This window comes from Lichenostomus cassidix, chromosome 3 (genome assembly GCF_008360975.1).
Source record: "Lichenostomus cassidix isolate B80296 chromosome 3, HeHo_3.0, whole genome shotgun sequence".
NCBI classification, from domain to species: Eukaryota; Metazoa; Chordata; class Aves; order Passeriformes; family Meliphagidae; genus Lichenostomus; species Lichenostomus cassidix.
The window spans coordinates 76,585,539-76,873,896 of NC_139483.1; the positions used below are offsets into that span (position 1 = coordinate 76,585,539).

General features: G+C 39.1%; 4 protein-coding genes and 1 long non-coding RNA gene across 7 annotated transcripts; 3 read left to right on the plus strand and 2 right to left on the minus strand.

Annotated features, from left to right (window-relative positions):
* Positions 1 to 1,328: 1,328 nt before the first annotated feature.
* Positions 1,329 to 18,723, minus strand: PM20D2 (peptidase M20 domain containing 2). Of its 3 annotated transcripts, XR_014851013.1 has the most exons (8): positions 18,211 to 18,723; positions 17,988 to 18,136; positions 14,291 to 14,433; positions 11,128 to 11,282; positions 8,635 to 8,770; positions 6,785 to 6,920; positions 4,255 to 4,615; positions 3,399 to 3,440 (listed from the first exon to the last, which is right to left on the minus strand). XR_014851013.1 is itself a non-coding variant. In XM_085056363.1 (7 exons), exons 1-7 carry the CDS (start codon positions 18,640 to 18,642, stop codon positions 3,238 to 3,240), a joined length of 1,326 nt encoding a protein of 441 aa, XP_084912489.1. In that variant the 5' UTR covers positions 18,643 to 18,720; the 3' UTR covers positions 1,329 to 3,237. The 3 variants fall into 3 exon arrangements, 1 of the variants encoding a protein (XP_084912489.1); XM_085056363.1 differs by lacking the exon at positions 6,785 to 6,920 and having other exon boundaries at positions 1,329 to 3,440; positions 4,255 to 4,362; positions 18,211 to 18,720; XR_014851014.1 differs by lacking the exon at positions 3,399 to 3,440 and having other exon boundaries at positions 4,254 to 4,362.
* Positions 18,724 to 47,785: 29,062 nt separating this feature from the next.
* Positions 47,786 to 50,043, minus strand: PNRC1 (proline rich nuclear receptor coactivator 1). The gene is made up of 2 exons (XM_085056365.1): positions 49,494 to 50,043; positions 47,786 to 48,924 (listed from the first exon to the last, which is right to left on the minus strand). Exons 1-2 carry the CDS (start codon positions 49,872 to 49,874, stop codon positions 48,484 to 48,486), a joined length of 822 nt encoding a protein of 273 aa, XP_084912491.1. The 5' UTR covers positions 49,875 to 50,043; the 3' UTR covers positions 47,786 to 48,483.
* On the plus strand, positions 49,329 to 56,488 carry LOC146440030 (uncharacterized). Its single transcript, XR_014851015.1, has 4 exons — positions 49,329 to 49,472; positions 53,906 to 54,069; positions 54,888 to 54,999; positions 55,349 to 56,488. It is a non-coding gene; the product is annotated as an uncharacterized LOC146440030 (long non-coding RNA).
* On the plus strand, positions 50,023 to 53,045 carry BORCS6 (BLOC-1 related complex subunit 6). The gene is made up of 2 exons (XM_085057418.1): positions 50,023 to 50,033; positions 50,130 to 53,045. The coding sequence occupies exons 1-2, from the start codon at positions 50,023 to 50,025 to the stop codon at positions 51,049 to 51,051; spliced, it is 933 nt and encodes a 310-aa protein (XP_084913544.1). The 3' UTR covers positions 51,052 to 53,045.
* A 10,348-nt stretch (positions 56,489 to 66,836) lies between the features above and the next one.
* Positions 66,837 to 235,614, plus strand: RNGTT (RNA guanylyltransferase and 5'-phosphatase). The gene is made up of 16 exons (XM_085056366.1): positions 66,837 to 67,072; positions 72,759 to 72,868; positions 77,741 to 77,844; positions 77,978 to 78,066; positions 82,791 to 82,866; positions 86,052 to 86,301; positions 91,659 to 91,768; positions 92,600 to 92,701; positions 108,543 to 108,678; positions 115,253 to 115,324; positions 130,735 to 130,899; positions 147,845 to 147,913; positions 174,569 to 174,669; positions 202,699 to 202,765; positions 229,861 to 229,984; positions 232,805 to 235,614. Exons 1-16 carry the CDS (start codon positions 67,009 to 67,011, stop codon positions 232,966 to 232,968), a joined length of 1,803 nt encoding a protein of 600 aa, XP_084912492.1. The 5' UTR covers positions 66,837 to 67,008; the 3' UTR covers positions 232,969 to 235,614.
* The last annotated feature ends 52,744 nt before the right edge of the window (positions 235,615 to 288,358 follow it).

Genomic DNA, 288,358 nt, shown 5'->3' on the forward strand with positions numbered 1-288,358 from the left:
TGAAACAGTCTGGTGAATGAAGGCTCTGTGGAGGGCTGCTACCTGCAGGACAAGGAAATTGCAAACCTCAGGGATAAAAAGGAAATAATGTAGACTGACTTTGGCTTTTTTATTTCAAAATTATTTACTCCTAAACATTTTGTTCTAAATAAAAGTCTGTTTTAAGGAATGCTGTCAGCAAGTTATGAGATCACTCAATGAATACTGGAGAGACTTACTTGAACAGCTAATGTGTCGTGACTCTTCCTCAGAGGAACACGGTCCTGCTCTTACAGTGGGGGGAAGCAACTACAGGAATAGCATTCACAAGGACATTAAACTGCTTCCCATTTATGGTTTGAAGAAAGGCTGCTGGGCTCTTCTACACCAGGTTGCAAGTTCTCTCCTTCAAATCTTTTCATAAAAAGAAACCCATCATATTTCATGTTTCATTTTTTGTTTTGCTTTAAACCAGGTGTATCTTTTACTCAGGTTCTAAGACAGATACTAAATAAGGAAATACCGTAGCTTGGTAGGCTGGCAGAGACTTTAAGTTCTTCTCAGCATCTGGATATAATCACCTCATCTTTACACAGCTGTGATTTGCCATCAGCTGTTCAGAATAATTTCAGCCATTACAGTTCATTACCTGCACACTTTGATTCATTAGTGAGAATACTATTCCTGACAAATATTCCAATATTCTTAAATCACAAACACCTTGGGGAAGACTGCAGTTAGGGCAACTTAAAAAGGATGCCAGATATTTTCATATACATGTGATTTATGAGCACAAATGACTGAAAACCATAGTTTTATTCCCACAGGAGCTAAATTTCTCTCATATGGAGTATCACTGTGACAGTAAAATTGCAAGGTTAAATCCCAAACTGCCTTAGTTCTGGATCTCAAGAATGAACATTCTGAGACAAACTGGAATTAGCTCACATGGGGAGTTGAGAAAGGAGACTGAATGAGGATTTAAGGATTCGGCAAATGAAACCAAGATCACCTGACTTAGTGTTGGTGATAATCCCACTTCAAACTGGAGGCTAGACCAGGTTTAGCCTAACAGAGATCATTCAGAGATCCCTCATAAGCTCACACTCCTACTATTCTATCAATTCCAGCATGTTTTAGCAGTTACGACAGCCCTAAGATTATGAAGACTAACATTAAATATTGTATTTGAAAAGCATTAACCTTCATAAATGCAGACCAAAATGGAAAGCTTAAAACACCCTCAATCTTACATAATCATAATAAACTATAGGGAAAAAGAAAAAAATCAAACATGCTACTCAAATAAAATCATGCAGCATCTCAATATTAAGCAAAGGACGAGAAAATTCAATCATAATTAAATTCCTTTATTAATATCAACTCATCTTTAATCAGTACTTCAATTTCATTTTAATTCCAACAATGATTACAACAAAATGAAGACATGCTTTTAGTTCAGAGAAGTTTAATTAACTGATCTTGGATGTGATGCAGCCAAGAAGTCTGGACAAAGAGAACTGAGAAGGCTATAATGCACATCAGCTTGCAGGAAACAACATCACAACATGTGCTATCTATGTGGGATCCAAAGACTCCATCTTAAAAACAGCAAACCAATGAGTTAAGCAGTTCTTGCAGGAGGAAATAAAAGTCCTGTGTGCTAAGGAAATTCAAGCACTAGCCTGTTAACCCAATAAATCTTAATGAATTGCAACTGTGTCTGAGAACTGGCCAGGCAGACTGTAAATTAAGAGTTAAGGACAAAGTTCCTTTGACAAACCTTAGAACAAATTTCAGTTGGATTTAGTATCCAATTTACTATCCTGAACATAACTATAGCTCAGAGTACCACCTGCATTTGTTTCATGCACTATGCAAAAACTATTTGCTACTGAAAGCAAGGATACTGTTGTAAAATTAGAAGTGAATATAGAAATCCATAACTATAAATTCTGAATAAAATTTTAGAGCTTACCATTTAGAGACTGGTGGTGGTAAAAAAGAAAGGTTTCTGAAAGTCAGATATTCTGACTTCCTGGGGAATTTGCCTGCCTTCTTTTCTGAAGCTTACAGTAATACCTGTGCTTAGGAAAATGTTGATCAGCAAGTTGCTTTCTCACGCCATCGGTCCACTGACTTCCTTTCCATGTATTCCCAAGAACCTTTAACCAGTGAATTGAGACATCCTAACACGTTTGGGCACACAGAACACCACCTAAATAAAACTGCAGTATTAATGTCTTTGGGAAGCAAAAAAACAAGGATTAAACAGACTAACCACCAACACACAGGAAGGACAACTGGCAAGACTTAACAGATTTGTTGCTTAGGACACGGGACTAAACAGGTTTGAGAAGCCAGTTACTGCACCCGCAATCCTCCGTGCAAGCTCCTCTGAGTTTACTAGAGCAGCTTGCACACACCACATTGCTTCATGGCACCACACTTGTAGCTTTGTGAGAAAGATTTCCACAAAGTTTAGCTAAATTTATACACCTCCTTCAGAACAGTTAAGCTAATGTAACACCTTGTGTGGACATCTGTACTGCATAAGAGCAGAATTTTTCCTATAGTAGTTTAAATGTTTTAATTTAAACAAATAAACATTTAGTTGCTTTCCAATTTTGTGACCCATGACTTCTCCACAACACCTCTAAAATTTAAGAGGAAAATCAATGCATTTCAGGACAATCAAGCTTTACAGATTGCATTTCCATACCAACAGTTCTCTTCCATTGCTAGAAGCTACTACTATCAAAAGCAGGTGTGTTTCCAAACATAGCCCCTTTCTCTCTAGTGAAACCAGCTCATGTTTTAAGTCTCAATCTTGTCCCAAGAAAAATGACTCACCAGAGATTTCATAAAAGCCTCACAGATCAGATTCAGCTTATGATCACTGAATGAAAAGTGCTTATTTTAGAACAAGAACTGCTATACTTCCTTTATAAGGAATATTACTTTATTACTTTTCTACATAGAAAATCACTGACAAGGGATCTAAACACTACAATTTATTCAACATTGCAAATGAAAGACAACATATTTGAGATCTCTGTATGAAATTCATCACTATACTAAACATAAACATTACAGCTAGATGAAATTTCACATATTTGAAAGCAATGATACTATTTGCTTCTCCTAAAGTCCAAGTAAAATCATAATTTCTTCAGCTATGTACTTATCCAGCCCCTACTGGGATTTAAATACAGCATCTCCAATAAGTCAATGCTACTGAAAAGGTTTTAATGAAGTTTAGTGTGATGCACATGCTCCTACACCAACACCAGATTCTTTTTTAGGTTCTACCGGATTTATTTGCTCCTCTTCTTTCAGCTTCACTTCTCTAAAGTCTTCCCTGACTTCTTCTAACAGACCTGGCTTGAAAATGACATCCAGTGCTGTCATTGCCAAAGCTTTTGCTGTGCGCAAGGCATAGAACTGAGCAGCCTGTGACCCTGCAGAAAAAAAAGTAAGAGGAATTTCAGATTCGATTACCAGTATCAAACCACTAGTTTACTGCATAAGGTGTATTTTATAATACAAGATCTTTAAGTTTCAGCTGCAAGAACATTTTCCTAAAAATCCACTTGCATGGAGTATACCTATTTTCCCATGCCTCAAAACATTCTTTCCCTTGCAGGTACTTAATGTTCTGCTATTGATATAAACAACTAAGACTGAGAACAGGAAAGGGAGTGTTCACATTATGCTCTTTAGAAAATGTGGAGTTTTATAAGCTAACGACATTACATTTCCAAAGTACTGTGCTTTAGGAGTAAAAATTACTTTTATCTTTTGGCTCACATTTAGAAATTCTTCTGAATATGCTGCCAGGGATAATCCCTCTAATTTCTTCTGTCTAGATGGTATATCTTTTGTCTAGATGGCTTTTAGGAGGAGAAGTGGTCATCCTTCCCATACATATGCAACCTTAAACACAAACCCAGAAATTCTACATTTGTCAGCTTTTTGCCTACTCTACTATTAATGTTAATCTGTATTCAGCTCAGACCACATCATGCTTGACAAAAGGTATAAAGTATTCTATAAGGTATTCACGTGCAGCTAATTTCAGATCTAGTAGTTACACTTTTAAACATTTACTACACAGTAGCTTTCAATAGCAGTGAAACATGGGAAAGCTTTAATTCTCTGTAATTTGAAATATTTCTGATTTCTAGATTTGTTGTAGTGAGGAGTGAGCAAGCAGTCTACACAATGCACAAGGATTCCAAATATAAACCTCAAACCTTTTTCACTTCCACTCACCTGCAGCTTCTGTGTACTCCTCAGTATGATTCAGTGCATCTGAACCAATATAAAAATAAGGATGAAGACCAGGCATCACAAATGTAACATTTCCAAAGTCCGTGGAACCTAGAAGCAGCATAGAGATTTTCCTAATAAACAAATGTTGGGCAGTTTTGAATGCTGTAAGAAAATGCATGATAGACATTATCTCCAGCCTGTATCTACGATGGAATATCCTTTGCCCCAAATACTAAAATAAAAACATTCCTAATGAGTCATTATCCATACAAGTATCTCCTGTCACCAAAGCGTTTTCCCTAACTAGCCATCTTCAGGTGCTGCCTTCCAGTGAACTTCTGATCAATGATCAGTTACTGGACTGCAAGGAAGATGTATCAGCATGTTACTATTCCCTTTATTGCTCATTTTTTATTAAGCATCTCCTGATAGTAAGCTGTTAATTCAGGAACAAAGAAAGCTGCAAACCTTGGGAGTTTCAGGCAGTTTAGCTATTTCCCTGTTAGAACCATTAGAACTAGGCCAAACAATTCCTGCTTCTCACCAATATGCAAATATTCAGCATTTGGTAGGGGACTGAAATAGAAACTATTTATCTTTAAACAAAAACAGATTGAGGATAACAGCTTTTCCCCCCACTTGTTTTGATTATTCTCAGTTATGAAAATCTTAATGGCACAAGCACCCCTGAAATAAAATCAGAACTGAACTCCTAACAAAATGCTAGGGCTTTGTAGACAAATGCTAGATAGCAATGCTGCAGATTTTAATGATGATTCTTTCATGCCTACCTATCACTTTCAATATGTTATCTAGTGGAAGCACATATCTCACAGCCTCATCTACTGAATGATACCATCCCAAAGCAGAAGATTCTTCCTAGTAAATCATCCAAGAGTCTACAACTACATCCCAAGTGCTTTCTTTTTTTTTCCCCCCAAACAAGCATTCCACTCATTATTTGTCAAAAAGACATTTCAAAGCTAGAGGAATCAACATACCAGTTATTGTGAAATCCAGACACCAGAGGAAGCATTATTTTGTAGCAGGGAAAAATAGGGTTTACTCACTAAGATCTCCATTAACTTTTCTGGGGCCAGAGATGCAAGAATTTGTTTCTTTAGCAATGGTGTACAAAATGACTATTCCAGAAATTTAAAATTAATTGTAACACATCCAGTAGCCTCTATATCATGATACCTTATGAAGAGAAGATATTGCCAATGCCTTAAGATTTAGTAATTAAATGATTGAAGAATACAGATTTTACTTGGAAGCCTATAGTTATTAAAAGTCAGTCCATAGAGTCTACATTATGAGGACAAGAGTTTGCTATTTGCTCTGTCTAAAGATAAAGGAAACAGCAAAGCTTGTTCAAAAACATATCTTCCCATAAATTCAATATGCATTTGAAGAAAATTCAACACCTGGCACAGCAACAAGTTATTTTCATTTCCATCTGTAGTCTCTACTACTGATTCCTTTTTGGTCAATCTGGATAGACAAACCAGAAGTTCTGCATACTCCAGACTAAACCAAAGTTTCTAGATCTGCCTTACTAAGTCCTATGAACTGCTGCAAAGACTGTGTTGCCCTTTTCCCTGCTGTCACATAGTGAATGAAATGTTAGAAATTTCACTGCGTCATAGCTCTCAGTCATGTAATTCCTCCTAAATTTATATCCACATCCAATACATCACCAGTTGACTGATATTTTTTCTGAATAGAAGGGATTTAAATAGGATATTTTGTAGTAATATGGAGAGGCAAAATCCAGGCAGCTTTCAATAAAAATATGACAGCTAAATCCTCTCCTCTATGAGAAAAAATGTGACACCCTTTATGGGAGTAACACAAAGGTATGTTTAGAACATCAGGTGTTCCAATGGTTTCAATATAAACACCTGAAATAGTATGCTTGCTAGACACATACAGATTGAGATTCCTTCTAAAAGCATGTATAATTGCAGCTATCAATGCAATATACATATTCCTGCACTATTTTCAACAGAAAGACATCGGAGCTCCAGTCTCTCAAAAATATATCTTGAAGCCTCTTCAAGTCACTGAATATTTAATGGAGCCAGTATTACCAAAAACATGAACAGAGGGGAAAACACATAAGGAAACATTTATATACAGTCCCAAGCTTCAAAAGTGGAATTTTCAAAACATACTAGACCTTCTTAAGATTTTCTCTATCAGTCTTGTGCACAGGAAGCCAATGAACACCATGAATACTATATTTTGACCAGATTAAGTTACCACGGGTGTGGGTGCCTCAACTAAGGTGCGATTAACTAAGCCATCTGCTTTAGGAGGCTATGGATATCATGTAGTAATGCTACCCTACGACCAGTAGAAGGAGAAATAGGTCCTGGCACCTGGGCCAAGCTAGCTCAGTTTCACATTATGTCACATCACCCTGTCTGTGTGCCCAGCAAGCAGAGCTGCACCAGGCACAAACAGAATGGTGTGATTTGATGTACTGAAGGAAGCCTTGGTTATGCTTATCTGCCTAGAGAGATACCTGTGAGCAGCCCGACACTAATACCCATGCAGAGGTGGCAGCGAGTACGCTCATCTCTTAACGACTGTTCTGCTGCACAGACATGGAGAAGCAACTGAGCTATCTTCCTTCCCTTTCAACAGGGGAAACTGATATCCTAAAAGAAAACATTGAAAACCACATGAAAACTAAACCAAAATAGAGGGCTTGAAAAAGATGACACAAAACACTCAATCCCCCCCGGAAAGGGTAGCATACAAAGTTCCACTCCTATGGCTCTGGAGACTGCACTTTGTTATCTCTCCTGAATTCCCACTGCAAAAAATCAAAAGAGAAGCTGTGGAAAGAAGATTCAGTAAAACCTATTGCACTGCAAGATAAAAAAGCAGTTGCTCACGCACATTTTGACATTTGACATGCAATTCAATGATGAGACAGGCATATGGGGAGTTTTGGTTTAAGCAAGTTAATGGTTAACATTTAGCATATCATGCAACTTACATATGAAAGCCCTATTTTAAGTTCACGTCTGTGCAAAGTTCACTTCAAGTCCTCTGAACAAAAGCAAGATCACTGATATTGATGATCATCTTTACTATAATGGTTTGGAGGAATCAACTAGCAGAGCTCCAGAAGGTTGTGCTACAGTAAACATTCTAAGGTTCCTCAGCCCCTTTCTTTGGCTAAACAAGCAAAGTAGTACATCTGATTTGTATTACACTGAAGAAAGAAAGAATTAAATCTGCCTTAAGCCATAATTTGTTTTTCAACCCAAAACAATGAACCAGTGTTTAATTTGGAAGGGAAGCAAGAAATAGCAAAAACCTATTACCACTGGATACTAATAATATTATTAGATACAATGTCTCCCTACCCACAAAAAGAAGTTTGGAGAGCTGTTCCCAAACACCAAGTTTGTCCAAACTTAAAAGATAATATGCATTTAATATAGAGAAGATAAGTACCACAATCAAACTAATTAGAACAACTTTTTACTGGGAAGAGTATTTTCCTTCCAAGAGAAAAACCTTTAGTATGAATGGAGTAAAAATGTCCATAAATACAGTTAAGATCAGTAGCAAAGGCTAAAAGTATGAGCAGAAGTAAAGTCTTGAACAGAGCTCCTGTAGGAAGATTCTGAAAAAATAAATCGCCTTAAGGATAATGAGAAACCCACCTAAGCATAAGAATTACCATTTCTGTTAGAATTCTGAGGACAAAAAAAGTTAAATTTTTCGAGACACAGTCACGACCCGAAAGTGAACACCTGCTTGAAGTGCACTCTTTGGAAAACTTATCTGTTGAAATCATGAACTAAAATTAGAGGCATGTAATTACCTGTTAATGAAAAGATTAAATTAGGGTCAGTGAGATGCTTAAACTTCCATTTATAAATATCTCCAAAAACTCCCTCTAAAATAATTGTTATATTCTAGAAATTTGTTTATATGTAAGCTTGGAAAATATTATTAAATAAGGTTCCTAAAAAAAGTCTCATCCCCATTCATAGCAAACCAGGATTCTGCATTTTAAAGCCAGAGAATGAAACAATTCATTACACATCCTCATGCTCTCAGAAAGATTGCTCTTAGCTTTCCATTCTTTCCCCCAAGCAAACTGTTTATTACTTGAAATATTTTCAGAACTAATATTAGAAGGTGTTTACTGCTTTTCTTACCTGTTCTTAGCTTCTACAACAAATATAGAAACACAGGCCACAGATATAAACCCTTAAAAGAGCTTCAGCTTTGTAATTTGGCTTTTTTCTTCTGACCAAACTGTGTTTAACTTAGCTCTACTTTGTTATTTTATACACTTAGGGGTTGATCAACATAAGCTTAAGTCAAAATGAAAAATGCAGGTGGAGTTACCTGACAAACCACTCAAGATAGCATCTTCTGATATAAAATCTATTCCAAGCTTCTTTCCATTCTCTTTGTAAATTTTCTGCAGGCTCTTATTTGGAAGCACATTGTAGTAATCATTTTCACCACCTTTTATTTCCACCTAAACAAAAACCCCAAATTATTGTAAGTTTTTCTCCAATGTAAGCCAGTTCAATGTAAACAATCTGAAGGCCAGAAAAAAAAACTCCATATCCAGACTTCAAGCCCAAGGCAAAACAGACATAAGTGCTAAGTTTCTTTAAAAAATACAACATTCTGCCAAATATTACTCTTGATCAAAACACAGCTGGTGTTCTGTTCAGCTTGCACTAGATAGCCAAATTCCAAAAGCAAGGATTTCACAATATTCTCCAAAAAAAGGAAACTAGTATTTCTTGTAAGAGTGTCTAATGACTTCCCCTGCAGGTACTACTAAGCTGCATAGAAATAAATGTAGGCTTTTATCAAACTGTATTTTACCTTTCTTTAGAATGCCTTCAATAACTACAGCCCTATTCATGAAATGGCTTCACACAGGTAAGAAATTTGAAGACAAATGGAAAAAACCTATCAATGTCAAATTTTGAAGGAGATCTAATAGCAGACCTTTTATTCAGCATAAAGTGCACTTTCTGAACCCCTTTCCTAGATATAGTGAAAGTGCCACAGTAGGAAAACAGCATCTAATGCCTCAAATAGACTACAAAAGTGACATGCTAACATTCACACACCCCATACCATTTGTTTTGATGATCACACACTTTTTTTTACAGCTGAATTAGTCATAAGCCTGAAATTAACAGAGCGAGTAGAACCACCTATCTTAGCAATACAACACAAGGTAATCACATTGCTTGAACCAGCTAGCTGAGACACACTTCCCCTTACTAAAAGCAAAGAAATGAGAACACTAATTGAAAAATCACTCAGTTTTTCACATTTGGTCGCTACATGAGTCTGCTGTTTAATGGGGCAATGGACCTAATGACCAAGAATATGGGAGAAAAAAACAGACAGAAGACCCAATACCTGTTTTGCTTGTCTCTACAGGTGAGGTTTGCCATCAAGCCTCCCAGGTCTCTGAGCCTAGCAGCACTATCTGTAGGATAAAAGCATCACCCACAGCAAAACAAAAAATAACAGGGCACTTAAAGAAATTGTATGTACATGGGATCAGGCAGGATGCATCCAAGGATGCTGAGTAAGAGAAGCAGAAATGCAGTCTGGAAGCTATGATTTTTTAAGTGTCACTGAAACAGAGAGATGCCCCAGCTCACTGAACATGAACTAAAGGTCACACCCACCTTGAAGGGCCAAAAGGAGGTCCTTGAAAATCACATACTCTTCAGACTGTCCTATCCTCAAGTTCCCAGAGGGATTACAGAGCAAATAAATCCTCCAAGGACTCATGTGCAGGCTCGTGAATCACAAGGTGATTGTGAACATCCAGCACACAAGATGGAACTCATTTAAGAAGAGATAGCACACGACCAAGCCTAGCTTTGCATGACAACATGTCTGGCTCAGACAACACAAGACATGCAAACTCCAAGTGTTTTATAATCAGTGGCACATAATACCACATTGCTGCCTCTTACTTGTGGCATTCATCTGCAACCAAGACTGGTGCCATTAGTGTTTTAGTATTATTATTACTGATGTAGCAACCCCTGTGAGGCCACATCTGGTACTGTGTTTGTTTTGTTCTCCTCAAATCAAGACTGGAGCTAAGCCAGGGGAAGGCCACCAAGATGATCAGGCGAAGAACACAATGTACAAGGACAGGCTGAAAGAACTTGATCTGCTGAGCCTTCCCAGAACAGAAGGTTAGCGGGGCATCTTACTGATGTCTAGAGTTACCAGATGGGAAGGGTACAGAGTAGGTAGAACCAGACTTCTCAGATATCAACGTGATGCAACTAGGAAATTCCCATTGGATACAACAGAATCACAGACTGGTTGATGTGGGAAAGCACCTACAGAGGTCATCTTGCCCAATTCTCCTGCTCAATCAAGATCACCTAGAGCTGGCTGCCCAGAACCACATCGAAGCAGCTTTTGAGTATCTTCAAAGATGGAAACAGTCCAATTTCTGGGCTCAAGTCACCACAGCATAAACACGAGGAAAACTTGCTCACCATGAGGTGGGTAGAGCACTTGTTGAAAGAAGTGGCAATATCTCATCCTTGGAAGTACTCTGAAGATGGCACTCAGCAGCCTGCTCTAACTGGTCCTGCTCTGAACAGAGAATTAGACCAGATGACCTCCAGAGCTCTCTCCCAATACAGACTCTTCTAGGATTCTGTGGCATTCTATTTATAAATCAAAGCTTTCTTTCAGGACACAAAGCAACAGAACAGCAAAGAGTACCACAATAATTGAGATTTAATTTGGCTAAACACTATGCAGACAAAGTAAACCTTGATTTCCTGTTCTGGTCTGTTTAACAGAAACACATGACAATGAATATACTCTTACCTTGCATCCTGTGGCCACTGCTGCAGATTTGAAGCAGTTCTCAACCTTCTCTGTCAGAATAGAAAGCTCTTTCCTTGAAGGAGCACGCAAGTAAAACTCTAGTTCAGTGTAAGAAGGAATGATGTTAGGTTTGACACCACCATTCTTTATCACACCTGCAGAAAAGGGAACGTCGTGTTGTCAGTGTTAAATGCAACTGCATGATCTTCAGCCTGTCATTAAATTCCTTGGTCAAAAACTATAAATATATAAACAAAACCAACAAAACATCATCTGAGCTTGAAATACAAAGAATGTAAAAAATGCAGTATGTGGACAAAGTTTCTTCGTTACGTCAGTTAAGGGGAACATGTACATATCTTTCAGCACAATTTCACAGAATTCTTTGGTTAGGCATCTGTTTTAAATCCCAGAGTCAAGCGAAACTAGCATTTCTAATTAATCCCCTAAAATTCAATGCACTGGAGTCATAAAGCAATCTGTCTGCCAATTAAAAAAAAAATTGCTACAAGGGCTAACTTGGATTCCAACTTTTAAACATTTCCTCAACTAGAGTATTTCCAATTTACTTTGCAAGCTTGAAGAAAAACTGAGTAAGTTTGCATTTCTCAGCAATACTGGAATTACGTGTGTATTGCAGTGCACAGCAAGTTAATTAGATTGCTCATATTAATTCTTCACAAATACTGGAATGTATAATACATGTACTTTATTCACATGTGTAGTTTGAGTTCAAAGTGCTCCCTCGAAGAAATGTGTGATAACTACATCCTTTACCATTACAGCATCAAAGGCATTACCATAAAATACAATAATATTTAAATATTCCGACAATAAAACATTGTAGATCCCAGTTCTACATTAGATTTTATTGCACTAACAGCTAGCTGCTTCCAACAGGCTGTTTCGCTGGCCTCCTACCCTCAATTTCTTGTATGCAGAATTAGATTTGTTTTCTTTAGCACCTGGGAAACTTCTACCTTAAGTGGAAACACTGCAGAAATTACTGATGCGTGTCACTGAGGCCTGAAGAGACAGCACTGATGGGATGCAAATGGAAAAAAACACCTTCATTTTTGATGCAGAAAACCTATTAAGATTATGAACTTCACCTCAAGTAAAACCTTTCCAGTCTCAAATACAGTCAAAATCAAAATCAAAGTGCTGAATTAATCCAGTATCAGTATATGTCCATAGTAATAGGAACAGCTCAGATGAGAGGGATGGACATCACAGGAAAGGAAGCAGTAAGTATTCATGCAAATTTGCATGACACATACCCATAGCAAGCTTTCTCAGAACAAGCAGCTTCATGAATAAACAGCTTTCACTTGTCTTGTCCAGCACAATTGTAAATGGAACTGGAGAGAGTCTGAGTAGGTATACAGGTAAATTTCAATATAACTGCAATGTGGACTGGACAGCAGATCTAGATTAAAAGTAGGATGCCTGCACACTATTAGTAGCATCCAGTTTGCCCTTCTGGATGGAAACTTTTTTTAAAACAACCTGTTTAATAAAACTTCTTGAACAGGAAAAAACCCCTACATTCCTGTTTTTCAAGGGGGCAACATATATTCCATTCATAAGCAGGGAAGAAAGATAACATCAAAATCTCAGATGAACCCAAGACAATATTTCAGTACATGAAACATTGGTTAGAAATTCTAGACTTCAAGCAATGGAAATTATTTCAACTTTTGTTAGTGGGTTAACACTACTATTTTTAGGATCACTTAATACAGGCACTGATTGTACTGCAAGCCTTCAGCGTGAGATCTCTGACACAATGTTGTAAAGAAAGCATTCCTAAAATTAAATCCCATTCTGGCTGCTTGTCCTTTCCCAGAAGTATTTAAAACATTTCCACTTTAAATACCAGGTTTATGACAGCAGTTGTATCAACACAGTAATTTCAGTTTTGCTGCTGTTCAGGAAGCTCTAGAAGGCTTTGTTTAGATACTTAAGATTTTTTTTGCCAACGTTACCCATGGAGCCTTTAGAAAGTATGAAGAAGGCAGTATTTAGGGGTTTAGGCTTAGTTTCAATAGAAGACTTAGGCATCTTCAACCTTAAACCTGCAATGCATGGGTTGCAGACACCAAAACTCTTGATTATGTGCCTTGTTTTCTACAGAGAAATAGGATAGAGAGGCTATGTCTGCTTTCTGAAATTCATTTGGGCATGCTGCACAGCAAAAATGCAAGCAGCTTCATCTACAGTCAAAAGGATTAGGACTCCATCCAGACAACCTGGAGAGAAACACACACTTGTATTATATACAGCACAAGCAGCCAAGACTCAGAACTTCTGGAAGGAGTTTAAGCTCATAACAAGTATTCCAAATAAACAGCCCTACATTCAAAAGTCCTGCAGAATTGGCAAAATTTCTTAATTTCAATTTGGAAAAAGTCGTGTTGGGTGTAATAAGGAAATCTTATTATAAAGCTTATAAAGGGCAGCTTCATCTCACCTTTGGAGACAGAATCACTTTACAGACAGAAGTGCATGATGTTGAAGGAGTACAAGTCAAACTTAACGGTTAACATGTCTTACTGCTAAATGGCCTTTCTAATCCAAAACCTACTAGATGTTAAATATTAGAATCCAGTGAACATCTAGTTGATTGGGTTACTAACCAGAACTATAATCTTCTGCCATCACTTGTTTTTTGTACTTCACCAAATAAATTCCATTCCAGACCACTAGAACTTTTCAATAAATGTCATCTAATTAACGGAATACCTACTAAAAAAGTGATGCAGTAAGTAATACTTCACTTTTCAGAAGTATTTAATCTTACACCTTTGCAAACCCACATATATTAAGGAGTTCAAGGCCATGCACAAAAACTTCACACCTTTTTTCTTTCTTTCTGAATTGCAACTTTAAGACTTAAAATTTGTCTAGCCTCTACTTGAGCAGTAGAGTCCCCTTTCACATCTAACCTCTCAGCCTATTTTCAGCAGTTAGTTCTGGACACTGACATGATTTTTAAGACTGCAGACACACTATTTAAATGAAATGGTGCTGTTTCATAGTTGAAGTGACTATACTAATTTAGTGCTTTAGTGCAATACTTTGGAATGTGTGATATTCTATGTTAGTACTTCAACAGCCTAAACTCTTACTTGCTGGACATTAGATTTAATAAAGATCTCACCATGAACTCTCCAGGTCGGTTTCATTTGCTGTCTTAAAACAGACAGATTGTTGTATGCAAGAACAGCAGCATCTAATGCATTAACTCCTTCCCAAGGATAAGCAGCAGCATGAGAAGCTTTTCCATAGTATTTCACAGTCACGCTAGGAAATAAAAGGCATTGCTTATTTGTTTTTCATTCACTGAAAAAAACCTTTGAAATAAAAAAACTCCTTTTGTTCACACAAAAATATGTTATTTAAATTTTGTGCAGTGTAACACCAAACAATTTACCTGGCACTAGACTATTGCACATTTAAACTATCTTTGAGTGCAGAAAAATGCTGAAAGATTTCTCAAAAACCAATAAACTGGAATGATACCAAGAGCTAGTCAGGCAAGGGAGTTACTGGTAACACACCACTACATAGCCTTTTCATGAAGAGTACATGTTTCGCATATTAATTAAATTTCTCCAACACTTTTTTTACACTGCCTAACTGTTCTGAGACTTAAAGTTACTAACACTCTTCTCAGAGGATAACAAAACCTTTTCTCCTATTCAAAATTAGAAGTTGACTGTCCTAATTCCTGTCAAGTAAAATGTGTAGAGTACGCAAGATAGCAAAAGCACATAAGATCACATACAACCCATGTCTAAATAACAAAAGTCAAGTTTTACAAGTATAGTAAAAGCACAGCCTAGTATAAAATACACATTACTATGCTACAAGAAAGATGTTTTCTCCTTGCACCTTTCAAAAAAAGGTGGTAGAAAGGCTTGCAAGAAGAAGGAAATCTAATGCAAAGGCTATCCTCCAACTTCATAGAAGTCATAAAACATTGCACCTTAACATATCCGTAAGAATTCATGCTTTGCTTCATCTGAGGGTCATTAATACTAACCTTATAAAATAGCGAAGTATTTCAGATTATACGAAAACCCTTTACACAAGAGGAAAATTTTAAATAATGACATCTACATATAAGGTCTCACTGTTTATAAAATACGTAAAACTAACACCCACTCCTTTACAGAAAAAACTCAACCTTCAAGCTTAAGGAGTTCCTCCCACCCCAAGACACATCAACCTGTCTCTTACCTAGCCATGACCAGCCTAACTTGCTTGTCCCTCTGTCTTGCACAAATGCCAACTTAGGCAGTTATCCTGAAGTGACCCCTTGTGCTCAGAGCCATGCCACAGCTGCAAGTTAACACCCGCACTTCAATTCTGGATGGCAAAGAGGGACACAACAGAGTGCACTCTTGCAGCAGGAAACATCTCTTACTAATGCTACAATCCAAATTAAGCGTGAGGTTTTCTATCCCCACTAATCTTCCAAGACAATCATAGAACCTGTTCTCTAGATTATGAGTTTTATTTAAAATTTATTATCATTAAGAGATCAATATAAGAAAATTTGTCCATTAATATCCCAAGTATTAGACTGCAACCCCTCAAAACAACTCACAAAGATCCCTGGACATTTTCAAAAAAATGGAAAGAAAGCAAAGTACAGCAAAAAAATCATGCTGCAGTACTTTTTTTCCACAAGAAACATGTGTTTCTTATTAAAAAATGTTCTTTCAGCATTCTTTTACTTGTACTTATTTTGCTACACAAATGCCACAGATGCTCAGCAAAACCCAGACTTTGCAGAATAACAAGTCCCTAAGCCAGTTTAAGAATACCAGCAGAAGAATGTGGATCCTGTTTGACCAACAATAAATAGGCTGATTAAGTGAAGGGTAAGTGAATAATAATCAGGAAACTTTGGTGTGTATTCACCAGTTATGCCAGCATGTTAATCTTATTTCAGGCACAAGCCAGCTTTCAGAATTGCAGCCAGAGCAATACCAGCAATTTAGTGATCACCAGCTCTTAAACTCCCTGCAAACAACTAAAGATTAATTACAAATTAGAAGAACTGTCTTTTATACCTTTGGAACCTCATAATTACATAAACCATGACAAACTCAGTAATTCAGGCTTTTGGAGATAAGTTGCTTCACTCAGCACTTCAATTCCATGCCTCCTCCACACTGAAAGTTTAAAGGCTATCTAGGACTTCCATCCTACTGCAGACCTTGACCTCTGAAGAGAGATTTCCAAATCCTACAGTATTAAACTCAAAAAGTTATTGCAAGCAGACAGATAAAACTGTCCTTGAAAACTACATCTTGAAGCTTATAAAGATAGTCTTCAGGCAAAGCAAAGGCAAGTTGGACTACGTCTTGAAGGAGATTACAACAACCAGTTAAGACTCTTTAGAAACACAATAAAGGAATATAGCAGAGAACTGGGCAGATAATGAAGACTAACCCTGTCTGTTTTACCATGAAACTTGGCAGTAACAGAAGCAAATTATTCACTGGAAACAGCCCTGGTAAAAGCAAGTGGTCAGTAAAATCAAGCACATCAGAGCTGGACAGTAGCACAACAAAGCTGAAAATTGTGCCCAGTACATCAAGTCATGAATTATTGGAAAATGAGTTATTTAAATAATAAAGAATTTAGTTTGAGGTAGCCAAATACAATACCTGAAAAAACTGTTGCATTGAAGGGAGTTTACTAGAGGGGGTCTCTGCAAATTAAGACATGGAATCACTAGCAGGAATCAGGAATCACTAGCAACAGTGACATAAAACGTAGTAACAAAACCTACTGGTAGACTACTGCAGGGACACTATGTAAACAGACATTTATAACACCAATGGAAGAACAGCTTTGCAGACTGGCAGAGCAAGAAAAGAATGAAGCTCAAAAGTATTTTAAAAAATCATGTACTTAAAGACTGAGCATTTGATTAAGAGTTGATTGCTTGAAAATGATTGAAAAGGAAGTCCCAAACATGCCAGCTGTATCCAAAACTATAAGGGAAGTCTATGGTCCCTGCATCATCTCATCATCTTAGTCCTATGTAAGGAAATTGCACCTCATGTACTGTGTACAATTCTGGGATGCACATCCAGCAGGGTGTACTTTAAGACAAGTCAAGTGACTCCAAGTACCAGTGAACCAGTGCTGAACATCAGTGCTAATCAGAAGAAGACAAGGTATAAATGTTAAGGGTGTGTGAGGGTAGGACTGTTATCCATACTTAAACTGGGGGCAAACATCAAGGAAAGACAGAAATTACTTCGGGAAAAAAAAAAAAAAAAAAGTTGGTGTGAGATGTACACGTAACACGGCCATGACTAAATTTAGTGTGGAAGTTACTACAGATCCAAACTTCAGTCAGGCTTAGCTGGCCAGTTCTTTTCAAAAGCAAGAAGGCAAACCTGAAACACTTTCCAAACTGATTAAAATGCATACAGGACCCCATGACTGGCATCCAGGAAAGCATAGAACTATAACCCTTGAGACCCTGCAGTTGCATCTTTAAATTCTACTTTAACAGATGGCATAATCACAGGCATGTTTAATAGAAACGCCTAGAAACATCAGAACAAAGAATGGATTTTTGGGACACATGGAAGATTATCTCAGAGCAGTCAGGGATTTGAGCACAAGGCTGAACACAGCACTCTAGAAGAACGGCTCAGAGTGCCATTTCCTAACAGTAACCTAGCTCCTTAGCTGACTGCAAATACCTTTGTCTGAAGGGCACCTGCAAGGTCCCGGGTTCAGCCACTGCCAAAGCAGGTCCCCTTCTCAGGAAGGGGACAAAAGCTTAATAACAAACCACCTCTTCCCACCTGAGCCCCCTCACTCACTCATGCTCGGCCACGTCGGGCAGGTAAGCAGCGTTTTCTTGCGAGGGGTGCGCCATGAAAACCACATCCAGGCCATCGAACGCTCCAGCCTTGATCAGGTCTATTTTACCTCCTCCCTGCTCTTCCGCGGGCGTCCCCAGCACCGTGATCTGCAGCACAAACGCACAGAGAGTCAGGGGCCGGCAGGGAGAGCTCACCACCGCTCTCCCGGCAGGGCTCCCACCTGCACGGCCGCGGGCTCCGCCAGGCTCTCCAGGGCGGCCTTCAGCGCCAGCGCGGCGGCGGCTCCCACCTCGGCGATGAGGTTGTGCCCGCAGGCGTGCCCGAGCCCGGGCAGCGCGTCGTACTCGCAGAGAAAGGCGACGCGCAGCGGGTCCCGCGGGGCCGCCGTGCCCCAGTCGGCGCGGAAGGCTGTGCCCAGCTTGTAGCGCGGCTGCACGGCCCAGGCGGCACCGGGCAGGTCCCCGCCGGAGAAGAAGCGGGTCAGGGCGTCGTGCGCCTGGTGTTCCGCGTACGCCAGCTCGGGACGGCTCCAGATGTCGCGGCTCAGCGCGCCCAGGCGCGCCGCGTTCAGATCCACGCTCTCACACGCCCGCTGCTTCAGCGCCTCCAGCGCGGCGGTGGGGCCGCTCCCCGCCGGCTCCTGCGGTTTCATGAGGCCTCAGGAACAGCAGCCCTGCCCGACCCGAGCCTGCCACCCGCACCTGCCCTCCGGCCTGACACCTGCGCTGCCGCCCCCTTTTATCGCCTCTGCCGCGCCGCGGGGCACGCTGGGAAGTGTAGTTCGTAATCCCTGTCCCACCCACAGGCGGCCCCTGGTCAGAACTCCCCGCCCCAGGGTGCCTGGCGGGAGTTCCGCGGGCCCGCCCGTAGCCCCTGCCGGCTGTGCTGCCGGGTGCCGCTCGCTCGCTCCCCCACCAGCAGCGCCGCGGAGAGAATCGGAAGGGTTATAGGTGGAAAGCTCACGGGTTGAGATAAAGACAGTTCCACAGGGAAAGCAAGAGCCTTGCACACAAGCAAGGCAAAGCAAGGAATGAATTCACTGCTTCCCAAGGGCAGGCGGGTGTTCAGCCATCCTCAGGAGAGCAGGGCCCCGTCGCTCATAACGGTGACTTGGGAAGAGAAACAACATCGCTCCAAACGTCCCCTCTTCGTCCTTCTTCCCTCACTTTATGTACTAAGCATGATTTCTGTGGTCCGGAATGTCTCTCGGGCCAGTTGGGGTCACCGGTCCCGACTATGTCTCTTCCCAGCTTCCCAGGCACCTCCAGCCTCCTCCTCAGCATGGCAGTGCAAAAAGCAGAAAAGGCCTTGGCTCTGTGTAATCCCTGCTCAGCAATAACAAAAACATCTCTGTATTATCAACCCTGTGTTCAGCACAAATCCAAACCACTGTGAAGAAGATTAACTCTGCCTCAGCCAAAGGCAGCATAAAATATTAGATAAATTACATTTTCAGTAGAAGTGTCTTTTTCAACTTTAGGGTATGGTATGCTTCAGTGATCTCAGACCTGGTGGTGGGGAAAAAAAAAAGCTTGGGAAGAAGGATGTCCGGCTGATAGTGGACACAAAGAATGCAGAATTTGCAGGCCACAAGGGCATTTGGCAGGACTCCGACGATAAGGAAGAAACTAACAAAGCCAACTCAGCAACTGCTGAAATCAGCTCCAGCTGGGTGAAAGGTAATTCTTGCAGGGGGAGATTGTGACCACCAACTCACGGCCCACTGACTCAAAAGAAGGGAGAGACTGAGCATATGGACTAATTAGCACAAGAAGAGAGGGACTCGCTAACCAATCAAAGATAGAATGCTAAGTAATAGGAGAACTATGTAACTTGTAGCCAAGGAACATTAATGCTTTGCTCAAATGTATAAATAGTGAAATGTTTTGATAGTCGATTTGCCACCCAGCATCCCTTTCTGTGCAGAACTTATGTAAGTAAATCAAGTCAATCACACCTGACTGTGTGTGGATTAGCCCCTTGCACACCGGGTGAAAGAAGCTAATTTGGGACAACATGTTGATGGAACATATGCCCTGTTACATATATTTGCTACCATCACAACACCCAGAGATTGCAAACAAGTGCAAGGTCGGGTGGCTTTCCTGGGCTTGGAAACATCCTGTCTTCTTTGACATCTCCTTTTTCTTTTTTGTTTTTTTTCAACTGGGAGCCCTGTCTGACTGGATTTGGGTTTCATGTTTACGTTTCTCTGGGATTTCTGCACTCCAGGCCTGTGAGAGGCAGCTGATTGGGAGTTTTTAGACACAAGCCATGTAGCAAAGAGCCTGCCTATTGAACCAGCCCATACCTGGCAAAAATTGAAGTCAATGGGAACAAAATGCCAGATTCTGTGGGGCTTTTTCCCCCTTTATTTATTTAATTACCAGAAATTCCCTTTTTGTTCATTTATTCGCTGTATTGTTTCACCACAACTTTTCTGTCACCTGGAGAGGTGCTTTGGTGTGCTGAACTGCAGGTTTGCTCTCTCCATCCAAGACGGGGGAGGTCCTTTTCCTAGTGGCACCCAAACTCTACAAAACTCTCAGTCACTCCAAGAAGAGCTCAGGCTCCCATGCCTTATATTTGCCATGAGCTATTTTTACTCTTGTAACATACAAGAGTAAAAATAGTTTTTTACTATTTTTAATATATAATATTTTAATTTTACTAGACTTAAAATTTATACTCCTAAATTTATATCATATTTTAATTTTACTATACTGGACCATGGTTGTGGTCCATTCTCTCCCTCCATCCCCAGTTCTTCCAAGTGGAGTAAAGCCATCCACCCAAAACGTGCTGAACTTATTTTGAACTATGGATACATGCTGAATTTTGAATGATGGATACATGCAGTACATATTTGTCAACAGCTGAGGGGGCACATATTCAGCAAAGGGTCACATAATTCAGATCAGTTTGCCAAGGGATTTCTAGGGTTGGAAGCCCTTTGGAGCAGGCAGGATGTTCCTGAGGGTAGTGCCAGGCCAGAATTCTTTAGGAGCAATCACTCTAAGCATCCATCAAACTCATTCACTTTTGCATTTGTAGAAAGAGCTGTCTCTCACTTTAAGTTTTAGTGAGGAGGGAAAAAAAAACCCTCATGGATTTTTTCTTCCTAAGTACCTGATTCCTTGAGGCACTACTGTTCACTATATAGTTTTGTATTTCTTCAGTAAAAACACAGGGTCCTGTTGAACCCACACAGATTCATCCTGGACACTCCACAGCTTTACATACCTGATCACAGTGTGGCATTACAGCTGGGTATGCCAAGCCTCAGAGCATGGCTAACAGGAATGGTGAAGCTTGGCCATGGAGCAAATTACATAGTGGCAGCTGCCTCCAAACAAACCAGCTGCTTGTTTGGAGGGCTGAAGAAGGAGTAGAGAGTGCACAGGACTGCCAGCATCTCAAAGTGGGACAAAGTTAGCTCTGGCTCATCCAGGAAAATTTACCACTCATGGGGAGTGGCTAAATTACTTTTAGGGGTTATGTTATCTGCTCACAGTTTGCAGTTTTCTTTTCCAACTGAGATATCTCAGATAATCTCAGGTTGAATTACTAATGTGACCAGCGTCTCAATAGCTTGAAATTAACCTTTAGGACATACTTGGATGCCTCTTTTTCTGTTGCAAGGATTTGTGAAGTATGCAGTAGTAAGACGTCAAAAATTTTCATAAGCTTTAGCACTACAGAATTTATGCCAGCTTGAGAGTTCCAAATTGCATGTTTGAAAACTGGCAATATGTGTCATAATTAGTGCTAACATCAGTTAACATAATAATGGGTACATTATTTTGGTGTATTCTACTTCACAATCCCAGGTAATTTGCACACTCTGTGTGCAATCTGCAAGTGTGTTTCCTTGAGAGGGACTTACTGACCAGGAGAATTTTCCTCCATACCTCCTGGAATGTCCTCCTGCTGCTGCTTCTCTTGTGTGGGTCCAGCAACCATGTTGTCTTCAATGAGCTAGTCAGTCAGTAAAAATCAGCTTAGAAAAGAAAAATGGATATTTTTTAGCTGGAAATGGTTTTGCAAGACACACAATAGGTTTCTGCTTTGAAAAGTTCACAGTTCCACCATGATTTTTCCTCATCCAGCCAAGAATTTGTGCAACTCACTAGGCTGCCTTGGTATTTGTTGGACCTTTACCTGACAATTCACTAAAACGGCACAAAAATAGTTTATTCAAAAATTGGAGTAATTTTCTGTTGGTTTAGTGAGTTAAATTGGGCAAAGGTCCACAAAGGGCCAGGACAAGGAAGCTGTAGTGAGACTAGGTGTGTGGACGCAGTGAGCTGCTCAGCCAGCTCAGCCACTCTGATAAATCCTACCCTGACAGAGCTGCTGTCGAGGACAGCCCACAGAACTAAAAATAAACACAGCTGCATCACTTATTAAAGCAGAGTGGGGGGCTTGGTTGTGAGCAAAGCAAAGGAACATCTTCATATAAGATGAAGACTAAGCAAGATCACAAGAATTTTTAATCTGGCGCAATGAAAACAGTGCTGTGACTCCTGAAATCAGACCAATTCAGGAAAGACAAAGGAAAAGGTGTAAAGTACTTTTATTCATAAGCAACAGATGCATGTTAATGAGGCTTTCATTCCTTTAATAAGCTCCTATTCTTGCTCCTATTCTGTCTCCTTGTCAGTATGTGTTGTTTATGTGGAAGAACCACCGGATATTTACCCCAAAGATGGAATGGTACCTATCAAATTAGCAATAATTTTCTTCCTCCTTATATTAGAAAACTTCAGTTCTCAGTTATTACACTATCATGTTTCTTCTTCTAATTTAGGAAATGTCTTTCAACATTTTATGCCTATTTGAAAATTCATTGAATGTCTTAAGGAGGAAGAAAAGATTTATATTCAATACCTTCATTTTCTATAGGTTGTGCCTTGGGTCATGATTCCAAGAATGTTGAATCATAGTCAATCAAAATTATAAGTCTAGAAAATGAAAAACACGTAACCCTAAAATGTTTTTTTCTATGACAGAGGAAAAATATTGCTCAATTTTTAAAAAACAAGGTAAAAAATACTCTGACAATATTTTGATTGTACTAAACAAAATCTAATGGATATAATTGATAGTGCTAAACAAATTATAGACTGTTTAAAATACCATTACTATATAGAGGAAATACAATTCAGGCAACATCGTGGTTCTTTGGGAAAAGCAAGAATTGTGTGTATATTTGTTCGTAAATAAACAAGAACAAACCTCACAGCTGCTAATTCAATTCATATTCCTGGAATCAGGCTGTAAACAAATGCTTGTATTTTTGCTTTGGAGGGTGGATGAGGTTCAGTAGCTTTCCATTGGTCTAAAAGAAGGAACATCTGTTGTAGCCATAAAAAACTGGATGATCAAGTTTACCACATCCCACATTAGCAACATTAGGCAGTGAGGCTGAAATCCAGATCAGACTGAACTCGGTGAAAGTTTTGCTGTTAAATTCCAGGTGGCCTGGATTTCAAGCCAAAATCCAAAGCTTTAAAAACAATAGCACAGTGAGTATTAAAAGTAGGCTGTTGCTGTGTGTAGGAGCTATACACTGGCTTGCCTAAGATAACATTCCAACCTGGTTTACAAATAGCTTTATATTAGGAAGTATGTCTCAAGACATACAATGCTACAACAGTGAATCCTATGTTTAAAAAGAAAGCATGATAAGGGCTTCTTCGGTCAGATCACAATATTAATATCAGCACAGTGCAGAAGAATTTTAAGGAACTCAGGAAGAGAAACTGCTTAAGTCACTGAAGCATGCTGTCTCTTTTAAGCATTACTGGATCATTTATATGTCTTATTCATTTCTTATTAAGGGAAAAAAATGCAGGAGAGGTAGGTTCAGAAAAGTGAAATCTTCTCCCCATAGACATATCATTCCCACCACTTAAGAGTTAATCACAGTGTGGTCAAAAATTCAGAGCAGACTGAAAGAGAAAATATGAGCTTATTGTTCTCCATTAATGTCTGGTTACATCATGTTCAATACTCAGAATCAAATCTGAAATTCCTCACACAGCATGTTTTATTAGCTATTTGACTTAGTGGTTAAGACCTCACCATTTGCCCAAATGTAGTGAACCTGTATCAAAAAGGACAAGGTAAAAGTCGTGCTTAGAGCTCAGACACCCTCACTGAGAAGGCAGCTGTGGCTATTTGAGATGCTATTGCCCCAAACCCTTTGTGCTTGCCAGAGATGCCTGCCCCAGCTCTGGTGGCAGAATGAGACACAATTGCCTCTGAGCTGTTTCAGTGCAAAGTCCAGAAGCTTAACTGAAGCTGCCCCCAACCCCCCTTGGCATTTTATGCTTTAAACACTGGATTTTATCCTGAAGCAGTTTAGAGTTTTCTGTGTTCTCAGTCTGCTGACTCCACTATGTGGGTGGTATCCTCTGGGAGACAGGCAATAATATTTTAAACCGACACAGTTATTTTCAAAACAATCATTTTCATGCACCATTAGCCACAGAGGCTGGTATAAGCTTTGCCAGCTTTAGACTGGTTTAACAAACAGCTCTTTTCTATCATCTGATGCAGATTTTCATTTGCACTCTGAAAGCTGCAAGAATGCAGCAAGGACTTAGCTGTAGCTATTTTTGGGGTTTTTTTTTTCCAACTGGATGAGATTGTTTTAACAAGGAACATCAGTTAATTCTAAGAAAAGTTCAAAAATTGCCTGACTTAAGCATTGCCAATTAGAGCAGATAGCTCTGTAGAAAAGACAGGGCTAGATAAACTTAGATTTCTGTCTTTTGTTTGGCTCTCTGAAGACTTATATAAAACTTACCAGCTACTATGGGGCTCTTAGAAGTATGCACAGCAGAATGTAAACAGAGAATTAAATTACTGATATCCGAGACTCTTAACATTCAAAACTTACTGACTGCTTGCTCTCTCTTTCATACTCAAATTTTACTTTTGTAACAGCAAGGAAAGTGTCAAATACCAGAGATCTTAGCTCAGCAGAAAATGCCTTTGAACCTCTCTCACTCTTCCAGTAAAAAAATTCTGCCTCAACTATGCTCTTTTGTGTCTTACACTGTTACATTTTCATATGTACTTTAATCTGAGATGTGGTCATGTATTTAACATCATACTGTAGGTCAATTGTTATATTTGTGTAATTCCTGTAGTAGCAGCATCATTACAGTGATATTGCTATCCCAGTTCGAAAAGATTTGTGATGAAAGCAGCCTGATCACATACGTCTCTCATCAAGACACTTGATGCTAAAACAGCTTCATTACTGACAATATGATCCTTTTTTCTGTTTTATTTATTTAAGTATGATATTATTTGTCATGTTATATTTGGTCGTAGCTTAGATGCTTAGTTCCTTTCTTCCTCTAAAAGGCATATTTTTCTTATTTAATGTCAAATAAATGCAACAGTTCATTTCATAGCATGACTTACTAACTGAGCAACAAACACAAACAGTCCAGAGTGGAAGGAAAAATTGATGATGAGATGTGAGAGGCTTACGTCTCTATGGCTGCCAGTTCCTCTTGAAAGCCTGAGCAACAAGGTAGCTCAGCCTTGGGCAGGAGAGGAGCACGACAGTGAGCAGAGACTGCAGCTCTCCCACTGAACATGCACCAGCTGACTCACAGCCCACAGCATGGAAACAAACCCAGAAAGCAGGTAGGTGTGTGGTGCCCACAAACTGCAGCCACTCTGTCCAGCGGTGTTAACTTTCCCCCACCACCTGTAAAAAAGTTAATCCATCCCTGCATACACAAGACCAAGTGTTTTCCCTGATAAATCCTAACAGAGCTGAAGACAAAGTCAAAAATTGTTATACAAATCTCCACACATTTAGTTGCTTCTCTCAACTCCTAATTTAAAAATGGTTGATAAATTTTTTCATATTTATGACAGTGCAAATGTAAGTGAAAAATGAAATCTAGACTGTTAGACTTTTCAAATCAATAAAAAAGTCTTATCTTTCCTGATGTTAAAATGACCCTTTACTCACATATGCTACTAGTTATTTACATCCTGTGCTGCTAGAAATAGTTTAATTTCACTATTGATTCCAACAGAACCAGAGTTAGGCCCCAGCTCTTTTATTCCCTTGAAGGAAGAAAGTACTTTGCAACTCTTAAAGCTCTTTATTTTTAATACATTGAGTCTTAGAAGTAATACAGCTGTTTGTTCAAAGACAGTATCTATTTCTGGGTTAAACAGACAGAAGATGACCACTCAAATAATTCAATATTCAATTTTCTATTTTAAAATTTATATTTAAATATAGGTGGAGATTTTAATCTCATAAATTTTATGTGAAAACCTCTAGTTTGTTTCATATGAGTATTCTATTTTGCAGATAGAGAGCAAATTTATGATATATTTGCAATCCACAGGAATCTTAAATGGATTAGTTCTGTTAGACATCACAAATTACTATTATGTACTTCACTGTGGATTTAGTGGTACTGAGGAGTTATTAAGACAGCAAACCAGCAGCTCACTGTGTCTAATTGAAAACCTCTTTAACCTCAAAGAGTTTCTGTTATTATTTTTTTCAAATCAGAACTACGATATATTGCATAATAATAAAAGCACTTGTATTAAGTGTTGACATTTTCCATAACACCCTGGGAAATTACAATAAAAAGAATAATTATTTTTGTTTTTGATTTGTAACAATCACGCAAATATACAACAAGCTTATTAATGAACACAAGGTGTTCATTAATAATTATTTGCTTAAGATATCAATTTCAAAATAGTACTTTCAAAACCATACTTTATCTACTCACCGTGTGAGTACATAGAGCAATAACACAGAGGCTATAACTCATAACACACAATGATTTTTTTAGTATTTTTTAAAATTTAATTTGTAGTATCAGAAATGTAAATAAACAGAGTATGTTTGCACTCACCCCATGTATTCCTGGATTTACTGCTGACAAAAAGAGGTTTATGGGTATAGTGAATTGCAGGTTTGTTGGAACAGATACTGTTCTCTGGGGGAAAAAAAGCAGATAAGTGAAAATGGAGAAAAATATATTTGTCTACAGGGCTACTCAAAATAATCATATTTCTAATTTACAATACTATTAACTTTGCTGACTGTACATATGAAAAACTCATGAGAGTGCAGTTGGATTTCTTCAAATCAATGTAACACATGTGCAGAACTTTGCCAGAATTTTAGGGTCATTTTGAACTTGTGCAATCATCACTGTAAAATGAAACAAGTATGTTTTTGTATTTTTAAAATTCAAGGAAACTAGGGCATCCAGTATATCCAGAGTCCTGTGAACAAGTACTGACAATTGCAAACAGTGGTGGTTAAAGTGTATTACTGAACGAGCTAGTGTGATACATTTTGGTTTCCACTAATGGTTAAAATGATTTTGAGGTGAAGTCATACATTGCCCAGTGATATCTGGCAAATTTAGGTAATGTGTTCTAGTTGTTTCTAGCCCAAGAGAGCTTGATCTTTAGTTACCTCAGCCTGTTTGTTGTTGCCTAGAGTTAAACTGGCTTTTTTAAAAGCACATTTTAGGGACCCTGAGCTACAGGTTTTTAGGGTACTTTATAACCTTGTTACTAACATCCAGTTAGTAGCAGGGTGGTCAGGGCCAGCTCCTTTAAAAGTTCCTCTCCTACATTCTCAGGCACATGGTTCATGTGCTCTGTACTATGTTTTATGTATGTTTTATATCACACACATGTGAGCTCCTCTCTCCTTACCAATGCTGCTTACTGTGTCACATACCAAGGACATTTGTTAGGACTTGCGTGCAATGCCAGTGTTGCATCCATATGGACATGTGCCTTTCCAGAAAACTTCCTGTGGATAACTTGAATGTCATTATTTAAAATCAGGAGCACTAGTTTGGCTTTTTTTTTTTATTTAAATCATCCTCTCAGTGTGTGGGTAATTCACAATGAGCAGGCATGTGGCAGAGAGCTGAGGGTGCTGTAAGAGGAACTTAGAGACAAGTGTGGAGTGAAATACTCTTCAACTCACATGCTCAGTGTTAGAGAGCAAGAGAAGCAAATTTAACTGTAGCCTGAAAAGACCCACTATGTACCTATCTGGGATTGATTGCTTCCCTAAGCTTTCAACAGGGCTCCTGGAGAAGCAGAAAGCAAGAGGACATGAGCAACTCTTTGTTGAAAGCAGTGAAGCCCCAGATTCACCATCAGCACAAAAATCAGGCCCTTCTTGCTGTGTTCCCTCCCCTCTCAGCCATACTCACCTCTCGTATAGAACTTGAAGACCTGCACTCTGTTGAATTCTGTGATTGAAAGAGCTGTTGTGATTAGTAGTCTCAGTACACAGAGCAGCTAGGTAGAGCAATAGGGTATTAAAAATACATGTTAAACTGCAGGATACCACAGGGAATCTTGAAACCTCTGTGGGTTCTAAGTGTCAACAGATGGCACAGCATGACCTACTTTGGAATAAATAAATTAAAAAGAAAGGGTGAAGTTGCTCTGTCAAGAAGTGTCTGTGCTGGTACTGAGAGGCTGCAGAACTGCAGAGCTCAGGGGACCAACAATGGGGTGTCTCTAGGCTGCCAGCTGACTTCACAGCCCAGGCATCATTAGTATGTGTTGGCTGTTCAGTAGCCTACTCAATATGTGCTGGTAATATTAATCTGGGTTTCCTAGCAGCAGGTGCCTCTATCATAAGATTTTCTAGCCTGATTACTTTGCAGATTGGCAGAAAGTCCAAGGTTTGAGTGACTCAAAATAGCAAAATTAAATTTCCAGCCCTAGCAATATCTTTCTCGAGTCAGGCTTGGTATTGATTCTTTGGTATCGCCTTTTAATAGATACTTAAGAAAAAAATTACTTCATTCTCCAAAGAAAAGAATACAGTCCAGTACTTTGAATCAGCACCACAGACAGAAAAGCAATTGTCAGATTTGTCAACTCTCCTACTTGCTTTAAGGTATACATCATCTATTAGTACTACTGCTAATTTCAGTGGGAAAATCTCTGAACTGTGTTATTTCTATAGCATCAAGTGTCCTCACTCATTAGCTATTTTGTAAATTCCCTCTATCTTCACTATTGTATCCAGCCTTTTCCAGAATGTCTCTTAAACAAAGAGAATATACCAAAAAGCATCAAATCCTTCCAGAAGTATAAAGAAAAAATAAACTGGATAATATTGTCTATTGTGAGACACAATACAGACATGTACAGAGAGGTCCGATGCTTTTCTGAGCTCTTTTTATGGAGTAACATGGACGTGAAATTCATGGTTCCAGCACATATTCACTTGATTTTACAAATAGTTAATGCAAAACTGCTATTTGCTACCTGGCAAAGAGAATGAGTTACCTTGAGCCTGCTGAGAATTCTGTTTGTGGTGCAATATAACCAATTTATTATCCAGTATGGATCATTTAGTTTTTTCTCATCTGTTCAAATTTTTACAATTTAAATACATATAAACATTCAGTTCAGTTATGAATAAAATGTGTGTACTTGGCTTCCTGTGTGTAACATAAGGATATGCTTTCCTACCAATCTGGGACAAGCCCTCTCTAGGGACACTAGCCTAAATAACCATTTGCTTTTAGATGACAATTGAAGAACCAAAACACTTTACACAAGACCCATTGAGATTTTTTAATCTGCTTATTCTTTTAATCCTGATCATTCTTAAACATTTTGTACCTTTCAGCCCTTTTAACTCAACGTACAGGTAACAGGGACAGATTGATTGGAAGGCTTTCCCAATCTGTTAGCATTATGGAGCTATATTTATACTCTGTAACAGGGAGAATCCAGTATGACAGGGGAAGGTTGAAGGCATTCAGCCATCCAACTGTCTGCCAGGCTCCATTTCAGATGATCAGAATTGGCCCTGGCTAACCTGGCCTGACCTTGCAGCCACCCCTGCTGTGACAAGGAGGCACGACCAGAAGACTCCTGAGGACCCTTCCAGCCTGAATTACCTTATGGTCAGGTATTGGGAACTACTGTTTGCATTAGACTAATGTGGTGAACCTTAGCAAAGCAATTTCTGTGGAATGCCAAAGGCACTTTCCAAACCTCCAAATATGCAGATAGACCTTCAGGTCTCCCCATAGTGTAGGTATTCAGCTTACGTGAGAAATATCTTGAAGCCACACTCCTGCCTCATCTATACCCTTAAAATATACATTTCACTTCTCACAACAGCTGTGGCATCTCTTTCTGCTCCTTCATTTAATACAAACTATGAGCCACGGCCACTGGAATTCCCAGGGAGGCACTCTGGCACTGCAACCATGTCATGGTGTGCATAGACCTTTCCATCAAGCAGGCATAAATCCTTGCTGCTCTCCCATGGTGGCAGAACTGATGTCACCTCCTGGGCTGGGGAGTGTTAGAGACCTTGAAGAGTTCACAAATTGATGGCCTGCAGCACACAACATGTTTCTTCCTGCCTCAAAAGCTGCACAAACAGTCCTTTGGATGAGTGCATCACTGAGGTGATGGTGGAGGAACAATACACCCTTCTCACAAGGCAGGTCTTGCCCTGGTCCATAGAGTGACCACCATCTATCACGTTTGCTTCCTTAGTACGCTTTGCGGGATGCACATTATGTACGGGGAATGAAAATTATGAAGGTGTATATAGAGTTGATGGAGAAATTATTAGTAACTTCAATGTTTGTGTGCAAATGTGGACCTTTGTTAAGGTCCTGAGCATGAAGACAGGTTCAGTACTTGCTCAATTTTGTTCTGAATTGTCACATCAGTAAATCCACTTGCTAACAGAAAAAATAAGTATGTGTGTGTCTGTAGAGTCAGCCTTAGACCCATGGTGACATTTTCTGTGACTGATTGCATATGATGTGCATGTTTGTACTTGTTTCCTCTCAGAAATTTCTCTCCCAGAACTTTGAATGTCCTCTCCTTAGTAATGCAGAAGTCCTGCTGTCTGGACAGGAGACCCACACTTAGTTAAAAGGCCAGAGAATGAGACCCGTCTGGACATGTGGTAGATGTCCCAGAGTGAGGGGCACTTTATCCCATTATTATGAAGGATTAAGTCATTAATTAAGCTTTATTTAGCTTCCTGGCCAGGATGTCCCTAAATTTTCATCTGTTACATATCTCATTTGCTTTAATCTCCTACAGATTCTGTGCTTAGCCAGGAATACTCAGTTTGCATGCAGAATATAGAAACGAACTTATGAAATTACTTTGAATAAAGCCCTATATTCACAAAAATCTGTCAGCATCAATTTCTTTTGAGGAGATGGTAGGGATAATACTGTCTTTTAAATATTTTCTAACATTTTTTCTGCTGATGATACAGTTTAACTCACAGCAATATTTTTTATTCTTCACATGACTAATTTTGTAGTACAAATCGAGAGCTGTCAGAAATTCGAATGCAAAGAAACTATTCTTAAATATGAAAAACAGTGTTGTGAAGTGTCTAGGTATAAGACCAAGCAATATGTATGAACACTGTTTACAGAATTAACAAGACAGATCAAGGATTAATTACTAAGATGTAATTTCTGCAATAAAAAATTCTTTCGTTTTCCTGAAGAAGTGCTGTAATAACACTGTGTTGGGTTTGCCTGTCAGAGTATAGATGACACTTTCACAGCTGAGATTTGAGAACTGAGATGACAGTCTCAGTTCCACTCCAGAGCATTTCCAAGATGCTGTAGATTAGTGGGGAAATCAAGGACAAAGTCACAGTTTGAATCATTACAGGAAAGGTCTAAGAAAGTGGAAAAATTGCTGTGAAGCTCCCAAGAAAGGTCCTCAGGTTCAGTAATTGTTTTTTCCACTGTCAAGAGAAAATCTGTCCTGACACAGTGGCACTATAAGACCTCCATTAAATCAGAATGACTGTTCATGTGAGGAAGCAGAGGAGAAGGAGAACTTCAGTTCTGATGTTCTGAACCTAGATGCTGTTTAAGTGCCTGTGACATTGAAGTGATGTCATGAGCACCTCCAAAACAGAGCAGAGGCTAAACTGCCAAGTCTTGCAAAATTTGTCAAAAGCTTTGCTAGTAAAAAAAAACCAACAAAAAAACCCCCCAAAAAACCCACTAACTCAACAAAAGGCCAGGCTGAGTGACTCTGACATGTGATCCATGCTCTGAAGTTCAATTAGATCATTCAGATCAGGGAACAGTCAGGCTAGTTTCATAGGGTATTGATAAAAAGCTTAGGTTAATCACAGTGAAAAAGTGATGCACAGGTAAATCAGATACCATAATCATCTGGTATCTCATAAAGAAATTCTATTTTAAATGTCAAAATTAATTATCTTCTTCAGTTAAAAGTATTAGACACATTTTGATAAGCTGTACTATTTTTGTTTTATTCTGTGTAAAGGAGAATTTTCAGTGGTGATAATGTAAGGCTTTTAGGCTTTTAATTGAAACATTAAATGCTTTAACTGGTGTTAGTTATACAGTCTGAGCACAGTCCAAGGATACAATGTGATTGGTTCTAACTTCAGAGTGAGATGGTATATTACAAATAATTGGCTTTCGACAGTAAGGATGCTTTTAATAAAAAAAGGAACTTTAAAAGGCCTCCTTCTTTTTTCTTAAATATTTTTGCCAATTGAGTAATAGCTCTCAGTAGCCATAGAGGTTGCCTGTACATTCATGTAGCAGGCATGAATGAATCTTTGTCACTTAATGGGCATCTAGTCTATGGAATGTACTGCTAAAAAATACTACTGAAGTCAAAATCCATTAGGCCTGAAAAGTATTCTATTTACATTTCTGAATATCATAACTAACCAAAATAATTACAAATGTTAAAAAAAAAAAAAAGAGTTTGAAGGAGAGATGAAAAAGCACCAGATTTTATACTACTCTCTAAGAGCTTAGAGGAGACTTCTTTGGAAGTATATGACTTGATACCTCTCTCTTCTATGCTCTGACTAGGTTACTACTGACAATGATATGTACCAGCCTGGATAAACTAGTGAAATTCTGAAAAACAGAATTATTTATAATCTCCTCCAAACCTGTAAAAATAGTTTCCAGAAATATACCCTTTCTGTTTGCTGACTGTTAAGTTGAAGCCAGGGTTAGATGTAGGTATCTAACTTTTAGGCCCTTGATTCACTGTTTATCCTCTGATAAAAGCACAGGATAGAGAGCAACAACACAGTTTTATTTATTGAAATTTCCTCCAAAGTTCATCAGTTTGCAGTAGGAAATTCGATTTTTCTATATTTTTAAAACCCCAGGGATGCAGTCATTAATATGCCATGGGTTTGGGTTTTACAAAAGACACTATTTTTAGTCTATTTTGTACATGGTGACAAAAGTGCACCGGATGTTTTCTTTTAGAAATGAAGGTTTCCTGCCTAATCCACTTGTTCTAATCTCCAGCTGCCTTTTTGGTAAAATATGAGCAGAAGAAAAACAAAAACATTAACTTTTTTGTTTGTTTTCTTCTATTCCTTTTTGTCTGCTATCCTTTCATTGTTCTGACACACCAGTATAACAATAATTCAAAAACATTTTTGCCTAATAAATAAGCACCTGATGTTCTCTACAAATAAATATATTACACTGAACTACAAATACAGATTGAGCTGCTGCTGGCTGTGTTTTCCATCTGCAGAGCCTTTCCCTAAAGTGCCTGACGACATCACATAGATTATTCTGACTCACTGGGATCTCACAAAGCCTCTGCCTAACGCAGGTATTTAGCAGCAGCAAATATTAGCAGTGGACATCAACTCAAGGAAGCAGCAGAGTAAAGCAGATAGAGAATTTTTGAGAGTGGTTGAGTCTGCATGTGATGAAAAATAAATGCAGGGAAGGATTGATTTAATCTGTTTACATAACTGACTTAAAATTAACTTGCAATTAGGCCCTCACCAAGAATTACTCAGTGATTATACCTGCTAGCTGCCTAATACAAGCATGGGTTCTGGGCAAGGCTGTAATGAGGAGAGATGAGCTGCTGCTCCCCAAATGGGTCCTTTTGGGGCCACCCCTGCAGAGTGCCAGAGCAAACCACTAGAGGGAACTCAGCCTATTCCCTGCGAGGCCTTTACACTGGATTTTCCCTACTGCTCACTCACTTGACCCTTAAGTATAGCACACATAAAGCTATATGCATGTGCTTTAAAGACACCTGCGGCAGTAACCCCATCTGTCGAAGCAAATGTGCCAATGTTCTTTTGTATCGCCTATGCACATGGTGAGTTTCATCTTTTCTATCAGTGGTAACGTAGCTTTTTAACCTTCTGTCTGTTAATTATTTTCTTTCCTCATCATCTCTTTCTTCGTGGTGTCAGTGCTCTCTGAAGTAAATGAAAAAGTTACTGAATGTGCCCATGATTACTTTGTGTGTAAAATGCGTTCCTTACAATGCTGGCAAGAAAACGACGTTGGGATAGGAAATTAAGGAAGGGTGGAGGTGTGCTAGAGGTCCTTAAAAAACGAGGTTGGCTGTAGCTGAGGAAGACTGGCTGTAGCTAAGGAAGACGATATGGAGAAAGGTTTCTATGTCAGCAAAGAGCTCCTTCCCCTGGTCATCAGGTATTGGCTTCCCACTCCTTCACCTTCTTCAGTATCTCAGTGAATCCCAGAGGGAAAGCATATCCTTCCCAGTCTTGAGAGCTCTGCCCACATAACCCTCTCAGCACTGTTAAAAGTGAGCAAAGCCCCTCCTAAGAAAATTGTGACTAACATGGCATTTGGATCAAGCCTGCAAGACTTGATCAAGATTACTTTTACCTTCCCCCACATCTTCACATTGTGTTGCCATAGTATTTGAAAAGTAGGGCATGTCTGTGTTAAAAATCATATAAACATGCAACAGTTTGGAAGACTGGAAAGAATCAGCTATAACAGTACTACAGGTTAACTCTTCAGTGTTGCCACCGGGGAGGGATAAAATCAGGCTCTGTTGCTTGTATTGAAGTTTCTTTCATATCAAGGCTATTTAGGGATGGGGGCTGCCCTCTCACTAGGTGCTGCTGCTGGGGATATGAAGGGAAAACCTGGGGTTTTTTTGGAAGGCTGCCTACTTTAAACACTCTGAAATACACTGATATTGCCATCAAAGCTGACATGTTTCACAACATTACTGAGGCTAGTAAGTACGTGATCCAGATGAGGGCTCACCTGACTTGACTCCTCCTCTTACCCCAACACTTCCTAAAGACAGGAATTTCAATGTGTATGTTGCTTGTTCATTCTTGTGTGCCCTGCTATGACTCTCCAGAGCTTTGGCATTTATTCCCAACAGCACTGTAGTCAGAAAAATAAATGAAATAAAAATTCATAACTGAAAAATAAGGAGTGAAAATGAAAAGCCTTGAAAATAGGAATTCAGTTCTGCACAGGCATAGTAAGTTGATCAGAGTTATCTGTGTGGACAAAGTAATGGCACCTGTATTACCAGTTTCTCTTTATTAAAATTAACATACATGCAGCAAGAAGTCACATGGCTGCTGTTAAATTCAGTCTCGATGGTTATAAATTTGAAATACTACCCTTGACCAAAATGAGGGAAAACTCAAAGGAACTGTGTAAACTCTTATTTTAAATCACCTACAACACAACCAGGTCAGAAATGTTTGGCTAACCACAGAACTAGCACTGAACGCTCAGTTCTACAAGCAGGAGGCTAAGGAGTTTTGGACACGTGTAGCAAGCAGGCTGTACATGTGACAGGCTCTCAAACAGCAGACCCAGCTTAGAAAATTAGGTAAAAGCCTTGTTTCGTGAGTCTCAGAGCTGCAGACTGCATTATCATCTTCCTAGCATGTCCTCCTGCCAGTGACCAGCCTGGGTCAGACCGCTCAGGCTTCCTGATCTCTGAGGAAACAATTCTTAAAACTTTTAAGTGTTTGGGGTTTTGAGTTGTGTTTGACAGATTGATTCTATGGTATCTGTGTGGAGCAGTACATCAGTTGTTTCTAGTCCTCCAGGATATCAAGTGAGGTATGTTATGGTTATCAAGGCTTGACAGGTCAATTCATATCAGGTTGACAGGAGAAATGTCAAGAGAATTATTGCCTCTTGTAAAATGTAACTGTCCTCCAGGAAAAAATACATACTGTCTTGGAGGAATTGTACCCTGAACACAGCAGATAAATGTGGCACACTCAAATTGATTTTTCAGGTGGAAACCCCTACATATATGAACATTTGCCCAGAAGTGAGGGAAACCAAGAATGATTAAAAGCATTTCGGAGGAAATACAAGAAAAAAGATACAGCTGCAGTGAAGAAGAGAGTTCGGGAAGGTGATGGGAAGGCTTGAGGTGTTAAGACTGGCTGGTGGTAGAGAGAAGCTGGATCACTCACAAACTGCACCTCCTGTCCTCCTGGAGGAAGATCCTCTCTCTTGGGAAAGACTGGGCCTCTCTCTTTCTTCCAGGATCTAATTAAAGCCTAAAGATAAAGCAAATGTAAACTCAAGGAACTATGAGGATACTGTGCATGTCCATGGCACTCTCAGCCAGCTGCTGGCTGCAGCTAACAAGCATAAGTTGCTGGCTTATCATCAGCCTCCCCACTGCTGGTCACGGGGAGAAGACAGTGGTATCCATAGATCATATACTGGATCAAAGGGTCCAAAAAAAGGGTGGAGAAAAATGTAATAGTCATTTTTAATGTGCAAATTACTACAACTATTGTGCAATTAAAGTGTAGACAAAACAAAACCTAGGTGCAGCCTGAATTATCTCACCAGTCCTATCAAACTACAAACATTTCTAAGCTGAACTTTGTATTAACTGCATTTTACATACTACACAGTGAGACAAGGAAGAGATGCAGATCACACAACAACTATGCGTATTGGCAAAGGCAAAACCTGGCTGGACCTCCAGACAGTATGGTTCATTTTCTGGGTGAATGAACAGCCAATGGAGGGATCTCAAGCTGGCTAGCTCCCTTCTGCATGCCTGTTTGCCCAGCTGGAAAACATGAAGGCTCTAACATACAGTAATGTACATACTTTATCTGGCTACTTCTGAAAAACGGTGAAAACCTGGGAGCAGTAAGAACTCATGCAGCATTTTGTGACAATAGAAGCAGTGCTAGCCATTAAAAATGCCACACCACAGTGCAATTTCTAGTAATGAACAGGAGCAACTGACTAGTCAGAGTAAAAGTCAGTTAAGTTACAAGATCTGTGATCTCACATTGTCATTCTCCAGATGGCCCCAGTCAAGGAGTACAAGCAAATTGAGTTTCATCTAGTCATTAAAATTCCTTAAAATTCCTTAAAATTGCAGTTACATCAGCTACACGGGCAGATTATTTTTTCTTGCAGTATCCTTCCTTCCAACATTGAACAATGGTGACATCTACACTGCTTCTCTCATCTCTTAGTTGACCTTCTTTTTTAGGGTATTTTTTTCTACCTGTCTCATCTTTTTTTTTTCTTTTTCACTCCTAGTACACAGGAGAAGGGGCACAAAAATACAACATACTCTTTTTTATTACTTACACACAAAGAATGTCTAAAATTTGGCAACATCTATCAATTTACTATTCCATTAATTCCTACAATGAGCTATTGCTATTCTAAATATCACAAAATGCAATTTCTGAATATCCTGATGCTAGGAATGAAACTTACAAAAGCTGCATGCTATATACACATAAAAGCAAATCCCAGATCTCAAGTTATATATAATTTTAACTAATGCCACACCTTATTCTTTCTTGTGCAGCTATGTCATATGGCAGTAAAGAACACAAGAATCAGGTGATGAGAGAAACAAGATAAAAGCATGACTCACTATGTTAGGACCTTTATTGAATGTAGCTCTAGGTCTTGTTTCAGGAAGTGAAAAACAAAGTAAATTTTATTTTGATGGCCATTGCCATCACCACGTATAAGGACATTTGCAAATCAAAGGGTTCAAAGGCCTACCTGATGAAAGCACACTGCTTCATTATAGGAGCAAATGGTATCTTTAATACAAACAGCAATCTCCTCAAAACCTTTTGCTTTATGAACTTAAGAATGGCAAAATGCCCCTGATGATTATACCACTTCTCGAAATACATACAGCAGCTTACCAAACTACAACAAAAGAGGCAGCAAAGTCTGATTATATAAATACAAGAAAAGTGCTTGATCCCCAAACACTTTCTTTGTCGGGTATAATTTAGGGAAATCACACCAGCTTACTCACCACTGGCAACCTACACTGTAAGTACACATAACCAGCACAGTTCTCAAACTGAAGACAAGGGTTTATGAACTCATACTAACTGATGCATCTGCCACAAACTTATAGTAATGTCACTAGGCTAAGTTTAAATAATACCAATGCAGCCTTCCAACAGTCAGGGCTTAGCAAAATCTAAAGGCCTGCTTTCTGAGGGTTGAACAAATGAGATTTTACTACCTCATGGGAAAAAAGTTAGAGAGGAATGCTGACTTCAACACAGGGGAAGATTCTGCTAGGCCATGTTTGTGCAAATTAATTCCTCAGGAAACTTTTTCAAATTCAGCTGAATTCTTGACCTTCATCCTGTCTTAGCTCTGATAACATTATCCTACACTCTCAAAGCAAGCCAGAAAGTTCACAGCCTCAAAACTGCTGATAACATTCTATTGCTCAACTTCAGCAATTAGGTCCTTTTACTGGGTAATGTATTTCTCCTTAATTGATGAATATGCCCTTCATCATTATTTTCTAGTGAAACAGCAACTAAATATTTTTTTTTTGCTATCAAAAATATTTTACACCATGGTTCCTTTCAACAAGGTAGCATAAGTTTCGTAAACAGTAAATGTTTGCATTTTACAATCTTTACCTCTTACTTACCTCATAGCCTCTCTTGGGTAAGAACCAGCCTATCCCTAAGGGAAAACTTGGAAATCTCAAAAAGTCTTGGAAATTTAAAAACAAAATAAATCCCCCTAAAAAGTTGTCAGGCATATATTATGAAAAAATTATTTAAAGAACACATTGTAAAAACAAAATTCAAAGAGCAAAGAGGTTGTAGAAGAAAATAAGGAATGTGTTTTATTGCATGGTGGAAGTGTCAAGACTTTCCTTCCAGAACGTGAATGGAACCTTCAAGAAAAATGGAGAGAGACTTTTGTAAGAGCATGTAGTGACAGGACAAGGGGCAATGGCTTCAAACTGAAAGAGAGCAGGCTTATATTAGATATTAGGAGGAAGTTCTTTGCTATAAGGGTCCTGAGGCACTGGAACGGGGTATCCAGTGAGACTCTGAGCTTTTTGCCCCTTCCACCAGCACAGGCGCCTGTCTGTAGCCTCCGGGGCTGAAGGCTGAACTCTTAATTCAAATTCAAATTGTAGGCAACAACTCTGGCCTGATGGCTTATCAGCTAAGCATGCATTTGAAACCAGCACAGAAACCGCTGGATCATCCCATGAAAGACTGTCACCTTGGAGGAAGCTTTGGGGGTCTCCAAAGACCACCAGGATATACGGAGCATGCGTAGTGCACATGCTAATGATATTAATGACTTCCGAGAAATGATTTGTATAACCACTCCTATCCTGAAGAATGTAATTAATATTCATGATTTTACCTATAACTCTGTGTCTTTGGGGTACTGAGGTGTGTGTGTTTGGTGGAAATAATTTCCCACACACCCGGTGCACCGAATAAAGCAAATACCCACTTCTCTGACTTGGTCTCTGAAGTGTCTCTGAGCTCGATTGGGGCGAATCAAACTGGCACCCCACATGGGACCCTGACTCTGCTCGGCTGCCGGATCCAGGGGTAAGCAGACCTCCCAGTCGCGACCCTGAATTTTCAGGGGGAGCTCAGCTGTCCACTGGCTCATGGCGGGAGTAGACTAAGGACCATCTGCACCAAATTAAGGTATTTGCTACTTTTGAAATAAATGCCTGCAGGGCCGGGGTGCTAGTCCCCGAGGGTGGGTTGAGACTGGGTCTCCCGAAATTAGTCCCGGGCAAGGGGTTGGACCCCCGGGGTTGGACCCCGCTGTCAAGAAAAGGTACTTTTAAAGGGTTGGACCCCGGGGTTGGACCCCGCTATAGTTAAAGGTGCCTTTAAGGGGTTGGACCTCACTGTATTACACCATACTGAGATTTTTGTTCTGTCTGCTGTTATTCTGTTACTGTGTTACTGTGTCATTATTTTGTTACTGTGTGAGTGTGAATGAATGAGACGTGTCTCCGACACTGAGCGAGAATGGAGCTTTATCTATGTTTCCGTTCTCTGGCGACAGAAACGGCCAGAGAAAAGCGAAGAGACTGGCAAAGAGTGAACGAGTGTGGGTCACATATAAACCGTTGGTTTGGAGTGTCTGGAAGGGGGCAGATTATATTGTTGAATGGAGGGATTTTGGCTGCTGAGTTGAGAACGCTCGGACCCCAACACCTTTCTAGTATTGCTCTATTTGATTTTGCGATTAAAATTCTGTGTTTTGTGTGTGGAAACCGTTGTGAAACTTAAACTCAGTGCGCGTGTATTAATTGTGAGAGGAAGTGATGTTGTCTATTTGCTCGGGTGCTTCTAAAATTTTTTAATGTGTGTGCATGTACTGTGTGTGCAAAATTTTACCTGTGTTAATTGGTATTTTTGCCGGCATATAAATTTATGCGGGGACGCCCGCAAGATAAAAATAACTAATTGAATCTACTAAGTACCTCTTTAGAGCTCCTGTGTGTAGCTGCTGAAATATGGTTGTATAGAATGTTGTAGTAGATGGAGCTTGCAATTAAATAAGAGTAAGGGGAAAGGAAAAAGAAGGAAGAGAGGTGTTTCGGGACCCTCCCCCATCTTGCCTAAAATTTTAACAGCTAACCCAGGGCGAGCTGCAGTTCCCTGTACCCTCCCCTTTCGGCGTAGCAGTGGCGAGCTCGGAGGTGCGGAGCTGGATGCGCAGGCTGAGGGCCTGTGGGGAGGTGCGGAGCCGAGCTAGAGCTGTGGGACAGCTGTGAGCTCAGCACCAGACAGTCCCTGACCCTGCCAGCCCCTGGGGCAGGGCGGCTGTGGGACACACCGATCACCTGTGGTGCTGCTGGCCTTGCCTGCTGAGAGCCTAGGAGGGGGAAGGGCTGCGTTTGGATACAGCAGAGGGAATGTTTAGAAATGTGAATTGTCTGTTAAGAGTTCTGTCTAGGTCACCAGAATGACTTTGTGGGACAATGAGCACCCCCAGGGAGTAGTGCGGGTGGGGCTGGAGAAGGGCTGAATAAGCCCTGAAGAAACTGGTTAGAAAGATACTGCAAATGTATGTAAGAAAAGATAAAAAAAGGCAAAAGCAAAAGTGATGCCAAAGAGACACTGAAAGCAAAAATGTCTGTAGAAAAGATATACCAAATTTTGTAATTAACTATTTCAAAGTTAAAATCTCCTGCCTGGGTTACTCTGAGTTGCTGCTTTAGGTTTTTTTGAACAAAAGTTTGCTCGAATGCTTGTAATTCAAATTCTTTACCCTTCAAGCAGCCAGCCAAATTGCCTTAGAGAAAATGCAAATTAACTGCTGCAAAAGAAAAATTTTAGAACTGCTGAGGAGAAGGTGGAGACAGGGTGTGTCTCTGAGCCACTCTCCGGGGCTGTTCAAGCAGCCAAGAACGTGACAATGTGTGCTTAATTCATGTCCCCAAGAGGGTTCAGTCCTTTCTGTACGGTTAGTTGTCATGGCAAGTAACTTTTGCAAAAAGGTGTTCTTCCCCATGCTTTGAGAATTTGACAGCCACTTTTGGAGAACACGGTAGAGTGATGCTAATTTTATAAGTTACCAAATCCAGTGGCTGGCGGCTATTAATTGTCTCAGAACGTAGCCAGAGGCTGGTCGCACTGTCTGCAAAAGTTGTGCAGCCAAAGCTCTGATAGTAAATGAAGCCCGAAGGCTGACAATAGGAATATACCTCATAAGTTTCACACCAAGCTAAAGATTTATTAACTCAAAGAACATCTGAGTAGATGACCAGCGCAGTTATTGTACTGTGAATCTTATCTAGTAAAACAAGAGTATTTAAAAAAAAAAAAAAGAAAAAACCCAAAAACAAGGGGTTTGACTCAGCCTCCTTGAGGAAGTTGGAAAAAAAAAAAAAAAGTATTTAGTAGTAAGTCTTCAAAAGTACTAAAAGAGTAACAATTTGAAAAATACACTATCGTTAACGAAAGGAAGTTAAGTGAAACATTGCCTCTTACATAGTCAGCTCAAGCAGCAGAGCTGTAAGTGCTTATAAAATCCTGCGAAGTATATAAAGACAAAATAGTGAATATTTTTACTAATTCTAAATATGCATATAGAGTAATACATGCATTTAAGAAATTATAAGAAAAAAAGGGAAGTTTATTCAATTTTAATTTCTCACTTATTAAAAGAATTTCCAATGGGGAGTTAAATGAGGCAAGAATTCATCATTCTCCCACTCTAACATGTGTTATCACTGTGCAAGTTTGTTTTAACATCTTTCAGTGTGTCCTCATCAGACAAAAAGCTGTGTGAGACAAGGAACCACTCAAGCCACAGAAGCAAAAGAACTGCTAACTTCCCTCACGGCTGTGAGTTCTACAGCCAGAGACTCCTCTCCAGTGTGAAACCAAAATGAAACACATTAAATGGTTTTGTTTTTTTGTATTACCAGAACAGTGTTATCCACAGTCAGCTATCCTAGCAAAACCTTGTAATAATTGTAATGGCAAGTATGGCTTCAGATGCAAAGGGGTAAGTAAGCCAGGAAAAAAAAAAAAAGGGAAAGCTATGTGAGCTTGAATCTAAATTTGTGAAATTGATATATAACAATAACAAAATAATTTCATTTTTAAAATGAAAAGGTTTCAAAAGGATGGCTGGCTATTTTACTAAGTATTTATAACTGTTGCTGTTTAATGCATATTTGTTTGTCCAGTGTTTAAGAATGCTAAGCCCCACAAAAGAAAATACTGCCTTTGAAAAATCACTAAAAGTCATAGACTAATCTGCCAGGCTTTGGGCTCTGCAATTTAAAAGTTAATTTAAAATAGCAGTTAAAAGTGCCATTCTTCAGTAGCACATTTGAAGTCCTAGAAAAAGCTCGCAAAATCGTATAAAAGATCCTGAACATCTGTTGATTTTGTGAGTGGCTAATATTTGTGAGCATATTTTTTTGTAAATTGAAAGATAATCTAGATTTACGGAGAGTAAAACAAAAGACTGAAAAGGTGAGAAAAGATAGCCTAATGGATCACAAGCAAAAACTAACAGCATGAGAATCTTAGTCAGTTATCCTTTATGCTTTCCTCTTTCCTTTCTGCTCTGTTTGCTAAAAATTCTGCCAAGGTGAGGAAGAAAAGTACCCCATTTTACAAGCAAGAAAAGCTATCAGTGGTCCTGATCACTGTCTGGAGCCATGATGTGAGCTGCCAAAACTGAAAAATTTAATGTCTCTGCAACACTTCAAAATGCCTGTGTATATGGTGTGTGTGGGAAAGGGACAGGTCAAGCCTTGCCCTGGTGAGACAGTGAACTGCTCCTTACCTCACCCCCAGAGCATCCCAGCCCTGCAGTGAGGTCCAGTCATGGACACAGCAGAGGCAGTGCTGCACAGAGAGCCCAGCCCTATAGTGGGGCCAGTCATGGACACAGCAGAGGCAGTGCTGCACAGAGCTCCAAGCCCAGCCCTATAGTGGGGCGAGTCATGGACACAGCAGAGGACAGTGCTCCAATCTCCCCATCCCTGACTCCAAAGAAACCTGCTAGGAGATGGAAGGCCCAAAAAAGCCAAAAGAATTAACATTCCTCTTAGAATTTCTATAGATTCTGTCTTCTTTTTCTTCAAAATAACTGCTCAACCAATATCTCTCCACATTAGTGTTGTTCCTAATATATAAACCCACCAATTTTCAGTTTTGCCAGGTAGTTTACTAAAAAAGAACCTTTCTACCATTGTAAAGGCTATAATAAGTGCCACTGCAGATGCCATAAAAGCACAGCAAATCAAGATAAAGAGCATCTTACAATTAACTATAAATTTGCTGTATGCCAAAAGAGAAAGAGTATGTACAGTTATAAATACAAGCTGTTGCAATTATGTTAATCCTAACTTAAACAAATGTATATAATAGTTTTTTGTGTTATTGCATTGTTATTTACTGTCTGCAATAGTAGTTATTGTTATATAATATTAGGTACTTAGAACTGTGATGTTTATATCCAATAGCAAAAGTATAAACTTAGATATAAAATAGAAAAAGGTATTTACTTTCATAGCATACAAGATTTGTAAAGAATTACAAATTACAAAAGAAAAGGGGGGAATTGAGACTCTGAGCTTTTTGCCCCTTCCACCAGCACAGGCGCCTGTCTGTAGCCTCCGGGGCTGAAGGCTGAACTCTTAATTCAAATTCAAATTGTAGGCAACAACTCTGGCCTGATGGCTTATCAGCTAAGCATGCATTTGAAACCAGCACAGAAACCGCTGAACCATCCCATGAAAGACTGTCACCTTGGAGGAAGCTTTGGGGGTCTCCAAAGACCACCAGGATATACGGAGCATGCGTAGTGCACATGCTAATGATATTAATGACTTCCGAGAAATGATTTGTATAACCACTCCTATCCTGAAGAATGTAATTAATATTCATGATTTTACCTATAACTCTGTGTCTTTGGGGTACTGAGGTGTGTGTGTTTGGTGGAAATAATTCCCCACACACCCGGTGCACCGAATAAAGCAAATACCCACTTCTCTGACTTGGTCTCTGAAGTGTCTCTGAGCTCGATTGGGGCGAATCACCAGAGGAAGCTGGAGATGCCCCATTCCTGGATTGGGCCTTGAGCAACCTGGTCTAGAGGAGTGTCCCTGTCCATGGGAGAGGGTTTGGAACTAGACGATCTTTAAGGCCCCTTCCAACCCAAGCCATTCTATGATTCTGTGACTCTATGCAGAAAATAAACTTATTTTCAAAACTACAGTGAAACATAATCAATAATCTTCAGGCTTCATGTAATCTATAGAGCTTCGTATTTGATTTCAAAACTGGGTAACGAAGAAAAAAATCCTCAAGTGTGATAGTTATCAAATGTTTTATAATGCAAAAGATTAAAAAAATATAATCTGAAAATAATTGAAGTACTGCTTAAAATGGCATGCCTTGGATAAAATATTAATCAGATTAAATATAATTAAATTTACACTCTCATATGCAGATTGCTTAAGAATTCAGCAAAATCTCTGAAGAGATCCTGGTGTAATAGAGTTCAAAGATACATAGGATTTCTAGCTCCTGATCCATTAGGAGGCAGAAGCATTTTAGCTTTAGTAGAGCACCAAGCCAGCCATTATTAATGAAGCTGTCTAATGGGCTGAGACTCAGCCACGCATGAGAACCCAACAACAGATACTTCTGTCCTCCATGAGAGCCAACTTTTCAGGACCATCAACATATAACATTAACTGTTTAAAAGTAAGGTGGTAGTTACCTCTTAGTTGATTCCCTTGCAGTTCTGCATAGCATTGCACTAGACTTTTAAACAGAAAGGCTTTTCATTATCTAACTGAAGTGCAAATGTTCCGTTTCCTTAATGACCTCAGAAGATTTAATAAGCAATTTAATTCCTGTACAGCAAACACATGACTAGCTGATAGCACATCCACTAATTTGCTAATTTTCTTCCTTTAAGGGTATTCACTTCATAAGTCTTTATAATACATTGCAAACAAGTCCCCCAAATATGACACTGATGTTTTGCTGGCTCTCAACTCAAACTAGAGTATGTTCATGTAATACAGTGACTCCTCTTCAGGGATCTGCGATAAAGAATCTGTCAAAGTGAAGGAAATATTGAGAGTAAAAACCCCTGTACCATGATATTGTAGAAACATAAGGGGGAAAAAAGCAAGAAAAGTAACAAATTAGAGTGCAGAATATGAACTCTAGAAGATGACCACGTTCTGATTTTCAAGCAGTCATGTCAAAGTGCACATTGCACTTAGGCCCAATATACAAAGTCTATTGTGCAGGGAGGGGCTCAGCCCAAAGATCTCAGGAAGAGAGAAACATGAAGTGTCCCAACACTTCCCCCAGTCGCTGACACAGATGTATGCTAAATAGGCTTTGGGGGTTTTCCTACTTCGTAGAAAGACCCGATTGTCTTTTTTCCCTTTTATGGTCCAACAAGGTATGGGAGGTTTTAAGTTTTCAAGACTTAAGAAGTCTCAACCAAAAGCTCTAAAAGAATTGGCTGAGGAGCTCCGAACGATTGGCAATTAACACTTAATGAATTCTTTAACCCTGAGGGATATATGTTGGCAAATCAGGGCAGGAACAAAGAGGTACGTGACATTGATGAATTTTACCCAGGATCAGAGCTAGCGTTCACACTGTCAGCAGGGAAGAGGCTGATGGCAATGAGGTAATAATCAGGGGGGAAAAGGACACTTCCCCCTAAATAATGCCAACCCACACAGCTGATGGAAACTCCCTTTTGTCAAGCTAGTTAGCAAAATTTACAGTGACCAGGCAAAATTAACCATCGCCTAAAGCTATGGGCAATTGGTAAGGGATTTTGCTTTGCAATTAGGTGACACTCCGGCAAAAGAAAAAAGGAAAAAAAAAAGAAAAAAATAGGCATAACAGCAGATCAATACAGCATTTACCAAATATAGCAAACTGGGACTTACAGTCTCGAGTCATGCTCGGCAAAATTCCAGTGGAATTTTTCTTTGCCCTAAAACCATTCATTAAAAAAAAAAAATAATCCCACACACAAAAAACCAGACGGGGTTTTGTTCATTTTTAGAAGATGGGGCACACTAAATTATGGAGCATTTAGATTGGGCAGGAAGCAAGGTTGTTGAAGCCACACATTGACCTGAAGTACATAAATATCAGTCTTTTTTGCAAGACAGTAAACCTCTAATTCTTTGGGGTAAACCAAAAATTTTGAATGAACTCTTAGTTTAGAACATCTATAGTTAAATAATCTAATTTTGCAACTACATAACCAATTGCTACAAGCAAGCCAGAAAATCCTCCCTTAGTTTTTGAGCTTTTCACCGACGTCATTTCAGGGCTGTACTAATGAATCCTGGCAATTGCCCCGCACGGAATGAAGTGATGCTCTGGAGCGAAGCTGCAGCACATGCAGCACCCACACACCTAATGCTGCTTAATCTGCATCTCTGCAAACACCGTTCACACGGCAGAGCCACCGCAGCTGGACATACGCAGGCGTTTTCTTCCTGTGTACCTCTCACAGGACACCAGGGCATACAGTGTAATTTTCTTTTGTAAATCCAAAAACTTAAAAATGCTTTTTTGTCTTATGTAAGTTTGATGTATTTCCTAGTGTATAATCTTATTTAAACACTAGATTAGGAAAATAATTGCAGATCTGTTACCTCCTCAACATGCCTGTCCAACTAATCTACAGCCCAATTCCTTAAGAATTTTAAGTCAGAGGAATGTATTTTGCAGCACAGCTATCAGCAAGAGACAAATCTGGTTAAAAATACAAAATTCAACTTGCCCCATTCACTTCCTGTCACTGCTACTTTTAAGTATCAACTAGTTTAATAGCCACTTACTATAAAAATATTTAAGGAGCATTAGAGCATGATTTTTAATGTCTAACTGCCCAACTTGCTTGAAATCTCCGTTTTCAACGAACAAAAGAATCCTAAAATGACATGTCGATTAAAAAAGGTAAATTTTTTTTTTTTAACACCACGAATTCTTAGTGAGCTATTTAATCTAATCTCTTAATTAAGCCTGAGACAGTTAAAAGCTGAGAAAGACCAAGTATTTCCACAAATGCACTAAAAGGCAATCAAGTAATTTAAAATCACGTACTGGAAGTGACAGACACACACTCACAAAAGAAAAACAAGAGACATGCTTAAGGGGAGGCCAAATTGTTTTATTTAATTTTTTAGTGACCAATTGGATTTTTGGCAGAAAGCTCTGCTCTTTTTTTTTAAGGGTTTTTTTTTTTAAGGTTTTTTTTAACATCTTTAAAGAAATCAGCAGTGCTCAAATTGTGGGTTGGAATTTTACTCAAATTCCAGTAAATTTTAAAAACAAACAGATGAACAGGAATTCCAGATAGTTTCCAGAGCAGAGGACAAAACTTCACATTTGTATGAAAATTCCATGTTTATACTTGATTGGGAAACAGAATGTAAAATTATTGTCAGTAGTGCATGAATAAAACATTCACATTTTATCTGGAACCTTAATCAGAAAGCTGTACTCTCCTTCCAAAATTTTCATTACCTTGTGCAAAGCAAGTCAAGTCTTCATGTGTCAAGCACACACGTTAAATTGTCCATATTTTATATACAAGACATCTACCAATCAGGCAGTGCAAAATACATCCTTTCATAACAAAACTAAAATGTACCTCTCAAAGTATGAACAAGAATATACACATAATACAAGATGTACACTATTTACACAACCATAAAAAATATAATACAAGGATTTTTTTATGTGAATATAAGACTTGACAGTCTTTTGCACTTTTTGTTGCAACAAGGCATGTTTAAGTTTCCTGGATGGAGTTTTCTTTGCCAATTACTCAAGGGATCTTGGAAACTATGCTTGAACTTTTAGGAGAGTTTTCAAGTGGACTGCCATCAACTCCCTGTTTTGGTCAGACAGTTCAGCTGTGCCACCCACCCAGTGGCTGGGAGGCTTTGGAAGGACACTGGGAGATGGTGGGTCACTAAACTTTGCCCCAGCGTAATTTTCTTTTTGGCTCACTTCGTTTAGGGTGATAGGTTTCTTGGACTTGGCATTTCTGAAGTTCTCTGTGTTTTTAAGTGGCTTTTTCTCCTGCTTCTGAACTATTTCCGGCGATACAGAATCCTGCCAAAAGTTCTCTATCTTTTTCGCCGAGGCGATCTTCGTCACTGGCGTGTTACACTTACTCTTCTGCCTGTTAATCTTTGGTTGTTCACACAGGTGTAAGCTGTGAACGGGCTGGCCGTAAGGGACGGCCGCTTTCTCTGTCTTTCCCATCTTGTTTTTTAAGAACTGCGGAGACAAAGAAGAGTCACGTCAACCACGATCCCTCACCGCTCCCGACACTTAGTGAGGCGCCGGGGGGCCCCCTCAGACAGGGGGAGGGGTACCGAGCAGCCCTCTCCCCGCTACTCCTCGCTTATCCCACAGGTTATCCACCGCTCGCCTGGCACGGCCGGCCTGAGGGCGCCGAGCCCCCCCCGGCCGCCATGGGGCGCTGCGCACCGCGCACGTCCCGCCTTCGCCGAGCGCGGGCCGGGGGGCGGGGCTGGCGCGCGGCCAGCGGCAGGGCTAAATCCGGCTTGTTGCTGGGGTGCAGCGCCGCGCGCCCATTGGTGGGCGCCGGGCAGCCAATCGCCGCCCGCGGTTCGCATCCCAGCCCCGCCCCGCCCCGTCCGAGCGTAACGGAAACTCTGCCGCCCCCCCACCCCGTCCCCCCGCCCCGCTCTGAGGGGGCGCCCCGCTCGCTGCTCCCCCCAGCCCCGAGGGAAACGGAAAGCGGTCGCCCGGCTCACCGGGCACCGGGAGAGGACTGAGGAAGGACAGACAAGTGAAGAAAAGTAGCGCAGCCCTGTCTTTACCTCCTTCCTGAGGGGTTTGCCGGGCGCGGGTCTCGAAGGGGCGGGCGCGGGGGGCTCCTCCGGGGGAGCGTCCGTCACCAGGTCGGTTCCCAGCGGGGTCCTTCTCCCCAGCCCGGCACGGTGCTGCTGGTACTGCTGGTAGCGGCTGGGCAGGAGCCCCGCGGGGCCGGGCCGGATCTTTCCCTTTCTCCGCCGCACCCTCTTCAGCGCGGGGCGAGCGCTGCCCCCCGGGCCCGCCAGGCAGCAGCTGGGCTGGTTCTCACAGTTGTTGTCCCCGCGCCGGAGGCGCTGGAGCAAGGCGGAGGGCGGCAGCCGCCGCGGGTCTTCGGTGCCCGCCGAAATCCGAGCCAGGAAGGGCGGCGGCGCCGTGGTGGTGACCATGGTGGGACGTGGGTACCCAGAGTTGTGCCGAGGAGAGGGGGTCGAGCCCAGGCGGGGACGAGCGGGTCGGGTTGCTGGGGAGGAGCTGCCCGGGCTTTGTGACGGGCTGAGGAAGTGGTGGCACAACCGGAGCTGCCGCTAGGAGAACATGGCGGGGGAGTGAGGGGAGCCGCCAGCGGCGCTCCGGTGTTGTTACCCGGGCGGGACCCGCCTACTTCCGCCCCCGCGCCAACCGCCGTGCGCTGACGGCCCCAGCACCGCCCCTCCCCGCCGCGCGCCGCCAATCGCGGCGGAGCGGCGGCTTCTCTGTCCTCGCTCCAGCCAATCGGAAGCGACACAAACACTTGAGGCCGCACCTCCCCCGGGGGCCGCCCAATCCGAGCGGGCACGCCCCCTGTCTCCGAGTCACGGGCTCGCAGCGCGCGGCGGGCGGGCGGTGCTCCGCCGCCCAATCGGGAGCCGCAGCAACAGCCGAGGCCGCACCCCCGCGCTGCCCGCAGCCAATCGGGGGAGACGTAAACAGGCGTCGGCGCGCCCCCGGTGGGCGGTGGCGGCGGGCGGGCACGCGTCGCTCGCCATGGAGGAGCCGGGCCCGGGTGCCGCGCCGCCGGAGGGGCGGGGGCGGGACGAGCGGAGCCTGGAGGCCCTCAGCCTGGCTGCTGGCGGAGGGGCGGCGGCGGCAGCGGGGCGGCAGCTGTCGGAGGGGCGCCGGGCGACGTTGGCGAGCGCTCTGGAACTGGAGGGGACGGTGCTGCGCGAGGGGCGCCTCACCCAGTTCGTAGCCAACAACCTGGAGCGGCGGATCCGGCTGAGCGGCGCTCCGCGGGGTGAGCCTCCGGCGGGGGGCGGCGGGTCCTCCATCCCCGCCATCGACCCCGGGGCGCTGCAGGACGTGGTGGCCCTGGCCGGGCAGGTGGCGGCGCAGGTGGACGAGCTGCTGCGGAACGTGCACTGCGGGCTGCAGGCGCTGACGGCGCTCAGCGTCGGCTGCATCCAGACCTACCGCGACGGCGTGGAGAGCCTGGGCGAGGCGGCCGACCTCAGCATCCGCGCCATGTACGCACTGGTGGCGCGCTGCGAGGAGCTGGACCGCGCCATGCAGCCCGTGCCCGCCCTGGCCAAGCGCATCCGCGACATGAAGGGCACGCTGGAGCGGCTGGAGGGCCTCTGCAAGTAGCTGCTCCCGCCTCCGGCGCTGGATGGAGAACCGCGGCCTCGCCGCCGCCCCGCCCGTGCCGGCAGCGGGGGCCTGGGGCTGCTGCTCTCCCTCTCCGGCGGCCCCACCGCTCACGGCATCCGCAGCTCCCATCTGCACATCCTCGCTCGCTCTGCCCCCTGCGTGACTTGCCGGCATCAGTGCCCAGATCAGTGGTGTTGATCTGGAGGAAGGGAAATTTTTGTGACCGATGAAGGAAAAGGTCCTGGTTGAAAACCGCGGGGTAAATGGCAGATGGTGCTTTTTAGCTTCAGCTCCATTAAAGAATTTGGATTCCACATGCCTTACGCTTTCTATTTATTGAGGGCTAAGAGAAACTAATGAGTCCTAAGTAAAAGTAGCTGTTAATTCTTTTTAAATCAAATTCAAAATTGCTGTAAGTACCTGCTTGATGCTTACAGGCATATGTGCTTATTTGTAGTTGATTTGGTGCCTGAAGAGTAATTCTTGCCTATGCTGTTACAGCAAATAAACTTGCAGAACACTGCTGTTCCTTACAGGACACCGTTTTATGATAAGAGTAAATTTAATACATATAGTAAAGACACTTGTTTTCCGAGAAGAATATAAAGTCCATGGGATGTAATTGAGATTCAGATAATAACAAATCCATATGCAAAGTTCTAAATAAAAGCCTACAGATGAAATGTGCTTTGCCTCTATTAATCTTTATAGTTTTCACGGTGTAAAAGTTTAAATGGCATCACTGTGAAATGATCCTATTATTTTGTGGTTTGCTTTTTTATTGTTGGGCTTTTTTTTCCAGTTGTAAAAATATGTAATTACATGAGGAATGTGAATATGTGATGACATTACGTGGGTGTATGACTGACATAAAATGAGTACTTTGGAATAATTTATTTGTATAACTTGAAGCTTTTGTATATGTATCACTGTGTGCAGAAGTGATTTTGCTGTACAGTAAGCACTTCCTCTGAGACCTGAGAGTAGCTGAATTCTCTACTCACTAAGGTTCCTATGCAACAAGCCTCTTAGGTGATGCTCTCAGCAAACCATTTCGGTCACAAAAGGTCCCTGTAAAAAGATTTCAGCAGAGAAACGAGCTCACTGATGTTATGTAAGTGTAATGGTGCTTTTGGTGACCAGTGGCTCCTAGAAACCTTGGAATGAAGGTAGCCAGAAGTACTAAAGTCCTGTACCTGTGGTTGAAGAGCAGAAAGGTTTATGATGGGCAGAGCTGCTACCGCATCATAATCTCATTAAAAACACCCAGTGAGTGATGGACACTGATACCCCATGCTTCAGCATGTAGACAATACTGAATTTTAACAAAATAATTCATGTTAATACCACCCTGGTTTGCACAATGCCAGTCTTTGACCTGTTTTGAGCCCCTTGACCTGGCCATGTCTTTCCCTCAGCACAGGGGTGTGTTTCTTGTATGGCCTTGCAGCCCTAACAACAGAAGTCTGGTAGTGGGCTGTGCCAAGGTAGGGCCCTCTCAGGTACTGTCTGCTGGGGAGTAGCTGTGGCTCCAGAAGGGGACCAGAGACCTAACAGAAGTTAGGGGAGAGAAAAAGAACTGCCACTGCATCCCATGGGCCCAGAAGACATTAAAGATTGCTTAAGACCACAGCAACAGCTGTACTCTCAATAGTTTTGTTATTCCTGGGAAAGTTTGAACTTGTCCATTATGCAGATGCAGTAGTTTTGCTAAGCGTGTTTGGAATATGCCAAGAGTGAACACCAAAGGTTGATCTTGCGCAATTTGTAAGTACTTTTGAAATGTACAGGAAAGACCTGCAAGCTTATTTGTGTAGCCACATACGTACAGGTAACTCTTCATTCACACAAGCTAAGGTGAAGCCTTTAAAGTGTTTCAGTATACTCTTGGGTTTTGATAGTGTTTAATTTTCAGTCATCTTCATTCAATGCTAATTCCTTACTAAAATTGTTGAGTCTGTAGAATAAAGTTATTACTTTTATGTTTTTAATTTTTAGTGATTAGTTGTTGTTGAAGTGTTTCACTTACTGTGTTTCTTATTTGGGAAAATAATTTGAAAGCTAATTTAAACTCTGCTCCTGCATCTGCACAGAGACCTTTTAATGTGATTGCAAAGCTGGTTTCAGTCTAGGTCCTCGGGCAATAATTTCTGACACTGATGTCATTCATGTGATGAAAAAGGAATGACTGACTAGTGAATTGCAAGCATGAAGAAAGCAGTAATTATGCTATTTGGGTTTGGTTTTTTAATATTTGTCTGAACACAAGCTTGTTTGAAGGGCAGATTTAACTGAGTTTGTTGAAGTGGCTCCTGTTCCCCGGTGTCTGCCCTGTATGTTTGCCATCCCTGGGGCAGGCACAGCTGAAATGATAGCAGCCTGTTCTGTGCCCCCACAATCGATATTGATTTGTAACCCCATGGCTGCTGTTGTTTGCAGCCCCCCTGTCCGTACTGACCTCCATTTCTGCAGGCGTGGTAACATTTGCCAACTGAAATGATGTCAGCACAGCTCTGATGCCAGTCCTGCCCTTGAAATCCCGTGTGAACTACCTGTGAGCTACGTGCAGCTCTGTCACTTCTGGTGAAGCTGGTCCTTCTGCAGCCATAGACTTCTGTACTGCTCTTTTGATCCTAGTCCAGGTTTTCTTGTGCATATTCTGTGTTAATTCTAGCACTTTCCAGCTTTTGGATGTTGGGAGTGAAAACTTGCTGGGTCCTTTAGCCTTTCTTGCTTAATCTGTTGATGAGCAGTGTAAAACCATGTTTGGGTTTTCCAAGACCTTCAAATAGCTTGCATATATTTTCTTGCCTAATCACTCAGCTTTACAATTCGTTGCTTTCCTTATCAGCTGCCAGGTGAACTTCCATTGTAGCAAGATGGGCAAGGTCAAGGAAGAAAATTACAAAATATAATGATGTCTATAGCACTAACCAAAGCCAGATGCAGAATTAGCTGTGGACTAGGAATTACTTCTCTGCTCTGAGAACCACCAGTGACACCATAAGGAAGTAGGTTAGTTGGATAATTTTTTTTTCTAGTGTAAGATCTGACTGTGGAAATCCTTTTCCTGTTGAAAGTGTGGTTGGTTCTGCTTCAGTCAGTGCATTTTTAGTCTTCCCTCCTCTGTGAGGTATTATATTCCCTGATTCTGATCCAATTCCATATCTGTGCTATTTAAAGAAGCTTTACCAGGTACAACAGCTGAGAAAAAACCTGGTCACACAAAGCAAGAATGAACTTCACTGACATTTCACCTTTAAAACTATTTTTTCCAGTGTTGTTAACTGCATCAAATGTTCAGTAAGTAAATACATCAACTTTGTTTATGTCTTGTGTCTAAAATACACAAGACTTTGGCTAAAATGTGCAGCACTTTAATTTAAAAAAAAATTAAATACTACATTTTTATTTCAATATTGATAGGGCTGGAGATGGGTCAGTCTGTGCAACACTTGCACAACTGGCAGCGGTTGTTTGCCAGCAGGGTTGGACTGTCACGTGCATCGGCCAGGAAGCAGCAGCACTCCTTAACTGGGGGAGCAGAGAAGCAGTGATAAAACTATCTTGATTATTTTCCTAGATTACCTCTAGAAGTGCTGTCACTGTAATCACTATAATTGTTCGTAGAATCTGAGTTAACATTGCTGTGATTAATTATTATGAAGTACCTTTGTTGAAAGTAATTTTTATCAGAGAAGGGTAATAATTTATGTCAGTATTTTTATTTTTATGAATACTAGTTAGAGAGGTAGGAATCCTAGAATTTTATCCAACACTCTATTTCTTGTCTCAGTGTGACCAAGGATGTTTTGTCCTTGTTTTCTTTATAGAAAATGCTGGGAAAATTCTCACCACTGAACTTGCTTGTCAGACAAAGAGCTATGCCCACTGAGTTCTTAGGAAGGGTTTTGTTAAGGACAACTGCCTTCTCTGGAAGTACAGGTAAATTAAGGGGACAAAAATTCTTCAAACTTGCTCAGTCCTGGGTATCTGTTTTGTCAGTGGGATCGTTTAACTACATTCAGTAGCAGAAAATTCAAAAATTCTCAGGCTGAAATCTTAGATTTTTAATAAATGAGCTTTCTTTCAATGGCCTAATATCAGCAGTGAAGTTTACCAGCCATTTTCATTCTAATGAGATTTTTCTTGTCTAAACTTCAGCTGATGTCACTCAAGGAAATGCTAACCTGAAAATAAACTCCTTTAAAGTCAAAATATCATTTGACTCTGTTCCGCTTTCTGTTTTCACTGCCTATGCAATTTGTTTACTCAGTGGATTTTTTTTTCCCAGGCTGGGACTTTTCCAGTGACGTGTCCTCAGCTGGAAGAGGAGGGGAGTTTCTTACCACTGAGCAATATTGTGATTTTCCATTTTCCAAAACTTTTCTTGCATACCATTTATAGTTGATGATACCGATCTAGTTTGGTTTTCTTTCCCTCTTTAAAGAAAGAGATGTGCAACTACAAGCCTTTCATCTCTCCCGCTCCGATGCCGTCAGCTTTCTTTTGTCTGCTGAGAGGAACTGGAAAGTTACAACTGTGTCCTCAACCCCCTCCCTCGCCCTCCCCGTTCACCATTTTCGACAGCCACCAGCTGTACCACATTTCCCCTGGCAAAACCTTGTTCTGTTCTCATCAGTTCTCAGTGCTATTCTTTGATCCCAGTTATCTTCTGTCTTCAGTTACATGACTTACTACATCCATGTTATCGTACTGCCAAGGCTCCAGCCTTCTTATTTAGCTCAGTTATGTCCTCTTTCAGCTGCCCTTGTTGTTTTTCATTCCTGTTTGCCTCAAATTCCAAATGGTTATCTGCAGGTCCTGGCAGAGGCTTCTGCTGCCTACCTGACCTGTTCTCTTTTGATATCATCCATTCCTTATCCTTTAAAATGTCACAGTAAATTACCTTACACTTTCTTTTCTATAATTCCTTGCTGCTGTCTTCTGCAATATTTTTTGTGTCCAGAATAGCCACCACCAATTGTCTTGCTTTAAAATCGAACCTCAGGCACTAGCAAGTCATAAACTACAAACAGCAGATAATTATACTGAACAGGAGTCATTATAGAAAAATATCTGTAGTTGGAGAGAGCTAGGTCTTATTATTTGGTTCTGATCTATTTTAATAATATGCCAACAAATGCAAATAAAAATTACAAACTACTTGCAAAATAGTACAGCTGTGAATGCTGTGATGTATGTGGTAAGAGCAGTGAAAATCAATCACCTGCTGCTTACGTAGGCTCCCAAGGATGGGGTTGTAGATTACTAAATAGAACGTGACACGGTGAGGTGATGCAATATGTGAAAGTCCCCAAAGCAAACTGTATTGTTTTTTTTTTTAGTCATAGAAAGATTAAGTAAATACTGTAGTAAGGCTACTGCGAAATGAAATTCTAGTCTCCCTGCCTTCATTTAGGCATGCACTCACACAGGGCTCTCACTGACTTTACAAAGATCTGTATATATTTTTGTGGAAGTTTTGAAACTCAATGGGTTGTGTTATATTTATTACTTGCAACAAATGTTGTAAAGAAATACTGGTAAAGAAGGATGCGATAGAATGTTAGTACAGGATATGGCAAAGCAGTTCCTTTCTTTTGTTCATCAAGAATCATGTGTACCTACATTAGTATGGCAAATCAATTCCTTTTTAACATGATTATTCATACTGTCAGTGCTGCACAGACAATGGAAAAATGCAAGTCATGACCCAAGGACTAATTACATAAGTGATAAAACACGTGTTTAAAAAAAAAATTAATGTTGGGCTGTACTGGTTTGAACAGTTGTAAAAAGTCAAGCTTAAAAGTTGTTAAAATTCAGGTTTCAATAATGGCCACCTGCACAGTTCTTAATAAGTATGTACAATCTTTTTATTAAAATACCTAGCAACAATGATTGCAAAGACTTCAGTCCAACCAAATGCTAGGGTCTGTTTCTTACACTTTAACTGAACTGTGAGGTAACTGATTTGGACTGATTCAGCAAAATAGGAGTCATGGAACATGTTTCCCTTATGTGTTAATATAAACCAGAAAAATTGTGTAACTTGATGACGACTGGAATTTCCATAGCACTGTAGGAATTTTTGGTTGCGGCATTCATTCATCAGCATTTACAGTTGTGAAATCACATGTGCATGCTCTTTGTCCTTGATTATTTAGGATCTCTGCTTCAAGATAAGGGCCAGTACTTTGTGTCAGAAATAGTTCAGCTTGGCTAACAGACAAAACAAGACTGGGACAAAACTTACTTGTTTCTCTACCAATCTGTGAGACTTTGAATTAACTATCTTGCTGATATCCATTTGCATAATACCTGGGAAACAAAGGTTTCCTGGATTGAACATAACACCGTGTTACATAAGGTATGGTCAGCAGCATGATTTGTCACTGCTGCCTGCTAGATAACCTATCTTTAACAGTATGTATTACTTCTATGAAAAGGTAGCTGGATGATGCAAACACTGGGGAGTTGTATCAAAAGGTTTCTCTATTACATTGTTTTATGTGTTCGGCTATTTTTTTTTTGGTGATCCCTTTTCAGTTCTTAACAGTTCCCTCTGGGAATGCCACTACTGAGCCCTTTTTCCTATTCCCAGCTTTCCTTCCTGGTTTGTGGATTCTTTTTTCTAGGTTGCACTGTTCTAAACAACTTCTAAGAAAGTAAATTAGAAAATGTACTTTGTGCATACATCGTGTTGGCTAAGCCAGTGTGCTAGTAGGCTGAAATATTTTGGTAACCTATTTAATAGCAGGTGTGATTGAAAGTGAGTTCTCACTGTAGAAGAAGAGTTTTGGCGAGTAGCTGAAGAAGTGGCATGCCCTTAGGGCAGAAAGAGATCAGCGATCCTACAGGGAGATCTGCAAGTCTGGCTCCAGGCTGCTTCTCTAGCAGGAAGAAGAAAGAATAAATAGGCCAGGTGGTAGATTGCCTGTACCACCACAAATCGGCTGGAGTGGATCTGCAGGGCTGGCAAATACTCACTGCAGGCCACTCTCTCCTTCAATGGCAGAAATTACTTTATCTCCAATGTGATTAATGCTGTCGAATCTGGATGCACATTTACTTATCAGGCTTTTGGATGCTATGGTTCATGTTGGAGAAGATAATATTTGACATGAAACAGTAGATGAATGTAATTGAACCATCCTTTGTAGCCCTCACCCCACAAAAAAAGAGAATGCAGTTACCAATTTTTGTTCATGTGGTTTGCCACCCAAAAGTAAAAAAAGCTTCTTTATGGTGACAGTGGGTGTCATTAACAGATGGAGAAAACACAGCTAGATCAGAAGCAACAAGGGATATGACCATAGTTTGCCGACTGTTGTTATGTGAGAACTGTCCTGAGTTTGTCTTTTCTTTATTGCAAATCTGAAGAGACACAACAATAAAACTTTCCCCCGCTTTTTCTGTTACAGTATAAATGACAGGTTTGTTTCAAGATCTGGATTAATAATGTGAGTTGTGACTTTAATTAGTTGAGCTTTACACATAAAGCTGACCCAAATTTCCTTGGTACATCACAAACCTAAGAAAATCTAAGTCTCTGTTTTGGTACTTGGTGACAATGCCAGACGTGTTAAAGCAGCCTGAACAGCTTCTTTCCTGCCCAAGCCATGCCCTTTCCATCCATTCCACTTGTTCCTTTCCATCCATTGCATTTCCCCTCTGACTTTATCCAGACTGCTTGTGCAGCCACAAAACAAACCAGAGTGAGGAACTCACCCAGCTAAGCCCAGCAAGGAGGGGGTGGAAGATGTGTTTGTTTTTTGGCTGCATTGATTCCCAGCCTTGTCCCACTGCACAAACAGTTGCTCATCAAGGAGGAATCCTTGTGGAGAAGAAAGGGTGTTCCAGCCAGATGCACACAGCTGAGATAAGGGAAGTGCTCAGGGAGGCCTTGCAGCTGCTACCACTTAAATCATGTTGACCTGCAGCCTACAAAAGTGCATTGCTTGTGCTGGTGGTTGGGTTGGTCCCAGGAAAGAGGCCCATAGTTAGAAGCAGGGTTGCACTGAAAACAGTTATTAATGCCTTTGAATTTAATTTTATGCTGTTAGAGATATAAAAACTCTTTTCAGCCTGGCTGAAATTTCAGCTTCCAAGTGGATAAAGGAGATTACCTAGCAACAGCTCTACCCGATTCAAAGCTAATACAACTGCAGTACAGAGAAGAATAGAAAATAATGAAGTGGGTTGTTTTTCAGGACAAAATGTCTTGTCTTTTTGTTCTCCCTGTTCCCTCCGTGGTAATCAAACTTTGCATCTGAGACACAAATAATCAAAACAGGCTTCCTATTTTAAAACAGCATAACCTTGTGTATGAGCAGCATCGTGTCCATGCTGTTTATACTCATTTGGGCTTCTCTATCTCTGTGTCATTGTTTGATAATTTACATTTAATAAATCACTTTTAGTTCTGTTCACGACTCTTTGCTGTTGTGTAGCAACACATGCTGGCATGTTTCTCTAATTCTCTATGTTAGAGAACATGCTTAAGTAGGGCCTGAGTTCACCAAGACTAGTAAGTCTTTCACTGAGGTTTAGAAAGCCTAGAATGTTTCACGTAGCAGGTCTCTGAAAAAAAAATCCATTATATTAAAAAAATACAATATTAAACTCATTTTAGTAGATCTAGTGCCCAGAAAGTAGAAGGACATGTGAAGATTTTTCTCCCAAAGGGCGTTTTTGAGAAGCTGTTTTTGCAGGGCAGAGCTAGACATGAGACTTCACAAAGTAACTTTTATTCTGAAGTCACTTATGGGGAAGTGCTAATGTTTTCCAGTAAAAGCCTGCACCCTTTCAGTGTGTAAAGATTACAACCCGAAAACTTTAAATTACTCAGAGATCTCAAAAATTCATTTTAGGCAAGTTCCTTCCCTTTCTGAAGGAACTTAATGTCTCTGAGTAATTCCCTGAAAGTCCAAGAGTGAAGTTTTGAGTATAAGGATGATAAGGGCTTTTTTTGCATTAATCTTAACCTAGTAGTTAAGGTAAAACCAGCAGTGGAAAGATGTGACATCAACTCCAACTGTAGCTGTATGAACAGCAATGGACCAGAGGCACTAGGTTCTCTGAGGCCAAGTCTATTCTATCATATCCATCATAAAATATCATTGTACTGTGAAGCCTAAAGTGGTGAGAATGTGAAAAGAGTATGAGAAGTTACAAACATATTCCAAACAAAAATAAAATTCTTTCCCTTTCTCTAAGGAATGCTTGGATGACAAGAATTTACAATCTATCCAACATCTTTATTTAAAATGACATTTGCCAGTTTATTCTTAAAGTTCTGTAGATCAGTGGTGCTGTGGATGTACAATACTCCTCCCTCTCTCTACTTCGGAGTGAGGCTTTTTTGGGGAAGTGTAGCATGTGTTCTTGTAAAGCTTGTTCCACAATGTATTACCACCAGAAAGCGAAACTAACCTCACAAGAGCAACGTTTGAGCATCTGATTATATATATATACACACATATATATATATATACATAAAACCATGCATATATGTATTACCATAACTTAATTTGTATAGAATATATATCTATATTCTGATTTGATTTTTAAAGACTGGGGCTGCTGGGCCAATCACTCTGCTTTTGTCTGTACTCCCTTCCTTTGCCTTTGGCCAGTTTCTTGGGGTATTTTCAGGACTGCAAGCACCTCAAAAGAGAGCCTGTGGTCTTAATTTACTTTTGTACAATATGTTACACATATTTTGTATAATAAGGCCTTATAAATAAAATCAGGTTGTATGTACTTTCTCAGGTTCTATATTAGAGCTCCTACATGTATTATTCCTCATAGGCTATATATTCACATATAAAATCATAGTATATATATCTATAGGTACAAAATTATGATGCAGAAAGTCTGAGAGCCTATGGGTAATAATCTTTTCTTTGTGTGACTGACCACATCAGAAAAGGATTTCTGCCAGCATAGCAACCCAGATCTTAATCATCATGCATGCAGGTTTATGGGCTGAAACACTGACCCTGTCTTTGCTATTTCAGGCTATAAAGGAGTGATAACTCTCTGACAGCTATTGACTGCGCCAGTCTGCCTCCTGCACTAACCAGGATCTCAGTTACTCCATTAGTTTTAACCACAGCTTTCAGTTAGGGCAAGCTTTTTACTAAGGTGTCCATATTCAGGCACTTGTGAATGCAAGAGAAATTAGAAAGTGTAGCAACAGAACGCTGCTCTACTTTGTGGAATCCAGTCACTTCCCAGCCCAGCTCCAAAGACTATGAGTCATACTTTCCACTTAATTAAATTAGATGAGTTTCTCATATATTATGTCATACTTTGCCCTACTGCTAGTCATCTCCCATCGTGACATTTTAATTGTTTGATTACTTCATCCATACTCAAAGCACACTACTATCATATGATTCATTTTATGCAGTAGAACATATATTCTTCAATGTTACATGTGGATATTTTTTACAATGTAGATTTCCATTGAAAATCATCCTTCAGAGCTGATACAAATAGGGTTTCAGTTGTCTAGGTCAACCTGTAAGAACACTAGGTAGACCAGCGTTAATCTTCCAGGAATGACAGGCATCTTGCTTATTAAGCTTGTTGTCCAGCTTCTTATCTCTGATACATCAAACATACCATGTCAGCTGTAGAAGATCAATAGCAAGGCATCTTGTTTTTCTGGCCTACAAATCAGTGCTTGAAGTCCCAGCTGTTGTCTGTCTTCAAGCACACCAACCCTCTGGACACACACCTTTCCAATTCCTTCCCAGGTAGATCTGCTAAGTAAATCACCTACTAAGTAAACCACCTGCCATGTCTGCATGTCCTCATCTAAGACTGGTAATGTCCCCTGTAGCAGCATGAGATTTACACATCATCAGTGCAGCACACACGTTTGGTGGTGTAGACTAATAGCTTGGGGATTACCCCAAGCATGATACCCAATCCAGGCACCTGGATTTAAAGCAGCTCTGTCTCAAGCTCACTCTGTGGTCCCTGCCCATACAGAGATTCACTCCTCTGATTGAACTAACACTGTAATCCCTTAGAGGCTTGAGCTGAAAGGAAACCTTGAAGGAAAATTCAAAATTCAAATAGACTTGAAAGTAGGCTGTATATATAGCATCCATTAGTCTGTTAATTTTATTACTCTTAGAAAAAGGAGAGTGTAGTCTGTATTCTATTGAATGTCTGGGTTGTCTTCTGTTTGAAATTTTATTAAGGACTGTATCATAACCTCGCACTAGGGAATGGTTCCAGGAACTGATCTTTATTTTATGCTGTTTCCTATTTACTTTGGACAGGAGAAGTAACTGTGCTTTAACTTGCATCACTCCAAGTCTGTGAGGTCGTGGTGCCCCCTAATGTCCTGAAGACTAAAGACTGGCAATTTTGTTGCTTTCAAAGCTCCCCAAAGGAATAGCACTGTAAATGACATTTTATTTTCTCAAATACATTGCCGCTCTCAAAACTTTCTTTCAACATTCCTTTTTCATATTGTATACACATAAGGAATAAAATCACTTTAGTTTTGAATCTTATTTCCATTTTCAAACCTGAAAATATGATGTCTCAGAAGTTAGGTTCCTAAATATTTGTTGACATCAAACATATAGGAATTAATTAAAAAATGTTGGGCTCCTAGCATTTTCTTTTGATTTTTAGGAGTCAGTGCATACTCATAAATTTTTAAATGTAGAAGCCTACATATGTATTAGAGAACATACTAGTAAGCAACCATAACATTAACTTCCACTGAAATCTAAAACTTTGCTTTAATTTGACTATTACTATTTTTTTTTTTAATGATACCATTAGAATGGAAGTACTATTGGACTAAAACACAGCTACAGTAACAAAGTTAAAATATTTATTTGCCAGTACTCACCCTTGCCCACAAAAGATTAATGCATGCTGAAATCAGTCATAAAGGAACACTGTACTCCTAAGTCAGTTTGCCACGAATCTTAAACAAGCAAGGAATAAATCAATTGAATCAGTAAATAAAAACTATATTTTGCTATGTTCCATGTATGTACAAGCTTATGGCATCAAGTCTCTTTCCAGGTGAACACCTACAACACAAAGTGGAAATATATTACATAAATCATGTTCGCATACAGTTAGTTTATTTCACAGTTACTTTTCCTTAACTAAATCCTTCTGCAATCCCAGTTTAGCAAATAATCTATTTGTTGGCGTTTTTTGTTTGTTTTTTTAAGAAATGTATTTACTAGATAGAGTCAGAAATGTCTGCTTCATAGAGCATCCCAAGGGATGTTTTCCTTGTTATATTCCTTATTACTTTATGAACACATGGAAAATAATGCTACACTGAAGCAGAACAGTAATAGGATCATTGACCTGTATCACCTGTATCCATTTTCTGTAGAGCAGTTAAATTAATATAAGCAGCTACATCATTTATGATTATAATAATTACATACTAACGTAATTACATTAAAAGTATAAGATTATTCGTCAGCAACAATTTGGGTAAATGTTCAGTATGTAATTAGGAAAAAAGAGTTAAAATGTGTGTGTGTTGTTCCTGTGGGGTATTTTTTCAGCGGTTTAAAGTCCAGAAAGAACACAAACTCAGCTCCCCACTACCTAAAACAATGTGTCTGAACTGAAACCAAAGTAGTGATGACCATGGCACAGAGCTTGAACTGCATCCTAGGAAAATGACTTCTTGATTGCAGTGTCTGCTCTGCCAGGAAAAGGATTAAAATTGGTGAGCAGAAGCCAGAGTAAGTGTACAAGCATCTAAGTACCTCTAAGATAAAAGGAAATTGATACACAGTGAAGAGGAAACATTATATCATAGACTATTAACACCTTGCTGTTGTTTTCTCAAAACAATCCTTGAAAGCACCACTATGGCCACCCTCACACATCATTCGGACACAGTCATGTCAGCTTTGGAAAGCCACAGAAAGACATGAGGCACTTGGCTTTCTCTGTTGGTACACCAGATGAATCAGATTAACTGTAAGTAATGGTAGAAAGGCAAGCAGGACCTGCCTCTTCACAGAGTGTTTGATGCCACATGCAAACATCCCTTATGCCTAAAGAGTTTCAAAGTGTCTCATATGGCAAAGTCCATATATATGCATATAACACGTAACATCAGCTGTAAAAAATCACTTGCCTTGTCCACTGCTAAATAAAAGATACCCTCCCATTTTAAATATATATATAGTATATATATAATATATATGTGTAAAATGATATTTCTGATCTGCAGCTCTTACACTCATTTAAAAGCATATCAGAATCTTAAATAGATGATAAGGACAGATTAATGCTTGCTTATGATATCTTTTTGTACTGATCTTTCCCTCTGCAAATGGTTTCGTTCTTAATTTTGCTATACTGCTGACGTTACTGTACATTCCTCCCAATTTACTGAAATCAGATACTGATTATCCTGCAGTTCCTCTGCTTCTCGCTCTTTCTGAACATGCCTTGCACTCCAGTTTCACTTTCTTTTCTGGCGGTCTTTGGCACCACCTGGTGTCTGACTGTGGCTTGTTTGTTTTGTAAAGGAAAAATCAGCATCTTATTTCAAACATCATAAAGTAACTTTATAATGGAAGTGCATTTAGCAGTTAGGGAAAATAATATGATTAGTCTTTCACTGTAGCAAGACTTTCAATTTTAGCTAGGATGAAAAGATTAGGGTGATGACAAAAGTCTTGGAAGACAAAATTCAGAAACTTCTAACATGAGAACCTAATGACTCAGTTATGCAAACTACCTAACTGAATACCTCAATTACTATGAGAGGATATTCTAGGGAAGAAACTATGTGTAATAAAATCTAGTTATAAAATGCAGGAGAAAAATGCATAATGAAGTTTGTAATAAATTCTAGACAGATTAAATTATTTCCATGGTTTAAATGTATTCACAGAACCTAAGGGCTTCCTATTGTATCTGTATGCCCAACTTTGGTTAGTTCTGCAAGCTGTGGCACCTACTGACTTGCAAAGGCAGCACACCTGGCTTATGGCAAAACAGAAAGTCCAGACAGAACAGTACTGAAATGTAAGTAACTGGAAAATTAGGTACAAAAATAATCTACTGCTATTGTTTCCTAATGCTTCACTGAAGCCACCTGTACTGGTTTTGGCTGAGATAGTTAATTTTCATAGTAGTAGCTTGTAGGGTGGTGCATTTTGCAGCTGTTACCAGAGCAGTGTTGGGAACACTGGGATGTTTTAGCTAATGCTGTATAGGGCTTGCACAGCATCCATACCATTGCTGCTTCTCACACTGCTCTGACAGTGAGCACGCTGGGGCTGCACAGGAATTTGTCAGGGGACACAGCTGGAACAGCTGGTACAGTGCACCCCAACTGACCAAAGGGATATCCCAGACCATATGATGTTCTCAGCAATAAAAGATGGCAGAAGGAGAAGCAAGGAAGGGACATTTGGAGTTATGGTGTTTGTCTTCTCAAGTCACCACTGTGAATGTAAGATCCCAGCTTTCCTGGAAATGGCTAAATACTTGCCTGCCAATGGGAAATAGTAAATCAATTCCTTATTTTTCCTTATATTTATCTCAACCCTTGAGCTTTCTCACTTTTACCCTTCTGATTCTCTCACCCATCCTGCTACAGGCGGGAGAGAGCAAGCGGCTCTGTGCGTTTAGTTGCCACAGGAGTTAAACCAGGCCACACCTTAAATACTCCTTTCACACAGACCTCGTCTTAAAGCCTATGGAGACTTTTCACTGGCATTCTGTATGGAAACAAAGTTTTTGTTAAGCATACCTATCTGCATGCTATCTTCCTGGATGTGCTTTTTCACAAAAGAAATAGAGGCCCCAGGACAGAGGTATTCTTGCTGCACTAGCAAACCTGTTACATCCATGTTAGAGTAAACTGCACTATTAGCTGGAGAAGGATCCACCTATTTCCACCTCCACTTCTACCTTTACGGGAACCTCCAGCAAAAACTAAAAACACGGGAATTATGCCTGTCCAAGTCTCCAGCTGTTTTCAGCTCATTTCCTGAACCTAACGCAGTCTGCTACTCCAGTAGCCATGGATTACATTCCCTTGCAGGCATCTGCCAGTCTCCCCTGGGACCTGTGTGAACTCTTAGCCTTTGCAGGAGCCTCTGCTGGCCCTTCCTGCGGCACAAGTGATCCCCCTAGCTGCTTCCAGCTGAGCTCCTGCTATTTTCCTAGTGGTTCCAGGGTGCTCACTCAGAATCACAGAATCAATTAAGTTGGAAAAGTCCTCTGAGATCGAGTCCAACCTACGACCGACCACCACCACATCAACCAGACCATGGCACCGAGTACCACGTCCAGTCTTTGCTTAAACACCTCCAGGGATGGTGACCCCACCACCTCCCTGGGCAGCCCATTCCAACGCCTTATCATCCTTGAGAAGAAATTCCTCCTAATGTGCAGCCCAAACCTCCTGGTGCAGCTTATGACTGTCGTCTTGTTCTGTTGCTGGTTGCCCGAGGGAAGAGGCTGAACCCCACCCGGCTGCAGCCTCCTTTCAGGCAGCTGTGGCGAGCGATAACATTGTGCCTGAGCCTCCTTTTCTCCAGGCTAAACAACCCCAGCTCCCTCAGCCGCTCCTCGTGGGACCTGTGCTCCACCCCGTTCCCCAGCTTTGTGTCCCCTCTCTGGGCAAAGAGGAGGAGCCGGTACCAGTTCGTGACCCACTCCCTTCCCAGCCCGCCCCTGTGCCCCAGCCGACGAGCCCCAGCTCACGCTCCGCTCCTCCCGGCCGGGCACCACCCCCGCTCCCGAAGCCCCGGAAGCGGAAGCGGCTCCCGGCGCTCCGTGTGCGGCGGCGGCCGAGGCGGAGCCGGGTCTGAATGGAGGCGCCGCGGGCGAGGGGCCGCTGAGCGCCCCGGGGCCGCCCCGTACCCCGCGCTCCCTCCCCGCCTCCCTCCCTCCCCCCGGGGCCGCCCGGGCCCCGCCATGTCCTACAACAAGATCCCGCCGCGCTGGCTCCACTGCCCCAGGAGGGGACAGCCCGTGGCAGGTGAGCGCCCGGCCCAGTCCGGCCCTGCCCGGCCCCGGGGCGGCAGCGGGCGCGGCCCCCTCCCCTTTGGCGCTCCGCTGCCCGCCGGCCCCGCTCCTCCTCTGCGCCGGGGGCCGCCGCGGCCTCTCGCCCTCTGTCCCGGCCGGGGCTCTTTGTCCCGGGGCCACGGCTGTGCCGTGCCCCCCTCCGCCCAGCTCCTGGCCGATGTTTGTCCCGGAGCTGACTCCCTTTGGGCGGGAATTCCCCGCTGTTCTCCTTAAAGCCCAGCCCGCAGCAGCGCTTTGCCTTCAGCGCCGGGCTCGCTGTCCCTTCGGCCGGTGCCCCCTCTGACACGGACTCGCCCCGGCTCCCGTGCAGGGGTCCGGGCCCTCTCCCGTCCCCCGGAGCCTTAGTGCTGGGCTCTCGCTTCGCACTGGTTCAGTTTCGGGCTAAAACTTTTCCTGTCTGTCACATCTGGTGATGCAGCCAGGCATGCAGAAGCTGCCGTACCGGAGCTACTAAGTTGGTCAGAGGCTTGGAGCATCTCTCTTACGAGGAAAGGCTAAGGGACCTGAGCTTGTTCAGCCGCGAGAAGAGGCGACTGAGAGGGCACCTCATCAATGTCTATAAATATCTAAAGGAGGGTGTCAGGAAAATTGAGCCAGGCTCTTCTCAGTGGTGCCAAGCAATAGGACAGGAGGCAACAGGCAGAAACTGATGCACGGGAAGTTCCACCTGAGTATGAGGAAGAACTTCTTTACTGTGCAGGTGACCGAGCACTGGAACAGATTGCCCAGAGAGGTTGTGGAGTCTCCCTCCTTGGAGATATTCAAGAACCATCTGGATGCAATGCTGTGCCATGAGCTCTGGGATGATCCTGGTGGAGCAGGGAGACTGGACCAGATGACCCACTGTGGTCCTCTCCACCCTGACTGATTCTGCGATACCAGTCCTCTGTGCACTCTCTTCCATGTTTGGCTTTTTCCTGAAGGCTCCAAAGTCTTATTACTGTCGATTTGTTACTCCACCGAGTGATAGTGACCTTCCAGTCACCGGTGTGTTCCTGAGCTCTTTAGCTGGAAAATGAGTTAAAGTGTTGTACTCCAGTGTTACACTTCAGGACTTGTCAGTGGTTGCTGTCTTCTTGGATACTCTTGCCTGGTCTCGGTTGTTACTGAGTATCTGGTCTTCTGGCATCTAGTGGCAGTGAATTCTGTATCGGGTAGACACATTTTTGATTGTTAATTATCATACTGACTTCAGATGAATGTTTCCTCTGCTGCTTGGTATGAGATAGAGTACACACACACACATCTCTTTCCAGTTTTCTCAAGTTCTTCTTTCCTTTATAATGCAAGCAATTCCAGCCCCCAGTTTTTTGTTTCCTCCAGTATTTTCTGGTATTCACTCCTTTCATATTCCTCTCTGTCATAACGTAAAGGTATGTTTTCAAAACTCAACATGTGCTACTCAGCATGCTGCTTTAACTGGCACTGTGCCATGATTTGCTTAATAGTTACAACTCCCGTGTTTTCTATCCCACATTTCCATATCATCTTATATCTTTTATGGTAGTTGATTGTGGAATGGAAGACACTGGTGACTATATTTAGAACCTGGTGGGACATCTCAATAGGTTTGATCTTCAATAATCATCAATATGCATGAGTTTACCAGTATTTAACATCAGTTGTTCATTTTGTGGATTACTGGTTTCCCTCAAGTTCCTTATACTTCTCTGAATTTGGCTCAGTTAAATAACAGTGTTGTTGGATTGCTCATCTCTGTTATCTCTTTCTCCTGATCATGGCCACATGCATTACTTTGTATCTAATGAGAGAGATTTGATAGCCTCAGCCTCTGACGATGACAAAAACAGACTAAGGATCCTTTATTCTGTGTTTTTCTTCTCAGTAAGTTCTTGATCTCTGTTAGTTGTGGCTTTTGTTTGTCTGTCTTTTGAGCCATGGTTTCTCTGAAATAGCAACCTAGAGTAAGCAAGCATGAAGGTCATCAGTGTGTCATCTGCTGTGCCATCACTGCTTGTGTGTTTGCTTATTCAGGAACTGCAAGGTAATTCTTTCCCATTCCATGCGATTATGCACAGGAAGTTAATGCACAGTAAAAAAATCGAAAGTGCTTCGTTCATTTCTTTGGGTGCTTTATCAGGATGTGTTCCCATTTACCTGATTTTTAGTGTTTTAGTGTGTGCAACTTACCAGAAGCAATAGTATGCCATCGATCTTCTTTCCTATTTTGCTATTTTACACTCAAAGGCATCTAGCACTTTTATGGGAGATAATTTTTAGGGTTTTATTGGTGTTGATACTATCTCCCAGATATGTTACATTCTAGTTTTAATTAGTGTTTAAATCTAATTTCTAAGCATCTGTATGCGCCTTTATTTCCATCTGATAGTGTATTAATAATATTGTTGCTAAGCAATGTTTGCGTGGCTTCTGTGGAGTAATATTCATCGAGTGTGTGGTCATGATGCTCTTGTCTTGTTGTTGTGGCATCTAGAATTTCTAGGTGACCTCAATGCAGGTGCTAATGAGGCCTGAAACTCTTCTCTTGGTGAGATGGGGTTCATTCAGGTTAACAGGACCCTTCATCCTGGACAAGGTGAATTAATCTACATCTCCTATTATTTTCCAGTTCAGTTTTAAAATACTGATAGTTTTCTGCCACTTCCTGGTTTTATGGTGCAGCAATTCCTCAGAATTACACATTTTCACTTTTATGGCATTGTAGTAGAACTTTGGTTGATGAAATACTTGATGAAAAGAGCTTTTTTTGAATGCTTAGATCTGAAGTGATCAGGTTGCTTCAGCCTTACTGCCTTGGCATCCCCATCTCTGCAGCTACCTGCTTTTCATGACTGCTGAAAACCCATTCTGTTTCGATTTTGCCATGGAAAGTGCTAGCAAGATACTGAAGAAAAGACATGAGAAGAGTCTTAGCAGTGTTTAGCAGCCTCCTTGTATTGATTTATGTTAATCCTGTTCTAGACATACATGTAGCATGCAGAACTGTGAGATATTATTGAAAACATCCATATGCAGTCATGCTTCTGGTTCAGGAAGTTCCTGAGCTATAGCTTGTTGTAGTTGGGGAGAATAATCCGATGGTGGATTGTCATTGTTTTACTCTCTTTCCTAGTTGTTCTTGGCCTGTGTTGGTGGTGGTATACTAGGGAAAGTGGATGCTTTGACCTATCACAGTTCTCTTGAATCAGAAAACTGTTACTTTTTAGAGGAGATGTTGCTATATTTTTAATTGCGGATTTTACCATTTAATTTTATTCAAATTTCTCTTAATATTGGTTACTTTATCCAGTCTAGCCTTCCTAATCAATGCTCAATCTAAACATACCATGCTCAAATCTATTTATGTATGTCATGTTTTGAGTTGATAACTTCATGTCACAGAAAATTAGGCTAAATTAAGAGTATTTTTTCACTGGTAGGCTCTAGAATTTTAATTTGAAGATAAAAAATGTGACAACATTAGAGCATGTACATGTAGAAAATGTGATGTCTTGCATTGTTCACTTCAATTTCTCTCAGATTTATCCACTTCATGTCTGTGCTCTGATATGCTAAGCTCTTATTTTTAGGATTTTTACTTATTTTTCAGCCTAAGAAATACCATCTGTTAGACAGGTAACTAAATTGGCAAAATGGTTTTTAATAACCACTTTCCAAAACTATTTGACAAATTTGAACTTAATTGTGGAAGTAGGTAATTGTCGGTTGTCAGGGCTCCAGTAACACTTTGAAGTTAATTTGGAAAGTCTATTGAGGATTTACAATTAGTGTCATAATTTAGTTTAGATACTTAAATGACTTAGGATGCTTTGATACCAATGTAAAATACCACTTTATTACTGTCAGATCACCTAATTCAGCATATGATTTTTTAATCTTCAAATGATTATGCATGGAGGCTTAAATTGAGTTGCAATCAGTTGTTACTACATCACTTCTTTAGCGTAAGATGTAAGGCAAAAATGTAGAAGAGAGGGGAGCTACTGCCTCATTTATACTTGTCCATATTACTCAGAAAGTGTAGAAATCTTCCTTACAATTAAAGCTTAGATTTTCAGTAGCTTAATGACACATAATGAGAGGCTTGTGTACATACAGGGAAGAAGGATTTTCAAGCTTCTGTACAAAAACCAAACAGCAGATTTTCTAGGTATAGAAGAAGCAACTGAAATTTATGGAATCTGAGCACCTAAACACTTCCAAAGATCTGTGTTTGAGCTTTGGATGTGATAGTAAATAGGCTCTGTAGGAAATATTCATCACTTCCACAGCTGTCTGTAGGTATTCAAATGCTGCAGGGGCTGCTGACTAGACTACTTTGTCTGTCTTTTCCTGTCACTGAAGAGAAATGTATTTTGGTTGCTCAAAAAGAAATGAGTGCAAATCAGACACTAAATCAAGTTCTGCTACTGAGAAGAGAATGAACATGTTCATTCTCTTTTCTAGAAGATGGAGAACAGGAGAGTCTTCAGTGCGACCGTACAGTCTCTAATCAGATGCTACAGGAAACAATTGTAACCTCCAGGCACTTTTCCAACTCTTCTCTTTTCCCCGCATGTTGTAAAGGATGGTGGTTTTCTTATGCACCCATTGACTCTTTGTCAGTGCAGCTTCTTTTCTTAATTGAGTGCCTTGGCTAAAAAAAATTAGTTATGTTCTTCATGTTCTGTAATGGATGAGTAGATGTATTAGTATGGGTGTGACAAGTGGCAAAGTCAAAAAACTTTCAAGCACAATGTTTTACAAAATGTAAGCTGATGGTAGATTTTTGCATTAAGATAATGTAAATTTAGGATTTGCATAATCAGTCTGTACAGAAAAATATTACAAGTTAAAGTGGAAGGGTTAGTAGAAAAAGAGGCTGAATGGTAGCCAACCCAGCAGCCTTTACCAGGGTGAATGGAGGGTGTGTAACTGTTGGGATGAAAAGGCAAAGGGCAATAAAGTGAAGTTTTTTTAACAGCCAGACAAGTTGAAGTGACTATGATTTTATTACTGTTTAATCTGTTGATTGTATGACAGAATAACTTTCCTTTTAGCTGTAAATTTTGGAACGGTCTCAGACAAATGAACAGTGAAGATGTTTCTCATGTTGCTCACTAACACCTAAGTTGCATAAAGCTTCATAATTTCCATGTCTGTCTGTCTTCTGTGATTTATAATGTTTCTTTCATGGATGGTAGATGCTTATTTTAGACTGCTTGTAGAGTTAATAATTTTTTTTTTTGCAGGGATCTTTCCTGTATATTGTATTTGTAGTACTCAAAGCTGATGCTTAGATGATTGGATGACAAACTGTTGTTTTAAAATGCTATTTACATGTTTTTGATGGTACGGAGTTTAAATTCTCTATTTTCTGCTGTGCTGTAGTTCCACAGCTTAAATCACACTAAAAGTTAGCAAAAAATGTTAAATTACTCTGTTTTAGATGAACTGACTTGTATTTACTTTTAACTTTTAAACTTATTTGTGAATTCTGAGAACTCATAACTAAGAAATATTCCAGTTTACTGTTGATAGTAGGATTTTTGCAATTATTTGTTATTAAAGGTGAACATCTAAATGTGCTCAGCATGTTGCTTTGAAATTGGTAAGTTGTAAGTGTATGTATCTGTGAGTATGCATAAAATACTGCAAAATTTGATTATCTTTCATAGGGAAGTTTTTACCTTTGAAGACCATGTTAGGACCAAGATATGATGAACAGGTTGCTGAAGAAAATCGTTTTCACCCGAGTATGTTATCCAACTACTTAAAGAGTCTGAAGGTAAAGTTAAATTTTCTAATAATTGAAACGTTGCTTTCATTATTGTTTACTCAAGTGTTGCTTTTCAGATCTAAGGAAAAAGTGGTCGATGGCTTTGTTTGGGACATCTGTACAGAAAATTGTTTGTTTACATTTCCAGGTCTCCTCTGTAATTAATAGATTTCTGAAAGTACTTTCTTACAGGTTAGAACTCCTGAGACTAAACAAACCCAGCTCCCTCAGCTGTTTTTCGTAAGAGACCTTTCATGAGCCTTGTTGCCCTTCTCTGGACACTCTCCAGCACCCCAATGTCTTTTCTTAAAGTGAGGAGTCTGGAGCTAAACACAGCACTCGAGGTGTGGCCTCACCAGTGCTGTATATGGAGGGACATTCACTGCCCTGGTCCTACTGGCCACACTATTGCTGATCCAGGCCAGGATGCCATTGGCCTTCTTGGCCACCTGGGTAGCACAATTGACTGATACTGAGCCAGCTGTCAACCAGCACCCCTGTGTCCCTTTCTGTCGAGCAGCTCTCAGGCCACTCCCCACCTGTAGCACTGCCTGGGGCTGCTGTGGCCTAAGCACAGGATCCAGCACTTTGCCTTATTGAACCTCTCTGGTTCTGGCTCATTTCTTCATTCTCTGTTTTGCCCCTTTCTATCTGTGTGCTTCAGTTTGCATGTTCTGCACTGTAGCACAACTGTGGCAATAAAGGTGGGGAACAGGACTTTTCCAGCCTTTCATGTAAGTCTCTGAAGTGTTGTGCCCAGTCTAGTGCATCTGGAGACATGGGAAATGGGATTCTGAGCCTGCCAGGCTAAGAAAGGGCTACCACCCAATTAATTTAATTGGTTATTAAACTTTATATAGAAGTTTAGCACCATTTGTTTTGATTGTGTCATATAAGATGAATCATGCATGTGATATTTTTTCTGTGGTTTTTTTCATTATTTTTTGCTCTTGATCTAGGTTAAATTAATTCTAAATTTGTTTGACAGTATCAGACCTGAAACATCAGAAGAATTAGGTGACTAAAAGACCAGAATCCTCATTTTGTGAATCTTATTTAGAATTAGGTATAAATTAGGTGGTGAACTACTCAGTGTAGCAGTGGTAGAAGTACCTGTGCAGTAATGTGATAAGAAAATACTGTCAGTGAAGCACATGTGCCTGTTCTCAGGTGATTGAACTGGTGGGATTTTTCTTCTTAGAGTTCTTACATCTCTGCCATTATGATCTGCTCTAATCACAGAGGAGCAAAGAGAACTCTCTGTGAACAAAACAGAAAGAATCCTGAGGTTCAAAATATTCCCCAAAACAAGATTAAAACCAAATGAGGTTAAATGTTGATACAAAAAATTGATAGGTTTTATTTAACATTAAAAGAGGCAAAGAGAAAAAAGAGAAGGAAATAAATAGAAAAAAGAGGTGTGGGGGGGGGACAGGGAGAGTGACAGAGACAGATTAAGTAGAAACATATCACCCCTCCATGGGTCCCAATGACGTCTTGCTGTTCCTCTCTATCTGGGCTTCTTGGTGGTGAGGGTCGCCTGCTGCAAAGTATGGAATCCAATTGTTTGGGCCAGGTGGAAATGCCCAGGTGCCTCCCCTGGGGAAGGGCAAGTTTGACACAGTCTCCTGCAAGTCTCTGGACCAGTTGCATCATTTTGCATCACGTGCAGTGCCCTGGTGCAGAGTCTGGGGAGCCCTTTGGGGGGGCTTTTGATGGGCCATGACACCCCCTCTGCTGTCCCTCATGTCAATGTCCCATAGATGTGGCTTTCCCAGGGTGGGGGGCCCACAGCTGAGCTGGTCTGTGCAGCAGAGGATGGGTATTCACTGCTTAGGACCAGAGACTGCACACCCAAAACCTCCTCCCACCTGGGTTGGGGGAGAATCTGTGCAAACCTGGCAGCAGATAACCCTTGGACTGTGGCCTCTGCCCCAAAGCTGCTGGGCTTAATCCTCCTGTGGAAGTATTCTTTTCCCCCAGCCCAGACCTGAGAATAGTGTCACTGTTATCTCAAATCAACTTACACTCCAGGGCCTCAGTCAGGGGGCCCGTTCAGGGTGGGCTTTGGTGGTGCAGCTTTTGTTGGTGTAGCTTTGTTACACAGTTTTAATGGACAAAAATCCTTCATAAAAATGTTTAAACCATAAGCTGTAGTATTTCAGTCTCTGACATGTGCATCTAAATTCTGCTTGAGTTCCTCTTTTTATACATTATGTTATTTTTGGCTCGGACTGGATTTGATAGGCATACCTGGCAATTTTCCCAAGCCAATCTTATTCATGCTTTAAAATAATTTAAAATTCTGTGTATATTTTGAAGCTACAGAGAACTTTACAGCCTTACTCAGAATTTCTAAATGCTTCCCTCCTTAGTGCTTTGGCTCCAAAAAAAAAAAAAAAGATGAGCTTTTGTAGCCTTTCCAATAATCACATCTGTCAGTTCTGTTGTAATGCTACAAATTCATCATATCTTGAGTGACATCAGATTATTTGGATTTGATAGTAAAAGTAGTGGCATGAGTATCCTCAGTTATATTTTGGTTATTTTGATCACCAAGCAGAACACAGAATTTCTCTCAAACTCTCTGTTCCCGTCAAATCTATTACATTGTATTGAACCCTGACATTGATGATGAGTGTTTGCTATTTGAAAAAATATATTTTTTTTATTTGCCAAGTTATGTACTGGTTACTGGAGTGCTCTATTTTTACAGCAGCAGTTTACCAACAAGCCAGCAATGAAATAAATGTGAAATTGAGTAGCCCTCAAGGAATGGATTTTTCCACCCAAGGCAAAAATAGCTCACTGTGCATGGTTCTCACAATTTTTGCAGTGTGTTTTACTGCTCATACTTTGCAGAATGAATTACTTTTGAAAACTGGTTATTAGTTCAATCCATATAATTTACCTTCCAAATAGAAGACTTCAGCAGAAACTTTTACATCTGGATTTTTGTTATAGAGCGATATTGTTGTTACCACAGATCTTTGAAGGTACCAATTCAGCATTTAGTACAACATCTGTCTGGGTGGAACTGTCTCTAACAAGCTTCCTGTGTGATTCCTTTTCTCATGGAGCTAGTTGCTGAAAATCTGAATGTTAGAAGCTGATTTGATTAGCCATAGAACCTCCATTTTTCTTCTACTTGCCAATATTGGCATAGTATTCTAACGTTCTCATAAACAAATTGCAGGAGCAATTGGTGACAACGTGAATAATTAAAAAAAAAAAAATTCTTGAGTAGGTAGGTGAGTACAGTTTATGCTTTATACATGTAGATTTATTTCTGTCACAAAGAGTGAGGACATTAATTAACTCAAAATAATGTTTGGGTAATTAGTATGCTCAAGTTACAGGATTCCTATTAGGAAAACTTCATACCAATTTTCAGTCGCACTATTGTTTTCATAGATACATTCAATCACTGATCTGAACTATTTTCCTCAAATAAGAAATGCAAGAAAAAATCATAAGACTGGAGGTAGTTTGTATTTCTGCAAGACACAGTAATAAGAGTAAATAAAATCTTTTTAATACAATATACAGAGTTGAGAATGAGAAATTTAGAACTCTGGATATTACTTTAGCAAGCTTAATGCTGTTGACATATGCTTTTTAATATTTGATAAATAAAAGTAATGTGAAATACATAAATATTATGAAAGTATATCAAATATTGTGAAAGTATATCAGAACTTTGAATACCATGAGAACTATCTCTGTAGATAATTAGAAATTTTCCTTTAGTGGCTTACTAAACAACATATTCACGTGAAACAGTTGTTTCTGAACTGTATTCTAGTTATAATTGAATCTTACCTTTCCTGAATTGTGTGGAAATGGTGTTTTACTTTGTAATTCTTCTAAATTCATCGCTAAATTATTGCCAATCTATTGATCCTGCTTGAAAGCATGACATTGAGCTTTTTGACCAAAAGCAATTGCTTGCACTTGCAAGACAGGAAACCAGAAATACTTTCTTTGCACAGGTGTGTTAGTGAGCTCTTTTTGCAGAGTAGTACTGGTAGGTTTGTTGTTGAAAGTTTTGTTTGGAAAAAGGATCAGTTGGATATACTTTGATACTCTGTGTGTTTTGTGCCACCCAGTGGAATTTCTGCTTTCTGTCCTTCTTTTTAGAAATGTAGTAACTTCCACAAGGCTCTTTAAAAGACCCTATTTACAGCTATAAAAACAAACACTAAAAAAATCTAAGTTTATGTACAAGGGGACACACTAGGGTAGAGTGGGCAAGGCATCCTGGATTCAGGTAATGTCTGAGTGGTTAACACCTTAACTGCTGACAACATCCTTGAATTTCTGAAGTTGTTTTGCATTTTAGCTTTAAATAAGATGTTTCTAAGAATTTAATTAATTTTAATCTTGAAAACGTGTTCATTGTTTTGCACTCTAATAGATGGGTAAATTAAAATGGGTTATTTTTTCTGAAAGTGTACTTATATGTAAGTCTCAGTAGTTAACTTTCTTGTGGTACTTTCAGTGTACCACTCTTCAGTATTGTTTTACTTTTCATAAGAGCAGTCAATTCCCTCTTGTTTGTCTTTTTAAAATGTTATTCTTTACCAGACTATCCTGCTATTAGCAGATCTTTCTTACTTAGAATCATTGTATGGAGCAGACTAAAGTTTTTTAATTGATGGCTAAGGCTAATTTACACACCAGCTTTCACAAAGAGATACAGATGTTTGTGATGGTGGTAAAGTATAGATTTTGCAAACAAATGCGATATTTAATAATTTTTAAACTTACAAATGTAGCCTGTAGTTGCTTTTAATTTGGATGTTTTTAGCCATTTGCCATTTATGCACTGATATCTGAACCACATATATAAGTTTATTTTTAATTTTTTTGGTTTTTTAGGTTAAAATGGGTTTGCTGGTAGACTTGACCAACACCACAAGATTCTATGACAGAAATGATATAGAGAAAGAGGGAATTAAATATATAAAGCTGCAGTGTAAAGGGTAAGTTGTGTGCACTTTAAAATTATTTCTCTGGCTTTTAATTTGAAAGATGACACTGAAGAAATTAATTTTATTTTTCTCATCTTGCCTTTCCCCAGATGTCTCCTAACCTGTGTGTTCTTGTGTTTTTCAGGCATGGTGAGTGCCCTACACCTGAGAATACAGAAACATTTATCCGTGTATGTGAACACTTCAGTGATAAGAATCCTTCAGAGCTTATAGGTACATCTTATATCCATCTGATACCCATCATTAGTTTTTACTATTAGTTCATTTCACATTTGCTCATAACTGCGGCCTCTTATTCTTAGAATTTTGAGCAAAGGAATTTCCTCAGTACAGTGTTTATGCATATATAAATTTGATTACTTTTACAGCAAAACGAATATATTTCTTTTTTTTACAGAAAGTAGTATGTTTCTGCATCCATCTATTTGATAACAGCTGTTGGCTTAATGCAGAAAATTATACAGGCACAAGAGCTGTCTACAAATACATGATATTTGCACTGTAGTTTTGTAACTTCCTCTGATACAAATGCAAGTTATATATTGTTTTGACATTTGGTGGTCTGGTTTACTTGAAGTAATATTTGGTAATTGAATTATGAGAGATTCTTTAGCAAGTCTCACAAAACTGGTAGCAGATAGCAGGTTAAGTTTTCTTCTGTGGTATACTGTCTTGGAGTATATATTTGAATGTTCTAAGAATACTTTCTTTTTACCCAGAGAGAAATTAGTTCTTGGTTTAATTTGCTTCCCTTCTAGTGTTAATTAAAAGTATTTTACTCTGATTTTTGTTAATCATATTAATGTTTGTCTCTGTCTGCAAACTATCAGAGGCAAGAAATTACTTTGCAGATGGGTTTCTAGAGTCAGAATGGATGTCATCCTCAATACTCCCAGATAATAATTTTGCAGCCTTCTTGAATCTGAGTGTCTGTGTGATTTAGGAGTACATGGAACAGTTGTTTGTTCAAGTGTCATTGCTAAGAGCTTGGTAAACTAAGCTGGTATGTTCATGCAGTTTAGGATTCATCCAGAGTCACGGTAGGATAGCTGAAGTTGTTATAAATGGCCTGTGGAAATCAGCTACTCAGGTGCCCATCTTTAGAACAGGGCCAGCTAAAGCAGCTTCCTCAGGACTATGCCCATTTGGCTTTTGATCAGCCACTAAGCATGGAGACTCCACAACTTCTTCTGGCAGCTTCATGCAGTATTTGCTAACCCTTACAGTATACAGGTGGGTTTTTTCTCATATTGAAACAGAATTTACTGTGTTTCAATTTGTAGCCATTGCTTCTTGTTCTGAGAGTATTTTTTTTTAGTGCTTGACAGATTTCATTTGGCCGCACATTTTTTCACCTTGTTTTCTTTTAGGTACTTTCTTACACCTTTATTGCACACAGAATGCAGTTTAATTTGAGACTGTTGCGGTTTAACCCCAGCCAGCAGCCAAGCCCCACTCAGTGACTGCCTCACTCCCCCACCAGTGGGACTGGGGAGAGACTGGGAGAGTAAAAGGTAGAAAACTCAGGAGTTGAGATAAAGACAGTTCCACAGGGAAAGCAAAAGTCACACACACAAGCAAACTAAAACAAGGAATTAGTTCACATTTTCTCATGGGCAGGCAGGTGCTCAGCCTTCTCCAGGAAAGCAGAGCCCCATCACACGTAACGGTGACTAGGGAAGACAAATGCCATCACATTGAATGTCCCCCCCATTCCTCCTTCTTCACCTGCTTTATATACTGAGCATGATGTCACATGGTCTGGTCTATCCCTTTGGTCAGTTTGGGTCACCTGTCCCAGCTGTGTCTCCTCCCAACCTTCCGTGCACCCCCAGCCTCCTCCCCAGCATGGCAGTGCAAAAATCAGAAAAGGCCTTGGCTCTGTGTAAGCCCTGCTCAGCAATAACAAAAACATCTCTGTATTATCAACCCTGTGTTCAGCACAAATCCAAAACACAGCTCCATTCTAGCCTCTGTGAAGAAAATTAACTCTACCTCAGCTGAAGCTAGCACAGACTTCTGCATGTTCTTCTCTGAACTGTTACACAACTATGTGGTTTAAAAAACAAGGAACTGCTAGATGGGAGTGAGTGGAATCAGTCACCAACAGTATTTCAAAACTTGCACTAGAACCAAGATATTGTTGGTGACTGATCCCACTCACCTTCCTTTAGCAATTCCTCATTTTCACTCTCCTTTTGCAGTTTTTCCACTTGGTCCTTTAATAATATTTTAGAACTTGAAATGGTGGTTATGATCAGCAATTTATATAGTGCGTGGGTAGGACAGTGATATCCTATAAATAGCAGACCCATTTGCCTGATATTTCAACTTACAAGTTGCCATTTTTAGTGCTGAATCACTAATTTTTTGGCTTTGATGAATTTTGGAATGTTTTTCCATTATTTAGGATTTTCACCCCTATAGGGGAAAAAGGTCAGTTAGAAAGAGTGAGAAAGAAAATATATGTTGATTAAACTTTTGAGTAACAAGTTGTTTTATAGTAAAAGAGAAATGTTGGAATTTCCCATTTCCCTTCTGTGAATTACTGAAATTTCTCATTTTGGGTACGTGTTTCCTCTGACAGAGCATCAGAGAGACTGGTATGGCAGATGTTTTTATCTGAAGTGAGAGCAGTCTACAGCAGTGATAGTTCTGCACCTTGTGCAATCTTTCTCTTCCAAGCCATTGGTCTCATACTGAGATGCTTCTTATCTTTGTCATGTTTATGAAATTATTGACTTAACCTTCTCGTCAGCAGTAACAGCTGCAGGAGTTAGTGATAGCTATTGTGTGCAATTTTATTCTCAGTGTCAAGATTAGATATGAAAAGAGACTGAAATGTGAATGATAAGTGATCAAAACTTTCAATTAATCTAGAACAATATAGGAAGGAAACTTTATTTTTGCAGCGTGAAGGACAAGAGTATGCCTGCCAACCTTAAGGAAGTGACATGCAAAAATTTTGCTTCAACTGAAAAGAGAAATGATTACTAGGAATAAATTATATAAGGAAGCTAAAATTAATTTAATTTGATGCAAGTTACGCAGTTTTTAGTATTTTTAAATGCTTAGAAATGATGAATCAAAAAAATTAGTTGTAATTTTTGCCTTGCTTTATTAAGAAGGGAAGCTTGGTGGGTCAGGCACAAAACCAAATATTGTTGCAGTTGATACATCTTTTTACCCACTTAAAGTTGTTTTTTTTTTCCATCGGTCTACTTTTTGTAGGTACTTTTTGGTTCTCCAATTATGAAAATTTGCATTTGTAGTGTAGAGGAGTGTAAAAAAAAAAGATAGATATTCACATTTTGTTTGAATATGTGTCAAGTGAATTGTTACTTTACTAGCTGTGGTAGAGAAATGAGGAAATGAGTGAAAGCTCAAGTGGCTTGCTTCATGGTGTTGAGTGCCAGGTCTTGCACTTTGGGTCACAACAATCCCTGGTAATGCTTCAGGCTTTGGGAAGAGCAGCTGGAAAGCTGCCTAGCAGAAAAGCACCTAGATGTGCTGATCTACTGACCATGAGCCATCAGTGTGCCCAGGTGGCTGAGAAGGCCAATGTCCAGCAGGATGAGGAAATGACTGTCCCTTGGTCTTTGGCACTGGTGCTCAGGTGTTAACATGCTGGAGTGTATCCAGAGAAAGTCAACAGAGGTGGTGAAGGGTCTGGAGCACTAGTCTTCTTGGGAGTGGCTAAGGGAGCTGGGGGTGTTTAGCCTGTTGAAAAGGAGACTTAGGGGGGACCTTATCACTCTCTACAGCTGTATGAAAGGAGGTTGTAGCCAGGTGGGAGTTGGACTCTTTCCCCAGGCAACCAGTGACAGGACAAGAGGAAATGGCCTAAAGCTACATCAGGGCGGTTTAGGAATTAGGAAAAATTTCTTCAGCAACGGGCGAAGTTATCAAGCACTGAACAGACTGTGCAGGGACGTGGTTGGTTCTCCATCCCTGTAGGTATTTTAAAGCTGTGCAGATGTGGCACTTAGGGACATGGCTTAGTGGTGGACTTGGCAGTGCTGGGTTAATGGTTGGATTCAATGAACTTAGAGTCTTTTCCAACCTAAACAATTTTATGATTCTATGGTAACAACTGAAAAATGTGTTAGGAACAATTGCTCTTGCTGCTAGTGGAAACTTTAATGATATTTATAATTTAACGTGAAGCAGGAGGAAGAGGCAACATCTTGCCTGAATCCTTCATGACATTTTTAATAGCACAAATTTTCAGGCTGGTCTGCTTATCACTAGATGGTGCTGTTGCCTTGAGAGAAAAAAAATGCAATGCATTTGGCAGTTTATCCCTCCTTTCACTGGGGATGAGTTCAGTGAAATAGAGGCTGAAGTCTTAATTCTTTTTTTCTCACATTGAAAAGATAAGTAATTCAAAGTGATTATAGTGCTGTATAGTTTTCTTTTTGTAGGTTCTTTTTTTTCTTTTTAATTAGTAAGTCTGGTCTTAGCACAGTAATAGTGAATTTAAGATAGAATTGTGGTCTATTGGCACTGCTTTCAATTTTGAGGTAAGGTAATCTGGATATGATTTTTTGCCTGATGGTATGAAATGAATGTCATGCTTGTTGAATCCACTAAAAGCACAATTAATGAATTTGATTACATTGCCTTTTGACAAGCATTTGAGCAGATTTGGGAATCTTATCTGTATTAGCCATATTTCAATCGCATTAAGTTAGTGTTCTTGATTGGCATGAACTGAAGTATCCTATGCCTCTGCTGCTGCTAATTTGCAGAAAGAATGTAGTAAATTGCCTTTTAGGCTTATGTGCCTTGTGTGGTCTGTGCTGCCATGATGGGAAGGAAGATAACCCTTTAATGTTACAGATGAAGGTGGAAGGATCCAAACCCACACTTTTGATGCTAAATATGTTTCTTAAAACCACTTGCAAGTGATTATGCCCTTTTCTTGTTTTTTCTAGGCGTCCATTGTACACATGGTTTCAATAGAACTGGATTTTTGATTTGTGCCTTTTTGGTCGAGAAGTTGGACTGGAGGTAACTTAGAATTTTAGTTCCTGGGGATTTGTGGAATGTGGCCAAAGGGTTCTTCAGTATGTTTCACTCATTGTCCTGACAGCTATCCTAATGTATTCACTATTTGTTGTTTTATAGCTGCCTAACAACCTTGAGCAAACAGCCCATATTAACATTTTTCATCCCTTGGTAGCTTAGCCTGTTGCAATCAAGAATTTCAGGTCTGGTAGGTCAAAAAGTCAGCTGTACCTGCTGTGTGTGGGCCTTTAGCAGTGGATATATTATATTGTGTCTCTTCCCTGTGACATGTCCCACATTTTAAGTAAGAATGTACATGTTCAAAGATTCATGGAAGAATGTAGAATGTTCAGAGATTAATGAAAGATTATTTCCTTTACGTTTTCATCTTTTTCATGTAGGTTTGTGTGTGGTGGTTTTTTTGGCCTTTTTTTTTTGAGTTCTGAAGAGATTAGCTAAAGTAACAGCAGAGTAACAGACTTACTTCTGAAGGATAGGGGCTAACAAAGTCCTTGTTCCCAGCTTGTTTTTTGACGAAAGTCTACAGCATGCTACTATACACTCACCCAGTTTTTCTGTCTTTTAAAAGTGTTGGTGCCTTCATATAGAGTGATTACCTTTTTCAGGTAACCATAGTGTAAAAAGAAACCCCCAAACCAAACAATGCCCGTACCATCCTAGTGAACATGACTTTTGCATGTCTGGTATTATTTGGAAAACACTACTTCCTTGTTGACAGAGTTCTGTGAAAGTCATGTTTCTTGACAAGTCCCTTAAGTGTTCTGATGATATTTCTTGTATGTGGTCCTACAAGTGAAGAAAATTCTGCTCCTTTTGCAGCATTTTCTTGTGACTGGACATACAGTTATTATGCTTAGCATACATGTGCAAGCTGTTTGCAAAGAACTAGGTCATTGCCATCTGTTAGTAGGCTTGGAATAAAGACAGAGCACCATTAGGAGTGGATGGTTGAATCTTTGTAGGATCCTAGCTGGGTATAGGAAGTAGACATAGACACAAATGTCTTTATAGTATGATTCTAGTTCCCATGAATTAAAAAAATTGTATGCTTCTAATCAGACAGTTAAAAAATAGCATGCAATAATTAGACTTAGAACTGATCCTTTGTTCTGAAGAGGAAAGGCATTTGAACCTATTTGGATCTCCTGCTTTTATGAAGCTTCTGTATTTTCAAACATTGGTGGGAAAAGCCTTGAAACTTAACAACTATGTCTTTTTTTTTTTGCTTCAGATAGTTAATTGTATCAAGTTTGTTCATCTCTGTCATATTTTTTTAATGGAACGTCCAGATATCACCTTGTGCGGAAAAATGTCCACAAAGAAATTATTTTGGCAACATGCTAGTTAATGCTGAGCATTATCTCTAGATAAATCTAATTTGCTGTATCATTCTTTAAAACAAGGCACTGTTACTTGCTAATGAGGGAATAAGATCTTCCTGATGGAAAAATCCATCTGTATTCATTCCTTAAGCATATGATGTAGGAATGTTGCTGATGTGTTGTATACACTGGGATAAATTTTATAGTTAGTTTAAAGAAAGGCCTGGAAGCTCTTCAGCTGGTGGTCAGAAAGCTTACTTGGTTCTCTTTTCAAAAACTCATTTTTTACCAAAGACTGCTTTGTTTCTAGAACTTGGAAAATTGTTTTCTTTCAGCTAGGTTTTTGTACTTGAAATCTGTGCCACCTCTTTTAGCTTTCATTGCCATCTATTCCAGAAGATTACAGACTTTCTTTAATATCATCAGAGACAAATTTGAGCATTTTTCAGACCCCATCACTTTTGGTTTGTTTTGAGCTTTCAGTGGCATTCATTACAGAAGATGTGAAACAATTTAAGAAAGATAGCAAAGTAAAAAATGTCTTGTGAGAAAGAAAGTGGGAGTCTTAGAAAACATAATGGTTTCTAAGGTTCTTCTGAGTAACTCAGACTCTTAAACTGTCATTTTTGAAATGAGACCATGTGATAGTCTCACTCTGGAAAACGTCTTGTTTTCTCCTCTTATGAAGACCAGAAGAGTCAATCAAACTTACTGGTTTGTAGACACTGTTTCTGTCTATTCTGGGAAATTTACCTTATAGAGTTCTCAGGCTCCTTCCCATACTGTACAGGTCAGACAAAAAAAAAAAAAAAAGCATTTTGAATTAAATATCTGAAAAAAAAATATCACGGGGTGTAGTATGTGCTTTTGTTCCAGTTTTAAGATACGTACCTGTCAAGAAGCCTAACAAGGGTTCTACCTTTTGTAGTTTCTCCTCTCTTTTATTTAGCAAAATTTCTAAATGTTGATCAATGGAGCATTACTACTCTGCACAGCCATGATAAATAGAAGAGAGGATTATGTCCAATGTTTTTGGTTAAATATTTTCGTAGGATCTATGAAAATAGTAACAATAAATCCCTTGTGCTCTGCTCACTGTTGTATATTTTGGAGAGTTTTCCAGCTGGCTGGTAAAGATGCATAGCTGGTTCTTTTTTTGTTTTTTGTTTTTTGTTTTTTGTTTTTTTTGTGATCCAGCCTTCAATTTATTTGAGCACTTAAGTTTAAAGTTTTATCTGCATAGTAAAAGGCTTCTGAATTACAGTGCTCTTATGAGAAACTTCTGGAAAGAGAAGTTATTTTAAAAGATTTGGATGATTTTTCCCAGTATGAGGGCAAAACCTCTAATGAGAGGAAAGATAATTCTTAGGGTAGAAAAATGTAGCCATATTTGAATTTGAACATTTGCATTGTTCTTCGTTAAGTTAGTTGATATGTTTCTTTGGTCTTTTTTTGTCCTCATTCAATCCTCAGGTATTATCTGTGTGTCACCCATTCTTCTCTGTAGCAGTAATAAAAGTTTTATCTGGGTGATCAGCAGACTAGTATGAGCCACAGTAAGGACTCAAAGCAGCCTAGCAGCAGTCACTTGAGAACATTTGCAGTGCCTACAGGGCTGTACAAAGTCTTGTCCAGGAGCAACTGTTACCAGACTGATCTAAGCATGGGCTTTCAAGTATAAGGAATGTTTTTGCAATTGCCACTTCAAAATTTGTATTGATTCTCAATACAGATTGAGAATTCCAAATAATTGAGTCCCAATAATTCTTATGTTTGGTAAAGCATGACATAAGTAAGACATGTAAATTAAGCATCCAGAGTGATTTTCAATTTTTTTTTTTACAGTATTGAGGCTGCTGTGGCTACTTTTGCTCAGGCTAGACCGCCAGGTATTTATAAAGGTGACTATTTGAAGGAATTATATCGTCGTTATGGTGATGAAGATGATGCACCATCACCACCAGAGCTTCCAGAATGGTGCTTTGATGACGATGAAGAGGAGGATGATGATAATGGTAAAACTGGAGGCCAAGAATCAGAACCTGGATCGTCAAGCTCTTCCTTTGGCAAGAGGAGAAAAGAACGCCTAAAACTGGTAATTTTGATTTGGAGCTTATATTCTAATTGCTAAACATAATTATGTAACCTCATACTCATCAATTACCTCATCATACATTACTTTGGGAAATTTTGTAGGCTTGAGAACTGGATTAGCAAAAAGCAATATGAGTTTAAAAAAACCCAAGGCAGCATTGAAATCATATTTTGTTCAAAGCTGCTTTAGCTGTATAATTACAAGAAATATGACTGATCACTTACTGTGGTTTTTGCCATACATCTCCATAATCTGATGAAATAAATTACTGTAGTTACCATAGTATGGAACTAATACTCAAGTACAAAGAAATATTTTTATCATTTGAAGACTAATGGTTCAGTTGTCCTCAAATTCCTTTTTGTCTGACTCTTTTTTATTTACAAATAAAGTAGGCTAGAATATTGCGGAGTGCAAAAATAATTTGTTGTTTTTGGTTTTTTTTGCATAATACTGGATTATTTTACTTGTGTGCTGAGGTGTGTTTGTTTGCAAACACTTGGAAGTCCTCATGTTGAAATATGCTGTGGAAAAGCATTTTTTTGTTACTGCAGCTGGTCAACATGGTTTACAGGTGGAGTATGGAAAATATTAGCCTGAGAGGAATGCAAAATCCAGTCTAAAGAAACAAGATGAACTTTGAAAACTTTCAAATTGTCCCTCATCTGGAATAAAAAATACCCCACACTGTAAAAAACCATAGTAAAAGTATATTCAGGGATATGGCCACTTTCCTCCATTAGCCTTGCAGTAAAACATTGATATCTAAATATTTTTCTGGGGAGCTGGAATCTTAAAGTTGTGTTTTTGATGTGCCTTTTGATGCATTAGGAACTGAGGTGTTATGATGAATTACAATGACAGCCTCTTTTCATCTGGTATAAAACTCAGCTGGTCCATTTGACAGGAATGATGCTGGCTTTCCAGGCTTCTTCTTATCTGCCACCATAGTTTTGTTGAAAGCTGGAAGCTAAATTATACGAATAAGCATATTAATAACTAAAAGTTAATTATGAGCTAGATAATTTATGAAAGAAAGAATAATCTAGTTAATATGCATATTCGTATAATTCAGTTTTGCAGCTCTGAAGGAACGTTCTTTGACACGAAGAGGAAGAACGAGCAGAATTCTTTACCATGGTTCTTGGCTGGCAGATGGGACTGCTTCTTAACTCAGTAGAGATGGATACAGTCTATTTGTGATTCCTTGTAAATATGCAATCTACAGGGGGAGTGAGTATCAGGTAAATACCTCTTGCTCAGATACTCTTATTTTACGGTCTAAAGGGCTGAATTTTCAGCATTATGTTGATTTCACCTTTGTTTCTTTCATGTCTTTCCTAAAAGACTTGGGGTAGGCAGTGTAAAAATAGAGGCAGCTATAGAGGTAGCAGTGTTTTGAATTTTTTTCATTTTGACCTAAATCTTTGTGGAGACAGAAGAAAAGTTTAGTAGTAGAGGAGGAGACAGCTCCAGGCATCCTGGATAATGAATAGTCAGAAACAGCTGCTAGCTAGCCTTTGGAATGAAGTTAGTATGCTGTCCATTTTGGAAACTCTGTCTTTGATGTGAGAAACTTTACTGCAACATTTTTCATTAAAACTTCCATATTTTGATGTCAAAAAATCTTGACAGCCTTTCTTTCCTACACTTCAGAAAGCGTAGGAACCATTAGAACATAAAGCCATTACAGTTTCCTTTGTCATCACCTGAAGGAAGTTGACAGGTATCACAAAATCTGCTTGCTTCAGTCTGAGGTACCACACAGGAAATCCAAACACATTTTGACTTCATGCTTGCAGTATCAATTGTAGCCTTGAAGCAACATTATTAACTGACACTTAGAATCTCACTTCAGGAAAGAAAAAACTTGATTTTGCAATTTGGACAAAAAGTTTAAATTCTGAGCCAGAATTATAAGAACCTTTTATGGGTCAAATGGAACTTACACTGTTTATTAAGGAATGTTGTCTCTTCTAGTCCCACATAAGTTGAATATTACAAGGTGTGAGATGCAGTGCTTCTAAAATGAATGGCGACATCTTAAACAGTCTGGAAGAGATGGTGGCTGTTAATGATTTTCTTCATGATTTTGAGTGCCAGTGTCTTGTGGTCATCTGTGAGACAGAGGGAAGCGATTAAAATGATTTGACATAGGGAGGATAATATTTATTAGTTAACTATCAAACCACATAGATTCTAATTGTTACTGACTTGGGGTTTTTCTGCCTAACCAACTATCTTTTGCAAAGTTTAACCCTTGTACTTACTGTTCTGCCTGTGAGCATCTTGATGGATGTGGGGAAAATACTATTTTTTGATTTGGCAGCACCATTTTATGTACCTGAGTATCATTTCCTTCTCCATGTTAAACACATATTTGTTCACTTTTTCCTTATAGGCCGTATTTTTTGTACTACTGACCTTTATTGTTATTCTTTGTATTCTGTCATGTTGACTCATGTTTTCCTGATGCTGTGGTGCCTATAATTGAATGCAAGCCTCTAGTTGAGGCCATCCTAGTAAGGCTTAATAGGGAGAAATTAATTTCACATGTCTTAAGGCTAATACTTCTGTTTATATATCTCAACATAATTGCCTTTTACAAGGCAGAACAATACTAATTCAGCTTTTGGTCTCTTGCTGCTTCCATGTCTTTTTCTCTAATTATCTACCAGTGTGTGTTTGTATAATTTCTTATCCATTATTAACTGTAGAACTTTGTTTATACTGAATTGCAGAGTGTTGTTTCCAGCCCATTTTTAAAATGAAGCATAACACTGAATCTTAAGCTACCATCCCAGTCTATATCCCTGTTACTAAAGTCACAGATGTCACAAAAATAAGAATATGCTAATAGGAAGTTTAGGGGAAATAAATTAGTTGTCTTATACCTAAACCAGACCTTGCAGATTCTTCTCAATATATTCTTCCATTTTGTTAGTGAAATGATAACTCTTCTGAACCTGGTTTTGAAACGGGTTACTTTTCTGTTTTATGGAAGTTACATCTGCCCTGTGTTTTCTGAGTTCCTGTATGAGGACAAGATAAGCAAATAAAAGACGAACCAAGGCAAATGCAAGCAATTCCTGTTCCGTGAAGCCTGTTTCACTGTGAACCCAAATGTTTATTTGAACACCTTTGCTGCTGAGTGATAGTCATTATGATTTTGGGGTTTTTTTTGTTTCTACATGCCAAGAGGCAGTCAGTTACTGTGATTTGGTCTTGTGTTTCTAGGAATTGAATCTAAGCTGATCAGTGTAACTCCCTGTGTCTCTGAGCATATTGGCACTCGATCAAGCCTGAGTAGCTGAAGACAGCTCTCATCCAGGCCTGGCAATAGCCACTAGGGTCAGGAAGGTGTGTGTTTGGGGCTGTTGCCACTCACCCTCTCCTCCAAATGATGTTTAGGATCTGAAGCAATACAGGATGACACACATTGCCTTTTCTCCTTCAGCTGAAGTGATGGGTGGAGAAATTCATGGCAAGTGGGGCAGGCTTGATTAGTACAGACGGTGTGAAGGTTGTGCAGAGTGTAGATATTAAGTGCATGTACTTTTCTTGGGTCCTTTAGGGCTTACAACCCTTGGTTTAATATGAGTGCTGAGGACTTGATGTGCTCCTGGTGATCTGAGTTAACTAGAGTCTCTGCATCATGTTCTCCAGTGTCCTGTTTCCACAAGTGTTGTTAGCTGAACAGTAGTGTAGAAACTGCATGGGTCTGGCTCAGCTTTAGCACCTTTTCCAAGGAATGTCCTCATGAAACCTGGAGTGCTAAGTTAGCCGAGCACGAATGCCCAAGTGACTCACCTTGTTTTCATAGTGCTGTGCCTTAGCTAGTGATTATATTTGAAGCAGATAATCTGCAAGAAACACTTTCAAATGGCAAGCACGAATTTTGTGTTTATTACTTTTCTGGAAAATCTTTCCTGCTCCCTTTGTATTGCTTCAGTCTTAGCAGTCATACTGCCATTGCACTCTGCCATTATTCACAGAAGCAAGCCACAGCCATCTTTCTTAGTTTTCTGGTGCTCTTCACCACTTACCAGAATTCAGACAAGGTGCTGGCCAGGCACGAGTAGCTGTTTGCCTCACTTGCCCACTCCCCAGCGTGCTGTTGCATCTGCTGGTAGCCATGTAAATAGTGTGAGGTGAGTGACACACTGAAAGTCTCTGGAGCTCAAGGTAATTAAGGTTATGAACCAGTGTATTTCTTTAGGATGCTCTGTTCTCAGAATATGATTTGGTGATGTGACTGAGCCAATCTTAGCTGCAGGGTGTACTGAAAACTGTGGTCCTGCTTTCCCTGCACTCCTTGTGTTCCTTCCTCCAGCGTCCCTTGTGCTGGCACTAATGCTGAGCTATCCTATGGTGAGCTAGTTTAGGATACTGTTTTGGCAGAAAATTACCAATTTATGAAAATTTCAAATTTTTGCCAAATTAGTTGCTAGACTTGCTCAGGAGTAGAACAGATGAGTGCCATGGTGTGCGGAAAGGAAAAGGAGGAAAAAAAGTTCCTTTCATCAGTAGTATGCAGTTGGATTTGTTAAAGCTAGTTTCAAGTGTTTTAGAGAACAGATTCTTATCTGTTGCTTGTATCTTCACATGCAAGGAGTCAGAGCTCAACAGGTAAATAGTCATGATTTGATCTTCTTAGTGGCATTAAAAATTTATTTGAGATGCTGTTGAAATAAATCTGGTCGATTTGAGATCTCCATAGAAATTTTTAATTTTGTAGTTTTGTAGACCTCATGGCTTTTATGTGTTCTGTTATGCAAGATTTGTTTTTATTCTGCTTGGCATCAAACTTTTTCTAGAATGCACAGGTTATTTTAGAGTTTTATTTTCAGGTTTTGTTTTAGTTTTTTGTTTATCTCTACATAGGCATTTCTGGGGCATTCAGGATAGCAACTCCACTTTAATAACTTAGTTTAGATTGAGAATAAAATTATGAAAGTATATTACCTAAATATTGTGTTACAAACCTTCTGTTTATATTTTCTCTTTTGTTGAGAAGTTTGTCTTAGATCAACTTTCTTGAGAGTATTAGCTAAGTAGTGTAAGCATCTAAGTAACGTCTATGCCTTACTATTGCCTTTTTTTTTAGAATTATATTTTTTCCTCATAAATAAGTAATTTCAGTTCCTGGGTTTATAATATGGCTCACCAGTGAGTTTCCTGGTGAAGCTCAGCTAATGTATCTAGGCATTTGAGGGTAAATCTTTAAGGAATGTTTAAGCTGGTACTGCTCTAGAGGGTTGTGAAAACAGACTTAATCTTGAATTGACATATTCTGATCTGATTTATGAAGACTTTAATACTATTTTTTAAAATTTTTTTTTTTTTTTTGAATTTAGGGTGCAATTTTCTTGGAAGGAATAACAGTTAAATGTGTGACCCAGGTGACAACGCAACCAAAGTTAGGAGGAATACAGCAGAAGTGTCAGCAGTTCTGTGGATGGGAAGGGTATGAGAATATTTAGAACTTACTTATTTGTACTATCTAGAAATAAGTGTTATATTTTGCAGAATAAAACAGCTAATTGTAAAAATGAGAAAAAAGACCATTTTTGGGTGAGCTGTTTGTGAAAAAAAGCCTCAAAGACACTTGGCAGTGAAAGTCTTGCACTGTACTATGAAATGAAATGATCAGTTTTTGATGTTAAACAAGATTCTAGAATTAGTTTTTCCATTGAGATAACAAAATGTTGCTGTTCAAATTCCAGATGTAGCCTAGTCCAGCTATTTGTGTAAAATTTAGCTCTTTCTCAAGCAGTAGATTTATTTATACCAATGCTATTACATTTCAGTATAGAGGTATAATAGTAATTTTTATAGCCAACTTGGATTTGCGTCCGATGTTAATGAAAATGTTGGTTTTAATGTTGGTTTTAAAAAGAGAGACATTAAAAGCAACTTTTTCATTAACATCTTTCCAAAGATTAAGTTTGTCAATTTCATTAACATCTTTCCAAAGCTGGTGATCCACACTGCTTCCTGACTTGTTGATGCTTATAGTGCCTGTAATTTTGAATTCAATTATCTTGTTCTTCAAAGTTAAATCTTTGAAGTTCCAAATAATTTAGTGTTTTGTTATAAGCAAATAACCTTGTTCTTATCAGATAGACTTTTGACTTCTCTTGCAAAATATTTCATCAGAGAAAATGTTCTAACTCAGAGTTAACCTTGCAACAAGTCTGGTACAAGGTGTGAATTCAGTCTGATGTAAAAAATGTATTTCCTTGTGTGACTATTTATTGCAGAACGATTAATAAACGTGGTTCTTTTGTTTTTTTAGGACTGGATTCCCTGGAGCACAGCCTGTTTCCATGGACAAGCAAAATATTAAATTTTTGGAGCAGAAGCCATACAAAGTTAGCTGGAAAGCAGACGGCACCCGGTAAGTTCATTTTAAATGAAAAAGCAGCACACAGTAAATTGGGTAGACAGTTTGGATTTTCTCAGGAAAGTGAATTTACTTGTACAAAGGACAAAGCACAACAACAAAACTGGCTCCAGAGATTAATTTTTATTCTGTCTTGGTGCCCAACATTTGCTGAGGTTTGTGGCCAAGTTTCTTTCTAGCAGCTGTTCTACACACTAACTCTTATAGGCAAGCACCTTTATTCTTCTCCAACTCTTGCCTATCTGTCAGCCAGGACTTGCCATCAAGGTCTTAGAATAATCTTGCATTACAAGAGTTTGCTAAGCTGAAGACTTTATTTATAAAAGCTAAATAAAACTTCTGATTGATCCTTCAGAAGCTGGGTAATATGAGACATTTCATAGGTGTTTTTGGTTTTTTTTATTCATACTGTGATCCTTTGTTCTAACACACAGTTCATGTCAGCTAAAGAGTCAATAATTTTATCCTCCCTCACCAGTTCTGTTACATTCATTGCAGGGGTGCCTTTTGTTTAATAGCAAACTACAACCTGATTGGACATACTCCAGAATTTTTCTTGAATTCTTTATTTTGCTAGGTTTGTTATCTTTAATACTGGAGTATCCTAGATAATGAAAATCCCTGAAAATATGGGGAATTTGTAATCTTATGAGAATTACCAAGTGGCTCCACATGGAGTCAGTCAGGATTCAGCACAATTCAGCCATAACTAAGCTGTCTTGTATAAAAAAAACCCCAGACCCTTCAAGTGTCTCTCCTCTGTGGAGTTTGTGCTTCGAGGGTTTATTAGCTTGGGCTGAACATGGTACGAAAAGTCTTAAGTTAGCTTCAGTCAGTATGGCATTCAAGCATTAAGAAATATGTGGGAATAATTGGTTTACAGACCCTGGCTGTGTGCAGAAGCACTTGGGTTGTGCAGTGCAGGTGTTCTCAGGATGGGAAGTCGCAGCACTGGGTTGCTGGGAGATCGAGGCATATTCTCAGAGCAGTACAGGGTATGGGGCATTCCAAAGCTGCTGACCCTGAACAACTGAAGTCAGCCACTTTAAACTGACCTGGAGAGTCTTTGTCATATCTTATGTTACTAACTTGGAAAATTGATGTCTTATGTAATATTCTCGTTTTCTTACTCAAATGTGTGGATGGGATGCCTACATTCTGAGTACTAAAGCAATTATACAGAACATAGTAGTGTACCTGGAAGACTGCCTTTTGTGAAAGAAATTAAAGTGTACATGTAATTTCTTGTAGAAATTTTCAGTATTTTGAACATTCTATTCTGTGTTTTTAGTTTTAGAATGGATGAAGAACAAAACTGAAGGAACTAAATAATGACTAAATTAATTTAAGCTTTTTCAAAACATAATAACTTGTAATTGATTGTGGAGGTATGCAGACTGATAGGTATATTCAGAGAAGAAAATGGAGCTACAGAGATCCAATGTTAATGAAATTCAGCTTAAGTAATATGAAAAAGAGATTAAAGATGAAAACCTGAGCTATTATTTGGACATTTAGACACTTTGCATTATATGTATCCTAATCAGCAATGAAAAATTATTATGATAGTTTTCACATTGGACATGCTTCTAATTATTCAGTTGTTCTCCAGTGATCCAGACTCCATATGCAAGTAAACAGATTTTTCATTAATTATTCTGAAAGCTTGTGTTGACAACCGTGACCTTCGTGAATTTAATATTAAGACATCAGTTAGTGGAGATCCATTTATGGATCCCCTGCTAATATTATCTGGAGATGGAACCCCTGTCATCAAATATCTCTGAAGCTATTCTGTTAAAAGTGGTTTAGATGCAGCAGTCTAGACCTTGCCTATTAGAATATTATTAGGCTTGCATGCTGTTTTGTTGTTTTGTTCTCTCTTTCCTTAAAAAAGCACTGATGTTTTGTTGACCCTGTTGACTAGAAGAAAAGCAGATGCATAACTAATAACTCTCTGTTATACTTTCTCACTAAAATAAAACACATTTATTTTGGTTAATAGCAATATTTGCTCAACTTAGCCAAACTTCTTAAATTTCACTAATTTTAAATATCTGTGTTTTATTACTGCAGCAGTAGTTTTCCCCAGAGGTTTCTAGGGAAATGACAAGTATTTTTTTGTACATTGTCTTGACTGATATACAGTGTCAGTAATTTCATTCAGGGCTTTAACTTTTCTTCAAAAGCATTTGCTAATCCTAGATTCCAAGTGGAGCCGAACCTTTCATCCTCTGTTTTAAGAGCTATGCTGGTTTTGGTTTTGTTGTGGTGGTGTTTTTTTGAGGGTTTTTTTTTTGCTGTTGTTGTTTGGGTTTTTTTTGAGTGGTAGAACTGTGCATGTTTTCTTGGTTTCTTAGTATTGTTGTACTTTTCTATCTGTAATTTTAGATAAAAGGAAAGTATTTCCCTAAATAAAAGAGCATTATTTATCATATTATGTTATAACATAATGTTATGTTATAACAACTTGAAATTGATTAGTTAAATTGTTCGATAGTTATTCTATAGAATATCTTGAGGAAATTTACTGGAGTAGTATCTTACATATTTTTGTAAGTGTGTGAGTTCTGAGTCTGATTCGGGTCAAAGCTTATCTGCCACCATTCTCTCGGAGCTCTGAGTTCAAAATTGTTTGACTTACCCTTGCTTAGTCTGTTGTGATTTGAAGAGTTTGTGCCTTCACTGTAGTCTTGCATGTTCTGTTCCTCATTTCCTTGTTCCGTAAGTATCAGCAGGGCACACCTCCTAGTTCTTGCTCCAGCATTTTCTCTGGAGCATGTTTGCCCCAAAAGGAAAAATGCAGTGTGAACAAATACCTCTCCCCTCCTGTTTATAAAGGCCAGTGTGTAAAGATGTGTATATTTGTATCTTAGGTTTAGAGAAATGAACTTAAAATCAAAAGATCCATGAAGCTTACTTGGCATTGGCGCTCTTTGTTGAAATATTTCCTCTGTACCAGCTATTTAGTTGTATGTAAATGCTGTATGCAAACTCACCCTGTTTTGAGGAAAACCACCTCTAAAATCATGGTGCTTTAAATTATTATTATTAAAATAAAAGTCACTGAGTTCTGCAGCTATTCTGACTGGTTTGGTGTAAATTCTCTATATTTATTGGAACAGTTGTCACAATGGTGTATCACAAATAATTTTAATGCTAATCTATTCATAAGCCAAAGGGCAAATTTCCCAATAGTGCCTTTTGGCTTTGTTGAGATGAAATTTATGTTGTATGTTAACAGTAGCTACAAGGTAGAGACATCTTTACAAATGTATCCAAGTTTGCAGTGCTGTGCTTCTGAAATAGTAGTTACTATCTGAACAAGGTAATTGTACCAGTATGTTCAAGGCATTGCTGTATAACTCTGCATTATCAGCTCTGAACTGTAAAATGATTATCCCAGGTGGGTAATGGCTTGTTGTAGCCCTTCATATGGACCTCATTAATAGTGTTTGTAGCAGATGCTTGTTCTAATGAGTGGAGCTGAATGTTCAGGCAGGGTAAAGTAATGAGACACCAGTTCTGAAGAAAAGACTGTTACCACTAAGAATAATAAAAAGCTTAAAAATGTCTGTGGAATAATTCAAATCAATACAATCAAACAGGACAAGGTTTTACAATGGTAAAATGTGGCCTGCACTAAATGGAACCTATTAAGGGGAGTAAATTATTTTCCTACATTTGTATTAACATATTTTTTATTTTTCACAACTACACACATGCAGTTTTAGTGAAAAATTATAAATATGATCATAATACGGTAGCTGTTCAATTATGGTAAGGCAGCTATTTAAAAAAATGTAGAACAGGTAGTTCTTGGCAAAGGCTATTAAATTTGAAAAATACTCAAGCAAATTTGATGGATTGCGGGTATCTAAATATGAGTAAGTTGATGCAGAATAAAACAGCTCTTCAAGAATTGCTGCTAGTTGTCTAACGTGTTTGTAATAAAATAGGTACATCTCTGAAGCTGGGGTTTGTTTCATGGTTAGCAAATTACATTTTAAAAGACAGGCCTGTTGCCTAAGTAATCATTTTTTATTGGTATCATAATACAAAATAAAAATAGTAAATGTACATTTAACTATATGATAAAACTGATGAGCAATTTTTCAATTGTTTATTAGCCAGAAAAGTTTGATTTATCTCAAATATGTCAATCAATAAATCAATATCTCTAGTATTGATTTATATTGAATATTATTATTTTGATTTAGTTACTATATTATTGAACTTGTGATAGCTTCCTAGTTTTTTTTTTTTAGTTCAGCTTTTTGTCCAAATTGAAGAAAATGTCTATTTTTTTAAGAACTTCAAATTATTGGCAGTTGCAGCCTCTTCAGAAACGTATTTGTGACCCTTACTTGAAGGAAATCTACTCAGTATATTTTAAGATAACATTTCATGCATCTTCTTTAAATGTGATGAAAACAAGATTGAAGTTTCACTCTGATTTCCACGGCTCAATACTTTTTCTTTTCCTATTCTTTGATCCTTTATATGATGAGATAAAGCTTACATGCATAACTTGAGAAATTGCAAATTCCTGATATGAGAAGTTATTCAAAATTCATTTGGTCCAGAGTAAATTGTGAAAAATCATCACTGCTAAAGAGCAACTCTTAAAAAAAAAAGGGGAAACTTGATAAACAGGTGTTTGTCTTGGAAATTAGGAGGTAAAAGATACTAGCCCAAAATTAGGTGGCAAGGAAGCAAAATGGTTGCCTGTCTGTAAAGGATTAAAGAAAAGACAGTTGAATGGCTTCATGGAAAAACTATTATGCCTGAGAGAGAGGAGAGAAAGTTGAGATAATAATGAGAATGAAGGAGGACAGAGACGATTGGAGAGTAGTACTAATCCAATTAAACCCCAAATCTATACACTTGAGAACTCATCATTAAGAACAAGAGACCAGCCTGTCGTGAAAGCAGATCTGGAGAATGGAAAGCTTGTCTCCTGGGAGCAGAGATATTAATGTGGAGTTGAACTTGAAGGAGACTATTGGGAATGAGAAAGAAACCATAGATTAATTTTCAGATTATACAAATTACATGACCAGATTCTCATGGATGTGGAATTTTATGCCAAGTAGTGGAAAGTGCCTGAGGTAGAGGTTTGCACAATTGTTAGTGCATTCTTCCCTAATTTAGAGGAGAGGGACCAAAATGTAGTGTATTGAGATTTTCCGACATCTTCAGAAATGGTGTTAGCAGGAAAGTTAGGGGCTGTTAATCACAACAAAGCTTTTATCAGTAAATGAGCTTTTCTCAAGGTATGGATACTCCCTTTCTGGACACCTTACCTTCTGACCCAGATAGCTAGTGAAAAAGTAAATTATTATAAGTTGTGTTTTGACTGTCCTGTCATTGAGTCATGTTTAGGGTTAATACATGTTTATGGTCTTGGGGTAAGGAAGGAATGTTGGCCTCCTGATCATAGATAGGGTGAAAACCCACCTGAGAATCATCTGGCTGCTTTTAAACCACACCTTCCTTTCCTTTTTCTTCTTCCTCTCCCCACTTATCTTAAGACATAGACTTAAATATTAATCAGTTTTGCACCGTTAGTTGGTAGTTCTTTAAATCCCTTCCTCTGTGGCTGTGGCATGTTTCAGTGGTGTGAAATTTTAAAGGACAGAAATATTCCAGGGTTGGGCATGTGCTGAATAGACTTTTCAGGACCAAATGGATTTTTTTATAGGAGTGACAGGTTTTGTGAACAACTGGGCTTAACCCAAGTTATTTGATTCCAAGTTAAATGAGCTTGATTCAATTGAGCTTATGTAACTATCAGCAATGGGCAAAGCCTCAGCTGGTAATTATATATCATTTGTGTGTGTAGGACAGCCATTCTTCAGATATTTGTATTATTTTCATTGAATGTCTCAAAGAAGTAGTTGTAAGGGGTTTTTTCTATTATTATTTGCATGATATTGTCAAAATGGAATGGCATTTGAAGAAGAGATTTGGAACCAAAAGGCTTACTTCAAAGATTAAAGTGGCTGTTGCTGGTCCAGTCTTCCACTCTCTGCACTGTGTTTTTATGCTGTGTTTTTAAGGTCATAGGGAAAAAAATGCAGTTTTTGTTTACATGGTATAGTCCCTTGTGGTTCTTCTTCATAAGTTATTTTAACTTTTCTTTAGGGGAAAACAAGCTCACCCATTTTTAAACTAGTTCTGTACACTACCTCTATAAATGGAAGAATTTTGGTTGAGAATGAGGCTGCAATCCATGTGGAATTTGTTTCACTGACTTTTTTTTGAATAATGTACTTAACTGGAGATACAATATATGTTGTCTGCAAACTAAAGTTGTGGAAGTTATTGAAATGGTTGCAGTAAAGCTTTTATTGCCTTCCAGACAAGATTAAAGGCTCTAAATAAACAGCTTTTATAAACTACAGTACTAGTAGTTGTTAGGAATCTACAGTTTAACTTTGAAGTGTGTAATTATAACATAAAGTCAGAAGCTTCTGCAAAAGTATATAAAGGTCATATAAATGGTTCAGAATTAAAATATATAAACTGCCATTCTAATGATTGCTGAAAAGAACAATTCATAGATGTTAAGCACTCTAAATAGCATTCCTCTTAATTTTTGAAAAGCAGATGCCTAATTCATGGTTTTATTTTGTGTGTTTAGGTAGGAGAGGAAGAGGAGAGGGGGTGGGGAGGCAGGGATGATGTGTTTTGACACTAGAAATTTGGAGGTTTAGGAGGTGAGATGTGAGTTGTTGCTCACTCTGTATTTTAATAATTGTCTTGTATAATTGTGTTGGGCAGTAAATTTAGGATTACAAGACTAATACTGGCCTGTTTTCTACAGCATTAGAACCCATTAATATTGTAAGTGTACTTGAGTTTTCATTTGAGAGTGTAAAAATAAAACTTTGATAAATTGAGTTTGAATTAAGGGCACTTCTGGTTTGTTTAGCATGTCCCGTGTTTCTAGGTAAAGAGATGCTAGCTCAGGGCAAGGAAACTCTAGTACAAGGTGGCCTCATTATCTCCAGCTGTTGCAATGTTGTCCTTGTTTCCTGTTATCCCTACTGTACAGGCAATGAGAGCATGTCTAGACTTGGGCTAGCAGACTTTGACAGCAGGAAAGGAGCTGTCAGATTTTGATAGCTAGACTTTTGGGCATCACTAGGTAACTCATTGGTTTTGTTTAACTATTAATTTTGAACCAGGAAAGATCTCTCTCGCTGACTGTAAGTCAAATGAGGCAGCACAGAATGTCTGTTAGACTAATATATAGAACCACTGGATATAAAAATGTCTGCTTTTGTGTTTGGTTTTTTTGCAGGGGCTGGTGATGGTGTATTTATGTATTTATTACTAAGGCACATCTGTATCACTTTGTTGCTTCTTCATCTCCTGGAATCTTCCTTTTACATTCATTGAGTCAATACAGAAGAATGAATACATGATAGGTGTGACAGAACGTATAATCCCTTGTCTGGATCCAAATGGACTAGAATGGCCAAAGAAAGTGTTCTTACTCATTTATATGGGCTTGGAACACTGTCAGGACTCTGAAAAGAAGTGTTAGAAGAAATCTCTTGGTTTTGTGTCCTGTCCTTAAGTGGTTAAGGGACACTGCTGATGTGATACTGTACAGAGAGTGTATTCTGTGAAGCAGCAGACCTGATATTTCACAGTTCTGAAGCCTCTTGACAACACAAAGTTTTATGGTCACAGTTCTGGGCTCTTTGAAAAATGCTACCTAACTGATTATTCATGTGTAACTATTTGAGTATTTGGACAGATTGTCTTCTAAGCAAGCTCTTTTGTTTATTTATAAATAGTTAATGTATTAAAATGCCTATTATGTAGCTTGTGTTATGAATACTAATCTTAGAATATTCAGCTGTAGTCCCAAAATGTTCTAATAAGATCCACATAAAGGGTGTGCCTGCATGTATATCTGATTTTTGAGCAATCAGTATCAGTGATTACTGGTTTATTTATATATTTATTTTCCTTTCTCCCAGACCACTTTTAGTAGTGGAACAGTACATTCTGTGCTGCTGGTTCTCCTGGAGGGGATTACAGACACTTCCATGAAGCGTAACAGCTTAAGCTCAGTCAGGGAAGAATGACATTGAGCCTGTGAAGTTGAACTATACAGATATCTAGGGCATCCCTTTCTCTTGGAGCTGATCTATTCTGTGAGCACAAATGGCAGTTGTGTTCCTGCTGTGGCTTGTGCTGGCAATGCAGACAGAATTGACCCAGAATATGCTCTGGCATAAATCAGTTCCCAGTTAAGGGTATCTCCTTTTTCAAAGCTGTATTAGTCTTTTTGTCACTGCTCTGTTATGGCCCTTCAGGAGAGACATTATGATTGCATGGGGAAAGAAGGGATGTAACTACTTGTCATCTAATGCTAAATTAATTTTTATTCTTTCTTATATATATGTTTTTTAAGCCTGTTGCTTCAGGCATGAATTTTGCCCTAAATCTCCAAGATATTTTCAGACAAAGGTTTGTGGAGAGAGATGAAGTTCAAGTAAGCTTGAAGCTCTATTTGCAATAAATAATGAAGATAATACTAATAATAATAACAACAACAGTGACAACGGTAAAAATTGCGAAACAATTCCAGAGTTCAGTCAAGCTTGAGATATAGTTTGTTCCATTGATCTTACAGCTTTAGAAAAAAGTAATCAGAACATTATACCATGCAGTTGTTTTTCAACAGTGTTTCTGTTGCTAATTTGGAAGTGCACTTAGCATCATTAAAATTTGGGTGAAACAAAGAGAATGTAGTATTTTAAATCAATTTGTTAGTATACAGATTGTTACTGGATCATATGTTTTCTAGCTTGTTAACAATTCTTCTGTTTTACATCAGATAAAACGTCATAATGCACTGTAAGAGCTTGTCAATATATAGTAGTTGTAGTTTAATTTACCCTTTGTTGTAGGTCAAATAATGATTACAAGACAACTTCAAATTTAACCCATAAGGTTTAATATCCTTCTAAAAATAAAGTAACAAAACCCCCACAGCACTCTAACTTAATTAAAACCCTGGAAGACAGACAAGAAAAGCACTGTAACTGGATAGTCTCTTTTAACCTTGCTAAATTCTTGGTTTTAACAGCAGTTTCACAGTCTAATAATACTTTAGATAGAAAATGTAGTTTTACATTGGTTTTGAATTTGTCATCCGTTAAATTAATTAAAGCATCTTTATCTTTGCTGTGTAAAACAGGAAAAGCTGAAGTTTGAGCTGAGTTTAAACTGTGATACTTTATTAGGAGAAATTATACTTGTTTCCACACTTCTTACGCATTTTTCCATGGTCCTTAGTGTTGCTGTTGTCTCCTTTATTCGAAAACTGACTTCTTTATTAATGCTGGTGCACACTGTATCCTGGGTGAGGGTATACCATAAAGTTATATAAAGATGCAACATTATTTCTGTATTTTACACTACTCTGTTAGTTATCTGACCTAATTACTTGTTCAATGATTTTTTGTTTTGGTTTGGTTTTTTGATTGGTTGGCTGCAGCTGCAGTCCTGTGCTCTCACTGACCACTAAAAATAGCTGCTATATGAGCTTTCTCAGCCGACAGCTTATTTAGAACCTTTTAAATTGGGGAAGTGTGGTTACGTCTCTTCACCTCCTGGCTGTGAAGGAACCCCTTTGGATATCCCCTTTGGATATCAAAACTTGCAGTGTTTGTTGCTCTGGTTTTGGCTGTGCTGAAGACTTCTGTAGTAAACATAATCTACAGATCCACTGCCTCACTTTTGGTGATGTTCAGGGCCATAACAGTCACAAAATATCTCTTCTGGAGCTATGTTGTCAAGGGGAGAAAATGCAAAGGGAAACCTGTATAGAGAGTTTAAAGGAGAGTGGTGGCAGGCAAGAATGAGATTTTGATGCTGAGTTAGCTAACAGTGGAGGAGACTGAGTTGTAAAAATCATGGAGACTGAATACATGTATGAGCTGTGTAGTATCTCTTAACCTACAGTGGTGACTTGCACAAGCTTACTTCATTATGTGGAATACCACCTTAACAAGTCTTGTGGAAATGCAGGTCTTTGTCTGAAATAAGCAGGGCAAATTGATAAAGATTAATTAATGCCTGGACGTATTATTATGGACGTAACATGTAGATGTGACACTTAGGGACATGGTTTAGTGGTGGACTTGGCAGTGTTAAGTTTACATTTGGTTTCAATCATCCTAAAGGTCTTTTCCACCTGAAATGATGATATGAATATCAAAATTAAGCACAGCCCTTCCGTTGTGATGTATGAGGTGATCAATAAGACAAGAAAATAATTTTTTTCTGTACTAGCATTGAGTCAGGGCAGCACTATCTTGAACTAGTGATTCAGAACATAAAGGCTTGATGTTGAAAACCTTCTGATTTCTCATGAAATTGGATGTTGGTGTAGCAGATGAAGTAGGATAACTTTCCTGACTGTAACATGAGTATTAGAAAGCATTCATTTTGTTTAGGAAAGATGCAAAATAAAACATGAGGAATAACATTTTATTTTCCTAATAACTGAAGGATAAAAAATTGTTACAGAGTTCAGGTTTTTGAAAAATCACTACAGGATTGTTAAAGAAAACTTGTGCATTACTGCTGAATCTGCTGCCAATGTCCAGCCTGATCAGAGTTGTCACTATGAGCACACTTGAACATCTAATGCAAGCTGAGTGTCTTGACCTACATAACAAGAGTTTAACCAAGCATTTTTGAAGCATAGGGAACTGGTCATTTCACCCCAAGGAGACACTTTATAACTGTGAAAGTTAACCAGAAGCTGAATTCTAACCTCTTATGAGGGTGGAGAATTTTAATGGGTGACAAATCCAGGTGCTTCTGAGTGTAGTAAGAGATATACAAGATAGATTTGTGTACTAAACAAGAGCCTAGTAACGGTATTTTAATACTGAGGGAAAAAGAAGTCTTGATTATAGAAGATAAGTTTGGATCATTCATTCAAAGGCTTTGCTTTAAATTTAAATAATTATGATTTTAATGAGAGATAAAAATAGATAAATGCAGGTTTTCTCTTTATTAAATGACAGATTTGGTTACCCTAAGGACAGTAGTTAAAAGAATTACAGACTGAGGAACACAGTCTGCAATACAGATGGGGAATGGCATTTCCTCTGAGTTTGTGTGAGGGAGAAATTGGGGTTTTGACCTAGGAAGACTGGTATATCTCATGCTTCAGGACTTTGACAAAATTTTGATTTATTACAGAGAGTGAGGCTAAGAAGATTACTAGAATTCTAATATAGGTAAAGAACAGATTGAAAGAAAATAGCAGTGGATGGTTTTGAAAGAAAATGCATAAAAAGCCACAAGTGGAGATTCTGAATATTAATTTTGTGTTACCATTAAGTATTTTGAAACAGAATCCAAGTATGTTCTGATAAACAAATGAGGGAGATCAGCCACTGAATTCACTGAGGAGCAGAATAATAAAACTGGAAGGATATTTAGTTGTAGAAAATGCAAGGTCATGAATGAGAAATTTTGGACCTGGAGGCTGTTAATTCGAAAGGACTGTCAGTCACAATCTAAGAGATTTTTTGGTTTAAAATGCTGTGGAGACTGTTGATGGCATACTTTAACCTGGAAATATGCAAGAGAAATACAAAGTGTTGGTATACTCAGAGCAGACTAACTTCCAAAGGTCTATATGTGTGGACTTAAAAAAATTATTTGGAATTTAGACTGTCATATACATACTTCTACAGCAGCTTATGCATGTAGCAAGCAGTGTTTCTTGCTGGCTGGTATGCTGTGTACTCATGCAAATGACAACACGTGTATAAGTATGGAGAAGATATTCGTGACAAAACTGTCAGTGTGCTGATTAAAAAGACATTGTTTTCCTTTTTTTACATGTTGAAAATAATATTATAAGTCTTCTTGTAAGTCTCGGTGTTAGTGTCCCTGTATCCAGGCTTTGTCATCCTTGAGGAGACATTGTTTGAAGCAGGAACTATTGCCAGCAGCAATTAATAGAAGAAAGCAAGCTGAGCCTTCCCCATTTATCTGGATTTTAGGGTGTTCTGCTCCGTGTGCCACAGGCCAGCTTCCAACTCTTGTAATTTAAATTTACTCTAAATCCAGCACAGTCTGGATTCGGGTCAGGACATGGAGCTGCAGCAGCTTAGTGACACAGATAGATGATCTCCTACTGTCAGTGGATAAAGGGCAGTCATTAATTTTCATTCTCCTGGCCTTTTCCTCAGTGTTTGATGCATCTGGCCAGAAGCTGACACTTTCTTGCCAGGAGGGAGTGGCGGGGTCCAAAGTAAAGCACTCGTGTGACTTGGCCTCGTCTTAGGTGATCAATCTACAGAGTGGCGACACGCTTGTGGTTTTGAAGCGTTGCCAATCATAAAAGGAAATTAAGAAATTGAAAATCATATCTGCAACAGGATTTCGTTGTTGCCTCTGCGTCAGCGAGCATATTAGTGATGCTAATTGCTATTCGGATTTGGGTATTGCTTATTTGTGTGGGAGGGCAGCACTTTCACAAGACTGAATTCTAGGCTGTGTAATGAACTCCCTTGGGAAGGGAGGGCTGCTGTGTATTTTGTGCTTAGAGTTGATGATGGAATTTCTTATATTTTGCATTCTTGAATGTGATAATACAGACACAGGCATATTTAAAAAGGAAAATGAAAAAAAGCAGCAACAGCAGCACTGTGTCGGAATAAATAATCTTCTTTGATATAGCCTGTCTAAAGAAATACTGCAGGGCTCCTAGAGCAGCTGAATATTTAAGCTTCCTTTGAAACAATGTTTCTAATCCATTTGCTACTTGTGGATTTTATTTCAGAAAATTACTTGTGTGTTAAACTGAGAGGATAGGATCTTAAAGTTTGAAGAATCTGTGCTATATATTATACTTAAGGTTTTAAAACTCCTATGAAGCACAAAATTAACATATGTAACCTTGTTGCTGGGATGGTTGCTGTGATTTTGCCTGAGAGAAACAAGTAAAACATAGATAAATCACATCACAAAATTGAAGTTAGAGGTAAAGCTTCTGTGAACTTCTAGGCAATCAGTTTTGTGGTAAATATGTTTTGGCAAGGACTACATCATGTGTAGTGAGGTACTGTGTTGGGGGAGTATTTTCAAGTTCAGTTTTGTGAATCCTAATAATTTGGAAAAGAGGGCAGAAGCCACAGTGGGTTCTAGTGGGTACAGTACTGGATCTGGAGCTTGGGAAATGCAGTTCTGTTCTTCTTCTTTTTTAATCTCAATGAATGTAGGCTAAGGGACACCAAGTAATTTGCTGTATTTTGCATTAATTAATATTTTCCTGAAATGTACTTTCAAATTTAGTGATGAAAAGTGCTAAACATCCACATAAAGGAGAAACGTCAGTTTTTAACTAAGAATTTTCTCTGTAGCTTGTGTCAACTTAAAAATTGTGTAAAAACCAAAAATGTACCACCACCACCAAAACCAGCTCAGCTGAAAATTGAAGTGTAATAAAATCATTCTATTAGCTTGTATTTGGGGCCCAGCTGATGTGGACTGCACCATACAGGATATATGTGGAGGCAAATGAGCCTTTGATACAGTTGCCTTTATTTGGGTATGCTAAAAATGACTTCTGAAGAGAAATATTTGTCTGATGGTTGACATTTTTTAAAGTTTAAAGATTAAAGTTACTAATACTCTGGTAGGTGATTTGGAGATCTGTTTGTCTAATGCCAAGAGCTGTCACTCTGCTAATGAAATTTGCATCCTATTTCCTGAATTATTGTGTTAATACTAATGTCTAATTAGAATTAATAACGGACCTTGCCTTGGGATCAAAAGTGAATGAAAAGTAGCTTCTAATGAAACTTTGGATTTTACCATTTCTATGACTAGATATTTCATCTGCTTGTGAGATTAATCTGTGTGGACACTGTGCCCCTCTATTCTTGAACTCATTTGTCAGAACTTCTGTTTCAGGGGAAGCTGACTGTTCTGTAGTGGTTGCACTGACAGTTTTGAGAGACGATGTTTGTAGCTCAAACACTATTCTCTACTTCCATGTAGAGTTTTCAAAGGTGAACGAGCAGTTCTGTTATTGGTCTTGTTGCTGCTCTGCCTTTGTTCGTTTATTCACTTGTCTGGTTTTACATTCAGATTGAACCATCTGATGTAGGACCATGTCATCTTGTGTACTTGCCCAGAATCTAAAACAATGGAGCCTGGTTACTAATTGGAGCTTTTGGGTGCTCACACAATAGAGATAGTTAGTAATAAATGTACAGCTGTAATAGTAAGTAGTGTTCACAGTGGGTAGTGCAGTGTATGACAGTTAAGCTCCTGTGTTCTGTCTCTAGTGAATGTATTTGAGAAATCATTGCTCTTCTTTCTTTGCCTTTGTGGTGTTGCCCAGAGGCGTGTTCTCTATTCTGGTGTAAGTGCTTATCTGCTGATACCTTAATTAACTTCTTAAAATATAAATGGCCAGGGTACATCAAAATAATATTCAGAAATGTACTACTGATCAGCAGTCTACAAGACTTCTCCACGAATGCTCGTAGTGTCATCTGGAGAAGACTTTAGGCCTGACATTAAGCACATGAATTTAAGCTTTTTTGAGTGAAACAAGCAAACAAAAAACCTCAACCCACCAACCAGCCCAAACCCCTCATTAACTGATGAATTCAGTTTCACCAAAATGTCAGCATGGTTACTTATCATTTTGCTTCTTGCACATTTTCAATTATTAGCTGCTTATAGAACACTTCTCTTTGTCAGTCCATCCTTCAAATTTCTTCTGTCTTATGTTGGTAGTAAGTAGAATTTTGACCAATTCTGTTGTTTAGATCACATTCAGAGTTTTATTTCATTAGTTTATTAAAGTGGGAGGGTGGAGGAGTTTTTAGCCATTCAGCTAAAAAAACCTCAAGCAAAACACTTTCAAAATGAGACATATCTGGATCAGTTTTAATGTCTTTCTCAAGAAGAGAACTTGTTCAGATTCTAAGTTAGACAGATATATTATCATAAGACCCAGACAAATGGGTCTACGTGAAAGTAATTTACTGTCCTGAGACCAAATTTTTTTCTGTCTTCAAAATCAGTGCATGCTGTTTCTCAATATCTCTCTAAAGTTAAATACAGAATCATAGAAATCATAGGAACATAGAATGGTTTGAATTGGAAGGGACCATAAAGATCATCTAGTTAGGAAGGAAGAGAGCAGATAGGTATGCTTGCCCAAAACTGTTTTTCCATACAGAATGCCAGTGAAAAGTCTCCATGGGCTTTAAGAGGTCTATTACGCGGACTCAGTTGAAGAATTATAGCCCAGCAGTGTTTGTCCATGTGAAAGGAGTATTTAAATTGTGGCTTGGTTTAGCTCCTGTAGCAACTAAGCTCACACATTGATTTGCTCTCTGTTGCCTGTAGCAGGATGGGGAAGAGAATCAGAAGGGTAAAAGTGAGAAAGCTCAAGGGTTGAGATAAATATAAGGAAAAATAAGGAATTGATTTACTATTTCCTACTGGCAGGCAAGAATTTAGCCATTTCCCGGAAAGCTGGGATCTTGCATTCACAGTGGTGACTTGGGAAGACAAACACCATAACTCCAAACGTCCTCCTTCCTCCTCCTCCCATCTTTTGTTGCTGAGAACATTATCATATGGTCTGGGATATCCCTTTGGTCAGTTTACAGGTTTAAACTTTTAAATGTAAAAAAATACTTTAAATTTTTTTTTATAGTATCTGTCATGATTGCTTGTTTTTAACACTTAATATGAAACAAAATAATAGAGCTTTTGAGGATATACCTGTAATAATAACATTTTAACATTGCCTTCGCAGGTACATGATGCTGATTGATGGCAAGAATGAAGTTTATATGATCGATAGAGACAATTCCATTTTTCATGTATCTAACCTGGAATTTCCGTTCCGTAAAGATCTTCGCACACATCTAACAAACACTCTTCTAGATGGGGTAAGAAGCATCTTGTGTAATTGTTATAACAATTTCAGTGCTGTTTGCTTTTGTTCATAAACAGGGCTAAATTTTTAGGGCTGGATTGGTGAACCATAAGATTTCAGAAGGAATATAGATTCAGTCACTGGGTGAATGTGAGAATCTCATTTTTTTAAGAAGTTACTTACCTACAGAATAGCATTGATGACTGCTCTGGGGGGAGCTGTTTGTCTTTGAAATAAATCAAGGTATGGAGATGACATTCTCTGAATATGAGAAAAGGCTTGAAGAGAATCTACAAAAATTACTGCAAAACCTCATCTCTTGCTACGGCTTTGTATTTTGAGACAATAAATATGGTCAACTTCATACAGCTTATGGAAATACTTCTAAAATTTGATAAAATTATCATAATCTTTTGATACACTTTTGTTATATGATATCTTTGTTTCTGTCACCTTTATTTTCAGCTGATCTGAATAACTGAATGATTTAAAAATGGCTTAGTTATATTTAAAGCTAATACATTTCTAAGTTGGCATGCTGATTTAAATTCTGTAAACTTGCTAATGAACTTTTTGAGCCAGTAGTAAAACAAGCTGTAAAACATCTGTATTTGTTGTTTAGAAGCTGGGCTGGGGTACTGGTGGTAAACTTTTCAGAGCAATAGCCACAAGAAGAAATTATTTCTTTCTTGACCATCCTATTTCACATGACCAAAATAACTTCATTAGCTCTTACACTAATAGATCAATGCAGTTTCCTATTATGTTTCAGTAGCATTGGAGACTCTCTACATTGCTGTAACTCCTGCTTGATGAAGTATTTTTATACCTGAGATATCTTCCATACTGATCTTCTGAAGCCTAATTCACTTTTCGGATACAGGAGACCATATTGTCTTTATTAACTTTTTTCCTTTCTCAGGCCCTTGTTATTAGTATTCTTCTTGAAATGTCACTTCTGTGAATGATGTGTCTTCCTGAACACACATTTACATGTGAAGCATGTATAAATTGAATCTGTGAGGATAATTACTGCAAGGAGCAATGTACTGTCTCAGGGACAGAGAAGCAGATAATGGAATATTTTCCACCACCTCTGCTTCACCAAAAAATTGAGAGCATAATGCAAGAAATGCCATGCTGTAAGCTCAAAAGTGGTTGCACAAGCTGTCGTGTCTGGTAGGAGCCTCTTCAGCCAGGCAGCTTCCTAATGATGTACATAATTTTATTCTTAATGACATACATTAGGTTCCATACTTTTGAGATAATAAAAGCCTGGTACTGCTATTTTTTTCCCCTGCTACTTCTAAGGCTCTTGAGAAAGTGATGGCCAGTGTCCATATGGTGCAATCCTAGGTGTTCTTGAGGGAAATGGTTGCTCATTTATTTATTTAATTATTTTTATTTCAAAACAGAGGTTTAATAAAAGTGGCTGATATGTACATGGTGGAAGACAGGGATATTGAGGTATATATATATAATGTAGCTGTGGGGCATGGGAGAAGGTCTCTGATCTGGGGTGCTATGTTCCCCAGATTTATAGTTTAATTCTCCTAAGAATAACTGAAGTTCTCTCAGGTACCCAGGGCATGAACTATAATTTTGCTGAATTTGTTGTTCTGTAAAAGTTTGACTGTTATAGTGCATTTTGGTGTTTCACTTTACTGGCATAAAATCAGTCTTACTGTGATTTTTTTTTCCTCCCACACTTTTTTTTTAATGAAGTGAAAAGCAAAATGACATTAAATGAACAAGTACTGATTGATTGAAGTAGCCTGAGATCAAACTAAAACCTTTCAATGGGTAAACACTTTTTATAGTACAGATTTCTAAATTTATTTGGTGTGGTCAGTTAAATAAAAAGCTGTTGATGGAATATATTTTTCCAACTGAAATTCCTTTAACAGGTTTGAGGATAAGATTTGCCTATTTGAAGCATCAGAACAGCTTAACTTTGTAATTGAATGCTTGTTTAATGTTGGTGCCAAATGACGATTTCCATGAATGATTCTTTACTCTAGATATATGCATAATTGATTTTATTTTGGTTTTGAAATCCATGGGAATAAGTTGGCTTTTTCTGTGTTAACTTATTTTGCTAATTAGTGCTTGAAGGGCTGTTGAAGTAAATTCTTTAATTCCAGGCTGAAGTAGTTCATACTTGCTGTCCTTGAAGTAGCTTTCTCTCTTTTGGGGAATGAAAGTATAGAATGAGGTGGCCCAATTGGCATTGCTTTACAGTATTCTTAAAAATATGAGAAAGAAGGAAAGAAAACATAAATATCAGTGCCATATGGCAAAACAACTACTGGTTTTAAGAATACAAAAGATTAGATAATTCCCCCTAACATTATTTAGAATGACAGTATACATGAAACTTTCATAAAGGCAATTTCCATGCATTCAGGGTACTATTAACTTCCTTTAAGGCTTCTGGTGTAAGCCTTTCATGTGGTTGTCTTTGAGAATTTCAGATGCATTTGTGGTTCACTTCAGGCTGAAATTACTTGCAAATAGTTCTTATGTGATCAGTTACATCCTGGGTGATGGCAGATCTCCTGCAACACTCTGTGCTCATCTCCAACTCTTCAGTTGCAGTTGTTCTCCTGTCATGGAAGAAAGTTTTCTGCAAAGCTCATTAAAGCTAATTTGAATTTTACCTATAGGTGACTAGTATAATATGACTTATTCCTTTAGAAGCCAAGTGTTTTGTATCCATAGTGCTGTCTGAAGGAATGCATAGAGTTTTGTTCAAATGTTTTGGCTGTCATGCAAAAGACCGAAATAGCTATTTTCAGCTTTCTTGGCATTCTGCTTAGCTTTGGAACAGTTGAGTAGAAAATGCAGAGGCATTCTTAGGCTTGAAATAAATTTTACAATTTTAATACAATTTTTTAATCTATTTTATTTTTATATAAAATATTCATGCTTGAAAACTTAAGAGGGCCAGGAACTCCGTAAGTGGAGAGAGAGATAGAGATTTATTTATGTTTTTGTATCTGTAGAGACCTTAACTATTTGTAAGCTGTTTCAGAAATTTCAGAACTTAAACTTTTTGAGTTTGAAAAAGCTGGTGCAACATAGATTTATACAAAATTGATTTAAAAAACAAGGCAAAAACAAAAGCTATTTTCATTCCTGAAATACAGCAGTGACTAGAATTGTGTTATAGGTAAATGGATAAAGTAGTAAGATAAGGCACAGGAGGAAAAGGAGCAACAAACAGATGTATTATTAGATCTGATTCCGTACTCAATGTCAACAATAATACATTCTGCAAGTGGCTGGTAAAGTTAGATCTTTTGCTTTGTGATTAAATTTTTGGATTATTTTAAGTCCAAGTTACTTGCTAGAGATGTGATTCAAGGAAAAAGTCCATGAGCTCTTGGTCCAGCATTGTTCTTCTGGCACTTGTCCAACAAAAAGCTCTTAGCCCTGTTGCTGGTCTGATATATTGTGCAACTGTGCTTTGCACGACCAGAAGATTAAGGAAAGTAACACCACCACAGTGTTTCCAGATCACATTGCATTAATTGATATTTGGACCTTGTTCTGCAGGCCCATGGGTTAAGTGGATACCTAAACCAGCAGGTAATGGACAAGTGCTAAAGGTCATAATGACTAGCAGAGGTAGTTTTAAAGCACACAATACTGGCTGTAAATCTGCATGGAGTCTATGAAAGGAATTGCATGGATGCAAGTGTGCCTTATGGATACTTCCATGTTATGTTACAGGTCATGTGAGTGGATTTGGGTTGAGGTTTTTAGTTATCTAAAAATTGGCTTAAATATAGTCTTATAGTATCAAGTTATTACTTGGGTCAGAATGAGTGAGTTTAATTGTGGTCATTTCTCACATACGACATTTTCCCAACTCTGAACTTGCCTCTGGGTTCTGTTCCCTGGGGTATTTTTCAATTCTGATAATTTCAATGAAGATTATGAAATGAGACTGTAAAATAATGATGTTTTAGAGCATTTCTAATCTGAACCATTCTTATGCTCACTTTACAGCTTTTGCCTTATGACAGTTGTATTGGCTTAACTAATGGAGCAGGGTATGTTGTTGTCACGATGGAGATGAGCAGTGCAGGAATTTGTCATCGCATCTTCTAAGGCATATTGTGCTATTGTTTTCTGCTGTGGTAGCTGGGATTTCACTCAGAATGTCAAAGAGAACAGGAGGCAGGGGAGGAAGAAAAGAAGGGAGGGGTTGAGGAAAAAAGGCTTGTTTGATCAGTAGTAGAATAAGAATGTTTACATATCTGAAGTAGAGAAAAAGTTAAAAATGAGCATTTCAAAGGATGTTTAAAAACAGTTCCTGGTCCTTTTGGTTGTATTTTATAATTCTTCTTAAAGTGAATATCCAGAGATTCAGATTTTCAAAATTAGGCATAAAATCTTGTAATACCAGGCATTGAAATGTTTTCAGGGTTTCGCATACAAATGCTAGCTTTGCATCAAGGCTCAGGCTCTGAATATGGATGCTAAGAAAGCGAGTCCTTAAACCCTAAATACATGCTCAATTAAATGTGTTTCAAAAAGTTGTTTCAGCTACCAATTCAACTGAAAATTAAAGAAATACAATGTCATTCTTTTGTTTCACTGTTTCATTGTTATTTTTTTCACCTGATTACTATCAAGAATTCCTGGTGGGGCTTTTTATCCTGGGTTTTTTCCCCCTGCATTATGTCTACGTATTCTTTCAAGTTTGCATATCATGCCTTCTGTCTCTTGAGTTGTACCCATCTGTTCTTGTAGTTAGTTATAAAATTTATTGTCAAGGAAGGATTTGCAGCATTGTGTCTGCTGTTCCTTTGAGAACTCACCACTGTCCTATGTAAATACTGGAAACTAACGGAATGGCATTTTGTTACATCACTTCTATGTAGACCTTTTTGTTCATGTTATTTGGCAGTGCCTGTCACTAAATTTTTAGGGATAAGAGTAAGATATTGTAATGTTACAAAGGAATAGTTTTCACTCATTGGATTAATGGTTTTTGGTTTTTTTTTAAATTATATGGAAGGATGTGTAATGTGAGCTTGGGTAGTCATTCACAACACCAGTGAATGCTGCACATGGCTTTGAAATCCCAATCTCCATCTCAGTGTTGTGTTCACAGAAGATCAGATTCCAAAATATTAAGTAGGCAACTTAGGTTTTGCAGTGGTTTTGAGAACAACATATTCATGTCTTCTAGTTTAGTTTTAAATGCTTCAAGCTTTGTGTTTGCTTTAAAATAAATCTATATTTTTACAACTGAACTGCTTGCCTGTTTTTCAAAGCATATTATGGTTAAATGCTAGGTACAGTTCAAGAATCTTTATTGTTTTACAGACTGAAAATTAATCTTACATGAATCAATCAGACTTTTTTGGATTTATTTTGTAGCATTTATGAATTCTGAGAGGAATTAAAAGGTTGTAAGACAAAAATACTATTAACATAGCAAGACTTTACCTGAACAAAATTAATTTGAGTTGATGTAATTTTAATTTGAGTTGATGTTCTTTTTTGGAGTAATTCTTGAGCTTCTGATTTTGTTTTCATCATGTCAGAGTGAACTGTTTTCATGGTTTTCAATTGTTTGATCTTGTTTGCGTGAATTTTGAATTTTGACTTGGTATTTTTAGAAAAAAATCCCTAGCTGATACAACTTATTAGCCAAGAATCAGGTTGGGGAGGGAGGTATTGGGGAAGATGGATTGCATTTAGAGAAGTGACTATTTCAATGTTGTCTCTCAAAAAGATCTACGCATGGTTGGTTGTTACCATTTTCAATCATCCTTGTTAGTTCATCAAACTCTATATACTATGTCTAATTCCTGTCATAGAAAGTCTGAGTTACGGATGTAAGCACCACCATGTAAGGTGCATGTATTTTTTTTATATACCATTAAATTCAGGAAATGTTTTTGTGTTTGGATGTTGATCATCAATGTTCTTTGCCTACCTGACCCATTTTCAATATGATTTTCAACATGATTTGCCACTACATATTGAGTGGTAACTGACAGAGGGTGTCTGTGATATTTCTGTATGAAGGAGCCATACTGTTTAGTCACAGTGGAACATTCAAGCAAATTGCAGCTCTCATTGCTGCCTAGGATGCTGTTAAAATGAAAAGATCCAACCTGAGCATAGAAAATGAATGTGAATGCTTGTTCACATTCATGCTGTTGTACTTCAGCAACATCCTTGCTGTTGTACTTCTGACTGTGGGCAAGATTTCCAGTAGTGCTTGGTTGACTTAGGATTGCAGATCTTATTGAGATTTCTAGAAACTCATGAATTTCACTTAAGATTTTGAAAGTTGTGAGGAAACTAATATATAAATGTTGCAAATCAGAATGTGGAGCTGTAGTATAGCTTCCTGGTGTTTTATTGAATATTTCAAGGGAGACTTTAAAGATCACAATAATATTTTTATAATCTTGACCTATTGTAAAATGTTTTTTGTAATAAAGACGTGACCAGTGTTTGATTGCATCATATTTGCAGGTATATGCACTAAGTGTAAATGTGTCAACATTCTTCTTCTATATTTATGACATAAATGCCAATGTTTTCTCTTTTCTTTTAAGGAAATGATCATCGACAAGGTTAATGGACAGGTTGTCCCTCGGTACTTGATATATGACATTATTAAGTTTAATGTGAGTACTTTCAATTTTATTGCTTATCATTAGTTATTGATTCGTACTTCAGTTTTAATGTTACTTATATAAGTAAGAGCTTCAGAGTAAATTTAAACACCAAAAGTGTTTGAGTATTTTGTATCTTGATAACAGGCAATGTATCAGAATTAATATTGAAGGCAGCCTTACAATACGTATTGAGTTATTTCCACTTGCTCAAGAAAAAGAAGGGCCATTTGAAACAGTCTGCTAGACGCTGTTGGCAAGTTTCCCATTTCTAGAGCATGTTTGAACTATTTAGTCAGTGAAATCAAGAGAGGATGGAGGAGTCAGCCTGTAAGTGGTGTATTTGTTACCAGGGCTTCACAGTACTTGTTAGGCTGCTCTGTCACCTCCTTCTCAAATTTCTGTTTGAAACCACACAACTGGTCCTCTGCAAAGTCCTCAATAGCAGGATCTCTTGGTGGAACAGGCTATAGGGAAAATGTATAGTAAGGAAATATATTACAGAAATTGTGGAAAAGGAGAATAGAGTCTAGGAATAAAGTCTTTGTGATCACACGAAAGAGCTGTTAAACAGTACTGAAAATAAGAAACCTGTTTTCTATAAGTCAGCTTTCAAATATGGTAAAGATTTAAATATCACCAAAGGGCTCTTGCTGGTGTCTTTTACAGATTTTTGTTTTTGTTTTCTTCATAGTAGCTCAAATGTTATTGTGTTTCGGATTTGCAAATCAGCACAGAGCAGTGCTGGTAACACAGGGATGTATTTTGTTATTGCTGAGCAGCGCTTGCACAGCCTCAAGCCCTTCCCACCCTATTGCACCAGTGAGTAGGCTTGGAGTGCACAAGGAGTTGGGGAGAGGACACAGGTGGGGCAGCTGACCAAGGGGGCATTCCATGCCATATGATGTCATGCTGTACATATAAAGCTGGGGGAAGAGGGATGTTTGTAGTGGTGGCATTTGTCTTCCCAAGTCAGCATTGTGTGTGATGGAGCCCTGCTGCCCTGGGGATGGCTGAACACCTTCCTGCCCATGGGAAGTGGTAAATTAATTCCTTATTTTGCTTCCTTTGCATGTGTAGCTTTTGCTTTTGCTTTGAAACTCTCTTTATCTCAGACCTTGAGTTTTCTCATTTGTACTCTTTTGATTCTCTTCCCCCCATTTTATTCTAGGGGGGTTGAGTGGCTGTGGATGGCTTAGTATCTACTGTAGTTAAACCACACAAGTGAGTTAAATTTAGTCACAGTAGCTGTGGAGAAAATGCTAGTATCTGTGAATGCTTTTAGAAAAAAACATTGTTTCAGTGCTCCTAACAGGATAAAACCATTATTAGTAAACCACAGGGCATTTCAGTTTTTCAGTTGACTCCTCCAATCTTGAGTAAGATACCACTCAGCTCAATCACTCAGTTAAGTGGTAATTGCAAGTGTAGGCATGGTACCAGTCACCAGGAATTACTTTGGTATTCTTGGAAGTGTAGTCATACTGCGACTTAGGACAGCTGCTTTTAAAAGTAGTAGTTTGTGGAGAAGACACGTTAGATTAGGACTAGAAGCTTTTGGTTAACACATTTTAATTCTGTATCTGGATGTCCTTTCTCTAACCTTTTCAGAAAAGTAGGTGTTCGTTTCCTGGATCCCTCCTACAATTAAGACTTTTCCCTAAGCAAGCATCTTTTGAAAAATACAGTCTTCTGTAACCACTCCTGAGTTCTCTTTTTTCCTTTACATTTTCTTGCCTGTTGCTCTACCTGTGGTTCCATGTTTATTTACCTTCATGTCTCGCCTTGTGTCTGCTCTCCTTTTGTGTCTGACCAGTTGTTCACTGCTGTCAGGCTTCCTTTGCTGTATACATGTACAGTAAGAAGTGTACAGTCACTCAGTTTGGGATGTGCATATGCTAGCAAAAGAACACTTTCCAAAAGCCATAATTATTTTGATTAAACTTGTTTTTTGTGGTGGAAGGGGAGGAAACCCTCATTTGTAGTGAAGTACCCCAACTTAATATGATGAATCCCACTTGGCAAGCAGGAAAAATGATTAGTGGGTTTCCAGAGGGTTGTCAGTGTTTAGGAGAAGTCTGCTTTTGAGCAGTGCTTTAAAGCTTGTTTGGATTTGCTTGTTGTTTTAAAATACACTGGGAATGAGAGAGAAGAGCTAGTTACTATGTAATATTTTTTTAAGTCAAGGACAAATTAAGATAATGTTATCAGTATGAGTACAAGCAGGGCTTTAGCTGCAAGAAGTCATTAGCAATGGCTCTACTACAAAGATTAAACAGCACAACTGGTTTTAGGTTAATTTTAGAAGCTTAATTATAAAAACGGGCACCCAAGGATGTTTGGCTTGGCAAGAAATGATCAACAGAATTTTATCACCAAGAGAGGTAAATGTAATGTAAATTGTAAATGGCAAGAAAGAATAAGTTCCTATTTAAGTTGTGTAAGTTAGATGTTTTGTTCATTTTTTTAGCAGATCTTCAAATAAAATAATTACACAAAGCACTGGTCCTGTTCAAAACTGGAACATTCCTCCTCAGCTTCCAAACAAACAACGCCCCACTCCAAAAATTCCCCAAAAGAGGTTGTTCTGGAATTTGGCATTGTTTGTTTTGATCTGGAAGGTAGCTGAGTCTTGAAGGTGAATGATGGAGTTACTGTACTTGCTGTCCATCATGAGAGTTACAAGATTTGCAGCATGTCCTCTGTCTCACTCCACAGTGACTCAGCATGCTGTGATCTTGGAGATGTAACTTTGCAGCCGGGGAAATGCACATACAGACCCCACTGATAAACACCTTTGCTCAGGCAAACCTCATGTTCTAGTCAGGTCTCGTGAACTAAGATATTTTTAGCTGAACATATTCTCAAATGCTTGGCCTATTTTGCTAGCTAAGCATTGCAAAGTTTTCTGGCTTTGTCAGAATATTCATTCTGAAGTATTGTGTTCACAATGCAGAGAAAGTGACTGGGCAAGGACCTACCTCTTACAGATTTTAATCCTTCTTGTTACTTGCCTTTTGATTTTGCTGTGGTATATCAGGAATAAACTATAGCAGAATTCTAGAAAGAACCAAAGGACACTAAGAAAATAGACTGATTGACATATATAGTGTGTGTTTTGCTCTAGGTGTTTATATGGGAAAAGTCTTAGGAGGACGGAAATATAAAAATTGAGTTTCAGTGATTGGGAGAAACCTATACTGGAGTTCTTAAGCAAAACATGTCAGTTATCTTGATCGTCTCTTTCCATGATAAGTTTTGTATCGAATTCTGATGCTTATCATGTATAACTGCTGCAAAAGCCTGTCTTCAGGGATGCTGATGGAAGCCTTTGACTACTTCTTTTAGTTACTGTTTCTGTGACATCTAGTTTCTAGAAGCTCGTAACACGTTCCATTTGTTGCAAGATATGTTTCTGTCAACAAAAACAAATGCTTCTTCAGGAGAATAAAAAATATATTTTTATTGTGATTTTCTTCAGTCTGAAACATGACGTTGATTGTTATTAATAGCAACTCAAAATATGACATTGCTGTCTCACTGCTTTCATCTCACCTGCTAAAATTAAATTCACAGAAAGGAAGCTGTATCCTAGTGAAATAAGCCTGCCTTTCCACCTTTGTGAGCTTCACACACATGAAATCTGGATTTTTTATTTTCCTCTGAACATAAAAGGCTAATAGCACCCAACGTTCCTTACAGTGTTTAGTCTTAATGAGTACACAGCTAAACCCCTGCAGTGCATGTTGCTTTTCAGCCTCTTGATGTGTGTCTGTATGTAGTTGAGTTCATTATTATAAGTAACTGCAGCTGTATAGCTACAATTTCTAATTTGGTGGATAATTTGGATAATTTGGTGGATAATTCTAATGTAATGGAGGAAGCTGACAGTCGAATAATTAATAGCCCCAGAAACAAATGCAGGTAAATCGAAATCCTTTTTCATCTGAAACAGTCCACAAAAGAATGTGTCTTCATTCCCCAGTCATCTTGGAGACAGCTCTTCCTGAAAAACCTTGTTTTGAGTAGCTTTTTCTTAGATAATATTCAGTAGCTACTTGTAGATGTATGGGCACTAAACTTAACCAACTGTTTTTTTCCTTAGTTACATAATAAAAGCTAACGCTGGCATGATGTAGGATCTAATTAATGCATTCTTAGCAAAGATGCTGAAAATGAGTACTACTTTCCTTTTCCTTTTTAACCCTGGCCTTTAAATTTTTAAACTCTAGCCAAGTTTTTGTGAGACCAGATTGCAATGGTAAGAATAGACTGAATGCTTGAAAAGGAATAATTATTTAAAGGGTTAGAAAGGAGATAGAATTTTGATTAAATTCCCTAATACTCTGTGCATTAAATTAAGTCAAGATCAAGATCTCTTTGGTTGTCATTATGTGTAGCAATGCTGTTGCTATTAGATAAAATTTGTCTTGGTAAACAGATATGCTGGTTGTAAATCCTGCACACAGCCAATGTGCTCATTGAATTAATGCATGAAAACTGTTTTGAATCCCTGTAAAATATTACCATGTCTGACTTTTCTGTTACAAACCTCATTTTAAAGCAATGTAAGGCTCACAGTCCATGCTGTCTCTCACTTATTACCCTATTAACCTTATCTTAAAGGTGTACTGTGAAAGTTTTGGGGGCACAATTCAGAGATGTGTTTAATTGCATCTCTTCTGTTTACAAATGCACTTGGCTGCCAGTGACCCTTCTGCTCTCAATTTTAATTCTGAGGTTCTTTTTCAAATGGTATCACCTAAAAATACAGATTTAAAATGCTTTTAATAATGCTTTGGAAAGTGAGGATGCTATGGGCATGTTTGCTCTTGCATCCTTTCAAATATTTCTTTTGAAGACTTATCTAACAAATATCCAAATTCTTGTCCTGGTGCTCCTACTATGCGTTATGTTCTCACCATCTGAATATATCACCTCATTCCTTCATGCCTCAGGGCTGTCAGGTAAACGAAAAACAGAACATCCACTCAGTTGTGTCTTGCTTTGCTTTCTGCTGTCACTCTGGGAGAGGTGTATTAAATTTTCTTTCTCTTCCTCCTCTGGTTTTTGTCGTGCTGTTTATTGAGAGCAAGGCCAGCCTGGCCAGGTAACACATTTCCATATCTGAAATTCTGAAAGGGGCAGCATTACAGTATAGGAAGAGCAACAAATGGTGGCTTTTAGGATGGAGAATCAACACAGTAAGGGAGTGATGCTGCAGAAATTTTTGGGTCTGTGGAGCAGCATTGACATATCGTAGTTAGTTGTAATTTCAAAGTCTTTCTTGCTTTATTCCCCTTCCCCATTGATTATCTTTTATCCATCATTAAAAACCTGACTTGTACTTCCGAGCAGCACAGTTTGAAAATCTTCTTACCTCTTTGATAAACTTTCAGACAGCTAACTTGTGCTTTCTTCACTGTTGCTTCTTGTGTTTCAGTAAAGTGCACAGCCACTGCAAAGTAGCATTTGTGTTCATTTTTGCATCCCTTTTTAAAAAAGGTCTTCTTTCCTATGATGCATGCAAAAAGTAAATTACTGTTGAAGAGTGATAATTAGTACATGCTGACCAGGATGTCTTTGCTATTTTCATGCTCTTATTTTTTTTATCTAATAAGCTACTTATTGCTGGGGAGCATTCTCTGGTGTTGTAATTAATTTGAAGCTTGACTGTTTTGCTTGCTGGTTAGATTGTGTGGAAAAAAACATGATTTCTTTCTTTCCCTTACATCTCTGACTTTGATCCTCCTTTTCCCAACCCAGGAGGCAGTCTGGATCACAGTGAATGTGGTCTGTTTTCCACATTTTCCAAAATAAAGAATGCTTAATAGAGTACTACATGAAAGCAAAAGGGAGTTAATTAACTGTCGTGTCCTGTTTTAGTCTCGAATCTAAGTGTTCTTATACCTTAACATGAAGCATGTCTCACCAGAAACTTTTTGAATGGCAGATTATCACTAGCATAATCGTCAGGAAAAAGCACAAAGTGTTTTTCCTGGGAGAAAGATACAGGATAAGTAGTTTTCCAAGAGTAGCTTTAGAACTTGCAGTGATACTAAATCCTCTATATTTTTGAGGTGTTTGTGTCTTTGTAAGCAACTCTTACTTGCTTACCCTGATGTGATACTTTTTCAGCAAACCATGAAAGTTGCTATAAAAAATACAAAGTCACACCTGAAAGTTTAAGTTGGGTTGTAAAAGAAAATAACTGAGATATTTCAAACCTTAAATAAAATTTGGTGAATAAAGTCCACAACTAAAATTTCTGTTCTTAGGAGGTCTCCTTAAAGAGGTTTTCTCAGTATCTTTGTTAAACAATTTTCTGCCTCTCATGATTTTGGCCTTTGAAAACCCTCACTTTTTAGCTGCAGTATCTTTTTATCTTCTTGTTACACTATGGAAACCTATGTTTAAATAGAAAAAATCCGTCTCCTTCAGCTCACAGTTTATGACAGTCATTCCCACAGGAACTGCCAAGTGGACTTAAACCCAGCTTCTGTCTCAAGCAAATATTCAGATCTCACAAAAATGTGGCAGTAATCACAGCTGAAGTGGAAGGTGTGAAAAACTTTACAGTGGGGGAGGTTTTCCAGTTGCATTATCATGTCCAGTTTTCCAAGTACTGGCAATGAAGTCTAAAATGGGGCTTTTCTTGTTCAGTATATTTAGAAACAAAAATCTATAGGCAAAACAGAGTACTGTGGAAATGTCATGTGGAAGCGGTGAGAGTGTGTTCAAATGTTGTAATGTCTTATTTCCCTAACTTAGTTTTAATTACTCCTTCTCTACAATTAATCTAGCCACAATATTTAATTTTTTAGTTTTCTCCCTGTCTCTTCTCATCTTTTTCCTGTTTCTAGGGGCAAAGAACTAAAGAAATAGTCAAAGCTAATCAGAAGCATGTACCAAACATAATAATATAAATATTCGGGATAGGTTTTATGAAGATTGAAAGCAGGACCTCACTAGTACTTTATTTTCAATGCCTAATTGGGAAAGAATTGGGATTATTCAGTCTGGAAAAGAAAAGACTTAGGGGAGACATTATTGCAGCCTTCTAGTACCTGAAGGGAGCCTACAAGAGATCTGGAGAGGGACTTTTCACAAGGGTTTGTCTGTAGTGATAGTACACTATCACACTAAAGCACACACTTACCACTATCACATTAAAGCCATTCACATGGGGAATGGCTTTAAACTGAAAGTGGAGAGGTTTAGATGAGATAGTAGGAAGAAATTCTTCACTGTGAGCTTGGTGAGGCACTAGAGCAGGTTGCCCAGAGAAGATGTAGATGCCCTATCTCTGAAATGCTCAATGCCAGGTTGGATGGGGCTTTGAGTAACCTGATCTAGTGAAAAGTGTCCCTGCCCATGGCAGGGGGTTAGAACTGGATGATCTCTAAAGTCCCTTCCAACACAAACCGTTCTATGATTCTAATATGTTTGAATAGCCTGGCTGACTGTTATGGTCTAGGAGACAATGTGAAGGCCATATTTTCATCCTTTTAAAAATATTTCTCATTTAAAATAAATATGAAGAAAAATACCACTTTTCTTTTGAAATGTGTATTACATTTATCATTATTTCTTACTCATAAGCCAGCCTTGTACCCAATGAATTAGATCTCTAAAAGCAGATTGTGTACTGAAATGATAGATGTTTACAAGTCTTCAGGTGTTACAAGCTGATACTTAATTTTTAGTTCTATCACATTTTAGGAAATGTAGGTGGTTCCTTTTCTAAGATAGTCGTTGAGAATAAGTGCTGATTGTTACTACCTTTCTTCCCCCTCATTTCTAGTTTTCACAAGACTTCATATTAACTGTACTAGACAGTTTTATTTTAAATACTATGAAGTGATTTATATTCTAAAAACATCAGTGCCACAACCTTTTCAAGTATGAAATGCCTTGAATAATGTTTTTAAGATGAAGGAATTTTACCACGGTTCTTTAATTCACTGGACTGATAATTCTTTATCATAAAGACACCCGTGTGAAAACCCAGCAGTAGTTATTCCTATGAAGTCATTGTGAATGGCTGATAGAAAGGAAGAGAGTGTGAAGAGAGTAGAAGTAGAAACAGAAAATATTGACTGGACCACCTAGAGTCTGTTGCAATTAAGGTAAGAATGCCTCGATACTATGTGCAACACAAGCACTAGGAAAAATAATTAGAAAAAACGGAAGCAGTAAAATCCTGTGTTTGGCTTTGAATATAGCCTAAATTCAGTGTAAAATAAATTATTAAAACTTATATTCCAATATGCAATCTTTTTGTGTGTAAATATCCTATGGTGATAATGACACATCTATTTTATAATTAGAGTTTATTAGAACCATAACTTTTATTTCTGTAATTGAAGTGGGAAGTTCATCTACTCAGATTACCTGAGGGGAGGCAACCAGTCTAGACAGCAGAGAATTCCTTTTTATTTTAATCATTTACATCCCAGTAAAATCCCCTTATTGAGTTCTGTTTTTGAGGGCTCAGAAGGATTTTTAAATTAATTCACTGTACATGCAATCAGAGAACTGGACTGAGTTGTCTGTTCTCTGAAAATAGCAACTACTAAGCTTTCAGTGCCTAACTGGAGCTTTGTTGTCAAAAGAGAGGGCTTAGGTGTTCATCCATGCTAGATGCCTGTTTCCGTAATTCTGCCTCTTTATTGCCGAGTGTTGGTGATGAGAATCATAATTCAGTCACTTCAACTGATCATAAGTATTCTGCTTTGTATATGTTACCTCTACACTGGTTATGCGAACTTACCATTCACTTGCAATTAATTTTATGATTTTTGTTTTGAATATGCGTAAAATTTTGAGCAGTCAAAAAAGAGGAAGGAAGGGAGCAATGTTTGTAATACAATCTACTTTTTCTGTTTTGATCATATCTGTTTAGTTACTGTTTTGACAGTCCTGCTGTTTTGTTCCAGTTATGTTTGCTAATAAGAAAAACCCTATGGAGCTATATTTTTATATTCTGTTAGATCTTGGTGTTATCCATTGGCTACTAACTTCTTTCCTTTATACATTTTTCCAATTTATTTTCAGTGGTTATTTTTAAAGGAAATACCAATAATTTAATACATGTCTCAAGCAATCTTTTTAATAGGTCTGATTCTTCAAACCATTTTTGTTCTGAGTTAAATCAGAGCAATATTCCATTGTACCAAACAACAATATATAAAGAGTAATTATTTTCCTGCAGCACACTGTTTGTATGATTACAATTGAAATGTGCTGTACCTCACTGATGCTGAGATAAATTTTGGACACCTTTTAAAACTGCTGAATTCCTTGCCCTTGTGTCGTGGTTTTGAACACTGGCCACATGCCAGGCACCCACGACATCTACTCGCTCCGCTCTCCCCTGCCACAACTCGGCAGAGGAGAGGGGAAAAAAAATAACCACACACAAAGGGTTCATGAATTGAGATAGGTACTGGGAGATGCTCCAAGGACAGAACACGCTCCTCTTAAAATTGCAAAGTGATTTATTACTAACAGAGTTGGAGGAGGCTAATGAGAAGTAAAATAAGCCCTTAAGACACCATTCCTGCCCCCAACCACTCCCTTCTTCCCTCTGACAGTGCAGGGGAATGGGGTGCAGGGGTTTGGTCAGTCCATCACTGAGATCTTCTCCTGCTGCTCAGGGAGAGGAGTCCTTTTTTTGCATTGCTGTGGGTCCCTCCCACAGGAGACAGTTCTCTGTGAACTTCTCCAGTGTGAGTCCCTCTCACGAGCAGCAGCCTGCCCAAACCTGCCGCAACATGAGTCCCCCCACGGGCAGACAGTCCTCCCAAACGTGGGCCCCTCGTCCACAGGGTGCAGACAGACTTCCAAGGCCAGGCTGTTCCATCTTGGGAGCAAGGCCTCTCTCTCCATCGGGACACCCGGTGGACCACAGCCTCCTTCAGGCATCCACCTGCTTTGGTGTGGGCACCTCCCCACAGGCTGTGGGTGGATCTCTGCATCCCCTGTGGACCTCATGGGCTGCAGGGGGACAACCTGCTTCCCCATGGTCTTCACCACAGCCAGCAGAGGGTTGTTGGCTCCAGTGCCTGGAGCACCTTCTCCCCTTCCTTCTCCACTGACCTTGGTGTCTCCATGTTGTTTTCCCTCACATGTCCTCACCTCCTCCTCCTTCTCTGGCTAAAAAGAACTGCGTGCTCACATTGTTTTGATTTCTTCTTAAAAGTGCTATCACAGAGGTGTTACCACCATCTCTAATCGGCCCAGCCTTGGCCAGTGGCATGTCCATTATCTTCAGAGCCATCAGAGATTGGCTCTGCTGGACATAGTGGATGCTTCCAGCAGCTTCTCACAGGAGCCATCCTTGTGGCCCCCCCCAATACCAAAAACTGAGCCAAGCAAAACTAACACACCTTGTCATATATATTTTGAATATTTGAGAGATAAAAAACCCACGAAGTTTGAAAATGTATTTTTAGATTATATTATTACGCCTTTTGCCTTTTAGAAATGAAAAACTTAAGGGTCACAATTCTATGAAATTTTTAATTTCTTTAATACTTTGCTTTTAATCCTGTTTTAAAAAGGAAACTTTGTAGGAAATACGAAAAACCTTTTAGGCGATTGAATGTAGTAATAATCTTACTTGGAAACTCAAACAACGCCTTTAGATTGTTTTTCTTTAAAGCTATGCATATAAAAAAAAGCAGCATCTGTAAAACCATGGTCAGAAGAAATATGTGCCAGATCATTAATATAAAATGCAAAATATTAGACTGCATGGTCTTCAGAAGTTGGGAGAACTAATAATGGGTTTTCATTGGAAATGCAGATGTCAGCTGTGGGTGCCTTGAATTGTCAATAATAACGTTAAACACAGGGTAGAATATCAGGCTGAGCTTATTCTTTATTCTTCTCTCAAAATCATTAAAGCTAAGACAGTTGTGACATATGTTCTGCTCTGGCTCAGTAAGTGAAGACGTGCATGGGACGTATATCTGTGTGTGTGCTGAATTATTCATGTCTCAGGTAGAGCTCTGGGGAAGCAAATGGAGCATGCTTTGCTGGTGGGTCGCCTTCAGCCATATCTCATGGAGGAAAAGAATAAATATTCTCAGTTTATCCCGGACCATGCTGGTTATCAGCTGTGTGCAGAGCCCCAGGCATTATTTTTCTTTTTACTATAGGTGCATTGGGAAAAAAAAGTGATAAATACCAAAATCAAATATGAAGTACTTTTATGGAATTTAGTGCCTGTATAGCATGGTGTCTTTGTTGCATCCATCCAGGTAAAGGACTTTCCATGTAAGGCTTATGGAATTTGCTGAGCTGTGGCCACAAGGTAACCTTAGAGACACAGTGGAAGGGAGACAAACCTGGAGGGTGATGGTAGATCCTCAGGGATACCTTTCTCCTTGTGGAGAGAGAGGCAGGTTGTGCAACAGAAATCATGTTATGCTTTTATCCGTGTCTCAGTGATTCCTGCCGTCTTCCTGTATGTAGTTACCTGGGATTTGAGTTACTCACCAGCTGTAGCATGAGGCTCTGACTTCAACACTGCTGTTCTCTGTGAACTGGGTGAAGGGCAGGGACACAGCCTTACACTTTTCCAAATTCAGTCTCTTGGCACCCATTTGCAGCATTGCTAGAGGGACTGTGCTTTTGTTGGGTGGGGTTTTTTTGGTGGTGGCATTTTTTAATTTTATTGGGTTTTATCCTTTGTTTATTTTTTTTAATCTCCTTTCAGCAAATAAATTGCTTTCCCGCATCTGCTCAAGACAATGGGTATTAAATGAGCTTCAGACCTTGTTTTTTAGTGTTTTTAAACATGGATTTCTTTTTGTGGTTCTTAGGTGACTTGTTATGTATGATTTCTGTTGAGAAGTTAATTTGAAATAACCTAAGTTTAAATTTAGAAATTTTGAATCCTGGGTGGGCTTCAAAGTTCAGTAGAAATTTCATCTTACATTTTGAAGTTGTGTGGAGGATTTTGTTTAACATCAAAACCATATTTTGCAAGCCCACTCTGTGGTGTGACCTTAGTGCAATGCACAGGGTTTCAACAGGTGAAGAAAACTCAGCTGCTTGAGGAAGAGGTGTTGATTCAAGAGATGACTCTTCTTTTAAGGCTTGTCTAAATGATATTTTGCTTTAGGATACATTTTATTTACAGTGAGAGGGAAGTGTCACTTTCTAGCATAGGTAGGAGATACATGCTACTTGTTAATTTTGTTCTACCCTTTGCTAGCACTCTTATTTTAGGTCAAAAATGTTTAGAACAGAAATTATCATGTACTTCAGTAACTATGCTCTGAGGCAGTACTGACCTTCGTCCTTCTTGGACAAGTAAGAAGTTACATACTAAAATAAAATCTCAAACATCTGAATGCTTAAATTAATAAAGCATCTTGTTGCCTTAAAACATACTATTACTTAATGCCTGAGTTTAGATCATACATGCATCAATGTCGTGGCTTTTGACAACTTTTAAATGTGTGCTTTATAAACTAAATAATCTCTTCCTGTTTTTGTCAAGGTCTCTGAATTATTTATTGCAGCCTACATTACCCTCCTACTAATTTGATAAAAGCTAGAATTTTATCACTTCAAGATTTTGGATATGTCTGGGATAAATGTGTTGTATATTAGCAGCATTTTTTGTAATTATGGGAAATGTCTAATCACAAAGAAAGAGCCACTCTCCTCCAATATTGCTTTTATTCAGTATGCCCTTGAGTCAAATTCAATGGTGTGCCAATTTTCTTATTGCTAATACCCAGTGCTTTTGTGAGAATGAAATACTCTTTGACTTCCTAGTTTACTAGTCGGATGAAGAAGTAGCATTGTCTGTATTTTCCTGTCTCATATAATCTTATGTCAACCTAGCTTTGACCTTTATGTGATGGAACCCAGTTGTAATATACCCTTCTGCTTAACAAGCTTTAAAATAGAAATATATGATTGGCAGAACAGCAGGAAATAATTAGTTCCAAGTAGATGAGAAGAGTGAAAGGAATATTTAAAGGAAAAGAAAGTGATTCAGCTGGTTTATGGTGCATATGAAGTTGCCTCAGCTTTTAATTTAACTGTTAAGTGATGGAAATAAATTTAAATCACTGTACAAAAACATTTTTCAATGTGTTATTGTAAAAAAAAGCTTTCTAAATTACTGCTTATTGGCTTATTGGAAGCTCAAATATATGAAATATTAATTAGTTAATTTGCTCTTTCAGACCTCCTAATAAAATGTGGCTGAATGGAAAAGGTACTGTAGGAAAGAGAGCATGTGCACTATGTCCTGCTGAAATGTACCTAAAGAATTATGGTGTTCTTTGAAGTAATAAAAAATATATGTACACATTTCCCAGGAAAGAATTATTAGGTCAGTTGTTACAGGGTTTTAGATGTGTTTTTTGTGTTCTTATTCGATGTGCAAACCACGACAAGCTCAGTCACTGTATAGATGAGTATTCAAGTATGCTATACAGGAGGGGAGAAAAAAAATGGAAAGAAAGGAAGTAGGAAGGAAAGAAAGACAGAAGTAAATATTGTTTTTCCAGCATTTTGTCTGTGGCACTTCAAAATCTGTAGATTATGCTGCTGTATTCTGTGACAAATTAATAAAGAGTGAACCACTCTCCTGGCCCTTGGAATTTTCCATGCTCTAATTTCCTATTAATTTGAACGGCTCTTTACTAGTAACACCTTCATGTTGGAAAGGAAGAGAGCACTGAAGGCAACAGTAACAGCCAGCTAAGCTTTCTTCTTCAGGAGCACGGATCAGTGAGCAGGGGTTAGGAGACATTTCACCCATGGTATCTGTCACAGACTTTTTGTTTTATGCTTCCCCCCAGAGTGATGGTGGCTGTGCTGCCTGCTCTTACATAGAGTGAAGCAGAGTCCTAAAAGAAAGTGGCTGTGAATTACAGGTGGTATGGGAGCAATGCATAATTCTTAAAGCTGTTGCTGTGAACAACTGAGGACTTTTGATAGAGGTCTAGTAGGATCTAATGCTAGCAAAGAAATATAAGACAAACTTAATGCCCCTTTGGGAGCAGGAATTGACAAAGGTTTTGGTGAAAGCCAGTATGAGTTTAGAAAGAACTGATTAAATTCATGTTGGTCTAAAATGGGCACTCTGTTTTTCTCCTAATTGAGATACCAGTTCAGATAATACTTACTCTTTGCCTCGTCAGAAAGTCATTTTGCCATTTATTTTCTTGGCATTCTTTCCAGTTGGCCAGTTCAGATCCTCTCTGATGCATGTTGGAGCAGCAGTTTTTTCCTTCTAGCTGCATTTAGTACAGGAGATGCATGGTTGCTGCTTCTCCTGCCCAGCTATACTGTTGCTATTGATGATTTAAGTCCCACGTCTTCCTAGTTTCTTTTGCTCATTGTTTTCAATTTTTGAAGAATTCTGATTTGCAAACCAAGGCTTTATGAGCTTATTCCCTGTAGGCCATGAAAGGAATGGGTTTTGAAATTGTTTTCTTGTGTGAATGGGGTAGCAAAATGAGGGATGATCTCATGTAAATAACTTTCAGTGCTGTATCAGTCTTTTAACAGTGCAAATCTACGAGTTTTGTGTCTTACTGCTGTGAAAGTGGCACCTCTGATTGAAAGGAGCCTTAGAATTTATTGGTTGACAGTTGCTTGTTTTGTTCTAGTGATATCCATAGCATGTTTTCCTCATATCTAACGTACCAAATATAATAAACCCCATTACAAGCCGTTACTAATGTGACAAATGCACATTTTGAACACTCATACTGATCTGGTGCAATGCACCAAATGTATAAAGAACAATATAAAGCTGCTGTTTTATTTCAGATCTTGAAAGGTCAGAGTATGCTGCTGAGGCTTAGCACAGGGCTTTTACTGCCTTTTTGTGACTGAGCCATCAAATATCTTGCAGGTTTTTGTAGCCATTGTTTATTGGCACATTTCCAACTGCACCTATTTTTCTATTTTCTATGGCAGAAAAAGGAACATTAATTAATGTTTCTTTCTTTCAATATATTGCACTTGGAGCAGGGAGTTCACTTAACTGTAAATTTCATTGTTGCTTTGTCATTAAAAGTATTGTGAATAAAATGAGCTAAATGACTTCAGAGGAAAGCTGTTTGGAAAAGTATGTAGCTTTCATATAAAAGCTATAATTAAGGAATGTTTAAATTACTTTACTTAACTTTAAAGGTTTTTTTTAAATTTAATTCACACATGCTTGAATGCATATTACAGGTTTCTAGCTTTCTGTGAACTTTGATTTGATTAAACCTCTTACAGCCTGAGAAAAATGCTTGAAAACCACACAATTGTGAAAAATTTAGTGATTTTATAATACTTTTATTTATCTGTAGGATTCTATATATTGTGTTAGGAAAACTTAGATTGTTCAAATAATTTGTTGTTCGATTTTAATACTGATTTTTGTAACTTTGCAGGGACAGCCTGTTGGAGACTGTGATTTTAATGTTCGACTTGCATGTATAGAGAAAGAGATAATATTTCCGCGACATGAAAAGATGAAAAGTGGTCTTATCGACAAAGCACAGGAACCTTTCGGTGTTCGAAACAAACCATTTTTCGACATTTACACTTCCAGAAAGGTAAGCTTGATTTCAGTTGTTTCGTGCTGCGGTACTGGAGGCAGAAAAACAGTGGTAGGTAAAGATTTTCCCTCAATATTTTTGTTGTCTCTTCTAGTGAGTTGTTCAGCTAACCAAATGTTCAGCAATGGTTGTGGGGTGATCGGCAACTTGGGATATTCTGAAAAGTGGTGTTTTTTTGTTTTATTACTTATCTCAGACTTTTAAAAAAAGTTTTTTAACATATCAATAAATCTGAAGTACCAGGTAAAACTTTAAGGACATTACAATCTGCATTTGAGATGGTTGTGTTTTAAATGCAGTTCAGTCAACAATTTTTTGCCCTGTTGTGTTACCACCACCTTAAAAACATATTTGAGATAAGAATATCTATACACTTTTAATATAATGGGATATTTGGGTTTGGTGTGGCTTCTTTGGTTTTTTTTTTTTCTTGGGGTTTTTTTTTTGGTTGGTTTGAGGTAGGTGTTTTAAGTGGCAATCATGACAGACTCTGAAGCCTTCTACATTGTGGAGTTTAGGTTACACATTTTTCTTTTTGTGCAATGTGCATTATAAGGTTTTTTTTGTCCTCATTTAAATTACTGTTACATAGTGAAATGTGTTCTTTGTACTACTCTTAAAACAGAAAGCTTCTTAGGAGGCTTTAAATCTGACAATTGTTTTCAATAAGTAAGAAGTTTTATGTCAGTATTTGAGAATTGGTTGTATGCCTTATGATGACTGTAAGGAGTTTTAGGTAGCAGTACCAGTATTGATGTGCAGTTTTATCTAAAGCAGTACTGGCAAACACTTAAGATAAATAATTATTGGTTCAAAATAGATTTTAAACCTATATCTGCTCAAAAGAATAGTGTTCATAAAAATATATTCTCAAAAGATCAGTATATATACTAAGAATTATTATTGCTCTTACTTACCTCAGAACACCTTTTTCATTTCATTACTTCTGTGAACTTGATGGGTGTGATTCCTGTAATACTTCCTTAAGGTAATGAAAGAGGGATTGCATTTTCATATTCATCATAACTTTGTGAATTTTTCTTTATGTATGGTCAGAATAAACTATTGTTTTGAAGCATTTCCATATTCTGAAAGTGAACTATTTAAAAATAGTATAGTTTTGTCCAAAGGATCTTTATCCTATTTTTATTCAGTCATTTCTGCAGCTATAGCAACAAATGTAATGATGAATACCTCATCAGTATAGCTGAAAAAGTGAGCAGACTTTCTCTTGCATCAATGATGAATGTCTTGAGAGGGTTTGCCAACTCTGTGAACAGCACAGCAAGGTCTGCAGGAAGACAAGGAGTTCTTTCTGTCCTCTAAGTCTGTTCATATCCATCAATTCCTCTCCAGAGATAGGTGCTGTTGAATGGATGCTAAAGGATGACAAGGGGGACCTGCTTAGGTAGATCTTTTCCTTATGTTTAATTAGGCATTTTTCTTGGTTTTTTCTTTTCCAAGAAGAGTTGGATCTTTTCGTCTTTAGAAAGGATCTTACAGGATCTTTCCTTTCTTGACTAGAATGAGTGGCTTTGTGGTGCTTAATTGCTGGCTGGGGTTCAAGCACGACAAGATCCTTAAAGATTAACACCCTGAATGGTTTTAGAAAAGCTGTGGGTTTTTTGAGCCAGGGTTTCTTCCTTACTTTCTTTCCAGTACATTTTGCTGAGAGAAGATGTAGATTCTCAAGTCACCCCCAAGGCTTGGTTTTTTTCAAAGATTGATGGAGGTAGCAGTCTTTAACCGCAGATAAGATGCATCTCTGATTTCCACAAGCATATTCAAGGCTGAAAAAGTGGAAACACCATACCTAGTCAGAATGGGTTTAATCAGAATTTTTGGAGTATGTTTTACAGTTTTTTTTGGGGGCTTTTTTAAACGTAGCTGGGTTTTGCTTAGGGTCAAGAAAAGGATCCAACGTACTTCATCACATCTTATTTTTGTTTTGAGAAGCTTCAATTTTGGAAACGCATTTTAGGATGCAGGTTGAACCTCACAAAAGGGAATACTGTAGACCTCTTTTTTCACAGCCTTCCTCCATCATTCCTTTCTATGGTATGGGTTAAGACATTCCATTGCATTCTTTTTATTAACAATAATGTATCAATAAATGTGTGTTAGATTGTGTGGGCTGTAGGAAGATTACTCAAAAGGCCAGGAGTCTCAGGGCTATATTTAATAGCAGAAAAAGTGGCTAGAACTTTTAATTATACCCGAAAAAAAAAGAGTGTTTTCCATGTAGACTTAGTTATTTTCAGGGAAAAAGTGAAAGTAATTACTTGAAACAGCAGTAAACTTTGTGCTGTGTTATATAATACATCCAATAATGAAATTGTTCTTAGAGATATGGATTTGGAACTTTAATACCAGAGTTAGATCCTGACTGATTTTCTTCTAATCTGAAAATCAATTTACCATGAAATGAAATGCACTTTTAAAACACAGTTATAAAGTATGGCAGCATTTCTAGTTGTGTCTTGAGATTTGGTTTTGGATTTTGGAAATAAGGGCTGTATCTTTATAACGTTGTCTTCAGTGTTATATTAAGATGTTTGGATGGACTTTGTTTTTGTAAGACTGAGTTTTAGTGGTAAGACAAAAGAAAGGGACAATCACTGGGGAGCAGGTTGTGTGTTCTCAGAGTCTCTAAAAATGTTGCCTTCTTGAACTCTGATATTGACAGAGAAAGCAGTGTCACTAAATTTTTTTTCCTCTATAATCAATTCAACACAGATTACCCTTTCAATGTTAGCTGGGAACAGATGTATTCTATGAGAGATTTTTCTTTTTAATGTAAATTCCATGTTCTCTTAGACATTTTTGAGCAAAGTTGAATTTTTGCTGTTTGTCATTACATTTGTGTAATTGGTCACTTTTGTTGCATGGCTTGCTTTCTTTTTTTACTGGTTTGCCTCAGAACTCAGGGAGATGACATGGTCCTATCTGCCAGTCCTCCCACCCATTGTGTAAGGATAGCAGCAGTCAGTGGAAGAAGCAGAATTTTAGGTTAGTGCTTTAAATGCTGCATATTCCTAGCCTTTGAATCTTGGCCTTTTATTTCTATTAATATTTTAGGATTTTCAGCAAGACATTATTTTCATTACATCGGACAGGAAGTACAGGTGCACAGAAATAAATTATTGGAAATGGTCTAACTCTTGGCTTTCCTTGCTTAAACCAGCTCACAGTTCTCTTGCAAGGCTTTTTTTGTGTGGACAGTCTCAGTCTGGATGTCATCACTAAAGTCCATTGTCTAATGAAAATGCTGTCTAGCAGGAGTAGGGAAAAAGTTCCTTTTTGTGCAGTCTGTGGTCCCATGGAGAATTGTGCCCATCACTCTGAATGGAACAATAGGGCTAAAGGTTAAACAATGATGCAGGTCAAATGAACAACCTTTTTCAAATGTTAGCACGCTGTATGTCAATGACTTGTCAGCTCTTAGACTATTATCTGGTTTTAAAATGACAGCTTGTCCTGGAGGGATTAGAAAAAAGGTGAGTAATCTCTTCCAGAAGATTAAATGGTCTAAGATCTTAAAAGTTTTCAGTCAAATATATGAACTGACAGGTGACTTATTGTGTTCTCCTGGTTAATTTGACTTTTATTTTTACTTTTTAAAATTGCTTTTGTTGTAGTTAGGGGAGCTGGAATGTTTAGAGTTTATACCAATAAAGGTATAGCTCCTGTTGAGATGGTTTGCTTTGGAAAATTAAGTGGCTATGAAGCTGTGATGATGCAGGAGATTGTGTAAGTGCTGATATTGATGATATTGATTGTGAGTATTTTGCAGGCAACTGAGGCAGGTGTAAGCTAGTATTTGCATGCCCTGAAAGAGTGAACCCTGATAAAGGGCAGAATATACAGACATTGCTCATCTGTGTCTGCCAAGAGAGCTGTTAACCAAAACTGACTGAAAATGACAAAGCTTTGTCTTGTATCTCCAAGTTGCCTACAGACAACGCGTGGAAAAGCTTTGCAGTCATGGGGCAGAAGACTGAAGAATTGCATGGCAGCAATGGCAGAAGCAGAAGTGTCAAATAATCTGTCTATTTATTGAAGATCTTGAATTCCGCATCTCAGTGGAGAGGGAATGTTACCATCTGGAGGTTTTTTAATGCCAAAAAGACTTGTTTCTTCCATCTTTATTTTTGTTTTGATTTTCATTGCCTTAAGGACTTGCTTAATCAGCTCACCTTTCAATCCTGCATTTCCTGACCTAGAGTTGGCAGCGATTCTTTGGTGTCTGGCCTACCTCATATTCCTCACTCCATCTGTTCCATTCCAGGATTTTGGCCTATTTATCATCTCATCACCTTTTAATTGTCTTCTAACCCATCTCCCCTTTACCTTTTTGTTTCTTTTTCCTTTAATTTCTTTATTTATTTATTTCTATATTTATTATTATTAATTTCTTTATTTATTCTATACTTATTATTCCTCACTTTGTCCTGTTCCATCTCCCCAAGAATGGAAAATTTAATGGTGTAAAAACAGTATTGCCTTATTCCACCCTGAGATGCTTTTGTGCTGGTGTTATCTTCACTTAAATCTTATTTTTGGTAGACTTTTCTTCCTGTAAACACAAATAATCATTGACCTGAGGAACCTAGTAAACAGAGACTGAATAAGAAGCTGGAAAGATGTTACTCTATGCTTATACTAGAATTAGAAATCTTCACTTGGCAGCTGTCTTGTATCCCAGCATGTAGTACTTCAGCCTGATTGTTCAAAATTATTTTACCATATGAATTGTAAAAGTAAGTATAGCCAATCAGCCCAAGTAGAAGCTTGTAAATTGTAAGGTGAAATAGGTGACTAAACTGCAGTTCTTGAGCTGAATATAGGTTAGTGCTACTTAAAATTCAGTGCTTGAACTGGAGCTATTTCATGCAGCCAGCTGCAGCACTGCAGTGATGTGTGCTCTGTTCGGTAAACATAGTTTCTGTCAGTGGGAGGTTGAGAGTAGCAGAGGCTTTGTAGGCCAGGGCTGGTGGGGTGTCCAGCTGCCTCTGAGTGTTCCTTTGCTTTCTGTGGGACAGGGAGGCAGCAGTTACTTGCTTAAATTTGAGTTACACCAAAAGGTTTCCACTGGTGCTGGAGAAGACACTGACTCAGCTTGTGGCTAACTTCTCAGCCTCCTTGCTTTGCTGCAGTCACTTAAGGAGACCCATTCACGAACAAGAATCTGTGTTCATTTCCTAGAGTAAGCACAAGAGGATTAGGCTACTTGCTTTTGATTATTATTATTTGTGATGTCGAAGGTCAAGTTTAATATTTCAGCACAGAAGAATTTCAGCCAGGGAAAGAAATAAGTTTTTTTCTTTTGCTTTAAGAAATTATTCACACATTACTTATATTTCACATTTTTCAGAAAGTGATCTACTGAAGTTAAAACAAGCAGTCTTGAATATTTCCATGAAGGATTATTTTCATAACTTGTGGGCCATGTTAGATATTGCTAGTGGTACAAATTAAATTAATGTAGAATAATTCAGATGTGGAATATGTAATTAAATTCTGACTTGTCATACTGTAGTGTGAAAAAGAAAGCAATGAAACTGGTGGAAAAATAGAGGCATATGGATGAAGTGTTCTACTTGGTGCACATTGTAAGTTTAAACATCAGGACAGTACATATTCAGTTTAGCTGTTAGCATTTTGACATTAGATTTGAACATTCTAACATTTTTGTAAATTATTTCTTCTGTATTTTGTGCAGTGGAAATATTATATACTTTTCTAAGTAGGAAAAGTGTCTTTAATGGTGATTTCTTCTTTCAGTTTTATGGTCTTTTACCAAACCAGGGAAATGTAAATCTGTTTGGACCTAATTACCAGTTGGTATGCCAGTTTGGGCAATTGAATTGTATATTTGATATCTTCTGAATTAGTTAGAAGACTCAGCTGTGGTGACTAAGTGGGTCACTCCACTCATTAATTGAGGGGCAACTGTTTAATATTGTCCATTGTGCCACTTCACAGCCTGTCACTTTCCAAACTGCCTTCTGGCAATGCAGCTCCACAGGGAAGCCATCAGCCTTCTCGTATTGGAATGACGTTCAAGAGACATGGCGCTTAATTTGGATAAAATGAATAAAAGCACAAAGAAAATGGTAAAGATGGGGGTGAAATTTAAAGCAATTTATTATGATGCCAGACTATAGGACATTGCTGCTAGCTATTTCTTCTCTTGTGATATGCCCAATTTTGAGAAAAACCCCCAAAACCAGATCTTGTATGAAATTAATCTTTAAAATCAAGAAATAATAAAATTCTAGCATTTTACTGTTATGGCTTTACAGTTTTAATTTCAACTTTGTAGCAAATAAAGCCCTCAAGTGCCATTGCATAGCAGAAGAATCAGATTTTTTAAAGCATCCAGAATATAATGTTTAACCTTAATTTTTGTGTTAAAATCACTGCTTCAATCCCTGTACAAAATACTAGCCCAGTTTGAATCAGGCATTGTAACAGTAAATGCTTGAAAACTTTGTATTCTTGCATTTCAGTTTTATGTCTAATTGAATTATTGTCTTTGTTGTATTTTGTCTTTGTTGACAAGTCTTATTAGAAATGCTTAATGAAACAAAGTCCTCAATTATGTGATTTAATTAAAACAGACCACTCCATGTTCCTGACAACCAGAGACCGGATTATGTTGTTGCAGTTTACACAGGGCTGGATAACAGATTTATACAAGGTTTGGGTGACAGATAAGCCCCATCAAGTATGTAACAGTGGAAAATCATTGAGAGATCAAATTAAAATGTACTTGGCCCCACTGTACTCAACACGGTGCCATTCTTTCTTTTGACATCAGAAGAACTATTGAATGTAGTATTTGGTCAAACACAGAATATTAAGGAGTTTGCAAGCATCAGTGTGATGAGAGCCTTGCTCAGTTGAAGACATTACAGACTTTACCAAGCATCTTTCATCCATTCAGGAATGTCATAGATTGCAGATAATTTGTAAATAGGTCAACGCATTTGCTAGTGGAACCTACTAAACCTCCTCCGGCTCCAGCAGGACTGTAATCTCAGATGGGTGTGTTCTGCCAGGTAGGAGAGCATGGCGTGAGTGATATGGGCAGCATCCCTATCCCTAAAAGAAAAAAAAAATTAATGCACGTTGAAACAGGGAACTGCCAAGAGCACAATAAACAAAATGGCCAAGCTATGAAATATATTGCTGTTTCTTCATCAGGAAAACTAACTATGAAATATTGCTGTTTGGCAGGGTCATTCCCTCAAAGCTTTGAGGAGCCTGTGTTTCTCTCATTTTGAAGCTATTGCAAAAGTCAATTAAAGTTTCTTGAAGCAGCTTATTTCTCTTATTTGAAAGAAGCATTTGAAAACATCATACTTAATTTATGTCAGTTTCTCAATTGTGTTTTTGAGAAGAGATTGACAGTGAGAAATGCCTCATGCTTATTTTGAATTCAGGAATGCAGATGTGCTGTCAAATTAAGCATTAACACACATAGTGCTTGTGTTATTCTTGGGTATTTTTTTGAATACATTAGGTACGTGACCTTTGGAGTTATTCACTCAGAACCAGCACATGGGTGATAGCTCAGTGGGGCTCTTACTGTAGCGTGCTCTAGGTTTTTCTAAAATGTCTCCAAATAATTAAGAAACATGGCATACAGCTAGTGCTATTAGCATATTTGAAGAGTGCTGTTAATGAATTAGCTGCAAATCCACAAAGATATTAAAAAAAATTAGAACCATCAAACTTGATTCCTTGCCACCCTCACAATGTATTTTACTCTTGTTCACAATAGCATTCTTTTCCCATGTGGCTGGGTAATGAAGTCAAGCTAGTGTAGTTCTTAGACTGTCTTAACATCCTATGTTGCATCCATCACACACTACAGTGTCTTCCAGTCACTCAAATATCTGTAAGTGGCTTTTCTTTGACTCTTTTAGAGGGGTAGTAGAATAGATTTAAGAAGCAGCTTTAAGAAGATGATATATATGATTTCTCTTAAGTTCTCCATGAAAAAAGCAGATGGTAAAATTCCCTTGTGAAACTGGAAGCAGTTCCAGTAGAAACTGGGAAAGCTCTTAAAGTCCAGTGTGTGGAACAACTTGGCTTCTTTCTAAGAGGTGCATCATGACACAAAGCAAGTGGCAGGCAGAAGGGATGAATCTCTTTGGCTTTCGTGCTTGGAGGTGTTGCTCATTCCCTATCACTTGAGTATCAACTGGAATTTCTATTGCATTCCTCTTCTGGAAAAAATATATGGACTCCCATAAAGACTTTTCTGCAGAATTACTGTTCTAAAAGATAATGAGGAGTGGAGTCATTAGTTAAAATGCTAATGACCAGTCGCAAGTAGCTTAGGCCCTTGTCAGTCACTGGCAATGAAATTATTTGGGCAAATGATTGAGAAAGACACTCTACAGTAGTTGTGGTTCTTTGAATTTTATTGTTGTTTTTTTGGTCAGTGGCCTACTAGCATCAAATCTTTAGCATATTTGACTTTTACATCAAAGCGTCTAGGAACCCTGCACATCACACCCTTCACCAGGAAACAGAACACTTGGAACTAAAGTACAGACTGCAGATGCTGGTGGCAGCCTAAATATGCAGCCTTTCAGCTTCATCCACTTGGAATGCAAGAGGGCAGTCAAATGAGAACATGTTTATAATACATCTGAGAGGGCTGTTGTAGCTATGAGGCAAATAAATGTTTCTCTCAATGCTCCTGCTGAGTTTCTAACAAGTTGTAGACCAGAGGAGAGTACGTAGTTGCCGGAGTAAACCCAGGTAGAATTAGGTCACCTTCCTTCCTCTCTGTGCATGCACCTGTCTGTTGCCACTTCATGTTATTTCAGCCTTGCTGCTCATGCTGTTATTAGTGCACAGCTTGTGGAGGTTTGGTGGAAGTGCCCAGGTGACTTCCTGTCCTGCTATAATGGGCTGTACATGGGAGAGATGACCTCTGGTAAAGCTGACCACCTGCAAAGTGCTGGCAAAAGTAGAAAGTGAGCCTCCCACGTAAGGATTTCTTCTTGCCATTATTTGTAATTAGATCAAATGGAAGGCTGTCAGTGAATGCTTTTTTGTGGAATATGAATTTCAGATTCAGCATCCTCTAACAGTATTTTGCTACGTGAGCTATTAGGACCATATGTATTTGAATACCATGAGTGTTGCTCTAAAGGGTAAAGCAGTGTAGTCAGTACAGGAATGCTTGCTAAAGATCTGTGGAGGAATGTAGAAAGGAAGCTATGCATATTCCTCTTGCAAGAAAGTATTTGTTGCTAGAAACTGGTCAGACTGTAAAGTATTCAGTAATTCTAAACACACCTTTGACTGAGCTTTAAAATGAGAGAAACATGTCTTGCATGCTCACTTTTTTGGGCTACAAGTTTCCTATCTTTGGCAGGTCTGTGCTGGATTCTGGTCTAGTGTGTTTAAGATTATTAGGGTATTCCTTATGGAATTCTTAAAATGTACTTCAGTGACCAGTTGTAGCCAACGTGTTTTTGTTGTGGCTGTTGGCTGTTCCTACCCTTAACAGATGGCACTCGTGTACACTGACAAGCTGTGGGATAGCTGAGCATTACTAATAAAACCTATCACATGTTAAACTTGACCTGACATTAATCAAGTTTTGAATGCTACAAATGATTAATGGATAATAATTAGTCTCTTGATCATATTAGTGAACATCAGTCTCACAATGCTGCCATTATCTGCTTTCATTCTTATAGGGAACAAATCTATTGCCATATTTAGGTGTTTTTCATGTCTTTTGAGCCAAAATGTTCTGTATGATTAACTTGGTAAAGAGGTTATTTATAGTCTTTCAGTATGATTGATTTCAGAGCTTCTAGTAAATTAACAAACTGAAAGGCTTTCCATAAAATAATATTTCATAAAAAGTATATATTTTTAAATTTTATCAACTGAAAAAATTCCCATGTGTCTACACAGTCATTTGGTATATTTTTCATCACCATATGATTCAGCTGTTGCCAGAGATGACACAGTTCAAAATAGTGGTTATTTTGGTTAACAGGTGAACTGTTGCAGTTTACTTTCACTCTTTTTGTTTAGTTACTGGTTGACAGCAAGTGCTTTCAAGATGTATATATGCATATAGACAAAATAATTTTTGCAGGTTTTCTCTGTTTTTGTCTAGAATTAGCATCTTGAGTGGATGGCTGTGTGAAAGCTAGGATTTGAGCTTTGAGCATAAATTCTTTTAAAGGATTTTCATCCAGTTTTATATTCTTGATTTTACAGCCCAAAAGCATGAAATTTCTTTTTAAGTAATGAGCAAGTGAGAAGTCTATACTTTGTGTTCCTTATGCAGTTAGGGCAAAGTAGATAATTTCACTGGTTTACTAAAAACGTAGCAGTTATCTTCAATATGTGTTGGTTCCTAATTAGCATAGGAAACTTCTTGCAGCAATTACTTCATAGAGAGCTCAGTATTTAATTTATTTTCTGCACTTTGTGATCCTACTTTTCCTTTATTCATATTTTAGTTCATTGGCATGGGTCAGGAAATATTTTGTAACTTCATGATTTTTTCTTAGCATATTAGCTTAAGAATATTTAGTATAAGCTATGGTTTTTTGGCTATACTCTCAGTTATTATGATGCATTTTCTTTCCTGCCTTTTGTTGCTGGTTAGATAAACATAGCTAAATACAATGAATAATGGAGGATGCATTACAGAATTGGACTTTACCCTGATGTAGATACACTTCAACTGATACTGTTCTTACCTCATTTATTTGATGTAAGGTAGCATATAATATTTTGATTAGGAAATGAGACTAATGCAGAGGAAACCGGGTCATGTTAAATTATTGAAAATCCGCTTTTCAATATTTTTATAGGTCATTTGGGGGAAAACATGAAATTATATAAATGAGAGATCACCTGTGGTTTTGTGAGGGAAATAAATGTTAACATTGCGTTAGAAACCTTTACTTTATGGCCATGTGTTAAGTTGCACTCCTGAGACCATGGGTGGTGATTTCAGAACCTTCAAAGTTACTTGGAAGGAGCTTTAATTTAAGGCAAGCAGCCAGTCGTAATGAGCCATTGGCTGGTCAAATACTTTGGCAAGTGCTCATATATCCAGAGATCTCCTTGAAAGCAGACTCCGGTGGAAGAGAACAGGGAGTGCATTTTTTCTTACTGCTGTGGCCCTTCTGGAATATTCCATCTAGTCTAGATGGAATGGTTTCAGTTGATAAAAAAAGGTATCTGTGGGATATCTTCTGAGGAGACGTTGAAATATTTGAAGAGTTACATCTGCTTCCTTGTGAAATGTTTGAAATGTGAACCTTGTTTCTAAAAACAACCTCTAAGATGTCTTGGTCAGAGTCTAAAAAGAAGAATAAGGAAGAAAAGCTGAAGGAAGAAAAAAATTGCTGAGAAATAGGAATTAATTTTTTAATTGCACAGCCATACTTCATTGGACAGCTTAATGAAGATTGTGGTTCTCCATCACAGCATGCTGTAATTTGAGATTGCACAGTTTTCCAAATAAATTACTTGGCACTTGAGCATATCACTTGAAGAGGAGCTTAAATATGCATGAGAGGAGAGGGTTTCATCCCCATAGCTGTCTAAAAGTTAGTGTGAAATGGTGATCCAGGCTATGTCTGCTTTGGAGCAGGGAGGGTAGGAAGCAGTAGAACTGCCAGAGGTGTGTCTTTAATCCTCTCCCACCTGCCCCCAGATTGTTAATATACTCTGGGTTTGTTTACGTCAATTGTTTTACTTGCAATGCAATGTTAGATGAGGTGATTGGTATCCTGAATGTGAAAAAGATAAAAGTCTGCATGGATTGAGTTCGACATGTTTTTGTTGTGTTGTAGTTTTTTTCTTTCTCTTTTTTAATCTGTATTTCAGAAGGTGTGTGCTCCCTTCAATTCCCAAAACCATGAATTCCCTAGAGTCACTAAAGACTGTTTTGAAAGTTTTACCATATATTTGTAGTAATTCAGTCAATTAACCAAAGTCAAAACTTCTCTTAACACTTTTTTTTGGGCTCTATTTCTGTTAAAATGTGAACCAGCCAGTTTCTATTTGTGGAAAATTTGAGGTTCTGGGTATTATTTTTAAATAATATATGAAACTTTTCCCCCCTTTGGCATAGTTACTCATGCTATTTGATGCTTTTTTGCTTTGAGACTGAAAGCAGCTGTTCAGTTCTTGTTACCTTCTCTGCTTTTAGACACAAAACAAACCAAAGAAGATGTGATGCTCTGGGACAGGGGAAAATGGAAAGATTCTGGTGAGAAGGAAGGAGCAGAGACCACAGCTGTAGCTTAGAGGACCAGCTTCCCTCACTTGACTTTAAGCTGCATTTGATATTTTCAAGCACTGCACAGCAGCCTGTGTATCATCTGAAGGGAAGCTTACACTGCACCAAATGCATGCTTAATTCTTTTCCAGGAGGCTTCCTTTTCAAAATGTAAAGTTTGAAAGCTGGGGTTTAGAATGTTAGTAGTTTGGATGATGGCTCCATCGTTGCCTGGTACAGCTTGATTTATTTTTTGGGAAATGTGGTAATTGGGATGAATCTGAGCCAGACTATTTTTGCATTATTTTAACTGATCTTAACATAAAAATCGTTCTGTGGGATTTCTGATGTCATTCAAACCCGGGATTTATGAAGATTTATGTAGTAGGTTATCTACAGAGATGTATGAGCTCATGTTTATAAAACTCGACAGTTGTCAGGATGTGAGAATTGCTTTGTGGCTGATGGTGAGGGCTGTCATCCTTGGAGAAAGGGATTGTCCTATAAGTTGGGCTGAAACTTAAACCAGTGAAGATGCTGGAATGACAATAGGCCCATGTCTGAAGGTGTTTCACATTCTGGTTTACTGGCAATTCAATTTACTGTTTATTTGTAACTAATACTTTTGAGTGAAGTATATTCCGTCTCTGTAGAGTGAACAGGTCCAGATGATCAGTAATTTGAAAGGAGGCTCTGGAAAACTGCGTAGGGACTGCAGGCAGAGTTGCTCTAGCTTGACTTGAAGTGAAGCATGTAGCAGTTCTGAAATTGAAAAAGCAAGGAAGAGGGATGTGTATTTGTCTTGTATTATAACATTCAAAGGGAGTTTTTTCTGTATCCCTAAGTATTTCAGGAGTCTAACAAGCAGTGTCAGTTTTGAATCAGAAATGCAGACAAAATGGTTAACAATATCTGCATATTGTGACACAGGAGATCAATAATTGTGTGTGTGCAAGTACCTTAATAAAATTATTTTGTAGAAAGTCAGTATGACTTTGCAAAGTCATCATTATATTCTGGAATCCGCATAACTCACGTTGTGTTGTGTTTCCATGAGATTTTTTTTAAATTTTCTAAGGGGAAGGAAAAGGCACAGTAGTACCTGCTGGACTTACTTATTTTATGAATAATGTAATATCTGCAAACTCATGGAATCATTTGTCTTGCCTCAGAAATACTGAACACTAATGAAAACCTACTAGTGTTATATGGAATTTGTATGCACCTAAATTTTCTCTCCTTCCTGCTGAAGGAGCAAAGTGATTTTTTTGTTGGTGTAAGTACAGAGAGATCTCTAAAGCGTGAATTTTCAATTATCCACAGAAGAACTGCTGACTGGTTCAGTGTTTTAGCAAAAGCAGTTTCAGCAAGTTAGTGCTCTTTTGGTGACATACTGCTGCTCTTCATCTCAGTGGTTAAGGAGCAAGGAGAAATCCTGTTACTTGTCATACAGCTCCACTCAATCCATGCAATTATACCAATCTTTTGCTTAGAGGAATGCTATTAGATGTAGCAATAATTTTAAATTTAGTTAAAAAGTATGAAAGGAAAAGTTTTAAATACTAAACTGTAATATGAGTATATGGCTTATTGCAATGTTAACTGGGAAGGAGGAAGCTGAAGGAAGTGAACAGAGAGGATCTCAGGTGGAAATAGATGCCAAGAGGCTACAAGGAACTGGATGCCAGAAGACTTGGTTCACATGCATCATTTACCCATGTTTTATAAAATGTCATTGAGATGCATTGCACTTTATCTGATCCATGGCAGTCATCCCAGTCAAGCAGGTGTGCCATTTATCATGGCGCCGATTAAAAAAGGCGATTCTGTTCAAGTTAATTGGAAATGTGAACGTGTGGAACATTGAACAATGTTTTTTTTAAAAGATGAACCATGATATTTGCATTTGAAGTTCATAAACTGAAAAAACTGAACTTCTTTAGTGTCAAAAATGGTTGTATGTCAAACATTCCTTTTCTGCTCATTTTCCTGCCATTCCAAACTGTCTGCAATATTCAATGTCTATGTATTCTGCTGTTCACAGACAACCTTTACATAATTTAATTCTCAAGAAAATTTTTATGGGAATAAAGTCAGAGAAAATGTACATTTCTTCCTGCCTTCCCTCCCCCCAATTGCTAATCCTTTCTAGTCAAAATTAGTTTCTAGAGAGAATATTGTCATTTAAATACATGTAATTGACCTAATGAGAATGAAAGCAGCATAATGAGAATGAAAGCAGAATAACTGGGAGTACAAAGAAGTGTAGTTATCTGTTGAGGCTTGCTCTGGATTTAATATCCTTTTGCCTTTGATATCTAATTGCCACTTGGGAGGAGCTGTCATACTGAGAACACTGTGGACCTCCAAACTGAGAATGTTTGAGTCTGAAACTGCATGGCAGCTTGATGAGATGGATTCCTTTACATTTTGTAATTCTGTCTAAGTAGTGAATGAAAAGTATCAAAATATATTTCTGAAATGGGAAATCTTTATATTTTCTTCTCCATTTATTGACTTGTAATAGTACTTTAATGTAGTTTTCTAAAACTACATGTAGACCAGAGTAGAAAGAGTTGCAGGCCAAACATTACACTATAATTATTTTATGCTTTTCTGTGTATTCCAAATTTAAAGATTGTTTCTATATTCTTAAGTTTTATTTTGGGAAAGAATACATAATTCAGTTATGTAAGCTCCAACACCAAAGTAACTGTGTCCTCAAATTGTAGTTCCCTCAAGAACATCAAAAACAGAAGCAGAAACAGAGGTGATTGGTTTTTCTTTGCCACTTTGGTTAATGCCTTTTAAGAAGTAGCTAGAAATTTATAAAAAGTATAGTCTCAACCAATTTGAAGTTGCTCATGGTTTTTTTGATTTTTAAAATATTGTTATTCATTATTATTATTCAGTTAGAGGATTTTTGGTATCTGAATTTAATGAAATCTGTTTTGTGCATTTTTGTATGCTTGAAGCATATTTTATTACAGATGACTGGCCATTCAGTTTTGGAACTGCGCAGTAATCTTGCAAGTGATCCATGGAAGACTTGGCTTATGTAGAAATTTAAAAAAACCCACCATTTTTAAAAACTTTTTGACATTTGTTTAAATATTTTTCCAATGCACTCATTGCTCTAATGAAACAGATACTAGCAATAGATTTATGAAAGAATCTGGGATTATTTTGTTGTCATTTTGTGTAGATATGTGGTAGCAGATGCATTACCTTGTGAACCTCAGATGTAAATTTCAAAATAACAACGGGTTATAACAGCAACGTGCAGCTTCAAGTTTCAGTTATGGGCTTTCTGTTCTGAAAAACAGTGTTTCGTTGCATAGTTTCTTACTCAGAATTAAATATTCTTAAAGTATTTTGCCACTTAAGAATACTCTCATAGTGTGTTTTTTCCAGTTATTTTTTTTTTATAAAAGTTGAATAGTGAAAGCTTTATTAGTTAGAGCTATAGGCACAAATAGGCTAATGACCGGGTAAGAGAAAAAGGTAGCTTTTTATAGCAAAATCATCTGTTGTTCTGTGCAAACAGTTACAGGTTTAAGTGAAATATGCTAGATTATTATTGTTTGAAGTATTTGGTCATGAGGCTTTTGATCCATGAAATATCAAAGTGCATTGCTTTTAGTTGTACGTACCTTAGTAGGATACAAATGTTAATTCTCAGCTCCTTTCATACTTTATTGACTTCATTTGAATAATTTAGTCAGCAGGTCATTAAGTTGAGCTCTAGAAAGGAAATTGTGGAAAATTAGCAGACCAGGCCAAAATGATGCTTTTAAAACTGACTGTGATTTACTGAGTTCTGTATTTGCTATGTTTTATCACCATGTAGTTACTTTCTTGTCAAAGTTTTTTCAAATATTACTAAAAGCACCTACAACTTTAGGACAGATTCTTCATCTCAACAGTAAACTTAAATTGAAATTAATAAAGAGATAGTTTGGTAATTCTCCTAATTTTTGCTATTACTTTTCAGTTGTAATTATTCTTGGTTATTTGCTTTTCCTTAGGCAAGTCATAATTTAATATGGAAGTATAACATCAATTCTCATAACTGTTGACTAGCTGGTTTCAGTGGTTTGTTGAATTAGATGGTCTTTTCCCTCTGGTAAATGGAGCTTGATGGATATATTTACTTCCATATGGAATTCACAGTCTTTGAAAGCATAAAATAGAATATTCAAGATACAAATTAATTCAAAGAGTTGTTTTACAGTTGTGTAGCTGTGTTACTGATTTATGCCCTAGTTAGGGAGCCTGTCAAACATGAATTTTAAATGATGTCCTCAAGTATTTTTCCGGAGATAAGTTAAATCTAAAGTAAGTGCTACTTGTGCATTAAAGTGGCAAATGGATTTTTTAATTTGCCCACAAATGACCATAGTGTCCTGTATTAGATGTGATATTTCTTCATTTTCTAGTGTATTGGATCATCGTGGTTTCTAAGCATTTCATTTTGGACAAAAGCATTTTCTAGCTTTGAGTAAAAACTGCTACTTTGCTGACGTTGACATTTCCCAACCTCTAACGTTAAACCGTACATAAGCTGTTTACTGGCAAACGATTGCAGTAGTAGTGTATAATCCACTTTGATGTGCATTTCTCTATGGAAAAAAGATTCTTTTCCCTTTTGTTCTACAGCTCCTGGAAGGAAACTTTGCCAGAGAAGTTAGCCATGAAGTGGATGGACTGATATTTCAGCCTACAGGAGTAAGTAGCATAAAGAATGGATTTTTCTCCCTTCAGTCCCAGATGAAATTCTCACTCTCCCTCCCCACTCATCCATCTACTACCTAATCTTTGTTATGGTCAGGATTACTTGCAATGTTATTTCTGACTGGTTGCTATCTCATTTGTAGTATGTGTGATTTCTTACTAATCAGTGGTGATAGTTTTCATCTCATGTTTTTTTAGAATATGTACTATGAATATATGCTGCTAAATAAGGAAGAATTTTCTATGACTCTATGAGTTCCGTGAATCTTTCAACCATTGATTTGAGCTCTCATATTATTTTGCTTTTTCAAGGATGTTCACACATTAAAATTTCATTAAAATTTGTGACTCATGTTGTTTTAGTGCAATTAAAGCATGATAAATTCTTAAGCCATGTCTGCCAGTGTAAAGATATATGAATGGCCTGGGGAGAACTTACCAGAAATATTGCAGACAACCAGAAAAAATAATGCAAGTGGTTCTTGAGCAGGAAAGGTGGCTTTAAAGGAAGTCTATAGCATGGCCTTATCCATTCTATTACTCCTCCTGTTGAATCATACTGTGGATACACTGCAGTGTGTATTGTATATTGGTGTAGATCATGACTGTAGCATCATCCATCTTGACTTTTTTCTTAGTTTGTAAATCATAGGATGGTTTGACTTGGAAGAGACTGTAAAGATCATCTAATTCCGATCTCCTGCCAGAGGGGGATAGAGACACTTTCTACTAGAGCACGTTGTTCAGAACTGCATTCAGCCAGGCCTTGAACACTTCCAGGGATGAGCACCCATAACTTTTCCAGACAACCTATTTCAATGCCTGACTACCCTCATAATAAAGAATTTCTTCCTAATATCTAACCCTAAACCCACTCTCTTTCAATTTTAAGCCATTTTCCCTTGTCCTATCACTATACTACACCTTGTACTATCACTTTTGCCCTTGTCAAAAGTCCCTCTCCATCTTTTTCGTAGGCCTCTCTTAGATACTGGAAGGCTGCCGTATGGTCTCCCTGGAGCCTTCTCCAGGTTAAACATCCCCCACTCCATCAGGCTGTCTTTACAGGAGAGTTGCTCCAGCCCTGTGATCATCTCAGTGGCCCTTCTCTGGACTTGTTCTAATAAGTCCATATCTGTCTTATGTTGGGTGTTGCAGAGCTGGACATAGCACTCCAGGTGGAGTCTCATGAGAGCAGAGGGGAAGAATCACTTCCCTTGCCCTGCTGCCCATGCTTCTTGGGATGCAGACCAGGGTGTGACTGGCTTTCTGAGCTGCAGGTGCACGCTGCAGCCTTATGTTGAGCTTTTTGTCTACAAACAGCCCCAAGTCTTTCTCCCCAGGCCCAGTCTTGATCCATTCTCCACCCAGCCTGTGTTTGTGCTTGGGATTGCTCTGACCCAAGTGCAGGACCTTGCACTTGGCCTCGTTGAGCTTGGATGTTTGCACTGGCCCAGCTCTCAAGCCTGTCAAGGCCCTTCTGGATGGCATCCCTTCCCTCCACTGTGTTGACTGAATCAAGCAAGGAATTGTTTCAATTATTTCAAATTTGACAGATATTTCTACCCTTCCAGTTAATGGTGGAAAATATGTTTGTACACTTTTCCAGTTGAAACGTATTTTTCCTGGTCTATTTCATATACTGTAGATCTTAGCAAGGGGTTGAAACATATTGAAACATATTGAAACATATTTTTCCTGGTCTATTTCATATACTGTGGATCTTAGCAAGGGGTGATGAGACTCCCATCTGGAAGTAAGATAAACTTCTCTATTTCAAGTTCTATATCAGCTAACTAAGCAATTAGACCAGATACCTTTTTTTTTTTTTTAAATATATATAGCTATTTCCAATTTAAAGGAAAACTGCTAGGATAAAGAAAGTTCATACCGTCATAAAAAGTCCTGATGTTATCTTAGAATATTGTTAGAATCTAAAGCAATTGTAAAGGTTTCTCAGAAACACTTCCCTGAAAATTAGAGGTTAAGGTAAGCGGAGTTACTACAGCTAAATTTGAAATTACCTTTTCTAGTTGAAGTGAAATTAGTGAAGAATGTGTCTCTATGATTGTTACAGGAAATCAATATTTGATATGTTTTGTGTTTCTAGAACTTGTGTTTTCTGATATAGCATACTAAAAATTTATAACTGAACTAAAACATAGGGTTTTTTTATAAATGCTTATAAAGGTTATTCATCGTTAACATATTTATTTCGCCTAGTTTAATGTTCAAATTTTAGTACTGTTTCTGGATTTATGGAATGTAAGTGTGTTGCATTTGGTCTTAAACTGATTTTCCTGGATGAAGCAATGTCCAGTTTTCTCAGTGTAATGACTTCCTTAGTTGAGAAAGCATAAGTAATATATTTAGAGTGAAAGACATTATTGTAGACCTGTTAACTGGGAAATAAGTATTAAAGCTGATTAACTGAAAAGGATGAAGCTGATAGAGGTAGTTGATACTGCTTTTTTATTTCATTTGATGCAGAGAGAATAAATTAACAAACAACAATACAAGAATAATGGTATAACAGTGCATAAATGAACCTTTGAGAATACTAACTGAAATAATTTTTGTGTTGTAGTTGTATGCATGATGTATTAGGTCTTTTCACCGAGAAAACAACAACCCCCTGTTGTTGATTAGGGTGTAGAGCCCTGAACTTTGGTTATTGTGAGACTTGGAGACCTTTACTGTTGACTTTACAAAACCTGTTTGTCTCAAGTGAAGAGACCATGGCATATCCAGAAGAAAACAAGTCTTAAGAACCATTTTTACTGACATAATTGATCTTGCAGAAAGAAAGAACAGACAGAATGATGCTGAGTTTTAGAAGATCAGGGAAATTCAACAACATCTTTTGGGAGCTCCTGAAGTCCAATGTGTGTTTTGAGGAGAACACAAATGTAGGCAGGAATTGAAGCATAATCACAAAGGAGGATGAAGTGGCAGCAGAGGAGCTTAAACAGAATGTAAACATTTACAGACAGAAAATTCTCTGGGGAGAATTGCCCACACTTACCCTAGTTTTGATAGGTGAAGCAGAATGCAGAAGTTAACTATTTAATACAAAGAATGATCAGCTTATTAGTTCATACTGTTTGAGAGTTTTTTCTCAGTTTCCCTTCCCTTCCACCCCTGTTTACTCAGATATGTTCCTCTTTTTGTCTGGCCTTAGATAAAGGCATCTTTATAGATAAAGGCATCTGAGTATATGGATATATTCCCCACTACCTACCGGCAGCACTGGTACTGGGAGTCAACATGGATGGAGAAAGAATATTTTGTTGTTTTGAAATTTGGTTTAATTCTGATTTGCAATAAAACTAAAAATATCCAAATGATCTGTGAGTGGGAATTATGCTTTTAGCCTCTAAGAGCTCTGGGTTTTCTCACTTTTCTTTTTGAAGAGATTTGGTGTCATTCCTGTATTAGTCCAGTTTTGAGAAATTGGTATGCTTTAATGAAAAGGGTTTTGTGAAAAGGTTTTACTACTGAATCTAGGGTTTCAGTTAGATGTGAGAGGGTTTGTTTTCTTCTGTTAGTATTCCTATCTAAACTCATAGTATGAATAGCAAGGTTCTTGTATTGAAGCAGAAATTATTTTGCACTGTGACTGATGATGGTAGAAACAACATTAAAGAGTAAGGAGATTGTTTCCTGCCTGTGAATGTTAGTTTACTTTGCAAGATGATACTAACTGAACATTATTATTCCTAACTAATTCACCAGTTACTTGAGTTACTTTATATTGTTTTTTGCCTGGGATATACAAAGGCTTTGATTTCACAGTGACACTTGAAAGACAATGGCTGAGGCATCCCATCTTCTTGCCCTTTCCTTCCTTCTCAGCCTAAAAGTTTTCATAGATCATGAGAAGAGCATGTTTAGTGGAAGTGATGGACGTTTTTGCCTCGTTTATGATTTAAGAGTGCTTAGTAGGTAATTTGATGTGATGTGTGGTTCTTATGCAATTCCTGCATTAACATATCATACTCTTAACAGCTCCATCCCAAGAGACAAATGTTTTCTTACTACTGTTTCTCTTCTTCCCTTCATACTCTTTTCCATTACTCATTTTCTCTTCATGCATTCTCTTTATCCTGCAGCCCATTTCCCCATTCCTTTTGATTACCGTTCTATGTCGCTTCTCCCTAACAGTTCTTTTCCCTCCATCATCTTCTATCCATTTAAGATCCTGCCACTCTAACTCCCATATGCCTAAATCAGCTCTATTCCGTCTGATCAACTTTCTGGTTCCTCTACCTGTAACAGGTTGGCAGAGCAGGGCCTGAAGGTAAGTGCTAGAAGAGAAACAGAGCAGCAGGAAATTTCATGGACAGGTATCTCACCCTGGGATTATGCCCCAGACAATGACTGAGTTAGTTAAAAGGTAAAAGCCACATGCCTTATTTACATATTCTGAATGCTTGTGTAAAGATTGGAAGCTTTCAGTCCCTTTTTTGAAAGGTTACTTCAAAACAGCAAACTTCTTAAATTTGTTTTAGAACACTTGCAGTTTACCAGCCTGTATGTTTTTTATGAAAATCTCAGAAATGGCCTCTTCTGATGGCAGAATCAGCTCTCTGGGCTGTGCCCACTCATCAGTGAAATTACTTTTCTTGTCTACCTTATAAATCGTACCTTTGCTAGGTATCTCAGACTGTCTGATTTTTGTGCTAGTAATCTCCTAATAACCAGCTTTCTTGCTGACTAAAACTATTACTTTTCTTTTGCTTGGGGAAAGGATGTAGGAATTATTTTCTTATTTTGGTGAACTAAGTGAAGACTCACTGGCCATCAGTTAGGAAGACCTAAGGACAGCTTTTGGGCATCTGTGGAAAGCTTGTATCGCAATTTATAATCTTCTGTTTTGTGTTTGCCTGCTGAGCTGAGACTGATTTCTGTTTGGTACTCCTCTGTGCTCTTATTTCGGATGAGAATTAAAGTCCAGTTGTGTGGAATTGGGATTTTTACAGGGAAGGACGAAGGGCAGCTGCTGAGCTCTGTTCTTCTAAGATAAATGTTATTTTAAAGAACAGCTGAATTATTTAACACATAACTCTCCATACTGAATACTAATGCAAAGCTTAGCCTCTAAAATGAAAGAATAATGAGCAGGTTTTTGTAACTGAATAACATTGCATGAGTTATTACTATATCTTTCTTCCCTTTCCTTGGCAGACTTAGTGGTGATCTGAAATGCTTGGTTGCCTGTTAATTATTTGTGCTATTCCCATTGTATAATAGGCTGTGTTATTTTCTGTCATTATGAAAGTTCATCCAAAATCACTGAAGTTAAAACTGAATAAAATATCTCTAAAAGATACCACCAAATAAAATATCTCCATGATTTGTTTCATTAAGCAGTGCCAGTTTGTCCTAAATAATCCTATATAATTGGAAAGCCTTTTCTTCACAGTATATATTTTATCAAATGGTGTGTAAATTTTTAATAATAGGCCTAGTCACTTGCTGGCTTATTTCTAAAACTCAGACATCCTGTTTATCAGTGATGGAACAACAATTACTGTTACGTATTTCTATTGCAATAGCAAGTAATGGCCTCAGACAGACTCAGATATAGTCTCAATACCAAAGCTGATATATAAAGGCTTGGGAAGAATCATATAATAGCATAGATTTTTGCTTCTAAAAAATACATGTTTCTGGATTTAGCTTTCTAATTTTGTAGTGATTCATGTAAGATTTGGAGGCAATGAAATAGAATAAAATGGCATAGACTATTTCATTTGGAAGGGACCTACAATGATCATCTAGTCCAACTGCCTGACCAGTTCAGGGCTGACCAAAAATTTAAGCATATTATTAAGCACATTGACCAAATGCCTGTTATACACTGAGAGCTCTAGGGCATTGACTACCTCTCTAGGAAGCCTGTTCTATGTTTCACCATCCTCTTTAGTACAGAAATGCTTCCTGATGTCCAGTCTAAAACTCCCTGGCACAGCTTTGAACTGTTCCCACACATCTTATCACTGGGAAAACAAACCAACACCTTAATTTGTTAACACAGATGCTAGGACCACATGACTTTTTTTTTTTTTTTCTCTAGAGTTTGCTGGAGAAGGAAGGAGAATCTGGAGAGAATAATTTTCATCAGTCTTTGGTTTTATCCACACTTTTAAAACCTTTCTTGTATCTTTAGAATATCTCTTTGCTAAATGTGATTTCTTCTGTAAGAGGAATGTTTTTGACTGAATCTGTTACTAGTCAGGGGATGCTGTTGTCACGTCAGTGTGCACTTTTTGTGCAGTTGTAGGGTTTCCTTTAACAGAGAACTTGCTGTCAATCTCCTGAAATGCCACTGAGCTTTGCAACTCTTTTCTGCCTATGAATAGTTGTTATATTCAATTTCCATGGCAATGTTCTTGCAATTCATGTCTTAAGTAGCTATCCCGATCTCAAATATACAATTTTTTCATATGCTTGACAAACATACCCAAATATATTAGCAATACACAGTATTCCTTTGAGGGGTTTTCTGTGACTATACAAGTAAATATTTTATACCAGTTCAAGTTTGTCTTTGCTTGCTTGAGGTGATTTGTTTCCTACTTTTTTTTTAAAAATCTGAAAGCTAGAAAATTAAGAAATGCTAACCTAAACACCAGTAAGAAAAGTCTAATTAAATTAATTACATCTCATTTAATTAAATGGTTAGATTCCTAGATACAAGTACTATGATTTTTGAACATAGCAGATTTTTATGATTTCCGCTTACTTTTCAAGAACCTGAGATAATTCACACCCCAGGAAATTTCTACTTTTCTTAGAGACGCAAACTCCTAGCATCCAGAGTTGAAAAAAACATGGCCACTCCCCCACACTTTCCCTTTATGAGTCATTTTTAGCTCTAAATATAGTAAGGTTGGGGTGTAGCAAAAGTTTTTCTTTAACTTTCTGCTGTTGGTCCTCTAGTGCATTTAGATTGAAAGGTATTTGCTATTTGCCAGAACTGTTTAACCTGTCCTCCTTAGTATGTCAGTCTGAATGGATGTCAGTGCCTTGAGTCTGATTACCTAAGGAGAGTGTTGGTTCTAATTGGTATGTTGTCTCATTTGCTTGTTAATGACCTATACTGCCTGACAGTCTCTGATTTCTCAGGCATTGAGCTGCATTTATGGGTGCTATCTAAATAGGTTCTTGAACTTGTGTTGTGCAGTTTAATCATTCTGCCTGCCAGTGGCAGCAGGAACGATCTTGCTTGCATTATGTGTACTAGTCATCCTTGGGATTGTCAGTTGACATTAATATGGTGATGCCTGTGCATGTATTGTTTAGGGAATGGAAAAAAAACCACTTTCTCTGCCTGCTAATGTTTTAAATGCTGGGAAGATAAAGATGTAGAATCATCATTCATAAAGGGTTTTAAAAATGATTTTTTCATACTTTCCTTGTCTCAAAGCTGGATGTCAGGGAGCTTGTGGAGTGTACTTGCTGTCATGCTTCTATGTCAGGTTGCATGTACCTCTAACTGAAATAAACAGGTAAATGTTAGGCATATATACAATAAATGTGATTTCAGGTGAGAATACCAACACAATTGTTCAGCTTCTGCAAAACATACCTGCTTTCAAAAGAGTAGGTCTGTATTCCAAAAATTACATTCATTTATATGTGTTGTGGATCAGTTTTGGAAAAAAAAAAATCTCTCTATGGCTGGATAGGGAAATCCAAGATAGTTTTTGATTTGAATCAGTGAGAACTCTTTACTGAATCATCTGAGTAGTTGATTCAGCTCTTGATGCTTAACATAGGCTAATGAAGTGGTCACTTGTCTTCATGGCAGTGTTCTGACTCATGCTGAATTTTACAGCAATCCCTCTAGGACTGAGAAGCTGGTAGATCAAGAATAACTTGGAAATTGGACAATATACTAGAAAGTATTTTGTCAACACTCTATTTTCTTGAGATTCCAGAGTAGATACCCATAAACAGAGTACCTCATATATGATGTCTCTGTACTCTTTCTGTAAAACTGAAAAGATTTAGCAAAATATCTGGAAGAACTATGTTGTTGTGATTGTTTTCTCCCGGTTCTGTTTTCTGTACATGGCAGAACAAGACAGCCAACAAACCTTTCAAGTTTTCATGAAGATCCTTAATCAAATGTTCATATTTTTTATTAGGCAAGAACACAGCAATAAAACAAAAATAGTGGTAATCAGGATAAACCGAATATTTAGCTAGATCTCCACCCTGCTGTTTAGTGTAAGAAGTAGCCCAGCATTTCAGGAAAATGATGTATATACCTGAGATGTGAGAACACAGGGTGACTTTCAGAGTATTATCAGCACATGCTTTGTGGTATCTGGATGGTCAAAACATTTAAAGACACTTTCTTTAAAAGCAGGATGATTTATTGTACATTACCCTGTTATTAATAATTTTAACTGTTTAGTGAGTCACGTTTCTTAAAAACAGCAATTTTGAAAACACATAAATATCACCAAAGGGGAACTTAATTTTTTAATGATAAAATATTTTTATTAGGTGCTGGCAAGTATTATTAGATAAATCTTTGAAGGTAACTGTATATTGATGACTGCACATTTAAAATAATCATGTTCATGGTACTGTACAGAACAGTACTTTGCAAAGCTCAGAGGTTCCTATGGAATAGTATTCTTTATTGAAGAGGTACAACAGAACACTCTGTGATAACTCAATCTCCTTTTGACTGACAGTAACTTTAGTTTCACTTGTAATTGTACTTTCTGTTTCTTTCATCAGCTCTCCTAGCCTTTGATATTACAAAAATAGTGAACCTTGTCCATTAACATAATTAAAAATGAAAGTCTTGAGCTTGATATGAAAGCTATAAATTGCTTCTAAGAAAATGTCATTGTCTTCCGCTGAGGTGCATGGTGAATAATTTAGATGTGATTCTATCATACAGGTCTATTAAGTGCAGAGATAGAAGGGCAGTGCTGGAATTCATGCCTTGATTATAGAAGTCAGAGATCAGAAATCGGGTGAAAGTTTCCTATGTAATTAGTGCAGATATTCCTAAAGCAAAAGCTTCTTTTCTTTTAATGCTGCTATTGTGTTTCTGAAATGAAATTCAGGTTTTCTGCACGTTACTCTAGAAGCTTTCCACTGAAATAGAGGAATGTACAATTGTGTCATGTCTGCTGGTTTGTTCTGAAAGGGGACAATTATTAGAAGTCTTAGCTGGAAATATCCCAGATTTCAAAAATGCAGATGTTCTCTATGCTTTGAATTGTTCATTAAAAAACAGTACACTTATTACAGCCTGTCTGAAAGTTTTGACAAGTTTGAGCTGACAAACAGTAGGTTGCTTGTTTCCAAACAGTGATCACTAGAAATCCCCAGAAGGTCTTGCATCTGTATAGTCATCCAACCACTGAAACAAAATGTGTTTTAAGCAACATGAGATTCTCTAGAGAGAACTTTTAACTTATGAGAGCAATTGAGATGTGTATCTTTGGGACTTGTCAGGCAGTGAATTGATGTTACCATTGTTAAGGGAAAATATGGCTTGTTCTGCTGGCAGTGAGGAAAAGGAAGAATAAAAGATAATTCTGAATGTTTTGGAAACACTTAAATGTTTAACAAATGTAAGTTGATCACAGGATCAAGTGATCATAGTGCTCAGAGATCGAAATAGGTAGAAAAAAAAAGCTTGCTGTGTGGTTAATAAAATAAGAGTTTCAAGTTTGTTCCTTCTGTCTTCACATATAAAATGTAAAATTCCAGTTTCCTACTTAAATCTGTTCTGCAAGATGTCTGCATATGATGGTAAGGAAAAATATAAGTTTAGCTGGAGAAGAGAATGGCAGAGGTCAGTATTTGCTAGTTTTTAGGCAGCATATTCCTTTGCAGCAGTCTTAGCATCAATTAACATCAAGAAAAGCTAGTTCATATTTGGCTTTTGAGGTTCCTTTCCCCTACTCCCCTTACACAGCTGGCTCAAAGGCCAGCAGACAAAAGCATTATTGCTGTGTTTGTTATTTACGAAATATTTTTTAAAAGTATGTTTAAAGAAATACAGATTTTTCTCTAAGACAAACATGTATGTAGTGAACCATACTGGCTATATTGTATTTCTGAAACCTTCAGAGTTTTTTTTTTTTCAGAGCACTAACATGCTTTTGAAAGAATATGTTTGATTTTTGAGTAGAATCAGCACCACTCTCTAAAACATATATAGATTGCAGGACTACTTCCATGTATGAAGACTGGTAAAGTTTTTCTTTTAAATTTATTTTCAGACAGCTTAAGTAATACAGTAATACAGTTACACAGTCATGATGCTTTTCATTGTTACAGAATTTGGTTTAAACTTTATATTTCATTAAAGTATTTGAACCAGTAAAGAACATGAGTGTAACTTTTCATAATTTGCATATGAACCAGAACAACAAGGTAAACTATTTTTGTGATTACTTGTTGACATTTAAAAAGATTTCTGCAGGTTAAGCTGTATTTTCTATGCAAGACCTGGTTTTTTACTTGCAAAAATGTATCAGGTAATGTATTTTTGCACACATTTGCACTACTAACCCTTTTCATTTTCTGGATGGAAGGGACACATAGTACCATGTGCCTTGTATCTGGTAACAGTCAGGGAAGTGAAACTTTGCATTGATCGTAAGATCAGAAAATGGGCCAGCAAGCATTGTCACAAAATAAATCAGGATTTTTTTTTTTGGTTCAGAGTAATAAACTGCATACAGATAGTTCACAAGCAGGACCTCATTTGTCAAATAAATTTTCCTTGAAAATCATTCCTGTGGCTCTGATTGCTGTGCCTTAAGTAGGCCCATTTCCATGGAGAGCAGCTGCAATGCTGGTAGCATCTTTGTTCAGCTGGTTTTGAGAGTTTTGGTTGCTGGGTTACGTGATAAAAAAATTTAAACTTTTGTGTAACAGCAGGTAATGAGGGTTGCTTAGGTGTAATTATGTATTTTTATATATATATATTTTAAAATTATTTTACTTTTATTTTTAATGTGTCTTATTCTATAGCTCCTTCTATGTGTTTCATGTAAGATGCTATTGCACATCTGACAATTGTTGCATGGAGTCAGAGAGTGTAGTAGAAACCAGCTGTAATATAATCATTCTTTATGGTGCCATCAGTCTCTTGGCTTTTTTCCCAAAAGGCAGTGTTACTCAGGCTTGCTTTATCACAGTTAATTAGTTTGCCCTTATACTTATGCTTGACTTTGGCTTTGATACTTCATTTTTGTGAACTATTAATGCATTTAATAAATCTTTACAGCTACTAGATATGTGGAATGTTATGGAACAAATACTAAATGAAAATTGGGTTTAACCTAATACCTTGTCTTGGAGCATGTTAGAGTGGTTAGCTACAGTGCCACAAATGATGTTACTATGGAGAAAGCTTCTGTTTCCATGACATTTGCTTGCATATTTTGCTAGGCCTTCAAAAGAAGTAGGGTTCTGTCCTCTGTCAAATTTGGTGGGTGTTATTCCATTACTTCTGAAACTCTGCGGTGTCTCACAGCAAAGATATATGAATTAATTTCTTAAGAATATTAATGGTGACTGGCCAGGAAGAAAATGGAGGGGAAAAAAGTTATTAAAATTTTAGCCATGCAGAAAGCAAGGGCATTTTAATAATATATTTTTACTAGAATAGATATTCCATGTTGATTTTAACTGGGTATACTGCTCTTCTTGTATACATTTTGGTTGCTTAAAAAAAGCCTACAGCTATGAAAGAAGTAGAGTTTGCTGGTTTTAGAAAAAAAGTATGTTTAGCTGTATAGCTAATGGCTTTATACTGTGAGAACTGCCTTGTAGTGGAATGGAATTTTGAATATCAGTAAATTTTTAATTCAAGTCATGATGTAGCTCTGTTTAAGAATCAGTTATTGGCTATGGGGTAAATTACAAAAACTCTTTTTCTTCAGATGAAAGAAGTGATTTTGTGACATGAAAATCTTGGCAGCTTTTCATACAGGGGAGTTTCTTTAGCAACTGTTAGGCAATGTCATGGCCACCTGCAGGCAGCTGTTGACTGCACTCCTGTATTTCTGACTGCAGTCACATGTGGTCACAGTTCTCTTCTGGAAGATTGCACTTACATGCAGGTGGGTATGGTCCCCAGGTGCTGGAACAGAAGCAGTTAGGAACAATACTGGCTGTTGAACACCACCGTGTGACCTATTCTCTCCTGTACAAAGGGTGCTGGGGAGGAGGGATGCAGGGAGTTAAACACCATTTAGCATTCTTATGCCTCCCTGAAGACAAAATTGCTTTCCTTCTGTTCCTAATGAACAGCTGACTGTTGTTCCCTTTGTACACCACTCTTCTGCTCTAATTAGGTTTTAGTGTCTTAGAGTGGTTTTGGTTTTTTTAATGGTCTTTCTTTTTTACCCCCAGTTGTGAGAGGGAGTCCAAAGCTTTTGATCCTTTGTGATACCTTCTTGGAGCATATTATTCTGTAATACATCTGTTTGCAACAGTTTTAAACAGTTGTCAGGACCTGAGCTAAATCTTTGAAACCCATTTTTTTTAGAGCTTTTCCCAATTTCACACATTTCAAAAGCTCAAATACACATGTGCAACTAAGGGAGCAAGATGCTCAAGAGCCTAATAACCTAAGTGTTGTCTATGTAACGCAGATAAAATTTTGGTCCACCTGATCTAGTATTTTGGTAAATGAGGAATGGTGCTTTACCTAATATTCTCCCTCAACTTTCACTACAATCATTGTTACAGCTTTATTTTAGCCAAGATGTCTTTCGTTTCCACTTGAACTGAATTTCTAGATCTTTCTGCCAAAACCAGTACCACTGACTTCCCATCTGCTAATTCATGTTCTTTGTCCCAGCTTAAGAATTTAATTTCCTCAAATAGCTTATTGAATGATTTTGGTTTATAAAAGTGATGTTCTCCTTCTGTTGAGGATGCACTATACAGCAGAAAAGGTTTTTAAAAGAGAGCTCATAAAATTAACATGGTACTTGCTGTTCTTGGTGTCAAGAGAGATGTAGTTCCACATGCCTCTCTAACTCTTCTTGGAGTACCTGCTGGATCCATGACTGGTGGACTTGTTCACTTTGCTGTCATCTCTTAACCTCTCACTCAGCAATAAGAAAGTTTTTGGAGGATTCTATTGAAGTTATTTCACAAGCAGGACTGAGCTTCACAGAGATCTAATTTATTAGCTCAGAATTCGTACTAGTGTGCTCATTATTATCTCTGTGTTTTAGTAACATTTACAATGAAATTATAAACTTGCTTTATCTTGAAGGTGGGGAGAGATTTATAAATTATCTTCCAAACATTGTCACATATTCTTGCTTGAACCAATGATGTTATTTTTTCCCTATGGCATTCTCAGTTGTGTTCTATGTTCTAGAGGTTAAAGAAAGGACTGTTGTCTTTTTATGACATTAGGAAAAAGGATGCATGGGAGAGAAATCAAATTTGAAAGAAGCTTCTCCTGAACTGGTTCAGGTTTGTCTGCTTTCTTCTCCCACAATTTCCCAGTGACTGCATATCCAACATTTCAATTCACTTGATGGATGCCTGTGAATTGGCGCTATGAGTTGCAGTTCTCTTTCTTAAGAAATATAATTCTGTTTTTTAAATACATTCTACATTTGTTTATAGAAAAGCTGTGCTTAACCCCTCCTATTCCACCTTGTTAAAATGTTAAACTGTTAAATAGCAGCTAAACATGATGACATTTGTTTTGGCAAACGGTAATAATAACTTACCCCCTCCCTTAATTCTTTGGCCCTTCAGCTGCTTGCCTGCTCGAAGCATAGCTAAATTAATATTTTAACATTTGGTATAATTAAAGAAGAAACATTTAAGAGAAAGGAGAAGAAAGTCTGACTCCAACCCTTCTGCCAATAACAGAATGAAGGTCTCTGCCAGCAACAGAGAAGTTGGAACAGGTTCTTCATGGCAGTTGCTCAGTCCCAGCATTCAAACCAGAGATTTCGTGTTGCATGTCTGATGGGTGTTTGTGTGGTCATGCTCTGTAGAAGGGGTAAAAAAATCTGATGTGGCAGAAACTACTGTTTGGTTGCAAGCCAGTATTAGCAACTTACATCAGAACCACTGCTTTTAATAGGAGAATGTCCTTCCCAAGAAGGATAGCAACTAATTTCACAGTAACAGGAATTTTTTGAGTAATATTTTTAAAATACAACCTATATTTCTTTTCCCTTTACTTGCAGTGCTCAGCAAAGAACTACCCTATTCAGCTTAACCTATTCTTACCCAGAGACACTGCATTTTGTTCCTAAGAACTGTAAGGATTAATTTCAGAGAGTGGGCATGATCCTTTCATTTTCTCCTTTGGCATGGTATGTTTTTTCTTCTTAGATGAGGATTTTTCCCTGCTCATTATCCAAATTAGTCTCCTGAAAATGCAGTTTTAAGTTGTATTAGTCTTGTAGGGGACTTGAAAGAGAAAGTACATACTGATTTTTTTTCAATATGCATTTTTTTCCACTTTGCTTTTCATCTCTGAGCACATCAGCTTGCTACTTGCAAAATAAAAGCACTGTGAAGCACATGCTGAGTTCTACTGGTTGAACTTAACTCCCATGTTGTATGAATGTTTCCTTGTGAAAATAAGGATGTGAAATATGTGGTTTGCTATTTTAATGTCAATGGCTAATGATTAATATGATTAAAATTCATCATTTTATAATTTATATACTACAATACATAGTTGAAAAGGGTAGTTTCTATAGTTTCTTATAAAACACCACAGGATTCAGCAGTCCAAGCAAGACTCATGAATATTTAATTCAAGGAGATTTGTAGCCCTGGAAGATGTAATAAGCTAGCCCTTAATGACAATTTTGTGTGGCATACATTTGGCAACATGTAGAAAAAAATCCTGCTGGCAATTCTGAGCATCATCTTTCAGGCATATCTGTTCAGCTCTAGGGGCTTTTTAGCTCTGGAATTATAAAGAGAAATTAGACTATGTCTTAGACCAGCATGCTGCAATTTCTTAGTACTTGCACATTTCTCCTTATGTTCAGATTAGCTAAAAGCTCCAGCCTTCTGATTGCCTTTTAATATAAGGCTTCATTCTTTTTTTTTTTTAAGATTGGTATTCCTCAAGAAGTATTTTGAAATATATTTTTGCATCTTTCTGTTTAAGATTGGTAGTTTTCATTAATCTTCCTGGGCTCTGAGGGGATTTTTTGCAACGTTATTCCTGGTATACTGATTATCATTGTAGCTTACAAAAAATGTCAACAAAACCAATGTTGTGATGAAGCCTTAAATTTACAGGTTGGAGCTTCTGCAAATGTGGGGTCTAATGTTGATAAATTACCCAGCTTCCAAATTGGGTTATTGTAGTGAGTCAGCCAAGAGCACTGCTGCTCAGTTCATGGAGATTCTTTTGTTATACCTAAATATGAGATGCTATGGCTGTCAGACTTGAAGCACTGAATACTTCCTGCTGATCCAACCCAATTTTTGTGGGACTTCTAGGAACCTTTGTTCTCAAAATAACTACCCACAAAGAAATAAGCCCTCTGAGAGACTGGCTTCCTTCTCTCTGTGGTGTAAATTTAAGTGATGACTATGCATAAGCTTGAGTTGGGACAAAGGTGCTAACAATGAAAGGACAGAAGATGAAGAGAGATTGGTGCCATTGGGCTAGAGAAATGAGAGAAGGTTTTGTCTGGTATGTACAACACTTTAAACTTGTAAAGAGACATAAACAGTAAGGCTCATAAAACAAGGGATGCAATGAAGCAACTACATTTATCAGTTTATACAATGATGTGTTCTCTAACATTACTGGCTTCATGTGACTGTGGCTTCAAAATTAGAAGGAAGATGATCTTCCTAAGAGTCTTTCAAAGATTTGTTGTGTTGCTGGTGTACAGAAAAGAATAATAAGTATTGCTTTAAGAGAGAAAAAGAAAAACCAGTAAAGGAGCGAGCCAGGAGTGCTTCTGTATTATCTTGGCTCTCCCAACAGTTTACTTCAGAGCTGTCCCCTCATCCTTTGTCAGCAGCTCCTGTTGCTGTGAATTAAGAACTGAAGTATTAAACAGTTCACCAGAGATGAATTTGGATAGTTACGTTAAACATACAATGGGAAGAGAAAATCAACATTTAAAATTTGAAGTGCTATTAACTTTAGAATAGTTCTTCCAAGGTTATTGCTTGTGCACACAGAAAACATCAGCTGAACATTGTCATGGTTTCTAGCAGTACAGTTCTCTAAAGGTTTTTCCATTTGCTTTCTAAATTTCAATTTGTGTTGACTGAGAACAATATAAATCATGTAATAAATAAAACAGAATTAAAATTGCTCCTGCCTTTCACAGTCCACACAATGGCTTGTCATTCCAAACATTGCATTTCTGTTAGATATATACCTAGTGAGGTCTAAAAGAAAAACAGAAAAAAAAGCAGCATTAATGATGTCAAATGTTCTTATTTAAAGAAGGTTTGAATCTTTCAGATATGTAGTGATGCAATGACTTCAAGAAGAGTGTCTGAATCTGAAAATACAAAGAGCAGCATATAATTTTGTAAGGGAACTTGTATTGGTAGTGCCCAAGTACTACGTATATTCAGTGAGGTGGAGCAGGTCATAGGGAGCCCTCTCCTCCTAAATTAGGGGTGTGAACATGTGCAGAGTTTCAGATCTGTCTCTGTTTGCATGTGGGAAACAGGTGCTTTTGGAGGAATGTTTTGTTTTGCAGAGTACCAATGTCACTGCTGTGCCTAAGTTAGACTGGCTTTCAACACAGTCTGCAATGATTATGGCCTCCTTAAAAGTAATTAAAGGTAAACATAGCTTTTGGACTTAGTGCCAAGCTAATTCCTGTAGTTTTTAGAAAGGATTATGTTGAAATATTCAAGAGAAGGGCTTCCTGATCACATGAGAGGAAGTGACTGGCTGTTTTGAGCAAAAAGTTGGATGGAAATGAAGGAAGATTGATTTCATTCCATGTATCATAGGGTCTTTTGGAGATTGGGGTGAAACTCTCTAATTTAACCTAATTCTCATCCGTCTTTATGGACAGTTGTTTTCAGCCATTTAGCTTTTTACCTCTGGGTTTGTTTGTCTGTGTTTCTAGACAGGTGGAAATTAACAATGTATGGCTGAGGAAAAGTTACGTAGGTATGAGCTTTTACCTTAATTTGCCAAAAGTGGAGTTTATAATCAAAGGCAGATACCAGTTGGTCCATTTTGGACCATATATACATTAGCCAACTATTTGAAGCCATTTACTTTTTTAGTTTTTCTTCAGACCCAAATATTGGAGTTTCTAGGTCCAGATCATAATATTCAGTGAAAGGAAAGAAATTACCAAGAATTGGTTTCTGCTGCTTATAGTAATGTGCTGGGGGGCAGGGGGAAAGACCAGTGTGTAGCTTTGTTGCTGCTACATTCTGATTGCTATAAACATAGGGTTTTGGCTGTGATCTGCACTTCATTTATCAAATATTAATAGGATTAATATGTAAATGATGTTAGTTATTAATAAAATGTCCTCATATTTCTCTCCTTGCTTAATGGAATATTGAGAAAAGCTATTAGTATAGCTGTGAAACAAGATGTTTAATGAAGCTGGAGGTATAAAGCTAAATTAAAGTGCAAGAGGAGAAGATGCTTAGCCCACTAATTACCAAAGAAGTCCAATATAAATATTGCATTAACTTGAGGATCAGAGGCACTTTTGGAAAAAGCAGTTTTCTATTAACATATTTAACAAAATAATTTCTGTATACAAGTTAACCTTCTAAACCTGATTTGCATTCAAGTGTTAAAGTCCTTAGTATAAAACACAATCTAACAGTATTTAAATGGGTGCATGTTTTGCTTCTGGTGTGACAGTTAAGCTTAATATTTCTTAGGTAATTGTGATTATAATAGTTTTCATTCTACTTCATACAGCTTCAAGTCACATTTTCATCAGAGACAAATTGTGGACAATAACATTTTCTCAATGAAAAAAGCTATTGACAGCTAACTGGTCCTAATGCATTAAAAACTATAACTCCTACTTAGTTCTTGAACTCTCTAAAGGAAAAATTTCCACAATTCAGGTGTGTTTGTGTTTTAAAACATGTTATTTTTTCCTAATTTTGATTTTTAAAGTGGACAAATGGAAGACTTGACACAAATTTGTTTGACTATATGGAATTAAAGCAGCATGGATACTTCAGTATCAAGTAATGAGTTATTTAAAACTGTGTTATCTGTAGTTGGCTCTATCATCCTTTTGGATTAACCATGGACACTAAATTAATTGAGCTTAGCCAAGGAACTTGTATTTTCACCACCTTTTTGAGCCTCTAAAGTTACTCTTGCAGATTTGCTTTCAATGATGTGACAGCATTACTTTGTCTAATGTCTGGAATTAATGGACAACTTTATTTTCAAGCTGATCAAATATTTGTGGAACATCAGTGTGTCTCTGTTTTCTGATCAAATCACTGAACCAGGCAAAAAGCTGATGTTTAGTGAGGACTGCAGTTCTTTGATTGCTCAGGTCGTTTGAATCAGTAATTTAGAGCACCAAGCATTAAAACCAGCATTTATTAATTTCTTTTAGTTGAAAGAGTTTTTTTTAAAAAGGAAGGAATTAGGTTTTTTTTTTTCCCCCCAGTTGACTCACATTTATTAAAAGAAATGCCTGCTTTACTATTTCCAGACTTTATACAGAAATTATTTCAAATGTCTACAAGAAAGAAATCAGTACTTGGTATATTTAATTTGCTTTTATAAAGAACAAAGGAATCCTGATAATCTTTGAGACATTGAGTGCCATTGAAGAGATTTTTTTATGCACCTTTTCTCAGTGGAAGTTACGCATCTTTCTTGTGCTGGCCTGCATTTGTCAAAAGTTTATCCGTTGCATTCGTTCGTAGAAGTTTCTTAGATGCCTCTGAATTCTTCAGACTTTTTAAGAGTTCTCTTTCTGCCTCTGTGGTATGTGGAATGTATTTGGTGAAGACAGATAATCAGTTTGACCAGCTCTGATGTATTTTAAATAAGAAGTAAATATAATGGTTTAGTGCAATAATTTACAATAATATTTTTCTCTTACTGTCTCATGTTTGGTCTAAGTAGATAGTATTTTCCAGGTGTTTATTTCCAATGTCTACTGCAGATCAATGCACTAATTTTAGTCACTTTTTCTGTGTATCAGTCTTTGTAGTCACGCACCCTGTTGTTTGAATCTGGAGGCTTTTACTCTTGGAGATCATTCTCCTTTATCTCCTAGATCACCAACATACAGTAGCTTTCTCTGTGGGTGTGATGGATAATCTCTGATGATCAGTGATCACCACCAAACACCATAAATTCTCTAGTGTACAACACAGTTTGCCTTCACCTCCAAGGATGTGAGTTAGGAGTGAGCCCAATGCTCTCAAAGTCTTCTCAAATAACCTGTTTGCTTCTGACCTCAGTAAGAAAAGCCGGACTTTCTGTTCCTCAGCCAGGGAGTACAGTGGGCCTGTGATCAGACTAGTAGATCCCTTTCTTCCGATTCTCAGTGTCCTGCTCAGTAAACAGCAAGAACAAGCAAGCATTAACCATATTTACCCGTCAATGACCAAGAAGCTTCTGGTGGCACATTCTCTCTTGCTTAGCTTTTTCCCTCCCAGGCAAAGAAAACAGAATACGTGGGGAATTGCAGTGATGCTCTGTGGGAGCTATGGTGAGGTTGTAAGTTGTTTGTATGGGCACTTTGAGGAGCAGAAGGAGCTGGGACTGAGAAGGGATGCTAGAAGGGACAGAGGCAGAATATTTGAAGGAGCTAAGGGTCACAGTTTAACTGCTGGTGGAACAACTTGTTTTCTCAAGTAGATTTTGATATGTTGTGTTCAGGGTTTGTTTGGTTTTTTTTTTTTTGTTTTTTGTTTTTTAATTTTTTTTAATGACAAATAAAGTGTGATACCGTGAAGGGTTTTAATGATAGTGTTGGGATTTTGCATATATCTTTATGGTCATGTTAATGTTTTGAACTTTTTCAGCAAGCTTACCTATTTTCCTGAAAGATCAATCATGTAGGCTAAACTAGATCATTTGATCTTATGATGGTGCTTGAATACAGCCAAATGTGGGCTGTATTTCCAGGAGTAAGTGTATTAAGTCATGAATCTGAAAAGAATTATTTCAGCTAGTTACCAACACCTCTCAGTGCAATGCAAAAGAATACAAATACACTTTATGTACTGCTCTATGTGTAAGCAATGAAAGGAATATTGGAATAGTGGGTTCAGTTCTGTTGCCTACTCTTCTGAAGGCTTTTGTGAAATTACACTATGATGATGTGTATGTTAGCCAACTGGGAAATTACCCATGCAGTGAGACTCAGACTTACTAATTTTATTTTAAAAAGGGAAGTAATTACATGGAGAGCCAGGCATCAGTCTAAAGTAAGGCATTAACAAGACTCAGTGTAGAAATAAGCATTTTTAGGCACCAGTGGAATAAATGGCTATGGTAACTTCCCTAGACATGTGTTGTGATTTCTTTATTACTTGGTATCTTTCATAAAGGTGTGTTGTATTTTGAATAGGGATTATAAACTTGATATAAACATTATTGTTCAAGTTTCTCTGTCCTATCTGCAACAGAGTTGACTCAATGAGCCCAGTAATGGTTTCTAGTCTTAAAAATATATTAATATACAGTTGAGTCAGTGATTGCCTTTGATCTTGTGGTTTCTTGACCCATTGTTGTGATTTATTCACATAATCTGTTAGTAATGTTAGCAACTTCTGTGTCTTCAGCTGATTTCTTTATAAACTCTTGCCTGAAATGATTGATTATAATCAGTCCTTTTGGTTCTTTAAAATGATCCAAGGTCTGTAGTGCAAGAAAATAAAAACACATTTTGGGTAATTATTGTGTCTTTATGTTTACCCAGCTGAATGCAAACTATTAGATTGGGTAGGCCAACAGCTGCTCTATGGATTAAGAGGGATCAGAATTAAGTAGAGCTCTTCAGATAAAACATTTAACACTGTTTTGAGTGGCAAGAGGAGCAGATTTGTTGTCATTATAGGTTTGTCATAGTTAAGTTTCATATTTAATAGTTAAGTTTTATATTTAATATTTATATTTCATGTTCAAGGATACTTAATTGCACTTTATTACACTTTCAGTGTGATTAGATGCTAGTATCATTTGCAGTGTGGCAAACTACATTTAATGATTTAAAAGAACTACAGTAGATTCCCAGTAGCTGTCTTGCTTAGCCCCATGCCCTCCCACCTGCTCTGCCCTCTTTCCTCAAATGTACTCAACCTTCCATACCTCTTGGGCAAGCATGACTATACAAAAAAATGGAGCTTTTTGTGCCCTTTATTTTAGCCTTCTTTTTAAATTGGTGTGTGCCTGCAGCTGCCAGCTTTGCAGCCCTTTGCACACTTTGCAGGGCAAGGTCTGACCAGTTTACTGAGGAGAAATTAGAACTGACAAGTAGCAGCACTGTGCCACTTAGGAGAAAAAAAGAGCTGGGTTATTTGCTTGCTTCCTGTCATTTGGAAGGGGTGAGGGAAGATACGGAGGAAGGGAAATGTAAGGTGGCCTGTGTTAGCTGCTGCTTGCATTTCAGGAGGGTGGTATTTAATAAGGGTTAAGGGAGGTAGAGCTGGCTGATAAGACTTTGTAGGATAGTGAGACATCCACCCTTGTAAAGGAAACCTTCTCTTCCTCTTCTTGATGAGGCACGAACTTCTCTCTTGATCATACCACCACCTCTTCCTTTTCAGTCGCTAGGAGAAACCATTTGTTTTGTCTAGACTTTAGGCTGAAGTCACTCAGTCTTCCAGGTGGGTGTCTTCATGGTGAGTCAACACCACCCCACACTCCAGACTGCCTGCCCAGAATGCAGTCCCAGAAACTAACCCCGCTCCTCCTCCTGCAAAATACTAAGCAGAAACATTGATCCCATGTGGAAGCAGCTATTTGGAGTGGAAGTTTGTCCTCATTATGGGCTTCTGATACCTCCATTGCCTAGGCTTTCAGCTTTCTGCTGTGCCATCCATTGAATGCAAATGCTGACACGTGGCCTTAGGCAAATCCCAAACCTGTGTGTGAGGCTATCTGCAGTTAACAAGAAATGTGTCAACAAATGTTAAGATAGGCTGGCCTTCAAAGCCTCAGGTTCTGCTTTCTCTTGATCTGATGGGAGAGAAGAAAAGAGTTGCCCCCTCTTTGGGCAGCTGTGGAAGAAGGCGGGAACTAGACTTAGTACTCTGGGACAGGGCAGGGAATTGAGGTTCAACATGAGCAGCAACCCATCACTGTGCCCTGCAGTGCTAAAATGGTTCTAACAAAACCCTCATTGTGGTTTGACTAGACCCGCTTGAGCCTGTGGAATTGAGTTTGAGGTGAGGAATCAGTGAATCCCTAAGAGGGATGTCAGAGAATGTGCTTTCTGTTGAGCTGTCTTCAGTGATGATTCTGCATCCCACGGTGTTGGATGTGCACCTGAATTTTAGGGTCATTATTGTATTCTTGCCTAAAGTTCAAGATCTCCATGGTAGGGGCACATTTGCTGTGCTACTTCTGACACATCTGTTGTCCCTGGTCTTCATCCTCTTGAAAGTAAGGGCCTGAGGTTTTGCCAGGAGAAAATGGCCATACAGAACATTTATACTACTGCTGCTACTAAAAAAGATAGAAGAAATGTTGGGTAGATGGTGAGTGGATGTAAAAACAATGTAAAAATTTGAGAGCTCAGGGTTCATAGCCAACTGAAGGTACTGATAATCTTATTTCTTTGAAACAGCAGTTGAGGATGTTGCAGGGTATCTTCACAGCTCAGGTTTGTTTGTGCTCCGTAGGTGCAAAGAAGCAATGCAATGGAACAGCCTTTGCATTTGCCTCTGATGTCTGTATTTTGGCATGAAGGGCATTAGGTGTGTCCCTGAAGTGAAACTTCAAGTTTGGTTTTACATTGATGGAATGTAATTTGTGTGCCCCAGAGCTGACCAGCTAATAGGAACAGCTGGGGGATTTGTTTTGAATGTACATTGCTTTTGGAAACTAAAATGCACCCAATATGGCTGCTAAAAGAACAAGCAAGCAAAGAGAGACACAGTTTTGTATAATTGGATTGGAAGGGACTTTAGGAGGTCACCTAGTCCAATCCTTTAAAGCTAGTTGAGATAGTCTCTGGTTTGTCAATGTACCTTTTTGGTGTGGAGTTCTAATTTTTGTGCTTAGACTAGGTTGACAGGTTTCAGATTGAAGCATGAACTTTGTTTTTGATATGGTAGGGGATCTGATGTGTTTTAGAAGTAGTCATGTACATACATATTTGTTGGGTGGTGGTGGTGAGGATATCATTGCTCTGAATGCTATATTTAAAATGCTAGGGTGTAGTTCGATCTCAAACAGATTGCTTCACATTTTGGTTTGGAATTAAAATAAAGAGTAACTTCACGCAGAACAGGTCTGCAGTATGTAGTGATTCATCTAAGGTGAAGTTTTCACATATTTAACAAGCAGAATTCTTGTTTGGCTTCAGCTCATGTTTAAAGAAATTGATTTAGCATTTAGCATTCAAACTCAATAACTTACTAGTGCTGTCTTGTGTGTGTGGACTCAACTGTTACAAAAATTAATCTCTTTCTCAGGGATTATTAATGTGGCTTTTGGATGAATTCTCATATTGAGCTAGACTTCTGTGAATTTCTGTCTTTCATGGTAACAGAAGAAGTTGAGGGAGGGCAGGGGGGGAGCTGTATAACTTGTTCTTAATACAAGCTTTGAAGTTTGATGGCTTGTCTAAGCCTTTGTAACTGTTTCTGAAAGATATCTGTAATTTACCTGTTATCTTTACCAGGTGTTCAGTATTAACAAATTGCTGCAAAATGAGAAGGCTGTAATTTGATAATGGTCAAAACTAAATGTAATACTCAAAAGGGTATATTTATTGTCACTGCTTTCTAAGTGACTTTCTTTGACTGACTTGAGGTGTGGTAGAGATTATTTTTTATTGATAGAACAAAATGTTTAGCTGAGGCTTGTCTCACACTGTGCTGGTTCTAGAGGTAAAGAAAATAATTCCATCTAAATGAACAATTCCTCCTCCATGCCCTTCAAGCAAGGCAACCCGTTAATTTTAAACTTGAGTCAAAATTGTGGATCCTGCAGTGTAACTACAGGTATGCAGATATATTCTGTCAAAACATTGCTTCTCATTACTGATCTTGGAATGGTTGTTCCTGTCTGTTGTGAAGTTGGTTTCTTACTAACTTTTAGGAGGATGTAACTTGTCAGTCTAGGAAAAAGAGTTTAAAAAAATTGGATAGTAGTTCTTATGTGAAAAATATACATTAGTACCTAAACATGTGAGAGTAGAAAACACAATACCAATTTAAAAAAAAAAAAAAAAAAAAAGAGAAGGTGGAGAAAGGTATCACGGAAGATAAGGGAAGAAATAAGTCCTGTAAACTTGGTATCTGGACTGGACAAAGGAATGGAAAAAATGTCTGAATGAACATGATTGATGCAGTTGGTGAAAGTTACATACCTTTTTGAAAGGAAGTTTATGCCTCTCCAGCAAAGGGTTCAAAACTCAATTGAGTAAGGATTATATGGTCTTCCTTGCTAAGATTTCCAGAAAGCCTTTTGTCAAAATTTTCTTGAAGAAACTAAAGTAATGTGAGACTTAAAAGGTTCTTACACAGATATCCAATTGGTTAAAAAGTAGGAGTGAAGGCATGGGGTACAGTGCAGTCCTCACCAGGGAAGGGAGTCACCTGTACTACACGTAAGCAAGTATGCAAACTGGATGAGCCTTTCAGTGATGTTTTCTTGATGGATCAGCAAGGGCTGGTCCTAAAGGTGGAAGATTATAGTAAGCTCTTACAAGACTGGGTGGCTGAGTGATAAAAGAGTGCATAAACTTTTATGTAGATAAATGCAGAGCAATGTAAGTGGAGAAAAAGATTGTAACTGCACATATAAAATGATAGCATCCGAGCTGAGTGCATTTCTGTGCATGTAGAGGCATATGAATCCACAAGTCTCATGGAAACAATGGGGTTTGATTGTTAAGCATCTCTCTTGGTATAATCTCTAGGAAGTGCAAGTCTTCAAAAACAACAAAAACTTGTTCAAAATAAACAAATGATGGTGTTTTTATTCCTGCAAGGTAGTCAGGCTGTGTGTGAAACATTGTGCCATGGGCTTTTACAGCTGGTTTACATGGTCTTACTGGGGAGCTATACAAGCTCATGCAGAGAAACTGAAAATAACTAAACACGTAAGAATCACATTCACATCAGGAAGTCTCTGAGCTTCAAAATGGATAGTTTCTCAAAGAGTAGTAGTAGAAAATACCATATATAATTGCCTTGCTTTTAATCTTCCCTGGGCACATGCTGTTGGTTGTTGTCAGAGTCAGGATATGAGAGCTCTACTGAGGAAGGTTTTTATATACATCAGATACAACTTTTCCTCAGAATTTCAGTGCTGTGACTCAGAGAGGTTGGTCCATTCTTTTTGCATCATTAAGAATTAATGACCATCTTTTCATCAAGAAATGATAAATAAGATATGCTGCATTGTTTCAGAAAAAATACCTTTACATTCTTCAGCCAGAAAACAGAAAATTGATCTGCTTTTGTCGTTTTAGATCTAGAACTGTTAGGTTTATCATAAATAAATTCTGTATTTTGAAACTATTTAACATCATGAGTACAGCGTGATGCTGATGACTGTTCTATTACCAAAAGACAGTGGATATTCTTGGTTAGTTTTATTTCTAATATAAAATTACATAACTTTTCTCACTGTATATAAATAAAGAAGTAAAATTCCCAATTCCGTGCATCTCCAAATGATTCTTTTACTTTTGCCCTATTCATGTTAGTTCTGATTTTCTCCATTGCCATGAAAGATATTGTGGTCAGGAAAGGATCAACAGGTTAGCTCTCACTGATAGCTGAGGATGAACAAAATGACAGTTTAGTAAATGAAACCAGATGATAGCAGAGACTGTGAGAAACTAAAGCTCTAATTTAAGAGAAAATTGCTCCTTTCAACTGGTGGTTCAAATGTGTAGCCTCTCTCTTTAGCAAGAGATGCTCCCTTATTTATGTTCCTGTACATCATGATGTTCTTTAATCTTTACATAACTTAAATTCCTTTGCTATGAGAGAACGTGTTTCTGATGAGGCTTTCTGATAGGTGGCAGTATGGTGGCTTCTGGCTTTTTCATGTTGTGTCAGTCAACAGCATGGATAACAAAAATATTGTTCATAAAATTGTTCAAAAATGTTGAGATTATTTTAAATGGTATTTTTTTGTATGTCCTATCGGTGTTTTAATTTCTTTCTGTTCTGTCTTATTTTCCTTCTTGAAATTTTCCATTAGCCAGAGAGAGATAATGAAGTATGCTAAATTTTATTTTCATTCTCAGGTTTTTATTATATGCAATGGCATAGCTACAGTGCTAAGCAGTTTTAAAAGGGAGCTGCAAATAAAGTAGTGAAGCACAACTACCTCCATGGTAATGGTATTCATTGTTTCAGTCACTAAGTATTGTAATTCATTAGAGACAGCTAATATAGTCTGAAAGGCTGAATTGTTACTTTTAAAACCAGTGAAAACCAATAAGCATAATTAAACTGCATTTTAATTTACTTCAGAAATACAAGCCTGGTCGATGTGATGATATTTTGAAATGGAAGCCACCCAGCCTGAACTCTGTTGATTTTCGTCTAAAGATAACAAGAATTGGTGGAGAGGGGTATGTAATCTCTTCCCTTTTTAAATCTATAACACTCATGTGAATGTCCCTTAGTAGTTAATCTCTCCTTTGATATTTCTTGACACTTCCTGGGGCTAAGCATTTCTATATTCTCTATAATTTGTTCATTCAAAATATAAGCAACTGTTGTAATTAGTGTTGCACTGAGAACAATGGCAGATGTTTATATTGTGAATTTACTCATTCTTAAATTAAGTTTCATCAAATTTCTGGAAAAAAGTCCCATTTGGATTTGGCACTACCCCACATATTTTTGGGTGTAGGCAGGCTGCATTAGATTAAATTCTTGAAGCTATTTTTTGTTGGTTTTAGGCAAAATACTAACAACCTAAGCTTTCTTCTGCTTTAGAACTGTGCACAATGACAAACAGCACTTGTTTTCTTAGAGAAGAACAAAGCCTGTCATTTTTACTCATTAGGCATTCTTTGATATTGTCTTTAAAGCCATTAAAATCTTAATCAAAACCAGTGAGTTTTTATGGCAGAAGACATGAAAGTCTTTGCATCAGTTCTACATACTATTTGCCTTGTTTAGTCATTGCACGTATTAAATAGGGGTGATTGCCATATTTAGTTGTGCCAAGGAAGGGAAGGGAAAGATGGATTCACTAGATTAAAGCTTGCTTTGGAAAAGATTTTCTTTAAAATTAAATTAATGATTTTTATGTTGCTTAGTGTTTTAACATCTGGGACTCATTTCGAATGACAGTGTGAAATACTGACATTTAGCTTATTTTTCTTGATGCCACAGGCATCTCAATATGATTAAACAATTAATTCATATATTGCTTGCATATTCCAGAGTGTGAATAATGGCACATTTAACTTTTAGACATCTGCATGTCATGTTAATGAAAACGTTTGGTGAACAGAGAGAATCTTAAGGATATGTATTTTTTTCTGCAAAATATACTCAGCTGATAACTTTTCAGTGTTTCATGAAGTCAGAAAAATCTGTTCAAATTTTTGTGTTTGAAAATGCAATACTAAGTCCTCAGTAACAGCATAGCTGTTTCAGAGAATACACAGAAATACTTTGTTTTACTTCAGATAATCAGCTCATTAAAACATTTTATGTTTGCTTGCAATTAATTTGTCATAGGATAATGTAATATGAAAGATTTAAGTAAAAAATATTTTAAATGGCCCATTGTTTGATAGAAAGGTTATCTTTATTACAGTATTCTTATGACTTCTGCTGGACTTTACAAATATACAGTACTAACTTGTGATTCAGAAGCAAAATTCAACACATTTTTCATTTCACATTAATAAAGGAGTATTGGTTGATTAGTTATCTCTGATTTCAAATACAAAACTCTCAGTGCTATTGTGTTCTGTTTAATATATTACATCATAGATTATTTGATTAGAACGTGAAAAGGTTATAAATATGAGCCAGCAAAAAGCTGTTTTTAAAAAGTTGTTAGCAGTTAATAGCAAGTTATTAAAGAATGGATGATCCATTGTGGAATTGGAATCACTTTCTAACATTTAGAAAAGTTCTATCATATTTCAGCTATGTGAAAATTAGAGCAGTTCTTATATTATGGAAATAACTACCTGAATTACTCTGTAAATAATGTAATATTTAAATATGTCAGTGTTTATGCTGCTCTCACATGCATATAAAAAAATCCTAGAAATCTGATATTTGATAAATAAAGTACTGTTCTTCCAGGTAAGTTTTACTTCGTCACACATGACAATTGGCTGCTACTAGTAACTTAAATAAATTCATCCAAGTGAAATAAAATTTAGTGACGTACAAGGCAGACAATAATAACTTAGCACTTCTGGGAGAGAGGTATTTATCTTAAATAATGTCTTATGAAACAGTAGCTTCTGCCCAGTGAAACAAATTGTGAATGAAATACTCCAGGTATGCCTACTTCAGTTGTTAATTTGGGTATAATTTAAAGTTGTTAGAAGAAAATTCAGAATGGTACAGATTTTGAAATTGTTGACTAGAGTTTTTAAAGAAGCATCTTTAATTTTAGACTGTGTAAAGACAGTTCCTGCGTTCTGAGCACTAACTAAAATTCTGTTTTGATTTGATGAACTGAACGTCTTGCTACTGCAATTCTAACGTGACAATATTAGGCTTCCTGCTTCCTCCCACTACACTGAGATTAAAAGCAAGCATTGATATTGGTTTCAACTTTTTACATAAAGAAAGTGTTCTTCTTCAGTAATCCAGCATGGAATTACAGCATTACAGAATGGGTAAGGTTGGGAGGGACCACAGTGGGTCATCTGGTCCAACCTCCCTGCTCCAGCAGGATGATCCCAGAGCTCATGGAACAGGATTGCATCCAGATGGTTCTTGAGTATCTCCAGTGAAGGAGACTCCACAACCTCTCTGAGCAATCTGTTCCAGTGCTCGATCACTTGCACAGTAAAGTTCTTCCTTGTGTTCAGGTGGAACTTCCTGTGCATCAGTTTCTGCCCATTGCCTCTTGTCCCATTGCTTGGCACCACCAAGTAGAGCCTGGCTCCATCCTCTTGGCAGCCTCCTTCAGATACCTACAGACATTGATGAGGTCACCCCTCAGTTGTCTCTTCATGAGGCTGAACAGGCCCAGCTCCCTCAGCCTTTCCTTGTAAGAGAGATGTTCCAGTCTCTCAGTCATGTTTGTTGTCCTCCACTGGACCTGCTCCAGGAGCTCCATATCTCTCTTATCCTGAGGAGTCCAGAACTGGACAGAGCGTTCCAGGTGTGGTCTTACAAGAGCAGAAGAGAAGGGCAGGATCACCTCCCTTGAGCTGCTGGCAATACTCTTCCTAATGCACCCCAGGATACCACTGGCCTTCTTGGCCACAAGGACACACTGCTGGCTCACGGACAGCTTGTTGCTCACCAGAACCCCCAGTTCCTTCTCTGCAGAGCTGCTTTCCAGCAGCTCATCCCCCAGCCTGTCCTGGTCCATGGGGTTATTCCTCCCCAGGTACAGGAACCTGCATTTGCCTTTGTTGAATTTCAGAAGGTTCCTCTCTGCCCATCTCTCCACCCTGTCAAGGTTCCTCTGAATGCTGCACAGCCCTCTGGGGTATCAGCCACTCCTCCCAGCTTTGTGACATCAGTGAATTTGCTGTGGAGGTCTCTGCTCCTCCATCCAAATCATTGAGAAATAAGTTAAACAATACTGGGCCCAGTACTGAACCTTGGGGAGCACCACTTATGACAGGCCTCCAACTAGACCCTGTGCCACTGATCACAACCCTCTGGGATCTGCCATTCTGCCAGTAAATCTGTCAGGCATTTGACAGCAAAATACTACAGATGTGGCTGAAGTACTGTTGCAAAATTTACAGAAGTTGCATGTTGTTTTGGCACAGTTAGGCAAATGATATTTACAGAAATAGAAGGTATGCCTTTGTATTGATCTCTTATAGACAAATAAGGAGCCCAAGTTAAAGTATTGATCTCAGACACTTAACAGCTTGAAGCAATGTGCACAGGGATTGTCTGTAATTTCCAAGTCCTCTGTTCTGATTTACAGACTCATATTTAAATCTTGAAATGCAGACATAACTAAACCTGTGCTACAGTTGTGTGTGATCTTATCACAGTTTACAGCCTGGGCAGTAGCGATACAAATGGAGCCAAATCACAAATCTCCAACCATGTAGTCCTTGCATTTATAGTTTCCTGCTCACTCAAATAGTGAAAAAAAATGATATAGGAGCATTATTTATTCAGTAGCATGAGATTAGAGTTCTGTCAGCTGTTGGACATGTCTTTTAGATAGCATATGTAATTGAGATCCTGAACAATTGTAAACAATCTTGTGCATTTTTCATCTGAATAAAGGAGTTACCTCTGGGGAGTTTGCCAGATTTTAGTCAGTGTGATTATTTTCCATCTATGTAAATTCCCCTGTGTTTTGAGTTGAGCATTTCCATCCATAGATCAGTCTGCAATAGAAATGTTAACTGCAAAATAGCTGCTGTTTCACCCCAGATGTAGTCCCGTTACGGATGAATGACCAAATTTTTTTCATCTGGGCTTCAGTTATTTCACTCTTGATACTGGAGGGAGTTTTGCCATTGAATTAAAAAGAATTGTTCTTACGATCTGTGAAGTACTTTTAGAATAAGCCTGATAAAGATGAAGACTGCATAACGAAGAATAAACATGAAGAAAAAAGATATTATTGCATCCCAAAGAAAGGCAGGGTTTCTCTAACCTCAGTGACCTAATACTGACACTCCTGTTCAGAGCACATATTTGAAAGAAATTGCATTATTGCACCTTAGTGAGTTACATCTTATCAGCTGAGCCTTGGTAATTGTCCCCTGAGTATTATCATAGTCCAGCCGTTCCAAGCATCAGGATGATGGTTAGATTAACCCTTTTTGTATTATGTTTGCAAGAATTTCAGCTTGTGCTCTCTATCTCTTCTCATTACATCCATATAGTTAGTCTTATAAAGAAAAAAACCACCAAAATCCCATACCACAAAACCCTGCAATAACAACCAGCAACTCATTAAATCAGTCAAACAAGAGAGTACTTCATTGTTTTCAGTTAAACAAGAGAGTACTTCACTGTTTGTCTCTTGTGAAACACAGCAGGTGAACTGAAAAGCCCTAATATTACATATGTTTTGAAAAGGTTGACCCACTTTGCAGCACTTCTCTTTCATTTCAAGTTTATTCTAACAATGCTCTCACATATGTAACAGTACCATGTGTTTTCCTAAATTATGATGATGTTCACAAAAAAATAAAATAAGAGTATCTTAAGCACATTAACTGCATTTCCCAATGACCTACGAGTTAAATAACCTTACCAGTAGAGACCGTGAAGGATATTTATTTGCTGTGTGCAGTATCTCACTTATATTACAGGGAAGACTGCTTTCTCTATTTAGTAGAGATCCTTTTTCTCAAAATGTCTGACTGTATGAGTATTTCTTAAAAAAACCAAAAAACCCCAAACTACCTCTGAGCCTTATTTAAATGTCACAAATATCAGCTGAAAATGTCACATAGTACCATATTTCTGGTAGCTTCCATAACCAGAATTTCTTAAATGTTCATGCTTCCTTTTACAGATTTTTATTTAGCTCATGCAAGTTCCTTAATTTTATCTGAATCAGACTGCTGATGAAATTACAAGCAAAGTTTTGGCTTTATTTGCTTTGAATTAGTATCTTACTGGGTCAATTTGATGCATTTCAAATCACAGGATAATATAAATTTTATTTAGTACCTTGAAGTGCTGGAAAGCATCAAGGATTTTACTCATCTTTGAAGATGTAGTCCTCTAAAGAAAGTTAGTAATCTGAAGTAGACACGAACTATCTATTAGCATAATTTATATTTTTTATTGTATTCATGATTAACTGGACCATATGGGGAAAAACCCAAAGAGTGTTTAGGCAAAGTTCTGTTTAGCTTGGACATTGTCAAGTAATAAAAAATGGGAGATAAAATACAATACATTCAAGGATAGTGGGGTACCTTGGATATGTTGGAAATTATAAATCAACAACCAAATGTTGATACCATGACTAGAGGCAAGTGGACGTCTTCTTTTTTTTGAGAAGTGATGTTCTTTTTGTTTTGTAAACTAAAATAGACTGAAGGAGAAGAAAAGCTGCAACTAGTTCAAAATAGCTGTGATGTTCTTGATTTGTCTCATATAGCTATGTTGTCTGTCACAGGGTGACTTATCCTTTTTATGAGCTAGTCTTCCTCACTTTTCTGCTTAAAAAAAAAATAGTAACTGATGGCAAAATCACACGAGTTAATTGTGTCAGCTACCATCAGCAGAACTGATGTGATAGTTTGTATGGCCAGATTGTTGGTGCTCCTTCCTCTCTTCCCATTGCCACTTTTGGGTGATACTGAAGTTGTTGGTTTGGGCTGTGAAATCTTTGCCTTCTCACCTGTTTGCAGAATGTTCATTATCAAAGAGCACAAACTCATTGTTATATGTGCCATCCATCACAGATAGGGACTTTTACAAGTAATACCCTGGTGATAGAAATAATAACTCCATGTTCCCCTAGTCTCCAAAGATCACAGTCAGTGTTGGGGCTGCATTTCTGTTGAGTACAGAGGAGTTATGAGGCAGAATGCAGATGAAGTCTTATAGCAATAATGGAACAAATAAGGACAAGATGTTGCAAGTAGAGGCAAAGATGTGCAGTGTGGGGATGACAGCAGGAGGAGTGCATGCTTGAACGTGTTAAGTGCATTTATGGCTGTACTGTTGTTAAAGGAAGCACGTGTGCTTTGCAATTGCTTACTTTTTGTGGAATTGTGAGAGTTGCAAGTGAAAGTAAAGGAGTGATTTGCTTAGCTGTTACCTTCAGGCATTCAACTGTTACCAAAGTTGATCTTCTGAAGAGGAAATGTAGGGGCATAGTTGTGCAAACGGATTGAAGAGGATATTATGTGTAGAAACAGCAATGCGGTGGCACAGGAAGGGGAAGCCCAAATACCACCATGGTAGAAGTAAGTATATGCAGCTGCAACACTGACATTGCAAAGGAAACTGGTAGACAGACATTTTACCAAGGTGCTATGCTGTAAATATGGATGCTATATTGCTTATATGAGGATACTTAAAATCTTTTTGTAAAGCTTCAGGCTTTAAAAACTGTGTTCAAAGTAAAGCTTTGAATCTAACCTCTATTTATACTCTGGGACACTGAGTAAAATCTTATACCTTCCACGACTAATACTCAGGATGCTCTTGGAATTTCTAATGTTGTATTTCAAAAATGAACTCAGCCTCATCTTTTTATATGTTCAAGTGGCAGCCTTGGGCAATCTCCATCTGTCAGATAATTATTCTACTTCAGCTACTCATTTCTCCAGATTTTTAAAAGCTTTGCCTCATATCATCCTAAAATTATCTATACGCTTGCAAATTGGAATGTAAATGTAGCCTTGTATGTTTTACAGACCCTGTTCTTTTTTCTTGAACTAGTTGCTGTCTTAAAGTAGTCTTTCCAGTTGGTTGTGTCAGTTATCATAATGATTATCCACTCTGTTAAGATCCATTTCTATCTCTGAGTGAGATTAAGAAAAGCTCTCAAATACCATGTCTTCAAAATTTTCTTATCTCCCATGTATTTCTCTCTCCTAATTTACATTTGGATAGATATTTTATTCCTATTTGTCCATGTAGCTTTGATTTCCTGCTACTTGTGAATGTGGAAATGGAGGGTTGATGCCACCTCCAACTAAACTACGCTAAGGTGGTAGAATCTGAGAGGAGTGAGAGAAGCAGGCAGTGAAGAAATTATATTGGACTTCAAAATGGTTGGCTTTGGCTTTTTCATGTAATAGAGGTAGTATCCCATGTCGGGTTCCTTTGAACTGCAGAGAGGCCCAGGATAGCTGGTTGATCTTCAAGAACAGCCTTCTCAAATGAACAAGGACATACTTTTCCCTGTGCGAGAAGGCAAGCAGGTATGGCACACAGCTATAGCTGGCTTGAATGGGGAATTCCTAAGCTGATTGACCCAAAACAATGAAATTTATGGAATCTGTAAACTGTGACAAATCTCCATGGAGAATGTAAAAACAGTGTTTGGGTCTAGAGAGAAGGAAGTAGGAAAGCAAAACTCAGCTGGAGTTGAAAATAAGTCACTGATGTCTGTTGCTAATGGAAGGAAGTCTTAAGGAAATGGTGTGATGCTGATGCAGCTCAAGACAGTGGAAAATATGCAAAAAGGCTGCAGGTACACACTGCACCCTTTGCATTAGCAAGATCTGTTCTCAGGCTTTTGAGGTCCCTGAACCTCATGGCAGAGAGCAGGGCAGTTGTCGTTAGGAAATACTTAAGCAAAGTGTGCCTTAGGATACTGGAAGGCAAAACTTTGAAACTGGGGCAAGAGTTAGCCCTTGGGGCAAAAGCGCCAACTGATGGGAAAGCTGGGCTGCAGTGGAGTAGGTAATTTTTCACCTCTGCTTAGCATTTGTGAGAGTCTGAGTCTGGAGTACTGTGTCTTGTTTTGGGCTCCCCAAATTGAGAACGACATTGATGCACTGGAGCAAATCCAGTGGAATGCTTCCAAGACAGTGGAGGGACTGGGGAACATGACATCAAAGAAAATCTGAGAGAACTGGATTTCCTCTGTCCAAATAAGAGAAGGCTGTGTAATGCTTTACTCCTGTTCACTACTCCCTAATGGCAGGTGATAGAGAAGATGAAGCCACATTGCTCAGAGAGTCATGTTGAAAAAATGAAAAGTAAAGGACACAAATTGTAGAAGGTCAAGAGGAGAAACAGTGTGATAGAGGTCAAACACTGTAGTAGGCTGGCAAGTTGTGGAGTCTCCATCTTTGGAAGCATTCAGAAGTTAATTAGATGTGCCTGTGAGCAACCTGATGTAACTTGGAAGCTGACCCAGTCCTGAGCATGAGGCAGATGACATGCAATGGTCCTTGCCAATCAGACTTACTCTAAGATTATTTGCAGATCAGATGTTAAATATTTTGCAAATAGTAGGGAACTGCTAGAGAATAAACTTACTATGTATTTTGAAGCATTTTTGTTTTTCTTTCTTCATGCTTTCTTTACTGTAAACAGATTTTTCAGAATACTTACTGTACATACATTTAATTTACAAATTTTGGGATTGTCCTTTCTGAGAAGATTTTTGAATAGCAAAGTAAAATAACATGCAGTTTTTATGATCAGGAATTTGATATTGTTCTCTGTTATAAAATGTAAAGGTTTGTCAGATGCATAATTTAAAAGCCATCCAATTGATAAAAAAGTGTTCATCTTCCTTTTGCTATAGCTTGAAATCGATGCACTGCTCTCAGACTTAGTGAAACTCCGTTGTGAATAAATGTTTTTTTCCACCAGTAGATATAAAGTTTTTAAATTATAAGACTTATTAGAGAGTATTTGTGAACATCATGTTCAAAATGATTTAAATGCATTTTAGAAATCGGTGTGAGTTTCTTTGAAATGCATTTTTTGCATTTTTGCATGTAGTGACTATTTGGTCTTTTTCAGATAAGGAGTATTATCTAGATTTTTCAGGTATGTCTTGAATGGTGCTTTAACTCAGAATATGTTTTTTCTCCATTAATTGCTTACAGTATTAATTAATATTCAGTTGTTTGGTTTATTTTTTTGTGGTATGTGTTTGTGGTTTTAATTTGTTGCTTAATGAGATGTTATTGTCGGTTTTCTTGAGTTTACAGATCTGTATATTTTAAACTGTGTTTGGAAAGGAGCATTAGTATAGAATTATTACAGATCTGAAAAATATGTATTTTTCCATGGTGTTTGAAGTTAAAGACATAATTGTTGGAATGAGTACATAGGAGGACACGGAGATGATCAGAGGGCTGGAGCACCTCTCCTACAAAGACAGGCTGCGAGTTTGGCTTGCTCAGCCTGAAGAAGAGAAAGCATCCAGTACCTGAAGAGGGGGCAGCAGGAGAGCTGAAGAGGCACTATTTACAAGGACCTGTACGACAAGGTGGAATGTCTTTAAACTGAAAAAGGGCAGATCTAGATCAAGTATTAGGAAGAAATTCTTTACTGTGAGGGTGGTGAGGCACTGGAACAGGTTGCCCAGAGAAGCTGTGGATGCTTCATCCCTGGAAGCGTTCAAGACCAGGTTGGATGGGGCTTTGAGCGACCTGGTGTAGTGGAGTGGAAGGTGTCTCTGCCTGTGGCAGGGGTTGGAACTTGATGATCTTTGAAGTCCCTCCCAACCCAAACCATTCTGTGATTCTATGGAACATGCATTTAAGGGGAAAAAAAGCTTGGCTCAGATGGCTTCCTTGCCTTCTGTTGTGTATTTAAAAGAAGAGTAAAGCAAACTAAAAGGAAAAAGAAATTATCACCACTGTAGAGTGGAGCAAACAGTCTGGACAGACAAAGATACTGTTTTATGTTTCTAATCTTCCTTGGTCTTACTCTGAGAATTTTATTACTTAATTTTCTGACAACACCAAACTCACAAAACAGAAGAATAGATATAAGTACTAAATAATGAATATATTAAAGATGAAAAGAATTCATGACAGTCATAGCTCCAAGTCTACTGTTCAGTTTGCTTTGATACTATCAGAATGTTTTGAAATTGGTTTAGGCATTTGAAGCCCAGCTTTTTGTGTCTCACTGAATTCATAAGTACTTTGGAATCAGCAAAATGTGTCAACAGAATAAATGACCCTGATGCAGATTCTTTGCATTTCTGTCATAACAGTGTTATCAATATGGTATGCGTGTAACTGTGGACTTCTGAAATACAGGGAGATTATCAGCAGTTTCACCTTCCCTCGTTGATAGCAAAGAGAAACTCTTGGTACATACGCTTATCTTACAACTTCAGAGACATTAGAAAAGAAACCCACTTAATTCTCTTTCTGGAAAATTATCTAGTATCTCTGGTTTTGTAGGGATTCAAGTTGTGATGATTTAAAAAAAACTGTATACGTATATCATGGGCTTTTAAAAATTAGCATTTTAAGGGATATTTTCATTCTGAGGAAATAAATTGAATTTTTGGTATCTGCTTAATGACTTAGGATGTGCCATAGGTTTGGTAATTCACACTCGCTGTCTTTTTTACTTACACCCAGCTGGTAGCTTTTTTTTTCTGGGAGAAGATGCTTATCCTGTCATAGAAGCACATTAAAATCAGTGAGGCTATGGGTGCATGTGTCTCTCAGTGGGAGATCAGTTTGCGTAATCAAGGCCTGATGAGTCAATGGTAATGGAGAATCCATGTTGTTACTTACCTGAGTGATAGGGAAGAGAACAGTGACTGCAGCATGTATGGAGCATATTGCACTTTGAGTGGGAATGTGTAAAAAGCATTTCATAGTTTTCAGTGGAGTTTTAGTTCCAACTGACAACAGATAGAAGTGTGTCATCCTGCTAGGAGATCTTAAAAAGGCCAAAATTCCTTATTTTCATAGTTTTTATGCTTGTTTGCTTTTTAAAAAGCAGACATGACAGTGAGTGAGTGCGAAATACAAACATGGTTTTGTTATGAATTCTATTCTGAAATCAACTTCAAAGCTTTTATTTTAAACACAAGGAAGGTATGTACATTCACAGGAGCTACTTAATTTTTAGCTCATTGTACACATGAGAAATGAGTCTTTATTTTAACTTTGAAACCCAGATTTCCAAGATTGTAAGCTGGTTCAGCTTCATATGAAATAAATCAGAATTTTTAATTTATAAATATATACACCTGTATGCATATGTTTATGTGTATATACACACACAGATGACAGGTGTTACTTTACATTATAAAATTAACAACAAACAAAACCATAAAAGAACCTCATTGTCTGTTATGAATCAAAACAACTCTTTTCTTCTTCATATTTACATATGGAAACTCTATCTACCTTTTGTCATACTTCTTAATTTTAAAGCTTATCTATTTTATTAAATCAGACTTTGCTCTAATTTTTCACTCTCTTCATACAAATATATTTCTTAACTGGACATTCTCCACTTCTTTTTAATATTTTCTTGCTTTATTAATGAGGTTTTCAGTGACTTGGTTTCACACTTTTAAGCTAGGTAACTAAGTGGTTCTTCACCTGTACTCCACCAACCAGTGTTCTGTGGCTTATAAATGGCAGAAAAGTTGTATGTGACTAATAGAGAAGCAAACACCAATGTGTTGCTCTGTTTTGTGTGTATAAGCTGAATAAGTTTTCGATCACCTAAGAGTGAACTTTATGTATGTGAAGGTACAAAAGCATGTGAAATATCTGGGGAGGCAAGGGGGTGCATTGGAGACAATTCTAATGCTCCTGAAAGATTAAAAGCATCATTATTTTTTTGCTAGTGATCCTATGTCAGACCTCTCAGCCTCTGCAAGGTATACAGAAAGAAGTTTTTGTTACTGAGTTTTAATGAGGTTGTTCTTATATACTCCTCAAAAGCAATGCATGTATCTATATGAGTTTTCAAGATGGGAAAAATGAACTATGAAGTGGAGAGAAAACTCTCTCAGGTCAGCATGGTGTGTTGGTAAGAAAAGGACAGTCCTCAGCTGTACCCAGCAGATGGCATTTTTCCCCCTTATAACAACTAAATATTTTCAAAGCTATAATCTTTGGGTATTTTCATACTTAAAGCCTTTTCTTCACGGAGTATTAGAAGATTGCACTGTGAGCAAATATTTATCAGCATATTATAAATTAAATATAACGTCTACATCTCTAATTATAGGATAGAGAAGATTGGAATGAGGAGAGTGAAACAGGATTGTGGATTTGACTATTTTATTTTTTCTCCCTCAAGTCTGCATGTCAAAACCATCATTTTGCACAGATGTTTATAAAAGCACTGCACTTTTTTGGTGAATGTTAAAGCATCAAATATCAAATTCTCAGGATTTTAGCATTTTTTCTCGGGAGTTCAGAATTCTGCTTGCAAGTGGATATTCAGTTGTAGAAGATGAAGATCTGGATTTGTGGAGTAGTTTAAGACAGATAGTTTCTCAAGTGAATTGGATATCTCCTAATGAAGGCTCTGAACTATTATCTCCCCTCCAGAAGGAGAAATTTGCTATGTACATGGTTAACTCTTCTCAACTAATGTATCAGTAACATTTGTTGCATCTTATTTTGTAATTAAAATTATCTGTACACAGTTCTGACTCAGGACTTACTGTTGATCATTCCTGTCTCTTCAAGAAGAGATGCAGAAGCAACTTGAGTCTCACTGAGCGGGATGTTTGTGCTTGGTTTCTGCACAATGCTCACTTCTATAAAAATCTTCACATGTTACTTATGTCTTAAGAAAAATGTGCTTCCAAAGGTGAATTCTCTGTCATGATAAACTAGAATTAAGTTTTGGTTTTAGAAGAGGGGATGGTACTGCATGCAAATGCTTTCTTCCAGCTAAAACAAGACATAAATACAGCTTGTTTTAACAGCAGAAGTATTAAGCTTCAGTTTTTTGAATTATGTCACCAAAACAAAATATTCAAAACTGGTCATTTTTCTCTTTTGCTCAGCCATATAATAAGATATGATTAATGGTTTCTTCGTGGTGATAATTTCTCTGTTGTTTACTTTAGTTTTGCTCTCATTTTAAAAATAAGAGGAAGCTGTTACACAACCTGATTTTTTGTCATGTATCATATGCCAGTTGTTCCTTTGTAATATTCAGATACATGAAGTATGGAGGAATTTTCCATGTGTCTTCTGAAGATGATATCCTGCCTTTTTCAGAGATTAAGATTCTTGATGTTATTTGGCTGGCAAATTTTGTGGTTTGATAGAGCCTCTGTGAGCAAAAGACATGCCCATGCCCAGACTGTGACAAGAGGAGGGTCCGTTGTTTTACCCTTGTAAAACACTTTCATTTGAGTGAAAGTAAATTGGTCCCACACATCTAAGCCTGTACCAGTTCCTTAAAAACTTACTGTGTTGACAAGTTTACTGGACAAGCCTGAAGAAGAGCTATGAACCCTATTGACTACAGGAAAGAGCTAATATTGAACTTGCATAGCACTGTCCTGCTGTTTTCCCCTGGATAGACAGAGGGTCATTCATTTCCCAAAGGATTTTATACAGCACTTGGTCCAAAGGTATTTGTTGCTGAAAGCTGAGTTATGAAACTGATGACTGCTCTAAAATGAAAGTTTCACGCAGAAAGAGTTTTTAAACAGTCCAGAAATGCATAGTATAAAGATGCTATAGATGCAGACTTCGCAGAGTTGCTTCTCTATTGTGTTTTTTTACCAGGCTAATATTTAAACAGTGGTATCTAGTTATATACTCTTGTCTAATGATATGTCTTCTTGTTAAGAAGATATATCTGTTATTGCTCAACTTGAATTACTCCTTTCATTCACTAAATTTGAATTCATACAAATTTCTTGCAAGACAAAGTTCATACAAGATATTTCTGACAGAAAACCAGGGATGGATATGACAAAAGGGCAAAAATTTGATAACTATTTAAAGTTAATTTCTATAATGTAATAGCTCTGGAATCACAAATAGTGTAGTTTTTTTTTAACTGAAAAAATCAAATGGGTTTCTGAAGCTCTAAAACAGCAACTCTGTCAACAGAGAAGCTGGCGGCAGTTTTGTTCGGTTTCTTTTGACAAAGCCTCATTCTCAAGTTTCATTTAGAAGGGGACCTGAAAAGACAGAAATACTGATATTTACAGTAGGGAGTGACAGGAAGAAGCAGGGTGGAGGAAACCTGATTCTACGGAACTTCCTTCTTTACCCTCATTTTAGGTAATCTATTATTTGTTGGTACCTATGGTAGCTTTCTACTCAAGTAAACAAAACTAGAAATAAAAACGCTCCCAACTCCCATAACTCTTGAGTTTTGGTAGGTACCAATCAGTTTTTTAAATGATACAAATAAGACAACTGTTTCTATAAGACAACTGATAAGCTTAGACAAAGGTAGGGTTTATTGAAAATTGATGAATGGACAAAAGATAATGTATAGTGAGGAAAATAACCATCATTTCAACTGCAGTAAAGACAGACTAAACTGGATTTATGAAACTGGCTGGGATATTGGGGCAGTTGCAGAAAATCTGTTTGTGCCATGTGTGCAAGCTTGAGAAAGTTGAGAGTTGCAAAATTATTTCTTACCCACAAACTCTCAAGTATAAGATTGCACGCTTTCCTCCCTCAGACTACCTTAGCCTGGGCATCTTCATAACAACTTAATGAACAAGAATTCTCTAGCATCTCTAAAAACTCTTCTTCTTGCATTCTGGTCCTAATGAAAACAATTAACTTTTCCTTTCTCTTAGTTTTCAAATGTCAAATACAGTAATTATGTTTTGTCATAGCTGTGAGTGATTTATATCTGTTTGCTCTCTGATAGTAAATTTTCTCTGCCATAATAACAAGGTGGTATAGAAAGTCACTTCAAAAAAGGAATGGCCTATTTGATTTTTAAACAGATAAAGATTCCTCTGAAGGAACAACTGAAACTTGATTTTGCAGTATTTGTATTAATTGTTGTCTGATAGATATTCTTTTACTGCTTCAGGAATGTGTTTGCATATAAAGTTAGCCTAGAGTTAATTCTTTTTCTGTGCATTTAAAATCAGTCATGGATAAGACTTCTTCCAGTGTAAATATCAGGTGTGAAAAATTAAAACAATTTTCTGAATTTGAAATTAAATATTTAGACCAAAGAAAAGTAGAATTGCAGGGACTGTCAGTGTAATCTAATTGTTGCTAATCTCTGCATGTAAAATGTAGCAGAGAAATGTCCAAAATAAATTGAATTCTTCCACAAAGAGTTGACCCCAGTGGCTGTGCTGGGACAGAGCACAGAACCATAGCACAGAACCAGAGCACAGATCTGTTGTAGCTGAGTAAACAGAATAACTTTGACCACTCCTAAATTGCACTTCTTTTAAGAAACAAGGTTGTAAAAGAAGATATGAGACACTTGGCTCTTGGGTTTCCTAGCTGGTATAAAATTTGACAGCAGGGATGTGTTAAAATGTAGGTTTCCCATCATCTGTTACAGTAATATGTGCTCTACCAGTTTGCCCTTTTCTCTCTTCTCTCTCTTATTTCTGCGTTACTGTTCCCGGATAGATTCAATTTTGTGTTCCTACTGAAGTTTTATTCATTCTCCTTAATTCTCTCACCCATATTTGCATGTGAGTCTTCAGAGCTGGTTTCCCAGTAAAGGTGATTATTTTTTATTTGCTATCACTACTCCAAAGTGATTAAAGTCCTGGTTAAAATGCATAGAATTTCCATGAAATAGCTGGAATTGCATTCCTGTATGCCAATTGATAAGTTTTTCTCTTTGATGGTCTGAAGATGTAGCTGCTATATAGGAAAAGGCAATAGCTTATGTTATTTTGTTATGCTTATCATAAATATATTAAAAAGTAGCCAAATTTCTAGACATCAAAGTCTTTCTTCATACCTGAGATTTACTGCATGCTCCAATCCTTGTTTTTTCCCATCTGTTTTGCTTTGTCTAAGAAAACATACTACTTTTTCTTAGAGACTTTGTCCTACCTGAAATCAGATCTGAATTAACGTCACAATTTTTATAATGAACAATGTGGGGGTTTTTTTTCTGTGATACCGGTAATTAATTGCAGTTAGCTATATTACCTTAAAAGGCTTATTATCCATGCAGGTACCTCATAAAACCACCATGAGGATTTTCTGCTTGGAAAACCAAAATATACTGAACCATGTTGGAGTAATTTTTTAGCAAGCTTTTTTTAGCAAGGGTAAATTATAGTCCAAGAGGACATGCAAAATTGCTTGCAGTAAAAAATTATGTCTTGGAGGCATATTGCAAAATGGAAAAACACCGCTGCTTTACTGTACATTTGTTAATTAATAACTTAATAATTTACATTATATGAATCTTCTCAGAAAGAGATGAAAGAAGAGACAAAGCAGGTCATCCTGATACCAGTTAAATCAGTGGTTATCAGCCAGGGTCTGGGAGTAACCAATTTTTTGTCATGTACGGTTTGCATTTAATCATAATTGCTCTTTCACTTGTGCCCTACATAATGAAAACTAACCATTCAGTACAGTAAATGAAAAGATACAGAAATTTATTAAAGAATTCAATTATTTTTCCACACAGTTTATAGAAAATATACATTTCTGCAAGTTGCTTATCACACAGACTTCAGCTTATTTGACTTTCCAGAGTATGTCACATAAAGTCTAAAAGTCTAAAAATCTGGCATTGGAGAAAAACTAATACTGACAGTATATGAAGAGCTTGCAAAATGGTTGTATTAGACAAAAAAAATTGTAGAAGCTGCTCCTTAAGATGGTGATGCTTCCTGGTTCTCTTCCTCACACAGGGAAGTGGTTCTGGCTCTGTGGGAGTTCTTGGGGAGCAAACTCAGATGTCACTGTGTGCCAAGCGCCTGGGCAGGAGGGAGCCTGGCCAGTGCCCTGCGTGGTTTTAGTAGGGTTTAAGTTTTAGTGCAGATCATGGCTGCTCAGGAGAAACTGGAACAGTAGTTATGAACCTTGGAGTTGTTGATGTGAAGCAAATGCTGTGTGTGGAGCAGAGGCATCTCAGAAGGTTTTGTTTGTTCCTAATCCTGTCTGCCTTCCATTTCTTAGCATTGTCCAAGCTGCCATCATTCCAGTGCATTCCCACTCCCCTCCTGGTGGCTCTGATAAAAGTATGCTTCCCCTCTAAATTTGGGAGCTGGGATAAAAGGTCCAAGAAAGAAGGAAGAGGGGTGGAATGTATTGAAGGGATATAGCCATCTTTAAAAGTCTGTAGAAAACAAAATCAAGGGGCATCTGAACATTAAAGTCATAAATAAAGACAGAGAAATGGATAAAGGGGTTGCTGGAGGAGATGTGGCACTTCTGAAGTGAAGCAGCACACCCTCATACAAAGCAATGATTTTCCTTATTGAGAAAGGAGCCTTACAGGTCAGGATACAGGGGGTTTTTTTGTTTTTTGGGGTTTTTTTTGAGCAGAGTAGCACACCAGAAACACAGAGCAGCTTTCCTGCAAATGCCTTCTAGATTACAGATGCAATAATCAGTATTACAGTGTTGTCAGTTGATATTACAAGATAATTTATTTTGTCCTTTATTTTGTCACACCCAGGAATGCTGCATTTCTTAATACTTCAGAATATGGAATACTACATTTATGTCCATTATGACCTGAAGAATTTCTGTAAAAGAAATTTAATTTACAAGTTTATGTGATGATTATGCTGAGGGATTTAATTTTATAATTAACAGAGGAACTAAATCTTGCACCTTCCATACAGGTTTCAGTAATGAGAGTGAAGCATTCATTAGAGTTCATGAAGTCTCTGACAGCCTTCCTACCTTATTTTGGGTGGTAGATTTGTTTGCAGCAGATGGCTGTTCAAGCATTCTGCTGGTGGCGCTTGGGTCTGGGTAGAGTGGCAGCTGGGTGCATATCCTATATTCCAAACAAACAATTCGTTGTTCATTACAGGCTTCACCTTGGGATTGCAATCTGCATAGTCCCCCATGAACCCATACCTAAATGGTTTGTAGACTGTAATTCAATCATTTTTCTGGTTGTGCATGATTAATTAATAAAGTATTTATTTTGAATAAATGATTAAAGTGGTGTGGAGAAACAGGAAGAAAATCAGTTGGAGTGGTCTGGCTGTGTGCATACATATGGCTAAGGGTGCTCTTTCATGATGCCTTTCCATGGAGGATCTTTAATAAGAAGATGGGAATTTTCATACTGATTATATCTCTGATCAATGTAGACAGGTGAATTTTATATTATTTGTTTTATTTTAAGAGGAAATTTTTAGTCTTCTAGATATTTTTATTATGCACATGCAGGTTCAATCCCTGTTTCTCTTGTGCAACAGAGCAGTGTCGATGAGCTCCAGTTTAATTATGTGTTTTGTGATTAAATATTTATCATATTTGAATTCTCACTCAATTGGCATAATTCAGTGACTCCTTGTTCTTTTGTTACAAGAAATTAAATATAGATAATCAATCAATCTTTGGTTTGCCCAGCATTGTGAAAAGGATACTGTTACCAACTGCTTTACTCAGGGTACCCCTGAGATCTTGCCACCACTAGTGTGGCATGCAGGGCACTGGGAAAACTGGAAAACTGTTGGAGCATCTGTGCTGTCAAATAAAGGGCAGAATGGGGGAAATTATAGCCAGATGAGATCACCCCATCATAGCTTCTGTGCCAGTTCTTTGTCATGGTTTTTCGGTAATAACAACCTGTGTTAAAATTGCAGAGTATTCAAATTTCCAGCTTTGCTCTTATGATTTAGCATAGTTGTGCAGGACAGAAGTCTGAGGGTTGGGGTTTTTTTGTGTTTGTGGGTTGGGTTTTTTTTCGTTGGTTGGATTTTTCTGGGGTTTTTTGGTTGTTGTTTTGAATTATTTTGATTGGGTTTTAGGTTTTTTGTTTGGGGGTTTTTTCTTTTTTCTTTTTTTTTTTTTTAATTAGACCAAGAACAAAGGAATGACAAAACTTCATGGGGAAAGAAAATTCAGTGAGCTTTGAAGTCAACCCTTTAAATATTAGGAATTAACAAGAGTTCTAGTTGACAGGCTCATTCACATTATGATACATTCCTTAGTTAAATGGTGTAAGTACCTTTCCCTTATTCATATACAAAAGAGCATATATCTGCCACTTCAGAGGAAAGTAATGCTGAGATTGTATGAGTGATTCTAAATACAACATCAGCTTCCTTTCAAAGTGATGAACTTTGTAATCTAGCTAAAGTTGCCAGCCATTGCTTCATAACTTGCTTCATCAGCAGACTTTCTCCGTTCATGACTTTTTCTGATTACTAATAAATATATTAAACAGTCTGTTACATAAATTGAGTAGTCATTTGGCCTTTGCTGAGATGGAAACTGACCATTTATTCTGCCTGTCCAATCTCTTAAGCAGGGTTTGGTCCATAACAGTAAGAAGTGTCTTCCATCTAAAAGTACTTACTGCCTAGTTTTATGGGCTTTTTAAAATAAATTACCATGGAAGAAGACTGTAACAGACGCCTTTTGGCAGTCTGAATCGATTATGTCAGTGTGCTGCCTCTCCCGTCCCCCACTACTTTTCAAGCACTCTTTCATTAAAATGATCAAAAGAGAAGCAGATGCAGCCACAGTGTGAATGCAGGGGATGTGCAACCTCCTAAGTAGCACTGCCATGCGTGGCCACGGTAGGCATGCTGAACAATGCTGAACTAAAGGGTAGGGCTCTGGGAAGTTTGCAGAAATTACTCTATTTTTGTGTGTAAGATTGACTTTTTTTTTTTTTAATAGCACTTCAGACCCTCCATATTAAGAAATGTCAGAAATCTTGGGTATGCTGCATCAGGATTTGGTGATTTATTTCACCTTAATTATCAATATAACCCCAGAGCTTTTCTTTTAAGTGCCCCTTTGTTTCTTCAGGGGTTTCATTCCAGTGGCTACAAACAAATCTACTACCTTTTCAACAGTCTCCCTATCTTACTTGCTTGCTTCCTGTATTTCCACATGATCAAGTGAATCTACTGAACAATTTTTTTAAACAGTTTTCTACTGGGATATGCTTGAAATGTTTTTTTTCATTATCTCACTTCTGTATCTTACTTGCTGTTAGAAATCTGTTTTTCTTAAGTAACTCTTGAAACACTGCAATGTCTTTGTTTTGACTTGAAAATATCTGTAATGAGACATTTTATTGATGTCCCGTGATACAAAGCTTCGCGCTGTGGTATCAATTCTTCACTTAATTCTGGTAGTTGAATTTGCCGTATTGTGATGTCTGTTATATTTTAAAAGATGGCCAAGGTGAAAGGACCCTATGGGGTCATGGACTAGAATGTGGATTTATGGTGTTCCAGTGAGGCCACTGCAGAGCTGTGTGAGTGCTTTGGCTTTGTGATACATGGATAAATCTGGGCAGAGTTGCATCACAGCCAATGTCAGGCAGATCTTTCAGCAAATTGGGAATAGCTCCTAACTCCTGTCCTATATTTCAGTGAGATGAAAGGGATGATATTCAGAAAGAAAAATTGATGTTTACGATCAGAAATAGATTCTAATAGTGAAATCTCTTGAACTACGTAATAACCTCCCAAAGGAAAAGGCAAGCAGCTTATTTTCCAGATAATTTATGGCCAGCCTGGCCAAATTGCTCATTATACTACTGGGAGTAATATTCCATTGGTGGAGGAATGGGCATGATTATTTAATGGGTACTTTTTGTTTCTACTTAGTTTTCCTTTCTATTTTTTATGGATAGGTTATATGTAAATGTAGTCAAAATGCTTCTTTATGTTATTTGCTTGTAAACCAAAGCCAAACAGGCTTTGGGCAAACGTTAATATATTGTCAGTGCTAGACATAAATGTAGCAAAAAAAAAAAGAAGTGCTGTTTGGAAACATCTGATATTGTAGTTTTATTTATCCAGTGCAAGAATGTGCCTTGAAAAAATCTCCCTGTCTTTAGGAAAGTCTTTGTATACAAACACCCCCAACCCCCCCAAAAAAAACCCCACCACAGCCAAACACTTTTTCAAAAATTAATGCAAATTAAATGCCGCTAATTCAGAGTAAACCTTCATATTAGTCAATTTATTCTTTTCTGTGGTCTAGAATCACTTGCAGACCATTACCTCAGATATGAGGTCACTCCAGTTTGCAGTTTCAAGCCCTTTAAATGTAATTTTTATTTCATTTGGTATATAAGAGCAGTGACATTGTTCAGTGGCAGTGTGTCTTTCAGGGATCAGTTACTGCCAAGATTCCCATTATCAACAGTCAGTGACAGATAGTGATTTACTGTAGGGAGTGAGGTAGTTCAGTGAAGCCTTTCAAGTACCACACATAGGAGCTCGAAGGGCAATTAGCACATAACATTGATATTGTTGCCTGAGTTGCATGTGCTTGAAAGCACCATGCTTATTAATACAACAAATGGCACACACTATTGTAGTACTGAAGTGGAAGGGCAGAGGGTGTTAAATTCAAGTCTGTAGTTTGTGCTACCCACTGCGTTTTTCCCTGGGAATATTATGTAGAATACACTTTTACGTTAATTGTCGTCACCATTAACTTGGCTTGGACTATTCTGCAAATGCAGAATTCATGGAATGAAAGAGGTTTGCTTACATTTCAGTGGGGTTGTTTACTGTAGAGATGAATTTAGCATTATAAAACTGTTTAGAGTCTCTTTTTTTGCACTTTAATGTATTGCTTCCCAACCTTTTTCCCCTTGTGTTCTAACCCAGGATTTTTTTCATCTTTACTATGGGACCCATCTTCTTGGGATTGAAATCTTTTCACTACCAACCTCTGTGAGGCCTCTGCAAATCTGCCCACAGCATATGAAGGATGAAATTGTTACATCAGTTCCCAGTGCCATTGTGTAGCTGCTTTTTGCTGTTTCTGACTATAAAATGGCAGTAATCCATGTATCTTAATCCCTTTATCTCATCATCTCATCAGTGGAATTCCTCTTTAATCATTTCTGTTAGGGTGAGATCCCTTCCAGGCAGACACTAAGGATGTGTCAGGTATCAATCCACTGTTCATATAAACCAGAAAAAACCTGTCTGATCTGGAGAGAGTTCTTTCAGGTAAGAGAACAGACCACAGCAGAAGCTGCCCCTCATCCTTTGTAGAAAGCAGTCAGTTCCATCTATGTTACCATTAAAAGTAGACATATGCGTACAACATCAAGATGAGTTTTGGAGTTCTGGAAGTTTCTGCAGTTTTGCATGCCCTCAAATACCTTTGTGATTATAAAATACAACAGTGAAGTTTAATTACATCCAGCAAAGCTTTTGTGGCAGGCTGTAGCACCAAGCTCCTAAAAACAAGCACAAACTCATCTAGAATCAAACTCATAAAGGGTCAGATGCTCTGGTGGTTGCAGGAGGTGGTGAAACAGGCAACCATCAAGAAAAAAAACAGAAATAAAGTATCAAACTACTTGACTTGTGTTGAGTGATGAACTACTCTTCAAACATAATGTATGTCAAGTTAAATTTTAGGATTGCCTAATAAAATACTGCAAGACATTATTTGATCAATTGTGACCAGTTCTGGAATTTTGTAAGCGCTTTTGTTGAAATGTAAGGAAGAACTTGCATGTTTCCTAGGGGTAGTGAATAATTGAAGCATTGCTGTAGGCAGCTCTGTGCCCACCACTGCGTGTTGCGGGGCAGCTTTCTTCCTGAGAAACCAGGCACCTCAAGCCATATGCTTGTTCATTGGTCATAATTTTCCTTCCACACATTCCACCTTTCCAGTGCCAATTACCTCTTTTCAGCCCTCCTACTGCACACACTGCATTTTTCACTCCATACTCCATGCTTTCCAGGCCTATCTGACCTCTGTGCTGTTGTCTAAAGCTGCAAGTCTGTCTGTGTCGCTGCACAATGTGTCCAGTCTTGCACCACAGCAAGCGCAGGAGCTGCTGCCTCGCACAGGAGCAAATTACCGCGTTCAGATAATCTGCAGTAACTTGCTCCTGTGGGAGGTAGCGGCTCCTGGCTCCTCCCTGCACCTTTATTTCCCTGCATGCTTCTTTCTGGAAACCTCGTTCCATAATCTGCACAGCAGCACTAGGATCCAGGTAGCCTAGAGGGAGACTCACAGCTGGTTTGTGTATGAATCACTCAAAAGTTAATGTGTTCAGCTCTAGTTTGAGTGGTCCTGTTTGATAACCTGAGTGGATTTTCAAGGCAGCCTTTGAGTCTGAATGGGTGGGCCTTTGCAGTACAGATCACCTCCCAACAAGATATGGAGGAAATATTTGACACCTGCTTTTCTGTCTTCACAAAATGCTACTTAATGGCTGGAGCATTGGTGGATTGGTGAGTAGTGCCTGAATTTTTGTCGGTATTGTCCTGAAATCACAGAGTGGTTTGGGTTCCAAGTTCCAAGCCCCCTGCCATAGGCAGGGACACTTTCCACTAGACCAGGTGGCTCAAAACCCTATCCAGCCTAGTCTTGAACACTTCCAGGGATAGGGCATCCACAACTTCTCTGAGCAACCTGTTCTCACCACCCTCACAGTGGAGAATTTCTTCCTAATACTTAATCTAAACCTGCCTTGTTTCAGTTTAAAGCCATTTCCCCATGTCCTATCATTACAGGCCCTTGTAAAAAGTTCCTCTCCAGCTCTGTTAACCGCCCCCTCCCCTTTAGGTACTGAATGGGTAATTCACTTTCATCTTAGCATGTCTTAGTGAGTTAGCAGAAACAGACTGTGTATGGAGAAGAGGAAATGATCAGGCTTCTTCAAAATGTGCTGCCTTCATAAAATCCATATCCACTCTACTTCCCATGGCCAAAGGCAATAGGAAAGAGGAAATGGTACTGGGAATGCCCCAGCCCCCAGACAAGGTCAGCTATGCTCAGGGAGGATGAACTCTGTGGTAAATCAGTTTCTGCAGCTCCCATTCTCTAATCCTTTTGTCTTCTCCAGCCCAGAGCTCTATCCCAGTGCTTTCCAGCCCAGAGGGCTGCTTTGTCACTCCTTTGTACCTTTTCTCATCCCTTGTATTCCACATCCCCTGCCATCCGTCAGTGCCTTACTGCAAGTTTCCTTTTACTCAAGTTCTTAGTCCTGTCCTGTATTTATTTGCATTAACCACTCTCACATCACTGTTGCCACCACACTTTTTGGATCACTTGGCCTGACCATGCCTACTCCTATGGTCCACTTCCCCCACAAACAGCAGTGCCTGGCTTCTGCAGCTTGGATTTTGAAAACATTGTGTATGTTTATATCCCAGAAAAGACCAAATCTGGGGAAATCTTGTGATAACTATCTGGCAGTATTTTCTTGGTACTGGAAGGGCCTTTAAAGACCTTGATATTATATTGTCAAAACTCTGAAATCATTTGTCCAGACACTTTTTGTGTTTTTATGTAGTTTGCATTGAATTTAACTGTGCAGCCCTAACAGGCACATTGGGCTAGCAGTCTGCTCCCTTGGGTGTATAGGACAGGAGAGCACAAAGTGTCGTATTACATATGGAAAACACATCTTAAAGAACTACTGCTTCTTGGAGTCATGATTCTTTCCTTTGATGTACAGAAAATATTATTATATTGATAATGTATTGAATTGAAGAGACTACAAATAAAATACGTCAGTCTGTAAGCTAGGCAACTTTGTATATTGCTATATATTCTTAAAGAAAAATAAATCTATGTGTTGAAATGCCAGTAGGCATTCAAATTTTTGATGACTGTTTCTCATAATTTCAAGGTAATTATTTGAAGTGAAATTCAAAGATGATAATTGTGCTGTGAAACTGTCACCACCGTTTTGTAGCCTGGTATTGATTTTCGCCACTTACAAGTGATACCTAGCGTTTATCACGGTTTGCTGTTGAGTACTGCTGATGGTGTTTTAAGAGCAGACCTGCGCAAGTGTAAGAAATAGTAGATTGTCATTTAAAAGACAACATTGGCATGTAAGTGCTTAAAATCAAACTTGCTTACCATTGGAAAGTCTTTAAAGGCAAAGGGTAATTAGTTGAGAGTATTAGAAGAGAATATCTGTATCAATGTAGACACATGGAAGTTTATGATAGAAAGTTAATTTTAGGTACTTAAAAATACATTGGTCTTGTGGTAAAGAAGAACTCCAAAACCAGATATGTATAATTTGAATTTTCTGACTAGCGAGAGGTACATCTTAGTGGCCATTTAGAGGTCAGTTATGCTGAGTTTCTATGGATGAGATCGAGTTTGGCACATACTCCTCTGTCTCACCCCTCAACGGCACATGGCTTTTTGGTACTGCTACTGGTGGCTGCTGAGGAGATGGTAACACTCTTGCAGTAGCTTGGCTTGTTCCAGAGTCTCAGCAATGACTCTTGTCACAGTCTGCTTGCCTCTCCAGGCTCTTCTGTGTGAGCTCAGTCTCTGAAATACAGAGATTATGCTACAAGAAAGACCTGGAGTAAAAGAGTTTAGACAAGTGATGAGGTTGGATATTTTTTAATTGCTCAGACCATTTAGGGGCATAAACCCCCTATTTCAGAACATTAAGATTGTATTAGGGTACTCATTTCAACCTTCTTGAGTTCTTAAATGGAAACTGACTACATGTTGGTGATACAATTTTGAACTACAGAACTCAAGAGGAATGTGTAAACAGAGAAATATAGAATACAACCTCTTATTTAAGGAAGGGAGAGCTACAAATAACTCTGTTCCCTAATATTTTTCCAAACACGGCATTGAATTAACATTGCTTTTTGAAGTGCCATGTGAATACAAATAAAAAGTTATAAATCAAATACTTTTTAGCAGAGGCAGTGAAAGATGAATAAACAGTAATCAGCTTATACTTTGTCAGTATCAGTCTTGTTAAGGAAGTCAATTCTTGCAGTTTGTTTGGAGCTTCATCAGTGACAGACAATTGAGCAGTGTCTTGGAAAGACCAGTCTTAAGGTTCCCTGGATGTTTGTTACTTCTAACTAAAGCAATCCTAAAGACTTAGATTTTTAATGATACTACATCTTTATCTGATAAAGAAAACATGAATCATAACCACATGGGAATAATCATACTGTATGTTTTCTCTTTTTTAAGGTCCCTTTCTAGAAATATGCTAGTGGATTATTTTATTTTTCTTTTCTGTCTTACAGTAATTAAGTGTTGTTCTTTTTAAGAATACATTGTTGCTTTAAGATGCCTTCCTCTGAAATATGGTGACCTACCTTGAATCCTTTTTGCAATCTCTTTAAACCTTCTTTGCTAATTACTTCCCATATGTTTCTTTCAATTTAAAAAACCCTTAAATATTTTCTAATTTTGCTTTATAGCCTTAGGAGAAAATTTGATCAATATGCTGTATTTTCCAGTTCCAGATACCTGAGTTCTGAATAAATTTGACTTGTTGTGACTGAAAATGAGTTTGCTAGGCTTATCCTGACTTACATATACTACTGAACCATTGGGAAACAGTACAAGTCTTCCCGATGGAGTCTGGCACACTGATAGGGAAAGGGAAGAGTCCCCTTGCCTGTCCGTACTGTGGCTGATGTGGTCTGATCCTTATTGTTCTTTCCGTCCTTTGGGTGTTTCTGTTGGTGCACTGGACATTTTTATGTACCATATCTAATTGCAGAAGGGTTTTTTGAAGAGTGATAGTTCAATACCTCTTCTTACTTAACTGTTTTATATATGTGATTGTTTTGACTTTGTAATTTTGCTCAGTTCCACCAATTCCCATGGTTGGTGAACCAGTTTAAATTCATGTATGTCATACTGTTGTCAGAACTGGGGAGAATCAAGATCATACTAAGATGTATATGTTCTGTGGGGTCAAAATTACTGACTGTCATCTAAGTTTCTGTTTCTTTTGTTTATGAAAACAGGCCTGGTAATGGTGAGAAATGAGTCGAAAATTACAGGTGGCTTAGTTATTAAAAAAAAATTCACTCGGTATGAATTATAAGTGTATATATACATATATTTATATATGTTTAATAGTGTAAGAAAGAGACACCTCAGTGTCATTGCTTAAGCTGAGTGATGCCTATATTTTTACTTATTTCTGGCTATTTAATTTAATTCATATGTGAGGTCTTGTTGCTAAAGGGAATGGGATGTAAAATTGAAAGAAAATATAAAATGGGAAACACTTAAAGAAAACTTGGAGCTGTGGAAGACTATGATGGGGTTTCAATGTCCCTTTTAATCAAAACAGAAACTCTTTCCAGGGTATGTAATCAAAAAAGTTCTCATTATTATGAACAATCTGTTTTTCAGTGCAATGCTTATGAGGCTCTAAACTGGAGGGAATGACTGCTGGGCCTTTCCTTAGCAATGCTGTTCGTAATAGCAGTGCCCTAATGCTCCTCTGGGATTTGGAGTTTGTGTACTGATAGAATTGACTTGCACAGTATCTGCAGAAACCAAACTCTTTTCCAGAAGTATGAGCAGGCATTTGAGACAACTTACCGCACTGTCCCTCTGCATCTTCCTGGTGTATGCAACAACTTCATTGAGACTTGAAGAGGACTGCAAGCACAAGTTCTGTCTGGGTCTCTTTCTATTTAGCAAGCCATTAGATGATATTACAGAGATTCTCTATTATTTCTCTACTCCTAGTGATGTCATTTTTGTATTACTGTGCATACTTTTATGTACTCTAATCTGTTTTAACTCTTGGGCTTGCTGCTCTGAATGTGTGTTTATTATTCCTTTCTCTTGCTGTCTCTTTGTCTCTAATGGTCTCTAATAAATAGAAAAGGAACATACCTGCCATTCTTCACATTACTGAGTGACATCCATCACAAAGAAACCTTGTGAAATTATTTTGTTGAATAGCTGCTTGCAACATAAACATGAATTACTGGGGTGCATCCATCTTTAATGCACGTCTTTCCTTTTTTATAGTAGTTCAAATACAATTGTGTAACCAGACTGGCAAGGGTAGCTCATGCTATCATGGTGAAGATTGTTACCCTGCTAGGGTTTGGTAACAATTACTGCAGATGCAGAAAAACTTCTGGATGTAAAGTGATATCTTAAAAGATTTTTTTCATTTTTTAGGCTACTCACCCAGAATGTTGGTCTTCTTTATGTTGGAAACTTTGACAGACCTTTTGCACAAATTAAGGTACGATTAATAAGCTGGGGGGGAGGGGGATATTTCAATCATTGCATTTTATATGATTTAGAAAAACAATGGGAATTAGTGCTGCTTTGGTTATGTTTACCATATTCTGGGTTTGCTTTTGGTTTAATATTTGCTCTTAACTTGTCAAAGAAGCTTTGTCCAATCCTCTTTTGATTAATTTTGACTCTGATTTAATTATCAGAAGGTTTCATGTCAGAGACATTTCAAAGCAAAGTCACTTTTGGAGCCCTGTAGTTCTTTTAGTGATCCTTGACAGGGAAGACACTGCAGTAAAAAGCACAGATTGTTTTCCCAGTATTATTAGATTTATTATGAAAGACTCATACAATTGCTGGAAAATAATTTGTCTTTTATGACTTATTGTTTCTTTTTCTTCAGTGGAACTATAATAGTTTCATGTTTCTAATTGCTAGTTGCTAATTAGCTACTGTCATGTCACTTGCAAACAAAAATGTTTTACAAGAATATATGGACTGATTCTGACGAATGTCATTAGTATTTTCATTAGAACAAAGAGAGGGAGGCATTAGCATTTCAGCTATTACTTTGCTATGTGGAAATGTGGTATCTGTTTTAGAATGCTAAAGTGTTCCCATGTCCCAGATGATACCTGTAATTATTACATATTCTCCACTCTTGACTGCATTGTTCCCTCCATACTGGGCAGATGCTTGTGCCTCAGAATTTTAAAAGCCTTGGTTTTGTCTTACATCAAAATGAAACTGAATTTCTAAAACTAAAATGTGTTCTTTTGCTATCCCTAATTATGTTACTAAACAGTATTCCCAACGGTATCTAGCAAATACTTTTTATAACTTAAACATTGCCAAATTATTCTTTTTGGTTCAACCTAGGCCTTATGTCAAGAAAAGTGGTGAGCAGTCATTCTCTATTCCTGATTTTTATTTTCCCCATCTTGCATCTTCCAAACCACAGAAACGAAATCTATGTAATTGCTCCTGGAATCCAACCTGTAACTCCAATCAATACCATTTTTTTCTGTTCGACATACCCTTCTGTATTACTATTGTTGCCTTTTATGGGGGAGGGGATGGCATAGTATTGAAGATATGGGCACAACTGCGTTTTCTGTTGTGTCAGCAGTTCTTTCTTTGTATATGGTACAATGCTTGGTAAATACCTGACATACAGGTAATTTGAGGAAGTTAATACTAGACTTTCTGGTAATATATCACTGGTGTAGTCTCATCCTAAATGTTGTGTTTGCCACAGAATAGGTACCACAGAATATGGATAATCAAAATAAATTTCAGTTGCTACCTTCGGAAAACAAAGCCTATTTTCCACTTAATTACTGTAGATTACATTGATATGTTTGAATAAGCTAATTCCACAAGCTGTACTCTATAAAATATAATTTTTGTTTTTGGAGCCATAGGCATTTATATGGGAATGTGTTTGCACACTGTTGCTTTGCTTTGCTTTGCTTTGCTTTGCTTTGCTTTGCTTTGCTTTTCTCCTGGTGCTAAAGGCAATGCTGAAGTGGTGAGCTGATTGGTGTGGCTTGTTATTATCGTCAACAGGGAAATGGCATGTAGTTAGCAAAGACAAAAAGCTTCTGAAATTGAGGCTCCTCTCTGATTGCTTGAGATTCTACAGGGATGTTTGCTGCACGGCAGTCAGAGGAACTGGTATAGAGTGATGAGGTCACAACTTCCTAGGGATCCTCAGCATCAAAAAAAAAAAGGGGGGGGAATAATAATTCACATTGAGAGCTGGTGCTGCAGAAAGAAGTTTATGTACTCTAGAGATGTACAATGGTCTCTCGTAACTGTTGACACAGGTTTTTTTTTCATTCTTCCCCCAGCACTTCTTCAGGTGTTTAATATGCATTTGCTGATGATTCCATCAGTTAAAAGACCAGTGAGCTACATATGGTCCTGGAATAGATATAAGGCAGAGTCTTTATAACCTTATAGTTCAGAAATGCTTTTACACACTGTGTGATATATTGGTCTCTCTTGTTATATAAATTACCAACTCGTGTTCATTTGCAAACATCCCAAGTATTACGTAGTCTATTAAGATATAGCATTTTTTGCTAAACGTGTGCATTAAGGAATGTTCCAAACCACTACAGTCCTCTGCCAGTGTAGATTTATTACTCAAAGTGGACCATTATTAGACAGCAGTACTTCCAGTGCATTTTAGTGCACTTTCACTTGGACAAGTAGGAATGTTACCAGGTCTTTGAAATATTCATAGTAAACATATAAACTGCCATGCTATTACTCACAAATTCATGTTTCAATTTATGTCCATTTGCAAAACTGCAAAAAGAAAAACTCCTGATCAAAGTATCCTTTCCCAAAAGCAAACAAGTTTGTTTTTCCAAAACTGTGCTGCAGATAATTGCACCAATGTCTTTGATGATGAAGAACTGTAGATGGCAATTCCGGGAAAAGAGTTTGAACTACTAATGTCTCTTCTAGGATGATTTTTCTATGTCTTTCTTTCTTATATCAATATTTCATTAATATATATTAATATTTATAATGTTTCTGAGACATAGCTGAACCGTTAAGATTAACTGAAATTACTTCATCTTCCTCCTGAACTTGCTTTCAGTGTTATCAGTGGTTGTGCATGATAGGTGTTGGATATCTATACTATATTATTCAAGAGAAAAGTGAAGCATTCATTCCTCAAGCTTTTGAATCCTGCATCTGGTAGAAGATAGATACAAGAAACTGGAAAAAAGAGTGTATTCCTGGCTAGAGGGATCTGCCTGGAACTCTAACTTTTCTAATAATGTGCTAATTCATAGGTACTGCAAGATTTTGGATGTTGCTACTTTGAACAGTTTATTATAGAACTTTTAAGTTTTTTGCATAGTGTTTGTGATTGCTCTTGTTCTGGGGTAATACTTAGTGAGTTTCAGTAAGTTCCGTGACTTATATAAATGATGGTTGTTTCAGTTAGCTTCTGAGACTCTTTAATTAATTATTTAAAAAATCTGCTATGGTAATGGTTTCCCATTTTTTTTCCAGGGGATTATTCTTTAAGGTGATATTGAAGGAATCAATTTAATAGCAGGTAGTTACTTCTAATAATTTAATTTTGTTCCTAAATAAAATGATTCTAAATTGTTGTTTAATTCTAGTGTCCATTCAAAGGTGCTGTAGAACAGTTTCACCATAAATGTTTGCTTTCAGTATCTTTTCCCATTTAAATTATGTCAGTAGTAATAATAGTAGTTACTCTTGTACACTTCTGCTTTCTTTCAAAGAACTTTGGAGCAACGTGATGATTTGCAGCTTTCTTTGGATCTTAAATGGTTGTATTTATTAAATAACTCTTGGAAATTTGTTTAAATTAAAAAAGTTGCTATAAGTGATAATCTTGATCAAGAAGATAAAGTATTGTCATCAACAGGAATTAACTGTCAAGCTTTCTTTAAGCTTTTCTTCCTAAATAGTTTTAGTGTTCTTTTGCTAACAATGAAGTTATTAAAGCAAAAACTTTATGGTAGAAATTTTGTGTTTATTAGAAGTAACTAAATCCATTGTCCCAGCATACATAATAGTTGCCCAATGGAAGGGTGTGTTAATGGGGTTTTATGAAACATTGTTTTTAAACTTGAGATTTGATCAATGTAGATTACAATGAAAACTTAGCTACATTATATGCAGTAATTGTATCTATAAAGGAAATAATATTTCTTAATCAATTTATTAGGATTTTCAGTTTTTACAGTTCAGTTCTTGGTAACTTCTCGGGTTAGGGGAAATGGTTCAGTACACTGTGTTCTCCATTATTAATAAGTAATGAAGCTTCTGGCAGTCTTTACTATGAGCTAATGACTAGTTTCATTTTTTGGCTTTCTTAGCACATTAAATTACCATTTTAATAAAGATTAATTACTACTATTTTATTTTTAGTATTTTAAGAGTAGTTATTAAAAAGATTCATAGTAAGTACTACTTTGTTCAAAATAGAATTGTTCGATTTAATAGAATATGAGGATACATACATTGAAAAGAATATTTTGAAAAGAATAATGTGTTCTTAGTATTTTGTTTCTATGATAGGAGCCCAGTAGAAAGATTCTGAGCTTTAAATTTGCTTTTGGGGAATTTGCTGCTGTAGTTACAGCAGTCTTGCTGTCAAGGACTGGCAAGCAATCAAGCTCTCTGCTTTGACTTGCACCTCAGTAGCCATAATCTGTGATTTTATTAAACTTGAGAATAGTGTTGCTGATTGCTGAGGCAGCTAAGATGACCACCTACACTCTGGGAATTCAGTTTGGTTCTAAGCTGTTATTTGCCCAACTGCCTCATTTTCCCTCAGCAAATACAGTTTTAAGTTAAAACATGATAAAGTATAGTGAAGTTCTGCCAGAGAGAGGCCTTGCGGCAGGCAATCACCCCAAAAATAATTTCTTCAACCATATCACATCAAAACCTGTAGACTTTCCAGATACAAATCCATCCACCTTTACTCTAAGATCTGCAGGCAACTTCTCAGCACCTCAGAGAATTTACTGTAATGTTCCCAAGAGCTGAAACTTCATGAACATTACCTTTGTCCTTGCCTTAACTTTGTCCAAACACACAGGCTGATCTGATGTCTGAGAGCCAGGTGAGACATCATTTATGACTCTTGCAGCAATGTCAAATATCTGTAGTTGATTACTGAAATGATTGGCCACAATTTACCAATCTTTTCCTGAAAGAAGAGAGAAAAGGAATGAATTTATGATCTTGCTGCTTTTAAGAGCTTATTTTTTAAGCTAGGATAAGCTGCTGATTTCTCAGCTGAAGCTAGCATGTTTTTCTTCCCTGAGTGATAATGACTTCTACTACCAGTTAGTGATCCCAAATCTTGGGATACGTTTGTCTAGGGTACAGCTCTTCAGACCACTCCAAGTTTAGGGGGAGAATTAGTCCAATTTTTGCCATACATTCATTTGCTCTTCTGACAGAACTCCACAGTAGCAGTGTGGTCTGTACAGTCTTTTAGCAAAAAATGTTTGAAAGTTTTCCCTTTGTGCCTGTTGACAGCCGCCAAGAGTATGTTGGTGCCTTAGTTATTTGATGCTTTGCTTACTGGACTTTCATACATAATCACAGAAGTTTTTGTATTCACTGCTAGGGCAAATAGTAGAGCAAAATAATTTCTCATTTATCATGGTCAAGTCATAACCTGAATTTTGTTTTTGTTGCCTATCTCCCTTTCTTACTGTTTTGTGCTGTTATTGTATTTTATGTGATGTGGAATGCCATAGTGTATGACATAGGGAAATCATGTCTTCAGCTTGAAGATGGTACAGCCCTAGAATCTCTGAAGTGAGATGTTCCTGAGAAAACAAAAATACAGATTTATCTGTAAGTGTATTGAAGACAAGTAATTTCAAACTGACAGACACCACTGAGTTGAACAGGTGCCTTTCAGATTAAAGACAAATAGTTGTAACCTGCTTGGTTAGCTCAGCAAGGTAGTGTCAGAGAAGGATTGTTTCATCTTCTTATTAGCAGAGTTAATATGAACAGTGATGGGAAGGAAAACAGGAGAAGATGATTTTTAACTAGGAAAGTAATGATAGAATAGCAAATGGGTTATGCTGGACAGAAATAATTTTATTCTGAAAGCTGAAGAATGCTTTGAGAGCTACAGATCTGTATCCAACTTCCACTAGAAACAAATACCTTGACAGTATTGAGAAGTAATGTGGTAATTATATGATTTGATGATTGTGAAAGAAGATAAACCCAGGTAATCTGAGTCCCTACGTTTCATTAAACACAGTCACTCTAAATTAAAACACACAAAATGAGGATAAAGCTGTATAATCTACCTCTTCTGAAGTTCAAACTGCATCTTTAGGATAAAGTAATCAATGTTAATTATATGCACTTATTATTGTTAGCAGTCTTCCAAGAGAACTGATACATGTCTCTTATATTTTATAGAGTTTTGTGGGATGTTACAGCAGGATTTTCATATCCTCTTGCAACACGTAGAAACTGTACTGGCCATCACTGGAATTGCTAGTATTGGGCGGTTGAGAAACTGCATAGGGAAATCCTTCTTTGTTTTTGTTATTCTGTCTTTTGTGGAAACCACCTATACTTGAGTGTCATGCAGAAGTCAATATATGGAAACAGTTTCAGCAGCTTTTTTTTTTTTTAAAGGGCTTAGTGAGAGGTAATATTTTAAAATAAATTTCTCAATGTAGTGGGAATTTAGGCTTTGTTCCTAGTGTTTATTGGTACAGGATGGCAAGGTACAGAATCTCATGGGAGGACATACAATGCTGAGATAATGCCTTCTGGAGCTTGAGCCTGTCCTATTCCACTCATTCCTTTCTTCTGCACTCACTCCTTTCATTCCACAGTACTGAGTCAAATTCAACATCTTATTTTTTATCTTCAGGGTTTGCTGAGATACATGAAAAGTTACCTGGCATAGGGTTACAGACTGTGTTTGCCTTTGGCAGGAATGCTGGGAAGTTTTACATTAAAAATAAAGTTGATTCTCAGCAGTGAGAGGGTTTTCAGAAGAACACCCTAGGACTTGAAATTAACCTGATGGAACCTAGAGTGCTTAGACATCTTGGAATCTTCTATCCAAAGCTCAAGGTGCCTTTCTTTGTTTCCTAACAATAATCCAAACATATTCAGTAACTAAATTCTTCATTCATGAGAGCAGTAACAGAATCTCTGGGAGGTTCTGCCCTACCCACACAGTTGATAGCTTGTAAAGAAGGTGGGGGAGGTGCTAGGAAGAATTTACTGAAAAAACTGCAAGTTAGAAAATGTAAGGTGCTAGCAAAAAAATCACCAACTGCTCATTCCTAGATTATATGTTTGTTAAAGGTAGCAAATTTAGCTCATTTTGAAAAAAAAGGCACTTTTGAACCATTACTTTGAGAATTAACTAGGAAAGACAAAAGGCATATGGCTTAATTCTTTATCCCTTGACTTCCTCCTTACATTTCTCTACAACTTGACATTGTTTGTTGCAGCTTTTCTCAATTGTGCTTGCTTCTCTAAGGGCAAGGTGTCCTGACTGCTTGTGTGTTTCTATAGACCCTGGAATATTAGACCCCTCAGTCCTGCCTGGGAATGTTAGGCACCAATAATATAAATAAATAGTAATATAATATATATGCGCATTTATATTACAGTAAAAGCCAGCATACAGTGGGCATATTTATTCTCTGTAGACATATTACGGGACAAAAATAAAATACTTAAAAAAAAATCTAGCCTTAGAACTGGTGATGTAAACAGAAAGAATAACTACAAAATCTGCATTAGCACTGCAAAAACTGAAGCAGTGATTTTGTATGCTGTCACAAATGCTGCCCCTAAGAACAAAATGTTAATGAGCTGTAATTTATAGATTCACTCTCTTCTGATGGATCAGGCCCCATTTTGCTTTTTGTCATGATTATAGCTATGAATTTAGTTTAAAAAATGGTTCCCTGTAAAGCATGCAGTGTTCCACAGAAGTCCACAGAATTAGGAATATTACCTCTGCAGTTTTCTCTTGTTACTGAGAAAAAGATAGAATAATTGGTGCTTGGTTTTGGATTATGATTTTTGCTGGGGTTTTGGGGGTTTTTTGGGGGGGTGGGGGGGACAGGTTTTGTTATTTCAGCTCCTATTAGTTTTTTTTTTAAATCAATCCAAGTTTGTTCTTGGCAAGCATTGGGTAAATTAAGCCTTCTGGAAAGGTTAAAATAATAGCTAACTGATTGTACATCTTAATTTATTGGGGGGTTTTTGTTGTTTTCTATTTACCTCTATATTAACTACATAGAGAAAAAAAAGCTTCAAATGCTTTTCATGAGCATTGTAAATTGAACAGATTGCAGGTTTTTGTGAGCCTTCCATTCCTGGGCTTACAAATGCATCTCAGCAATACAAAATCAGTATGATCATACCTCATTTCTCAAAAGGCTTAGAAAAACAAGTGCTGACAAAGGAACCTTGACAAGTTCAGGAGGAGCAAATTCAGGGCTGTGCATCAGGGGCAGAGCAACCTCGAGCCTTGAGTGGCTGCAGAGCAGCTCTGCAGAGAGGCACCCCCAGCTCCCAGTGGCCACAAGTTGAGCTGAGCTAGCCACGTGCCCTGGCACTGGGAAAGGCCAACCACACCTTGAGTCATCTTAGCCAAGGTGTTGCCAGCAGGTCAAGGAAGGTCCCTGTTCTCTGCTCAAGCATTTGTGAGAGACATCTGTATGCTGTTGTGGGGCAGGAGAATCCACCCTGCTGGACAGACCCCTGTGGGGGTCATGGCAAAGGGAAGAGCATGTGGCCTTATGTGGAGAGGTTAAAGAAAATGGGTTTGTTAGGGTGAGAAGGATAGAGGGGGGACTAATTGCAGTCCTCCATCACCTAAAGTGAGATTGCAGAAAGGAAGTGAGCCAGATATTTCTCAGAGATACTTGGGTAAAGACAAGCAGGAAAACTCCAGTTGAATGCAAGAAAAATTTCACATGGAAGTTGGTTGAGGACAGCAGCAAGTTTTCTGAAGACCCTGTAAAATCTCTGTCTATGGAGATTTTTAAAGTTTAACTGGAGAGACCCTGAGCAATCTGACTCATCCTTGAAGTTAACCCCACCTAGAGCAGGAGGCTGGATTGGGTGTCAGCTGGGGTGTTGGCTTCTGATCTGAATTTTTCAGGTTCTGTGCCATTTTGGACTACAAGCAATCACTGCTTTGAAACTAACTACTTCGTAAGGGTATAAAAAATGGCATAATTTATTGTGTCTAGTGGGAAATTTTACAGTTGGATGTTTCTGAACCTCTGCTGGTACTGATTGAATAGAGCTTCATTTCCGTCTGTAATATGAACATACAGTATTCCTGTAAGTTCTTCCTTCTTATCTTTTCCGATGGCTGTGACCACAGCTTGCATTATACAAGGCTTTCAGTACTTCCATTCTTAGTATCTTGGGATTTTTCTTGTTACATGTTTACCTTGAAAGCATCTGGTTTTTTTCATAATACAAAAAATATGAAAAGATGCACTTTTTATCCATTAAGAGGTAGAATTGCGTTATATTCCAGAGATCCTATGGTCCTATTTCAAAGAACATGTTGTGTTTTCTTCACTAAAATGTTTATTTAGAAGAAGAAAGATTGGGTGTTTTCTTTGAAGTCATTCTGCAGCTGTTTTCCTGTAATGACACAGTATGGATTTTTTAATGGAGTACACGGTATATGTTGAAAATAAAGCATCTCTGGCTTAATCTAAAAAATTTGTGAGTCTAACTGGAGCTGAGAGAAGCTGATGTTCTCCAGAATATCTCTAAAACTCGAGAGGTTTATAGATTGTTCAGAGCCATATAAATAATTTTAAAACAAGTATAGCTAAGAAGAAAAGAAATTGGAAGTGGCAGCAGTGGCTAGATTAGCAGCAAAGCTCGGGAGTAACAGGCTGGAAGAAGAGCAGCCGGTGAGTAGCTGTTGGATATAAACAAGCCAAGAGATTTCATAAATGTGTGAAATGGGATGGAATTGTTGTGCATTAGTAAGGGAAGAGGGTGTGTAACAGCACTCAACGCAGGATACCTGACAAAACAACACTTGCATATATGCTGGGAAGTCACAGTCACACTGTCTAACATTCATACCTTCCCTTCCCCTACAGTCTTGTCTGCAGACCCTGTTCCAGCAGCAACACTGACTCTTAAAAAAAGCCTCCAAAATGAATCCCTGAGACCATTAGTATTTGCTTCTTTAGTTCATTTTTTTGGAATACTTCTGTCATACTACCCACGAGATTAAGCCAAAAAGCAGTTTTTTATCACATTAGAGATGGTAGATTTGTAGTTCTTCTTGAATTTATTTGCTTTCTTACTTTACTGGTAATTTTGCAAGTATTTACCGTTGACCCCCTACAGATACTGTTCTGAGAGGTACAGTCATACAGAAAACTGGATTTTCAAGCAATAAGCAGATTGTGCTTAGGGTAGCTTTCCTATGCCCAGTGGTATGGAAACATACTGTGATAAATATGAGCATTAGGACATGCAGATTATGTCTCATTATAATAACACATTAATAGACAGTTTATTTTCCATTTCAAAAAGATGCAAAACAAAAGGCTTAAGCTCTGTTTCTGAACCATACAGTTTTTGCTCACTACCAACTAAAAATTGCTGAGAATGCTCCTGGAAATGAAAGGCTTGTTTTAGCAACAGATGAGCATAGATATTGCAGATATTGCTCATCTTCTTTGGGTTGAGCCTTCATACTTGTCACAGTGGAATAACTGATCAGGTCATTGTAAAACTGCCAGATTTCTCATGCTGTAGTGCAAGTTGTGCTTTGCTATTGTCCTTGTCCTCTTTGTCACATTGTTCTTTCACAAGCTTCAGTGTTTGAGAGTGTTCTGGCTCCCATACGTGGGTGATTTGGGGCTGGCACCATCTTTTGTTTGGCTTTCTTATGTTTTACAAAAATCATCTGGAGAGAGAATGATTTGTCCATGATGATTTTAAGCTCTTGAACATGGTAATTTGTTTCTGCAGCTGTTCTTCTCTTATAGCTGCATTGTCAAACCTGGTTTGGGTGTGCCTCTGCACATAGAGAGTGTAATTTGTTCTGAATAATTGAGGATACCTTGATGACAACAGCTGTTTATGGGGCCAGCTCGTATGCTTGACTGAGTGGCAGTAGGGACTGTTTTTTTCCTTTGATGTAGACATCCCCACGCTTAGTTTCCATAAATGTGATTGCATTTGCATTTTCTTTTGACTAGGATATAATACTCAGACAGTATGGCAGTGTGCTCAAGTTGCTTGGAGTTTTAGACAATTAAGGAAACTTCTTTTAGATAATTGTCTTCTCAGAGAAAGTAGTATCCTACATTTGTGTGCTTTAATTGTTTACTTTAGAAAATACTTGTTTCATGTCATGTTTGTGATCATAATTGTTCATTAATCTGTTCTGATTTTGGAAATAAGTTTTCATCTTTTTTTCTGTATTAGAGGCTTTTGTTGGTAGTGGAGGCAAGTGAAATAAAGGCAGTAGGATGGATAACAGTCAAGGAAAAAGAATAAATAAAAAATAGATTCAAAGTAAAATTATAAAAATCAGACCCGATTGTAAATTAATTCTAATTGAAAGAGACAACAAAAGATATTTTAGAAATTTTTTTACCATTTCTTTGTTGTTTATTTTTTTAGAGAAAGAGAACATCATCAAAGATCAGGCTTGAGGGGGGAAAAGAAAGCAAATTGTTATTGTACACAGTTTATAGGCAGAGAATATCTAAATTTATTAAGCTTTTTAGAGGTGAATTATTTTGAATCTGAACTGAACAAATGAGGTTGAACTTGATAAATGAGCTTGAACTTGTAGTACCTTCACGAAATGCAGATGATAATGTCTTTAAAATAAATTACTCATGAATAAATCAAGATGTTGAAGTTGCAGAGGGTGAGAGATGGTATAATAGGGAAATTCTTTGACTAGGAAATTGTTCCTGAGACCTTTCTTTATAATATATATAAAATGAATAGAGAATATCATGAATGAGAAATATTTTAAATGTCAGATACTGATAAGATTGGAGAAAAAACAGTTGATGGCAAAAATTATCATACTGAGAGGTACTGTGCTGGTTTAGGGCTAGTAAAAGGCAAATGCAGATTAAATTTAGATAAATGAAAAAGAATAGGGTTGCAAACAATAACACAGAAGGTAGAAGAAATATCAAATGAGGTAATTATGCAGGATATCAGCTTTGAAAGGAAAAGGGGTTGTAGATAATATCCTGTCTAATTAGAATACCTATAAAGAAGGTCACATGACCTAATTTCAACCACCATAGAACCCACAGGCTCCTTGTGTAGGTGGTGGAAAACAGTGGAATCCTGGGGTGAATCAGGGATCCTCTAAGAAAAGTGCCTGATGGTTGCCTCTCTGAGTCTTTCAAATTGCTTTCTAGAGGTGCCAGTCTCTCTGTGGATAACATACAGAAACTAGCTCCTAAATGTTAAGTAACTAATGTAATGGTGCAAATACGCATCTTGCCTTTCTCTCTGGACTTTTCTAAGTATGAGATTAAAGGCTGGAGTAAAACCAAATTCTTATTGTACAGCAGTTTTGACTCCAAGTGAGCATTTCCAGTATAGTATTCCCCATAGACAAGTGCTGTAGCTTAATTGTCTCTTCAGCTGCTGGTAATTGATTTTCAGATACCTATTTTTTCCACTATTTCTATCCTAAAAAAAAATCTTCAAAACTAGATAAGTCTTGTAAGCTTAGGGTCTGTTAGGCCTCTGATGAGAAAGTTGGTGGCTCTTAAAGAAGGTTAGCAAATGTGGAAGATGTAACTAAATTAGATTGTGCCCGTGAAAGGCTGGCCTGTAGGGAAAAGGATGAGATTTCATTCTAGTAAAAGAAGGATGCTGATCTCCTACCCAAGGAAGTAATAAATAGCACCTGTACAATTCAAAGAATGTCCTTGATACCTACAAAGCAGTAAACCTATGGGAAAATGAAGCTGTACATAAACAGCAAATCAGGTAAGATTATTTCTTTTTGAATTCCTAATTTGTTTCTCTGTTTGTATAATTTACAGTAAAATACTTAAATGATTTCTTAATCAAATTTGGTTTCACAATTCTCATTGCAAGGGTCACATAGACCTCTGCTTGGCAATATTCCAGAATGATTACAGTATTGGTAAAGTTTCACATTTGAGAGAGGAATATATATTAAAACTCAATTAACTAATAGTGATGCAGTATCTTGTTATAGACAACAAAACCATTATTTATTTACTTTTTTTTTGACAATAGTAAAACCACGGCAGTTTTATCTTTCTAGCATAAAGTAAGAATAAAAGTGAAGAACAACCCAACTCAGTAGTGCTATTATATTTCAGCAGATTGAAGTATTCAAAATGCCACTTCTGCTTCTCTTCAAATGAGAAAAAGGTTGATTGTAGAGACAATAGCATGTTATATCTTTGGGGAAAATAGTTTAGAAAGATTTGAATATATCAGAAATGTGGCAGCATTGTTAGAACCATTGTGCAGAGACTTTATTTGTATTTCTGAGAACTGTAGATGTTTTAATTTACTGGGAAGGGAATGTAACTACTAAATATTGCTTTTTATGTTACTAACTTCAGTGAGTTACTGTTTAATTGGTATACAGAAAAATTTCTGCCAGTGAGTTTACAACTGAATGTTATAATGAAATGTCACTTCTTTTTAAAAACTGTTACTTTCCCTTTATTAGCTGAAGTACTAAATCCATTTCAGTAAATGAATCTATTGATTTTAGCTTAATGTGTTGTAATAAAAAATATTTGAGTATGTGCTCAGTGGTAGATTCATGAGATGCCATGCTGGATTCTGTAACAGCAATGATGTGAGATTTTTGTCTATTTTTCATGCATGAAGTAGTGAAGTCAGCATTGTTTCAGAACAGAATTAATGACCTGGGTTCTGCTGGAAGACAGTTGTCTCACTTAAAACTCTGCAGAAGTCATCCACAGACTCCCACTGGGTCAGCCAAGACCCTGACAGTGCTTTAAGTGGGAGGGAGTGAGGCCACAGCCAAACAGAGCTCTTGAACCTCTTGACCCAGCCCAGGACTCAGGCAGTCTTCCAGAGGTGGTTAATACTGACCATGGTCCTCTCTGCCTCGAGGAGCTGCCCTCTGCCTGTGTGATACTGCTGCACACACAACAAATAAAACGCCCCATTAGTGTCATACATTAACCTACCCAGGTGTAATTTAACAGTAATACACACAAGTGCAACCCAGCTTCTGCTTCATTTCATTAGTGGGTCATGGTTAGCCATGCTTGATTGGTGATCACTGCGGGAGCAGATTAACTACGTGTTGTAGCATTTCTTTGAAATCTTTGTGGGGTGTAGGGAAGAGGCTGGTCAGTAGTAGAAGCAATATAAAGGAATATGCAAAAACAGAACTAGAGACAAGAATGTTTTTGTTCTTTTAGAAAATAATGCAAGGTACAATTACTGCATTTTACTACATCATTACATTCTCTTTCTACCTGTTACACTTTGGATACCATTAACACGTAGGAAGTGGTTTCAGAATAATTGAACTTCAATAGAAGGAAAGCAAAGGAGGTCTCTGATTAATTTAGAAGGACGTTTACAGATCAGTGAGTCGGGTTTTGGATTTACAATACTAGAGTTAATGCTAATGCAAACACTAAAGCAAACAGACCCTGAATTACTTAATTACTAGCTTGTTAATATTTCATTCAGAACTTTAAGGAAAAATCTGTACTAGCTAATTACTAATTAGTAATTAGTGCTAGTAGTTACAGCAGGAAACTACAAACCAAGGCTTTCTGTTTCAGTTCATGAATTTCCCCAGTGTGTGCACTCTTGCCTGACAAATCAACTCCTTTTTACCTTGGGCTTCTCAACTGCAGAATTATGTACATACAACTGTTTTACCTAAAGCATGCTAATGAAATGAGTTTAATGTGTTAGAATAAACTTTTAGGTTATTGGGCAACAGGTTTAGAGTTGCCATTGTTGTTACCTCATTTTTCTTTCCCTTTTCTTGTCTCTATTCGTTTAGAGGAGAGCATTTAAGGATTTATTTTTTCCTGGATGGAGTTGTTGGTGTCACTGGCTGTCCTTAGAATGGGGTTATGATGTAACTTGAAATGCTATTACATTATGTGAAAAGCAAGCCCAATGTTTTAGCTGCATTTGTTAGGGAACTAAAGCTGTTTTAGTCTTGGGCATCAGGTAGGGGAGGACAGCAACTCAAATACAAGTGTAAGACTTGAGCAGAGCACTCAAATTAGGCTCAGAATTCTGGGGGATTTAAGAATTGGCCCATACATGGGTCTTTGCAGGCCACAGCTTTATGACAAGGGATTCTTGGAGACGTCGTATGGTTAGAAAACTCAAGAGACTTTCCTTGGCTTTGCTTGCCTTAGGTTGCTTGCCTTAGCAGTCTATGTGGGTGAAGTAATTTTGTGAAATAAGAATGAAGCCTAAATGTACCAATTTTGTTATTGATCCCTCACATAATAACAAAGTGTATGGACAAAGCCATGAAAAGAGTGCTCATATACAGTGGGCTTTCCCAGATTTCCTATCTTTCAGGGCTTTGGCAGGACCAGCTATCAAACCATTAATTATTTCCTGTTATCAGAACTAACCATTCAAAGTTGCAATCCTCTTTAGCTGATAGTAAAATAAAAACTCAGGTACAGTCATTAATTTGTCTGGAAGCACTGCTGCCCAAAGAGACCAAGAAGTTTGTAGGTTTCTCAGACCACATCTTGCAAAATCCATTATATCCTCTGAAGCCAGTTGTGACTCTTCCAAGTCCATGAATGTTGTCCATTCCTCTGCCTCGTGATTACTGCAGTCTGCGTCACCCCACCCCACATCCATTACCGTGGTGTCCTGGGAAATCTGGCTTCCTAACTCTGCAGACTCATTAATAACAAGGCATGGAAAGGAAGGAGGGGCTTGCAATGAAAGGTAAAGCAGTAAAAATCCCTCTATAGCTTTACTTATTGACAAATTTGTGCCATTGATAGATTAGCCCTTGCTTACCATTCTTTCAGCAGACTGACCTCATCAGCTGGCAGGCACTGTAAAAACCATTTGCAGTTACTGAGCCTCAATTAACTGCTTTGTTGAGCCCTTTACATTCTGTAGCCCCACGATGATCAAGAAGACCTGTGTGCTCAGATTTTAGATTATAGGTCAGATTATACTTCACGTCTTTAATTGCTTTTGAAGAAGAAGGAAAAAGCTTTCTATGTCTTAAGCCTCAAAGCCAGTTAGGCTTTGAAGTTTAAAGGAAACCGTTCAGGAAAGGGGAGGGAGTTCATGCCAGCTCAATGCTATAAAGGCAGTTGAGAAGTGGGTTAGGGCAGTTGACTTTCGCTACAGCACTTCCTTTGATCAAAGCTAATTTTTGAAAGTCTGCATTAAGTCAGTAGCTATTAATCTTTGTTGTGGTGTATTATCAGTAATGGGAAAAAAAGATTATTTTCCTTCTAATTGAAATCTTAGAAGGATGAAAAATCCCTAACGTGACTTTTGCAGCTTTTTTCTCAACACATCATTGCTTTATTATTTTGATGTCATAGCACTGCTGAGATGATTTTTGCTGTTGTTGTTATTTTTGTTTGGCTTGTCTTGGCTTTGTCTTTTATATTATTGCAGTGTTTCATCAAGGCATTTATTAGCTCCCTCATTCAAGTGGTTCTAACAGTCACCTACAACTCATCCTATTAAAACTCATTATCTATAAAAATGAAGGCTGAATTAGAAGGTTGTGAAGTCCAACCTCAGAAATCAGGTGTGAGAATGCCTCCTCAAAATGGCAGGGTTTTAAAAATCATTGTAGTTTGAACTTTTTGGTCATGTATTAGAAAAATAAAAGTGTGTGCTTTATTATTGTCATGGTTTAAGTCCATCCAGCAGCCAAGGCCTACTTAGCCATTCACTCACTCCCCCAGCAGTGGAACCTGGGAGAGAATCAGGAGGATAAAGGTAGAAAACGCGTGGGCTGAGATGGAGACAGTTGGATAGGGAAAACAAAAGTCATGCATACAAACAAAGCAAGGAATGAATTCACTGCTTCCCATGGGCAGGCAGGTGTTCAGCCATCTCCAGGAGAGCAGAGCCCCATCACACGTAATGGTGACTTGGGAAGACAAATGCTGTCACTCCAAATGCCCCCTTCTTCCTCCTTCTTCTCCCCACTTTAAATAATACACATGATCCCATATAGTCTGGAATATTCCTTTGGTCAGTTTGGGTCACCTGTCCCAGCTGTGTTTCATCCCAACCTTCCGTGCACCCCCAGCCTCCTCCTCAGCATGGCAGTACAAAATTCAGAAAAGGCCTTGGCTCCGTGTAAGCTCTGCTCAGCAATAACAAAAACATCTCTGTATTGTCAGCCTTGTGTTCAGCACAAATCCAAAACACAGCCCTCTACCAGCCACTGTGAAGAAACTGGTACAAATATATAATACAAATATATAATACAAATTCAAAACCTGAAAAATTCATTTAAAAATAAGATGTTATTTTGCTGTAAGAGACTTGTGTGATTTCAAGATCTGACATTCTTCCAAAAACACTATTACACATACAGCGTAAGAGCTGCAGAGTAAGACTGAGCTCTCCTCTCTGGCTCAACCCTTTGGTTCTTAGGAGACTTGGCTGATGACAAACCATTCAGCCTAGTGGAGTAGATGGGGATCATTTCTATTTCCTACAAGTCCTGTAAATCTCTGTATATTTTAGTGTCAGATATGAATAACTAGGAATTGCCTCTGAAATTTATGAAGGAAAAAAGCTACTCTTTTTTGTAAATATGTTCTAGGCAAAACCCAAAACTCATGTTAAATATAGGAGATTAAAAGCAAGTTTGCTTATTTGTGGTCTTCGTTTATCTGCACATTCTCTCTCTACAATCTCAACATTTTCAAGTATTAATAGGATTTCTAGATGTTGAAAACATTTATAAATTTATAATCTTGCTCCCTACCCCCATTTTTCTAATAATGCTTGCATAGCATGTTTAATAATTTACATGTCACTTAGATACCAGTATTTGATAAAGTCAGTACACCAAATTCAGCCTCCAATGTTATATTCCTTTGTTTGTCTACTGTAGTGGAAAATACAAAGTAAAATTTTGGTTATATCTTTTTTAATGTTGTTTTTAGTAACGTTCTGAGGCAAAGAAATTTGAACCGTGGGGGAAGCAGATCTGCTAAGAAACCATCTTGGGCTTTGTTAGGCAGTGAAGTAGACATATGAATATATTACATATGATTATCATAAAATTATGGCCTGGAAATTGAACAGTCATGCTGCTGCATTTTAGACAGTACATGTATAATAAGCTGTAATAAGGTAAACACTTTGAATGGATATAAGAGGCATTACTTGTGATCACCAGTGTAAGTTCAGTTAATGCTTTTGAAGCTCAATTTAACACAGCAAACAAATTTCCTCATAGTGTTGACACAGTTGTTTTCAGTGGTGAATTTTGATTTATGGGAAAAAAAAACTTTAAGCATATCAAAGTGGTTGTTTGGGATCTAAATGGAAGAAAAGAATATGATTCTTAATAGCTGTAATTTGAAAGCTCTGTGTTGTTACGAGTAAAAGTGGGTTTAAAAGACTCGCTTGCAATTACTTGGTACTTTAGATTCTAGTTTAAATTTCTTTCAGTTTATTCTGATATAATTTGGCATCTTTCTGAAAGAGTATAGACCCACAGTTTCTAAGAACATTTCAGAAGTTGGATAAGCAATTACTAGAATCAGGTTTGGGGCCCAATCCTGGTAACACGAGTGTGGGCTAATTGATCTTTTGAAGCTGCTCAAAGGTGTGTAACTTACAAGGATAACAGTTTGTAGAGCTGGATTGCACATGAATGGCCATCAGATAGGGTCTGAACTTGTAAAAGTAGTTTTTCCGTCCATGGAAAGGCTGCTGGGAAGCTCCTGATAGCCCTGTGGAGTCTCCCTCTAACCCATCCCCAGCGGTGTGACAGCAAGTGACAGAATTCCTTGGATTGTGTAAGAAGTACAGGTAGAACAAGATTAATTTAGACTCCTACAGTAGCAAGAGCTTAGGTATGGAGAACAGTTGAAAAGCAGTTATATGAGATAGTACATCTGTGTGTGAGAAGCAGAAACATTTGTCAGGAAATCCATCCTATTTGAGGTGAATTCCAGCATGTGGAAGGCAGCAAATGTCAGAAAAACTCCTCATCCTGTTCTGACACAATCATCTAGGTTCTTTTTCATTTATTTTGAGGTATAGGAATAGTGTTGCCAAAGGTTATAAAATAGTGATAGCATTGCTTTGTCTCTGGAAGACTTGTTTGGGTTTCTACTGATAAATTATTAACAAGATCTCAGCTGCCCTGTGTCACAAGACTTCTTGGTAGCATGAGTGTAAGTACCTGAGGGGTAATTAAGATTGGGTTTAGAGAACCTAATGGGGGGTAAGTGCTTTCCCTGTGGTGTGACCACAAACTATCTCTTTCTTGCCATTTGCAAACTGAGAATAATAAGCCTTAAGAAATTAATAATTTATGAAAGAGCTAAGTGGTGTTTTCAAACTATATTCTTTACTAATAATGTATAACTCTTGTCTCCTGGATCTTTGTGTCTCATTAGGCAGCACTCTCTGTTTGGGGCTGACTCCCTTTTTCAAAAGCAGTCTGAGTGAATCAAGCACAAATGAGGGCTAAGACTGGCTTTCACAAGCCAGTTCATGGCAAGTGGAGGCACAGTCCTTAAATGTTTCAGGCTGTGAGTGAAATATTTCCTCACAGAATCATTTCTGTATTATTATTTCAGCTTTTTTTGCCAGATTGCACTGTATATCCTTGTTCTCTTTTCCTCCTGTACAGTTGCTTACATTTCTGATGGGGTGGCTTTTTTCAGAAACCTACTGTGAATTTCTTGTCCTTCACTGCAAGGATTTTTTTAAATTTGTTTTTTGCATAACCCACTGAACAGTTCTGTGGTTTGCTGTGGCATTTTACTACTATGCTTGCATCTGCCTGTTTTCCTTTGGAACTTAAACGCTCTCAAGTTTCAGTACTGAGTCCAAGGATTATTATTAGCACAATTATTTATGATGTGCCAAATCCAAGGTGGCTATCTTTGGCCTCTGCAAAGTTATCCCAGGTGCTTTCAGAGAAGCATTGTTTTTACCTCTTCCTACAAATTCATGAGCTGTAGAGCAAGTGAAGCTCTGTTTGCACCAAACACACATCCTCTCTGCAGTAAGGTCACACTGACAACTTGCTTTGAGAGCTCTGTTGCTGCTCTCTTACTGCCTGGGTGTTTCTGCAATTCCCTCGAGAGTTTCTTGCTCTTTCATCAGCACGCTGAGGGTCAGAATTATATGAGCTTCTTTTTTTAATAAGACTTTATTTAAGAACTCGTCACAGCAGAGCTATGCCAAGTTCACAAATCCTCAGCACAGAATTCTTCTGTTTCTCAGTTTTTACAGGAGATGTACAGAGAGATCTTTTTTTCTTTAATCCAGAGCCCTGTGGTGATGAGAGTGCCTGGGCAAAGGATATCAAGCTAGGAGGACAATAGTTTATTACTTTGTTTCATTTAACTGTTCAAGATGTGTATGGACACCCAAGTCTCTGCTTCCCATTCTTGATGATTTTTAAAAGAAAATAAGACTTTTTTTATCTTTAAAGTTCCCTCAGGAGTTAGGTGGAGATAGCAATGTCTAGCAGGAAGGCCAGCTGCTCTTCGAGTAATGTAGATGTTTGAGTCATAATGCCCAAAAGTGTTCAAGGAGTTTATTGGTTTGCTGTGGTAAATGGCTTTACCATTGAGTAAAATGAGGAGTATGAAAGTATGAAAAAGAAAATCTAGAAGAGTGGTCTTTGAGCACAACATTTGTGCAAACATATGTATACTTCCACATCTTGATCTAAGCAGTTACCAGTTACCTGCTTTGTCATGGATATTGGTGTTCCTCTGAAAGCCAAAAACAAAGCTTGGGAAAACATCACTTTTTTACAGATGGTTCAAATGGTGTGGCAAGGTCAGGTACACAGGAGACCTTCCAGGATGCATTAAGAAACCTATTTTCAGATGGCACTGCAAGTCATTAAACTTGTAATATCACTGATGAGAGGAAGGCATTTTTTTTCTGATGTTTCTGTCCCTCAGTTGTCAGGAAAACCCCAGGATTCCAACCCATTCTCTGTATCAGAAAACAGCATCCTTATTTTACATTACTACATGTAAGAATTAGAGATTATTTGAGAAAATATTATACGTTAAAGACTAAATCATGAACTAAGAGTGCTAGAAACTGGAAGTCAAAAACAAACAAAATCCCCCACAATTTTAAAAAGCCTCATTCTTGTAATTTTGAAACATTTTTCTTTTTGGCTTTTCCCATGACTGTCCAGTGTTTGGTGGTAGCACTGTGATTTAATTAGGCATGAACAAAAGTATTAAAAATTTTATATTCCTTAATATTCCTTTCCAGGAATGACACTTCAAAATTGGAGCATTTCCATTTCCTATGTAATAAGAAGCAGCGTAGCTACATTTAGAAGGCTTTATTAATGTTAAATAATCATATCAACTGCATTGTGTTTACCCAACCTGATAACCATTTGTTGGGTAATATATTCCTTAAAAGGAAACACAATCATTATGTTTAGTTTAGCAAGAAATCTATGGTTTTCATAAAATAATCTCTTGAATCATATAATGACATAGATACTAAGCTGCATTACAAAATCTGTTTGGGCTTGAGTGAAAATGCAAGGCAGATTAACTGATTAACTTTTTCCAACAGACAGTATTCATATTTGTAGTTCAGTATACATGAATTATGTGAACAGGCATTTAATAACCATCTTTCAAATTTTTTGTTCTTTGAGAATTTTGACTGTGAAAATCATGAGGTACTTTATGTGAATGGGGAAAAAAGTTCTCAAAAGCATCTGAACAAATGGTCCAGGAATTAGGAAGAAGCCCTCAATGAACAGCTTGGGATCTGTGTTAGGTGTTGCACTGTGCCCTGTGAGTGCTGGGGGCTCTCATAACTGCATGGCTACTGACTGTCTCCATGTTCTTCCTCAAATCGTTAGAATTTCTTATGTTCATGACCTCACCAGTAATCACGTGAAAGAATGCTTTCCCAGGATCCCTCTTTCTCACACATTGTTTCCTCTCAATTGCCTTGGTTTGACACGAATGTCCTTGGAGTTTGTCACCTTTAAGTATTTGGTCTTCAAAAAGATCCTGCTTTGAGTTTGGCTTTTCTTTCTATCCTCAGAAGCTGTTTTATTTTGTTGCTGCTGCTTCTTATTTTTTTCTGTCTCTGACCTATTCCTTCAGGAAGTCTTGACCCCTCCTTTTTTCCTCAAATTCCCATGTAATTCTTCTTTTTGTTCCCTGACTGTTGTTGCATCTCCCTGATTTCAGATATTCCCTTATTGCTATGGAGTCATAGTACAAGTGGGCAGCTTAATTCTCCCTGTTGTCTTGGACATTCCATATCTCTAGAGAAGTTTGGAAATAAAGTCTATAGTACTTTACAGTTGTGGGCAGTCATAGCCTTGGAGACTAATGCAGAAATCAGGATTTGAGATGCACTGTTTTGCTACAGAGGTTTTATTTCCTAGACTGTCATTTGTGGCTCAATATATCCCAATACCCTCAGGACAAGGAGCTTGCAAATGCCATGGCTTTGAACAATTCTTTAAAAAATGTGGTTTATTTTGTCAGGGTGACCTCCTAAGGGCAGTGCAGGACTCCAGTTCTCCTGCAGTCGGAGACTTGGAAGCAACCAAAAGGTTTCTCCATAATGACCACACAGCAATCATTTATTTTGGGATGTGCCTCTTTCACTTGTTTGCTTTGGCTGTGAGAATGTGTCCTAATGGAGAAAATGTAGTTATGATACCAGTGAGGGGAAGAATTACTTTCTGGGCCTTGTGTAGCAGCTCTAAACTTTTCTCCCCTCCAGGCATTGGAACCTATGTTTAAAAAAAGAAAACAAACAGTTTGTGTACTTGAGCATATCAAAAAGAAATGCCTTCATGGCACATGCTAGTTATAAAAAGAAAAGGCAGATTCTTCTGAGAAAATAGAAACCCATTGCATTTAGAATCCATCTTGCCTTTATGTTGTGGTTCCTTATATTTTTTTAATTCTGTATTTCGAAATAAAGATGTTTTTGTAAGATTTCAACTTCTGCTTTTGCTCATTTGTTCTCTCGTGGAAGTTAACATTTTCTGCATCTATTATTATGATCTTTTCTTCTGGGACCTTAGAAATTGGCTGATGACTAGGGATGTGGAATAAGAATAGAAACAGGTGAATTGAAGAATGTTTGTTTTTTTTCTGTAAATGTTTGGTAATGGGGGAAAAGTGCAGCCAAATGGCATTTAAAGAGAGAAAGGATTTGAAATGGAATGTTTTAAGATTTTGCTTACAAACATCACTTTCTATAGAGGGGATTATTTACTAAGCTGAAATCATTTCAATTGCTTTGAAAAAAACATGCATATGGAAACTTAAGGATTCTTTCAGCCAAGTCTCCATTTATCTAAAAGCTTATCTCCTTTTTCCTTTCTAAAGAACTTGAAAATGGGGAAGTTAGATGCATTTGTAAAGTTTAAGCTTGTCCATTGTAGACGTGCTTTCTGAAATACTAATTTAATTACATTAAAATCTAAATTTTCATTGTTAGTGCCTCTTATGTTGAGTAGGAGCTTACCCAGAAATTTCATTCTCCTTCAGGATTAAGGGTGATGTTCAAGTGGAATGATGGACCAATGTGATGGTCAGGTGCACTGTGGAGAGACATAAAAAAGCATTGGCTACTGGTAGTCAGCAGAGATAGTGAAGGCATCTTCATGGGGCTAGAGCTAACTACATTCAGTTTAAATGGCTTCTTCTCTTTTTCACCTGGATATATTGTGGTTTTTTTCACATTTTGTTCTAAATTAACGTAAAATACGGCTGCATGTTATTACTCATCTCAAAATAACTCCATTATTCAGCCAGGCAAGATAATTTGAAATGGGTTCAATATTTTACATTTTTAAAATAATGTATTGAATTCCTTTCAGAACATAGGGAATAGAAGGAGACTAGAAAATGAGATTTCCTCAGCCTTAGCTGTCTTCATTTGTAGAAAAAGAAATAATAAGCTTACCCCAGTGAAGTTCTTCCTGGTGAATGGCCCAGATGATGATGGCAGGGGGAAGCCTGTCTCAGCAGGGTGGGAAAGATATAATAATGTAATCTGACATTCTTAGGCAATGGTCTTGTGTTACATCAGTCTGATTTGATAATGAACTATTGCTGAAATGGGCATGCAGCTCATTTTTGCCCATTTTTGTCACTCACACCTTGCAGACTAGCAGTAAGGTAGTGAATCAGCTTCCAAAGGGATGCTCCTGTGTGTTGTTGGAAATTATTTCTGTTGGGCAAATAGGTTGGTTCCTGATAATTAGATCAAGTACAGGCAGGAGCAGTGAACATTGCTGCTAATGAACAATTTCCTTCCTCTTGGAAAGAAAGTAATGTAAAGGTTGGTGTTTGTCCTTGCCCAGGACACAGTTGTTGCCCAGACCAGTACCACTGTTCTGATGCACACCACCTCTGACAGCCCTGTGTCCAAGACTTGAACCTTTGGGATTCAAATTCTGATTGGCTGTCTGAAAATAGGCTAAGGAATAAATGTTACATTAAGGCAGGCTCCATGGAGTCCTTAGCATGGTGGGAGGTTCCGTCTTGAAATTGCTGAATGCTGGTTCAAGGCATTTTATGAGCAGTATGGCAGAAGCACTGGCACTGTACCAGCACTGAGGATAAGCATTTTGGCTGAGAACTGACATCATTCCTAATTCACCTTCTGTGACGCACTAGAACCTAGAAGTACCTCTCAGGAAGAGAAGTGATGGTGCATTATTCAAATACTGCTATGGACTGTAATACTTAAGGAGTAGGAGGAATGAACTCCATACTTCAAAGGGAGAATTGAGAAGACACTGCTGAGCAGCTCAGAATGAATTCCCAAAGGGAAGGAATTTGTAAACAGATACACTTGATGGTTTCCCTGTCCCACTGTGAAGCTGAAATACCAGAAAGCAGCATGTGCATGATAGGTAGATGTGAAGTGTGAATTACAGATACAAGAATCACTGTGGCCTTGTTCACTCCTTTGTGTAAACAATACCCATTTAGAAGTCTTCTAAGATGCACCAGTGGAAGAATGTTTTTAATGCTGGAAATGTGTTTTTCTCAGAGTACTTCTAGTTTTAATCAGATGCCCAGCAGTTCCTAAAAGGTTCTTTTATATTGGAATAAGTACCTTTATAAGACTAAGGTCACTTAACAAAGTACAGGGAAGAGTAGGTGCTATATTTCTTCCTTTGTAAAGTAATTACTACAACTTGCAGTTGTTAAAGGCTGTGATCACCAGTTTTCTAATGGGAAAATTCATTTAAGTCAATGCTTTGGCAGGTGTTCATATTTTGTGGAAAGATCCATCTTCCAGATTGCTAATGAATGGCCAAGCAAATCTCTCGATAGTTAATAATATTGCTTAATTGCCACAGTCAGACGAAGCTGCCATCTAATTTATTGCTATTCTGAGCATCTGAACACTAGAAGAATGATAAGCCATGAGAAAGCCTTATGAGGTGGGTGGTTAGTTGAAGTCATTGCCTGCAATTTTACACATTTCTTTCTCTAGCAGGTGATCTGACATTTCCCTGCTTTGGCAGAAAATCAGACATGTGTCCATACCCCCTGCTGCCCCCACTTCCACTAGGCAGCTGTTTTCAAAATAATTCATCTTCCCAAGGCACTGCACAGCCAGGAGTTTCTTCCTGGGTTTATGTATCCATAGTGCAGTGGAAAAGGATGTTGTGTTTTCCTGCATACACCTAACGAAACATAATGCATCCATAAATCTATATCAGTCAAACCTCTGGACTGTATGTAGCTTTTCAGTGCAGGCGGAAGAAGGGCAATGCTGTGCAGAGCATCCTGCAAAGGAAGAGATTGCTATTCTGAGCAATCTGACCATCAACAGAAGAAACAAACTTCACTTAAGGCGTAAATGATTTGAGGAAAAAGCTATTTACAGGTGCTGGAATGGTGAAGACTAGCATGTGACATGAAAATCCAACTCAAAATCTGTCAGTCCTGCAGCAGGACAGGACTCAATTGTAAGCAAGTTAAATTTTTTTTACAATTCCATGTTCACTTGACAAATAAAATCCCAGGGTTCCCTGTCCAGGAGTGAACACAAATATTCAGGGTAAATACCAAGAATGTTAGGATTCTGCTTATTCAAACCCTGTGCTGTGCAGTATAGCAGGACTTGATCCATGCTCAGGACCATTTCATTAATAAATTGTCTTTATCTGGGAATTAATGGAAATTGTCTTTATCTGGGAATTAATGGAAAAGGGGTTCATGGGTTTTTCCACTGTGTGTGCTATTAAGCTGTCTGAAGACAGCAATGGCCTTTTTCAAATCTGCATCTCTCTGACAGTAGTAAATTCCCATGTCACTGCTCAGGCACAAGTAGACAACAGAGGTGAGAAATTATGCTAATGAATTGCAATAACCACCTCCTTTTTATGAGAGCGCTTATGCATAAGACCCTGAATCCAAAGTGTTATATTACCTTGTACAGCTTTTTATTGCTAAACTATAGCAACTAAACACAGCTAGCAGTTAAATGCAGCTTTATACTGCTGAAGAGGCCCTTTGGAACAAAGTGGAGTATATGGGTAAATTGTTAAAGTGTTAGAAAAGGTTCTCAGGTTACCATGGTTACTTGAAAATTTTGCATTGTATCATAGATTAGGATGCATAGGATGAAGTAGCCAAAACAACTACGAAGTCCAATGCATATAAACTACATTTTCAAACCACACAACATTGCCAAATAGAAAGACAAATAACTCAGGATATTGGCTGCTGACAAATCTATGAATCAATAAAGAGAGGCCTGAAGGAGATTCAGAATATATGTCGTTTGAAAACCCACATTATTTTGAAGTTACAAACTTAATTTTTGAAGACAAATGAAGGAAAAAAGAGGAAAAGAAAAAAAATCTCAGTCACATAAAGAGTAGAATGATTTTTTGTAAGCTTTTTCCTATATTGAAATCTGACATATCACTGTGAGACCTTCAACAAAGAAGGTTGACGAAACATGGATAATACATTTCGTGCACTTAGGCTGGCAGTAGCACTTAAACTGGAAGCAGTTTATTCCCATGGAAACCTATTTGCATTTGGGCCAGAAGTGACTTATTTCCCTCTCTCTTAGCACTGCTGATGTTTTAGCATAATATAATTGCTGAATATTGACAGCAAATTTGAAAAGTACTTGTAAAATGTTGAGTAGCTGAGCATATGTATCATGGAGATGTATTCTGTGCTATTTTTCTGTGTAGGATGGAGGCATGTTGCTGAAAAACGCAGAGCAACTTTGATCTTCTATTATTTATGCCTAAAAGAAAGGAAAAAATGTCTATTACAATCTGTTTATCCTAAACAATTATTTTTTTTTATACAGGTGACAAAAGAACTCAAACAGTATGACAACAAAATTATAGAGTGCAAATTTGAGAACAACAGCTGGGTCTTCATGAGACAGAGGATAGACAAAAGCTTTCCAAATGCCTACAGCACTGCTATGGGTGAGTAGAACAACTTGCTTTAAGAGTTTCTCAGGCTAAAATTCTAATGTTTTGCCTCAGTTCTGATTTAAGGAGGAGAGGCACTCTGTGTTCTCGTTTCTAATCTGAGTCCTAACTTGTTATAGTAATGACTCATCTTGCAAAGGCTTGTGTTGTCGCTAGTTTTTAGATAGCACAAATCCTCTGACTGCAGGGTTATTTGATGAAGTTAGTCAAACCAATACTCTGATGCAGAGTTTAACAGGTAACGCACAAGCAAGTGGGTAAGTCTTTGTAGAATTGCAAACACTTGTGCAAAAATGACTTAAAATGACAGGGCATATCTTTCAAGTCATAGCCAAGAAAGTTTTTATTTACAATAGCATCACTTCAGCCAACATCAGTGCCTAGCGTTGTGTTGGCTTGCTGGGATGTAATGCAAGCTGGCACATTATGAGTGGAATTTGTTGAACAAAAAACCCATTAAAAATGCCAAAACCATTATTTGGCAGATGGGCTAGAAAATTAATAGGAGAAAAATGTCATCTTAGGTTTCAACAATAGTTATACAAACAATGAAGTGGGAAAACAAACGAAAGGTGGGGATATATCTGTGCAGAGTTCTGAGACTTTTATTTTCCTCTACCAAAAAATATTTTGCTAAACATTGTAAATTAAATGATGATATTTACTTTCAGGTGAAGTGTAAGAATTTGAATAGAAGTGTTTGCAAGGCTGAATAAAGATAAACATATTGATACTGACTTTTATTAAGTGCCAAAATGAAGTTTAATCATATTTAAGACCATGCTAATTACTAGGGCTGATGTAGGATTTTCTCTAAACCCTTCTACTTGTATTTCTGCCTGAGCAGTGAGTAGATTTTCTTGAATAAACACAATGTGGTCATTTTGCCAGCAGATAATAAATCTGTTGGCACCTTAGGGAACCAGCACAGAATGTAGCTGAAATACTTGCTGAGTAGTCCTGTCAGGAAAGAGGAATGGACCACAAAAGCCATACAACTACAACGACATCTATTTGTGACCATGACCTAAATTTTTCTTCTCTGGTTTACCTTAGTGTTTCAGTAGTTAGTTTGCCTTGGAGTTTTCTCTTTTTTGATGAGTAGCATATTCTTCTTTCTTTCATTCTTAGGAGCGTATGTCTTTGCCCTTTTGCTCTTCTCATTTTCTCCACTTGTAGAGCAGTTTTGTTATTCCTGACCTTTTTTTTCCCAAAACATAGTGAGCTTCATAAAAATTAGAATTAAAAGAAAATTACATGCTACAGGAAGAATTTGTAAGATGTATTTCATATATTCTATGGGAATTTTCAGAACAGAAAGCTTTCTTTGAGCTTTGAGTTTTCACTTTTGACCATTTTTCAAAATTTCCAAAAGTTATCCTTTATCATTTGAGACTTCTTTCCCCACATCATCTCTCCTCTATTAGCTGTCTCTTGATGAAGAATTCAATTTTTTTGTCCTCATGGTTGAAATAGCAACAAAATAAGCACCTGTCTGCATCTCACATTTGGACTTTGATACCTTTCAAATTGAAAACAGAAGAGCTTTTTGAGTGATTAAGCTAAGGCAGCTCTAAAAAGTTGATACAGAGTTACACCAGTTCCTTTGTGACTCAAATTCTGTTCCTAGATACTGTAATCATAATGCTTCCCAAATACTAAAGTCAAATACTGTACAACTCTTAAAGGACCTTTTCACCAAAAATAATGAGATAATTAAAAAATAATGCTAGAAGGTGCTTTATTAATTGGGAAGTAATCCTTTGATTAGTTCTGGAATTATGCAGGAAAGAAAGGAGCATTTTTGAGAATCATTGTTATTTGTAACAGTGCTATATTGCAAGTACATTTTAAGGAGTCCTAACATTGTTTAGTACTCTAGAGGGTCAGTAGATCATTTTGCATGGAAATTGCATCTGTACTGTGGCCAGCCCTTACATGCTATCAATTACCCTCTAATAATTTTGTGCTTTCTTCCAAGATAGTTGTAGGAATCCCACTTAATTTCATGCTCCTTTTTTTTTTTCTCCTCTTCTAAGTCTCTCAGGAGGATTAATTAGGGGAATATAAAGTTACGTAGGAAAGTATTAAAAAATATTTCATTTGTCTAAAGTGAAATAAGCCTGTTTATTTGTTCCATAAAATCCCGTGGGCAATAACTTACAAACTGTGATCTGGGGAGTTGTGTTAAGTACTCCAAGGATGCCTTTACATGTGTGCCTTGGCCACCCTACAGCACCATGGCTGCTCGTCCATCAAGTGGTCTGGTGTTCTTGACCTTCCATTTGCTTGGTGTCAAGGCATTCTGCCCCATGAAGGTATATGGGTTAAAAAAAAAAAAAAAGTAGCTGCATTACAGGTTTCTGTTATTTATAGTACTTACTGGTGAAAAAAATAAGTTACCATAATTCAGAGTTTTTCAATATTAGGCCAGTCTTGTTTCCAGCTATTTGGATTTGATGTGTGCATCAAAGTTGTGTCTCACAAGGTCTTTGTTGCTGTTTCTTGCCTCAGTAAGATGTCAGTTCTTGGTGGTTTTGTAGTTGCCCCAGGAAGCCTTACACACACATGCCTTTTGTTTGTTTTAGAAAGAGAGACTCCCATGAGAGCAGGAGCCCTCGGCAGTGCTTTGCTCTCTGGGGGGCAGAGCAGAGATTCGTGACTCCAGACACAACCACCTTGTCAAGGAGCGTGTTTAAGGCTGAATACTTGAGCCAGAATGTGTTGTTATTTTGCCAAGAGGGGGTGAGGTTATTGAAGTGCCGACTACAACAAATCGGTTTTGTTACATGAGAATTTGTTCTTTGTTCCCAGCTGTCTGCAACAGCATCCAGAATCCAGTCACGAAGGAGATGCTGTTTGAGTTCATTGACAGATGTGCAGCAGCTTCCCAAGGACAGACGCGGAAACACCACCTGGACCCTGACACTGAACTCATGCCACCCCCACCACCCAAAAGGCCACGTACCATCACATAGGGCCTTGGCCTCAGTGCATCGTGTGTGTACAGTTCTGCAGAAGGTGACACGCAAGTGTGAAGGCTGGGAAAACAGAGATTTGAATTGCTGTAAATACTTGTGTGTGTTTTTTGAGTTTGGTTTTCATTTTGTTTTGTTTTTCCAAATTCCACATACAAATGGACATGGTTTTGTAACTGATGAATTCAACCTTACCTTGTGGTATTTGAAGATTAAATTTCCAAAGGTTTAGACAAGAACTGAGTACAATGAAGTCAGTGGAAAGCTGCCTTGTTTATATATGGATCTCTTTTCACCTTTAATTTATAATGTCAGTAATCTGGAACTGAGGAAATATTGGGATGCCGTACTTTTTAGAAGCTGTGTTTAAAAAAAGCAGAAGTGTTTTTTTTACTGTTGTTATTAAACTGGCTGTGGTCTGTCACCCATAGTATAACTGATCATAGTTTCCCCGCATTTCTGAGACTTGTGTTTAACAGCAAACAGCAATGTTGTTTGTGTTCTCTGTTGATTAAAAACTAAGCCACCTTAGATTACTCTAATTTCGAAATTAGCTGGGTTTTTGTTGTTGAAATATTAAAAAAGCGAATTCTTCTTGTAAATAGCATCCCTTTGAAACAAGGGAATGTGCTGGGTGTTTGCTTTTTCCCCATGTTTGAACCTAATGCCAAATGTATAGTGGGCTGATTTTAGCTTTGCCTTTTTATCTGTAGATCAGAAATGTACCAAATCCTTAGTATTAAGGTCTCTGTTAAAGAGACTGTTTCTAGTACAGGGCTTAGTTCTCCACAGTGATACCATTGTAAATACTACTAAAAAGTACACATCACTGTGATATGCAAGAGTAATAAGCAGCGCTAATAATGAATTCTTACATCCAGGCACAAAATGGCAAAAAAAATGCCAGGCAGCTCCTGTGTAAAAGAGAAGGTAGTTTCAGTGGAAGAGAGCCACATCAGACATCCTGATCTAGATAATTGCAGGGCAAAAATAAGTCATTTTGGGGTGGTGGATGAGTGTCCCAGGGAACAGGACGCTCATTTTCAAAGGTGGGGTTCACTGTACTGTGGCACTGTGCTCATCCTCTGGCTGACTTTCTTTCTTACCAAATGAAGAAGCACATGAATGCCCTAATGGGTTTTGTTGCAGCGGACTGGCAGATGTTCATAATATTAGTTTTGAGAAGCTGCTGTCTGGCTGTCTAAGGGAGGAGATGTTCTGAGCTGGGATTAATTGGAAACCAAATGCAGATTTTAAAGTTTACTGTCCATTTATCAAGCAGGGATTGAATTGGCTCTTTCTATTGTTTACTTAGTGTGTGAGTCATCCATCCATTCAGCAGTCTGATTAGTGAAGGTCATTAATTTGGTATAACTAAAATGTGTTTCTGTTTAAATGAGTTTTCATGTTGGTAAGCAAAATTTACTCCTGCATTTTTTTTCTATGTAAAAATGTTATGACTATGCTTTGTGGTGGCTTCTCTAGTTGTTTCAATCTGTTGTATAAATGCACACGGCATCATTTAGATGGCGTTCCTGATTTCTCTTTCTGGGATATTCCATATGTGTTTTAGAGAACTGAAGGAGTTATATAAGTTACTTTTATACTATGGTAAAATTTGAGGGGGAAAAATGCTTTCATCAAAGTTCTTTTTCAACTGTACATAGTTTCTGCACATTATCTATTGAAAAGATATAATATCACCTATGCAAGGTTGCAAAATGATCTCTTAAAAGGAGCCTTATTAATTTGATGTGAAAACCTATGCATCCTCTGTGCATCTTGCATTGAAACACACAGTTAATTATTTCTTTACTTGGTATGAATAATTTCCCCCAGATTATATTTGTCATTGAGATTGTCATGACATACACTTTGTCACTGATCTCCATGGTTCATGGCAATTGCAATGTGTATGATGATTACAGCCTTCTCCATGAGGTTAGGACATTTCATTTTTTTTAAGAATGTGTCCAGGTTATTTCTGTCTTTCTCCTTCCCAGCTTTTGCATCTTGTATTTCAACAAGACCTGGCTTCTGATTTATCTTTCACTTCAGAGCTGCAGCACTGCAGGGTGTCTACCATGTGCATTCCACTAAGTCCATGAATGTGTTTTGGCCCTTGTATTTTGAAAGTGTCTTTTTTTTCCACTCTCAGTTTGAAATGGATATTTTGAAAGAGTAATGATTCTGAGAAGAGCTCAGAGCTCCATGTTCACATTTGACTGTCAAACTCTCCTTGCATTGTGACCTGTAGCTTTTCAGAGAGGTCAATCACCTTTGCTTTTCTGGAAGAGAAGGCTCCTGGGGAAGGGTTGAAGGAAGGTGGTGGAAACAAATGGACTTTCATTTGGACCAGGTGGGTTTAATGTCATGAGAAAGGTGGACCTCCTTTCTCTGCTACTAGATATTCAAGAGATTGAAGCTAAAAAGCAAAGAAGAGTCTGTGCCAGGAAAATAATGATGATGATGATGAAAAACAGTACCCTAACTTGTCTATGGTATACAGCATGAATTCATCCACTGTTTTGTAATTTGTTAAATATATAATTAAAAATTTGGTTCAGTGGAGTTTCCAGAAAATGTAAGTACATTCCTCTAAAAACCGTGTATTAAGTATTTTAATAAAGTCAATGGTTTAAAATACTTTTCCTAAAGATATGTTTACTTTTGACGCCTGTGCTTTCCTGGTACCAGTGCAAAGTACAAGGATACCTTGGTGTTACTGCTGTTCAGTCCTCCAATAAAATGATCCACATTTTTCAGAGGTCAGAGGCTTTTCTCTGAGGTAGGAGACCCCCAGCCCAGTGGTGGCCACAATCCATTGTGCCCTTTTTTAGTGTAATTCGCTCTTCCTGCAAATAGAACCAGAAAGGAACCAACTGGTGCCTGAAGTACATATTTTATGACAGGCTAATGTTATGTAGTTTACCCATTCAGTGTTGAGTGCAGCTGCATGAAAAGTTACGTAAGAGGTCTGCAGGAGTCTTCCCTGATGATTTCTCATTCAGCATGACCCTACAGCTGGTAGCCCACCTACTTGGATCAGCTCCTGGACTTGTATTGTAATAAGGCACTTTTCTTTTTCAGGTTGCAGCTGTCTAGGTGGCATTTTTCAGGAACTAAAAAGCCAGTCTTGATTTTTATTTCCTTCTAATTAAGATCCTCCCTCTACTGCTGTTATGTTCTTGTTATGTGTGCAATTCTTGTGGTGCTTCTCTCAACCATTTCTGACTTTGCAGTGTTTCAGTGCAAATGCCAAACCAGATCTGGCATTTGTGCACACCAGGAGAGATATGGTAACTCCTCTATCCCCTGCTCAGTCCTCTGCTCTGTATGCATTAAGGAAGGGGACTGATGTGCCCAGGCCAGCACATCACACTGTGTAGTTTGTGTTGGCTTGGTTGGTCACTGGAGCAGTCCTTCAGGACCAGTCTTCAGAATCCCTGTTCCTCTGCATGGTAGCTCCTCATTTCTGTGCCTAAGAGGTGTGACTTTATATTTGCATAATGTGTAAGGCATCATTTTCTCTTACGACCTCAGAGTATTCTCAAAGGTGATAGCACAGCAAGGTAATTTCCTAGGATTCATCTATACTCAGCAAAGAAAGAGAGCTGAAGTCAGGTTTGTTCCTCTTGCATCTCTCCTGCAGATTTCTGTCTCTTCAATGCTTCCTCTCAATTCTTTCTCAATCAGTATGATGTGCACCATTTTATGTTACTCCCCTCTGTTATTAGGATTTTGTGAGCAAAGTGTTAACTATTTTTATTTCATAGCATGGAAACCCTTGCAGTGTCAATTAAATGTATAAAGCCATTAAAAATATCCAATTTATTTTCAAGAGATTATATTGCTTTCCTTTAGTCCTCTGTTATGGTTTAACCCCAGCCAGCAGCCAAGCCCCACACAGCTGCTGCTGAATCCAATCAGTCCTGTTAACTTGAATGGGAGTAACACTTGGATGAAATGCCTTAAATAGCCAGACCACATCTGCCCTCCTATGTTACAGCACAAGGTTTGGTCTCACCTTGCAGCCTGCCTGCTGCAGTTCCAAGGCTCACAAACCCTGCAGGGGTTAGATTTCACCTGCACCCCTTTGTTTTCAGTGTTAAATTTCAATGCTCTGCTTCCGGCATAGCTCCCCGAGCTTGTGTTCCTCTGTTACACCTACCTACCTGCTTTTCCAGGTGTCCCACATCAGGTGTGAGACTGAGACAAACCTGTGACTGACCCCCCACTCACTCTCTTTGAGGGCAGTGCTCCACTCCAAGCCTGTATGTTCATCTCTGTATAATCCAGGATGAGGATGGAGTAGTAGGGCAGTACTGTCCCTGTCAGTCACTCTTGCACAAGGGAATCAAAGCAGCATTTACCAGCTGTGACAGGATTCATTGTATGAGCAAGGAGCCTTTTTCCCCTTCCCTCCCTCATGACCCCGTCTCCCTATTTCATGTACAAACAAAGGTAAGACATACTCTTTGCACTGACATCTGGATAAATTAGTTAATATTTGCAGTGGGAGTATAGGTTAGCGCTCTTTCTGCTTCCCTGGTGAGAGTCTGCTGAGCTTCTGCAGAGATCTGTAGGGCTGAGGTTGGAGGTTGATTGAGACATTTACAATTTACAACTGAGTTTTCCCTCAGTTGGGGCTCATTTTAATCTGGTTTATTTCAATCCATAGTCAGCAATAGGGGGGGAGCACATGAGCATGAACCTTTCAGTGATGTTTGTGCATCCAGAAGTGAGAATATGGAAGGCAGTGAACTTGATGAGGGAACAGTAATACTACTTTCTTTTGGTGTTACAAAGAAACCTGGAGTAAAATTAGGTGCAAACTACTTCCATTTCTCATAGCAAGCACTGGATATAAAAAAAAAAAGATATTTTAAAAACCAAATTATAGTCAAATCAACTCCCATTATAGAAATTTATTTCATCAGAAATACTCTTCATCTCACCTTTATCCCTCCTCCACCTTCAGTATCTTTGCGTCTATTTGACTTGCAGAAAGCACACAAATTGGGTTCAGAAGCATTCATCTATGATACTTTGAGAAAATTAAGTTTTTATTAACTCTTCTACTCAGAACTTCCTCTAATGTGGGAAGATGATAACATCATATTAAATAGGTCTGTAAAATGCCAAGTAGGTAACACTGGAGAAACAGTGTTTTGCTATTATCAAAACATACTTCAAAGAGTTTCTGAACTAATTTGATCATCAATGGATGGGAAACTTTAATCCAAATGGTAAAAAAATCCATTCCAAAAGGTAGGATGATTCCACAGAGAAAGCTTGGCAGAAGAGTCCAGATTTCCACAGACTGTGCTGTAGGTGCAGGAGGGAGTGCTGAGTGTTTCCATGGCCAGAAAATCAGTGCATTGCAGTGGGAGCAACTAGAGACCAGGCAACAGCACAGAGGTCCCTGTAGAGATGCTACAAGTTTGGCCTTGTGGAGGAAAGGGAATGAAAGGCAGCCAGGGCTGATGGTATCTCATGTACCAAAGAGTAAGGGAAGAGGTAGAATAATGGTGAGATGGCACTGGGAACAGGGAACTCCAGCGGAAAGGTAAGAGCAGACATCGGTGACATTGAGAAAAGAAGATTTTACACAGGCAAAGAAGCTGGTGGGTGGGTAAGAAGAAGGCAAGAGGAGGCAACAAGGGCTGGTGTGAGGGCTGAGGACCTACCCTTGAGCCAGGAGACTCTGGTGCACTGTCTCAAGAGAGGGCCAGCAGCAGTGATGGAGGATCAAGAGCCAACGTGTGTGATGAGGTCCTAAAAAAGCAGAGTTGCAGGTAAGACATTTTTCTTCTCCTAGCAGCCATGCTATTCCTGAGCTCCAAAAGCTTGGGGGTACAATTATATCCTTGGGCATGTGCCTGCTCCCAGAGCACTGGGAGTAGCATGAATGTGAGACACACCCTAGATCACAGCACAGGGGCACAGAGACACTTTTGAGCCCATTTTAGGTAAATCAGTGCTATACAAACCCATGTGCAGAGCCAGTAGAACTGGTTGAAGATTTTACTGTTGCAGCAGCTGGGCATGCCTTTGGCCTTCCTGCTGCGTACCCTGGCTGCATGGGAAAGGCAAATTGGATTCTGAGTTGCAACATATAGAGCCAGGGCATTACATGCTCCACTTTCCTTTTACCTCAAATCCTGCTGATTGAAATATACACCTTTTACCAGTGATTGTATCAATTTAAGCTAAATGATTGAGCAGACCCCAGGACTGGAGAGGTAAAAGATAAATACCAGGCAGCTGTCTTTGCCAAACACTGTTCTGATGAGCTCCAAAGTAAGAAGCATCACAAATGGGCCAGCAACCTGGCTATGTAGTATTTCTGATCAAGTGGACCAGGAGAAAAGCAAGTCTGCTGAGAGCCCTGGCATTACAGGAATGAGAGGACACATTCAGAGTAGCACAGCAGGAGTGCAAAACCAGAAACATGTCTCTCTCCAGGGTAAACAAAAACCCTGACTTATAATGAAGTAAGATAAGAATAGAAAAACAATCTTAGTTTGAATTCCCCCTGTCAGTTTGCTTGGCAGTCAGTGCTGTTTCATTGTATATTCTAGTGCTTATAATCTCCTTTAGTTTGGCTTACAGACTATTGTATGCAAGATCTTTTTAATGAAGAATTCTGGTTTGACAGCATGGACGTTTGAGACCCATAAATAACTGCTTGGAAAGCACTAAGGAGCAAAACAAGTCTCTTTCCTCCATCAGGCAGTGAAAAGCATCTCTGAAAGGTTTTCTGGTCTTTAAACCATGGGTTCCCAGAATAATTTACTTTCTCCTGCCATGGCAGTTTGTTCTCTTAACAGAAAAGATGAGTATGTTACTCTTTGGCTGAGAAATCAATCGTATGAAATCAATGATAATTCTGCTGCCAGGTAATACTTATCCGTGTGAGTCAGTGACCTGCTGGTATTCTGCAAAAATCATCTACAGCAGGCAAATGCTGCAGTTTGGAGCAGTCAGTTTGGCTTTTAGCTTTTCCCCATTTGCTGCTTTCATCAAAGCTGTGTGTTTTATCCCTGAAACTAAGAGGAGCCTGTGCCAGCCAGTGTAACCAGCAGCTGGCCTTTCACTTCCTCTTACAAACGTCAAGCAGAAAAACACAACCTCCTTTGGTTCTGGTGTCACAGCCAAGTCATTTCTCAAAAATGCACGTAGCTAAATGAGGATGGTGATTTCCTGTTGCTGAGACTGGTGCACCCATTAGAAGGGGTGATGGACTCTCCCTCCATGTGGGACAAGCTGCCTGGTGCTGTCCCCAGCCACAGTGAGAGCACTGTGACCGGGTTAGGGAAAAGGCTGGTTTTGCACCCTCCTTTCCAGCTCAATCTCCTTCAGCATCAGTAGCAGTAAAAGTACAAATTGGCTTTTTCCATCGTGGCCTTGGAAGAGTGTTGCTCCATGGAGGTGAGCAGAGACATTTGGATACTGACAGGCTCATGTGTGTTTCCACGCTGCACAGCTTGGACAGCATGGCTTGGTAATGCTCTTCAGCCCCCCAGACTGGGACTCAAGGCTTTACAGGAGAAAGGCACAGATGTCTGAACGAGGTGCTTTGGTCTGATGGGTTGGTAAAATATCCCCCTCTTTTTCCCTCCAGGGCACCACTTCATCAGCAGGGAAGGGAAGTTTGTCCCAGGGCAGCAGGGGAAGCTGATTAGCTCCAGTGAGAGGTGAAGTGCATGGCTGGGTCATCCTGTCTAGTGGAAATGGGCAACAGCCCATCAGTGGCAAATATGCAGGAACACAGGTCTGAAGCAAAAGGAGGTCACTTTTATCTACAGCTTTGTAGTTACTAACTCCTGCAACTCTTCTATGTCTTCAATTTACAGGAGCCACAAAGCCCTTGACATGGAGTGCCTGTGCAAGTACTAAGGCCTTGGGGATTTGTGTATAATAACTGTTGTCCTTTTGAAGTCTGTCTGTGCCACTGAGGCTTCTTAATGCTTGGCAGAAGATTACAGATATACTCATTAAGACCTGGTCATGCTGGCTCAGAGCTGCGAAGGAACAGGGAGTGATCATGAAGCTTGCAGAAATGGAATGAGAACAGCAGCCTGTGACACTGGGACTCCTCACCATATTGATGGAGAAAAGAGCTGAGTCTGTGTGCCTGTGTCTCTGCAGAGGACTGTGCAGCAGATACCAAAAGCCTGCAACATCTGCTAATGATAGCTTCAAGGAGGAAAAAGATCAGCTCTCACTAAATAAGAAATGCAAAATTTACTGCATTATGTGGCAGCTCCTGTTCAATGCACAGGCAAAATATTTTCTGAGTTTGCGGAGATTTGACAAAAATACCTATTCCACGAAGCCAGTTGTGAGCACAGAATGTTTCTGCTTTCACACACAGCTTTAGGAGGGAAAATAGAACAATTCCTGTACAGGCAGCTGGGTTATGAAAACTGACAGAGCATTGCCTGTGTGAAGAGAGTTTAAATGACGCACAGGGGACTGGTTAGTGTGTAATATGCAAATGCAAATCTATCCGTGAGGCATTACAACTACAAAATGTCTCACAATTATGCTCTTTTCTCGAAAAGTAATTTATTCTATGGATTCCTCCTCCCTCACAGCAGCAGGGCTTCATTTCCCGAGTGAACTGATGCTAGTCCTTTATCCCCTCTACACTGTGCTAGAGCAAATGGACTCACAGCTGAAGGGGCTCTCACCTCTTGTCATGTATCTTAGAATCATAAAACTATTAAGGTTGGAAAGGACCTCTAAGATCATTGAGTCTAGGTTCGTTGTGCTACAAAAAGCACGTGAGGATTCTTTGCCTACCAGATGCTGGCAGGTGGTCTGTGGGGTAAGTGGTGACTGGCAATGGCAATGCAATGCCAACATTATCCACAAACACCATGTGCTCTTCAGTACAGCAGTCAGCAGGTAGAATTCAGAAAACCTTTTCTGCACTTTTCATAAACTGTATTTTTTCAATTTTGTTATATGAACCTTGAAAATGGCTTGTGATACTCTGTGCAAATTACTTCAGCCCAGAGATGGGAAGTGCTAAGACTCTCGTTTTCAAGTTCTGAACAGATTCCAAGTGACAATGGAACTCAATTCACATCCAAAGAGTGCCTGTTGTTTGTTAAAAGAGGAGGTATCAGACGTGTCACATCACCTCTGTCGTGCCCAGCTGCAGGTACTTTAGTGGCAAGAGTCATCCTGACATTCAGGCAAGCGATCACTGCCACGACTCTGGCTAAAGGTGACCTACAACACGAGATTACAGGTATTGTGCTAGGCCATGGGATGCCAGCCAAGCCATTTTGAATCAGAAACCTGCAATTTTGTTTAGCAGATATAATGGAAGGTTTGGTTCAGACTTATTCGGAACAAACTCCCTGAAACACAGATGATCATGTTGACATAAAGTTACAGCATGGCAAATGTTTGGGTAGGCAACAAGCAAGGTAACTTTCAGGTAGATGTGGTCCTTGTGAAACCACAGAGGAGAGAGGGATATTGGTTTTTCTTTTATGGAGCAGGAGGTCAGCATCAGCCATGGCAAATGGCACACCAAACCTAAACTCACAGATGCAGACCCCAGCTTGTGCCACCACTGTTGTGGTGACAAGTCACACAAGTCCAAGGGCTCACAAGGTCAGGCAGAAATGTATGTGTCCACTTACCCAGGGATACCCATGCCTAAGGCCCAGCCTTGTGCACTTTTCAATGGCAATGTGGAATTTTCTTTCAGTCCTTGTGCACTTTTCGATGGCAATGTGGAATTTTCTTTCCACGTTTCCAACTTACAGAGACACACATTTGTTGTGCTGGTGTCGAGTAAAGCACAGAAAGATGGGACCAGCTGAAATGTAGCCAGATAATGGCTTTTGATATCTGTTTTCAGGAGAAATATTAACAAATTACATGGGACAAGCAGCCGTCTGAAATGGCACTCAGTGAGCTTTCACATTCACATTTTGTAGTGAAGTGAAGGCATTTCTGCTGCAGTGTGAGATAAAAGCAACCCACTACAGTCTCGTTTGTGCTACCAGCCATGCTGGTGTCTCAGCTATCTGTTCACACACACGTGATGATATTCCCACTAATGCTGTGTAAAGACTCCAAGATATTTTCACAGTCACAAAATAGCTGAGATTGGAAGAGACCTCTAGAGATTGTCTAGTCCAACCCCTTCTGTGGGTTGCATTTGTCATTTTTAATTGCATATTAAAAATGAAAAAATGTCAGAAGTGGAACATTAAAGAGTTCTGTTTCTCATTAAAACAGGACAGCTAATGTACATACACTATGTTCAGTGACAGCCATTAACTAGTCAACAAATCATCATCCAGAACACCACAATTACATTCTAATATGAGTGAATGGCTGTTGTGCAGTGTCTCATGTGCCCATGCAGCACATGCAGATTAAATCTGAAACATGGCATCTATGTAAGCCCATTGTGAATGTCCATTGCACCTCAAAGTTCTACAACGAAATGATGCTTTAGAGATTTTTAATTGGTGTCACAAATACATTCATTGGCAATAATGCTTAAAGCAATAGTCTGTGTTTCTGAAGTATCTCCCCTCCTGGGGTCACAAAGGTAGTCACAGCCACTGACATTGGATTATGCTCTTGGAAGGTAGTTCTTGTCCTGTTTTGTGAATAGGGATAAAAAGTCAGAGGAGCTGCTACTTGGAATGCCACTTCCATGGCAAAGCCTACAGCTTCTCTCTGTTGAGCCATGGTCCTGTGACAGAGTACAAAATTACCCTCCATGACAACCCAAAATCTTCTCCTGCATTTTCCCAAGGACGCAAGGACTGAAGTACCCACAAATGCATAAAGCCTGGAGCAATTAGAAGATGATTTGGCTAAAAATATCTCCAATCTCAGCCTTATATTTAAAACACTGTAATTTCCCAAATAGGAGCCCAGTCTCATTCCTTCATATCTGTGATGCCTAAATCATCACCACATCTGACTTTCCCTGAATGGGAACTCAAAGCTTCTGGTAGCTCACAAAGTCTTCCCGTTCCTGTTTGGCTCAGTATTGAGGAAAAATCAATTGCTCCAGGTGTAGCAAACAATCTAAAATCAAAATACAGTGATGTGAAGGCAAGACCTTCTGTTGCCATGTTTTGGACCAGGGCCTCCATGGCTTCAAGGAGGAAAGGCTGTCACAAACAAGGTGACCGTGATGGGTCCTGTTGAAAGGAAGATCAGTCAACAAGGTTCAAGGTGTAATATCCAGACAGGATCAGAGTGACCTCATGGACATTCAGTTGAGGTGGTCTAGCTTTTTTGGATCTTTCTCTATTCCCCTGGATACAGAGGAATTCAGTTTCATGACATCCATGTGACTGGATATGGGGGTAGCATTTTCTATTGCTGTAACTTCCTCAACACACAGGGCTCTGTTCCAAAATGCTGGTGGGTAGATAGAATGATGTGTAAGCTGAGATTCAGGGAATAAGTATGCTTGTTATAGCTAGAAGGACTGCATACTAACTTGTCAGAATAAATGTTTGCCAAGACCATTGTTAATTCCCTTAACTTTCTGAAAATGAAAGAGAATATCAGCCTGAGCAAAATGTGATTGAAGTTAACTGCTTTGATGTTTCTTAGAGAAATCTTTGGGTAATTTCTCAACCACATCTGGGCATACTGCAGAATTAAATATTTGTTGCAACTTCACTGAGTCACAAATTTCTGTGATCCCTGGGTTATAGATTTCAGTGGCATGGGTTTGTCACTCATTAAAAACAGGGCATAATTAAGCTCCCCTTTGACTTATTCCATGGGTCTGGCTCTGCCTCAGTTTTCAAGTGAATCCTATTTATATGCTGTTCTCTGATGTACTTGGGCAGCTGATCACTCAAATAGCATTTCTATATCTTTCCAAGAAATAAAGAATAGAAAAAAAGAGATTCCTGCTGTCAAGAGAGTTTCTTTGAGTTGGTAACTTTGGTTATTGCAGAAGGTTTTTTGCTTGGCACTTTGTGCTGTAAACAGAACTGGTAATAAATTACTCCTGTGAAGTGATCAAATTTTGTTATAAGAAGAAGATGTCAGAGAGTTATAGGAGTAACTCCTTAAACTGACTGGAGATCTGAATGCAACGTTTCCTCCCCCTATTCTCCCACACAAGTGTTGCATGTGAGAAGAGGCTGTTTTGAAGTCCCTGAACCCTCTTGTGAAGCCTTTGATTTGCTGAGTTTCTCACTGTTCTTCTTTTTGATTTGATAAGCATGTAAGAGGTTAAACTAGGACATTTGGTTGCCTCTGCGTAGCAGTCTGCATTTCAAAGGTAGATGGAAATAGACATTAGAAGGTTTTACTGTACCCAAGATGTATCTTAATCAGTTCCATAGATGATTTTTCTCGCAAAGTCATCACTGAGAAGAGGAGATTTTATTGTTCTAGACATGAGTGTTCATTAGGGCTGAGGGGGAAATGGAAGACCCATGGTTCCCTGTCTTAGTTGCTCTGCCAGCCTCTGGTAAGACATCTAACACCTCCTCTGCTGTAAGGGAGCTGTCACAGGACAGGGAGGATTTGAATAGTGACTTGCTGAGAAGCCAGCCATTGTGCCTTAGAGAGTGAGTTGGATAGATTTTTCACAAATCAGCATCTTTATAAAGAGTTGGATATTATTTTTTCTCCCTAGTCTGTGTAATATCCTACTCTGTAGCTTCCTGTGATTAAGAGGAGGTTTGGATGGCATCAAAATCCTTTCCTGACTCCATGTGGTCTCTATTTAAATGATTCAGTTAGTCTCTTTGGTTTCAATTGACTTCACTTTTCCAGAAAGTACAAGTCATCTCCCTTCAGCTCCCCTCTGTAGGACTTCAGCCATCCAGAACCTACAGAAAACTCATCTGGATCACTGTTTGTGTGGCCAAAAAGTTTTTACAACTTTTTCACATAGGCTGAGGATAGTGCAGCATTGTTAAAATCATCTTTCCTTGCTGTCTTCAAAAAGGATTCACTTTCTTTAAATTACATTGTTGGCAATGGGACAGTGGAACTTTGAAAAAGTCATTAACACAGCCTGCCCTTCCTGAACATGTATCCCCTTGCAAGCCATCTGCCCAGCCTGGAAAAGCTTTGTTCTTCTCATAGGTCATCTGAGGATTTGAGAGGAAAGAACATGATCAAAATCATGCAGGCACAGCACTTTATGCCAGGCCAACAACCAGCCCAGATCTGCCATCAAAGATGCAGGAGCAGGAGTCAAACTCAGAGCTAATGTGGGATGGAAATAAAGTCTGCTGCACGAGCAAACTTTGTCAGGAGGATCAATTGTCTGGTCAGTTCACAGGGAAGCTCCAGTTGCTCAGAGAAAAAGAGCCAGACCATCTAACAGGCAAATACAATAGACATCATAAGAAGCAGAGAAAATTGGTTTTGATTTTACAAGATATGAAAGTTTGATTTGAGACTGGGATTAAAAACAATTGTTGCAGTTGGGCTTCTGCCAGTAAAGGATTGTTTCTCCACACATCTTCAGTGATGGAGCTCAGAGAGGTGCTGTTGAGTGTGCAGGAAGCTGAGAGCACAGGTAGTGGTGCTGTTCTTGAATACTCAGGGCTCAGCCCTCAATGGGGCTCATTTATCCTCTTGCACAGAATGTCGGGATTCCTCATTAGCTGGGACATTGCTGCTTGACCTTGTCCTGAAACATTCTCATTCTATGAATACCAGACTGGAATACAGACCTTTTTTCTACTCCTCTGTTTTGAGAGTTATGCAAAGTATCCCAGCACTTTTATTGTCTGCTTTTTGATGAGTGAAGAACTTCTTCCCACCTTGACTGATATTTGAACTTAGCTTGTACTGCTGGTTAGTAATTCCAGACATTGCAGAAGGAAATACTTAGCCATAGACATATGTCACAGTCTGAAATTAAAGCTCAATTTAGTTTAATTGTCCTTGATTTTATCAAGCATTCAAAATGATTGACTGATTCCACATGCAGAAAATAAATACATAGAAAGCAGCTCAGAAATGTCTTTCTCTTTATGGCAGTGATTTTATACAGCTTTCTGGTCTTCCAAATGATCTTTTGTTTGTTCTGAACCTGATTAAATCTCTTTAATAAGGCTACTTTGGTGGTGTGAGAGGCCAACATAATTTGTGCAAAGGCATTGAATAGTTTCTTAGCGCTGGATGAACACAGCTTGGGGTGATGATAGTTTTTGTATTAGTTTGCTAATATTTCAATGTTCCCAGAAGAGGCAGGCGATTTGGAGACCTGTGCAGCTCAGACAGGATTAATGGATCCAGCTCAGCAATTAGTCTTGGCCTCTGAGTGAAAGTGACATCCTCCCACTTTCTCTAAAATCATGTGGCCACTTCAGGCTGTTCTGGGAAGATTTTCCAGAGACAACCTGAATTTTGCAGTATTATTCTGTTCACAGAAGTTCTGCTGCTGCTGTTATTGCTGCAGAACCCAAGAGTGAGGGGGATGAGAAAGCAAGAAGCTGGAGGAGGTAGTTGCAAGAACTGTTACTGTTTTTTTATTATTTTATTCATTTCTGATGTTGTGTCCAGGAGCCCCCACTGTAGCCCAGGACCCATTGATAGGAGTCATGCTGTGAAGAGCTTTCAGTCTGCCCTGAGAAGGGAAGGAGGGCAGGTAAAAAGCAGTGGTGCCATTGGAATGACATTACCTTCCACCACACTATGTCAAGAGAAATGAGCCAATACACCCTGATTTGCAGCAATGGAGGGAGAGATGGCAGGTCCTGCTTCATGTACCAAGGCAAGTACTGAGCAGGCAGCAGGGAGTGCTGGGAGTCTATATTGTTTGGATGGATGTGGCTCCTTGATGAGGTCTTCAGCTTCTTGGGTGCTCTGAAGTTGTCTGTAATACCAGTGGGAGGTATGTGTCCTACAGGATCCTAATTTACACACTCTAAATACTCTCTGGACCAGATATCATCTTTTGGTTGCATCAGTGCCTAAGGTTCAGCTGAATATGGGTCCAAGGCTACTAGAAGCCTTTCAGCTTGCCAGGAGATCTTTTATCCTCCTTGTGTCCTAGCCCAGTCTCATGGTCATTTGTGTGGTGTCTGGATGTCCTGGCTGGGCTTGTGGAGCCCACGCAGACAGGATGTGCATGCAGAGTGTGCTGTGCTTTCCAGAACTACCTGGCTCACTGTAACTTTTCAGAGCCAAGTCTGTTGCACAGCCCTTGCTCCAGCAGGATCTGAGGATCCTGTGAAAAAATGGAGGGAAGAAGCAGGCTCCTGGTAGCTAAGGACTCTGTGCAGCCCCGTTCTGGATGCTGTCCTTCCCCCACGCTCCCCAGACCTGAGGAGGGAGCAGTGCACTAAGAATCTGTGGTGGCAGCAGCCTGCCATCTGGGAGCCCTCCTTCTGCAGGGCCTCCTGGTCAGTTGGCCATATCTGGGCCATTACGTAATGGCAGCAGTGTCCAAGGGGACAGATGGCAGCTCTGCCAGCTGGACATCCCATCTGACCTGCACACTGCTCCTCTGGGGCTTAGCAAAAGGGCCAGGGGACGCCGCGCTGCTCCCGACCGGCAGTCAGTGGCAGAGGCTTTTACTCAGGGTCAACTGATCTCCATTACAGGGCACCTAAAGCATTTTATTAGCTATCTCTGGATAAGCTTCCTCTCCCAAATAGTTCCAGACAGAATGCTTTTTCGCTTACTAAAGATCTGAGGATCATGTCCTCCATTGTTGGAAACTGTCCTACTTCCTTTGAATCCCGAGGAGCTGTAACAGACTATACCAGAAGAGGATGTGTTTCCTTATTTTCTTCTTAATGGTAGGAAGGAGGTGAAGTTTTCTTGCTAGGAATTGATACTTTTTTTTTTTTATTCTTTTGTGTAAAGAGGAGGAAATAATGTAATACAAAAATTTTTAAAAGTTTGTAGTACATGAATTACCTCTTTTACCTCCTTGTTTTTTATAGCTTTGACATAAGACATATGATTCAATTTGGATTAAAACAGAAATAAGCTCGTTTTGCTCCTACACATTTTTTTAAAAGCCTGCACATTCTGCGTTTGATATTTTCTTACCAGATGATTTCTGAAGGGAATATGGCTGCCTCTGGCATCTAAAAATTGTGGTTGCTGTTTTCAAAAGCTTTAGAACTAATCCAATCCATTTTATGTGTGCTTATGTGTGTGTGCATGCATGGAAGTTTGTATATGAAAAGCTAACTGGAATGTGAATATACCAGTATATCTGTGTAAGCCCCCTTTTTATTTTTGCATTTTGTCCAGTATTTTGAGTCTCTTTTGTTTGAAACTTATGGAAAACATTACAAAAAGGAAGTTTGTTGAGATTTCTTGCAGTCAGAGCATCAGTGAGTATAAGAGGCAATGATCAAAATCTTTTCCATACAGATGCATTTATTTAGATTTTTTCATAGACCAGAAATACCCCCTGGTACATTTTGTGGTATGTCATGCTTTGCATATCTCTAATTTCATTTAGGGGGAAAAAAAAAAAAAAAGCAGCCAAACTGATTCCCCAACTCAAGCAAGGAGTAGCCATGAGAATTCAGTGACAGCCTGGCCTAGACAAATTCACCTTGCAGCTCATCCTTCTGCAAGGTGAATTTGCATCCTTCCCATCCTCACTCTCCCCTCTGCCTCTCCAGTTACGCCACATCCCAGATGAAGGGACAATCAGCCCTGTGTCTTGGACCATGAACTTGTGAGCAAACAATCCAGCAGCTCTGTGAGATTCAAAGCCAGCCACACTGGGCAGCACAATGATGTTTTGAGGCACAGTGTGCTGTCCATGTACCTCTGCAGTGCTTTCCAGCCATGGGCAGAGGCCCAGGAGGGTAGGGAGAGTCCCCTGGGGGTGCCTGGCCCTGCAGTGGCTCCAGGACTCTGCATCATGGAGACACACGGGCAGCACCTTGGCACCTGGCTGTGCTCTCATATTCCTGAGGCAGCAACATCCCACTTGCTGGTCGTGTTTGTGCAGTTTTGACAGGCTGCTTGCATTACCCCAACAGCTTGAAAAACTATTATTTTCCACTGATGGCACCACAAGACCTCCTGGCAAAGCAAATGCTGCTTCAGCAGCAGATTCAGTTTCCCCCAGGGCATAGAAACCTGTGTGACATGGCACAGCACAGCTGTAAATCAGATGCCAGCCTCCTTCAGACAAGCCACAAGGCATGGGTGCCAAATGGGCTCGACTATAGCACGAGTCTGCAGTGGAATCACCACAGTTGTGAATGCTGAAGTTGCCCATGAGCAGCCATGGAGATTTTCTCCAAAGTCACATAAGTGCAACCGAGCATTTCCCTGAAAATAAGTCAGCTTTGCTCACGGTAGAGCAGAGTGATATGCAGACACAATCAGCAAACATCCATGTTTCCCTTGGCATGGCTGTCCTGATCTCCCAGGGGATCGAAGGCACCCAGTCTGCCTGAGGGCGTCTCAAGTTGAAATCCAGTCCTTGCAGCCAGACTGAAAACTGCCCAGGGAAGCAGGAGGGATGCATGGATTCCCTGTGCCTGTGATGGCCTTGGTCACTGTGAGGTGACCTTCTGGAGGCTTCCTCCCACACCTACCATATCCTGAGCATTCAGGGAGAGCTGGGCTTTCACTGAAGGTTGCGAAGGCTTCTTCAGGCAAGGGAACAGAAATTTTAGTTGACTTCTCTACCCTCACTATCCCCAGCTACCATTTGGAGGAACACTCCCCCTATGGCCAGAGCCTTTTCTGATATGGCAGCTTGCTCTGCCAGGGAATGGGGGAATCAAGCTGGTGGCAGCTATGGGGCACAGCAGAGCCCAAAACATTTGTGGCCGAGGTGGCTTTCATCATGTTCAAATGGCTTGGAAAATGTGCCATTCGGGAGAAATTACTTCCCCGTTGCCTCTCCCCACAGCTCCCCTTGGTTTGATGCACTCTTTCGCACCATTGCAACACGCTTAACCCAAGACCTCAGGCTGCCATGCAGAAACATCTTCCCCAGGCTGCTGCTGCTGCTGTGGGCACAGACCTGTGTGTGCTAATGCAATGCAGAAGAGCCATGAAGCTCTCATCTGTCAGCCCTAGGTACAAATTTAAATTAAACCTAATTTAGCTCGGTGCTCCCTTTTGATTTATTGGCAGACGTTTCTCACTGTTTGAGCCTTGTTATATTTCTAGCAAACACTTCACTGACCAGCTGTTCCTATTAAGTCAAAAGAGTGCTGCAGAGTGGAGTCATTGCTGCCTCACTTTTGGTGGCTCTTGTACACAGTCCCCAAAGAACTCTCTTGGGGAGGAAATTATACCCATTGCTCCGTGAGAAGCCTGGCTAATGCCAGTGAAACATTCTAGCTTTTGTGCCTCTGTCTCTCCCAGTTCTCACATTTTGTGTGCTATGAATCAACAAAACACCTCATAAACTTCCTGTCAACTGATGGGGCAGGATCATTTCCCACTTCAGGCCTTTCTTCTCACCATTCCATCCTGCTTGCTATGAACCAGTCATTCATTTTCAGGTGGCTGCAGAGGCAACTTCTCAGGTCTGCAGAGCAGCTAGTCATTTAGAAGTCAGACTTTGTTTCCGTACTTACAGATCTCAGTGAAGAAACCTCAAAGTATTAGTGTTTTACATGAAAAAGAGGATAGCTTTTAGCATCCAAGCACATCTCATACATGTAGTAAAGATGCCAGAGCTTTGAATTCTCCTTATTTATCACAGTAACGCTATTTTACATTTAGATTGTGTCTCCCTACTGAAGGATACCAGGGTAGCTCATAAACAACATACACACTTTAATAATACATCATGGAAACACAGCATCCTCAGGGGTGGACAGAAAAACCCAATGAGAACTCAGTGCATAGCATGGAAATAAACTTGTCTCAAAGCAGAAAGAGAAGTCACGATGCTTATGAAACACTGTTAGAACTATACTGCTGTGGAGGGGAAAAAGACTAAGAAACACTGTTTCTTAAAGTTTTCATCAAAAAACCAATACATGGAATTCAATTTATCGAGCTCTCAGGATCACAAGTTGGGTCAGCCTTGCCAGGAATTGATGCAGTTTGTAAGCAATCCAAACTCGAGGTGTCAGAGCACTGTTATATTTCTCTGATCTCTTGCCTTGCTCTGTTGTTTATTCATATGGCACTGTATAGCTGTGCTTGGGGCAGGAAAGACACAACTTCTACCCCCAGAAGTAGCAATGTGACCTAAAACTGAGAAGACTTAGGAAACTGAGGACCCCCTTTTGCATTCCAGGCATGGAGTTAATAACTAAACCCACATGTTTATTTAAAAGAGTATGTGTTATTTGTGTTCGGAAGGATCTTTGCTCTTCTCTTCCAGAATAATTGAGTGTGTCATGCAGGTAACAGTCCAGGGTTGACTCTGGGACAGGACTTGAGGGAAGCCAAGTGGATGACTTCCATTCAGTGCTGGCAACAATGGAAAAGCTGTTCCTGACTTGCATTTGGCAAGGGTGCTTCCACCAAAATGGGTGAGACTGTTCTACTCTTTATTTCGCAAACTCCTCTTACCAATTGGTTTTGAGTGAGATGTTGGAAAAATTTGTTGAGCGCACACCACAACCAGGGCTTTTTCTACAATGTACTTCTGGCTGTTTCCAATGCTAGATACATTGGAAGAGTAGCTGGGAGCACTCTGTCTTTTCTTTAACCTGTTGATTGAAAAATGATCCAGAATGGATTTTTGCAACTCTGTTACAGGAATCTGTATGCAAACATCAAAATAGCAGAGAGCAATACAGTATTTAAAATTTAGACTCAAAAGATTTGAGAACACAAAATCCTATTTGCAGTAGAGAAGACATCATCCATCTCTGCCCTGTCAGCCATAGTTAGAGTTTGTTAGCCCCCATTAAACTCTTTGCAGATCTGAACTTGTCACCCTCTTTTTAATTCTAGGCAAGTAGCAAATTGGCTTAAAAATGTAGAAGCTGTCCTGATGTGTATGCACGCTTGCTTCTGCCTTCAGCTTTGAAGCATCTGAAGGCATCCATTAGATTAGTTATCATGTTAAGTAGATTTTAGAAATGCAGCGTGTTCGCAACTCTCGCTTGGACAAAAACTCAAGTGATTAGAGGCTTCTGTCTAGATATATCAGGGAACTGACCTCCACCCCTGAAAGCGTAATTTTGAGCTCATTTTAACTGCCACAGAGAGAGAGGATAATCTTAGTGCCCTGGTAGCAAGTAAAATTGAAAGGTACTTGGGAGATTAGAGATGACTCTGTTTGATACTGAATTCCCAAGCCTGGTGAAGAAAGGTGAGGGTGTTTATTGTGTAGATGCATTTTTCTGGGGAAATAAAAAGAAAAAAGGAAGCAGCCCTTCTGGATCTTTCTCAAGGTAGCAGAGGATTCTCATCCCTGTTATTTCCTACCCCCAGCACAGGTTATTTGCAAGGTGGTCCATGCACAATGTGGAGACAGAGGACTGCCTGTCTGGCGTGTATGAGGAGCTGGGGGCTCTTTGTGGTGGTAAGGGAAGTACTAGTTAAAAAAATCAGCCACCAAACTGCAGGAATGGTGATTTCCCTGCTTCGGTGGGTAATCAGCCCTTCTTTGCATCCTGTTAAATCTCCTCTGCCAGAGATGACTCATCCTTGAGGTTCATAAAAATACTTCTGAAGAGCTGAGAGGCTTTTTTTTTTCTCCTTTCCTTTATTTTTTTTCCCCTTCTTTTTTACTGTTGAAGTGGACTCATAGCAGTGAATATATATTTACAAAATTATTCCTTAAGGACATTTCGGAATCCTGCTCTTTAATTCCATCATACTTTTAGCACAAATATAAGAAAGTCTGTGACACACAGGCTATCATGTCAGCAATGTGTGTAAGAAACACAGCTGCAAAACCTGAAATTATGTTCAATACTTTTGGAAGAAGGACAGGAATCTCATTTTCTGCTGTAGTAACTAGGTAGATATAGGCTCATCTAGGTTGCTCGCTTATTGCCAAAGAGAGAGCTGATCTGTTAACCAATGCTTTGTGCACAAGACAGCTGCGTGGACAGCATGTTACTTTTTAGTATGGGGTTTAATTAGGGGGCACCAAAATCCTAGAGAGAAAATAATGCTTTTTTCTCTTACGTAGAAAGAGACGCTGCAGGCCAGCATCGTGAGCACTCCCCATGGTCACTGGAATAGTCTGTCAGTGCTGCAAGGTTTGTCATGTAGTGTGTGCACCAGGGAGTGGAGAAATTTGCTCCCTGAGCATTTTCTGTATTGCATTATCCATCAGGGCTGTGGTGTGGGAGCTGACCGTGAGCTTTGTGTGCAGGATGAGTCACAGCAGACTCAACCTGCTGCAGATGGGGATACTCAAAAAGCCCTGGCCCCCAAGAGGCTCTCCGTGACAGCACAGGTGACGACCTGAACAGTTTTCTTGCCTGTGGAAGTGAGCAGCAACCAGTCAAGTGGCATCTTGGAATGAATGAGTCATCGCTGTACTGAGCAGCATCATTATTTTGGGTATTAACTGACGGAAGCACGTGGCCGTGTGTTTTAAAAGGCAGAACAATAAAATCGACACCATTATAACCAAACTTCACAGAGTTTGGCAGAGATTAGGCAAACTGTGAAGTTTCTATTCGCAAATGCCTTATTGATGTTATTCCAGTGCTTCTACCATTATCTCTTGCACGCTCTCTATCCTTCCCTGCCACACATTTAGAAAGTAAATAAGCTCATCAGACACATGTTCCATTTTATGAGAGCAGAGATGCGTACAAGAGCGTGAATGAATATGAATAGCCCATTTTTGGCATTACCCAGGCTCTGGAGCTGATTTGTATGACTCAGAAATAAATACTGTGCTAAAAGGGCTCCCATAAAAATATGGATGGTGAAAGTAATGGGGAAAGGAGGAAACATTCTTCTCGGAAAATGGCTCTCTCTGAGACAGCTTCCTGAGACATGTGGCAAGTTTTGATGTGGGTCTCGTTTGCATGGCAGCTCTTTGGGCTTGCTGACAGCTTTCTGCCCAGGGAGCCATGCCACTGCTTCACACTGAAGGAGTGTCTTCAGAATGCAGCAAAAAATAGACTCATCTTTAAGGGGAAAACAGATGAAAGAGAGTCTATAAAATTCTCAGCAACTGAAAATAAATAATAATAAAAAAAAGCCATACAGAGATTTAATTTCCTTTCTGTTTTTGTTTTGTTTTGTTTTATTTTTCTTATCACTTTCCCCATTTCACACTCTCAGTCTTAAATACGCAGGTGGCCTTGAATACTGCATTTTCACACTTGACAATAAAAATTATTAGACTAGTTAGTATTACACATGAACTGGGAATGACTGTAAGCCTAATGAGGCTAGGAAGACCCTTAATATTTAGGTCTTAACCTGTGTCTGCTTTATAGGAATGATTTTAAAAGGAACTACTTCTCTCCTACCATGTAGGCCATAAGTTTGTTACACCACTAACAAACAGTGGGAAATCATCCAAGCACCAGGGCTGGTGTAAGATGGGCACCCAGAAAGCTGTTGGTTGTGCTGGATTGTTACTCCAAATACATAAAAGGACTTTCTTTCACTGCAGAAATTTGATGCCCCATGCTTTTTGGTAGGAGGGCTGTTAACACTGTGCAGAAGCCCATAGGCACATCTCTAGCCCTGTGGATCCCAGATCTTCACCATCTCCCCCAAAATCTAGACAGCTGTGGAGATCAGCTGTTTTTTTTAAATTCTTTTTGCTCATTGAAGGGTGAATAAATAAAAGAGTCCATTTGTGACAGATGGGAGATGCTTCTCTGCTGGACTATTAATGCTATTTTGATGGCAGTGCTGGGTTTGCAAGGCTGCCTCTGTCTAAGTGATAAGCCAGTCTACACGGTGTCAGTTCCTTTTGTCCATTGTACACTAAAAATGATGTGTGGGATGCCCCAAAGAGACCTCAGAGGGATTGTGCTATCACAGGCTATGCCTTTTGACCTTGTAGCAGAGTAGATCTAAGTGTGCCAAGCCAAGAGAGCCCTAAGATCCAGATCCATACTTTGTAAGGCAGATGTAAAATAAGATGTAGAACGAGTTTCTTTTAAACCTGTCTTTATTAAATCACAACCAAGTGTTTCTGAACTGGTCTGGAAAGAAGAGAAAGCTTCAGCACTGCCTGGACTGTCTCTGTCCAAGCAAAGAGAGGAGGAAGGATGTGGCTCAGGTCTTTTCCCAGCACTGCTTGATGATGCTTTCTTACTATTGGGGATTAATGGGGCAGGGTTAAGAGTTTTATTTAGTAAGTCTTTACTCCTTTATTTTGGCATGTTTTTTCCTGGAAGATTAAACTATAAAGCAGTCTTCCTACAGAAAATAAATACATCATAGGAACTAGAAACTAGAAAGGCTTCAGACCTGGTCAGCCTTTGGGGTCATGCTTCACAAATAAAAGAAGTCTTTGAGAGGAATAGTGTGGATATTGTGTCCAGCTGCCAGACAGAGGGGAGCTGAGATGGGCCTGGGTCTGACTGTGAACCAGCTGTGTCACAGCCCTGGGTGGGGAAGGAGGGATGCATGGATACTCTCAGGGCAGATGGCAGGGCATACCTGGTCTCAGGGGTGTGCTGGCCTCCAAAGAGCACCAACAGGGAGGAAAGAAAGGATCTGTCCTCAGGTCCTGGGCTGTCACAAATGGATTTTCAGGACCTGACTGCTAAGTTACTGCTTGATCTTAAGTGGATTCAACCAGAGGCTTTTGAGGGTTTAGAGAGCCCTTTCTCCATGGAGGAAAATGCTCACTACAATTTCTCATTGGTTCACTGCGGTCAGAGAGTGAGTGAAAGACACAGAGTGGTTTTCCTGTAGCAGACAGCAGGTTTCTGGTGTACTTGTTATAAGCCTCTGGTCCCTCTATGAACCCAGGGTTAATTTAGGAAGGAATTTATCTTTTGCACAGGGGTATCTCTAGTGGCTTTGGTGAAGGCTTTATAGATCTGCAGATACCTGTGTGCATGTGGTAAAACCCCAAAACATCCCCTTCCTCCTGATGGGGAAAGAGCCCATGTTGGAGAGAAGACCCACTCAAGGCTGCCCCAGACTATGTCACAGCTCTGCCATGGCCCATCCTGACACTGCTAGCCCTGCCTGTCCCTGCCCAAGCCCTGAGGCTTCCCCCACTGCCCCAGGCCCTGGACCCCCGGTCACCCCTTGGGGCCATCAGCCCCTGCCCCATCAGCACTACAGCAGGGCCACTCTCCAGCTCCCCACAGCCCTGCCCTGCTGGCCATGGGCCCTCTGAGCCAAGCTGCTCTGCAGCTGCATGTCCCAGCCTGAGAAGAGGCTCCTGGTAAACAGTGAACACCCTGCAAGTGACTTCTCAGGCTCAGGGTCCCCCAGCTACTTTCTGTCATCACAGTTCTGCTGCTGTGCTGAAATCTCCCAAGTCAGGGAAGAAATACCTGGCTAGGTCGCAGAGGGAATGCTATCATCCATTAAACTTCAAATAGAAGACTGCTCAAAGAGCTGGTTGCTAATTTGAGACAAGTTGTTAATGAGGTGCAGGCATATACTCTCATCCAACTATCTTGTACCATTTTGTTCTCTGGAATTAGGTGTGGCATTCACTTCCAGCACCCCTGAAGAGAGTGTGCTGGGGTTTGGGGTCTAAGCATACTGGGCTCGAACTAAGAAGGCAGTAGCACTGCTGCATCTGTTCCGTCTGGAGTTGTATGATACTGATTCACTTTTATTTACTTCTTCATTCACTTTATATTCACTTTTATTTTCCCCCTAAAGCTTCAGCCACGGAAAATAAGGGGGTGTAAAGAATGTCACTCCTTGTCATTATGATTACAGAAAACCCTGGAAATGCAACTGAGAGTATCTGTAGCTTCAAAGATGAGGAACTGAAACAAACAAAACCATGCAACATTTATTAATAAATTTCAGTTAAGTCTCCCTGGTTTCAAGCCCAGTTACACAATTTCTCTGGGGGGAAGCAGGAGGAAAGCGGATTTATGACTGTTGAATGTTTGAGCCTGTCAGAATTGTATTGAGTACTACAAAAAAATGGATGGCTAGAAATAAATTTGGGTGTGAATAAGCTGTTTCCTCCACAGGTCTGGTTTACACTGGCAGGGTGTGCTTAACGGTTGACTGGAGAAAAAAAAATGTGACAGACAGGATGGTTTCTTACAAGCTCCTCAGGGAATTTAAACACGAGCTCTGTTCTTCTTCCCTTTTATTCACCCTTTGGTCACTTGCAAAATAATGCAGACTCAAGCTTTGTGTTTAGGGAAATTGCTGGTAGGAGGGGAAGGGTTAATTTGTTTACTTGGGCTGTTTTTCTGTTTTGTTTTACTTTTTTAAGCCCTGATGTGAATTATCCGTTTTGGCAAGTGAATGAGAACAGTTGCATGTACTTGATATTTTCTATCACATACACTATTATTAGTAAGAAACACATTTCCTTTTGGGGCACTAAGGACAAAAATAAGGCTGTTCACATTACCACCTCCCCTTATTAATTCTGTTAAAGCAATTGTGCTGGCATTTAAGAGAACTGGCAAATGCATTTGTTCAGTGACAAATGTGATGCATTCAACATTCTTTTCACATGAGGGGGAAAACAGGGGCTTTTAAGCACAGGGAATATAATAGCCAAACTTTGGTAATGATTTATAGTATTTTAGAGAGAGAAGAGGGGAAAAATATCCCATTTACTTGTTTCAGTGTAAAGGAAAGGGAACAGCTCTATTATCCAAAATCTCCTCTGGAGCTTTTAGTGCTACTTGGGGCACATTTCTCTCCACGTGCAGACAGATCTGCCTTCAGTGACAACTCATTGGGCTGTGGCTTGGATTTTATGTGCAATGCAGAAAGTATTGCTTCAAGATCTAAGCACAAGGACAGGATGTGTCTCCATAGCACAAAATTTGTCTGCTTGTAGGGCAGAATACCTTTTCTAAGAATGAGTGGCATCCTGATGACAAGAGATCTTTTCTTTCATTGACAGTGCTGTTATCAGTCATAGCAACATGGTGGGTCACTGGGTCATCCTGCTGAGCACCCAAGCAATTCAGATCATGGGGTGCTGAAATTTGCTTCCTTTCAAGGTGCTTTGCTCTCTGGTGTTGGCTTTAAATTTTGCCCAACATAGGTTGGTTTGAAACTGTTGTGGTGTTTTCCAGCTATACCTTACTTCCTTTTCCACTGATACTGATTAAACAGAATTCTTTGACTCTCCAGAATAGACTTTTTGTGCTCATCACTCTCTACTTCTCACTTATCTACTTGTCTCCTTTTACTGTGGAGAAAGCTGGTGGTTCTAAATCCAAGTAGGGGTTTACTGTCACCTCTCAACATTGAGAGGAATGAAATGCAGTGGTGGAAAGTGCTATCGTAACTGATGCACAAGACACTTGTTTACTTTTTTTTTAAACCAAAAATGGCCAAGAAGTTGGTAATCACAGCAAGCAAAATACCTCTTTATGGCTGATGGGGACAGAAAAGTCATACAGATAAGGGAAACAGATCGAGAAGTTCACTTTGCACTTAGCTATGAGGTATTTTTCCTGTCTGTTTCAAGGACTTTGGTCTTCATTCACCAGTCTTTATATATATACTAAATAGCATTTAACAAGTGGCTTTTAAAATAGGGTGAACTTTTGCAAGGGGAGTATTTATAGAAGTAGCTATTTAATTTGTTAGCAATTTTTGGTATTCATTTTGCTATTGCTGAATATACAGAACAGGATTATTCACCCACATTACCCAGCTGCTTCTGTTTGATAACACAATAAAGATTGTGAGGTAAATATCTTTCCATGGAAATGACTGTGATGTCATGATTCATGTGATGTCACAGCTATGAAAAAGTGAGATCTGTGAGAAAGAGTGGTTTTGAGACAGAAAATCACAAAATATAAACGTCTTTCATTATTGGTCAAATGGTAGATTAAAATGCAATTCAATTAAGGAATATTGCAAGAAGCTCATTTTCTGTGACACACTTAAAAAATGCATCCTGATATTGAAGTTCACTAAAAACACAATAGTATCTTATTAGAAGAAGCTGTGGTACTTTTCCAACTATTCCTTTCCTATAGATGAGACTCAGCAATTCCAGAAGTTTATAGGAGAAGGTGATATATTACAATGCCTAGTAAAGAATATGTTGGGGTGATGGGGTTGGGATTTTTCATTTAGCTTGCTTGCAGTGTCCAGCTGAACTGGATCTGCAGTTGCATTTGGAAGTTGCATTTCTCTGACCTCTTCAACAGCTGGGACTTGTAGAATTGCAAATGTGACACAAATGTGCATAAGATTTTTCTGGTGCTGCAGCTCCCTGGAACTGTAATGAAGCCATGCAAGGAAATATTCAGAAATGTAGGTTACAAGTCAGGTGTACAAAGCATTATCACTAGATGCTCCAGTGGGTGTTTTGTGTAGAAGTCCTGTAACATTGTTTGAGCTGATCTAACCCAAAGTGCTGTTGATCCTTTTCTTCAGAAGTCTATTGAGGTAATGTGCCTTTTCTCTATCTCAGTAATGAGGAAAATCTCTTGAGGTGGACATGAGCATCACACAGCTGGCTCTGAACTTTGCTGGATGATAGGTAAACCTGCTTCTCATTCATTTGCAGTTGAAGACTGGGACTTTTCACTGCTCTGTGACAATGTGCATCAGGTCCATCCTTGGTCATTCATTGACCAGCCTCAGCTGGCATTTGGGATCCAGAACAGGGCAGAGGCTATGCTAAGACCTTGCTGGTGGGCATCACAACAGCTAGCAAAGCAACCTGTTCAGAGGCACATAGCCTTCACCAATGTAGCTGCTGCCTGTTTCAACACCCAACATTCTGATGTTTTGAGTAAGGGAAAAGCTGATAATTGAAAGTCTGATTCTTACTTTGGAAGTCTGCTGTAATGCTCCAAATGTTCTGTTTGTTTCTCCCCAGTCTGCTAGTATTATCCCAGTCCTACTTCTGCAGGTGACATGCATGTATATATGATTAACTGGTAATGAGCTAAATGGTCTCCACTCACAGTAACATCTACTTATGTTTTTCTTTGGTGGAGCAGCACATAAGCAGCTGTAGGAAAGAGCATCACTTCATACTAAGGGGAATATCCTGGGGAAAATCCATTTGGGATTTATATCTGGAATATCCATAGCTGCCTGCCCAAGTTTTCCATTTCATAACCTCTTGTAGTCAGGCTGAAAATGTAACTCCAACTGGGATCAATGGGCAAACTCATAGATATTTTATCTCTTGGATCAAAGATTATGGACAAGGCAAAAAAATACCAGGAAATCTTTATCAGCAAAACTCAAATGCAGGAAGACAGCTGTTAAAGATTTCCTGCTATTTTTTAACCATGGATCTTCTTCAGCAAGGTCTCCATTAACACAATGTCCTTCAGTGCTATGAATCAACCAACTTACTCCACCAGCAAGCTGACTTCCATTACACTGGCATAATTGTGAATGCTAATAACTGAGAGGAGGTTAATACCAAAAAAGTATGTCTGGAGGTGGCAGCAACCATTCAATCTGACCAAGGAATGATCACAAAAAGCAAGAAGAAATTGTGGCTTTGAAAGAGTCTGCCAAGAACCAGCTGGGCCAAGGTGTGATGTGCTTCAGTCTCTCAGGTTAACCCCACACTGACCAGCTAGAGCTTGAGATGCCAGAGGGAGCCTTCTCTGGGATACTTCATGGCTCTAAATGCTGGACAGACAGCACACAATGCCATGGGTAAGCTGCCTGAGGCCAGAGCTTTCGGCATTACAAGGCAGAGAGAAGAACTGCCAGTGTTGAATTATCCAGAAAAATGGAATCAGGTAAATGAGGAAAGTAAAAAGTCAGCTTTAGGTCAACTCCACAGAGGAAAAAGAACACAGTAGGCAGTTTTATTTTTGACAATAAGTGATCCCGAAGATGTTTTTAATCATTTTCTATCCACTCGGACAGAGAGTCATCTGTGAAACTGCTACAAATATTTGAAAAGTGTTGCACTGCCCTTGAAATGAGCAGTATGTTTTTAAACTGGTAGTGTAAAGAGAAGATGAAGGCCTGACATAGTTTGTGATTGATCTAAAGCTTCTGAGTAAGACTTGCAATTTCAGGGATGGTAAAACAGCAGCCTGTGATCTGTAACAAAAAAATTTACCCCAAACCCTTAAATTTCCAAGACAGTAAGAGTGGGAAACAAAAAAGTACTACAGTAAATATAATTAACCCTTGACAACAAAACAAAAATTTCTTGCAAAAAGGACAGCTGCCTAGCTCACATTGAAGCCTAGGGCAAATGTTAATACTCCCACAGTGTTGACTTATAGATTATCTGAAATATCTTAGCAGAAAAGAAAAAAGCAAGTCCCACACCCAAAGGCTATAAAACCAGATCATGGAGCTGCCTGAAGTACAGAAAAAGTACAAGGCATAACTAATAGCCAGAGACTGAAAAGAAATATCCAGGAGCTGCAATGACTTTCTTGTCTTGCAAGAAAGTACAGGCATCAGAAGTCATGTAAACAGAAAGAGCATTTGGATGCTTTCTGTGGGATTCCTTTTTGCTCTATTCTTTCCTTTCTCCTTCACACATGTGAGGGGGGAGGAGAAGTTTCTGGTGAACCTGTTTTCTTTTGCCCTGGTGCCAGAAGCAAACCTGAGTATCCTGGATGGTGAAACACAACAGGATGGAGACATACACATCACTGGAGGGACTGAGTGATGTCTCTTGTCCTGGTTGCATACCTGCTAAGTCTCGATGCCATAGGAATTGCCAGGGTTGATGCTGCTCTTCAGTGGTGCCAGACATTTTTGTGGACATGGCTGTGATTTCTGAGCACTGTCACTGTCCATGTATGAATGTAAATGATGTCAACAGAGAATGGTGTCAGGTCCCATTTGCTCAGAGGTGCTCTTCTTCATAGTGTTGGAGGACATGCTAAATGGGTTGACATGAAACCAAGTGCTGTACCAAGAATGTCCTAGGCAGCCTGCTGGGAACAAGGACACAGGCATTACACACACTGCTACTGGCACAGAGAGAAATTTTCAAATGCACTGTCAGGAAAAGGATAAATTTTATTTCCACTGAGGTTTTATTAGAGACAGGTATAAGAGTAAGTTATAAAATGTGAGAAATGTATTGATGATAACAGTTGGAGGTAATACGCATCAAGGGTTGAGTCCCTTTCAAGGGACAGCATTACTGGAGTGGCTGTGGATCAAAACTAGTGAGAAGCGTTTGAGGACATCTTCCAAGAGATTAAGTGACATTTATCCTACTGCTCACTATTAGATAAAATGTTGAGAATCCCCTGGATTGTCACTCCAGCAAATGTTACCTTCACCTTCAGGTAACAAAAAGGAATGGAAGGAAGGTGCATTGGTCTAATACTCACTGGTGAGGTAAGAACAAGAGAAATAAGCCTTTCAGAAGAAAAACAAAAAACAACAACAACAACAAAAAAGCCCCAAGAACCCTCCAAAAAATATTATAACAATATCAAGAGCTGCTGAGATATACCAGTGTTACCAACCCCCAGAAACAAAGAAGGGTGATCAGGTTTATAGGAGCTCTTGACTGAACAGGGAGATTTTCCTCAATTACTCTGCCTAGAACTCTGCCTGAAGTGAGAATCCTTCAAGTCCCTGTTTTCTCCAGTCCAACAGTTTAGGGGGGAAGAATTAATTTACTGACTGAAAAATGCTGCAGAACAGGACTGCTAAAATTGGAGCTTATATTCTGTGAATGTATGATTAGCATACAAAGCCAATCATGTCATGATTTATAGCTCCCATCTTTTCCAAGACTTTCTTGAGCAGGTGACATCCACACTGAGGACCAGAACTACAGCACCAGTTCTGTGTTCTTGTGTACAAATTGGACTATTGTCAGAAAGAAATTAAACAGAAACAATGCAGAACTTTTGTATCTCTCCCCTCCCAGGCTGGTACCTCAGCAGCTAGGCTGACCAAAGTACCTTCTGCCTGCCCTTCTGGCTCACTGGGCTGTGGCTCTATTCCTGGCTGTGAAATGATCCAGTGCCAGCAGAAGCTGTGCGGAGCCTTCCTGCCCAGGCCGTGCAATGGTTTGGTGGTGGGATTCCTGTCCATGGATAATGAAGAGGGTTGTTTCATAATCCTCAAGTCCTAGAGCACCTCTCCAGCCCAACAATCAGTATCTGTCCTCAGGAGAAGCCTAGGGTCAGAGGAACCTACAAGCTCAAAGGAGGCAGTTAGGGAACTGGAATTTCTTAGCAGTCTGAACACAGATTCTGTGAAAGAAGACATGAACCCTGTCATATGTGCAACAGGACTGGTGGCCAAAGGAAGAGTGTGGAAACTGAAGTGTGAGCATTTTCATGTGTAGTAGGAGCACGATTGTTAGCTTCTTCTGGGATTTACTGAATTATCTGGAAAAGAAACAATTTCTGCTACAAGGCAGAAATGGAGCTGAAACTGGTTAGGAAAAGAACAAAATCCTGTTTGCTGTTTTTCTTTCTAAGAAAAGTCTGTTGTTTAAGGATGGTGATTCTAAACATATGACAGAGAAAATAGCATTCGGAAAGCAATTGTGTGCTCAAAATATCCTTGCTTAAAAATGTAGTGATTTCATATACTGCTTTGTTTTGGATCGTTTGACAGAGGCGTAAAGTTAGATTTGCTGGTTCCTTAGGTTACATGGATGAACATTTTATTTGCATGTACAGTTAAGCCTCAAATATATTTAAAGAATACGCTCCTATCAACTTGGGACAAATTCTTAAATACAAGACAGATTTGGAATAGCATGCATGACTTCCTAGGACACCTAGGACACTGGATTAATCATGACGTGAGATGTGCCCATATTGAGGGACTTTGAGCTTTTTAATCTCATCCATCCATGTTCCTTGTAACATTTTGACATGCATGAATCCAAGAATGCAAAAGGAAAGCGGGACATGAAATGAACCTCATCCAGCATCTTTATCAATTCAGTACATTTCTCCCAGCAGACCAGAGTGTGCCTAATCAGACAATAAAAGGCCAAGAGACTCACCAGGAGACTACAAATCCATTAATTTAGTATCACTTGTGGGAAAAAGCTGGAAGCAATTGCAGGATTTGTTAAGCAAAAGCCTTGGCGAAGTCAATTGATTAGGGAGGTTTCAGAGAAAGCTGTTCTTGCTGAGCTGCCAAGGTAGAAGGGGTTATTACGTCCAGGAAATTCTAAAGTGTCTTGTAGGCACCATGTGAAACAAAATGGGTGCTGCCTTGTAAGAAAAGCTGAAAAACTAAATGAAAGGTTTTTTTCTCGGAGATACTACAAGTATTTGATATTTCACCAGGAATCCAGTCCATTGTCTCATTTCTCTACACTAAATTTCCACAGAGCCCAGTGCATACAAGAGACTGACAAATGCAACTGTTGTAATAAATTCTCATTACAAGTGTTAAAGAATCTCTGCCAAGAGAAAAACCTTTCCAAAGATGAAACTGTTTCTAAATAGGTGAGAGTCTCAGTCAGCAAGCACATAACTCAGTGTTTGTCCATTTTTTTGTTCCTGCTTCCCTGCATTAGCTGAAAACTCGAAACCAGGAGAGAGCCAATGCTTTCTACAGCACTCCAAATTAAAAGCTATCCTCAAATACTCCAGGACTTCAGAAAGAATGATGATACATCTCTGAATAAAGTGGAATTTTGTCCAAATCTGCTAAAAATTGAATGGGGAGAAGGTATTACAGCAAGAATTTCCACATGGTCAGCAATCAGATGTATGAAAAATCTGTTATAGATGGCCTCTATTCCTCAGATAATGAGGTAAAGAGACCCGGGTTAGATGTCTGGAGAGAAAGAGCTGCTCCACAGCATCTTTCCAGAGACAGTGTGAAGACACAGGGACTAACTAAAGACTGACTGCTGCGAGACTCTTGGGCAGCCAGGGGAAAAGGGTCTGTGTGACAAGAATGAGACACACAGTGAGGTGGTTTGGAGTGCTTCTGACCAGAGTAACAAGCTCCATCTGCACTCAAGCTCACACAGAGCTGTGCTTCAGTGATCTTTTCCCCATGTGGAGGGAGCAGGGTGGGGTCAGGAAAGATTGTCACCTGGCAAAATGCTGCCCAGGGAGAAATGGCCAAGCCAGTGCTGAGCAGAGCCCGAGCCAGTCGACAGTGACACCCCATGCACATCACTGCAGATGAGACTGCTGGCCCAGGGGAGCAGCTGGCTGGGGTCAGAGGGGAAAGGACACTGTGCAGGGGACCCACAGCTGAGCACAGAGCCCCTGCCCAGCCTGCTGGGGGAGGCCAGCCTGCCGTGCTGGGGCAGGATGCACACAGGAGAGCAGAGCACTGCAGAGCACTCGCAGCACTGCCAGGTCTCTTGCCAGGCTGCCAGAGGAGCAGGCAGGGCAGGGAGCAGATGAGCAGCTCATGGGATGTCAGTGCTCTCCAGTGAAGCGTGGGACAGCAGCTGCAGAACAGCAGGAGCAGCCACTTAGGAAAGCTGTTGCAAGCAATCCAGACATGTTGGGCTTTTTTTTTCTACAGTGACCTGGCCAAGACCCAAAGACCTGAAGAGATGGTGTCAGCTCTAAGTCACCATCCTGTTGGTTGTAAAAAAACCACTTAGGAAAATGAACTGTCCTTTTCTGTTGTGTGATTCTCCACCAATTCCAAATGGAAAGGGAAAAGTCCTTACTTCAGTAAGGACTTGCTATTTTTTAAGATGTTTCAAAAAGTGCCTGCATAAAAGACAGGTTCCAAGGGAAAAACAAAAGATTTCTGACATGCTTGTTCTTTGTAATAAGAATACAAAAATGGTTCAATGTGGTTGGTTGCTTCTTCAGGTTTCTTTGTATTTTGCTTTATACAAACAGAACAAAGGGGCAATGACTGGTCTACTGAAAAAAACAAGTTTTGCTTCTCCCCATGGAGGAGAAGAAAGAAACTGAGTGAAGTTTGTGCTCCCTTTGATTAAAAATGACAATATATCTAATATTCGCATCTATGGGACTTGTGGTTTTGACAACAGAGAGGTCAGTTATTACAAAACCTCCTAAAATAAGCAAAATAATTAGCATCCTTTCTCAGGGGCACATATAAAACCCTCACATATTTCTCAGTGGGAATAAAACTTGAATATTTCTGTTCAGGCTAAGGTGGCACAACCACAGCTGCTACTGGTGGACTTCTGGCAAGCTCTAAGGACTGATGATGCTGTATGTGGGAGGTGAAAGAGAGGAGGTACCTTTCAGCTGAGTGTGGTCTGTGTAGTGTGTGAGGGGCATGTGAAGTTCCCTGGAGGCTTCCAGCTGCCAGCCTGGATGTAGGTAGGGGGGCAGGGCACATCCCTCTTCCTGCAAGAGGGGGTAGCCTGTGCAAAAATTGTGATTGCTTGTCCATCCTTGGCCTACCTGAAAGGGAGGATTGGTCAAGACTAGCCACTCACAGCCTGGAGAAATGTCTCTGGGGCTGCCTCTCCCTGTCCCTGAGGAGTGTGTCCTGCCCTTTTTTTTCCTGCACAGGCATGGTTAATAACCTTTCAGCCAGTTTAATGAGCTGAATCAGTTCACCAAGGGCAGACTGAGAGCAAGAGCTGGTTTGAGAATCCAAATGCATGCAGGGGAGAGAGGGAGAGAGGAGTAAGGAGAAGGACTGCCCTTTAGCCATGCCAGTGAGCAGTAGAGTCAGCTCATGGTAACCTCACCCAAAGCAGTGGGTAGCCAAAGCTTCAGCCCAGCTGGCTGCTGGGGCTGCCCCAGACTGGACTCCACCTCCTCACTCTTCTCTTGTTGAAAATAGCTGCCTTCCCTGGAGCATGTTGTGCTGCCTGTGTGCCGGAGAAGCAAACCCCAAAATCCCATGTCCCAGGAAACTAGACCAGTTTATTTCGTGTGTCCACAGGCATGGGCTGATCCATGCCGACCGTGACCAAGAACATTATCTGTGCATTGGCATCTGTCCTTGAGTGCTGCTTACTTCTCTGAGGAAACCACTCACATTTCCTCAAGAAACAGAAGCATCACAATGATGTTCTAATTTCTGGTAAAAGAGGTTTTGCATGTACTAAAAAAAGGCATAACCACCATGGCTTACTTACAGGCTTGGGAGGAGGGTTTGGCAGGGATGAAATCTCTGCAAAAAGTCTTTTGGAAGCGACCCCTCCTCTCTGTGCTGCTGACAGTCTTGGCACTGTCCAGATCACGACTCTTGGCTGTATCCCAAGTTTCTCCTGGATGCACTTATTGAATCTCCTCCCCTTATTTTCCCCAGTGTGTTTGGAAGACAAAGCCACACAATGGGGTTTAGTGACAGAGTTTCATTTCCTACCCCGAGCGCTCGTTCCCAGGGGAAGGAAGAAACCAACTCCACCCTTTAATTATGATTAGTTGCTCCCTTTCAGTTTTGATGACCTAGCCTTGATGCCACACTTTCTAGAGCTCAATGGTGGGCTGTAATCAGTTCTGGCCAGGCCTCTTGGCAAATGCTTCAGTGCAGTGTCTCCTTGGAAGATTTTTTCCTCTTTGCAATTTGTCAGGAGCTGTGGACATGCTTCCAAGCCTTCTGTTGGCCGAGAGGTGCATATGTTTAGTATGAAGCATGTTTGAGTGATTATAGTGAGTTAATATATAACTAAAAACTGAAAGTGTAATAAGATTAGTACATTTTAAGGTGAAGTATCCAGTCTCAGTTTTGAGGAGAATATATTCCCTGGGAATCTGGCACGCTCAATAAAGTACTTTCAAGGTACATAAGTGAAAAGGTATCTGTAGCTTGGACAAGAGAATCTATTTTTAGACATGGTGTTTTGACATTCTCTCTGCACATCAATGATTCGTGGCTCCTGAAGAGAAATTCCTCAGTCTGTGGTGACAATTATATGGGAAACCTCACAGGAAGCAGATTTCAAGAAAAGGGTATATGGATTCATGATTTGAGATGCAGAAAAGCATAGGGAAGCAGCTAAGCTGGATCCTTGAAGAGTGTGAATTATTTAAATATCAGTTAACAGGATCACAGAGGACAAATCCAGGATGATACTGCTCTTAACAAAAGTTGCCTGGATATATCCCATCAGCACGTTTGACACTGGGCAAGGGAAAGCTGTGAATGGAAAACTTGCTCTGCAGCTGATTCAATGCAGATCCTCTGTGGAGAAGACAACAGCTCCTCAGCTGGATGGATGGGAAGGATTCAACCAGTTCTATAGCTCCAGATGTGCCTGCTGAAACTCTCTGGTGGGAGGATATCTCTGTATTCAAGCAACCTTGAAAATGGTTTTTGAATCCTATATCCACATGCAGCCAAACAATACTGCTAGATAAAGGTGACTTGTCAAAACATATTGCATTTTCACCTTCATAAAGCCATTATTTCCAGTGATCCTGTCTAAAATAAGAAATAAAAATCAATAAATCCCAGATCCATGTAACCTATTCTTAAAATGTAATGGAACCTCATCAGTAATGTCTGGTAATTTGCTATCAGCTTGGTCAAGGACAGACAAATTACTTAATTACACGTAACAGTTATTCTGTAAAGACTTAGGAAAACACAGATAAACGTAACTAATCCCTCTTTATTTATTCCCTGCAAACAAAAGCCTGAGGGTTTCTGGAGAGGAAAAAAAAATTTAAAAAAAAAAAGCAGTGCAATTAACATAATTAGGGACGGCTGTCAGTCAAACCCGCGCCGCAGCCCCAGGCGGGTTGGGTTCGCTGGCGGTGCAATGCCGCGCTGCTGCCGCTGGGCGGCGTCGGGTGCCGGGCGGGGCTGCTCCCGATCCTGTCCCGATCCTGTCTCCATCCTGTCCCGATCCTGTCCCCATCCTGTCCCTTTCCTGTCCCTTTCCTGTCCCTTTCCTGTCCCCATCCTGTCCCTTTCCTGTCCCGATCCTGTCCCTTTCCTGTCCCGATCCTGTCCCGATCCTGTCCCGATCCTGTCCCGATCCTGTCCCGATCCTGTCCCTTTCCTGTCCCGATCCTGTCCCTTTCCTGTCCCGATCCTGTCCCCATCCTGTCCCTTTCCTGTCCCTTTCCTGTCCCCATCCTGTCCCCATCCTGTCCCGATCCTGATCCCGATCCTGTCCCGATCCTGTCCCGATCCTGTCCCCATCCTGTCCCGATCCTGTCCCCATCCTGTCCCCATCCTGTCCCTTTCCTGTCCCCATCCTGTCCCCATCCTGTCCCGATCCTGATCCCGATCCTGATCCCGGGGCGCTCCGGGAGCGGCTCCTCCCGGCCCGCCTGTGCCTGGGGGATGTAGCACAGGCTGGGTCATGGGTGGTTGGAAACGAAGGGTCGGGAAGGAGAGCTCTGCCAGCCTCACGGTTTGACTCGTACAGGACACGAGTCTCCCCGGAGAGCCCCCATTGCCCCGCTCTCTTCAGCTGGCTGAGTGGCTGGCTGGCTGGCTGGATGGATGGAGTCAGCCAGTTCCCATAGCTCCATCCAGCTTTAGGTGTGCCTGCTGAAACTATCACCAGTGGGAGCATATCTGTGTGTTGGGGCAACCTTGGAAATGCTCTTGGAGTCCCATATCCACAGTAGCCACGTGCTGAACATCCACTGCTTCCTATCTTCATTGCCAAAGCTGTTTCTCTTTATTCAAGAATAAAATATGATTGCAATCAGGAGAGACAAATCTTCAGATGACTTGGCACTTTTCTTCCTTGGGTGACTGCATTTTTCCAGGTGATGTCTTTCCTTTTAAAGAAAATCATCACAACAGCAATTTGGGGGATCTAAGGTCTGTGCTGTTCACATCAAAACAAGAGGAGTTTTCACTGAACTGATCAACATTAGATGATCATAGCACTGAAGTTACCTGTGCTTCGTTCTGCAGCCATCTCTGGTTTGCATTTGAATGTTGGCAACCTCACCTTTCCCCTAGGCCAGGATCTGTGATTCCTGAAGTTACAACAGGTGACCCATGCTTCACATCATGCTCTCTCCATGGAAAAAAAAAATCTTATGAGCAGTGGGTGGTCATCTTTGATGCTATTTACTGTCCAAATGCTGAAAGGATCTTCAGGTTGAAGGGAAGTTTGTGGAATGCCAAAGAAAACCTTACCTCTGGAGTGGATGAGGGGAGACTCTCAGGTCTCAGTCATCTTCTGGGTTATGAACACAGGTAACTCCTCCTTGATGGACTCTTAAGTTCCCTTTACAGACTACAGGAACCAAAAAAGACACAGAACAATGAGTGTCCTGGGTGCTAAATGTTAGAAGAAAATCACAGCAAAAAAAAAGCAAGAAAAGTCAAAGCAGCCCCTCTGGAAAAAAAAAAAAAGATAAAGAACCAAAAGAGAGACTATAATAAATTCTGACCAAAAGATGAAAAAGAATTCCCTTCCTAAAACACAAGCAGCACAAAAGATGAAGAAAAAGGCAGCCTGATTCTATTAACCAAGTATTAACACCCCTGGCTAAAGAAACCCTGCAAAAAGGAAGGATTAACATTTTCAATAAAGGGGACCAGATATTGCAGTGCTAATCACCAGCATTCTCCCCTGACAGAAGAATAAAAAATAATGTTCTTAATAGTGTGAAAGAGAACAGGAGGTACACAGGCAAAGAATCAGAGGTTGCTGCTGGTAAATGACAAATAACTTGGTTTAAAAAAGGCATCACAAATAGGGGAAGTCTCTGCAAGGAAGACTAACTATGCAGATTGTCCCAGCATCTCTGTGTCTGTGCAGTTCGGCTGGTGAGTGTCATGGAAAGGGCTTTAGCACTAAACATCGAGGCCATGTTTTACATCACGATTTTCTAGTCACCATTTTTTGAAAAATAGACCCCTAAATGTCCTATACATTGCATAATCTTTGAAAAAACATACTAATTTACTGAGTAGCTCTGTAGTGTAAGGCCTTGTGTTCTTGTGCCGCCTGTCATTACAGCAGCAGCCTGCCTGTTACGTTAAGGGGCATGTGGAAAGACAGGAAATCATGTTGTGTGATTTAGAGTAAAAAGTCACAGTCTCTTTACAAACTGAGTCTGCTTGAAGTAGCTGCTCAGCATCAGCCTCTAGAAGCCAAGCAGGACTGGGCCATGCACATCCCTGCAGGGCAGCTTGCCAGGTACTGTAGGTAAGGAAACACTGGGCAGGGATCTCTACTAGGAAGGAGGGCTGAGGAAGGTGAGAAGAGTGGCTGAAGGCTTTAGGCTTCTTTCTGCTGCCACCCTTGTTAGTGTTGTATTTCTCTGTGCTAGCCAGTGGCATCCAGACACATTGGATATCTGGAGCTGTGGGTACATGTGCACTTTGTGCTGCTTGGCTGCTGTAGAGCTGATGTGGCTCTGTGTGTGCATTAAGTTCAGTATCATACAGTGTGTGATCAAACATTTTTCTTCTTCCAAAAGCCTCCTCAGAGAAATGTGGTTCCTATACATCCCATTATGAGAAAGCTCAGGTTCAGATAAGATGCATAATTGCTGGCAGCCACAGAACTGGAGCTATAGGTTATTTTTAACCTCTTTCATGAGATGATAAAATACTGGGATGGGTTTTTGCTCTTTCCCTGCTTTCATGCAACACTGCAGTACAACTGGGACATGTGAGTGCTACCATTATATGACAGGATTGAATATAACCAAGAATCCTCTTGGTCCCTACCCTAAAATGCCTGCAAAGCCAATTAACATTCATGCTGTACACAGGTAGCATTTTGTCCATTTCTGAGTGACAGTTCTTTGGAGAACAATGCAGATGCACACAGCATTAGATTCCCCCACATTTACAGACTCAAGGAGAAAAACTGTCCTCTCATGAGACTTCCAGGGCATTTAAGCAGGCAGAATTTAATTACTGACAGCATATTAGGATGTTCTCGGAGCTTCTTGGCACAAGAATGAAGAAGCAGTAGCAGGACCAGGAGCGCAGACAACCCACATGTTTACTCAGAGGGCTCCTTCCCAAGTTTGCTGAATCATGAACAACTCTGACGCAGGGAATTCTCTCCCTGGTGCTTGTTTCAATCTGTGCTGTGTTAGGGTACAGAGCTCTGGTTTACAATGTGTTTTGATTTGGCTGGGGGTGAAAGGTTCTCAGTATTAAGTATCTTTTTTCCCACATTAACCCATACAGTGTCACACAGTCCACTCTATCCTCAAAATTTCATTCCTGGATCCAGCATCTGAGGTTTCTCTGAAGTTTCCTCGGGGGCCCTTCAGTTCACGAGAACACTGTTACCAAGAGATTAAATGAATTAAAAATTGATGACTGTTCTGTACTGAATGTCTTGCAGTCAAGGATATTTAAACAGATAGCAGGGAGGGTGGAGGGAAGATCATCTGCCAGAGTACTTTTTCCTGGTTTTAAATAATAATTTTATGGGGATAGGGCCAAAGATAGGGAAGGGTGGAGCATGGGGAGTATCTGCTGGTTCTGGGTAAGGAAATTCCTCTTGTAAATGTAATATTGAGAAAAAAATAGAGTGCTCTAAGAGAGGCACTTTGCCTAAACGTTAATGTCATTTGAACCCAAAGCCTGTCCTGTCAGGGCTGGGCAGTTTGATATAGGGTGCTCCCCCGTGTGAGTTCCTTACAGCTTCTGGGGATGGAGGGGAGCACAGCCCAGTGCTGTGATGTTGGTCCACCATGGCTGCTTTACAGAAGGGCAGAGTGCAAGGCAGAGTGAGCAGAAGAGCCTTTTGTCCCAATCTGTCCAGCTTTAGAGTTAGCCAAGATTCAGTGCTGCTGTAGTCCCTGTTGGCCATGGGCTCTCTCCTGGCCTGTCTGATGGGTTTTTTATACCATCTGGTATGATGGCTCCTGAGATGGGAGAGTGGGTGGACGTGGGTGGAGGAGGACTGGCCCTGTGTCTTGGCCATTCTAAGGGTCTTGCAGGTCCAGGTCTGCTTTAAGTTTATGAGGCTGTTACCATTCACACAATACCATGTTCATGGTTCAGCTCTTTAAACCAAGACCAAAGTTTTAAAAAGTGCTGGTGACCACGGTTCATTGTCTTCTGATTCACAGCTGGAGACAATTTTAAAAGAGGTGCTCTTTACAGTGTCTGCTCTGAACTTCTGGGGCCCCTTTAAAGGCATTGTGAGCTGAGTACTTGAAAGCACCTCTCTTTTCTAAGACTGATGCTTGAACTCCATCTAGAGCCCTAACTTCACCTCAGAACCTCAGAAGATGCTGTACTGCATGGAATGTAAAATGTTCATAGATGAGGACAATTTAATCCTGATGGATTGGATCGGCTAGTGAACAGAGGTGTAAACTGGTTTATGTGCATCATCTTTCTGCCTTTATTCCATAGGAAACACCAGTAATTTTTGGCATTGTTCCAATATGGATTGGTGACTGAGTGGCCTTCTTCCCTGTCCTTACCTGCATAAAAATAACGGCCCTGTGTCACTGTCAGTAGTAACAGAGGACCAGTCGAGCAGAAGAGCATGTTTTGTGTGCTGTGAATTTCCATGCTTCAAGATACATCAGTTATGAATATGAGATTGGAGTTCAAGTTCAGAAATACAGGTACATGGAACAAACTCTGTAGTCCACTGGGTAAAATCCACAAATCCACCGAGCAAACTGCTACAGGCTCTCCATGTGTGCCTGGAGAGAGAGGGAGAAAATGGGGAAAAGTGAAGGAGAGCACTGAAGAGCACTTTGTTTACTGTGTTTGGAACATAAGTTCAAATAAATGACAAAGCTTATGACATCCAGTCTTGATTGAGAGATGAATGAATGCCTCAATAGGTCCTCAGAATAAAACAGCATTAGATCCTTCCATGTATGATTCAATGTACTGGCTAACTCATTAAAATCAATGGTCTCAGTGACCACCCAAGTTGTATTTTTCTTGTTTCTTTAGAAACGGATAATTTCCTCAAATTTAAAAACTGTTCTGAAAAGTAGCTATTACACATTTGTGCGAGCTAATATTATTATGCACCATCTTAGTTGTATTAAAACCACAGTCATTCAGATTTCAACATTGACCAGTAATTGACCCAGTTAAAGAACAACAGTTGTGAATTTATTTTTCATTCTAGTTTTGCTCCATGAAATGAGCCTGTTTTCTTTGGAGAAGAATGACAAAGGAAAGCCTTAAATACATGGATATAATTGTCTTCATTAAAAGCTGGCTGAAAAGACTTTATCCTGTGGGGTCTACTCTCTGTTTCTCTGAGGTAAATTCCCATGTATTTTTAATGGGAAACTTATTACCAATCAAACCTATATTCTTGCACTGATACATGAAAGTGGACGTTCTGTACTGTTTCATCATGCTGGGTCTCCTGGGAAGAGCAGCTCATTACGGCGTCAACTGTCCCTGCCCTTTGCAAAAAGCCTCACCAAGGTCATATCAAGAGGTGATGGATAAAGGCAAGCTTTAACCCTTGACCTTGACTTTCCTGGTGCTGAGTGTTAATAAATCTACATTTAGGGGTAGATGTTTTCTCCCAGCTGCTTTTTGTTTGGGAAAGGGGGTGACATGCTGTTGCACAACAGGTTGCATTTCCAAGGGCAGTGCTTGTGTGTCCCCAGCACAGAGCCCTGCACCCATTGTGGAAGGATGGCTGTGAACAGAGCTTAGCTGTGTGGTGGGGCTCAAGCCACATGATAGCCTGAGATGTATGGATATATGGGCTCTTGTTTTCACTAGGGAACACTTTGGTACCACAGAAAACAGCAAGGTTTCTGCTCTTTCTGCTGGAGCATAGGTGAGGCTGAAGTGTTTACTGTGTCATTGTCTTCAGAGTGGTGTTTGAGGCCATCTTCAAGAGGTGACCTTTTAAAAGGGGATCCCCTCCCTATCACACCTGTAGGAAACCAGCACTGATGAATACCAGGAGGAAACTATTCCTTTGAAAGGTTTCCAAACCATAAAGGGTATCAGGAGCAGCCTTCAGCTCTTTTTCTCAGCAGCTGCTTGCCAGGTGACCAGAAAGACTTTCACAAAGTTGTTCAGTACCATAGCTTTACATGTCCAGGAAGGAGCAACTCCAGTGAAGGAGAGTCCTCTTTCCTCTTGTCTGCCTTTCTTTCTCTGTTCCTCTGCCTAATTTTCTCCAAATGTTCAGTCTTTACTTTTTTTTCCCCCCATTCTCCCCCCATTCTCATCCCATTTTCCTCAGCTCTCTTCAGTGAACAGCAGCAAGCTCACTCCATCATCTGCATCATTTTTTCTAGGAGCTGTAATCCTGTTGGCTCTTATGTGTCCCAGTGGGGAAAAGGGCCATTTGGGGCATACCTCAACACAGATTAGAGAATGAGCAAATTAATGTCCTGGGCTGATGCAGTGTGCTTCCGAACACTTGGTTTCTTTTCTGATGAAAAGTATTGCCCTAAAACTTCCTGTGCATGAAAGCTGCCTGTGGTAAGTGAGGTGGAAAAATTAGCTCCTGCATAGAGCTACTCTCAATGGCTCTGGGCATTTAAGTGCTGTCATCTTCCAGGGAAGTTAAATTGCTCTGTTCCCTGTGTCCAATTAGCTCTATAATCAACTTAGGAGAATGTGGAGCAGGAATGTGCTGAGATGGGGTATAGTCATTTTGTCAGAGGATATGTTCAGATTGATCCCAAATCAGGGCAAGGACCCATGAGGGAATACTGGAACAGAGGGCAGAGATTATACTGAGCTACTTGGAGCCTTTACAGAACTGCAGGGGAGGGAGCGGGGAGTGCTTTCTGCACAGTGGTGAAGAAATACCAGAAATGTCAGAATTACCAAGCCCAGAAGTTAATGGCACAAATGTTTGGGTTTTATTAATTCAATGCAAACATTCAAAATTGCTGTAAAAAATAGGCAGCCAGCAATAGCAATGAGAGGTGAGCTTTAGAAGTGCCAGCGTTAGCAGGTAATTGCAATTGCCTCTAGTATTGTTCCCTCTTGGCCTTTCTATGCAGCAAGGCTTTGTCCCATGACTCTGCAATTTGTTTAAACTCCTCTATTGCCAGAAATTCATTCAGCTGTATCTTTTTGGGTTTCTGGTTTTTCACGGGATAAATAGCTGGAATGGATCCTTTACCCCTTCTAAACCTCACAGTTTGTGCAAACATGTTAGAGGAAGAATTCACAGCCTTGCAGTTAATCGGCCAACACTTTGGAAAAGTGAGATCTTTCAGCACAGCTCCTTTAAAGTGGGCACCAGTCCAACGTTTGCTTGCATGATTGGCCAAGGTGACAACTGATGTCAGAACAGGTCAACATGGCACAACCCTTTTGCATGCAGGGCAGGCTCTCTGAGACATCACTGCTTCATCTTTGCATAAATATTTCTGACAAATGCCCATTTGCTCCTTGGATAAGTTCTCTCAAGCCCTGGCATATAGTGCAGAGATCAAAACAAAGGCCACTTGAGTACGTCAGCAATCCATAAACCAGAGAAGCAAGAAAGGCCAAGAAGGAAATATAATTGGACCTTCTTCCAATGAGGCAACTGAAACTGCATTAAGTTTTTCTCAGCTTTTTGAGTATTCTATAGAGCAAAGAAAACAAGATGGAGTGGGAATAAATAGAACAAAAATTGCCTTCTGGTGGCAGATGATATAAAAATGTAGCATTAGGGATACACCCAAAGAGTGTGCTGCCATTCAGTGGGACTTTGATAGACTGGAGAGTTGAGCAGAGAGAAACCTAATGAGGTTCAACAAGGGCAAATATAGGGTCCTGCATGTGGGAAAGAATAACCCCAAGTACCAGTAGAGGCTGGGGGATGACCTACTGGAGAGCAGCTCTGTGGAGAAGGACCTGGAAGCCTTGTTGGCTGACAAGTTGACCATGAGCCAGCAGTGTGTCCTGACAGCCAGAAGGGCCAATGGGATTCTGGAGTGCATCAGGGAGAGTGTGGCCAGCAGGTTGAGGGAGTTGATCCTGTCCCTCTACTTGGCCCTGGTGAGTGTACCTCTGGAGTGCTGTGTCCAGTTCTGGGCTCCTCAGTACAAGAAAGACAAGGAGCTCCTGGAAAGAGTCCAGCAGAGGCTACAGAGATGATTAAGGGACAGGAGCATCTCTGTTAAGATGAGAAACTGAGGAAACTGGGCCTGTTTAGTTTGGAGAAGAGAAGACTGAGAGGGGCCCTCATTATTACATACAAACATCTCCAAGACAGGGGTCAGGAGGATGGTGCCAGACTCTTTTCAGTGGTGCCCAGTGACAAGATGAGGAGCCATGGCCATAAACTAAAACACAAGAAGTTCCACTTCAACGTGAGGAAGAATTTTTTTACATTGAGGGTGGCAGAGCCCTGGAAGAGGGGAGGTCATGGATCTACCTCTCTGGAGACATTCCAAACCTGCCTGGATATATTCCAGTGTAGCCTGCTCTATGTGACCCTGCCTTGGCAGGGATGTTGGATTGGATGATCTCCAGAGACTCATTCCAACCCTTACGATTCTGTGATTCTGCGACCAAGTCTTGAGGCATGGTTGGCCCAGCTGGGCACTGTGATGGTTGTGTAGTGTTGTCAGTAAAGGCTCATCCAACTCAAGCATGAAGTCTCATGCTTTTGACCAAGCAGTAATCTCTTATCTTGTATTCTTCTTCTTCATGATCTCTTCCCTTGAGCTCTTGTTGATTTTCAAGGAAGAGGTGTTTTCTTCATGTCCTTCCACATCTGTTTCATCTGTTTTCCCCTTCTCCTCATTTATGACTGTGTTGTGGGTGTGCTCAAATTTTGGTGCTGTGGGTCCTATGGCTGTGCTGGCCTGCTGCTGTGTAGTATATCAAGCTTTGGGGTTAGGGCATCATCTCCCAAATCTCTTTTCTGCTGTCACAGAAAATGAAAAGCTTGTGCGTCTACAACTACATATGAAAGTGTTATCATTTTAGGAGCAGGCAGTGGTTCAGAGTTTCACGTCCAAAGCATGAGACTTGATAGATTTGTCTACATTCAGGAACTTCCCATCATCCCCAGTTTCATCCTGTTTGATACAGATCTCCTGCTGAGTGGCAAGTGGTGTGAGCTTACTGCAGTAACAGAAGGTGAGGGGAATAGTTATTTTTAATGCCCTAGGGGCACCCTTTGTCCAGATTACTTCTTTGTCCTCGCCCCAAATCACTGCCCTTTGAGGTTCAAAAGTTGCTATGTGTCCTCAGCATGGCTACAGGAGGGGAAAGATAAACAAGTTTGTTTCGCTCCCCCAGCTGAACTGAAGCCAAACAAACTTTGCACCTTTTTGCAGACAGAATTTAGTATTTTCCTCCTGGTAGTCTGCCAAGCAGAAACCTTTGCAGAAAAAGGCATGGTGATAGAAAAAGGCCAGAACAGGAGCTGTCTCTGTCTCCCAGGTCAGGGAAAGGTCAATGCACATTAAATGAATATTGCTGGTGCTTCTGTTACAACAAGGCCTAAGCAGTTCAGAGCCAGGCTGCATCATCTGTGGCTGAAAATAATTTGCGGAGCTGCTTCCTGAGCAGCAGATTGGCTTCCCATTACACAGGCTAATGAGAAAGTGTCACAAGTGGTCTCAGTAATAATCTTGCAGCAGACACCCTCCCACCCCTTCTCAGCACACTTGCAGAGATTTTGATAAAAGAAAGAAAGAAAGAAAGAAAGAAAGAAAGAAAGAAAGAAAGAAAGAAAGAAAGAAAGAAAGAAAGAGAGAGAGAAAAATATTCTCACAGCATGTCCTTTTGTATCCTCAGCCTCAAGATACTGAATCTGCAAGTCAAAGCAATGGGATCAAGAGGACTGGAAGTGAGAGGTGTGTGTGCTTACATCACCACCCAACTGCTATTCCACTAAAGTCCTCAGCAAAGCAGAGCTGTTGGCTCCTAAGGGAGGTGTATTGCATATCCCTGGCATCACCTGATTACACAGTAGCATTTTAGTATTTCCCAGGTAAAAGTGTCTATTTTTGAGACTTGTCTTATTTCAATGCCTCCACTCCACCTCTCCCTGGAGCAAATGGCCTCTGATCCCTGCCGTCTCATGCCAGTTTGGAGCAAAGGCTCAGAATCTGGGTCAGGACAGAAATGAAAATATGCTGACCACAAATCAGAGCTCACCACTGAGCCTCCTGATGAAGACACAGAGAGGGGAGGCACCTGACCTTCTGAATGCAACAACATGGGGATTCTTACTGGCCTGGTGTGTCAACAACAAGTATCAAGCTGTTACATTACAGACTCTTCTTGGCCACACAATATATCTCTTTTTGCATTTGGATAGCTGAGGGGACAGTACAGTGCCCTCTGCCCCTTAGTCCACTTTTGTTTCCAATGCAGCTCCAGGAAGGAACAGCAACAGCCTTTGTAATATACTGCCATGATGCTGACAGGTCAAAAAGCACCGTGATCATATACCGTTTCTTTCCAGACTAAGGCCAGGGTTTGCAAAGATCGATTTTCCTGCCTTGCATGCTTCCAGGAGCCTTCACTAATTGCACTCTGTTTCTCATGGGCTATTGCATTAACTCTGGCTTTCCAAAGGGCCCCTCCAGAAACACTGCAGACATAAAACCAGCAGAGTATACCACAACCTTGGAACGTAAGTATTCCATCTCTAATTGATTTGTGGTCCACTCTTGTGTATTGTACATCATGTTGCAGAGGTTATGAGAGTAAGAAGGTCCTCACTGCTACCTTCTGGGTCAAGCCAAAACCTTGGGGGAGGAGTTGAAGGGTGGATGATTTTCCCTAAGAAAAGGTGGGCATGGGACAGCTTTCACAAATTAAGCATGGGGGGGGTAGTGGGCAAAAGGGGCAACAAGCGAGGAGCAGACTGAGAAGTATGTGAAAGAAGAAAGAGGCCTGTCTGACAGGGGAGCAGGCTTACTGCCAAGCATTAGTGGGGTACTTTTGGCTCAGGAAGGCACTGAATGTTGAACAAGGACTGGAGGAATGTGCCTACCTTTCCAGGATCATCTTTTTCAGTCACTCTACCTAAATTTTCCCCATTGAAATAATTTACCTATCTTTAAGTGATTAGTTATATATTTTATTAAGACCTGATTCTATGAGAGTCTGGGACTCTCTCATGTCTTCTGTGTAATGGATCCAACTGGAAGAGAGAGATCAGAAGGTCTGCCTCAAGTCTCTAGTCTGTTTTGGACACACACAGCCTGGAAAGTGTGGTGTGTTCAGTAGGGTAGGTGTTTGCTATTATCAGCATAACTTGAATGAAGAGAATACCCACAGGGATGATGCCCTACATAAGCTCACAGGGCTTCAGGGCTGCTTGTAAACTTAGGTCCCAAGTCCCTTGGATATCCTTCTGGACCACCAGTGCAGTGCCATCCAAATATTTCAGCTGGGGACCTTTTCTGTGGTGTCACAGCTCAGTAACCCACTGGTTCCTGGGCAGATCTCACCCTGGTAAGGAGCCAGAAGCTTCCAGCTGAGGCTGAAGGAAGCTCTGGGCCTGTGCACTAATTTTTCTGCAACCATAAAACAAATCACAGATTCTGAGCCCAGGAAGCTAAACTAGAGCATTCTTTATGCGTGATCCTCACCAGAAGTCACAGAATATCCAGTACAAGCTATGATAAATTACAGGCTTCAGATGGAAGAATGAAAGTGCCAAAGACCAAAAAAAGGTGCATTCTTATCACTGTGCACCTGCTTTTGTCAGCATATGCCTGATTTTGACTCACAAGTCAGTATTTCTTCCAAAAAGTAGCTTTTAACCTAAGATATGGCATGGGTCAGGCTCTGTTCTCCAGAGCAAGTGATTACTATTATAAAGTTGAAGGGTTACTAAAAAAGTAAGTGTGAAGAATTTCTGTGACAATTTTCTTGGCCATTGGTAAAAAGTTTGCTTTAATTGGCTGTGAGTGCTGTTTCAGAGACAGGCCAGTCGAACAGCAGAAAGCTAGCTACCATCACCTCTCCTTTCTGCAATAGATACTTGTACTGCAGCATTATAGGAATTTAAAAAGGGGGGGAAGGGACAGAGAGGAAACAGGACAGATATTCAAAGAGAGAACAGAATGGAGTGATATTAGTGACCCATCTGGTCACCTGAGTTCAGAGTGGTTTGACATCCCAAAGACATTAATACATAGTAGTTCCATACATTTATACACATTCTACATTTAATTTTAGTTAGAGAGGGATGTTTTCCCCATTCTAGTAGATTGTAGGAAGACATAGCCAGATTGTAAATTCTCTGCCTGGCTTTTGATGGGATTTTGTAAGGCTGGGTTAACCAGGAGACCCATGAAATTGGGACCTAACATTTGGGAGGCAGCCCCTGAGCTAATCTGTGCTTTGCTTAACCTCGAATCTGAAGAGACATTGAAACCCATAATAAAACCCCAGGACTGGCAGTCAGGACATGTTACAGACAGGAACATCACGGTGGTCTAAGCTGTCAAAATACTAACCATGAATAATAAGAAGGGATGGGTGAAGGGAGGAAAGGTAGTAACTTTCAGGGCATGACAACACTTACAGGTTAATCTGTCTCTGCAGGTTAATCTGTCTCTGTGGTCTCCTTGTCATTTAAAGTTCTCCTGCCTTTGCCACAGCATATGGGGAGACATAACTGCTCAGAAATAGAAAATATTTCAGACTCTGGGGTTCTGCCTGATCTGTGTCATTGCCTTAAATGTAAACTGTCCTTAAACAGGCATCTTCAAGAGAAAACTACCGAGTGGGAGAGAGGGAGCTGAGACCTCTGTGGCTTGCCTTCTGGTGCTTTCTCTCTTTCAGCAGTGCAGATGTTACTTTCCAGTCGGGTTTAAGAGAGAATCCCTACTGTTGAGAAGATTAAGGGATTAAACTGAAAGGGCTCCATTGCAAGAATTTCTCTTCCAGCTGGTGCTCAGTTGGGGTAGAAAGTTTTCTGAGATAGGGAGATACAGATATGTTGTGCATACAGATGTATTTGGGCTCCTCTGATTAATTCAATGTTAATAGAGTCTCACATTTTCCCTTTGGAGAAAATTAGAGTAAGATAGTGCCACATGCTGTCAGTCTTTAGAGGAAATCTGTAGGGGCAATTGAAGTCCTGAAATTATTTTTTTCAGGCTTTAAGTTTAGACTCATGACTCTTCTCCCTTCCCCATGTAATTTTAACATTTTTTCTTTTTGTTTTATCACAAGCATCAAAATTACAAATATATGACTGGATAGAGTAGGTGAACTGTGAATTTTGCTCTCTTTTGCTGGGTTAAGCCCAACCTTTCAAGTTTTTTACACATAAAGACATTCAGCTGCCTCTGATCTTCACAGGCTTTCTCTCAGTTTCTTTAGAATACAAAAGTGAAGGGCTCAAGCAATGCAAAGCCCATTGAAGTCAATGGTCCATAAAGATTAGAATATCTCTTTCTTACCATGTTTTTTCTGGGGGCAGAGAGTGTGGCACAGAAGACTGGGTGTATTGGGTAGGAAGAACTGTACCCAGCCTTTCCTCTTTGTCAGGTGTTACAGGATCGCTGATGCACTTGAAAGGTGGTTTGAACTTAAAAAACTCACCTAAAGTACAGAAATACATCTCATTTTGTATCACACTGAACAGGCACCCTGTGCAGTTAAGAAGGGTGTAAGAACAAACCATGAGCTGTGTTGACTGATCCCTGATACGTGGGAAATCATGCAGCTCATTGCTGGCTTTTTGGTGAAGCATTTTCTTCCCATATTCCTTGCTCTACACTACTTCTACCATGTTCCTTTTTTGGATTTACCTTTTCCCTTCCTTCCACTTTCTTTCTAGAAGGATGGATCAAGGAGGCCTGTTAAGGACATTGCCATGTTCTAGTTCCAGTTTAAACATGATTACTACTGTGGACACACCAATAACCTAATCAGCCTTTTTCCTCCATCAGACTCACATTCCCCCTATGGTTGTTTTACCTCAAAAATCTGATTTTCTGGGATAGGAACCTTCAGAATTGCAAAGTTTGTCTGCAAATGAAACAGAATGAATTCCCATCCTTTCTAAGTGCCTTGAAGGGGAATTATAAAGGCTGGCTGCAATCTCTTCTCAATTACTTATATGATTACAGGGGCAGTAGTCAGGACAAGAAGAAAAGATATCATATATCCTCTGTACAAGTTGCTCATATTTTATAGTCATTTACCTTTCATTTCATAATTGAAAAAGAAATGACCAGCAGAGCAATTTCTTCCTATTTATCTGGTAACCACAACAAAACCCTTACAGATTCAAGATACGTGTGTTCACATAACTTGAACTGGACACGATTTAAACCAAGAAAAGGAAGGAAATTCTCAGTTCTCCACTGGACCTTTTTCAGCTAAGGTTTTACCTTTGGTTTTGTTTGATGGCTTGATTGTTTTTAGGGTTTTAAAAGAAAATTAGCAGAGTCGCAGTGCCATTAATACTTGCATGTTTGTTGATACCATCCATGCTGTGGACAGCAGCAGTGCAAGCTCTTCAGGGACCTGTACATTCATTCTCCCCCAACCCCACCCATTACAGCTGTCAGGCAATAAATGAACTGATTCCTCATGTTAGTTTAGTATTGCCTTGTGACCTATATTTTCCAGGATGCTTTATCCGCCTCCTTGCCAGCTCTCCGAGTCACCCAGCCCTGCTCCTGTGGCTCCCTGTGCACAGCCCTGGGGCCACCGCAGCCCCTGGCCAGCTGGAGGGTCCCAGCTGGTGTGCTGCCACCTCAGCCCTGCTGGGCTGGGGCTCTGCTCTGCCTGCCCCAGAGCACAGGGCTTGTCACTCAGGGGGGACTGACACCAGCTATTAGTCGTGACAGACGCACACTTGACTAGTTCTGATAGTGATATTTTCTCTCAGGCTGTGACATTATTTGAACAGATCACCTTTGTTTAGCACTCACTGTGCTTTCATTTGTCAAACAGTTGTCTTGAAACAATGTGACTGTACAAAGTTCCCAAATGCGTCTATATTTGCAGCAAGTTCTCTGGTTTTCAGTCCTTCAGAAGCCACTATCAGGAGTGCATGTACCTTTGTGAAAATATAGCCTGGAAAAAATTAATTCCCTGCTTGAGCACTCAATAGGATTTTCCTTATTTCTTCTAACTGCTGGGAGCATGTTCAACTGCAGCTCAGTCAGAGCTGTATGATTGTTCCCTACTCTTTATGACAGTTGCTTCGATTAAATGAAGTTTCTGGAGGGGACATAGCAATATGGGTTAGAGAGGATTAACTGGGCAAACCCCTATATAGGGGTTGTTCTTGGTCTCTGGAAAACTGTCCACATTTTCCTCATTCTGCAGCCCTTCTGGGCAAGCAAGTAAGCTTCAGAGCCATGTAGCAGCAACTGCCAGGGCAAGCAAGTTGGAACCATGTAGAAGTGCAGTCCTGCACACAAAGAATCACAGAATCATCAAGGTTGGAAGAGACCTTTAGGATTGTCTGATCCAACCATCCACCCGGCACTACCACTGTAATCCCTAAACCACATCACCCAGCGTCAGATCCAGATACCTCTTGAACCCCTCCAGGGCTGGCAATTCCACCACCACCCTGCGCAACCTATTGCAATGCCTGACGACCCTGAGAGTGAAAAATGTTTTCTAGTGTCTAATCTGAACATCCCCTGTCTCATTTTAAGGCCATTCTCTCTAGTTCTGTCACTGCAGGCATGGCAGAGGAGACTGGCTCAAAAAACTTTTCAAGGACTTGCAGAGAGCAATGAGGTTCACCCTGAGCCTCTTCTACTCGAAACTAAACAACCCCAGCTCCCTCAGCTGTTCCTCATAAGACATGTTATCCAGACCTCTCACTAGCCTTGTTGCCCTTTGCTGGACAGGTCCAGATACAGAGCTCAGTACTCATCAGTGCATGTCTGTGCAGTGCTGAAATATAGACATAAGCCAATAGTGCTACTGGAAGATGGAAGCAGTCAGAGAACTGCCTGCCAGTGAGTACAATATGTATATTGTGGTGCCACAGTTCAGGAAAGAAACAGCTAAAAACCCTTTCAGTAGCACAAAAACAAGATAACATTTTGTACGGTACATTGTGTATATCAGCAATGGCAAACTCAAAGGAATATTGTGGATGTGTGGAATGGAAACCAGCTAAAGGTATCACAATACATTTCCATTCTGAGACAGGCAATTATCCTCTCTCTTTTTACAGAAATAATGCTTTTGAATACATCAGCAAGCTGAAAATGAAATATGCTTTCAGTATTAAAGGGGACAAATTCCTGGTCAAATTGGAAATGTTTGTGTAATTTTAAAAATCTTAAGCTTCTCTTCCACCCCCCCTTCCCAAATACCCTCCATTCATTTCAAGTCCAGAAGGAACGTTTTTTTCCTGTTAACTGCTAGAGGGCTGCTAGGGGCTACTTACAGCAACTCAAAGCAGGACTGTCACCAGCAATAAATTGGATCATTTGTGGCTTTGTTTAGGCGAGTTTAGAGATGATTTGTGGCTTTGCTATTAACTACCAGATGTCTCTGTACTGTGCTGGGGATGGATTCCCACAAAGGTGGGTTCACTTCTTACAAATATGGAAAATAGCACATTCTGGTGGGTTTTACTATGCCTGCTCAGTATGGCTCAGTATAATGTTAACAGTGCATGTGCACATACCAGCAGAGAAACCGTCCATTAAGTTATCTCACTTAAGAGATTATAAAGCTACTGGACACTAAGAATATTTGTGTTTCCACACCATGCCTGAGAGCAGTACTCTACAGAATTATCAAAGAACCTGATTAGCGTAATGAATTTTGGTTCTGTCCAGAAGCTGTAACAAATCAGTGTGCTGAGCTAGTATCACCTGAGGACTATGCAGGCCCATAGTGATTCCTGGCAAAATTAGTGGAGGAAGAAAACTGTCATTGCAGAAAAATAAACTTGCATGCTGAAATGTACACTGCACCGAGAAACTGAGCTGTGTTACTTTACTCAGCAGGATCATGTGGTGATAAAGTAGGATTGCTCTGGCCTTTTTGAATTGCTGTTCTGTGTTGTAACATGGACCTCAAAATGTCAGAGCCTCGAGGAAGTGATGGACTGGTTTCTTAGCAGGAGCAAATCCCCAGAGCTACCCTGGGTGCGCTGATTTGCACCATGTGGAGATTCTGTCACAATTTGAGACCACAAAGAAAATAATTAGGGGAACTAAGTTTATTAAATTTTAATAAAACCTTTGTTTTTGTAAAACTTGCATATTTCCTTATCTTTACTTATAAAAGGGTGCATTTGTGTAGGGAAAGGTTGGACTTTGCTAACTCCCTTTGCACAAAACAGCACAAGCCCCTACATGGCTGTGTGTGATTATTACATTAACACATCTCTATGGTTACACCACAGAAACCTTTAAGTGTGAATGCATTTTTTCTTTTAAGTACCAAGATGTTCCTGATGGAAAAAAAAAATGACCTCTTCTTGGCTCCTGAGATAGAGTCAGGGATGTGATTAATGCTGACTGTATTCCACTGTTTTTCCCTGAAGACTAGCTATTAATATTTTCCAGTGATATATGTCCTTTCACTTAACCACAAATGGGTGGTCAGCAAGGTATCTAAGACCATATTTTGTCTTAAGAAATCACTTTCACAGTAACATCACACATATGGCCTTTGACTTAATACCCTGGGACTGATCCCTTCCAAGAATGCATGAATGGACAGCTCATCCCATCTTACTTTTTTTTTTCCCAGTTATCGGTTGTTTAAAGCAGATCCAACAGTCTGTGAAATGGCAGGTATTTCTAGATTTGGTGTATTACTGGGTTAACTCATAGTGGCAAGTTGCTGAAAAGCTTTACCCATCTGTTACTCTGTGCTCTTTGATGTACAGACTTGCAAAGTTGGTTTGATTTGGTTTTATTTTTGGTTCTATCAGTTGTATCATTGGCTTGACCCAAAAAAATAGCTGACACTTACAGAAGGACCCACCCCTCATTTTCTTTTGAGCAAGCATATAAATAGAGAAGAAAGGTATCCAAGATCCACAGCAGTGCTTTATTACACAGATGTCCACAAATAAATAAAACAACTCACTAAAACAAATTGAAATACAAGAACAGAGCAGTGGAACAAACCAGGATACTGATGGGTGAGACAAATTAATAAAAAGCTTGAAAGCAAAATTGATTAATAAAAGGGTCCTCACTCTTCACTCTGTCCAGCAACTTTCAGTTTTTTCTCAGGATCCATGAATTCCTTATGGTCCTCCCTAGATTCTTAGGAAAATCTCCTTTCTTCTGCAAGCCCAAACCTTTGCTTCCTGCTACAGGCAGCCCTTGTTGTCCAGCCAGACATTTCTTCATCTGCCCTGTGGTGCTGCCCACTCTGTGCTCATGGTCTTTGCAATGCTGCATTGCTGCCAAACAAATAAAGTTTCCTTCCTGTTGCTTCTCCAGGGGTTTCACCTCACCTCACAGCCAGGACAAGCCTCTCTTGGCTGCTGCCTACTGTCACAACCTCCTTACTAGAATATCCTATCCTCATCCCAGGCACCATCCTGCTCAATGCTGTAGGAACATGCTATGGGAAGAAACTTTTGGCATTGGGCACTAAAAGCATGGGTTTATTAAAACTTACCTTTGTTGTCTCCCCAGTATTGTTCATTATAACAACCTTGATTTCTCTATGAATTTGATTT

Bases quoted from the DNA above. Each gene is read 5' to 3' on its own strand.
- PNRC1 (XM_085056365.1), bottom strand. From the start codon at position 49,874: ATGGTCACCACCACGGCGCCGCCGCCCTTCCTGGCTCGGATTTCGGCG. The intron at 48,925-49,493 runs GTAAAGACAGGG...TTGTCTCCGCAG, and splicing joins GCAAACCCCTCAGGAAGGAG to TTCTTAAAAAACAAGATGGG.
- PM20D2 (XM_085056363.1), bottom strand. From the start codon at position 18,642: ATGAAACCGCAGGAGCCGGCGGGGAGCGGCCCCACCGCCGCGCTGGAG. The intron at 11,283-14,290 runs GTGAGATCTTTA...CCTTTTCTGCAG, and splicing joins ACCGACCTGGAGAGTTCATG to GTGTGATAAAGAATGGTGGT. The intron at 8,771-11,127 runs GTAAGAGTATAT...GTTTTTGTTTAG, and splicing joins CAGTGGCCACAGGATGCAAG to GTGGAAATAAAAGGTGGTGA.
- RNGTT (XM_085056366.1), top strand. From the start codon at position 67,009: ATGTCCTACAACAAGATCCCGCCGCGCTGGCTCCACTGCCCCAGGAGG. The intron at 86,302-91,658 runs GTAATTTTGATT...TTTTGAATTTAG, and splicing joins GAAAAGAACGCCTAAAACTG to GGTGCAATTTTCTTGGAAGG. The intron at 147,914-174,568 runs GTAAGTAGCATA...AATTTACTTCAG, and splicing joins TGATATTTCAGCCTACAGGA to AAATACAAGCCTGGTCGATG.